This window comes from Miniopterus schreibersii (genome assembly GCF_964146895.1).
Source record: "Miniopterus schreibersii genome assembly, chromosome: 10".
NCBI lineage: Eukaryota > Metazoa > Chordata > Mammalia > Chiroptera > Miniopteridae > Miniopterus > Miniopterus schreibersii.
This window is the reverse complement of record NC_138110.1, coordinates 57,630,719-57,919,076: the sequence shown is the minus strand read 5'-3', so window position 1 is coordinate 57,919,076 and position 288,358 is coordinate 57,630,719. Positions and strand designations below refer to the sequence as shown.

The following is a 288,358-nucleotide window of genomic DNA, read 5'->3' as shown; positions in this document are numbered from 1 at the left end:
CACCCCCTCAACATACACTTCCTTGCTCATCACTGTTCTGTGTAACAAATAACCCCAAACTTTAGTGGCTTAAAAACACAATTTATTATTTCCTGTAGTTCTGGGGGTTGACAGGGTTCAGCTGGGTGGTTCTTGTTTAAAGTCTCTCAAACGACTGCAGTCAGATGGCAGCTGGCTTGACTCCTTGAAGGCTCACTGGCATAGCTGGGGCGGCTGGGAGCTCCGCCGAGGGTGCCGACTAGGGAGCCTGCGCGTGGCTCACCACGCGGCTTGGACTCCGCAGCATGGCAGCTATGTTGCAAGAGGGAGTGTCCCAAGACCAAGTGCTTTGAGAGGCTGGTGCAGAAGCCACAAGGCTGCTGATGACCTAGTCTCACAAGTCCCAGACACCCCTTCTGCTACATCCTATTGGCCAAGAAAGTCACTAGGGCCAGCCCAGGTTCGTGGGGAAGGAAAGTAAACTCCACTTGTTGATGTGAGGAGTCGTGTGTGTACACAAGGAGGGTGGTGGGGAGTTGATGGTGATCATCTCTGGAGACTAACTACCACCGTCACTCTGCAGATTCAGTCAGAGTTTGGGGAAGGGTTGGTATTGCTGCAGCATGAATGAGTGAGGAAGACAGCCAGTGGCTTCGGTCTCTTGAAACCTACAACAGAGACAGGGAGTTTGGTTGTGGTCGCTGACCTTTTGTAAGAAGAAAAGCAGCTGAGGAACTCAACTTGAGATTGATGCCATGAGCAGTGACTAGAGAAGCAGCTGTCTCTGACCGGGGCGGGGGGGGAGACATGGAGACATAACTAATGGCAGAGACTAGATCTCTCAAAAGAAATTTGGGGTGTCCTGGAGTAAAGGGGCTATTGCCTGGCTCCCAGCTTGGGCTGGAGAGGTTGAGAGCCCTGCTGGGCGGAGGCGTCTCCCAGAGGGGCCTGTGGGTGTCCTCCAGGGTCCTGTGTGTAGCCGTATCAGGGTGCTGATGGTGAGGGTATAGGGAAGTGGGTGAGTGAAGCTGGTGGAGTTGGGAACGCTCTGTGGTCAGGACAAGGATTCAGCTGGGGTGTCTCAGCTCCGTGGACAGATCCTGGTGATCAGGATCAGATCTAAACCTGGTGCCAGGGCAAAACAGGAGAGCCCAGAACACAACCGCCCTCAGGGAAAAGAAGGGCCAGCTGGAGCGGACCAAGAATCTACTTAGGACAGACTTAGGAAAAGTCCACATGTGGCTGCATTTACCTTGAACTGACAGTTTGCGCTCCTGAACAGGAAGGTGGGGGTGGGGGTAAGAGTGAGCTTGAGTCATGGGGAAACAAGCAGCTATGTTTTGGCAAGGCTCTGTTGATGGCAGTTTCTGGGCCAACAACCTGGGGCCATCTCCAATCTCTCATGCCCCCTGTCTACCTCCAGAACTTCTGTTGAATCCATCTCCTTTCCATCCTCACTGTTTAGCTTAGCTGTGCATCAGTTCTCACCTGGACAACTGTGGTGGCCTCTCAGGTATTGCTCCTACCTCCAGGCTTGTGGGGTCCTCTTCAAACCCTTTGCTGCAGGCAGCCAGAGGGCTAACAACACATCCATTGTTTTCTTTACTTAGACCAGTGCCAGCTCCCCTGGGAAATCATTCTGCACTTCAGCCTACCTGTTTTGGATGGAATTCACGTTATTACATAACCCACCTTATTGTCCATCACTGACTGGACAGGGGTAATTGGGTCCCTGATGTAGGCTGAGCCCTTCCCCAGATTTTTTGACTTGGGAACAGAGAGGGCTCATAACTAACATCTCTGGGGCCCTTACTACATGTCAGGCCCTTGCTGAGCATTTTACAGGCATTATCTCCTTTGACTGTGACAACTCTAAGGATAGAGCTGTTACTCTCCCTGATTCACAGTTGAGGACACTGAGGGCAGAAAAAGCAGATAAAATAGTGAGTAGCAAGTAGCACTGAGTTGAGTGGGGCTTCTTACCCAACACCGGCGCTTCCACCTTGGTCTCTGGTCACACACAGCTGGCATACAGCAGGATGTGGGGGCGCGGAGAAGAGGCAGGGAGGGTGGGTCTGACGGTCAAGGCCCTGGCTCCGGGGGACCTGGAGGCCCAACTTGCCTGGCCTGTGGCTTGGTTATGGAAGCCAACCAAGTTCTCTTTCTGACTGAGCTAGTTTGAGTTGAGCTGCTTTTACTGGCAAAGAAAAGCAATGTGGCTAAATGAGAATGTGGTCGATCGCACCTGTCTCCCTGCTGAAGCTCATTCACTGGTTCCTCATCACCCTTAGGAAACGCCTCGGCAGGACACACAGGGCCCTGCATGCGCTGGCCAGTCTGATTTGTCACTGCTCCCCCCCTTCTGCACCCATGCCCCCACCCGTGTGCCCCATGCACACAGGACTCACCGCTGCTCCCTAATACCCTGTGAACGTTGCCGGCCTCAGAGGACCAGGTGAGAAATGAGATCCATGCCCACTCTCCCTGCTACCCTTTCCTTCTCAGCTCTCAAGTTCTTTGAATCCAAGTCTACCTAGGATTTCACCTGGGCTCTCTTCTAAGCTCTGGGCCCAAAACTTACCTCTCTCATATGTCATCTCCTAAGAACCTAGGTCTTTGACTTTTTTTTTTTTAATTACAAAGATAATTTGTTAACATCTTAGAAAATTGCTAAGTACCCAAAGTACCCAGAGGCAACCACTGTTCACATCTTGATATACTTATCAGAACTGCTTTTTAAAAGACCAATTTTTTATCTTTTCATGTAATATACACATATAGTTTTTATTTATTTTCCCAACAATTGTATTGATCTATTGATTTCTTAACACACTTATTTTTAATCAAACTTTCCTTTTAAGTGTATCCAGCTATAGAGACTATTTTCTGCCATAATCATCACTGGATGGGATCAAGAAGAAACCCTTCCAGAGCTACGAGTTTGTAACTAACCAGATTAAGGCACTTCTTGAAAACAGAGGAGTCTCTTCCTTTACAATGACCTTTGGCTCTCTGAGGAAACATTTTCCCCCAATAACTTAGATACCTTGTTACTGGACTAGAGTTGTTTAAGAATGTAATCTCTGATCTCTTAACTACAACTCTATTCAGCTAGATTTCAGATGGTTCTGAATGATGGTTGTTTTGTAGCTTCGCTGTAATTTTGATGTGGTTGTGGGAGGATGCGTGTACCACACTTACTCTATGCCGCCATCTCGACTGGAAGCCTCATATAATTTTTAAAAATCCAAGAGGATAGAAGGGGTTTGATGAAGACCAGCCTTCTCCCCACCCCCAAATCCTCACCCCAGAGTGTGTGATCTTCTCCTGAGGTCACCTCCCCAGCTCTAAAAGGCTCTTAGATTCGTTGTATTAGATAGAGTGCTTTCACCAGCATCCAACAGAACACCTCAGAGTAGCTTAAATAAGAATGTTTATTTATTTCAAAGAATGGTAAGTCCAAAAATCAGTGGTTTCAGGTGTCCAGGCTCTGAATCAGCAGAGAGCTGCATCTCCTGGCCTTCCCCTCCTGTCACAAGGTGGCTGTCAGAGCTCCAAGCATCACGTTTTCACCTAAGCAGAAAGGAAGGAGCAGGGCCAGGAAAGCTCACCAGGTTATCTCTTTAATCAGGAAGGAAAGTGCTTCCTTGAAGCTGCCTGAAGAGGTCCCCTTATGAGATCCTAGTCAAACTTGGGTCACAAGAGTTCTCTGAACAGCATCTGCAACATCTGATTTCTAGTTCCTAAAATCCACTGATGTCCCACGTGGCAGATTAGGCTTTAGGTCACTTGGAAACTACTCCCCTCCATCCCTGCGTCTCCCAACAGAGTTTCAAAGAACCTTTACTGTATATCTTTTGAATTTTAAGGCATCTCCTTGCCTCTACACTCCTGTTCCACTGTGGGCTCACAGAGGCTCTAGCCTCCCCACTACCATTCCCGTCAACCCCCCTCCCTCGCATTGGTATTGCCAAACTTCTGTATCTTTACCTTCACATTGTAATGGATGATAATATTGACATTTTATGCTGAAACCATAATCAAATACAAAAATTGAATATAAATTAAAACTGGAAAGGAAAAGACAAAATTATTATTGAGACACCTATTTCCTGTGGGTACCTTTCCATGTATTTACAAGTTTTTAGAAAGTCTAGAAAAGTGCACACTGAGACCATTACAGTGGTTACCTCTGGGGAGAAGGAAGGAAATGGGATGGCAGTGGGTGGCCGAAAGGGACATGAGCTTCAACTGCAATGTTCTAGTTTTTAGAAAGGAGAATGTATTTATGTTTCGCTGGTGTCATTAAACTTTAATTTGAAAAAAATTCCCATTCATTTTCAGCCAATTATGCCAGCTCTGTGTGTTTGGCAGTGCTCGCATGTTTGTGCCCAGGGAGAAAGAACATTTACTTTGTGTGTGTCTATGAATGAAGTACAGTGATTAGTAAGTAGATTTAGAAAAATGTAACAAGCAAAAGCAAAACAAGAAAGGGGGTGTGGAGAGAACTCATTCACAACCACAATACAATCTAGAGGAACAAACCCATTAGGAAACGGGTAGCTTCTTTATGGAGAAACTATAATATATGTGGCCGAGGACACACCAGATGATCAGAATAAATGCAGGGCTCTACCGTATCCATAGGTCGAAAGGCTCAGTATTGTACTGATGTCAGTTTTCCTCAAATTGGTCTTTATACTCACGGAACTTGACAGGCAGGCTTTACAATTCATGTGGAGGACCTAATGTGCAGTAATAGTTAGATGAGATCATTGGGAAGGAAGCACAATGAAATGGAGCATTTTATTTAACGATACCAAAATGGTATAAGCTACAGCAGATAAAACAGTCTGGTACAGACAGGACCATACAGACCGATGAGGCAGAGCAGGGCCTCAGGCCGCCTGGGGGGGCTCCGGGGGGGGGGGGGGCTCCGCTTCGGCGCAGGGAGAGCGAGCATGCTCAGCAGCCTGCGCGCTGCGCTATCGGCCGGTGTTTGGAGAAAGGTTAGATCATATCTCATTTCAATCATAAACACATTCCAGGTGCATTAAAGACCCAAATAAGAACAATATTATCAGAAAAGAAGATAGAATATATTTAAACCTTAGGAGTAAGGAAGGCCTGAAATAGGATATGTAAATAAAAGGAATAAAGGAAAAAAACTGCCACGTTTCATTATGTTAAAACTGACAACTTGTCTAACAAAAGATCCTACAAAGAGTTATAGGCAGCAGACAAACTGAAAGAAAATACTTCCCAAATGATACAAAAGATTAATACCCAGATTACATTAGGAAATTCCACAATCAGATAAACAATTTTTAAATGAGAAATGAGAAGATAATTCAGAAAATAGAAAATACAAATGCCATACACCTATTAAAATCTCACTAGCAAACAGGTATATATACATCTTTTAAATGATTCAATTTTTCATCTGTCAGATTGGCAAGTGTTTAAAACAACTGCTTATGGTATGGGGATTCGAGTCCTCTGAAACCCTCTGGCTGGAAATTTAAATGGTACATAAATTATGGAGGACACTTTAGTAATATTTGTTAAAACTAAAAATGTGGAAAGCTTGAGACCCCAGATTCCACTTCTGAATCACTACCCTAGAGAAACATTACAGAGGCACGTGCAGGCCGTCTCCTGCGGAGGAGAGAAGAGCAGCAACTAGCCGCCTATAGATCTCGGGACAGAGGAAATGCGGTACGTTCACGGGAACACATACGATACAGCTACTCCGGGCAAGAGCCATTTGTATCAATATGAGTGCATCTTAATAAGTGAAAAATGCAGCTTACACTAAAATCCCTACAAAGCGGGAGGATTCACTCACAATACCTACATTAACGCTGCACATTTCTAGAGAAGGAGACACACCTGGACGGGGTGGGAGACTCCAACTTCAGAGGGCAGCTAAGGGAAACTTTAGCTATATTCACACTGTTCTATTTTTAATAAGGAGAACGCATTCATGCTTTACTTGTTTGATTAAAGTATAATTGAAAAAGATTCCAATTTGTCTTCAGTCAACTATGCCGGCTCTCTGTTTGGCTGTGCCCAAATGTTTGTGCCCAGGGAGAAGGAACATTTCCTTTGAGGTGTGGCTGCAAATCAGGTGCAGAGATTATTAGCAAACGGGCTGCAATGGAATACGAAAGAACTAGGGCCAAACAGATTCAGGGAGGGGGTCCTGTTCTCAGTTGACAGCAAAACCTGTAACAGACCTAGGGATACAGTTGTCAGGAAATGTGCAAGACTTTGATCACAGAAAATAAAAAGATGTCCCTGAAAGGCGTAAAAGATGACTGGAACTGAGAAATACAGCAACGTGCACTGGTAGGAAGACTCAGTATGATAAGGATGGCAATTTTCTTCAGGCTTGTCCATAAACTCAATGTAATCCCAATTAAAATCCTAGTGGAAATTTTTCTGGAACTTGACAGGCTGATTTTAAAATTTATGTAGTGGGACAAACATGCAAAGATGACCAAGGCAATTTTGCAAAAACAACAGAGAGGGTGGGATTTTTCTTGCCTGTTAGCAAAGCATATAATCAAGCTTGGGAGTAGACAAATAGCTTAGTGGACCAGAAAGAGCTCTGACATAGACCTGTATTGGCATTTAGTGTGAGGCAAAGGTAGTAATTTTAAATCACTGAAGAAATGACAGATTATCCAATAAGTGGTATGAAAAAAACTGATTGTCAATTTTGAAAGTTATTAAAATTAATACCAATATCACATTAAAAATAATCTTCATATACAGTAAAAACTTAAATGTGAAAATTGTAAAATAATGCAAAATATAACTACAAAAAGAGAACTATGTAAGCTTTAGAAAAAGTATAGGAAAAATGGTTGTGATCTTAGTTAACAGAGGACCTTTTAAGGCAAGATTCTAAATTTGACATAAAAATTAAAAGTTCTATAGTAAAATATACAATTCAGTTAAGAGACAAGGGTCAGAATGGTAGAGAATTATGTTCAATGTAAAGAGTGGATAGGGAATTAATATCAAGAAAATATAAAGAATTCCCATAAATCAATAAAAAAAGATAACCCAGAAAAAAGAGAGACAAAGGATATGCACAGATGATCCCAACAGGGGGAAATATAAATGGCCAGGAAACCTGTGAGGACAACCAGGATGACCAATCATTTGGGAAAACAGGAATTAAACCAAGAAGAAGCCATTTTTTTCCTCCCTTTAGCTCTGTAAACTTTAAAAGCTGGTGATGGTCTGGGAAAATATGAATTTACATTTACTCGTGGAAGGAGTTTAAATTGGAACAGCCACTTCCGAAGCCAACCTGGGCCATGTCTATTAAAACTAAAACAGTGGACACCGTGGAGGCCAGATCTTCACTCTCAGCACCTATCCTATGAAACATTTCAGGAGGCTGTTCCCGGCAGCATTCTTCATATTAGGGGGGAAAACCACTCAGGGTCTGTGGGTGCTAGTAAGGGGGAAACATAGTACAGTCATGTGATGGGTACGAAAAGCTGTTATCAGGAGGGAACAAGAGCTGTATCAACTGACATCAGAGATCTCAAAAATATAAGCTTGAATGAAAAAAATGCAGGATATAGTACAATACCTATGATGTGGTATCATTTATTCGAAATGCCTCCATCAATACTATGTGGAGGGTGATACATAAAACTGAACTAGCAGTCACCTCTGTGGAAGGGGAAGGGACCAGGATCTCAGGTGGCCAAAAGAAACTTTAGCTATATTCATACTCTTCTATTTTTAATAAGGAGAACGCATTCATGCTTTACTTGTTTGATTAAAGTATAATTGAAAAAGATTCCAATTTGTCTTCAGTCAACTATGCCGGCTCTCTGTTTGGCTGTGCCCAAATGTTTGTGCCCAGGGAGAAGGAACATTTCCTTTGAGGTGTGGCTGCAAATCAGGTGCAGAGATTATTAGCAAACGGGCTGCAATGGAATACGAAAGAACTAGGGCCAAACAGATTCAGGGAGGGGGTCCCTGTTCTCAGTTGACAGCAAAACCTGTAACAGACCTAGGGATACAGTTGTCAGGAAATGTGCAAGACTTTGATCACAGAAAATAAAAAGATGTCCCTGAAAGGCGTAAAAGATGACTGGAACTGAGAAATACAGCAACGTGTACTGGTAGGAAGACTCAGTATGATAAGGATGGCAATTTTCTTCAGGCTTGTCCATAAACTCAATGTAATCCCAATTAAAATCCTAGTGGAAATTTTTCTGGAACTTGACAGGCTGATTTTAAAATTTATGTACTGGGACAAACATGCAAGGATGACCAAGGCAATTCTGCAAAAACAACAGAGAGGGTGGGATTTTTCTTGCCTGTTAGCAAAGCATATAATCAAGCTTGGGAGTAGACAAATAGCTTAGTGGACCAGAAAGAGCTCTGACATAGACCCGTATTGGCATTTAGTGTGAGGCAAAGGTAGCAATTTTAAATCAGTGGAGAAATAACATACTATTCCATAAATGGTACTGGAACAATTACCTATCTTTTGTGGGGTGGGGAGGGATTAAAGTTAAATTCTAAGATTCATGTGTATGGAGTTTATTTTTTGTATATAGTATAAAGGCTTAAATATATACATATATGTAAACTATATATTTTAGAGAAGAAAATACAGTAAATGTTTTTGACCTTGATATAGGGAAGGCTTTCTTAAATAAGACTGTAAAAAAGGCATAAAAGTAAGACTGATAAATGTGTATTAAAATGTAAAATTTCTCTAAGACAAAAGATATAATTAAATGACAAGAATCACAATGTAGGAAAACATTTGTAATGTACAGAACAAGGTATTAGTATTCAAAATGCATGAAGAACTCCTAAAAATCAATAGCAAAAAGACCCAAAAAAACTTAAAAAAAAGGCAAAGGGTATGGACAAGCAATCTAGAGTAGTAAATATAAATGGATAGTAAACATATGAAGATTTCAGCCTCACAGGTAAATTCAGCAAAATGCAAACTAAAAGCAAGATACTATTTTTCACTCATCAGACTGGTTAGAAGTGTGGAACTTGGAGATGGCCTGGGTAAATGGACACGCTCACACATACTGGCAGGAGATTCCATTAGGCGGGCACTTTGGAGAGCATTTCAGCAGTCTATTAGAATTTAAGATGTGTATACCCTATGATCCGTCAGTTCCTTTTCTAAGGATCTCTCAGTGAAAGACTTGACCATATGCAAATGGGCAATATCCACGGAAGCTCTCAGGGCTTTGTCTTGTGGAAACATTTAATAGTCAATCAGCAGGAAGCAAGGAAGTCAAATGTGGCATAATCAGCTCTGGCGCCCGTCGCCAGCGGCAGGCTATACCGGGGTCCCGTAGGCGCACTAAGCTGAGAGCAACACCCCCAGCGTGTACACACCATGTCTGTGCAAACAAACACACACACAAAAAGAATAAAATGTATTTCACTGGGCACAGAAAAACATTTTGGGTAAACAGCAAAAGCTTAAGAACAACTACCTCTGAATGGGGGAAGGGGCCTGAGGAGGAGGTGAGGGAGGTCAGCAGAAACCTCTTTATTTGTAACGCTGTAATTTTATTTAAAAGAAAATATATTCATGTCTTACTTGTATAATTAAAATTTAATTCAAAAGTTCTAATTCATTTTCAGCCAATTAGCTCTACTTTACATGTGTACTGTGTTCTCATCTGTGTACCCAGGAACAAAGTACCTTTATTCTGAGTGTGTCTGTGAAGAAAGGATCATGATTAATAAATTGATTAAAATTTGGAAAACAAAAAGAAGAAAAAAACCTTTTTCCACTCACAAAAGCAACAAAACTGATAAGGTACTCAGGCATAAATCTATTAAGAAATGTGAAAAACCTTTATGACAAAAGTGACCAGCCTTTATTAAAAGTCATTAAACACCAAACCAAACAAATAAGACTGATTAAAAGGCCATGTTTACAGATGGGAAGAACCAATATCCTAAAGATGTTATTTCTCCCTTCAATGCAATCCCACTCAAAAGTCCAACAGGATTTTTTTTTTTCATGGAATTCTGACAAACTGATTCTAAAATGCATGTGAAAAAGTAAGTGTATAATATTGACCCAGGTAACTGTAAAACAGAATAAAGATCCAAGAAGAGAGAGGTACTTACCATATCAGGTAGCAAGATAAAGCTTTGCTCATTAAAATCTGGCATTGGCCTAGAAGTAGACAAATAGATGGACAGATCTGAATAGAGTCTAGACACAGGGAACTGGGAGAAAAGATGGGGTGGGGACAATAAATAGAGCTTACTGGTTATACATTTGGAAAACGATCAATTTAGATCTGTCACACCATACATGAAAATACATTTCAGATGGGTTAAGAACGTAAGCATTTTATTAAAATCTAGGAATTTTAGATGCAAATAAATAATATCTGTATCATCCTTATGGTGGGGAGGCTTCTTAACAAGAGTGTGACATGCTCTAATGCCAGTCCTGCAGATTCCATCACTGTAGTTTGATAGGATGCTTTAATACCTGGTAGGTCTCCAGTTGGTCTGTACCTCCGGCCTCCTGCAGGTGCCAGTGGAATATCTTCACCTGGACCTGGCAGACCCCTCTTCCTCTCATCTCAAGCTCACCCTGGTCCTGGGAAGAAGGACCGCGATACTGGGTGGACCGAGGGCTGAACCCAGCTCCTGACACTTGTGCTGTATGTCAGTGAGACACTTCCTTCTCTGGTTTCCGTACTTCCTTCTCTGGTTTTCATTTCCTTCTCTAGGAAATGGGGCAATTTCTGTCTTGTGGGGGGAATGTGGGTTCACATGAGATGGGGGATGTAAACAATGCAGAAATGGCAGAGCTTACAAGGATGAGGGGAGCTGACTCTGCTTTTTCTCCACCTACCCACCCAAGTCCCTGCCACCCAGGACCTATTGTCCCAATTCTTTCTTCTTTCCTGCACTGTAACTTTTGAAGAATTGTCATACATTCTTTTTGGTCAAAAGGTTGAATGTTGACTTCAGATATTTTATTCCAGGGCAGAAAATACCGATTTCGCCCAAAGAGCTTACTGCCTGTTGCTAGGTGCTGAGAAACACAAAAAATAGTAAGACACGATTCCAGCCATGAGGCAGGAGAAAACTGGTGTTAATTAGCATGGCAGTGAGTACACAGGTCAAAGAAAAGCTCCCAAAAGAACATGGAGATCAAGTTACTCTTTAAAAGGTAAATAATTTTGCCCCTTCTAGTCAAATGCACATTACTGCCCCAAACTAATTTATCCACCTCAATACTTGATCCCAGTCCTTTGGGAGCTCATTTCAATAATTGTCTCCACCCTTAATCGCTTCATCATTCAGGCTCATTCCCTCAGAATACTCATATACCAGCACTGTTCTCTCCTTTAAGGCTAAAATTTAAATTCAAAAGTCCTAGTGCTGGCCAGGAGCGTTGTCCCATAAAGCAAAAGGCTGCAGGTTGGCTTTCCGGTCAGGCGTAGGCCCCGGCGGTGGGTCAGATCCCTGCTCGGGGTGCGGATGGGAGTCAACGGGTCCATGTTTCTCTCACATTGATGTTGCTCTCTCTCTCACTCCTCTCTCTACAGATCAATAAAAACATATCCTCAGGTGAGGATATAAAAATAATAAATAAATAAAATCAATAAACATGCCCTTGGGTGAGGATAAGAAAGTGAAAATAAAAAGCCCTAGGCTTGGCGCCTCCCTCCTCATTCTCCTTAGTCAATGCCTCCCCCATGCAGCCTCTGGTAAAGGTCCCCAGAGGCCTTTCATGGGCTCTGGGGGTGCCAAACAACACTGTCGCCGGGCTGCCGAATTCCAGGGGCACCGTGCTGACTGTGCAGTTGTACACTGGAGGGGCTCACGGATGAGCCCTTGTCCTGACCTCTCTGCACATACCCTCTGCTGACCGCTCCGGCTTTCTGCTGGAAGACCACTCTGGCTCTTCCTTTTTAGTACCCTAGGAAGATTCTTCTTTCCTTTTATAGTCCTCAAATGTTGGTGCTTCCTGGGCTAGGTTCTGGCTGCTTCTTCCTCAGCAGTCCTCACAGCCCAGAATGCTCCGGAAACCTGACGTCACTTCAGTTCACATTTCCACCCAGGATTCCTCAGGAGCTCCGAAACGGTCTCTGCAACTTTTCACTCTGTACTCCACATCTATGCATTCAGCCACTTCCGCCCCACCTCCATCTGGATGACTCTCAGCTGTCTACCAACAGACTTGGGGGCTGCCTCCTAGACACAGTCCCTTTCTAAGGCGCCCCAATTCTGAGGGCGGCACTGCCACCTCACCAGTAAGGCAAGCCAGAAACTCAGGGGTCATCCTGAATACCTCCTCCTCTCCCTGACCCTCTTCATTTCACCCAGCACCAAGACTGGCCAGAATATGTTGATTGTGTCCAGATTCTGGCCACCATGACAACAAAAGCTTCTTAACTGGTCCCCATGTCTACCCGTGCTGCTTTAATGATTTCTCCATAGAACAGGCAGTCTCAGGTTATAGTGACATACCAGGGCAGGTCTCAACCCAGCTTCCCTTGTGTATATCTCAGGATGTACTCAGGAGCTCGGCCCTGGCCTCCAAAGCTCTGCACAGTCAGCACTGCCTGCCTCTCTGGTCTCACCTCACCCCCTTTGCACAGGCTGTTCTGTTTGCCCAGAATGCTTTTCCCCAATTTGCTCTGTCCCATTAATTCCTTCCCCTTCTTAACAACCTGATTCAAGTGTCACCTTCTCAGGGAAGCCTCCTAGAGTCAGCCTAGGGCAGGTCCCCGTGTTGTACACCCTGCAGCACTCACTACCTTTCCTTCAGAGTGCCTATCAATGTTGGAAATTGTACATTTGTGAGATGATCTGATGCATGTGTTTCTCCCCTACCCCATACAAGCTCCATGAGAACAGGGATTCTGTCTACTTTAATTCATTCACCCAAGTATCCAGACTGTTAGGCACACAATAGGTGCTAAATTAGAAAATGTGGAATGAATCAGCTTTGGTCACTAAAGAATGCTTATCACATTTGGGAGTTGATGTCTGCCTATAAACTGGCTCATGTCTTTCCTATGCTTTACCTCCCGCCCCATCCTTCACATCTCGAAGTCTTCTTTCCAGACTCTTCAAAGGACTCTTAGTAATGGACTCACCTCCCCCTCACATCTCAACATTATTCCAGCCTATGCCCCATCATTCCCCCAAAATGCTCTTATTAAGGTCATCAAAAGCTTACTAACCATCAAATCCAAAGAAGAAAATTCTGTCTTTATATTATTGGAATTCTCGCTGCATTCGGCAGTGTTGATTACTTTCTCCCTCAAACGCTTCACTACCTTGGTTGCCATGGCAACCCGCTCTCCTAGTTGTTTGTCGCATCTTTCAGGCCCGTGCTTCTCTTCCTCCTTTGTTGCCTGTCCACACCTTGACTGGTTCCTCAAACGTCACTGTAACTCAGGATTCTGCCCGGGACCCTGTCCCATTCTCTCTCTGGTAATCTCACCCATTCTTAGGGTTCCCATTACTCTTTCAGTGGGCATGGCCCTGGGCTGGTACTTCTGGTGAAATCTCTTCCTGAGTCCCAGATCTGGATCTAAGCGCCTGCTGGGCTCCGCCTGGCTGTATCTTAGTCCACTGTCCTGCCCCTCTAACTGGCTCCCTATGCCATCCCAGGGGCCTTCCCACCATTCACCCTGCCACCCATCCAAGACCCATCCAAGTCACCCTTGTCTTTACCCTCTCTCACATTCTAATGGCTAATCATACACCAATTATTTCTGGTTTTTATCTACTACAAGTTTCTGACCTATTTCTCTCCACCTCCAAGGGTCTGGTTCAGACCTCTTACTCTCTCTGGGCTAGTTCTTATAATGAATGTCTGGGGGGTTGGGCTTTCTAGTGTCCCTTATTCTTCCCTAGTGACTCTTGTTACATTTAGAGAAATTTCCTGTTCCCTATTTTATGTGGCTCTGGTGGGACCTGAGCTACTCTCTCACACAGAAGCCATAGAGGCTCTTCCTCCAGGTCCTGCCTCTCATCATTCAGGTCTTCTTAGGGTGGCATGAGGCCCGAGCTCAGCCAGTTAGACCAAGGCTCTCTCTTGACTTTGACTTCTGTTCAAATATGAAAGAAATAGAATTATTCGAGACCCTGAATGTAGCTTTTAAGACTGCTTCAGTCCTCACCTACTTCATTGTCCATCATTCTCTCCCTCTAACCTGTCTCTCTGGGCCTCAGCTTCCTCACCTGGGAAATGGGGCTAATGGTGGACCACTAGGGATGATGAGATGAGGCAATGGTCATAACCCCACCATATAAATTATAAAGAGCTATGTCCACACTAGAGTACAGAATATATTTCCTGAGATCCAGACAGCCTTATATCCAGACAGCCTCAACCTTGACTTTTCTCTCCTCTTGTTCATTGATTCCCTGGGAATTGTCACAAAATCTCTGTGGTAAAAAAATCCTGAACCTCTATTTCAGACATTTGATTTCAAGCAGATAGTAATTATTCTGCCTCTACCTAGCTCGCTGACTGTTGCTGAGTGCAGAAAGGTACAAAGAATGAATAAGACATGGCCCCAGACACAGGCAGGATAAAACTACGGCTAATTAGGGCTGTAGTGAAGTATCCAGAGGGCAGAGAAAAAGCCTCCAGAAGAACATGGAGATCAGGCGACTTGGTAAAATGTACATAAATCAATTTTATCCATTTCTACCAATACAAATAATCCCTTCACCTCTGCACTTAATTCCAGAGCTCTAGGGCCCCTTCCATTACCTGCTCTTGCTCTTCAGACTCAGGCTTACACAACCCTCCTCCCTCCAAATGTCAGTGCGTAAGAAAAAGCACCTTCCCTGACCCCACTGTTCTCTCTAAAGTTCCCCCTTTTCCCTTCTGCTTTCTTAGCCAGATCATCCCCCACTCAGGTGGGCTTCTGCCCTCTCCCTCAAAGTTGCTGTGGCAAAGATTCCCAAAGACCAGATCCAGGAGATGCCCTCATCTCCCCAACCCTGTGCATCTGGCCTACCTGTGGCCACCCTAATCTCTGTAAATTCTTTCTTCCCTGGGCTTCTAGGTCACCCACAGTTTTGGTCTTCTCCTCTGGCCACTCCTGCTCAGTATCCTCAGCAGGACCGTCTTCCTGCATCCATCCCTAAAATGTCAGTCACAGCTCCATGTCTGGCCCTACTCCAAGAACTCTGCACCTTCTCCTTTAAGCTCATCCTTAGTACTCCATCTATGCCGCTTGGGAGATGCCCACACTTACTTTGTGAGCTCTAAACTGCCATATATACTTTCCAACTTGACAGCAGCTCTAGTCAAGGTCACCAAGGAACATTTTCCCTCCTTACCACTCTTGTCCTTTGATCTTGCCTCTGATTTATGCAGACAGGAAGACTTTAGGTGACAGCCCTTTCACCCTCTCTTCTATCATGTCTGTCCTTCTTTCCTCTCAGCCCAGCTCAGAAATCCTCCCTGACCCAAATCATAACTCTAGCAACTTCTTCCCAGTATCCCAAACTCCCCGGGACAGGTGGTCATGGTGCCTGGTTTTCCTTCCCCCTTCATTTTCCTCTGCCCACCTTACGCCGCAGTGAGGATCTAGGCCCCCCAGTTGCTCCATCCAGTGGCCCTCAGTCCTTATCTAACTGGATTTCTCTTTTGTCTGCCTATTATTCTTTCCTGGAAACACACCACATCCCCGGGTTTCCATGTCAACACAGGCTCCAAGTGCTTGTTCCATCTTTGACTTCCTGAGAGCTTTCTGAGAGCTTTTCTTTCTCTCTACCCACCCTGTAAATAGGAGAAGGGATTCTCTGTCCAGACCCCCTTTCTCTTTTCAGCTGCTACATTCTCTTAGGGCCACTTCACCAAAGCCCATGGCTATAATTGCCATTAATCACAACCTAAATCTTTTGTTCAAACTTCCTGCTGGATTCAAACCTTCTGCCTACCCTCACCTGGATGCCCACCTTTTACTCAACTTGTCCAAAATGAAGCTTAACAATCTTCCTCCAGCCATCCCACCCCCAAGCCTATTCTTTCTCCTGGGTACTCTCCCATCCACCCAGTCACCCAAGATAGTGTCAGAGAAGGATCCTTGGTCAGCAGGTTCTCCTAATTTTACCTTTTCGCCATCCTCTTGGCCTCCACCCTAATTCAGGTGTTGCTTTCTCTACCTGGACCAAGGCAATCATTTCCTCATTGGCCTTTGAATCTCCAAACGTCTTCAAGCAACCAGAATAGTCACAAAAACAGAAATCTTACCACAGCACTCGCCTACTCAAAATGCTTCAGTGGCTCCCTGTTGTCAAAAGGAAAAAGACCAAACTCTTCAATTAGACAGACTTGATGCTGTGACCTGGCCCCGCCTTCTTCGCCCCCGCCTCTTTTTTCATCTCTGGCAAGCCTGAAGGGTCTGTGAGTGCACCCAGGATGCTTCTCACTTCTGTCTCTGCCCTAGACCTGAAAACTACTCATCCAGGCACCTCTTCTAGAAATGCCCCTGAATGCTCCCATGAAGCTTCACACTTGCACCACCCATTCCATGGGCATGCCCTGCCCATGTCCCAAGCCTATCTCTGCCCATCTTCCTACGACATATCATTTTAGTATGTTTGTGTCTTTCTTACCTCTTTGACTAAATGCCCAAGAGCAGATACCACATCTTATTTATCTTCATATTTTAACACCTAACGCCATGCCTGACTGAACAATAGTGCCCGTTCCACTGTATCCTCATAAACACTGGCTATTCTTAAACTTTTTTTCCTAATTTGTTGGTAAAAACTTCTATTTCCTTATTGTTTTTCCTTTTTTTTTTTTTTTTTTTTGGTTAATGCTCACCCAAGGATATTTTTTCCATTGATTTTTAGAGAGAGTGGGAGAGAGAGAGAAACACTGATGTGAGAGAGACACATTGATTGGTTGCCTCCCGCATGAGCCCTGACGGGGGCCAGGAATCAAACCTGCGACCCTCTGGTGCAGGGCCAACGCTTTAACCACTGAGCTACACTGGCCAGGGCAGGTTTTTCATTGTTGATTTTCAGTTAATAAAATTGATTATTTTTTCAAATTTTTTTTAGTCAATTCTATTTCCTCTTCTGTATACTCTATTTAGGTGAATTACATACTTATAGGTTGCATTTTTACTGTTAAGGTTTTGTGTGTGTCCTTTTATACATTATGGATCTGCAAATAGTTTGCCCAGTCCACTTTTTGGTTCTGTTGGTGATACTGTTTGACTTTGTAAAAATTTAGTTTTGCCATAGTCAAATTGGTTTGCCTTTGCTTTCTTGATGTCATTTTGTTGTTTTTTAGCTTAGAGGGCACCCACCACCCCATTCAGATACTTGTTAAGTAACCGATTCCTTTCCTCCCTGGTTTTTAATGAACCGATAGCTCCTTACTGACCTTTTAAAAGAGTTTTTGCATTTGGGAGTATGTTCTGAGGTGAAGTTGGAAATAAATTATTGTTTTTCTTTCAATAGAGCCCCAATTTTGGACAAGCCTTTCCCTCATAGCTCTGACTCTCAGCTAAACTCTTCCTGGCTGCTTATGGCATCAGGGCCGCAGCCTTCTCAGAGAACCTGCCACCTGGACAGGGAACTGGAAGGCTTTGAGAAGGTCTGCTTTCAGGCACAGAGACAATGAAATACAGGGAGGCATGTGAGAGGTGGGAGCAGAGCCGGCAGCAGAGAGCCTTTCTGGAAGCCCTGCCAGGACAGTGTGTGGGAAGATGGTTCACCTACTTTGCAAATATCGAATGGCTGAATCTAGTTGGTACTGATCCTGGAGGGTTATGACTCTGCAAGGAAACATTACTCAGGGATCATAAGAAAGGGAGAGCCCGACCCCACCCCTCACCTGCATCAACCTACCTGTACAGACTCTGCCAGGACATTTCACCTTCAGCAAGAAAAAGCTCTCAGCCAGTTCCTGTCAAATTCATCACCAAGGATGCGGCAGCCATCAGCATGATTCCTCCATGCTCCAAGATATGGACTGGACCCAGGTCCTGGGGTCATCGTGCCCCCTGCCCAATTACTGCCCTAGGCACCAGGGCATCTGAGAGTGATGCTAGAGCTAGAAAGGATCTCAAGGATTATCTAGTCCAACCATCTCATTTTACAAATGGGGAAACTGAGACCCAGTGAGGACACCAGGCTGTGGAGCTTTTATGAGGTTCTTCTCACATATCTTTGCAAGATATTAGTGTCTGTGGTACTTGCATATAAAATATTAGTCCGGAGGCTGGAAAATATTGTCACTTCAGAGTTGCCAAGAGGAGACTTGGGAGGCAAACTCAATTCCATTACTTCTAGGAAAGACTGGGCCATCTAATTCCTTAGGGAGTCTAGATTGATTGGGCCATCTACCCATTTAGCCCCCTGGCCAGACACCAGCAGGTTCGCTGCCAGACCTGGTCAGGAAGGTACTGTACCTGGCAGGGGGACAAAGACAAGCCCCACCCTCAGGGTTGTGCAGGGTCTTGATGGCCAAGCTAAGAAGTTGGGACCACAGGCAACAGGGAACCACTAAAGGGCTGTCTGTCTTCCTCCCTCAGAAACCCTTCCAAGTCTGCCTTGACTCTAAGCTAAGATTCTTGACAGTTCTGCATCTAAGAGATTTAAAGTTTATTCTTTAACGCAAAAAATCCTTTGATTAAACGCTTGTTTTAACACACTTTCTTTCAAGCAATATCTCTAAGACTAAAATAACAAGGGTAAAGTTCACTGATGTTTCACTGAAGATAGCTTTGGAAATGTTAAAAGACTTCCTGGTATAGCACCCTCCTTGGAGTATAGATGAGCAAACAGAAGAGCGAGCAGATCAGAGTAAGGTCACATGGGAAGTGGGTGAGGATCAGGCCCAGGGCCTCAGCTCCCCGCCTCCACCCCTACCTACCCTGGGCTGCCACTATCAGTGTGGGTGCAGGGAATTGGCAGAGGGTTTAGCTTTGGAAGAAGTGGTGAGATATCCAAGTGCAGACTTTCTACAAATGGCCAAACTGCCCAGAAAGAGGTAAGAGGCAGAACCACTCAAAGGATTAGTCTTTGGAGAAGGGTCATGTGCAACCCATAATCTGACAGAGCACTCAAACATATCCCTACACTGGTTCTTCATGAGGAAAAGGTGGGATAGGCAGCAATTTCTCTCTAAGAGGGGGGAAATCCATGGTGAGCAAGCTGGTGGCCAAGCAGGGACACAAAGTCAGGATTTTGGCCTCTCAAGAAAGAGCTATGCCTTGGTATTTCTTTCCCTTTTTAGGATGTTGTCGTTTTGGGGCTTGTAGAAAATAAAGACATACACGCTGAGGTGCTAACATATGGGTTCCCAAATGATTTCTCTCCCTAACTCCACTATAGTCTGAACAACATGGCATTGTAATCACTGGCTTATAGGACTTGCTGCTGCCCTCCCTCTCACTGAGCTGAGCCCCTCAAGGAGGGCCTAGTCTTATTCTGCATCAGGTTCTCAGAAGTTGGCACAGGACCTGGCCAATGCTCCTTACATGAATGAATGAGAGGGAAAGCTTGATCAGATCACATCCAGGCCTGAGATCAATAATGGTCGATGGTGGGGGGCCACAGAAGATAGGAAATAACATTGGGGAGACTTCACCTTGAGTCAGGCTATGATGGATGCTATGATATCCGTGTTACAAGTGAGGAAACTGAGACTCAGGGGGGCAGAGACACAGAGACAAAGGCATAGGGCCTGGGAATCCCAGAGGCCTCTCCTCTCAAGGTTCATCAGTCCTAAACTGTTCCCCAAGTTCACCGCATCCCACTGTTTTGAGTCCTGATAGCCCAAAGGGAGACCAAGGACTTCAGTCTGAAGCCTCTAGCTGCTGCTTAGCCAGCTTCCTACCTTCACCTTGAGCCCACTCTATAATCAAGTTTTTCTCAAGATATGGAATTCTCTGTCAGAAGCCTGGTAGACCAAACTCTGGCTTTCAGGAAGACACTGGGAAGGGAGAGTACTGGTAAGCCCCTCACGGTCAGGATCAGTTTCCATCATTTGCTGAGGTGAGCACATCTTAGTTTTCTCCTCTTTCCAGAGCAGTGACTCTTTCACCCATTACAAAGGGGATGTGGGGTGGGGGGTGAGTTGTGAGCTCTGTCCTGGATGTCAGCACACTGGGTTCTGACAATCCTTCTCTGGCCTCCCTTCCTGCAGCTGCTCAACGGGAGTCAGTTTTCCTTCTATCACCTTTCTCTGTCCTCCTGCCTTCCCCACCTTGCCTGCCATCACACCTTAGTGCTACTTCTCCCCAGGGCAATGACCTTCTTGACAGTCCTGCTGCTTTCACAGCTCAAATGCTATCCTGTTCCCTATTGACAAGGTCCCACCTTGAATGTTGTTCTGATTGGGTCACCCCTTATTCCCATCAGATCCTTGTTTGTGATGGTTCCAGTCAGCTAGAAACTGAAGCGTTCTTGGGACTGAGTTTTGGGGTATGCCACCGCCACGTCAGCCGTAGACCTCCTCTGTAAGTCCCAACACAGTCCTCTAGCTTTAAACAGACTGATTTTTAAGTCAAAAGGCATTTTGGGGTTCCAACTGCAGGGTAGCCAAGTAGAAGTGGTCTTTCATTTTACTTTTGGCCCAGTCACTTTATCTATAAGCACAGAAATGCCTGATCAAATGGTGGGAAATAACATCTCATTTATTTCACTGTTCAAACATTTACACTTGTCCTCAGATGTCAGTCTGAACAGCAGTCCTCCCCAGCCTACATCAGATCCCCTCTCAGGCCCCTCTTATGGCACCTGCTACAATCCAGTATGTGTGTATATATCTATCTCTGTCTCTATCTCTATCTCTCTCTATCTCTATCTCTATATCTGTGGGATTATCTGGCCATTGTCATCCCCTTTCCCACTGGCCTGGTTGACTCCCTGGTGGCATGGACTGTCCACCCTGTCCACTGTGTGGCCCCAAGGCCTATTCCTGCATGGGATTCTGACAAGGACCTGCTTATTAAATAATAATTCAGGCCCCCTTGGGAGACAGGAGGAGCCCAATCACTATAGGAGAGGAAGTTACCCAGCGCTGACACTAGCACTAAACAGGGAGCTGAGTAAAGTGCCCTAGGCAAGTGGATCTCCAGGGAGAGGGATGAAGTCCAGGAAGGCTTCCTGACAAGAGGCATAGCTGAGCTCACATGGTACACTGACTAAAGCATAAAGCATAAGCAGGCTGTCCTGCAAGAGCACTGCCACCTTCCTCAAATGTATCCAGGAGGATCCTAAGAGAAAGGATGCCCTGTGTATTAGTGCTAGAAAGATTGTGTTTGCTCCAAAGACCACATTTTACCTATAAGGAAACTTAGGCCCAGAGCAGGACAGACTAGTTCCTAAAGAAGCCCAGACCTAAGCCTCATGGGGCTTGCAGTTACCATGTCACACTAGGAGCTCAGAGACCAGCAGAATTGCAGAGTGTGCTCCTGCTCTTTTCCAGAAGCATCTACTTTTCACTTTCCTGAAAGGTGTTTCAGGAAGAGGGGACAGGGTACTGCTGGTGCTGCCTTGGTAAGGTGGTAAGAATGCTGATTTGGCAATCACCTTGGGAGGTGGTGGGCTGCAGGCTCCCTGCTGGAAAGGGTCAGAAATCTTTCAGAGGGAGGCCTGTTTGTGACTCTTAAGCAGGCTTGACCTACAACAGAAAGTTGGTTTCTGAGGGAGAGCAAAGTAAGCAATAATCTTGGCTTCATTTATCATCCAGGTGCCTCCACAGGAGAGTGGGGCCACAAAAGCCTTGTTTGTTTGTTTTGTTTTTGGAATTTGCAATTGTCTATTTTCTTAAGTCTTCCCACTAGGCTAGAATCATGTGGTTCTGTAGAGTCAGGCCTAGGTCTTGCCCCTGAAATCCCCAGCAAGCATAGTATAGGGATTCAATGTTTGCTGAACAAACCATCCTTCCCACATGCGTGACTCCCCAGCTTAAGACTTTGCTGAACCAAGAAATATATCCAGAAACCCAGAAGAGTATAATTCAGAGATAAAAGCACTGAAGAATCAGACAAGAAAAATACTCAGATATAATCAATAAAAGTTTGGTTGTTTGAAAATACCTTTAAAATGGATAAATCTTTGGCAAGTTTTGATCAAGAGAAAGCACTGATAAACAATACTAGTAGTGAAGAAAATGAAAAACTGACAATAGGGAGATTTTAAAAGCACAGGAGAAAATTACACAAAACTATAGCAAGAAATTAAAAATCTAGGTAAAGCAGGTAAGCTATGAAATTACCAAAGACCTTTCACAACTCTTATCTCAATAAACCCTCACAGCAGCTCTGTGCCTTGGACAGGTAGTGCACCTGCTATGTTTTTCTAGAAGAGATTGAGAGGTAGACACCCAGCACAGGGTTCTGCCAAACAACCCTGCTTTATCTCAAAGGTGACAGCCACGGGAGCACATGCACATCGACGACACTGAACTGCAACAGTCCCGCTTCTAGCCATTGCCTTAAGCCTTAAGTCCCTGGTTGGATGGCCAGCCTTATTTATTTTTCCACTTCAGATGCCATAAGGGGTTTCACTTTATTTTTACTTCAAAAGCAGCACCATAAAAATCCTTGATGATTACAGCTCCAGCTGTCTTAAGTTGTTTGTCAAGGGATCGGTTACTCAAATCTCCTATGGAGGGAAACAGTTTCAGGCGAGAAGCCATGGGAGCTGAGAAATGCAAATGTCTCATCTCTGAAAACTTTCAGACTCCCTCTTGTTCACTGCCTGGCCTGCCCCCTGCTCCCCCTCCCCCAAACCCACCATCTGCTCTCCAGAGAGCAGATCAAATTTGCGGGCTAAGGTACTCTGGCGCCAAGGACTCAGCCCCTCCATGCTACCCTCTGCCCCCCACCAACTTAGAAATCCAACACCACGACCCAAATGGACTGCAGCCACATAAAACCACAAAGTAAAGTTTATAAAGCTTTATTAAACATTTCAAACAGCTGTGCAACGAACACACCAGAAATAAAAGCTCCAGAATAGCAGTCCAAATGTTCCACAAGTGTGGCCTTGAGGTCCCATTTCCTAGATGGACTGCCTCCAGTTCTGTCCTCTGCCTGGCCCACCTCCCTCCCTGCTCAGGCAAGAGAAAGATGGATGGTTTCGACTGGAGGGACAACCATGCTGATCCCCAGTGGGCAGGGGCCAGGAGAAAGTCTCATCTGCCAACACTTGTACGGAAGCGCAGAAACAGAAAAAAAGCAAGTGACAGTCACAAAGTCTTCCTGTGTAGTCTTCATAATGTACAGTCTATATGTGGACTGAAGGAGCTCCTGGCACGAGGACGATGGTCACTGCTCCCTCTGTCTTGTCTGAACCACCTTGGAGTCCAGTGTGCTGGTCACTCTGTAATTCCCATGCTAAATAAAAACTGTAGTGGCACCTATTATAGCTAGCTATTGCTAAACCTCAAAATCGGAACACGTTTGATAAAGCTTCTTTAAAAGGAATATACACATGTATTTGTACACGTACACACACACTTACGGCACACCAAAAAATATCCAAACACCTATCAAAGGGATCATGGCTGTTGAGAAACACACAAGTACTCTCGCACTCACTCGGCTGGGGACTGCTAGATCTACGTGAACACGCTACACCGCAATCCTGCAGAGCATGCACAGGAGACACAATGAGGCCGACAACCCCCACCCCTCCCCGTGGGACAGCTGAGGAAGGCAGGAGAAGGGCAAAGGAGTGAGGCTGGGCCTGAGCCCAGGCACCCAGGTGAAAGAGCAACATGTATCCGTTACTTCTTTCTTAAAAAAAGTGGAAAAAAATACTGGAGCTTTGTGAACAAACAGTCAAGACACGTTTCTGTCTAGCCTGCTGACCAGGGAAAGGAGGCTGAAAAAGCGAGGCTCTCGGGCGTCAGCAATCTCTTTAAATTCGAGATAAGTGCAAAAATGAGCCCTGTCTTGGACAGATGCTCCCGAAAAAGGAAAGGGGTCGAAGAGAACTAAAGGGAAATCAGCAGGGAGGCTAAGGGTTTGGGAATATTCTGGGAGGCAAGAGACTCTGACAAGGAGGGGGTCACAGAGGTGACGACGAGACTTGGCATTTTACCTGCCCAGGTCATGCTGGGGTGGTTGGCCAGGATGGGTGCAGATTCCTCGTAGGAATGAGGCGGGGGGTAAGGGGGGGGCATCTTGCCAGCTGGGACCAATATGGGGACAGAACACACACAACCACAAGACCACCCACGACTATAGGACTCTACAATAAAAGCACCGGTCAGTGCCATTATTCACATTATAAGGATAAAACATCACAGGCCAAAAAGGCGCCGTCAGGAATGTGGCACCCGCGGGCTGCGGGATTTGAAACTCCAATGCTTTATGACCTATGTCAATGCCTCCCCTCCCGTCTTCTGCTTCCTTGGAAAGCTAAATGGGCAGGCTGTTAGGTGCCCACAACGCTGGGGTCATGTGCCGATTCCGGAAGCGGGGAATCGGAGCAGTGGTACAGGAAACAGTTTCCCCAGCAGCTATAGCAGATGAGGAACAGGGCTGCCAGGAAAACCAAGGCACAAATTGTGCAAGGCTTCCGCTCCAGGAGGAAGCTGAGCAGGTAGAAGCCCATGAACATGGAGTGGCTGAACCACAGGGCGGGGTTGAGAGGCTTGGGGATGAGGAGGACGGGCAGCAGCCACTGGAGGCAATACATGATCTCTGCCAGGCAGGGCCTTCGCCAAGGCCGCTGAACACCGCTGCAGGAACCGACCTAATGGGAGTCAGCGGGCGCGGGCGGCTGCCCTCCGCTTTCTTCAACCCTCACTCTCCAGGAGCTGAGCCGCTGTGCTCTCTGGCTGTCAGCCCGGGATCACCAAGGCAGCAGGGATCCTGAAGAGAAAAGTCAACACAACAGACAAACAGACAAAAAACAGAGACAGACAAAAAACAAAAAACAAACAAACAAAAAAAAAACAGGAACAGAATGTATACTTATTTGGGAAAATGGATCATGGTTAACAACAGTAAATGTGAATGCCCTTTCCTCCCTGCCCACCCATGGAAGTCTATTCCTCTCCAAATCACCATTTCTAGAAGCCTCCTGGGGTGTCTCCCCTGGGCTTCTTGGGGGCTCCGCCAGAGGGCTCTTCCAGCAGGTCCCGAACAGTGGACTGGCTTTGCCTGGGCCCTACCCAGCAGAGATCATGTATCGCCTCCTGGGGCTGCGGCCCGTCCTCAAGGGGTCCAGACCTCACAATACCGCCCTGTGGTTGCCATCGGACGGCCATGGGCTCAGTGCTGTGCTCCTCCAGGATTAGCACAGGGTCCGCTCTCACAGCAGGTGCTCAGTAGGGAGTTAAAGCAGTTAGCAGCGCGCTGCCTGCGGAGACTGCAAGCAATGGATCCTCGAAAGCTTCCGGAAGCTGCAGTAGCGGCAGCACCATCAAATATTTTGTTTTAAGATGGCTTGCCTTTTTCAAATAGCCTGGCGTCATTTTGCCAAAATCAGCCAACTTCTTCGAAAGTGAATATAGAAAAAAACTATCACCATGCTACTTCGTCCAAACTGACCTCACTTAGATCACTTACACTCTACTGCTGGCACTATATAGAACCTGACTTCTGTGAGCTTTTAATCAAAATTAATTTTCTGTCCACATAGGGGCAAATGCCAGTTGGCCCTTGTGCCAGGCAGCGTGCTGGGGAGTGGCGCTCTCCAGCGCAGGCCACCAGTGCGCCGGGGACGCGCTCACAGACCGCTGAGCCTGGAAACGGCGGCAGCCACAACCCTCTGGTGGCGGTAGCAAAACCCTGCTCCACCCGCCCAGTGCAAGGGGTACAAAGAACCTCGTTGGCTGAGGAAGACCTACCAGGGCCTGGGGGAAGGAGAACAGAAGAAGACAGAGGTTGAAATGACCTGCCCAGCAGCAAACTATCCCAGAGCACATTCTGACTTCACGGGAGAGCTCATCCCATCTCTTCAGCACATACAAAGGTACCAGTCCCTCCAGTATCCCTCCCACAGGGTAGACACCCAGTGACTACAGCTTTCCTGCCTAGACTTTAGCGCCCTGGGAGGATTTCTACAATCGCCACTGCCGTAGGTCTAGCAACGTAAGAAGCGGGACTCAAAGAATCAGCGAAAGGTTACACGGTCGGAGACTCCCGTGAAACTGAGGATGCCGCCTTACAACACATCGAAAAATCAGAAAAAGAGTGCTGAGCAGGGACCTGCGAAGCCAAGGCTCCTAGAAGGGTCATCCTTTTTTGCTCCGTGGGATAAATGATCCATCTCTAAATTAGGTTTCCATCCGTGCCCAAGGTGGGTTCTGGCATGGCACTGGTTATTGGGCTCGAAGAGATGAGGTCGGCACCAAGAGGCAAACACCCCCTACCCTTGCGCTATGTGCTACTCAGAGTTGCAGCCCCCTCGTTTTACACTAAAATTCAAAAGCGGGCACGGCGGAATCTTCTGGAAAGGGGCTAAGATGAAACTCAGGAGGCGGGGGTCGGTGTGGAAAGAGCAGATGGATTATTTTTTCCTCTCCTAACGAATGAGGAGCGCCCCTGGCTACCCCCTCTCTTGGACCCCCCCCCCAAACGCGCATGCGCATTTGGGTGGAGGGCGGATACTTAAGGCGCGGCCGCGGCGGCAGCGGCAGTGCGCCGAACAGCGGACTCCGAGAGACCAGCGGCCTTCGGCGAACCCGCAGCCTTTGGCAGCACTCGCTCTCAACCACCCACTCTCTGAACCATGGCGGCAGTGGCGGCAGCCTCGGCTGAACTGCTCATCATCGGCTGGTACATTTTCCGCGTGCTGCTGCAGGTAAGTGTGCCCGGGGTTCGGAGTGGGAGAGGGGTCCCGATGCGTGTCCCCTGATCCGGCAAGCCCACGTTCGCAATTGCCGCCTCCCATACCCATCCTATCCTGATTGCCGCGATCCCTGATTGCCGCGATCCCCGCCTGCACGAGTGCCGCGGCGGCACCACGCGCCCCCACCCGTTCCCTGCGCCCTCCTCCTAGCGCAGACCCTTCTCAGTGCGCCCGCGCCCGGCCGGGAACAAAGAGTTGGGGCGCGGCGGGCGCCAGCCGCCGACGAACGCCGAGGCTCTTAGAGACCAACGTGGTAAGAAAAACCCGCTACACCCAGACTCGACCCTAGGAGGGAGGCGGGGCACGTCTGTTTTGCGAAAAGAGACTTTACAACTCGCATAGCAAAAAATTTCCGCCATAAAAAATTGCGCATTGCAGGGAAATTTTCTTTTTTAAAAAATATAGCGTTTTCGGGGCTGGAACGAAAAATAAGTTAGAAAAAGGCACTTCTCAAAAACAAACAAATACAAAGCACTTCACAAAAACCAACCAACAACAAATCAGGAAAAATGTAATTCGCGGGGAAAAAATGAATTCGAGAAAATGCGCATTGCAGGAAAAATAGACAAAAGCACTTGGCAGAAAAATTGCATTAGGTAAAAAGCGCATTGCAGGAAAAAATTAGACAAAGGAGCTCACAAAAAAAAATGAATTGGATAAAAGCGCTTTGAGGAAAACAATTAGAGAAAAAGGTTCTTTGCAGGAAAATGAAAGAGAAAAAAGCACTTCCTAAAAAAACAAATTCATTTTATTAAAAAAAAAATAATAAAAAGAGGCAAAGCGCTTTGTGTAAAAAAAACCCACACAAACAAAAATATAAACAAAAAAACAGAAGCAAGCGCTTTGCCCATAAAATCATGTACCCTAAAAGCACCCTTTGCAGGAATAGTTCCCTGCTAAAGGAATCCTTTGCCAAAGGACTCGCATATTTCCTTCAAGGTGTTCCTGGAATGCTGCATTTACTGGGTAGGATTCCCTTTTCGAAATTCTCCAGGGACCCAGCCCATTGCAAGAAGTGAGGTATACTTAAGTTTTAGGTCCAATCAGCTTGCTGCCATGCAGCCTTCAGCTGCGACGCTGCCCGCTTCTCTTAGCCGGGCGGGCGGGCGGGGCAGGGGTGGGGCGGGTACCGAAGCGCCGCAGACTGGCTGCGGGTGCCCGCCTCTAAGGTCAGGTCCTGGGTCTCTCACTACAGGTGTTCAGGTACTCCCTGCAGAAGCTGGCGTACACCGTGTCGAGGACCGGGCGGCAGGTGCTGGGAGATCGCCGCCGGGCCCCCAACTGAGGCCCCAGCCCCCAGCCCTGGGCGGCCATGTCACCAGGTGCTCCTGTGCATCCCACCCAGCATGGGAGCCAGTGCCGCGCAGGAATAGGGGGTCCCCTGTGCTCTCTCGCCAGAGGAGCATTTGCCAAGGTCAGTGAGGGGCTGGCAGGCCTCCGGAGAAGCAGCACCGCAATGACGACAATATCAGATCTCTTTCCACTCCCTTTGTACCCCTCCCACTGTGGGGCGGGGTAGAGGGAGGAGGGGGGATGGAGGGAGCAGACCTCTGAGATTTGGGCATAAGGCATTCTGATCTGGACCAAGTCGGGACAGGGACATCCCAGCCCCACAGCCAGGGCCATGCCAGCAGGCCCCACCACAGAGATCCAGACAACCACAGCAGCCAGCAGAATGAACATTCCAACATCACCAGCCGAAGCCCTGAATCTCTGAGCAGCAGACAAGGAGTCAACTGCGTGCCTGTGTGGCGGGACTGGAGGGCGCGGGGGAGGGAGGAAGAGGGTGAAGAAACAGAGTGGGGCCCTCTCACTGTCCCTGGCCTACAGCACATGCATTCCAGCCTTGCTGCCTTTGCTCCCTCAATTCCCCCTTCCCCCTCACTGCCTCCCAAGCCCACCCCAAAAATGTGTCACCCAATTTGGACCTATTCAACCAGTAAAAGAATCCCAACTTTACTAAAACACCTTCTCTGAGCCCCCAGCCCCTCACTGATCTTTTCCCTGGTCTCACGCAATTGTGGAATATTGTGGTAATCGCTAATTGTAATGATTGTGTAAGTGTGCATTAGTTGTGTTTCCCCAGCTAGATTGTAAGCTCCTGGAGGACAGGGACCACCTCTATAAAAAATAAAAAACAGTACCTCCCCCATCTTGCAGTGCCCCAGGACCCTGCGGGGCGGTGGAGGCACACCAAAAAGTTGTCTCTTGTAACTTCTATTGCGGCTGCGACACATACTTCTAAGATTGAGCTGATGTGCCCATTGTGGAGGAGGCACAATATTTGAGGGAGGGGGGCAACAAAACGGGAATTGGAACTCTCACATAGCCAGTTTCATCCCAACACTGTCCTGAGATAAAGGACCATACCCCCTCCCCAAAGGGAAAGTTCTTCATTTGTGGCCTCAGAATAAGGGACTACTACCCTTATTCTCCCAAAGGGGTGGGTGCCTTCACTGGTCCAGGGATAAGGGGCCCTGGCAGGTAATCACTGGGAAAGATAGGATGAGGGTAATGGTGGGAATGGCCCTCAAAATGGGGTACTAGGGACCAAGTGGGGGTGGGTGATCAGGACTTTAGCCCTGTCTCTATCCAGGAGCCCCAAGGAAATGAATACTGGGCAGGGTGGGAACTGGTTTGGGCAAGGAGTATGGGTTAAGCAGTGTGCTGTGGTGCGTCCCTTGCCCAGCTTATCCCTCTAGGCCCTATAACCTCTACCAGGACCCCTACAAGGGCATCCTGCTGGGTATCCTCCCCCACCCCCAGGAACCTCTCTCCAGCTCACTTCGTTCTCTGTTTCTATCATTAGCCTCCATATCCTATGGGGTGCTTACCAGGTCCCTGGCCCTGGGCTCTCCCCTGCCATCATGTCAGGGTGGGTGGGTGGTCTGGTTGCTCAGCTCCAGACTCTGTCCGCTCTCCCACTCCTCAGGGAGTTAGGGCTCAGTTTACATGAGGTGAGCTGACTGCCTCACCAATTGGCCCTGCTATCTATTCAGTCTTGTCTGTGGCTTTATGTGTCCCTGTAACCACACCTGTTCCTGGGTTAACACCAAGGGAGGGAGCTGGAGGGCAATAAATCTCTTTCTGCCACTTCCTCAAATCCCTTAGTCACAGTTGTCAGAAACACTCTGGAGCACAAAGCACCTCACCCCCTTGAGCCTAATAATATTTCCTTCCTCTAAGCAAGCCCCTTGTGTTTCTCAGCCTAACCACCAGCACCTCTAGAGGCACCTATAACTTCAGCATCAGAGAATTAAGGGGGTGGAGGGTGTAGACTTCAGTTCTGATATTGGCTTTGCCATCAATCAGTCCAGGGAGCTTGGCCAGGTCACTTTTTAACCCTCACCTTTAGTTACCCTATGTAAAAGGGCTGCTAAGATCCCAGTGAACCCTAACGTACTAGAAACATTCTGCTATCAAAACAGCAATCGGGACTCACAGGATTAGAATGGGAATGTGCTATCTGAGACAGCATCTTCCTTAGGCTGGGTGGCTCCAGCTTCTACCATAGCCTGAAGGTAAGGCACGTCTCCTGCCTCAAAGGAAGGCAATACCCACACCTCCCTTCAGAAGCCCATCTCTTGACAAGCCTCAAGAATGGAGTTTCTGTGGTTTTCCACACTAAACCCCCAGAACCATGAACATATTTCAACATGTGTTCTCAATGAAGGCTGCCCTTCCCCTCAGAGCTTTCAGGGGGTGTGCCCACTACCCCAGATGCTCTAACCTGAGCCCAGTTTTAAGGCAGCTGGGTTCAGGGAGACAGGCTGCAGCAGCATAGAAAGGTCTGGCTGCTCTGGACACAGCAGGCCTCCCTTAGTGTCCTGTGCCATCATAGGAGGTAGCCCCAGAGCTTTCCAGACGCTCTTGGCAAAGCCCATCTGTGGAGCTTCCTCCATCCATACATCAGCAGAGCTCAGAGCACGGTGAGATGACAGACTTCCAGGCAAAGGTTGCCCTGGTGGCCTACACCTACATGGGTGGGCTTGAGTGTGCAACGTCCACTCCCTCCTTTTGTCCCCCATTCCCAAACTGTCATGCTTTGGCAACAAACATAACTCAACAGAGGACAGAAGGACTGCGTTCACTTTCTATTCCAGTGAGAGGCCTAGAAGTCTGGTCCAAACACAGCTTGTTTATAATTTTTCTTCCAGCAGTGATACCATTTAAACATTTTATTCTGATAGAGAGCAATGGGAGGAGTTGAAAATGACTGGAGTTTTATTGCAAAGCCCTTAGTCCACAGGGCTAAATGTCCATAGGCCTCTCCTTTTCCTAAACTGTCTCTACCACCCCCATAAGACTTTGCGCGCACAAAGCCAAGGACAGAGATGAGTTGTGAGAGGACTGGGATGGCTTTGTGGAACTGCAGCAACACGTGAAATTGCCCCAAGAAGGATGTTAGTCTCTTAAACTAACCAACTGAAGTTAAGCCCCAGGGGAGTTCAAGTACCATGACTTTCAGGGGTGCTATGTGACACTGTTACCTCTACCTGTGGAGTATTTGGATTGTGACTGAAGGAAGGGGCAGGGAGGATAAGTTTCTTGAGCTTCAGCTGAGGAACAGCAACAGTTTATTACATGTGGTTTGGATGAGGGAGACGGTTTGCTGTGAGCCCTTTGACAGACATCTATTTTCAAACTTGTATCTGCTCAGGAGCCAGCAACCTAAAGTGAGAGTCTGAATTTGCCGTTAGTTTTACCCCCCGAGATTTAAATGTGCAGGAGCACATGCACACACACAAATAAAACATTAATAACAGTCTCTATTTCCCTAGTGACCTCGTCCTCTATATGCCCCAGAGACATAACCATCTTTTCTGGGAAAGATCCTGTTCACCCTCCTCTCCTCCCTCCCATAGGGCCCATACCCCAGCAGGATCCGGATTCCTGCGCATTCCCAGAACAGGAAGTCAGAGAGGCAGGCAACACATGGTCCTCAGTACATCGTGCAGTGACAGGTTTGAATGGAATGCATAAGTTTCAAATATAAGAGAACAACGACAAAAAGATGACCAAACCCAGACTTCCAGATTCCTCTTTGAAACAACATATTACACATAAAAGGTTAAACTGTTTCTGGCAGCAATTCTAACAAGACCAATTTCAGATATGGAATTGATCTGGTCACTCACTGTAAACCGACCAGGGCTCTAAATCTTTTTAACAGATTTGCTTGACATTAATTAGTCTCTTATTTAAAACAAACAAGATCTAACATTTGGCACTAGCACTTAAGCTGGAACTTTTTTTGGTCCTGGCTTTGGTGTTGCAGTCCAGAAGGTTGAAGGGATGGATGGGCCATGTCAGGCAGGGCAAACAGAAGCTGTCCCCAACACACCAGTTCCCTAAAAGGGACAAAACACGATCCAAACCTATAAACAAGAAAGACCATTTCTTTCCTAGGACAGACCCCAGTCTGTCCCAACATTTAGCGTTGCAAAGGGACACGGAAGCCTGGAAGGAAATTAAGGAAGGCTTGGAAGGGGTAAGGGAAAAGCAGCTGTCCCCATCCCCCTTTCTCCTTTCCAGGCTGTAAGTGTGCCAGGCATTCCGTTCCTTCAGCTGCCCTTGAGGGCCACTCCCCACATATACCGAAGGAAAAGGAACGGGCGTCCAGACTTGATGTAAAGTTAGAGGTTGCAAGCAGTACCCCAGACTCAAAGCAGAGAGTCGACCTGTCACCCCAGACACCGAAGTGGGGGAGCGAGGCAGAGGACCCTTTTCTCTTCTCCCCCACGCCCCTTCTGATGTAAAAAATGCAACCGAAGCGGCGGCGACAGAGTGACAGGCTTCTCAGAAGCTGGGCCCTGTGCCATGGGCCCCAGGGCTGAAGAGGGGATGGTCGCGCCCCTCCCCCCCCCGCCCCGCGCTGCCCCCGCGCCGCCTGCCCATCCCGTGAGCGGACAGGCGAGCGCTGACCTTGGAGGCCAGAACGAGAACCCAGGAATCCCGTGACTCGCCCTCGGCCGGGAAGGGATCCCCAAGGCCCGGGCTGGGGCCAAACAGGGCAATCATGTGACACCGGAAAGGTGGCCCGAGGGTGCGCGGAAGGAAAACCCCAGTGTGGGACCCGGAGACGCCTAAGGTGACCCCAAAGGGGCAACATGGCGGCGCGGACGCACTGAGGGCCTCTCATCCCGCTCCAAGGAAGCCAACGCCACGGTACCTGCAAGCCATGCCATAGCACCGCCGCCACCGTCGCCTTCGCGGTCGTAGCCCGCCTCCACCTCGGCTCGCTACGGACGCTGCAGGAAGCAGGGGAGACGCCCCCTTCGTCTTCTAGTCCAGCGGCCGAGGACCCCTTCTGGGATTAGGCTGTCTATAGCCGACGCCTGATCACGAGACCTAAATTGGGGGAGTCTCTCGCCCGCTCTCCCCCAAATATCCGCCCCGAATGACCCTTTAAAGACTCTCTACGTATGTTTGAGGAACTATGGGGGCTCTAAAGTCCCCAAGCCCGAAGAATTTTTAATCAGGCGTACTTTGGGCAGCCCCCAAATCATGGGCCCATGGCCCCCTCATGCATATGCAGCAGGTTGTGACTCTCCACCCTCCGAGAGCCGAGGGGGCGTACCTGGGTCCCGTAGGTGCGCTGCGGCTCTCTCTAGGCCACGTGGATCACCCGGGTACTCCGGCAAACGCTGCTCTTGGCTCAGAGGCCGCCCCTTCCTGCCCTTTCACCAATGGGCCGAGGCTCAGGAGCGGAAAAATCCGGACTCAGGATTTAGGACCCGACGTGGGGTCAGGACCTGACTCCTCCCCTTGCCCTGTACCTTGGGCGAGCCGCTCGCTTACTCAGGCTCTCAGCGTGTCCACGTCTGATGAAATGCCTACCTCACAGGGTTGTTATGGAGATCGAATGAGTCAGTGCATTCAATTATTAGCTAATTAAGCACATTTCTTGAGCGCTCACTAGGCGTAAGTGCAGTGCTGAAGGCAGGAAGGTGGAGCGGAGCGTGACGTAGGCGCTGTGCTAACCTCAGGGCGGCGCCCGTCCCGTGGAGCGGGGGAGACTCTGGGGCAGGGGGCAGGCAGAGGAAGGACTGTCATCAAATACTATTTGTTAATTTTAATCGAGTCAGTATATAATTATGCATCATGGAAAGTGCTGTGGGGGAAAGCATAAAGAGTTATGAAAAATCAATGGAGTCCTAATGTAGGGTATTGGGAAGCTGGGATTTAGGCTGAGAGACCAAGGACAATTAGGAGCTGTACAGGGCGAGAGTGAGAGGGGAAATGTTTTAGGCAGAATGAACCACTTGTCCTAGATGTGAAGGTGGGAAGGAGCAGGGTTAGGATTAGAGATGAGCAAGAAGTGCAGGTAGAGCTCCCTAATGAATTTGGATTTTATCTTGGGAGCAATGAGAAGCCATTTTCATCAGGGGAATGATACAGATTTGGGTTTCTGAAAGGCCACCCTGGCTGCATGGAAGGCACTTGGGAGTGGGTGTGTGGAGACCACTTAAAAGGCAATGGCAGCCATCCAGGTGCAAGGTAATGGTGACTCAGGGTGCTGGCCTGGGGTGGTAGAGAGCAAAGGATGTAAGATTGGATGTGGGTGGGTCCTGAGGCATTGGCAGTAACACCTAGTTTTTTGTCTTGAGTATGAAGGAGTGAAAGAGCCCTTGACTAAAGTGGTGAAGCCTGAAGAAGGATCAGAATGAGGGGGAAGATCAAGAGTTTGGCTTTGAGAAGGTAAGTTTGAAATGCCTGGGCAGCATCTAGGTGGAGAAGGTCAGTAGGCAGTTTTGTATGAGACTGGAGCTCAGAAGAGAGGTCTGGACTGTAGATATATATGGAGTAACATCTGCTCACTGGTGATACATCATGGCACGGGGATGAGATCCCAAGGGAGGGAAGGTAGATTAAATAGTAGGCAGAGGAGGAGCAGTCAAGAAAGGAGGCCGAGAAGCAGTGACCAGCGGGGCAGGAGGAGGACCGGGTGAGCATGGGATCCAAAACTGAACACGAGGAAAAGACGAGGCATCTGAGAATGAAAACTCTTGTTTGGAGAAAGAAAGGGGGCTAAAAAGAGAAGTATTGGCATGGATGTGGAACAACTGAAATTCTTGCACACTGCTGGTGAGAGAGGGAATTGGTACAACCACTTTAGAAAACTGGAAGTTTCTACTAAATCTAAACATACACCTATGCTGTGACCTAGAATTTCCACAACTAGGGATGCATTCCAAGAGAAATGAGTGTGTATACATACGAAATGACTTGTGCAAGAATGTTCATAGCAGACTTATTCATAGCTTGAATTGGAAATAGTCCAATGTTCATCAACAGGGGAATTAATAAACAAATTATGGCATGCTCATTCAATGGAATACTATGTTTTACATCTAAAAGTACAAACCACTGGACATATGTGACACCATAGATTAATCTCACATACAGTATGTGGACTAAAAGACTCCAAACACAAAAACAGTACAAATTGTATGATTCCATTCATATAAAGTTCAAGGGGATGCAAAACTAATATATGGTGATAGAAATCAGAATAGTAGTTATCTGGGTTGGAGGGGGAGTAGAGATGGGAAAAGAGCAAGAGGGACTTTTCTGGGTTGCTGGAAAAAGTCTGTATCTTAATCTAGTTGGTGATTACCAAAAATTCATCAGGCTCTACAGTAAGCTTAGGGGACTTTATGTATGTTATACTCCTGAGAATAATAAAATCTAATAAAAGAGAGAAAGGGGTCCTGCCAACCTAAGGCCTGTGATGTGTGCTGCTGAGCAAGAATCAGAAGGTCCATTTTGGAGGGACTCCACCTTCCTGTAACCTTAATGCCAGGTCTGGGCATTGTCAAAGCCTTAGTAGCCAACCGTTTCCTCTTTGGGGCCCCAGAAAACTGAAGAAGGCAAGGTAGGACTTCTTACTCACATGGGTTTGGCTCATGCCCAGGTGGTTCCCTTTCTCTGTACCCACAAGACCACTTCACTCTACAAGCTCAGTTCCTGGTGGTAGAGATGACACCAAAGCTGGGCCCTGACTTCAGTGACCTGGGAGGTCTTTCTGCCCTAAAATTTTGCTCAACAGATCTCAAGTTCCTGCCAAGGCCTCTCCAGCCTGCCATCTGAACTTACTTATGACTCCTGCTGTCTCCTGCTCCCCACTCCCCAAGTCTTGTCTATCCCTTCTAAATTCCCCTTCACCCCTTTTCTGTCCCCACTGCCAAAGCCTTGATCTAGGCCACCATCCTCTCTCTCCCCTGGATCCTACACCATCCTCCTCACTGGTCCCTTATCCCCAAGAACCATCGTTCTTCATACAGCAGCCAGGATGATCTTTTTAAAATGACCCTGTCCAAAGGGGGAGGGTGGTTACAGGGCTGGGTGAAAAAGGTGAAGGGATTACACACCCTCCTTCCCCAAAACCCCACAGAACTCATAGACAGACAGTAGTATGGTGATTACCACAGGGAAAGGGGGTGGGGGGAGGTAGAAGAGGCTAAAGGGGGGATAAATGGTAATAGAAGGAGACTTGACTTTGGATGGCAAACGCACAGTACAATATACAGATGATGTATTATAGAACTGTATCCTGAAACCTATATAATTTTATTAACCAATGCCACCAAGGTAAATTGAATTTTAAAAATCAATAAAATAAAATGACCCTGTCACTTTTGAAGGGGTGTCCCCCTCTCCCCTGTCTTCACCTGGCAAGAGCCTTTCCAGTTGTCAAACTCCAGATCAAATGCCACCTCCTCTATGAAGGCTTTGCATTCATTCAGCAAACATTTATTGAGACCTAAAATGTGCCAGGCACTGTGCTGGGCATGGATGATAGAGAAGTGAATGAGACCAACACCGTCAGTCTGGAGAGAGGAGCAATTAAGCAGTGCCAGTGTGTGCACACTTCCTGTGTTGGTTAACTCTCACTACCTGTGAGCTCTTTGAGGGCAGGCCTCCTTTTTGGGTCATTTCTTGGCCTCAGAGCCCAGTACAGGGCCTGGCAGGGAGGAAGAGGTAGTAGCTATTGAATCAAGGAATGAATGAACAAATGAGTGAATGAATAAATGAATGAAAAGCCAGGCCAACCTCCTCCCTTTCTCAGTTGCCCCACAAACCTCCTATATAGCTGATAACCAGGTTCATGAAATTCAGTTGGAACTGAATGGCAAACTTGGAGCTAAAAAAAAAAGAGTCAGCAGAAGGTTGTTATTTATAGAACAATGTTTTGTAAAACCACAATACCTACTTTCCTATATTATCTCTCCATTTAACAATTACTTTTTTCCAAAATCCACATTATTTCCTTACTAAGACTTAGATTCAGGAAATTTAACCTGTAATGGAACAATAGTTATTTGTTAAGTCACCAAAGAAGCTATGTGATATAAAAATATTTCAAATGTAATAAGATACATTATTACCAAGGTGACCAAAGAAGCAGTAGTCAGAATGCCAGGGTTTTGATCCCACACTGCATTTGCTGTGTATTGTTGAGCAAGTCACTTAACTCCCCTGTGCCTCACTTTTCCCATTTGTAAAATGAGGAGGATGTTAGAATCTACCCCATATGATTGTTTCTGGGACTTCAATGAGTTCATATTTTAAAGTGCTTAGAATAGCACCAGTCACATAGCACTCATAGTTATCTATTACTATAAATGGATAAAACAGGCTAGCCCAGGGCCTCCCAATTATTCTTCTTAAGTTTGTCTTCTTAAAGAAGCAGGACAAGTGGGTTCAAATCTTTCATGACTTTGTGAAGTCCCCTTGCCTACTGTATCTCCAGTTTCTCCAACTCTAAGGCCCTTTTGTTCCAGACTTCCTAGGGCTTCTACACAGGGAAGCTAGTGCTGCTATTTTAGCCAAGTCTGTGTCGACACCTAGTGGCCTATGAAGAAATGCCTAACATTGTCATTAAACTGTCATCAACCTATTAATGGCAGGTACAATAATGGTATGTTAAGGTCTTCCTGTATGCCAGACACTGAGTGTTACATGAACTCTATTAGTTAACTTTCAATTTCAGTCTATAAAGAATAGATTGTAGTTCTTATTTTACAGAAGAGGAAAGGAGGATTCAGGAAGATAAATCAGTTGCCTAAGACTACATAGCTATAGGTGAGGGAGCTGGATTTGAATGCCCTGAAGTCCGTATTTTTTATCCCTTTGTGTCAGGTTCTTGGATGAATACTGGGAAAACACAAAAAATCATTCCTGCCTCATACAGAACATAACTATAATCAGTAGTTATTTTAGGGAAAATAAATGAGGCTTAGATCTCATGCTTGGATAAGCTATAAAATGACTCCCCAATATCCCTTGGAGAATTTAGGAGCTAGGGAGCTTTTCCTTTCCCAGGGGCCAAGTCCATTGAGAAAATTATGGAATCCTGCCAAAGACTAGTCATGAAGCTCAATTCCAGAATCCCAGGTGTAATTCATTCAGTCATCTCTATAACCAACATTTATTGTTTGCCTAGTTAAGCCAGGCATCATGCTAGGCTCTCCCTCTCCCCCTCCTTTCTCTCTAAAAATCAATTTTAAAATAACACAAAAATAAATTTTAAAAATACATATCCTAGGGTGATGATTTTAAAAAAAGACACTACAAAGAAGAAAATTATAGACCAATATTTCTGATTAACATAGATGCTTAAAATCTTCAACAATATATTAGCTAACTGGATCCAGCAATACATTTAAAAGATCATACCGTTTTAAGGACTTAAAAGGAATGGCCTTGGCCTCTCCCCCTGAAATTTCAACAAGTTAACCAACTATAATTCAACAAAGAATTTCCTACTCAATACAGAGGCACACCTGAGAGACCTGTGCATTGAAACATCTAAAGGTGGGCAACCAGGAATAAATAGGGAGATGAGTCAGGAGGAAGGCTCAGACGGCCCTTAGATGCAGCCCTGGCACTGGGAGTTTGCTGCACTGCCTGGAGAGGGGAGGAAGCTGGTGGTAGCTGGCACTTCCTTCAGCCATGAGGAACAGAGAGCTGCTGGGGCAGAATAGTGACTGAGCCAACAGATGCATAACAGAGCACAGGATTCTGCTGTGTGGCTACCCACTGGTGTTTCAGACAAAGAAACAGAGTCCTGGCACCCCTTAGACTTGCAAAACTTGCCTCCCACTGCCCTCAGTGTTGGCTTGAGGAGCATATTATCTGTAAATCACGAGCTATTGCAATAGAACTGCTGTTTCCCTCTGTGACTGATCCTCAGGTTTGGTGCTTGGGGTGGGACCCCACAGAGGTATGGGGGTCATCATTACAGTGAGGGTAAAACAAACCTCACTCCCAAGCAGCGTGACTGTACTGCCTTACAGAGGCCCTGGAAGTCTAGTATGGGAGATCACAGAGGTAAAAAAATATTCTGATTCAGCACCATCTACTGGAAAATAGTAAGAAGACCTCTTCAGATAATGCTGCTATAGAAGGCTATTTATACCTAGACAAAGGAGAGTAGCAAATACCATGAATAACCATGGTAACGATAGTGATCAGAAGGAAGATGAAAAAATCCCCAGAAAGCAAGCTGGCACACGTGGAAACACATGATATAAATGACAGAGATTTCAAGATTGAAGTTCTGAAAATACTCAAGATGTTAGGAAATATAGACAGGCAATTCAGTGCACTCAGAAAACAAATCAATGAACAAAACAAGCACTTTACCAAAGAGAGTGAAACTTTGAAAAGGAACCGATCAGAAGTCCTGGAAATGAAGCATGCAATTAAGGAGATTAGGAATGAGCTACTGAGCATAGGAAACAGAGCCAAGCAGATGGAGGAAAGAATGAGTGATATTGAAGATAGGAATCTAGAAATGACACAGAGGGAAGAAGAGAGCAACCTGAGCATACAGAAAAATGAAAGAGCTCTATAAGAAATATCTGACTCCATCAGAAAAAGCAATGTTAGAATAATAGGCATTCTGGAAGAAGAAGAGAGGGAGAAGTGAATGAAGAGTCTATTCAAGCAAATAGCAGATGAGAACTTCCCAAACCTATGAAAGAACTAGATCTTCGAATCCAAGAAGCAAACAGAACACCTAGTTTCCTCAATCCAAAGAGGCCCTCTCCAAGCACATTGTATTAAAACTCAAAAATTAATGGCAAAGAAAAAATTCTCAAAGCAGCCAGGGAAAAGAAGGAAGTGACTACAAAGAAAAACATCAGAATTTCATCTGAATTCTCAGCAGAAAATCTACAAACCGGAAGAGAGTAGTACCAAATATTCAAACGTCTGAAAGAGAGAAATTACTAGTCACCAATAATATATCTAGAAAAATTAATGTTTAAATATGAAGGAGAAATAAAGATGTCCCCCAGACATACAGAAGCTGAGGGATTTTATCACCAGAAAACCTCCACTGCAGGAAATATTCAAGGGAGTTATTCTACCTGAAACAAAGAACATAAGGTCACAACACTATGAGTAAGATCACCAAAAAATGTACAGCACAAACAGGGATAATTTGTGACAATGAAAACACAAAAGGGGCAGGGGAAAAGGTCTGAACTGGCAAAGAAGAATGGACATCAGATGCACTCGAAAGAAAAATCTATTGTATACACACAACTTTATTTTTTACAAACCTAATGGTAACCACACACAGAAATCCCCAAACCAGGACACATAGCTTAAAAATAGAGGACACAGGAAAGAAGTGTGAAACACCACCAAACAAAAGCAACAGACAGAAGCACAAAGGAAAAGAACCAGTGGAGGCACAGAGCTACCAGAAAACAAAAGATAAAGTGGCTATAGGAAATCCTCATACTTCAGTAATTAGCCTAAATGTAAATGGTATGAATTCACCAATAAAGAGGCACAGCATAGCAGAATGAATCAAAAACCAAAACCCAACCATGTGTTGCCTATGAGAGACACACCTGAGCTGCAAAGACAAAGTAGATTCAAAGTAAAAGGGTGGAAAATGATCCTCCAAGCAAATAACATCCACCGAAAAGGAGGTGTAGCCATACTTATAGCTGACAAAACAGATTTAAAGATAACAAGAATCAAAGATGGACACTTTATAATGATAAAGGGGACACTACATCAAGAAAACATAACACTTCTTAATATATATGCACCCAACCAGGGACCACCGAAATATATAAAGCAACTACAGAACTAAAGGCAGAAACAGATCAAAACATGATCATAGTTGGGGACTGTAATACTCCATTGACAGCTCTAAACAGATCAACCAAACAAAATCAATAAATATTGGCCTTAAATGAAACGCTAGACCAAATGGAATGGATATAATTGACATTTACAGAGCCTTTCATCCCAGAACATCATATTATACATTCTTCTCCAGTGCACATGGAACATTCTCAAGGATAGACTATATGTTGGGTCACAGAACTAGCCTCAACAAATTCAAGGAGATTGAAATTATATCAAGCATATTTGCTGACCACGATGCTTTGAAATTAGAAATCAACTGCAAAGAGGAAGTAAAGAAACCCACAAATGCATGGAGATTAAACAAAAATGACTAGCAGGTGTGGTACCCAGGGTGACGAAGCCAAGGAGAAACCACAATGCGGTACCACTTTGCACCCACTGGGTGGCTGTAATGAAAAAAGACGAACAATAACAAGTGTTGGCAAGGATGTGGAGACATGAAGCCCTCATATACTGCTGGTGGGAATGTAAAATGGTGCAGCTGCTGTGGAAACAGTCTGGGAATTCCTCAAAAGGTTAAACATTGACTTACAATATGACCCAGTAATTCCAGTCCAAAGTATGTACCCAAGAGAAATGAACATACATCTTCACAAAATTGTACAGAAATGTTCATAGCAGCATTTTCACAATAGGCAAAACATGGAAACAACCCAAATGTCCACAAACTGATGAAGAGATAAACAAAATGTGGTTTATCCATACAATGAAATATCATTGAGCTATAAGAAGGAACAAAGTTCTGATACATGCTACATATGGATAAACCTTGAAAACATGATGCTAAGTGAAGGAATCGAGACACAAAAGACCACAATGTGTATGATTCTAACTCTGGCTAGTGTCCAGAATAGGCAAATCCATAGAGACAGAGAGAGTAGTGGTTACCTCGGGCTGGGGGTGGGTGGAAGGTGAGATAGTAGCTGGCTTACTAATGGGTATAGGGTTTCCGTAGGGGTAATGAAAATGTTCTGGAATTAGATAGTGGTGACGGTTGCACAATTTTATAAATATACTAAAAGCCACTGAATTGTACGCTTTAAGAAGGTAAACTTTGTGGTATGTGAATTGTATCTCAATAAAGCCATTATAAAATCATTGAAGAAGGCCCTCACTCTCAGGTGGGACTCTGCATTAGCACAGCCATGAGAGGGAGAGTCTCAAATTTTGAGCTCTGGGCATCTCCCTTCTATGCCTTCATCCTGGCCCTGGTGGAAGATGAAGTATTTGTTCTCTAAATTCTGGTCCTCGCTGATTGAGGGTCACCCCCGAGATTTAACACTCTGGGCTTGTCCTCTGTATCCAGCCAAGCTCAGTGCTATGGGCAGGCGACTCCCTCAGGGAGAGACTCGGGAAGTCGTCAGGGTGTGTGGGTGCTGATGGCCGTGGCACCATCAGTGTCTGCTATGCCCTGTGTCATCTGGCCACCAAAAGGTCCAGTGAGCAGCTCCCTCCCTGCCCCAGGAATTCACTGTCTGCTTTCTGTCCCTGTAGCTCAGCATTTCCTTTTCTAGAATAGCACACCGTGGGGTAATTAGTGTGGCACATGCTTGATTTCTTTTGCACAGCCTCGTGTTTCTGAGAGTCGTCCGCGTTGCTGTGGGTATTGGTTACTCCTTGCCTTGCTGCTGAGCTGTGTTGCATCCCACGGATGCACCTGGAGTTGCTTGCTCACCTGCTATTGATGGGCACCTGGGCTGTTGCCAGTTTTCAGCTTTAAGGACTAAAGCTGCCGCAGACATTCACACGCGGTCTTTTTGTGGACATAGGGACATGTGCTCATTTACCTGACAGTGGAATTGTTAGATTATCAACGGGCATCATATTTCCTATTTGCATTTTTTTTTTAATGGCCCGTCTTTCCACTCAGCCTCAGGAGGGCGGGGACTTTGCTCGGCTGGAGGCTGGGTCCCAGGAAGCACAGGCCTGTAGTCGGTGTGAGCAAGTCCATTCTGTGAGCAGAAAGCCGGCCAGGCTGACTTCCCAGTGAAGAGCTCCGAGCCAGGGGGCTGCCTGCTGCCGGCCCTGCTCCCCAGCCTTGGGTTCCTGCTCTGGGTCCTGCAGGGCCTGGATGCTCTGAACCTGGAAGGGAAATAACCACAGGAGAGGGGAAACAGTGACACAGTCACGCCCCTCCACCCGAATTTCCCTGAGGTTTCCTGCAACGCTGACATGTGACAGTGGAGTCGCCTTCTCTCCTCTCCCTTAGGACTTGGCCTGTCCCTTGCACATGACTCTTTTCCCACCGTTGGGTGACTGGGTGCCTTTGCCTCATGGAGTGTTTATGCAGGTCCCCTCCCCCCGGCCGCCTCACACCATGAGCCCCCCCCCCCCCCCCCCCCCCCCCCCCCCCCCCGCCATGGGTCCAAACTCTGTCCACACCTTCCACCACCAGGCACCCCTTCCTTGCTCTTCTGGGCTCCTGGAGGCAGGGGAAGGGCCCGGGTGGTTTCATGTGCAGGTTTTAGGGTGGGCCCGGAGTGTTTGAGGCCGGCAGGCATACGTGTCCGTGAATCTCCCGCCATCTGTGGTCCAGGCTTCTGGCACAGCAGATCCCACCCGGGAGGCCTCGCAGCCCCGCGCCTGCACAGGCTGCCCTACCGCCTCTCGCCAGCAGGGGCCGCCAGCGCTCCGCGGAGAAGCGGCGCTGCGTCCGCGCCCGGCTGCGGCGGGTGGGCGGAGGGCAGATCGGGGTCGAGAGAGACCAGGGTCTGCGGTTCGAGACTGAGGCTCCCCTGGCCTCAAGAGCCCTCGGTTGTTGACAACGGGAAAGGGGGAGGGAGGCTACTCACATCTCCTAAATCCCATTCCCTAATCCCAGCGCACCACACCCTCTCCAGATTTCACTGGGGAAAGGGGGCTCTGTAGGAAATAGGGTGAGAAAACTGTTCTCTAACTGGGCTGCTTAGACTTGCTGCTAGGCAGGGGGATGAACTCAGTGACTTCTCAGTCCCCGCCCAGACTTTCATTAGCTGCTGGGAAGCCTGCGAGCCCAGGGGTGAGGTCTGGAGGGCAAGGCTGGGGGACCTGGCCCCTTTGGAGGTTGCCCAATATGAGGGAGGGGCTCTGCGGAGTGTTTACTCATCTGTAAAATGGGTATGTAGGGAACTGGTGCCTCCAATTCCTTCTCTTCCTTCCAGCTTCATCCTAGCTCAGGCTGAAAGTTTAAGAGGTAGCTGGGCCATCCTTGCCCCATCCAGGCACAGCCACCTCTGGAAGAGACCACCGCTCCCTCCTGGACACTGCCTGCCTGGATAATGAGATGGTCATCTGACCTGAGAGTGCGCATTTCCATTACCCTACCAGCCTAAGTCAAAATGATGGGTTGGGCCAACCAAAGATTGCCCTCCTGTTCTTCAGGGAAACATATAGAGCCCCAGCTGTGCGAGCACCAGGCTCTGTAAGCACAAAAATGAGGCCCTGCCCCCAGAGACCTCCCATCCAGAGGGGGGAGACAGACTGCCAAACAAGTAAACAACAAACAGACAAAGAATTGCAAATTGTGGTCAGGGCTGTGAGGAAACCGAGAAAGGGCAGGGATAAAGAATAACTGAAGAGGGGAGGCTGCTCCTAGCTGGAGCTGTCAAGGGAGGGCCCTCTAACGAGGCAGCATTTAAACCAGGAGCTGAGAGACGAGATGGAGCCAGCCATGCAGAGGCGAGGCGAGTGGAAAGGGTGAGACAGGGCAAGGAAAATGATCGAATTCATAGTTTTAAAAGATCCTTCTGGCTGCTGGGTGGAGAATGGGCTGGAGCAGGGCATGAATGGAAGTCAGAAGACCAGACAATAGTAATTGTTGCCATAATTCAGGGGGAAGATGCTGGTAGCTCAGATCAGGGAGGTAGCCATGGACTTGAAGGATTCTTAGTACATTTTAAAGTACGGGTGATGGGTCTTGCTGTTTGATGAGAGGTAGGAGACAGGGAGGAGTCGAGGATGATGCCTTAAAAAATCAGGTGATTGGAAGTGTCCTTTCCCGAGATGGGGAAGGGTGTGAGGAAAGCGGATTGAGAGGGTCATAGAATTGAACTACTGAAATTTAGGGGTCCCAGAACGGGGTCCAGCCCCCTCCCTCCATATCCCTCTGCCTTTGCTGGTGGGTTGTGGTTCTGAACTCTAGGACCAAAGCTCCTGAACTTGGCCTTGCCTCAGCATCACCCTGGAGCGTTGGGAAATATGATTCCCCAGTCCCAAGTCTCTTGACTCTGAAGCTCCCACGTGGTGCTGGTTCAGCTGGTCTGGGACCAAACATAGGAGCCCCTGCCCTCGAGCGAGGGTTCCTGTTCCCACAATGCCCTGGTGACCTGTCTTCCTCTTCAGGTGGCCAGACCCAAGTGAGGAAAGAGCCACTGTCAGGAGAGTCAGGAGGGAGCCCAGGGAAAGAGAGAGAGACAAATAAGCAGAGGCTGCTGGAAAGTCAGAGATGCCAAAAAATGCCAGGAAAAACAAGCCACATTAAAAAAAAATTTTTTTTTAAATTTTTTCATATCCCCACCCGAGGACATGTTTATTGATTTTTAGAGTAGGGGAAGGGAAAGAGAGAGACATGAAACATCCATCCGCCCTGACTGGGGATTGAACCTGCAACCTAGGTATGTGCCCTGAATGGGAATCGAACCCACAATCTTTTGGTATACGAGATGAAGCTCCAGACAACTGAGCCACCCGGCCAGGGCAACCAACCACCTTTTCATTTTGGCCTCATTTCTAAATAAGCCCAGCTACCAAGGAAGACATATATTGCCTCCTGGGAAGTGGTTGGGAGAAGCACCAAGAGCAAGTGGGAAGCAAAACAGGACACAGAGGCTGAAGTCCTGGCACCATGTACTTGCAGAGGTGAAGGCTGGAAGGCTGAGGCCTGAGGGCCACGGGGACCCTGGGCTTGCTCCGAGCTAAGCCTGCCAGCTGAGGGCAGCCCAGTTCACTCTGGACCCATCCCTCGCTTTGGCAGTCTTGAGAGGTACATGGAAATTCTCTCTCCCTGACCCTCTGCACCTGGGGTCATCTTTTAGGTCTCAGCAGAAGTGTCATTTCTGCAGAGAAGCCCTCCCTCACACCTGTCTTCGCCCCAGCATAACTGGGTCACATCCCCAATCGTGAGCACCCACTTGGCACTCTCTTTCCGTATTCACACACATGATCTGCTTTCACTCTGCGAGGCAGGCAGACAAAGGCACTAAGATCCAGAGAGTTTAAGCGGCTTGCCCAAGGTCACACAGCTAGCACACAGCCTTGAACTTCCATGGCTGCCACAGATCAGTAAACGTTGCCCCCAAACCCTTTGTTATAGCTGAAGACCACTTAACAATGGAAAGCTGTGGATAGCCCAAGGGATCAGATGAAGCATTCTCAAAGGACCAAATAAATATCAGTGCTGGGTCCAGGCACGGGGTAGGGATTATGCCTCGGACCCCATGCCCTCCTGGCAACAATACCCCGGAGACCAACTTCGGCTGAATGGAGCCCTCCCCTTTCCCAAAGTCAGCTGTTTCTCTGGCAGTGCCTCTGAAATGTCAATTGCGGGCCACCCTCCCTCCCTCCCCTGCTGCGAGTCCTGTAGCAGCTCAAATATATTATACATATTAAAAGAATATATTCTCTGGCAGCCCTGAAGGGGATAATGAAACCTATATATATATCTATATATTTATACACAATGGATTGGCTCGAAATGCTCTGAATATCCCTCCAGCTGTGGCAACCCTTTGAAATATGACACTCAAACAACGCCTCCCCCACAGGCGGCCGGCGGGAGACATTAAAGATTTAAAAAAAGAAGGAAGGGAAAAGAGGAAGGCGAAGGAAAAGGAGGCAGCTGCTTTTGCCTTTGGCTGTGCAGCAGCAAACTGTGTTTAAATATTAAAACCACCCATCACCCAGCCCAGCTGTCCACCCCGCGAGTGGCCCGGGGAAGCGCCACAGTGGGGCTGCCTTGCAGCCTCCTCTCTCCAGCGACGGGGCGGTGCTGGGAGGCTCCGCTTCAGGTCACAGACGCTCTGGGCTGGGCTGGGCTCGGCTGGGAAGAAGGGCCTGATGTGGGGGAGGGATGGGGGTAGTCCACTGGATTTGAAACCCAAAATGTAGCCTTAGATCCTGACTGCCTCTCAGGTCTTGGGTGACCTTGACCTTGGGAAGTCTCTGCTGTCTCTGGGCTCCAGTTTTCTCATCTATCCCATCAGAGATTTGGCCTGGATCATGGGACTTTAGGGGTTCACGAGTACTTAGAAATGACATGCAAAACTGGGCTGCAGTCAATGGGGTCCTTAGGTCCATGAGAGTGACTGGTCCTTCTCCGAATGTCCGGAGCACGGTTTCTGTCTCAACACTGCCACTTTGGGCTCCCCAGCCAGGCAGGCCCTGAGTTCCTCTGTGTCCCAGCTCCTGCAGGGGAGCTTTGAGATGTTAGCTGATGATCGGAGATATGGGAAGGTCCATCTCGTTCCAACAATATAATTAAAAAGGATCGGAAGTGACATGGTCTGTCTTGCAAGGTGGTGAGCTCCCTGCCACGGAAGGAATTCAAACAGACTGAATGAACTTTTTGAGGGGGATACTGTAAGGGAGATTTCAGCATTTGACAGGACCTGGCTGCAAGGTCCCTTCCAATCCCAAATTTCTACAATTTTAATTTACTATGATTGAAGGCTATATACGACTTCGGCTGTGACTGAGGAGAGAGGGGGAGAGAAGAGTGTGGTTTCTGTGTATATCATGGTAATAGAAAATGGTATGTAGCTTTGCCTTCAGGTACCTCTTATGGTGGGTGTGGGTATTATCTTGCCACCTTGAGTAAAATTCCAGGGCTTAAAGATACATATTTAACTAATTACATAATTACTAATTTATACATTTAAATAATCTGTAATATTTTACGTTTTATTACATAATTACTAATTTACGTAACCAATCTGCTGGATTGAACTCCTTCTATCCCTGGACTCACTGAGTGACGGATGGTCTCCAGCATGGGATGTCTCTGAAGGATTCATGAGGGGAAGTGTGCACCAGGTTGGAATATTTGTTCACCACTAAGTCTAGAATCAAATCCCCCTGAATAAGACATGACTGACTCCCCAAATTAGGATGCTCCAAACCTAAGAGCCAACAGTCAAAGGTTTGAGGATTCCAGAATCTATAATCTCTATAACTTCAAGTTTCAGGGCCTCAACATTTCTAAGATCCTATGAATCTAGAAATTTTTAAAGGAAGGTCAAGATGGGCCTTTCTAGGGGGAAGGTTTGGAGTGGAGGTGCTAAGGGGTGGATGTGAAATCTTTTTTTGTTCCTGAAGTGAAGAAATCTGTGAAAAGACCACGTGTAGGAAACGAAGTAATTTTGCCTGCCAGGCGTGGCTCAGCGGTTGAGCATTGACCTAGGATCCAGAAGATCGAGGTCTGATTCCCAGTCGGGGCACATGCCGGGGTTGGGGGCTCGATCCCCAGTCGGGGGTGTGCAGGAGGCAGCCAATCAATGACGACTCTCTCATCATTGATGTTTCTATCTCTCTCCCTTCTTCTCTCTGAAATCAATAAAGATATATAGAAAAGAAAACAAAGTAATTTAGCTTTTTAAACTTAATTTTACATATTAAAAGAACATATTCTCTGGCAGCCCTGAAGGGGATAATGAAACCTATATATATATCTATATATTTATACACAATGGATTGGCTCAACATGCCAAATAAAACATTTTCTAAGTGCAGACAGCACTGGGGCTCAGGTAGGCATCAGGTAAAGGGGCATAGTCAGTTGTGTGCTGGTAAACCAGATCTCCAAAGAGAAGCCTGACTTGTAGCATTTGCCAATTTCCATGGTGTAAGTTATCCCCACCATGGGGGATTTCAAGTGGCCAACTGTTTAACAGCCGGTTCTTCAAATTCCTGAAAATATAACAATCACCTCATGACCTAGCAAAACCTGGCTCCAGTGCATCCTGGGGTGAGGTGGCTGCCCAGGCCTCTACAAGTGAGCTTGGAAGGATTGGAGGGATGTGGCTGTGAGAGCAATTGTTCAAGTTAGAAGAGAGCTGTGCTGATCTCAATATCATATCTGGAGGCTGGGGCTGCTTTTCCTCCTCTGGGCCGGAGAGGCATGGAGGGGGCAGAAGTGAGGACTCATAGCTGCTGGGCCTGGGAGGGCAGCTGGGTGGTGGGGGTGATGAGGAAGGGCAGAAACTGTCCTTTCGCCCAGGGTGGGACATTTGTTTATTTCTTCACTCCATTATTCAGTGAAGATACATGCAGAGTAGGTCTCCTTGTGCCCATTTTACAGATGAGGACATTAAGACCTAGAAAGGCCCAGGCATTTGTTTTCAGTTGCCAAGAAATAAAGGGATAGTAGCTAACATGAAGGGAGCCTTTACTCGGAGCCAGGCTCATGCTAAGCAGCTTGACTTGGTGGTTAGGTTGGGATCCCCAGTAGCAGACCTGGAGGTAAAGATTCCTGTGCTGATTTACTAAGGAGGTGTGCCCAGGTAAGAGGGCACTGCTAAGCGAGCAGCTTGAAGTCATGGGGGACTCTGGGGTGTGAGAGTGCTCGGAGTTTGTCCTACCTGGGAGCAAATGAGTGGAGCTCCCACACTCCTGCCTGTCAGTCATTGGCTATGGGTGGCTCCAGGGGTACAGAAGCTCCCAGGCACATGGGGTGCACTGTAGTCTGAGGTGAGGCCTCTGAATAAGGTTTATTATTAGCAACAACCCAAAGGCAGTGGGCATGGACACACAGAACGAGTCAACGGGGCCTGGGGTGGGCCTCGACAGTGTCCACTCCACTTGCCTTAGCTCATTTCTTCCTCACAACAACCCTAGGTGGTGTTATCATCACCCCTGCTTTGCAGACGGAAAAATGAGGCACAGCTTGGCCAGCATCACACAGCTAGTGGACAGCAGAGCTGGGCCCAGCCCAGGCTGAGCTGAGGCCTGCACCCAGCTCCCGTGTCCTCTTGTGGGAGAAAGGGAAGGCGGGGGCTGGTGGGAACAGAAGTGAGGGAACCTCGGCAGCGGCTGTAGGAAGGAGGTTTCAAGAGACTGGTTTGGACAGAGAGGAAGGGGGCAGGCAGGGAGGGAGGGAACTACACAGGGAGTGTGGGGCGGGGTTGAAGAGAAGGGGCTCAACCAGGGCCCTCTACCCCTGCCCCCAAACATCCTAGGCCAGTTCTCTGAGCCTCAGTTTCTTTCTCTGTAAAATGGGGCGAGTGGAGGAACCTGTTTCCTCATGGTGCTATGGAGAGAGTTAAATAAGAAAGGGTCCATTGAGCATTTGGTCCAGGGTGGCCCACTGTGAGGACTGACAACCACAGCTGTTCTCTCTGCTTGGCCAAGAAGCACCAGCCGGGGTGCCAGATGTGAGCTCTGCCTCTGGCCTGGGACCAGCAGCCGTGCTGGGGCTGAGAGTGTGTGCAAGTGTGGGATGGCCAGCGTCCCTGTTTGGGAACAGCTCTGGGGATACTTCCCAGTCTCTAGTGCATTTCATTCCCCACTTTAGTCCAGGGGTTACTTATTTATCCGAATCTTGCAATTGGGGAAACTGAGACGCAGAGTGGTCAAATCCCTTCTCTGTGTCATCTAGTCAGAGTGGAGCAAGCTGGGATTTCAGGTTTCTTCATTCCAAGCCCTGTGTGTGTTTGCATATTTCTCTCTTTCTCTCAAGGTGTATATATATATATATATACCCTTGACATCATTCATTCATTCCTTTATCTACTCATTCATTCCATAAACGCACATGATGTGCCCCCTGGCCAGGCACTGGGATGTGCAGGTCTCAGGGAGCTCCCCTCTGATCTGACAGGTGTCCTTACAGGAAGAGATTAGGACAGAGATGCCAATGCCACACATGTACAGAGGGATGACCATGTGAAGAGGAATCTAGAGGAGAGAGAGGAAAACATCACTCACATGACAAATCGTTGCAACTCTGCCCTATGCTTCCAAGGAGAGTATAAAGCAGGGAGCTCTGAGCTGGACCGGGCTCAGGGAGGGCTTTCCAGAGAACTGGCGTTTGAACTGAGCAGGAGCCACTCAACAAGCAGAGGAGGGTGGGGATGGGCCCATATTCAAGCAGCATGTGCCAAGGTCCAGGGGCTGGGGAAGTGGGCATCGAGAGGCTCTATGAGGCCCTGGCCGGTGTGACTTGGTTGGCTGAGCATCATCCTGGGCACCAAAAGGTCACTGGTTCGATTCCCAGTCAGGGCACATGCCCAGGTTGCGGGTTCAGTGCATATGGGAGAAAAAAAAAGGCTCTATGAGGAGACTGGCATTGCCCGAGATTGGGGGGGAGGGGTGAGCTGAGGTGGGACAGTGGGACGGGCCTATTGGGCTTTGGGCTTTGCCCAAGAGTCCCAGAGTGTGTTCGCAAACATGTGTCTGGCCCAAACCTGGCAGTCGGCGCAGAGGGGCTGGAGATCCCGGGCAGTGGCCTGATGGGGCAGCCTTGGCATCCCCTGCAGCCCCCACTCAGTTCATTCTGTCACTATTGCCCTGGGGATGGCTCTCAGGGTCTGGAGAGGGGACTGGGTGGAGGAGACAAAGATGGCGAGTGGAGCTGGATGGGCCTACAATAGGATGGGTAGGCACCTAGGACAGAGCCACCTCCCTGGGCCTCTGTTTCTGTATCTTTAAAATGGGCCCTAATGAGCAGCCCCAAACGATGAAGCTGGCTCGACCCTCCACCATCTGCTGGTTCAAATCCCACTTTACCCCGAGGCCCAGAGAGGGCAAAGACTTGAGTGTTGCCCAGCAAGGCAGTGGCTGCTCAGAGGTCATTCCCAGGCCTCCTCTGGCCACTCAGGTCAGGGTCCTCTCAGGGATCCTGGATGATCAGCACGGGGGCTCCCATTCTCCAGGTGTCACTCAAAAGAATACTCCAGCCTGAAGGGACAGGATGGATAGACAATGCCCCCCAGTATCTTGGCAGGTCCACAGGGACGCCTTCAGAGCATGAAATGACATAGGGATCCCACCACTGTAGCTCACAGCCTGTCCATTCTGCAGGATTTCAGGGCCAAGAAACTGTTCTTCCACCTGCCTGTCATTCTGCCATTATCGAGTCAGTCATTTGGCTGCGTGTATATTTCAGATGATCCTTTTAAAAACCATAGGTCTTTTCAGGAGGTGTTCTACTGTCCGTCTTGCCGAGATTGGGACCAGGGAGTTGGGACCCTCGAGATTGGTGGGACGATCTGTGGAGCCAGTTCAGGGTGTGGTAGGGGTTGTTCTGGGGTCAAGCCAGGTACTTGTGCTTGTACCCGGAGCCCCAGCCCGGGAGGAAGGAGGCACTCCAGGGGGTCAGGTGGTGAGGAGGAGGCAGGAGTATGTAAACTGAGGCACCGAAGCTGGGGCCAGAGCAAACACCCTCCTGACAAACACCTTAGTAGATCGTGAACACCCCAGTCAATAGCACCTTCATTAACTTTCACCCCAGTGAGCTGCAAGCACCCTACTTAACGAACACCCTAGTTAACAGTGAACACTCTAGTGAACAGCAAACCTCTTTATTAACAGTTAACACCCTAGTAAACTGCAAATATGCTATTTAAGGAACACCCTAGTTAACTGTGAACACTCCAGTGAACAGCAAACCTCTTTACTAACGGTTAACACCCTACTTAACAAAGCACCCTGGTTGATGGTGAGCACTAGTTAACAGTGAACACATCCTAGTTAGCGGTCAGCACCTTTACCAGCAGGTAACACTTAACAAGCGCCTCAGTGGACAGCTGACTCTGTCAGGAGCTCAGTTGCAGCTGAAATCAGGAGGAGACCCTCCCTGAGGGTGTGGGGAGAGGAGGGGGCTCGGGCCCCTGTTGGGCCCTGGAGCCTGGCGGCCAGTCCCAGCCCTGCCCCCTGCAGCAGCATCCCCTGCCCACCCCACACCCCCACTGGCTGCAGCCTCGCTCTGCTCCGGAATCCAAGTTTACAAAGGGAAAGATGAAACAGTCCTGGAACGTGAAATGCATTATTCAGCTCCAGCCTGGACGCCCCACTTCCCCGAGGGGAGCTCAAGTTCCTCGTGCATCAGAGATGAAAGTCCAGGCGGCAGTGGGAGGGGAGCTCGAAGCCGTTTGTGGTCTCTCTCCCCTCACCCTCCCTTTCTCCCTGGCTCTTTGTCTCTGTTAGCCCTCATCTTTCCCCAGTCCTCTCTGTCGGTCTGTCCAGCTGGCCGAATCTCTCTACATTGTTCCCTGTCTCTCATTTCTGGCTCCTCTCTGCCCATCACCTTCTCTGAAACTCTCTTCCTCTAATTTTTTCTTTCCCATTCTCTGTCTCTCCTCTCTCCCCTCCTTTTTGTCTCTGCCTCTCTCTCTCCTTCCCCCCTCCATTCCTCTCCTTTCTCCCTCTCTTCTCATCTTCCAGGTCTCAATCCAAGCACCACCTCCTCCGGAAAGCTCTCCCTGACTGCTCAGGCCCGGCTTATGTCCTTGTGTCACACACTCCTAGAACCTGTTCTTTCCCTTCAAAGCCCTATTTGTAATAAATGATTACAAATCAGAGGGATTGTTTAATGTCTGTCTCCCCACCAGAGTGTAAGTTCCATGCCTGCTTTTGTCTTGCTCACTGCTGTCTCCTCGGGCCTGCTGTGCAGGAGGTACTTACAATGTTTCTGGTGTAACTGCCTTTCTTTCTGCCCCTTTTCCTTGCTCTGCAGTCTAGGCTGCCCGGTGGCCCCAGCCAGAGGCTCCTCTCATTCTGCTCCTCAATTCCCTGTCCCCACAGCTCCTGGTGGCCCAGGTGGGCCGTGGCTCTCGGCCTGCTGACTGGGCACCCCTTGCAGCTCCCAGAGTGGAGACCAGGGCCTGTATGAGGCCCTAAAGTCCTCAGCCGGACCCAGCAAGCAGATGCCCGTTGTCCTTCTGTTGAAAGACTGCATGACAGAGAGAGAGAGGGATTTGGCATTCGAATCCCTGCTGACCCCTCTCAACACCACGTGACCCTCGGGCAATCTCCTTGGTCTTCTGAGTTTCTCTCTCCCCGTCAGTGAAGTTGATGGGGGTGGGGGTGGGGGGAACAAAGGTCGAAGACACCCCCTGGAAACGTGCTCTGTGAACCGTACAGTGCCTTGCTGGTGTCTGTGCCCATCAGGGGTCAGTGCAACATTCTCCTCACTACCTGGGCCCCATGAGTGAGCCTGCAGCGCCAAGGGAGCCCAGCTGGGGGACTTGGGGTGCTGGGGCTCTTCAGTGAGGGGAATTGGGGGAGGAAGTTGAAGTTCAATATGAACCCCTGTTAACATAAGAAATCGTTCAAACCTGTGAAGAATTTTGGTGAGTTTATTTGAGCCAAACTATCGACAGTTGCTGGGAAGCCCAAACCTCAACGGACTAAGATAATGCTCCAGAAAATGGCAGTTCTGCACTTTGTTTTATGCATTACAGTCAAAAGAGGAGACATGGCGATAGATTAGGTGGGTGCAGGATAGTTAACAGTCAACAGTTAACTCAATGAAATGAGGGGATTTGTGGTCTCCGAAGAGCAGTGCCTGTGCTTCGAGGGGTCCGGAAAAAGGAAAATTATTTTGACATTCCAACGATATGTTATCGCAGACCAAAAAGATAATAGGCTCAGGTAAGGTAAAGACTGACCTTTGTCAGGGAAGATACCAGCCTAGGACATGACTACCCACCATAACCTGCTTTTTAGTTAAAAAGTTTTAATTTCAGACCATCCTTTGTGGTTACTTTAGGTCTCTGAGTTTGCAAGGCCGCCAGGCAGGCCTCCCCTGAGCTTGTCAGGTTTAGCAAGTGGCCCCTTTTCCGTCCACCCCCCCCCCATTGTTACTGTTATCATGTTAATTGTTAACTGTTAACTGTCCTATACCCACCAATGTAAAAGAAGTGTGTGTCTATCCTGTTTACTTTTTATCCAATCCCAGAGGTTTCCTCGCCTTGCTTTTTCCCACCTCCCTAATCTGTCACCAACCGATTTCAGGTAACCCCCTTATGTCTTACCCTTTGATTTTGCCGTATAAAATAAGTGGTAACACTGCCATTTCCTCAGTCTGTTGAGATTTTGCTTCCTGGCAGTTGTCAGTTTGGCCCAGATAAACTCACAAAAAAATCCTCACAGGTTTGGATGTTTCTTACGTCGACGCTGGGCATCCTTCTACACTCAGTCTGCCCACCCAACTTGTGAGGAGGGCCTTCTCCCCATTTGTCTGATGAAGAAACTGGGGATCAGGCCACCAGCCCAAGGCCATGTTCTCTAGAAAGGAGGAGCTGGATCAAAACCCGGGTCTGCCTGACTTTAGGGCCCCAGTTTTCTGTCCGCTCTTTCCGAGCCTCAGTTTCCCTGCTTGCACGCTGTGGAGCTGAACTGGGTGACCTTGGAGATCATCAGAAATGTGGGTCAGTGGAAGAGAGCTGGGGCCAGGGAAGGGGGGTGCCCGGTCTAACATCCCTTCTGGGCCTGGCCAGCACAGCCGCCGCCTGCGGAACTTTCCAAGCTTCAGCGTCCGGAGGTGATTCTTATCACTGGTTCCCGATGATTTTGCATCTATTTATTTGCTGCATTTTGATTTTGCATTCAATTTCCGGCCCATTCACGGTGTCTGACTATTTGGAGAATGCGAAATTGAGGCAGCCAGGAGCGCGGTTTGGACACGCCTGACAGCCTCCGCTCCTTGCTCCTCGCAGGGAGGCGTGATGGACGAGTCCACAGTGGAAGTGCTGCTGTCCAGGCCTCCACCCCCCAGCCAGAACCTGCCCCACGGGCCTCGCACCCTGAAGCTGGATTCCCTCCCTCCCCTCACCCAAACACATACCTGAGATGGGAACCCAGCCAGTCCTAGGGATTTCGGGAAAATTGGCCCTGGTTTACAAAGGATTTGAAATCCTGCTGGAAATGTGCAAGAGCACTGGAGCAGGGAGACCAGGGTCTGAATCCCAGCTTGACCCCTCCAACCTCTCTTCCCCAGTCACTATCAGTGGAATCTTTCTAACCCTCAATCTGACCTTACCACTCCCCTGCTCAAGACCCTTCCATGACTCCCCATTGCCCTGGGGATTAGGTACAAGTTTCTGGCCTTCCAAGCCCTGCCCCTGTCAGCCTCCTCTCCCAGCACTTCCTGCCACTCACACTAAGCTCCAGCCTCTCCCAGCAGCTCAGATTTCCCAATGCCCGTGACTGTGTATTGCCCATTCCCTCTGCCCAGACCATTTGCCCAGACCTTGTCCTCTAGGCGAACTCCTAGCGCTCTTCACAAATTGTGAAAATAGCAGCTAACTTTCTGTGCAGTCTTACATTTAGCACTTTATATGCCTTACTTGGCACTCACAGCACCCCCCCTTCCCATTTCCAGCTCTTCAGAAGTCAGAGGAGGCTCAGAGAAGCCAAGCAAGTTGCCCAGGGTCACACAGCAGGATGCCAGTACAAACAATCCAACTCCAGAGCCCACCCATGTTCCTAACCTCAGAGCCTCAGACCACCTCCTCAGAGCTGCACCCCCCCCTCCACTGTCCCCTACCCCATTTCCAGCAGAGCCCTCCCCCCTCCTCATCTCAGGCACCTCTGTATGCAGGAAGTTTTTGATGATTGCATTTCTACATTGGGGTGGTGCTTCTGCTTTTTGCATGTCTGGCTCTGTCATGAGATGCTGATGCTGGGGGTCCCCAGTGCCCAGCATGGAGCATGGCATGAAGGGTAAACAGAAACTAGGATTTCTATTTATTCTCATCAGGTACCCTGCAGAGATGATGGAGAGAGCAAAGGAGGTAAGAGCTGTAAATAGACGAAGTGTGGCTTCAGGGGGAGGAGGCAGGCGGGAATTATTATACAGAGAGGTGACATGAATTGCCGGAGGTCACACAGCAATGATCAGTAATGTCTACACTGCCTTCCCCACAAAGAAAAGCAGAGCCACCGTCTCCTGAATGTCTGCAAGTGCACCCATCAGCTGGCTCAGAATCACTCCATCTCCCTGACCCCAGCCTTGGGGAGTTTTGGGGGGAAGGAGCGTGCCAACTGGGGGAGGGGGCTCTGATGGAGGCCATATATCATAGTGGCAGCCGAGGCAGAGGGACAGGAGTGATTTTTCTCCATGGTTCTCAGACAAATGAGGTGGACAGAAAATGGATGGCAACCTTCGGCAGTGAGAAGCCTGGGCCAGGGGAGCCGGCCGTGACTGCCTGGGCAGTGGGGAACCATTCCCAGCCGACCTTGGACTCACACCCCAGGCTCCTGTCCTCAGCAGAGGGTGGAGGCAGCCCAGACTGGGGAGGGAGTCATGACTGGAGGTGAGCGAGGGTGTGTGTGTGAGGCGACCTGGGTCTGTGCTGCTGACAGTGTGACCAGGGCAAATCAAGCCCTCTCTGGGCCTCAGTTTCCCCTCTGGCATAGTGAGTGGACCAGGGTCACTGTAAGGGAAGGCACTACAGCTTCGATCGACTGGGACCTCTGAGCCCTGCCTGGTCAGGGCCTGGCAGAATCTTGGGGTAAGAAGTACCAGGTTTCCCCCCAAAACCTCTTTATTCTTCAACTGTCCCCAGGGGGCCTGGAGAGTCAGGAAAATGGACCCAACCCTGGCAAAGTTCTCAGCAGCCCCAACGCTAGATTTTCCCCACTTCCAAGCAGCCCTTGAAACCTGAGGTTTGGGAACCTGGAAAGCTTATCTTAGAGACCCAGATTCTTCATCTCTGAGTGCAGAGGGTAAAATTCCCCACCCACACCCAGGTGTAGCAGGAACGTAGCTTTCTTGTCTATAAAGCATCGTCATTTCCACTTGGACGCCCTGTTCTGCCACCGTGGGAGCAATGAAGGCAGATTGGACTCTCCTCTTTCATGGGATTGGAGGACCTTTTAGGGACTGACACAGATCATGAGGGAGGACAGTAGGCCTTCAGTCGTCTGCCCATCAAGACATGCTGCCCCTCTGTTGCTGGTCATCATGGTGTGCTGCTGGCCAAGAGGCTGTGCTGGGTCTAGCGAGTTTTCCCAATGCTCCTTCACCACGCCAGGCACAGGAGCTCCTGCAAGGCCACCTCAGGCCTGTGTACCCAGCCGTTTCTTCCCTGGGGCTCAGACTGGAATGAGGCACAGGTCTCTGCTGCTTTCGGGTCCTCCAGACCTGGCTGCAGGTTCTGTCATCACCCTTGGCCCTGGAGGCAGGATGGGGCTCCTTTCTCAAGGGCCTGTGGCTTTAAGAGCTCTTGGTTTCCCCCTGACTCTTCTCTTGAAGCGCAGCTGAGAGGACTATTGGAGTCTCGTGGTAACTGAGAGCCCGGTCACTCCCTAGACCATCACCTTCTCTCCCACCTCTGTTGTCTGTGTCCCAAGTCCTTCCTTTTCCCCTCAGGGCTGTGGCTCTGCAAACTGAAGACCAGGAGGACACCAACTGGACGGTGGGGGTGGAATCAAGGACAAGGGACATAATAAAATGGATTCATATTTCAAAAGGATCATTCAACTACATTGGTATTAGAATGATACAATTTTGGGAATTTGCAATCTCTAAATCACAAAAACTCAGTATTACTTGATTGCTGTCTATAGGAAGATGGATGAAGTGTAGCAAATTAGTAAATTGACTATTCCAGTTATAAGTGATGAACCTCAGCCGCATGTAGTGAGTGATATGGATACATCTCGAAACTATAATGGTGAGTAGGGAAGGGGAGCAAACTGCAGAAGGCTATGTATGATTTGAGAGCATTAATGTAAATACCGAAAACTCACCAACAGTGTGAATACATTCATAAGCGGACAGATGGCTGGGAAGGCAACACACCCTATTTCCCTAGGGTGATTCCTTTGGTCTGGGGAGAAAGAGAAATAATTGAATTGGAGAGTGGTGTATGCAGGGGTCTTCAGTTGTAGCTGCAACATTTTATTTCTTTGAAAAGACAGTAGCTAATTAAATATATACATATGTATATATATAATGCTTGGTATGTAAGTTGCTTATAGAGTTTGAAAGAGCGGCCTGCTCTGTGCCTCCGCCTCTCACTCACTCTGGCGTTGCTAAGACTCCTCTCCGTTTCTGTTTGTGGCCACTGTTCATTCATTTTGGCTGCCGGGTAGCTTTCGCTTATGTGAGGCTAGCAGAGGACGCAGATCCCCAGACCTCGCAGGCTCCGCTGGTGGAGTGCAAATTGATGCAGCTACTTTGGAAAACAGTTTGGCAGAATCTCATGAAGCTGAATATTCAGCAATTCCACTCCCAGGGACGTGCCCAGGAGAAACTGTGCGCGCACAGCAGGAGACTGACAGGAATGCTAGTATTCATTCTGCCCACAGCAGCAAAACCCCAAAACAACCCAGATGCTCACCAGCCCGAGTGGGTGAATATGTTTGTTTGCTGACAAAATAAATCTGAAAAAATAAAGGTAAAAAGGCATAATTTTGATATGTTAAACCTGGGTAGTGAGTACATTGATCTTCATTCTATTATTATTTAGATGCTTGAAATAATTCGTAATACAGAGAAATTGCATTTTAAAAAAATTCTGAATTGCAGTAAATTGGATTGAGGAGACCTGTGATCTCTGGTGTCAGGAGGGGTTTGAGATGATCTAGTGTGCTTGTTACACCCAGGATGTCGCCCAGCTAGCGCCCAGCCTCTGTCTGTGTGCTCCCCGCAGTGAAGTGGCCCGGAGCAGAGGATGAGATGAATCAGGGCTGGGTCAGGTCAAGAAACAAACATAACCCAGCAATTGCTATCCTTGTCTTTTTGATGATGGCCATTTTAACAGGAGTGAAGTGATCTTTCGTTATTTTGCGTGCTATTTTTTAAAAATCCCTCTTTATACATGTTTTTGAGAGTCCGCGTGTTGGGGTCTGCCCTGTGTGCAGCACTTGCAGTGCCCTACTCATGTTCCCGGCCTACCTTGTATGTCCCGTCGCCTGCCCACAGCTCCAGCCTATGCTTATGGCTTTCTGTGTCTAAGGGTGTTTCCTGGATATGCTCAGCCTAGACGTGCAGGAAGGTTAATGTCCAGGAGCCACACTCAACCAATGAGGGGCAGGAGTTTTAGAGAAACAGTCTGACTTCCTTACCCTCAGTGGCACAGTCCCAGTGTGTTCCACATCACCCCTCAGAGTGTGCCTAGAGGGACTGACTTCCAGCACCCCCTCAGCGGCAACTTTTTTACTAACACACCTTCCTTGTCTCCTGTCCTCAATATACTTCCTGCGATCCCAAAGCAACTACTAAATACCTGTCTTCGAGTCCTGGTTGGAAAGAACCCAACTTTAGATGCTGTGTGTGCAAGTGTGAATACAGGTGCACACACGTTTGTGTTCATGAGCATGTAGGAATCAAAATAGGAATGCTTATGTGTGTGCCTACAGAAGCTTTTCTGTTTGAGGATTGGTGTGAATGTGTTGCACATACACAAGTTTGTGCACACTTATACTGATGGAGATGCACGTCAGTGTCCACGCACACGTATGTAGTTGTCATATGGTGCCTAGATAGCTTCTCGGACCAGTTTAAGCCATGTTTGTGCACACCTATGTGCCAGAGAGGTCAAGGAAGTGGGGAAAGGCCCTTCAAGGCTCTCTGTGATTAAGAGCCTCTTTCCAGGTGGTCCTGGGTAGGTAGGTAGGGTGTACATTGTAATAGGGCCTGTCTCCTGTCCCCCTTTCCTCTGTAGACACCTGTCTGGAGACAACCTCATCAGTCTGGTCTCAGATGTGTGTTCTCTCCTATGGGAGACAGCTGAAACGGCTGTCAGGGGCGTCAGCAGCGATAGTGGGAACCTGCCTGGCACCTGTCGGCAGCACCTAATTGCTGTCCTGGTGATGGCTGCTGAGAGGGAGCAGGAAGGTGACATGGGGCAGCTCTTCCTCCACTGCTCCTTGACCCCTCTACATGGAAGGGTGAGCCCCAGTTCCTGAGCACCTGGAATCACAAACCCCGTCTCCACTCCATCCCCAGTGGATTGACATCACTGGCTTCGACTCTGGCCTCTGCCACACAAGACGTTCCAATCAGGCTCCTTTTGGAGGATGGTGTTATGCCTCCCTGTGTTTCCTGCTCACCCTGCCTCCAAGGCTTTGGCTTCCCTCTGCCTGGTGAACTCACCCTTTCCAGGGCCAGCTCACAACCCCCTTTTTCAGACAGCCCGTCCTGCTTTCCCTAGGCACATCCTTCCTCCCAGGCCCCCTCACAGCTCTTTGCACATTGCTCTGCTATTACACATATTCGGTTGTCAGGAAGGAGAATCCAGATGGATATCTGCCTTCAACGCCCAATCCCAATGCTTGAGGCTCAAGGAGGAAGACCAGGTGGGCTCAGGCACCCTCAGCCCAAGGGGATAAGGGCCAGAGGCAGGGTAGGGTCTGGATCCCAGGAAGACAGCTCTGTTGGTGTTTAAATGAGACCACCTGCTGGTGTGAGGAGAGAGGGCTAGAGGGCAAAGGGAAAGCCCAGAGTTCTCATGGCCTCCAAGAGCAGGGACTGTTGACCACAGGACAGAGTGTCAAGGTCCAAGGTCACAGAGGTCAGGACAGGGTGCAGTCCAGCAAAAATTGGAGTAAAAACCTCATATTCCTGACTGAGTCCACCAATCCCTAAGGAGACTGGAGCTGCGGGGCCTGAGTTCTGATCCTCATTTGCCACCATTATAACATGAGGAGAATAGTGCTCAATTTAAGGAGATAAGTTGGGGAGGGTCTAGCACAGAGATTGGCTCAGAGCAAGTGCTGGTCTCCACCTTGGGGAAAGAAAGACACAGCTCTGCCTACTGGGGCTGCCTGAGACAAACTTAGGGAAACTGCCAACTCTAGCTGCCAACTGCTGGTGGGCAAGGGCTCCTGGCAGCCCCTAGGCTACATGCACTTGGTCCCTGACTCCTTACTTCCTAACTCAGCAAGTCATTTCACCTTTCCACACCTCACTTTCCGGCCTTCAACACTGGAGATATACTAATAGCACCCACCTTATGGGGTTGTGTGTAAGGATGAATTGCTGTGGGAGTGAATTACTTGTTAATTGCTATGAATGTTGAAATGTAATTGCTGAAAGAGTTAATTGTTTTAAAGCACTCACTGCAGTGCCAGCACATAGAAAGCATTCAGTATTCATCAGATATAATTATTGTCATTATTGACATTTCAGTGCCTGCTCTGTGCCAAGCTTCATGACAGGCACTGAGGGCCTTGGGAGAGAGTGCACACCTGGGCATGATTTGGTCCCTAAGCACTCAGTTGGGGGCTGGCATAGGTGAGGGATAGATGCATCCAAGTGACCTATGGAAAGTACACATTATAAGACAGGGTCAGAAGAGGGTGAGGTGCAGGAGGGCTTCCTGGAAGAGAAAGCCTTTGGTGCTTTGATGACTGGGAATGCAATAACAGTGTAATTAATGTTTATTGAGCACTTACTATGTACCAGGCACTGTAAGTGTATTGCCTGCAATGTCTTATTTAAAGTTCACAACAGCAGTAGGTAGTAGGGACTACTATACCCATTTCATGGACGATGAAACCAAGGCTTAGAGAGATTAAGACATCTGCCAGGATCATCTGGGCCTGAATTTGAATTCTCAATTACTTGAGCTCTAAAGCCCCATAATCCTCTGCACTGCAAATAGAGGGATGTAAAGCTGCAGAGTTAGGAAGAGGGTGGATATAGGCATTAACTGCATACCTGTTCTGCAGGTATGCCAGACCCTGGGCAAGGCACTTTGCCTACTTGAACACATGCAAACCTTAGAACAAGCCATATGAGTTAGATAGTATTTTATCTCCATTTTGCAGATAAGGCAACTGAGGCTTAAAGCAGTTGAGCATTTTGCATAAGGTCAAACAACTAGCAAGTAGCAGCATTGGGGTCTGACTTTGAGTAGCCCAATTCCCAAACCCATATCATTTCTCTAACACCAAAGGTGTGTCCTGGGAACAGAGGAATAATTGTCCAATGCGGCTAAAGACTTGGGTTCTTGAAGGGAACAAAGTATGAAGTGGTTGGGGCTGGGTTGTGGAGAGCTAGATGCCTGTTCATGCCATTCATACAGTAGGCAATGGGGAGCCACTAAAGATTGCAGAGTAGGGACACAGCAGGACCAGAGATGCATTGTCCAAAGATAAATCTCTCTGCAGCACCCAAGATGGATTGGATGGGGTCGAGAGAGGCAGCAGGAGCCCCATCAGGAGACAGCACCAGGTGATGCTGACTTTAGATGACAAGTGATAGGAACAAAGTGGCCTTCTGCTGGGGAAGGAAAATGGAGAGCTCAGAGATGAGAAACAGCCAGGGCCAGGGCCATTAGCCTTATCAAAAAGCTGATTGCTCTTAGCAAAGTATTTAATACGATTTTCCGCTATTAGGGCCCAAACCTGGGCTAGCAAGATTATTAATTCTAAAGATAATCATTAAGCTGGGTGGACCGTATTTTAATATATGGCAACAGACAAGCTATTGTCATTTTTTCCCTTCTATCTTGATTGTGGGCCACCCAATTAGAGCTGGCTTCAAATGCCCCTTCCTGGAGGTAGTGAGATAAGGCTTAATGTCCTCAAACAAGAGCTATCGGCTGTGACGAGAGCCCCATAAATATTAATAAATCTATAATTAGTCCTGTGAAAAGGGGGATCAATCCAGGAGAAGGTTCTGCCCATTAATACTAGAAATCACTTTTGCAAAGTTGCTGGGAAAGCAAAGCTTTTCTGTTCCAAATGCCAGGCTGTTCTTTGTTCTAAGAGGATGCACTTCTGTTGAATCCACCAGACTCTGATTCACATCTTACTCTGAGAATGTACTGTGGGGGTGGTGAGAAGCTCGGCAGGGGAAAAAGACTCTCTAGAGGTGGTGATAGAAGATTGCCAACCCCCTCCCCCTGTGATCTTGTCATTAAACTTAAATTGTTTTATAAAGTTATTGTATTTCAAAATCCCAATGAAGAAAATACTTCTCATTTTCCATGTTAAATCAGAGTGCCCAGAGATATGGATTCCTGCTATTTTTCTATTTAAAATTTTTTTTATTGAGGTCTAACGTGCACCCAGTAAAATACACAAATTTTAAAAAGTATACAGCTCAATGACTTTTTATGTAACCAATATCTAGATCAAGAGAGAGAATGTTCGCCCTAGCCCATTTGGCTCAGTGGCTAGAATGTCGACCTGCAGACCAAAGGGTCCTGGGGTCGATTCCGGCCAAGGGCATGTACCCGGGTTGCAGGCTCGATCCCTCATCTGGTTGGGCCATGTGCGGGAGGCAACCAATTGATGTGTCTCTCTCAAGTCAATGTTCCTCACTCTCTCTCCCCCTTCCACGCTCTCTGAAAAGCAATGGAAAAAATATCCTCAGGTGAGTATTAAAAAAAAATTAAAAAGAAGAGAGAGAGAATGTTTCCATCACCCAAGAAGGCTCCCTGGTGTCCCTCCCAGTCCCATCCCCCCAGGGGTAGCTACTCTTCTGACCTCTAGTCCCACAGACACTGTTTGCCTGTTCTTGAACTTCGTAGGAATGGAATCATTTGTAGGAACCCCCGGGGCCTGGCTCCTTTTACTCATTACGTTTCAATATCAGAGGTGAATTATCTGTTCTTAAATAATTGCTTGTTTTTTTTCTTATCACAAAAGAAACACTTGTCATTGTAGAAATAGTACAAAGCACGAATGAACAGAAAAGAAAACAATGGACCTCACCTTTGTACCTGAGTACTTTTAAAGCATATCTCTCATTTTTTTTTTTTTTAATACGATAATTAGGCCCGTTTGTGGAAATTTTGAAGAAGGAGAGACCCTTGGTTGCAATGGACAGAAACCCAATTTCAACCAGCTTGGGCAAGATTCACTTTGTTGGCTCATGTAATTGATAGACCTGGGGACTCAGTGTCTCTCCGTCTTTCCCCCCATCTTTTTCAGGTGTGGCTTTGTTTACACATAAAAGCTCTCCCTGCAGCCGATGAAAGGACTACTAGCAACCCCAGGCTCCAGCGGGTTCAGCAGCCCCGCCCAGAGTCCCTCCTCAGGGGCGCTATAGCGATCCCAGGGCAAACTCCGATTGGCTTTGCTGGGGCCACGTGCCTGCCCCTGGGCCAATCGCTGTGTCTAGGCTGATGGCGGACTCTGATTGGCCAAGGAAGTCAGGGCTGGCGCAGCTCCGCCTCTGAGAGTGGGGGAGGGAAGGGGTCCCCCAAAGGTACCAGAAGCGGGAAGGCTGACAGTGAAAACTAGGGGACCCCGTGTGTGTTTGTCCGCTCGGCGGGCGGGAAATTCTTAAAGGCGGGGAGCTGGGACTGCTGCCGTCCTGACCCACGTTCCATGCTTCTGCCCGGCTCCCTGCCTCCACCTCATAGCTTTCAAGGCCCAAAAGCCCTGGGGCTTGAAAAGGAGGCAGCTTGTGGAGAATACAAACATTAACAATCGAGTCAAAACTAGCGGACCGCAGGCTCCTGTGTGTGGCAGACCAGCCTCCTGGCCGGGTCCCCGGCACCCAGCGCAGCGCCGGGACAGCCGGTGAGTCAGGCGCCGCTCGGCCGGGCGGGCGGACGCGGGAAAGCATGCCTGGGGCGCGGGCTGTGCCCAGCTCTCGCTGTCCCTAGACGGCTCGTCAGTGGGCACAACTGTCTTCTGTGGCATCTTGGTCCCCATGGAACAGATTCGCTCTTTGTCACCATTTATTCACTATTGTCTAGGGTGTGCAAGAGAGGCAAACGGGGCACCTTCACGGAGCTTAGACCCCAGCGGGTGGGGCAACTAAGGCCTGCACGGAGGGAGAGCCGAGGGGGGCGCGGGGTGGCGGGTGCGGCGGGGGGGGGGGGGGGGGAGGAGGAGGCCAACATAACGATGAGACAGGTCGCTGGAGCTCTGGGGGTGCGCTAGGAGGGGGGCTGAGCAGCTCCTTCCCCAGGAGCCTGGACCAGCGGGGCACCTCCAGGCCTGCCCGCCCCTCCCCCTCCCCTCCCTTCCCCCTCCCCCTCCCCCTCCCCTCCCCTCCCCTCCCCGGTCCCCCTCCCCCTCCCCTCCCCGGTCCCCCTCTCTCCCCTCAGCAGCCTCTGGCGCAGTGATTGACGCGGTAATTGGCGCGCGTAGGCGCCGGGCTAATTGAGGTCGGGCTGCGGAGTGCGGCGGCCTGGCGGGGGCGGCGGGCGCGGGGGCTGGCGGCGGGCGCCGGGGCCGCGCGCTCTCCCTCCCCTTCCAGGGCCCGGGGTTGGGGCGGGGCGGGGAGGGCCAGCGGCCCCGCCGTCCTCTTAGCGAGGGGCCGAGGCTCTCCCTGGGCTTGGGTCCCCGCGAGGACTCCTGGGCCTTCCCTTTGCACGGGGATGGGAGACTCCAGGCAGGAAGGCTGTAGGGGGCAGGGAGCCCCCCCAACGCAAGTTGAATCCACCCCTTGGTGCCTGAGCTCCTGGGCAGGGAGAAAGGGAGGGCCTGGAGAAATGGCTCAGAACCTATCCTTGCTCTTTATAGTAGTTGGGGGCCTTGCCAAATAATTTCCCCTCTCTGAGCTCCATTCTTTCATTCATTCACTATTCAACGTTCATTTATTGCCCGAGTCAGACGTTTCAGGCACTGGAGATGAAGCTGAAATCAGATAGACATGGTCCCATCCTCAGGAAGCAACAGCCAGTGGGGAGATCAGCCATCCAATATGTACATTACAAACAGAGATGCTGGGGAGACATTATCTGCAGGGAAGTGATTCATACAGAGTGGTCAAGGAAGGCCTCATGGGAGGGACATTACTACTGGGGCCTATGCCAGCACACCGGGAGTGGCCAGTGTGCGGGGCCGGGGTGTGTGTGTGTGTGAGAGAGAGAGAGAGAGAGAGAGAGAAGGGGGATGGAGAAGACCTCTCCTCTAAGAGGTGGGCAGAAAAGGCCTGAACAATGGTCTCACATTGTGCATGTCATTCCTCACTCACTCAATTGGACTCACAGATTCTTGAGAAGGAGCCCTGTTGACACCGAACCCACCACTGGAGAGGTGATGTTCTCATCTGCTGGCTAGTTCGAGGAGGGACTAGAAAACTGACGGGGCTGGAGGCTCAGTGCAGACAGCTGGCATGGGGGGGGACAGGGCAAAAAATGTACAGGGGAAGATTTATCTAGACTTGCAAACACTCCCCAACACTTACCAGTCTAAAGGAGTCAGGGAAAGAGGCATAGACTAAGAGATAAGAGGTTGCCTGAGTCCTCAACTCAACTCAAACTCAGTGTAAAACTTTGGGGTGGTCCTTTCTCCTTGCCCATCTGTACAATGGGTGTATGTGTAAGAACCAGATCAAGGTCAGTGGTTTTACACTGGATTCTTAATCTAACTCAGTTTTCTTAGATTCTGTATTTGTCTATTCGGCATCCATTAGTCGCAGGCCTGAACGAATGGCCCAAGTTGCTTATATCGTCCCTGTGATCCAGAGCCCACACTCCTTTATCTAACACACACCAAGCCATTATTTCCCTAGTCCTAAATCAACCTATGGACAGCCTCTATGCCCCAAAGCCCACTGGAGTTATGCAAACTAACCAACCCTACACTGTCTACCCTGCCTTGCTTTGCCTTTGCCAGTAAAGGCTGTGGCTTATCCCTTCCCCTTGCTCCTGCTCCTGCCTCCCGACCGAACCTGGTGCTTCCTCATGTGGCCCCCATGGCGTGCTCCCCTCTCTTAGGAAATATGTGATAAATTCTTTCAATGGCATTAACTTCTTTGTGTTGTCACTCAGGATTCTTTATAAATTAAGACCTGGGCACAGTCAGTTCCTCAGAGTCAGGTGGTTGTGTGACATCCTGTTAGGGGCCATCAGGAGGACTATGGTGAGGTGGGGCCAGTTGCAGAGAGGGGCTGGATGTGTGTGCTATAGGTCTTCTCCTTGGCCTCACCTAGAGCTGCTCTCTGTGACATACGCAGCTGCCCCTTGGGCTCACCCATCCCAAAGATTTGTCTGGCTCCCACCTTGGTGCTATAACAGACAGAAATCCATCCACTTCAGAATGATGTTGTCAAAGGGCTTCTTCTGTTATTTGCTCTGATGACCAAGGGGGCCTTGTGGGTCAGTTATTTGCTGCTGGCTCTCAGTCCCATCTCACCCTTCTCTATGCTTGTTATTGCTGGGCTAGAAGCCTGTGAACTACATTTCCCAGATGATCTCATTAGCTGGGGCCAGTAGATTCTGTCATTGAGAGGTCCTGGCAGGAGATTAAACACAGCAGTGATGACAACAGATGGCTTCAGTTGACCACTGACAAATGTGGGCTCTAGCAGTGTCAGTGGTTCAATAGTGACCACAGCAGTGGCTCCTGCCCAATGGCAGTGGCCGTACCTACAGCCACTCAGCCATGAGTGCTGGCCTGTGGGCCAAGCCCCTAGTGGCAGTTGCTTCTGGATAACTGAGTATCACCCTCTTTTCCATGTTGCTCTTCTGCTTCCCCACCCCAACACCTTTGTTATAAATTTCATGCATTCAGTTCCTCTCTGCTTGAAGTATATAGGTAGTTTCTGTTTTTATGACTTGACAATGACTGATACACCTATATGACTCAGTTCATTAGGAAGATATGAAAAGACCTCGTGCTCACCTGGATACGAGTGCCATCTTTGGCTGCATTACTAGGAGCGTAGTGCCTGGATCTAGGAGGGTGGTATCTGGATCTCCTCTGTGCTGGTTAGTCAACTTGGAGGATGGAGCTGAGCTGGGCAAAGTTCTGGGGCTCTCAATAATCCTGAGTGGGCAGGGGGACAGTGTGGGAGCTGGTTAGAAGATTCTAAGTCATCTTTTCTTATCTGAATGACAGCACCAGCCTCCTCACGGGTCTGCCTACCTCCAGCCTTGTCCCCTCCAGATCATTTTTCCCATCATGTACCAGAGGGTCTTTCAGAAACAAGTTCAGCCAAGCAACCTCGCCCCTCCCCAAATTGAAACCCCTCAATGGCTCTCTGATGCTCACAGTTTTTAACTTGACATTTAAGACCTTTCCTACACTGGTCCCTATATACCTTTCCAGCCTCTGCCTGACTTCTCCTTGCTTAGCAGGTATGATCTATCTGCCCTCAATCACCTGCAGTTCTCTGAGTGTGCCATGCTCTATTTACTCAGTTGATATTTATTAAGCACCTACTATGTGCCTGATGCTGTTCTAGTCACGGGGGTGAGGGGATTGGTAGTAGACTATTAAAAATCTCTTCCTTCGTCTCTCTTCCAGGCCTTTGCACATGCTGTGCCTTTTGCTTGGAAAGCTCTTTCTCTTCAGTTTTCCACCACTCTCCCTCATTTCGCCTCATCTGCTGGCTTCAGAGCTCAGCCGAGGCATCATCTCCTCCGGAAGTCTTCCTTGACCCTGAGAAGCCCCCTGCCCGGACTGGTTAGATATTTCCTTCATGCTCCTACAACCTCTGAGATTCCTCCGGCCTCCAACATGGATCTCTGAGTTGTCACTGCTGGTTGACACTGAGAGCTCCTGGAGGGTAGGTTCATATCTGATGCGGGTCTGTGTCCCTAGACTGAACAGTTTCTGGCACATGAACTTGTTGAATGCATGAATACTTATGGGATAGAAAACCAGGAAACACTTTTTGGAGGGAAGTGACCATGAAGGTCTTAAGGGGGCACCTAAGGTCCTTCTGAACAGAGACTAGAAGATGCAGGATGGAGCCTCCCTTGGTTCTCATTATCCTCAGTCTGGTCCTACTGACCTCTCCAGCCCCATTTGTGCTTCCTCAACCCAGATCCAGCTCTTTAAGCCAAATAGAATTTTGGATTTGGGTTCAGCAAGATGCTGGCTGTGTGAACTTGGAAAATGACTTCACTGCTCTGTGACTCAGTTTCCTCATCTTTAAAAGGGTTTAGATGATTTCTGTCTCCCAGGGTTTTTGTGAAAACTCAGTCCATGTAAAGCACAGCACTCAGGGCCTGAGCCATAGTTAGCATTCAATCAGTGGATGCTTTTCCTATTATTACGTATGCTGAGGGCAGTGGGGAGGTTGGGGAGCTTTCAGCAGCTGTGGGAGAGATGGGGTTAGATTTGCTGGCTAGAGCTCTGGAGGTGACTGTGAGGAAGATGACCTGGATGGGGCAAGACAGGAACAGGCTGCTGCAGGCTGGTAATTTACACAGCTGTCAAAACCAGATCTTTAATGCTTTTAGCCAACGGCTATTATAAAATTTTAGAGTGAAATATAAAATGCAATCTAATCTTCAGAGTAAATTATAAAACACGAAGCAGAAACACATTAGACAGTACAATCTCATTGAACCAAACCAAAAATTTTCCCAGTGACAACCCTGGGCTGGGTGAGAAACCACTTCTGTTGGGTTCTCAGAGCATCAGGCTCAGGTGACTGGAAGTGTCACAAACATATGTATGGCTTCCAGGGACTTGGGTTTCCAGATTCAGTCTCTTTTGTTTGAAAACAAGTTTAAAAATTATTACAAAAGTAATATATGCACATAGTTAAGTATTCAATTATTACCAAAGACACAGAATAAAAAATTCTCCCTCCCACTCAGGCTCCCAGTCTCCTCTCACTGATAATAATTTATTGCTTATCTTACCTGAACATTTCCATCCCTTTGCAAGTACAGATATACACAAATCATTCCTTTCTCTCCAACACGGTCAATATGTCCTGATTTTTTTTTCACTTAATGATGTGTCTGGGAGATCTTTTCATATTAGTTCTTTTAACAGCTATGTTATAGTCTGGTGTGTGAATGGAGCATAATTTACTTAACCAGATCCTACTGATGAATATTTAGGCTGTTTCTTTAGTGTGTCCGTAGGAGAAATTTCTGGAAGTGAGGTTGATGTTTAAAGGATGTTGACATTCTTGCCTGGCCTGTGTGGCTCAGGGGTTGATCATCGACCTAGGATCCAGGAGATTGCAGTTCGATTCCCGGTCAGGGCACATGCTTGCGTTGCGGGCTTGATCTCCAGTGGGGGGCGTGCAGGAGGCAGCCAATCAATGACTCTCTCATCACTGATGTTTCTCTCTCTCTCCCTCTCCCTCTTTCTGAAATCAATTAAAAAAACATTTTTTAAAAAAGATATAGACATTCTCTGTGCTGGTAAATGTTTCCAAATTACTGCTTGTAAGGGACTCAATTGGTGCTCCACCATGATCTCCTTGGATATCTTTTACTGGTTTGGGGTGTGTCCCCCAAATTTGTGTGCTTTACTTCTAATAGTTCACACCTATGACCTTCCTCAGAGGCCAGTACTCAGGCTCCTAGAGCTGCCTTGCCTATAAAACAAGTGAAATGCCTGGATGTTAAGCCCCAACTAGGGGGGACTAGTCAAAGGCTGACTGGTCCAGGGGTAGGAAAGCCCAGTTTCCTGGCCTTGAAGCTGGACAAACTCAGCCCCCTCAGCTCCCTCAGCCCCCTCAGTTCTGTTTCTCCTTCTAATGGCTTTTACTCAACTTATCATCATTTCTGCTCAAGTATTATCTCCGTTCCTGCACTAAGTGCCCTTACAGGGGTCCCAGGAGAGTTGTTGGTACACAGCAGTCATGGAGACCTTGGGGAATGAACCCTGGCCCAGTGCTGTTCAGGAAGACACCTGAACTCTCCCCCCTCTGTCTGTCCCCAAGTCCTGCCCATTGCCCTGGACGCTAGTTCAGACTTACCAGCTGTGCTGACAGTTTTGGCCTTTCTGTTCCACCTCTGCCTCCCCCTCACCACTCATTTCTTGCTGTCCCTGCTGCCCCCACCCTCCATTCTAGTCATGCAGAGCTATTCAAAGTTTCCCGAAAATGATAATAGTTACCATTTTCTGAGCCATTTCCAAGGATAAGCATTTTACATTCTCATGATTCCTGGGCAGGAGGTACCATTATCAGCTTCATTTTACAGGCAAGAGGACCAAGGCACAGAGAGGCTAAGTTCACACAGCTGGTGCGTGGCAGGGCAGATGCTCTCGGTGCCCTGCCCCAGGGGTCACGGTAGACAGATCCTGGACATGCCGAGGGCATTCTCTGGCCTGCTGAAGTGTGTGAGCCCACAGGGGTAGGCACAATGGGCAGGGAGTTAAAACCTCAGGGGCAGCCCGCAATCAGCGAGGGCAGGGTCCCAGCCTCCTCGCTCCTCAGGGACAGTTCTGCAGCCTGTTTTGCTCAGTCTGAGGGTCCCCAGCCAGACCGAGCTCCAGCTGCCCACAGCGGCTGCCTGCTCCTGAACACGCCTGAACTGGCTTCCTTCCTTCCCTGTTCTCACACCCCTGCTCCCTCAAGTGTGCTGGGATCGCCTCTCAGATACACCGCCTGCTCCCAGATCCTTGTCTCCGGGTCTGCTTTGAGGGAAAGCCGCCTGAAGCAGCGGCAGAAGGGGATTCGCACGCAGTCTGCCTGCCTGAGGCTGCCACACAGGGCTGGCTGTCCCGCAGCTCTGCACCCCAGCCCGCCCTGCCCCTAGACCCCAGCCTGGAAGACACGCTCCATCCCTGCTCACCTAACCTTCACTTAAAATACCCAGCTGAGTAGATTTTTATAAGAACATTTTGTGTGAAACCCCCTTCCCCAGTTAGAACTGGCCACCACCCTCGGTATTTCAACAGACGAACCCCCCCCCCCAGCCTCTGTGATATCTCAGCACTCAGCTGTGGGCTTCTGGCTCCCCCCACCGCCTGGGGAGGGATTGTATTTTACTCCTCTTGGAAGGAAAACCCCCAGGACTAAGTAACTGCAGGCAGAGATGTGTTTAAACTGTGGCTCCACACACAGGTGCCTCTTCTTTGTCTGCCTCTCTCACCCTTTTAACCCCCAACCATTTCACATCATTTCCAAGGGGCAGACCACTGTTTCCACCTCTTTGCTTGCCTGTTTGCACACCCCCCACGCCTGCCTCACAGTGCCTCACCCTCTCTGCAGACTTCAATCACACTTCGTTGCACTAATTTATTTTCCTATCCGCCTCCCCAGCTGGACTGTGAATCCTCTGAGGCTCCCCATGTATCTTGTTTATCACTATATCATCGCTGTGCTCCTTGCACAGTGCCTATTACATAGTGGGTGCTAATAAATGTTTGTTGAATGGATGAATTAATTACTTGATGCACATATCCCCAGATCCCTAAATGGAAGGATATAGGGACTGGTATAAATTACTTAGGACTCTTTGGGTTGTAAGTGGAAACATATCTCAAGCTGGCTTAAGTAATAGAAGGAATTTACTGGCCTAATCACTAGGATGCCAAAGTGGACTTCAGGCATGGCTAGATCCAGCTGCTAATTCTCGCTTGTTTTCTCTTTCTCTCTCCCTCTCTCCCCACCTCTCTATTTCTCTCTTTTCATGGTGACTCTGCTCCTCTTTGTTTTGATCATATTCTCCACTACCATAGGCAAGTGCAATTGCAAGACTTAATTACTGCTCTCTTTGGGCCTCAATTTCTCTCATCTGTAAAATGGAGAGGCAATTCAACCCGATGCTCTCTAAGCCTCTTTCATAGCTTTATAGTCTTAAAGGGGATCCAAGATGGCTTTTCCATTTTCTAGTTAGAAACAACTGGGGCCCTAAGAAGCAAGTGATTTATCCAAGCTTACCCAAGTTGGGAATGGAGCTGGCACCATAGCCCAAGTTTCTGACCTTCATGGAAAATAGGACAATATCATTTTGGGCCCAGAGAACCTAGGCCAGAGAGCAGGGCCTTGATATTGACTCAGAGTCACCCACCTCCTCCCTGACTTGCTTCTGGCCTGTCCAGTGCCAAGACTCTTGGGCCATGAACAGATTAATGTCAAGTGCTTATACCTCTGACACCCCCTACCTGAATGTGAAGATCAGTTCCACCACTGGCAGCTCTGACCCTGGCAAGTCATTTTTCTCTGAGTCTCTGCTCTTTTCTCCTGGAAAGTGAGGACTCCAGGAGGAGAGTAGAGTAAGGTTCTCAGCACAAGATCTGGCTTGAGGCAGTAGGAAGATAATTTATCTCGGTTAGCCTGGGACCATCCTGGTTTTAAAACTTGAGGTCTCGCATCTCAGGAACCCCTCAGTCCCAGGCAAACTGGGCAGTTGGTCACCCTATCAGGCAGGTACCTACATCTGGCAGCAGGAAGGGAGGAGTATCCCCAGAAGACCCCATAGATGAGGCCCAAACAATCTCAGCCTCCCAGAGAGATGGATGAGTCTTGGCCAAGGCAGTGCCGGGAGCATCTTTCAGGGTCCCTGGGCCCTTTGCAGTTCAGAGCAATTTACACAGAAATGAGGCCTGAGATGCAGCAGCCTCCTCTCCTCTCCTCCCCTACTTTCCTGGACATCCAGGGGCCCTTAAAAACTCTGTCTTCTAGAATATGCAGCTGGAAATTACCCTGACTCTCACCCCATCTCACCAGGCACTCTCCCACTGTACAGATGGCAAATCCAAGGTCCAGAGAAGGAAAACAACTGACTCAAAGTCTCATGGCAGGCTGTCTCCAGCATGGCTGACTTTGCAGATGTGCTTCTGGGTGCTTTCAGTGAGAATTCACAGTTTACATCTGTGCTCAGGGTGGGGGCTGGGAGAGACCGGTGAGTAATGTCCGAGTGACATGGAGAATGAGCCCAGGCTCAAAGCCCAGGTCTCCAAGCCATAGACTTGCTGAGTGACCCCTTGGGGTTATGTAATCCATATGTAACATGAAGGTGATCATGTTAGCTGGCGTGCCCCAGGGCTGTGGCTTAGGAGTAACTGAGAGAGTCTGCATTAGTGTCTGAAACCTTGGGCATTCCCAGATGACCCTTTAGGTACCACCTATATTTATTAGTTATTTAATATTTTTCTTTAAAATAACTTGCTTGTAAAAAATTAACTAAAGTATTTTAAAGGAATACATCACGTCACTTGCTTGAAGTACTAGTTATATATTTTTCAAATGCTCTTTAAAGTAATTCTAAACTATTTAGATAAAAAGGTTTTATCCCCAAAGACACAAAACCTGGTGCATACCCCCAGCAGCATGCATGCAGTATGCATGCAGTACTTTGTTAAACTCTGAGCTCATCCAATCTTCGCCCTGACTGTGTCCTATTGTAAACAGGCCCAGAGAGGAGCAAGGTCAGAGCAGAGTGAGGGCTGAAGTCTAGACCCTCCCACTCTTCCCACCACTCTGGGCACCGAGCTGGTGCCCAAAGGAGCTGGGGGCTTTTCCATTTCTAGGTGTTTGCATAGCCTGTGCCCTCACCTGGGAAGTTCCTCCAGAGTCACCTTCTCTGGAGCATCCCTGGCCTATTTGGGAATCTCTCTGCACTGAGACAGGGAGGTCCTTGAAGGCAGGGCCAGGCCTGACTCATCTCTGCCAGGAATGTGCACCCTGAGGCTGGACACCTAGGAGGCCCTGAGCAGTGCTGGTTAATTAGGGGAAACTGAGGCTAGTGGGTTCCAGAGAGACAGGGGCCCATTCCTGTCCAGGCCCCAAGATGGACAGGACAATCAGGCTGGCAGCTTGTCCTAAGTGATGAAATAGTTCAGCCAGGGCCCCCATTACTCCACCAATTTCAGTGGCTAAGAAAGAAGTTCAAGGGCTCACTTGGGTCTGTTGCTTAGCAACAGGAGACTGTAAATGACATTGCTCCAGACACTTTAACCCCTTCATGACAGACAGAGGATAATGAAGACAAAGGCAGACCTGGGAAGGGAGCAGATGCAGGTGCATGCGGGCCTGGGGATGTCCCTGAAACATTTGGTGGCTGCTCTGTTCCTGGGAGTCTTGTTCAGGAGCTCTGGGCATGTTTGCCAGCTTTAAAAGGGGATTTACTAAGCTTGGTCCCTAACAAAAGGCTTGTATTTCCTGGGCACTATGCCTGTAATTCCAGCAGTTGTCACTAGGGCAGCAGCAACTCCAAGGGTAGCCAACTCACAGGATACAGAACTCCTTATTTTTGTATTATTTAAATGTATCTTTATTGATTTCAGAGAGAGGAAAGGAGATAGAAACATCAATGATGAGAGAGTCATTGATCGAGCCCGCAACCCGGGCATGTGCCCTGACCGAGAATCAAATCCCGATTGCCCGGATCCTAGGTGGACACTCAACCGCTGAGCCACGCCCGGCTGGGCGGGAGACAGAACTCTTTATAGACCTTTTGTAGACGCTCCAAGTTGGCAGGGAATCTAGACTTTGGGGGTGGCGGCATTTATTAAAAAACCACTTTACTTTTGTTAACTCATGTGATCCTCAGAATGTCATGATTTAGGGAGGCATTTCCATTTTACAGATGAAGAAACTCAGCCATTGAGTCATTACATGTATATTGAGCTCCTCCTATGGGCCAGGCACTGTTCTAGGCTCTGTGTATGCAGCAGTGAGCAAGACAGACAAAAATTCTTGCCCTCATGGAGCTGACATTCTTATCAAGGGGATAGTTAATAAACAAGAAAAATAAGTAAAATATATGATATATTAGATGATGACAAGGGCTGTGGAGGAAAGTAAACCAGGAAAGGGGATTGAAGATCTAGGGGAGCAAATAAATTGAGTCATCAGAAAAGGCCTTACTGAGGGGCACTGGAGCAGAGATGTGAAGAAAGCGAGGAGCGGGCCATGTGGATATTCAGAGGAAGGCGCGCCAGGCAAAGATCCTGAGGCGGGAGTGAGGCTGGCATGTGTCAGGTTCCGTAAGGAGGCCCGTGTGGCTGCAGCAGGATGGAAAGGAGGCAAACAGACAGACATGAGGTTAAGTGGCAGGGCCAGATCCTGCAGGGCCCCGCAGGCCGTGATAAGGCCTTTGTAAGGGAGCAGTCTAGTAAGTTAGCGGGTGGTCAGGCTGGAGTTCATCTGCCTCAACCGACCCAGAACAGGCATCAAAACAAGTCTGATTTTTACTTGACCCAACTCACAGACGGAGATGAGCTGTCCGGGAGAGTTGACCTCAGGCTGGGATAGTCAAGGAAGGTTTTATGGAGGAGGTGAGACTGGGGCTGGGCCTTGAATGATAGGTAGGACTGGAGGAAGGCAGAGAGGGCTCACCAGGCAGGAAGAGTAGGAAAGAGAAGTGGGAAGAAGCATGGCACATGCCTGGGATCACGGAAAGTGTGTGCATGTGTGTGCGTGTGCGGACATGAGTGCGTGTGTATCTGAAGATAAGGTTAGATTGACCCAGGAAAGACCAGACAGGGAATGTTTGGCCCTCCTTTGAATCTGCAGACTCAAATATGATGCAACATCCACTTCTTTCTCACGGCCCTGTCTGCTCTTGCCTCCCCTCCTGCCTACTGCCGAAGACAATGCGAAGGAAGGGCCCAGAAATATCTGCAGACCTCTCACTGGCAGAACCCCATCATAGGCCCCTGGGACAGCCCCTTCCTCAACTCAGACAAAGCAGTTACACTTTTATCTGCTTTTTATGTCGAGCTTCCACCAACAATTTCTTTTCAAGAAAGGTGTATGTGTTGCATAAAGCTGGGGACAACCTATATGTCCATCAAAGAGAAGAATAGATAAATAAAGCACGAATTATTTATCCAGGGGACTGATACACGGCAGTGAAAAGAAATGAGATTGAGCTGTGAGGAAGAAGCTCACAACATAATATTGAGAGAAAACAAAGTAGGTTTCCCAGAGATACACAGAGGATGATGCTGTTTATATGAAGTCTAAAAACATATAAAACAATGCTGTTTGAGCATACACACCAGAGTAAAACATATAAAAGTGTGCATGAAAATGCTAAACAGTCCATTCGGGTTGGTGGTTATGTCCTGGGAGGTAGGGAAGGAGGGGTGGAGTCCACGAGGAAAACTCAGGGGACCACAAAGGTCTCCATGATGTTCTATTATTTAAACCGTGTGCTACGTAATTGACTATATATTTTGTATGGTCAAGATCATCTCAAAGAAGGAACTCATACCTTTTGCCATAGCTTGAATGAACCTGGAGATTATTATACTAAGTGAAATAAGCCAGTCAGAGAAAGACAAATACTGTATGATCTCACTTATATGTAGAATCTAATGAATGAAATAAACTGACGAACAAAATAGAGGCATGGAGGCATGGAACAGACTGACAGCTGAGAGGGAAAGGGGGTGAGGGGGATTGGATGAAGGAAGGTGAAGAGATTAGCCAAAGAACATATTTGCAGAACCCATGGACACAAACAAGAGACAAGGCCAGAGGGAGGGGGCTGAGCAAGGGAGGGGAGACATCTGTAATAGTGTCAACAGTTTAAAGAAAAGATCATCTCTGACAATCAGTGGTCTAGAGGGAAGAGTAGACTTGGGGGTCTGTTAGGCTTGAGTTTACATCACAGCTTCCTAGTGGCTATGCGCCACTTATTTCAGTCTCTTTAGATCTGTAAAATCGGCATAAAGAACTCTTATCTCATGGTCTCTCTCTTCCTTCTTCCCTCCTTCCCTCCTTATTTCCCTTCCTTCCCTTCCTCCCCCCCTCCCTCTCTCTTTCCCTTGCTTCCTTCCTCTTAACAAATATTTATTGAATGTCTACTGTGCGGAAAGTCCTGTACAAGGTGCTAGAGATAAGGTCCCTCATGGTGCTTGTAGTCTTGAGACAGGCATGAATCAAACCAATAGGTTAATACACAGAGGCAAACCATAAGAGCTATGAAGAAAATCAACAAGCTTCGGGAGAGAGAATGTCGGGAGACTCAGAGAGGGTGGTCAGGGGAGGCCGCTCAGGCGATCTGAAGACCTTAGCCTTGGAGGGGATGGGGGGGAGAGAGGAGACCGCATGGCTGGAGGCTGCTCACTCTTGGCTGCAGCCAGGCCATATTGTTTCCTGTCTCCTTATCACCATGTGTCTGTGATGCCTCGGGGACTTTGCACCCCCTATACCATCTGTTTTCAAGCCCTGGCACTGCATTTCTCTGCTTTGTGAGTTTCTATGTGTGGGCGCGTTTTGTTTTTAACTAACATTCTTTGAGCTCTTACTATAGGCCAGCACCATGCTAAGTCCTTTATATGTGTGTTCCCATTTAGCCTTCCCAGCAACACTGAAATAGGTATTGTCATCACCTCCATTTTAATTATGACTAGAAAGAGGCTCAGAGAAGTTACTGACTGGTCTGAGGTTACATAGCAGTAAGTGGTGGAGCCAGGACACAATCCAGGCAGTTGACTCGCAGCCAACAGAGAACCCAGGTCTATCTGCTTCTAGAACATATGCACTTAGCCACCGTCCAGGCCTCCTCTGCCTGCTAATTCCTGTGCAAGTGCATGAACTATAGTCATTCAACTCACAAACATTTATTGAACACCTGCTGGGTGCCAGGCACTGTGCCTCGGTCTTCATGGGCAGTCACTTCCTTAACCCTCACACTAGCCCTGGGAGGTCATCATTCCTACTGATCTCATTTTGCAGATGAGGGCAACTGAGGTCCAGAGAGGTGGAGTACAGGCCATGCAGAGAGTAAATGGTGAAGTTGGGACACACACCCAGGCAGTCAGACTCCCAGGCCCAAACTCAGCCTCCAGGCCACACTGACTTTTGGTTTCCCATCAGCTTCTAGATCCAGTTCAGACACCACCTCCAGAATGCTGAATGGCTGAGTCCCAGGAGATTTGTGGCCCTGGCTCCTTCACCAGCCCCCTTACACAGGGCATTCGGAGCTGACAGCGCAAAATGCAACATGGTTTGGACAGAAGTCAGGTGGCTGACAACACTGCTGGGCACACCCCCTCCGGTTTTCAGCCTGGTGCACTGACCCCGCCCCACCCCACCTCATCCCCACCCCTTGGGCCTCAGGCTCTGAAACCAGGCAAACACAAAACCAAATGACTTTCACTCTGTTCCTTCCAACTCAGTGATTTTGAAGGAGAATAAATACCTAACCCACTGGCATGAATAGAAATTAACATAGAACCATGCTAACTGCACAGGGATTTTTTTATAAAGAAAAAATTCTCAATTTAAAATCTCAACACAAATAGACTCTTATAAGGTCAAATGAAAGATAAATGCCTCTGGAAAGCAAAGAAATCATCATTTGGGCTGAGTTCTCTCTCTCTCCCGTTTCCCCTGCCCCTCTCTCGTCCTGGTCCCATTTACACCGCTCTACCCGTCTTCACCTCTCTTCTTACCTGTGCTTGCTCTTCCTGTCTCTGTGTTTGCATGTGTCAGCCTCACACTTTCAGTTCAGTGGCAGAATTCCAACCTCAGGAGACTAGTATGACCTTGCTCAAGTAACTTCTCAGCTTCCAATCTTCATAATAGCAAGTGCGCTTCCTCCTTGCAGGGGGCCACTGAGGATAGCAAGACAGTCTTAGTCCTTCATCAAAGAAAATGATGCTCTCAACCAGTGGGGGGCAATCTCGCCCACCCTCTGGGTTCAGGCCTGGAGGGTGGGCAAAGATTAGGAGTAGGCACCATCTGGTCACTAAGTGGTGCCAATGAACCATTGTGGGTGAATGGTCTTCTGACCTTGGCCTCTTTACTGTCGGTCTGATTCAGCCTAGAGTTATCCAAGAAGGTGATTCTGGCTTAAAGAAAGGAGACACTGAGAGCTAGGTAAGGCCTGGTGGGTAAGAGGCTCTTCAAAGGTGAGGTAAGAGCCACATGGAATGGAAAAACAAGCATGTGACAAGTTTAAAGTCAAAGGGATTTTGATTAGTGGAAGGAAGAGCTCCTTAATAACTAAGAAGGAACAAAACCCTGGGAAAAACCTATTGGAACAGGAGATGCTAAGCTGTGATCCTTTTAAGGCAGCGATCTCATCTGTCTTATTTGCCATTGTCTCTCCAGGGCACAACAGAAGGTCTGGCTCCATAAGTATTGGTTGAATGGCCAACTGAATGAATGAGCATTTCTATGCCTGATGCCCCCTAAGATAAGAATAGAAACCATCTTCCTCGGAGCACAGAGCCTTACACACAGCATGTGCTCATCAGCCATTGGCTGAATATTGACTATGTGAGTTTTCTGACTGCAGATATTGCTGCTACTGCCCAGGCATTTTTTTGAGGACCAAGTGCATATGAGGGGGAGGTGAGCATCTCCAGGGTGGGGCAGGAAGAGGGATGCTTGAGTGACACTTTGTCAAGTAGCTTAGGCATCTCTGCCTGGTCAGTGTAAGGCATTCTGATACCTGGAGGCTGAGGGTTGGACTGGCAGAATCATAGTAGCCCAAGTACTATCTTCTTCCAAGAGGCACCAAGTCAGTGGACTGAGAGAGAAGAGGACTGGGATGATGGAAAGACCAGAACTAATAGTTTTTCACCCAGTAAAACACTTGACTGGGAGTCAGGAGTCCTGGCTTCCAGACTCAAGTGACAACAAGAACACCAGGAAAACACCCAAGAGCCTTTTAACCAACAGGATCTGACCCAGACTTATATCACAGATTGTGTTCTCTGGTAGGCAGACTCGAAGGTGGAGATCAGCATGCAGGGTGCTTATTAGGGGGTGCTCTTAGGGTCAACATCTGTGGGTGAGAAGGGAAGGAAATGGGCCTGGACAGAGGGAAAGTAGAGCTGTGATACAGACTCAACAGAGGCCAACCCTATGGGTGGTTCTGATGCTGGAACAATGTTTCAGAGTTGCCCCGAGTTGAGCCACTGCCATATCAATCAGTTATTGGGTGCAGGCTGCCCCAGGAAGAGGTGTTACCTTGAGTGAACCAGCTCCCTTCAGCTGAGGCAATCCTGTAAGGGACAGAGAGCTGGTGGCTTCCTGCCAGTGACACCCCAACTGGTGGAATGAATCCTTTAGCTCTGAAGGGGGATCTGGGTGTGCACAGCAGCATCCACCACAGCATGTTACCCTCGCTGACACTAATCCTTATCGAGATCCCACAAACTAGATGTTATCATCCAGCTTCACACACGAGAACACAGGATTTTGGAGAGTGTATCAACTTGCCACAAGTCGCAGAACTGGTAACAACTAGCTTACTCAAACCCAGTCCTTTAGGGCTCTTATCCCTTCTTTTTTCAGCTATATCTCACTCCCTTAGATTCACTCACCCTGCCCCAAATTCTTCCTGTTCTCTCTGAATACTTGGACAAATAGCTTCCTCTCCACGAGGCCCAGCCGCTCCCTCTGTAAAACAAGGAAGTTAAACTGTATCTGAGATCCATGAACCTCTTGAAATAACAGGCTCATTTTTCTATGGATGAGCAAAATTTGGGTTTTGTACATTTATGTGAGTAGAGGGTCCTAAAAGGTTTTTGACTACCATACCAGAGGGTGTGCAATCCCCTTCAGCCCATACACTGTGATTCTGCACCCTTGAGACCTGAGGACCATGGACAGCACCAACGACAATTAGCACAGCAGACAGAGTCACACCCCCGAAGTCTTCTGTGGCAGTCCCACCAACTCGCGTGCTGACCCAAAGAATAGATGATGGAAGACCCCTGGCTGCCCAGAATCAGTGGGATGGGAGGCCAGAGCCTGTAATAGACACAGATGGCATTTCTCCTACCCCCATTTTTTTTGTGTGTGAAAGAGTCCCAAATGTTGCAGTTGTCCTCACAGTGACATTTCCCCCACCCTGGGGGCCTCTCGTGCTTCTCTCCCCAACAGTGACAAAGAGGGTATCGAGCCGGGCAGTGGAGGACCCCAGTGACAGATTAGCGCTGCCAACCACCGACACAAAACCATTTGGTGTGGGGAAATGATAGATGCTAACACTCATTTTAAACACAGGCAACTGAATTCCTGCAGACAGGCGCCACGGCTGGAATTTAGGGCACAGCTGCTAGGTTCAGATAAGGTGCAGAATCAGCCCAGCACACCGCGATGTTACTTAATAATGAAAATGTGGTGATTGATGCTGCTGTCTCGAGGATATAACCTCCCCATTTGGAGGTTTTCAGCTCCCAAGCCATCCATTCCACCGTTTTTTTTCTTTCTTTTTTTGGAAAGGCGATTTGGGGGAGAGGTGGGTAAAGGACTGGGCATCAGGTGTGTATGTGTGGGGTGGAGGTGGGGAGGAGGCACCTGGCAGCAGGAAGCTCCTGATCCTAAACAATTTGAAAAAGTCTAAAGAGCTTAGTTTGAAAGAATTCAATTCTGGCAGACTCACCTGGGACAGTAAGTTCAACACAAAAGACACTTAGACCAGTCAATACTTTTATGGTCAAGGGCTTCATTTGCTATATCCAATTCTATGATGTCACAAAGAGCCAATCAGAGTTTTTGATACAGAACTTCAACCCCCACCTCTCCCCTGAGCTCCAGGAGAGAGATGCCATTTGTGCACTGTCACCTGAGCAGTGTTCCCTGGAGAAATCCTCAGCTGGCATGTCCAAAACTGAGCTCCTCCTCCTCCTATCCAAACCTGCCCTTTCCCCTCACTTTGGAAAGGGGCACGGCCGAGGGCAGATGCCCGGGCATCACCCCAGACTCCTCCTCCTCCCTCATCTCTCATGTCTGTCTTCCCAAACTTGCTATTTTTACCTCCCAAATCACTCTCTCTTGAATTTACCTACTTTCCTTTATCCCAGTAGCCTGAAAAGACAACCTCACCCTCTTCCCCCTAAATAGCCTCCTGGACTCTGAGCTTTCCCTCCAACCCACCTTCCATCCTGCACACGAGTAATTTTCGTACACAGGCACACACCGTGTTACTCCTTGGCTTGAAAGCCAACGGTGGCATCTAACTTCCTATAGGCCAAGGTCCGGTTTTCTTCACTTGGCACCTGGAGCCTAGCAGGGGCCGGTCCCAGCCTCCATCCAAAACACATCTTTCAGTGCGCATCACTCTTAGTTGGAGCCACATGACGTGCACGCGTATTTCTGCCTCTTGGCCTTTGTGCAGGCTGGCCCCTCTGTCTTGCACACCCTCCGTCCCCTTCGTCTACTTGAAAAGCTCCTGTTCTTTCTTCAAGATTCAAACGTTTCCTCCTTTGATAAGTCTTCTTTACCATCCTCTCCAACTCCCGATTTCCCTTTTTTTTTCTGAGCTATTACAACTATAGTCACCCTGTTTTAAATGATAGGTCGCCATCACCACCTCACTTGTTAGAACTGGGTTCAAATCCCCTTGTCACATTTATCGACTGTATGACCTTGAGCAAGTCATGAACCCTCTCTGACCCTCGGTTTCTTCCTCTACAACGTGGTGATGGCAATAGGACCTATCTCGCCAGGTGGTTGCGATAGATGTAAATGATAAATGTAAAGCATCCAGCCAGCGTGGACTCTGGAACACAGTGAGTGTTTAATACATATTAGCTCCTCGCTAGGGAAAGGCCGTTAACCTAGAGCCCCTGACAGACTTGGGAAGTGCTGGTCTCAGGTTGGGGTCCTAGAGGCAGAGCAGAGAGGGGCCCCGTGCACAGGGTTTATTGAGGAAGTGCTCTTTAGGAAAACCACTAAGGAGGAAGGGGAGCAGGAGAGGGAGAGGGGAGGGGACAAACAAGGATGTCATCTCAGATAAAGTCTATCTTTGGCCTGCCCCACAGAGGGCTCTGGAGCATAAATGGCACCACAGGGTTGTCCCTGACTTGAGTCAAGGGGGCCAGTCTTTTGTACCCCATTGCCAGCCACCATTGGTTGCGGGCTGGCCTGGGGTGAGAAAGGGAGGTGTGATCTCCCAGAAGAGGTGGCCTCGGTCAGCTTAGGGCAATTTTGCAGAAAAAGGAGCAGCTGCTGAGTGGGCATTCAGCCCTACAGCAGCAGGAGGATGGGTGTCCCTGTCTGGGAAAGGGGCTCTGGATAGGGCACCAATGGGAGCCACTACAGTGTCATTAGGAGGGTGTCACTGATTTCAGGGGGCTGCTCTTTGTGGAATGAAGGCAGAGTTCAGACTCTATAGCTGCCTCAGATTTCATTCACTCAGAACTTCATGTTTTCTTACAAAATATATTTATTGAGCATCTCCTGTGTTCTGGAGACTTTCCTAGGTGTTGGTTATACACTGGAGAGCAAGAAAGGTGCCTTTAAGGACCTCATAGTCTAGTGCAAGTGACAGATGTGCAACAAATAATAAAAAAGATGAAGGTCTCTAAAGAGAAGGAACTCAGTTCTGAGAGGGTGTATTAGAGAGACCCAGGTCAGCCTAGGGGGTTAAAGAAGGCTTCCAGAAGGAGAAGCTTTTGAGTACTGGCCTGAAGGATAAGAACTTACCAGTGAAGGACAGAGTGGTAATCAGGTGGGGAAGGGGAGATGTGTGGCTCTCTTCCTATTTCTTAAAGTCCTGCTAAAATATGAGGGAGTGCCCTTGCCTTAGAGTTGGCCGTCATTTACACTTGAGTATGAATTTTTTTTTCTGGAAAAAAAAAAGCTTCTTGAAGGGAAATAAAAATAAGATCTGGGGGCACTGAATATTTTGGGGAAAGTTATAAAAAAGCAGAAAAAGGGAATTGGTCAGAAAAGGAAATCAAGGGCTTTGAGACTCAGTGCTGATTTCCCATCAGCAGCAGCATCTTCTGTCCCCCCTCCCTCCCTCCCTCCCTCCCTCCCTCCCTCCCTCCCTCCCTCCCTCCCTCCCTCCCTCTCCCAGGCCTTGGAAGCTGGTGAGAAGCTTGGAGCCACCCACATCCAGGGTCTCCCTCTCTTGAAGCCAGAGGTGACAACTACCTATGTGATACAAAACCCTCCTCTCTGCCCTGCCTACTGCCAACATGCCACTGGTCACTGCCTGCAAATCCCACCATCAGCATCTCAAAGCCCAGGCAGCTCAGTTCTCATTCTGGCTCTCAGTTCTCTTCTCCTGACCTTGGGCATGTCCCTTCCTTTCTTGGATACCAGGAGGGGGTTGGGCAAAATTCCTCTGAGGTCCCTGCAGCCCTAGCTGTCTGTTTTTTCTTAACTCACTAATTGCTCTACTAAGGTTGAAAATTCAAGGTGGTGATCTGGAGACCCCCCGAGAGGGCTGGGCGATGCCTGAGCACCTGGAAGTTGGGCTGGGCCCCTTCCTCCACCCTCTTGATGATAGAGGTTGTGGACCAGGAGTTGGAAGGAGAAGGGCACTGGAAGAGGCCTTCGGCCCCTTGTGGCCCTTTAAAAGCTGCCAAAATGACTCCTGCTCCCCAGATTGCTGCCTGCGGCTGTCAGACACGCGTCAAGGTCAGGGGTGTGCATCTGCCCCAGACACAGCAATAATGGCTTCTAATGGACTGTAAACAGGTGAAGTTTGCTGCAAAGATGCTGGAACATAAAAGCTCCTTTCTCCTTAACCCTCTCCTGGATTATGTTTGCGCCAAGACTGCACTGTCTCTAAACAGAGCTTCTTCAGAGACTTTCTTGCCTGGCATCTCTCTCGTCCACCCTGAACAACAGGTCAAGAGGAAGGGTCACAGTCTGTCCATTTCACAGATGGGGAATCTGAGGCCCAGAGAGAGAGAGACTTGCCTGAGGTCTCAGTTATGATGTGGCACAGTTGAAACTAGAATTAAGGCGTGTCTGGCTACATAGTCCAAGCTGCTTTGGGATCCTACTATATTCTGTCTGAGGCTCACTCATGATTTGCATTGGACTTTGCTAGGAGTTCAAGAGACAGAAAACGTGACCTTGAAGCCAGAGTTCTACATGGCAAAGTGAAGGCCTTTGAATCAGACCAACCTGAGTTCAAATCCTGATCTGCCTTTTACTTGCTGTGTGACCTTGGGCTTATCAATTGATCTCTCTGAGCCTTAGTTTTCTCATTTCTTACATGGAGCAATAGGACGATTGTGAGGGATGAAGGAAATGATGTGCATGAAATGCCTGGCACAGAGGTCTCACCTCGGGTCACTCCCCTCTCCTACCCCACCTTGAATAAAACTGAGAGGCCTGGGGCTGCCAGATAAAGCAGTGACCCAGGTTCCAAAAGCCACCCCTCCTCTAGGGACCCTCAAGGTCATCATGTGCTAGGCAGGCAGAGGACAGCCTTCCTCCCCCTTCTTCCAACCCTGGGCCAGGGGGCAGGAGTGGAGACAGTGAGGACCATAAAGAGAGCCAACAAGGCGACAGTAATTCGGCTGCCATTTCCTGTCGCGCTGACACCTTGAGTGTCTCCATGTCGCAGCTGAGGTAGGGAGGATTGGGGGGAACGCGGAGGGGGCTTTGGATGGCTCCTTCCTCCCATGAGCCGTTTTTTCTGAGCCTGCTAGATGTCAGGCAGGGCGGTGAAGGGAGTGAGGGCCAGGCAGGTGGGGGAGAAGGGAGTGGGGCCTCACCCTGGGCCCACCTGCCCTCCGCCCAGCCGCTCTCCCGCCCTACCTCTCATGCTGCCCTTGGGCCAGCTTCCCCAGGGGCCCAGGAGAGGGGCCTTTCTCCTCCACGGTGGATGCCCACGTGCCTGTCTGTCGCCCCACTCCCTCCCTCGCATAGCCCTTTCTGTCACCGACATACTCCACCCTTTATTTACTTGCTTTTGCTGCCCGGCTCTCCCCAGCAGGTTGTTTCCTCTCTCTAGACTCCCTGAGCGCAGAGGTTTTGTGTTGTGCTCACTACTGTATTCCTAACACTAGAATAGTGCCCAGCACATAGTAGGTGCTCAGTGAAGTACAATGTGTTTATCGCTCAGCCACTCTTTGTTGTCTCGCACTTCATTCAAAACACATGGATGCAATAAATGAACCCAGCAGTTCCAGGCACAGGGTTAAGTTCTGGTGGAATCTAAACGAACCACATGGTACCCCCCGACCCCCTTAAAGCGGGGGACTCACAGCAAAGTGGCACAACAGAGGAGTTAGGATTCCTGTCTCTGGGGTCAGAATGCCTGGGCTTGCTTGGTGTGTGACCTTGGGAGGATTTCCTGTACCTCTGAGCCTCAGCGTCTTCACCTGTCAAATGGGGAGGTCACAGGCGTTGTGAGGAGCCAAGAGAGTACTAGGAGTGCTCGGTGAATGAGGGCTATTGATCCGCGATGACCGGTGTGCTTGCTCTAATGGAGGGGAAACCAGGCGATGGGGGCCCACTGGGAAGGAGCGAGGCGCCCTGAGGTGGAAGGGCCCGGGCACGGAGCCTCCAGGAGCCCAGTGCTCCTGGTGGAGGAAACAAGCGGAGCAAAGGCAGAGGTGCCGGAGGAGCCGCGGGCTCCGGGGTGGGGTGGAGTGGGGTGTGGAGAGGAGACCCTTCACCCCTTCGGTTCTCAGTTCCCTTGTTTGTAAAATGGAGGAAAAACACGCAAGCCGTTCAGAACTGAAAGGAAGTGAGAGCATGTCATATCCCAGCCAGGGGCATGCAGACGAGATAATATTCAGAGGGAAATGTTTAGCCTTTAATGAATTTGTTAGAAAGCAAGATGTAAAAAGATTAATTCAAGATACCAGAACTATGACAGAATAAATCCAAAGAAAATGGAAGGAAGAAATTTAAAAAGATAAAAGCAGAAATGGATGAATCGGAAAATGAGATGGCGATGATAATCCCTACCTCGTAGCGCCGTGGCAAGAATGAAATGAGAGCATTCATTCACTCACCCGGGAAACGTGCGCTGTGCACACGGCGTGCGGCGCACGTGCTGCACCCAGGCACCGAGCGGGCGCCAGGGGAGTAAAGGGGGCCAGCGCCCCACCCTGCCCCCCGGGAGGTTCCCGTCCACTGAGACAGACAAACGCAGCTCGAGGTTCAGCGAAACCAGGAGGAAGCAAAGGGGACAGTGGGAGTCCAGGGGAGGGGCGCTGACCCACTCTGGGGGAGCAGGAGTGTCCCCCAGGTGATGCTACCTAAGGTCAACATGGATGGGGCTGTCATAAGACTCTTCCTAGTGGTGCCCAGTGGGGGAAATGCAGGCATTTCTGATACTGACTGAGGACTCACCGGAACCCTGTGAGGTAGGGACTAATATTCTCTCCATTTGTAGTCGAGGAGCTTGAGGCTCAGAGAGGTTCCTTAGCTTGTCCCAGAAGTAATGACACTGGAGTTGAGCCCAAAGGCCCAAGCAAAGCTCGCATCTTTCGTGGGGGTGCAGTTCTGGGGCAGGGAGAGTGAAGGGAAAGGGAAGTGAGGCGGGGGGAGGGAAGGCAAACACAGGTGATGTGTGTCTGGGGTGCTGGGTCACTTGGGGTGGCACATCCACAGCCCACGTGGAGCCTCCTTTGGTCTGTGGCTCCCTCCTCTCTCCTGACTGTCAGCAGTCCCAATGTGCTCCTTGAGGTGCAATTACTCGGCTCCTCTGCGAAGCCCCTGGGGAAGCTGGATCCCACACCCCGCGCAGGGAACTTCATCTGAATGTGAAAGAGGCAGAAGGATCCAGAGACTCTCTCAGATTGGATTAGGCCCAAATGTCAGCTTCTGCAGCTGGGCTTGATGGAGGCCATGAAGAAGGCTGGTCCTCACCTGGGTAGACTGAGGCAGCTGGGTTAGAAGATGAGGCAAAGGCAGAGGCAGGCTTGCCACTGAGCAAGAGGGGACAGGTGGGACTGAGTCCATCGGGGAGGGTGCATAAATGGGATCTGGTGCGCCAGATCTGTCGGAGCCTGGAATTTACGCGCAAGTGGCCAGAGCTGAGGTCAGACAGGTGGGCAGGAGCCGAAGCCTAGAAGCCTATTGACTAACTGGAGACAGGGGACTTTATCTGTAGGGCAATGGGGAGTTATGGGAGGACTCTTAATGCCTGGCAGAATGACCAGTACCAAGAGCAACTCAGGACAAGCTAGATCGCCTTGGCAGGAGTGGGCCTAGTGAGCTCCAAATGGCAGAGTGGGGGACTGCCCTACCGTCTGGCCCAGCTCCCCTGCCCCCAGGCCCAGCCACACCGACTGCAGCGCACATCCTTCAGCGTGACATTGGAGCATCACTGGAGGAGTGGAGGGTGACGGAGCGCCATCCCAGGCGGTAATGGCTCCAGCGCCGGGAGGAAAATGACATAAATAATATCCCATTAGAGGTGCCGAGCTGCTCTGCTGAGTGCCTTGTTTTGCTGGCAACATTATGGGCTTCATAAACAGGCTCATCAATTTTCCAGTCCTTGCTCTGGCTGAGGTGGGGTGGTGAGGGTGGGTGCCAGGGAAGATGACTGGGGGCTGCAGAGGTGACAGAGGGCAGGAACTGCAGGGTTCAGTCCTTGCCCTGGCTGCTGAGGCCCAGCACAGTCCACCCCTCTGAGCCTCAGCCCGCACACCTCCCTCAGGATCACCAGGTCTGCCTGCACGGTCCCACCTCCTGGCTTTACCCACACTTCCTTCTTCACTGGGAATGCTCTCCTTAGCTCAGTCTTTAGAAACCATACTACCTCTTTAAGGCTTAACTCAGGTGCTCCCTTCTCCACGCAGCCCTCCTTGGTTCTTTGTTCTTATGTGATCTCAGGTCTCCCTTAGCTCCTGGTAAATCTGGTTTCAAATCTTGACCCTGCCACTTACAATCCTGGTAACCTTGGGTAAGTCCTCTAACCTCTCTGAGCCTCAGTTTCCTCTTGTGGAAGGTGGTAATAATATAGGCTTGTTGAGAGAAATATCTTTTAGGCTTGTAGATATCTTTTTTGATTTTCATAAATAATAGTTTTTGTTGTCTCCTTTGCTTTGTACAGAAAATTTGGGTTCTCTTCACCCCAAAGGGACACTGTATTTTCCTGTCTCTGTCCCTCTTGGAGTCTAGCCTTGGCCTTTTTGCATAGCAGGTCTTTGGGGCAGTTGTGAGGATGTAGGTCGAGGAGCTCTAGGCCAGGAATGTGGGCTCTGGGTTTTGTCCCAGCCAGAACATTGATGAGCTATGTGACCTTGGGAATGTCTCTTCTCCTCTCTGAGCCTGTCTTTCTCCAAGTATAAAACCAAAGGACATTGTGGTCCCTCTTAGCTCCCACTTCTGGGATCCTACCACCTAATCCTTCCCCACCTGTCAGGAGATGGGCTCTGGCTTTGGGGTCAGAGAGAATCAGGCTAGGATCCTGCTGTGCTGTGTGACCTCGAGCAAGTATTAACCAGCTCTGAGTCTAAGTTTCTTTGCCTACAAATGGAGACAATAGTGCCTATTTTGCAAGACTGGCATGATATTTTAGAGAAATCATTAATTCAGTGGTATTTACTAAGCACCTATTATGAGTCAGGCACTGTTCAAGGTGTTGGTGAGCAAGACAGTGTTCCCTTCTGCCCTCACAGAGCTCACATGTTAGTGGAAGAGACAGGCAAAAACCAACCATCATGTAAATAACTGTATAATTACCGATGGTGAGACGTGTTATAAAGAAAAATAATAAAACCCTAGGAGAAGCTGACCTAGTGCTCCTAGTTAGGGAAGGCTTCCCAGAGGAGGTAGCTCGTGAGCTGAGATCTTGTGCTGGTTATCCATGCTGCATAACAAATGAACCTAGTGGCTAAAACAGCAGCAACGGTTCTGTTGTTGCTCGTGTTTTCTGTGGATCAGGAATTCTGGAAGGGCCCTGCTGAGTATTTCTGGTTCAGGGTCCCTCATGAGGCTTCAGTCAGATGGTGACTGGGGCTGGAGCAGCTGGGGGCCACCTGGCATCTCTTTCCCTCTCTGCGTGGAATCTTGGGTCTTCTCCATGTGGTCTCTCTGCATAGGCTGGCTTGGGCTTCCTCATAGCATGGTGTCCTCTGGACTGTCGTGCTGTTTACATGGTTGCTCAGGGCTTCGGAGCCAGTGTCCTTGACCTCAATTCAGAAGTGTCCCAGTATCACCTCCACTGCATCCTGTTCCTTATAAGCAAGTCATAGGCCCACCCCAAATCAAGGGGAGGAGTATCAAGATCATATATTATGAAGAACATGTAGGATGAAAGATTTTGTTATGATGATCTTTAGAAAATACAATCTGCCATAGCTCTAAAGGATGAGTAGGAGTTAAATAGGGGAAGAGGGTTCTACGCAGAGGGACAGGTCAGCTTGTGCAAAGACCCTGGGGTGGGAGAGAATTTATGGCTTAGTACTGAGGAAGCATTCAGGAATACAGTGGTGAAAAAGACAGAAATCCATGCCCTTTTGACACTTACATTCTAGTGGGGACGACAGACATTAAATAAAGGCACAAATAAGTTAACAACATAATTGTGGGTTGTAAAATGTGTTGGGAAGGGCATATATTGGGTGCTGTGATAGAGTGAGATTGGGGTCTAGGTATTATTTCAGGCTTGGAAGACCTCTCAGAGAAGGTGAAAACTGAGCTGAGATCTGTGGATGACAAGGAGTTGGCCAACTATTCAAAGGACAGAGGAAAGCACTTACTCATCAGAGGGAACAGCATGTGCGAAGACCAAGAAGTGACAAAGGATTGGCAGTGTGGTTAGAACTTGGTAAGTTGGTGAGCAGGTGTGACCTGATGATGAACAGGGAAGGAGAGGCCAGAATTTGCAGGGCTTAGGAAAGGAGTTTGGATTTATTTCTAAGTGTGACAGGGAGCCACTGGTGGGTGTTAAGCAGGGCATCGATGTGATCTGATTTTGTAATAAAGATCCATCTGGCATGTATAGAAAGAAGCATGGAATTCAGGCAAGAAAGAAAGGAGGGAATCCAGGCAAGAGATGATGGTGGCGCTAACTAGCATGGTCACAGTGGAGATGATGGTGAGAAATGGACAGGTTCACAACACACTGGGAGCTAGAACTGATAAAACCTACTGACTGGGTGTGGAGCAAGAGGAGAAGTTGAAATAAGATGACCTTCAGGTTTCTGGCAAAGCTTAATTTCATTTTACAGCCCAGAGAGGTGCAGCAACTAGCCCACAGTCACACAGCACATCCATGGTACCATTAGAAACAGAAGCAACTCATTATGCCCAGAATTCAGTGCCACCCTATGGGCCAATTCTGGGTCTGGGTTGCTTCTGTCATGGGGTTCTCAGTCCTCCTCTCTGTATTTTTCCTGCCCCACCCCTCCCATTACTTCCTCTCTCTCCTCCTGGGACGCTGGCGGCTCTGGCTGACACAGGCCCAGCAGGTGTGCCTTGCCAAGCTGTCGGCATGATGAACGGCCTCCCTTGGCCGAGCAGATAAAGGTACACACACAGGTCAGGGGGGGCCCATGTAGCCCATCCATCAGGCTCAGGAGCAGGCGGAGGGCCGGCACACCCTCGTGTCTGTTATCTGCCACAAATGTGTTTTCCCCCCAAGGTTAACAGGAAGACTGACGGCCAGGCTCCTGTCATCAGCTGGGCTGGTGCTCACAGGAGCCAGCCAGGCTCCCCTCCCTTCCTCCCTTAGCTTCTGAAGGCTTCTTCCTGCCTTTCCCAGGAGAAAGGCCCAGCCGCCCAGCCTCTTGGGCATGGGAATGCTCAGAGTCCTAGAACTGCAGACTTTTCAATCCTTGTGCACTGAATCTTTGAAACTTAGGTGTACAGGATCCTTGATTCCTTTAGGCTGGATTGTGCATTGGTTAAATGCATGGACTCTGGACCCTGAACTAGCCTTGGGTTCAGATCCCAGTCCTGCCACTTATTAGCTGTGTGACCTAAAGCAAATTACTTAACATCCCTGTGCCTCATTAAGAGGATTATAAGAGTGTCTATACCAGGGGTGGCTGTGGAGATTAAAGGAGCTACTCTTTATAAAGCATTTAGAACATTGCCCGGCACATAATACATTGCTCAAATTAGTAGAGATAAAGAGTTCTTAAAGACACAGAGTCTTAAAAAAATTCTAAGTCTTAGAAACACAGAACCTTAAAATCTTTGAATCTCTTAAGTGCATGGATTTTCAGGATCTTGCTATTTTAGATTATTACTATAGTCACACCTATAGTGGGAGTGTTGAGGGGTGGCTTAACGGGACTTTATCTCTCCATGATTTCCATCACCTCTTCCTCCTTTCATTCATGTGGACAATTTATAGTTTCTGAATCTTATGTAAAGTGTCCTGCAAATAATAGTGTCAAGCCTCCCTTCCAACCAGTTTGTTACATACACATAGAAATTCTTGAGCATCCACTGCATAGCACCTCAAGTCTCTGTTTATCGGTTTATCCATCTACCCAACGATCCATCCATCCATCCATCCATCCATCCATCCATCCATCCATCCATCCATCCATCCACCCATCCATCCACCCACCCATCCACTCTCCCATCCCATCCATCCATCCATCCACCCATCCACCCATCCACCCATCCATCCATCCATCCATCCATCCATCCATCCATCCCTTCATCCATTTACCCATCCACTCTCCCTCCCTCCCTCCCTGCCTCCCTCTCTCCCTCTTCTTACCCACACATTTATCCACATCCCCATTACCCATCCATCCTTGTTCCCTCTCATCTATCTGTTCATCCTCACCTTTTCTTTTTTCTTTCTTCCTTCCTTGCTTCTGTTTTCTCATCTATTTATCCATCCATCCACCTGACACTTACTGAGCATATATTACAAACAAGGCACTGGGTTGGGTTATAAAGGGGTATATGGATGGGTTTCAGTTCCCACCTTCTCTGAGCTTCCAGTCCAGTGGGCCAGATTGGACACAAACACAGGCCAGCTAACACAAGATTGGCCATGTTCAGAAGGGATACAAAGCCATGCAGTGTCAGAAAGAGAACCTCGTTTCTGTTGGGGCTTCTGGGATGACCTCATAAGGGAGGTAGTGTTTGATCAGGATCTTCAAGGATCCTGTAGCTTCATGTTTCAAGGGACTGGGAGGAGGGTAGAGTCATTAATAGGCTGGGGGGAGGAGAGCTTTGGAGGGCCTTAAACACCATTTAGTCCAACTGGATGACCAGAGCTAGGAGGTTCCCTTCAAATACTGTGGGAAGTATTGTGCAGTCCCTGTTTGCACACTTCCTGGCTGAGAGGCTCACCACAAGACTAGGAAGAAGGCCTGCAGAGCTCCACTGTGCTCCAGGAGCTTAATAACCCTTCCGAACTTGATTTGACTCAGAACCTGTTTTTCAAGAAGTATCTTGCAGGACATTATCTTGAGGAACATACTCTGTGAAATGATGCTTTGTGCCCCGCAAACTTTGAGAGCAGGCCCCATCTTTGATTTTCTCCCCAGATCATAGCACACAGAGATTGGAGGGCAGAAGGGAGGGAGAAGCCAGGTGATTTTTCTGCTTTCTCTACTTTTCCCAGCATCTCCAGTAGCTGCACCTCCTCTATGGTTCCTGGTCCTGAAAAGACAGCTTCTCCCTCTGTGGTTTCATGTCTCTCCAGCAGCCCAACTCCTGGGCTCTCATAACGTCACTTCCTCTCTCCAGTCTGAGGGTCCTTCATTCCAAAGCGTACTGTTCATGAGCAGTGGCCCTCACTAGTCCATAGAAGATGCCTTGGAAATGTTAGACTGGTAGATATATCTGTTCACACATCCACACCCACAGAGACAAATATCAACTACTTCTGCTGGATAATGAAATATTAATAGGGTTTTTAGGAAATGAGAATAGCTCATCTCTTGTTTCACTTTAAAATGACCACATTTTGTATAAATCTTATCTCAGGAGGGTGGACAATGGAGTTTATTTTGTTGTGTACTCTCTACAAACCATGGAAGGCATTCATTCATTCCTCCTCCCTCCCTCCCTTTATTTATTCATTCGTTCGTTCAGCAAGCACTTATGGCAGATTCCTGCATTTTGTGCTGTGTGCTAAGCATTGGGGGCACCAAGATTTCTCCAGCTAGTAAAGAGACCATTTCGATGAAATGTATAGGACCAAGATGTGCCCTATATAATGGGAGCCCAAAGAGAGGCTGCCTCTGACCATCTGAGAAGGCTTCCAGGAGGAGGTGATGCCTGAGTTGAATCTGAAAAGGTGAGTAGAAATTAACAGGGAAAGCGTGGATATTCTAAGAACCAGTCTTGGTCTTGACTCCTTGGAGTGAGAGCTTACCTTAGGCCCAGGAGGAAGAAAGATGTGAACTGAGATGCTCTGGCCCCCAGCGGTTAGTCCCCCACTTGTGTTAGGAGGTTGGGGTCCACAGAAGGAGCACTGAGTTGGGAGTCAGATAATGCTGGAAGCAAGCCCAGTCCCCTCACTCACATGACTTTGAACTTTAGCTCTCTCGTTCGCAGATTGGTGATAGCAAAGCTTAGCTCGCAAGCTGATGATGGATGCAGAAGTATTCTGTAAACTGTCAAGAGCTGTGTAAATGTAAAGCTCTATGTATATGCAACATGTTAGCTGCATGTCTTAGCTCAGGGCCCAGCTCACAACAGGGGCAGATCAAATTGCAGAACCAAATTATTCTGCCACCATTTGAGTTCTGTTCCTCAGGCCCTTGAAATTGTTTGGGTCTTCCTGAGGTCCCTTATTAATATGCCAACACCCTGAGAGGCGTTAATCCTTATTAGCTAATGCCTAGCTAGTGCTGGCACCTTCATAGCAGTTAACACCTTTAGGTAGCAGCTAACTCCACAGCAATCACCTGGCATTCAGCTGTGAGAAGAAGCTTCAGGAACGGGCCAGGAGGGGCTCCTGGTGGTCTTGGGGCACCAGGGGGAGAAGATGGGGGCTCTGCAAAGGAGGGAAGGTTGTCTAGGGGGACATCCCTGACACAGCTGTTTTGCTATATGACAATTCCATTGCCTCTCCCTTAACCCGAGCCCCCAGACAGCAGTGCCCTGAATCATCTCTGCCACCTTCCCTTGCTGAGAGGCTTTGGGCAAACTACTTACCCATTAGGAGCCTCAGTTTCCTCTGCTATTAAATAGGCTGTTCAGCCCTATCTTTGGGGGTCGCCATGGCTAATACCAGGTTTTTCAAATTTGCAGTGTACTTGTAGGTGGTACATAAACATTTTCATTTTAATAGTGATGCTTTTGTATCAGTCAGCATAAAGAAAGTTATGCTGTAACAAATGACCCTCCCCCAAATCTCAATGGCTTTCAACAATAAGGTTTTATTTTTTGCTCACAACTGCACGTGAGGCCTGGGTCTGCTTTGTTTCATCAATCTGAGAACCACGTTAAAGGGGCAGCCACTGCCTAGAACGCTCCTGTCAGTGGCACCGGGAAAGGACGACGGCAGAGCCACACTGGCTCGAGCTCCCATTCAGAGGGGCGCCAGCAACCCTGCCCACGTTTCATTGGCCAAATCAAGTCACGTGGTCAAACCTGTGGGCAGCGAGGCAGGAAGTACGATCCTTTGTAGGGAGGCACCTGGCCAGGGGTGCGATGAGTAGTTTTGAACAGTAATACAATCTAGTACAGAATTCTCTTTAAGGTGTATTCTAAAATACATAGCTACGCATATATAAATGTATATATATATAGAGAGAGATAAAGCAAATGGGCAAAATGTATAAAATTGGTGAATCTGGGTTAAAGGGTGTACAGTTGTTCTTTGCAACTTTTCTGAAGAGTTTGAAATAATGAATTCCAGCCCTGGTAAGTGTGGTTCAGTGGTTAGAGCACTGGCCTGCACACAGAAGGGTCGCGGGTTTGATTGCCAGTCAAGGGCACATAGCTGGGTTGCAGGTTTGATCCAGGCCCCTGGTCAGGAAGCATGCAGAAGGCAACCAACTGATGTGTCTCTCTCACATCCATACTTCTCTCTCTCTCTCTCTCTCTCCTCCCCTCCCCCTTCCACTCTGTAAAAATCAATGGAAAAATATCCTCAGGTAGGGATTAACAAAAAGAAATACTAAGTTCTGTATATATGACATATTGACATATATATGGTGAGACAGAGTATAAACAAAAATGGAGCTAATTTAAAGTAAATGAAACAATAGTACCTGGACACAACATTTGTGAAAGCAGGACTTGAAGGAGAGATGTTTGGGAAACCCTTGGGTGAGGTGCATGATGTTTCTCACACTTCATCAGGGGTCCTCTCACTGGCAGCCCCCTTCTCATTCATTCATTCTATACCTAGTTATTGAGCACCTGCTCTGTGCCAGGCCCTTGCAGGGCACAAAGTATACAGCGGTGGATGACATGTGGCAGCCACAGGCCTTCCCTGGAGCAGTTCACAACCTCATGAAGGTGTCAGATAGAAAGACGCATGTGAGTGGCCCAAAGAGCCCAGTTGCCAGCTGGAGGTGTCTGCATAGGGAGGGACTGGCTGTCTAGTGGCTCCATGGGCCGTCGGCTTCAGAGAAAACCTCGAATCTTGCAGTATTGGGTTTTCTAACAAGGAACATGTGTGTCCTTGGGTCCACACAGCAGTATGTGTGTGAGTGTGGGGTGGGGTACCTAGGCAGAGTCACGGTGTAAGCACCGCACACCTTCCTGTAATGCTTATTTGATGCTAAGATTTGTTGTCATGGGGACTGGAGAACCCATTATTTTTATATTAGAAACAACAGAAGGACTGGGAAGGCACACAAGAGGACTTTTTAGGGTAATAAAAATGTTCATTTTCCTGCTCGTGGTGATGGCTATACGGGTGTATAAATTTGTCAAAACTCATTGAAATGTGCATTTAAAATGGGTACATCTTATCATTTTAAAGTTGTACCTCAATAAAGTTGATTTACAAAAAACCCCAAACAAACAAACCATAAAAAGCAGAGCAGGATGAAAACGATGCATTTGTTTTGGAGAGGCTCAGAGAGCACTGACTAACTTGCCTAAGATCACACAGCTACTGAGGGAAGGAGCAGGAGGTGAGACCGGGGGATGCTTGACTCCGGCCTGGATGCCCTTAACTACAGGTAATGCATGCCATTTATTTACCCACTGAACAAAAGCGCCTTCTATTTTGAAAGGCAACATGAACAGACAGCACAAAATCTATCCCAGGAATAAAGATTTCAGGATTAGAAAAGACTTGTGGCCCTAAAGTTCTACCTCCTTCCTCTCCTGCCCCGTGACACACACAGATGCCTTTGTCATTGGCCTTAGTTGACCTCTGGCCCCTTGGAACCTTCCATCTATTCTTGTGCCAGCCAAGCCTTCCTTACCCTCAACCTCTCTCCTGCTTTCTGCCCTCACCCTGGGTTCTTGAGGCTCTGCCTGCCTTGTCATAGACCAACTGAAAGTCCTCGTGTTGTCCTTGCTATTTACTCTTCCACAGTCTGGAAGGCTGGGAGGGGGCCTTTTGATCCGGGTGAGAGGCAGGGACCAAATTAGAGGGTTAACCCTTGACCCCTTTATAAGTGAAACAAGAAGGCCCAGAGAGGTATGGAACCTGCCTAAGGTCACAAAGTTTGCATGGGTTAGAGCCTGAACCCGCCCAGCTCTGCTGATTCCTGATCCTGGTCCCTTACCCAGGAAGGTAGAAGGAGGCCAGGTCGCAGGGATGAGCTTGGAGGTAGGTAGAGGGGGCGGGAAGTCCCCTCTAAATTTTCTCCACTCCAGAACCAGCTCTGCTCTGTCAACGGCTGAGAAACCCCCAGTCCCTGGAGGGACGAGGCTGCCTGGCCCTCTTGCTGAGTGACTGCGGACCACATTTTTCTTAATCTAAATTGAAAACCGCTCAAGTAGAAAAATCATTTCGTTGCTTCTCTCAGAAAGGAAGAGGGGAAGGGAGGAGGGAGGGGTCGGGTCGAGGGGGAGGCTTGGATGTGGGCAGAGAGGAGAGGCTGGCAACTCAGAGTGCTGAGTCCCTACGTGCCCCAAGCCTGGCGTCAGCCCTGCCCCATCCGGCTGCCCCGGCCCCAGGGCCCAAGTGGGTGGGTCTGCCAGGCTGCGGTGCAGTCAGTCAACAAACATTGAGGGCCCTACTATTCGCAGGAAACCCTGAGCTGGACCCTGGGACAATGAAAAGCACTGTCGGGCAGCCGTCCTCAGGGAGCTCCTAGCTCCTCTCCTCCCTCCGTTCATTTATTCCTTCCTTCAACAAATATTGATTGAATACCTACCGTGTCTCCGGCACTGTTCCAGATGCTTAGGGTATGAAAATGGTCCTTGCCCTTCTGGAATGCACTGTCTAGTGGGGAAGACAAATGATGACATAAACAGAGGAAAACAAACTGCATTCAGCTCTGAAGGAACGTGAAGAGTGGGAGGTGTGGTTAGTCCTTGGGCAGGGGTGAGAAATGTGATTTAGGCTGGGCCGTCAGGGAGGGTCTCTTGGAGGTAGTGGTATTTCAGCAAAGGCAGGAAGGGTGGGTAGGAGTTATCCAGACAAAAGCAGGTGGATAGGACAGTGGTGAGAGTGGGGTAGGGTAGCACCTTCCGGACAGAGGGAAGTAGTTACAGGGTAGAACCTTAAACCTGGCTGATTGGGTTCAACTTCCAGCTCTGTCACCAAATAGCTGTGTGATCTTGGACAAGTTGATTAACCTATCTGTGCCTCAGTTTCCTCAGTTTTAAACAGGGTAATTGGGAGGATTCGGTAAGTTAACATATGTAATTTGCTTAGAATGGTACCTAGCATATAATTTTCCACTAAACAAGCAAACAAAAAGCCCCAGCATGTGCAAAGGCCCTACGGCAGGGAACTGTAAAGTGGGCCATCAGAGAAAGATCTGTAAACAAGCTTTATCCCAGGCAAACACAAACCAAGGACACAGTACGGAAATCCACAGGGTGCAACAGGAAGGGCACAGGCTGAAATCCTATGTCTGCCACATAATCACAGTGACCATACCCCTCTCTCCAGGCTATTCCCACAACGTGAGGAAGTAGCCATGATTAAAGTATCCCCTCTTTACAGATGGACAAACTGAGGCCCAGAGAAGTCAAGTGACTAATCCAAAGTTTCATACAGCTGGGTGAAAGCCTTGGCTTGGCTAACTCCAGAGCTAAAGTTCCTCCTCACTGCACGCTCTGCCTCATTTCTGAGACGTGCTGGAATAGAGTCTGTGTCTAGGTCTGACTATTTGTGTGCTGGATCCTGGGCCAGGCATGTCCCAGAGGAAGCAATTTATAAGATACCTAAACCGAGTCACTTTGGACAGTGGAAGGGGCACTATTAACATTTACACTGGGACAGCATGTGTAAACAGGGGCCCATGGGTCCCCCAAGCATAGGGGAAGGTCATTAAGAGCATGAGCCTAGTAGACCTGGCTGGCTGAGTGCCCTCCGACAGGTCACTTAACTTCTGAGCCTCATTTGCCCCGTGTGAGGGTAGTAATACCTACCTCTGGAGTTGTGAAGATTAAATTTCATAACAGACAGCAGGAACTTCGCATAAGGTCTGGCAAGGACACACCTTCAGTGACTGCTAGATGTTATTGCTGTTGGATATGCAACCAACAACATTGTCTCTGTGCTCTTTCAGCCTATTTGTCCATTTCTCTGTTTCTCAGATTTTTTCCCTTCATTCCCTCTACCCCTTTTCAAGACCCAGGTCTAGCCTGATCTGCTGGTGTCCTTGGGCACATCCCATCCACCGACCGGAATGCATCCACAAGGCTGCCGGGCCCTCCTCCCTCTCCCCTTCCCCCTCGGCTGGCTTGCTGCCCCGCCATCTATCCCCAGACTCATTTTACAGGTCAGTTCCCTTTAATTAGTGAGGCTCTGAGCCTTTTCCTTCGCAAAATGGAAACTGCAGGTTCATCAGAATCTCATTAACCTCTGTTCCCCCGGTGGCCCCTCGGGGGGCAGGCCTGTTTCAAAAAAGCCACCTCCCAGCAAGCCGGGGTCCAGGTCTGCCTGGGCTGGGCGTGGGTGGCGGTTCTGGTTTGCTGGCTCCAGACAATATTCTGGTCACAGCCCCCAACCCTGCCAGCCCTCGACACCTGGGGTTCAGAAAAGTGGGGGGTCTTCAGCACTTTAATTTGAAAGCTTGCCAGGGGACTGAGGGACACTGGGAGCAGAGGGAAACGGCTGGCTTCAAATAAATTAATACTTTGGCTTGTGGCTGGCAATTTTCTCCCCTTTCATGTCGCCTGGATCTTCTTTTCCTTCGCCTCCCTCCTTCTCCCTGCCCCTCCCTTCTCCCATCTTCTCCCCCTCTCCTCCTGCCCCCCTTCTTCCCCCTTCATCTTCTACCTTCTTACTTGGAGTGGTAATGCGTTCCACCACTGTCTCCTTTGTCATGGTCCTAATTTTTAGTCTGGGACTTGTCTGAGCCTGGCTCTGGGCAGACAAGTGCTTACCCACTGGCCTACTCTTGGGAGTGGCCACTCTGGAGGAGCTTGAGCGCACGGTGTACCTGGGGGGCTTTGGGGGGCCAGCACTGTCACCGACTTACTGTGGGGCTTTGGGCAAGTTGCTTAGTCTCTGAGCCTCACTTTCCTTACCTATTCTGAGAATAAAATGAGAAAATGTATTTAGGGCCTGGCAACCACTTTGAAAAATACTGTGGCAGTTTCTTATAACATTAAACCTGCACTTATCATATATTCCAATGATTCAAATACTAACATATGTATTTAAAAGAAATGAAAGCCTATGTCCACCAAAGACCCATATACAAATGTTTATAACAGCTCCATTCATAATGGCCCCAAACTGGAAACAACCCAAAGGTCCAGCCACTGATGAATGGATAAATTGACTGTGGTACATCTATACATCGAAATACTACTTGGCAATAAAAAGAAACAAACATTAATATCCACAACAATATGGATGAGACTTGAAAGCATTTTGCTACGTGAAAAAGCAGACTGAAAAGGCTAAATACCAAATGATTCTAATAAATCACAGCCTGGAAAAGGCTGAACTACAGGCACAGAAACCCAAGGTTGCCAGGGGCTGGGGTGGGGGAGGGGAGTCAGCTGCCAAGGGGCACAAGGCAGCTTTTGGGGGCGATGGAAATGTTCTATATCTCGATTGTGGTGGTGGGTACACTGGTGTACGCATCTGTCAAACTCATCCCACTGTACACTTTAAAAGGGGAATTTTATTTTATAGAAATTATATCTCAATAAACCTTACTTTAAAAAATAATGTTAGCCAATAAAAATGGTAGCTAATTTAAATTTTATTATTTTCTTTTATTAGGGTATGATGCACCGTCTTACGTGGACATTTTATCTTGGCGACTTTTTACATTTCTACACATCTCATACAGATCAAGATGCAGCTGCAAGATCACAACCCTCAAAGTTAACTATTATTTTGACTTCCATCACTACTGGTTAGTTTTGTGAGGTATTTGGATCGCACATGGATAGAATTACTGCATATGTAATCTTTTTTGTTTGGCTTGTAACTAGTTATTGAAGTCATCTTTTAAAAACACAGATAAAATCACCTTATTTCTTGATTCAAAGCCCTCCATTGTCTGTCCAATAAACTTAAATGAAACCCCCAAACCTGCCCACCAGGCTGTGCATAGTTCCCCAACCCCAACCCACTCCCTGTGGACCCCACTCCCTGGTTTCCCTTCACTTCTGTGCGCACACGTGGCTCTTTCCAGCAGCTCTGCCCATGCCCCCCCCCCCCCCCCCCCCCGGTGGTTTACCATCTCCGTGTAGTTGTTCAGGGGTTGGCCGTCTTTACCCCTGCTCAGTCTGAGGCCTCCTGCCCGGGCAGGGGCTGGGCCTAACCTGTGTCCTGGGTGCCAGTCCTGCACTGGCACATGCGTGTGCTTAAACATGTGGCTAAGTCAGTACAGGGATATCAGTTTCCAATTTAGAAGTCGGTTTGTCTCACACCCTCATTCACCCCTCACAATAACTGGGCAAGGGCAGGGGGCGTCATCGGCCCCCTCTCCAGCTGAAAAACTTGGAGAAGTTGATCAGTTGCCCAGGTCACACAGCAAGTCCTGACAGAACGGACACCTGTCACCACCTCCTTGCCCCTTTCCCACCTCCCTGGGCCAGCAGAGCCTGCCCCTGACTCCCACCCATCTTGTTGCTATTGTTATTGTTAAATGAAAGCATAACTTACATCCCATAAAGACTTGTGTCCCATTTGGCAAATTTTTACTTAATGTTTACAGAACTGCCACCCAGACTGAGCTGCAGAACAGCATGGTAGGAGCCCCCACGAAATGGACCCCTTCCCAGTCAGTACCACCCTCCTCCGAACGGCAGCTCTGTTCTCGTTTCTGTCATTATAGTTCGCCTGCTTCGAACTTCATGTAGATGGACTCATTCAGTGTGACCTCTTGTGCCTGATTTCTCTCCTTTAACACAATATTTGGAGATTCATTCATGTTCTCGTGTGGAGCAGTAGCTTATTCTTTTATGGCCACCGAAGTACTCCATCGTGTGAGTATATCACTGTGTATCCATTCCGCTGCTGCACATTTACGTTGTTTCTAGGTTTGGGCGCTGTGAGTAAAGCTTCCACGAATATTTTTTTGGTAGGTATAAGCACTTATTTTTGTTGTGTATGTACCTAGGACTGGAATAGTTGGGTTGCTTAGGCGTGCGGTTAGCTTTCGCAGATATTGCTTAACAGTTTTCCAAAATGATTGTGCCTTGCACATTTTAGGAAGCCAGCAGCTGGAAGACTCAGCACTGACTCCCCTGCGGCCCGGCCTTCGTGAGGTTGAACCCTGAGCACCCTGCTCCATTAGCAATCACAGCAGGGAGAGTGTCAGTGCAGACCTTTCTGCTGGGAGGCTGGCTGGCTGGCTGAGCCCAGCAAAGGTTAGGCTGCCTCGCATTTTCCCCTCCAATGATCTCAGCTCTTAGGGGCAATTAGCCGTCAGCGAAGCAGGCAGCTCGGAATACTAACCAGACCTGGCCTATTCTGGGGAGCGTGTTTTTGCCCTCCAGTGGGGCTGAGGCCCTGCCTTGCAGATGGGGTGCCTGCATGGAGATCCAGGGGAGGGGAACATCCTTTATTGTTGTCCCTGCGTGTTTTGTTAGTGTTCTGGGTCACCAGATGCTCTTTGGTGGGGAAATGGGTGCAGCATCTGGTGCCACTCTGCTGTTGCCTGCCTCCAGGGACAGGATTCTCATCACCACTCCTGGCTGCTGCTTCCTTCTTCAGGCAGCTTGGCTCATCCCATAGCATTTCTTGATTTATTGCAATGCAATTTGTAACATCCCTAAACTGAAAATAAACTAAAAAATCTCTTGGAAGGGGACTGATTAAGTAAATTATGTTACATCCAATTAAATATATAATGGATACTCTGCAGCCTGAATATAATGCAGACATGTCAGGCCTCCCAACCTCAGCTCTGCCGGCCTCTTCTTTCGTGCCTTCCTTCCAACCTGTCTGGTCTTCCCTGCTTCCCAGCCCTTAGCCTCATGATTGTTAGAGGGGAAAAAAAGACATGTCAACCTCATGTCATGTGCCCTGAGAAGAGCACAACATCACCCCTGTGTTATTCTTACCAGTAATGTGTACCCTCCATCTAATCCTAAGATGATACTAGACAAACTCAAACTGATGGACAGTCTACAAATTAACTGGTCAGTACTTTCAAAAATGTCAAGGTCATGAAAGGCAAGGAGAGACTGAGAAATTATCACAGATTGGAGGACATCAAGGAGACATGACAACTAGACACCATGTAGGATCCTGGATTAGATCCTGGAACAGAGAAAAACAGGCAAAATTCAGATTTGATCTGAAGATCACTTAATAACATTGTACCAATGTTAATTTCCTTCTTTCAGTAATTATTCTTTGATTATGACATTGGGGGAAGCTGGGTGGGGAGTACATGTACTATTTTTGCAACTTTTCTGTAAATTTTTAATTATTTCAAAATAAATTTTCTTTAAAAGATAGTTTAGATTAGAGCTCCTTAATCTTTGTTGTACCATGGACCTTTTAGGTGAGGCCCATGGGCCCTTTCTCAGAATAATGGTTTTAAATACACAAAATATGTTTCAGCTTCCCAAGAAGACCAATTATATTGAAGTACAGTTATCAAAATATTTTAGAATATATCAGGCTTTATTAACATGTTCACTAACAAAATCTAGCAGCTGGTGTAAAAACACCATTGTAATTTCAAAGTAGTGATGAGCGTCAACAGTATTTGAAGATACCTGAAACAATGGTATTTTGATATGGAAATATCTATGATCCTTGGTGGTGAAGCCACAGATACTACTAATACCACTGTGGCTTGTTGCCTGCATTCAAGTTGAAGGAAATGAGAAATTTTAGTTGGAGGTTAGGAAAAATAAGGATGTGATTTTTCCCCCATTCAAATTCATGGACACCCTGAATTCTATTTGCAGTCTGGCAGTATCTATTACATCCCTAATGTAAATGTATATTTATTGAACTGGAAAGAAGCTCATAATATATTGGTAAAGGGAGAAAGAAGGTCATAAAGCAATATGTACAGTAGGATCCCACTTTTGTAAATTAAAAATGTGTGCGTGCATTGTGTACTCATTCAGCAGGCTTCCCTGCCAGCTCCCTTGAGCCACTCCCTGGCAGTATCACAGTAAAAGACAGACGTGCTGTTACCTTCCCGGAGCAGGGCAGCTAGAAGCATTAAAAACTTGCAACAAAATGTTCAGTGATTATTTGCCCCCCCCCCTTCTTGCTTATCTGTATTTTCTTATTTTTCTAAGTAAACATGTATGTTGGGTGAAGAAAATTTTTTAAACAAAGAAAAAGAGAATGTATCCTCATCCCAAGCTGAACCCTACCGGTAGGTAACACACTCCATTGTCCCTAGATCTGTCTTCTGAAAACTCACCCCACCTCAGTGCTCCACCGTGGCCTTCAGGAACAGACAGACGGAGATCTCTGGGCCTTCCTTTCTGCAGGCTGACCTGCCCCAAGTTCCTTGATGATTCCTTACCCTACAGCATCTTGTGTATTTTCCACCTCACAGTGACCTTCCTTTGGACTCACCCTGGTTTTCCTACCTTCCTCTTAGAGTGTGGCATTGAGAGATGAACTCCAGATGGAATCTGCCTCACTTAGATTGCAAGGAGACTATCACCTCCCTCCTTCTAGACATCATACTTCTATTTATGCAGCCTAAGATAATAATCATTTTTAAAAGAGCTTTACTGAGCTATAACTCACATACCATATGTATTAGTTTCCTACTGCTGCTGCAACAAATTAGCACAAATTTAGTGGCTTAAAATAACACAAATATGTTATCTTACACTTCTGTAGTTCAGAAGTCCGACACAAATCTCACCAGGCTAGGATGAAGTTGTCAGCAGGGCTCTGAAGGCTCTGTGGGAATCCATTTCCTTATCTTTTCCAGCTGCTGGAGCCTGCCCGCATTCCTTGCCTCGTGGCTCCTTTCTTCCATCTTCAAATCCAGCAATGTTGGGATCGAGTCCTTCTCATGATGGCATCTCTCTGGTTCTCGCCACAGATTCCCTCTTCCAATTGTTAAGGTCCCTCGCAATTGCATTGGGACTATCAGATAATCCAGGATAACCTCCCTATTTTAAAATCAGCTGATCAACAACCTAAATTTCCTCTTCAGTCTTAATTCTTTTTTGCCATGTAACCTAACATATTCACACCTTCCAGGAATGAAGACACAGATATCTTCGAGAGGTCACTATTCTGGTTACCACACCATACAATTCACCATTTGAAGTGTACACTGGTTTCAGTATATTCAAAGTTCTTGGACACCATCACCACATTCAATTTTAGAACATTTTCATCAGCCCCAAAAGAAACACTATGCCTACTAGCAGTCCCTCTCATTCCCTCCCAGCTCCACACAACATCCCCCCACCCTGCCATAGGCAACCATTAGTCTACTTTTTATCTCCACAGATCTGCCTATTCTGAACATTTCATATAAAAGGAATTGTACAATATGCACTTTTTTGCAACTGGCTTCTTTCACTTAGCGTAATATTGTATTCCTTTTTATTGTCAAATAATGTCCCATTGTATGCATTATCACATTTTATTTAGCTATTTATTAGTTGATGTACATATGGGTTGTTTCCACCTTTTGACTATTATGAATAATGATGCTATAAACATTCATGAACAAGTTTTTGTGTGCCCATGTTTTCTTTTCTCTTAGGTGTACACATAGGATTGGAATTGATGGGTCATATACATGGTAATTCTATGTTTAACATCTTGAGGAACAGCCAGACTGTTTTCCGCAGCAGCTACACCATTTTGCTTTCCCACCAGCAGTGCGTGGGGATCCCAGTTTCTCCACATGCTTGCCAACACTTGTTATTATCTGTCTTTTTATTATAAGTATTCTAATAGGTATAAAGTGGTATCTCTGGTTTTTATTTGCCTTTCCCCAATGGCTGATGATATTGAGCCTCTTTATGTGTGTTTTTAGCCATTTGTATATCTTCTCTGGAGAAATGCCTATTCAGATCCTTTGCCCATTTAAAAAAATTGAGTCAGTTATTTTATTATTGAGTTGTAAGTGTTCTTTGTATATTCTGGATCCAAGTCCCTTAAAGTCCCTTGTTGGATATGTGGTTTGCTAATATTTCCTCGCATTCTGTGGGTTGTCCTCACTTTCTTGATGATATCATTTACAACATGAATGTTTTTAGTTTTTAGTTAAATCTACCCACTTTTTTTCTTTTGTCACTTGTGCTTTTAGTGTTGTATCTAAGAGACTAACCCAAGGTGATGAAGATTTGGTCCTATGATTTATTCTAACTGTTTTATAGTTTTAGCTCTTACGCTTAGGGTGTTATCCATTTTGAGTTAATTTTTGCATATGGCGTGTGGTACAGATTTAACTTCATTCTTTTGGATGTGGATATGCAGTTGTTCCAACTGTCTGTTGAAAGATGAATCTTTCCCATTGACACCTTTGTTGAAGATCAATTTACTGTCAATGTAAGGGTTTATTTCTGGACTCTCAATTCTGTTCCACTGATCTATATGTCTATCCAGTACCACACTGTTTTGCTTACTGTAGCTTTGCAGTAAGTTTTGAAATCAGGAAGTTTGATTCCTCTAATTTTGTTTTTCTTTTTCAAGATTATTTTGGCTATTTGAAGTCCCTTGCAATTCATATGACCTTTAGAATCAGCTTTCATTTTCTGCAGGAAAAACAAAACGAAATTAAAAAACCAGAAAACAAAACAAAATAAAGCAAGGACCCAGCTGGAATTCTGACAGGAATTGCATTTAATCTATGTTTTAATTTGGGGAGCATTGCCATCTTAAAAATATGAAATCTTCTGATCCAGGAATATGAAATGCCTTTTCATTTATTTAGGTTTTTAATTTCTTTCAACTATACTGTGTGGTTTTCAGACTACTAATTTTGCACTTCTTTTGTTAAAATTATTCCTAAGGATTTTATTGATTTTGCTTATTGTAAATAAAATTGTTTTCTTAATTTTATTTTTGGATTGTTCATTGTTAGTGTATAGAAATACAATTAACTGTTGAAAATTGACCTTGTATCCTGTGATCTTGCTGAATTCATTTATTAGTTCTAGCAACTTTTTAAAAAATATGGATTCCCTAGGATTTTCTATATACAAGATCATGTCATCTACAAAGAGATAGATTTACTTTTATCCTTCCAGTCTGAATGCCTTTTATTTCTTTTTCTTGCCTCATTGCCATGGCCAGAACTTCCAGTATAATCTTGAATAGAAATGGTGAGAGCATCATTCTTGTATGTTTCTTATCTTAGGAGGGAAATGCTTTTGGACACGTTCAGTGTGTTAGGTGTGGTTTTTCATAGATGGCCTTTATCAGTTTGAGGAAGTTCCTTTCTATTTCTACTTTGTTGAGTGTTTTTATCATGAAAGAGAATTAGATTTTGTCAACTGCTTTTCCTGCATCTGTTGAGATATCACGTGGCTTTTGTCCTTTATTCTATTGTTATGGTGTATTATATTAATTTATTTTCATGTATTAGCCCAACTTTGCACTCCTGAGATAAATCCCACTTGGTCACAGTGTATAATCCTTTTTATATATTGCTAGATTTGCTTTGCTAGCATTTTACTGAGGATTTTTACATCTGTATTCACAAAATATATTGGTCTATAGTTTTGTTTCCTTGTGATGTCTTTAACAGTCTTTTTTTAAAAAGCCACATCACACTGTTGACAGCAATTTTATTGTGAGCAGTTTCTTCCTACCAGATGTTTGGAGACCTAGACTGGTCCCAAGGTTAACACAATCACACATTGCAATCTTGAATTTGCTCTCTCTGGACCTCAGTCTCCTCTTCTGTCATTACAAGATTGTAAACTTGTCAGAGTCATAGGATCTCATGGTTGGAATGGCCTCCCAGTCCAGTGCTCCTCCTGTGGGACCAAGTCTGATAAATAAGATAGATCGATGCTCTTAAAACAACGTATATATAAACATGTATGTGAACCACCAGGGAATCTTATTAAAATGCAGATGCTGTTTAACACAGTAGGCCTAGATGCTGTGTCAGTAGGTCTACATTTCTCTTGGACGCTGCTGCTGCTGCTAATTCATGGACCCCATTTTCAGTAGTAAGGAGCTGGAATATTGTCTCCGAAACTTCGGCCAGACAGTGTCGACTTCATATTTTTGCTACGTTCTTTTATCTATACTACTTAAAAATATATTTTTAATTGACTAGCAGTTAAATGGCTTCTTTGGGTGAAATTTAGACTCATTCTAGGCAACATTATACATCAAATCAGAGGTTTTATGTGCTAGTTATATTTTTCTAATACACGTTAAACATACCCATTCAAATAAAAGAAATGTTTATCTGTGTACTGCCAGTCATTGTCTCCTGTACCACTGTTCCACGCAGCCCCACGGTAAGTGTTGCGTTAGAACTTCTAAGGGACTGAGAAGGTGGTTCTTGCCCTTTAAACATGATCACACTTTAATTGGACACTTTTGACTGGCGTCTCATGCTTTTGCCCCATTTTTCTGCTGCAATTTGGCCAGTGATTCCTGTCTTTCCCTCTATTATCCACTCTGATTAACTCAGCTGCACCTGTCAGCCTCTATTCCAGCGAGCGCGTGGAGCGAGGCGTGCTGAAGAAGTCGTTAAAATGCATGAGTTTGATCACAGTCACTCTTTCCTGTCCAGCACGTGGGGAAATGAGCTTGGGCTCCACACCAGAGCCCCACTCCACAGCCTGGGGCTCGGGGCCCTGGGCCAGGCTGCCTCTGCAACCAGCAGGATCAGCCCGCGGGCTTCATGGTGGGCACCCTGGGGGGCATGGCCTGGCTGGGTCTCTGGGAGACTGTGAGTCTCCTTTGGGTGCCTGACACCATCGACTGCAGGATGCAGGGACCTGGCTGTTCAGTGCATTTTATTTTATTCTCCAGGGTTGTGCTTATGAAGAGGAAATAGGCCGGCTGAGGGAATTTCGATTTCTTGTTTCTGCTTGTTTGTTTCTTTCGGGGAGGAAATACTACTTTCCCTTACTGAGCCCCCTTGTCTTCCCCTATAAAATGGACCTAGAAATGACTGCCCTGTGAGGTGGGAGGTGCAACAGGTAAGAGCCCAGAGTTTGATGTCCAATAGGCTGGCTCTGTCATTTACGTTGTGTGTGACATCTGTTTCCTCCTCTGTAAAGTGGAGATAACAATACCTACCTCACAGGGACAAAGGGAGTATTAAGTGCCGTCAAGCCAGTGGCTGGCATAAGGTGAGCACTCAGCAGACAATAGCAATTACTCCTATCACCGTCGTCATCATTATTATTTTTACATAAAGTATTTAGCAAATCTGGAATATTTTAATGCCTAACATTAGTTTCCTCTTCCTCCCTCTTTCCCTCTCTTCCTTCCTCCCTTCTGTCCCGTCTTCCTCCCTTCTCACCTTCCTACATGCACCTGATCGCAGCTGCAAGGAACAGTGGGCGCTTAAACTGGAAAAGTGGATTTGCTCAGACCCTAGCGGGGCTTAAACGTCAGGAGTTTGATCTTTAGCCAAAGGGCAGTAGTGAGCCCTCGAAGGTTACAGAGCAGAAACAGGAAGTAGTGAAAACAGGAGACGAACCTGGCAGCGTGGATTGAGAAGGAATGGTGAGCGCAGAAGCTGGAGCCACAGAAGTGAGACAACTTGCAGGTCCTGGAGGTCAAGTGACAGGGGTGGAGAAGGAAAGGCTGCATCTCTGCCCAGAGCTTGTCTGGGAGATGCAGCTCCATTCCCAACTTCCACCGAGCCCACCCAGCCAGAGTGCCCCACCTTGCTGTGTGACCTCAAACAAGTGCCTAACCTCTCTGAACCAGCAGTAAAGGAGAGCCCAGCCTCGGTGACACCTCCTGGCTTCCCAGCAGAGACACTGCCGGATCCTCTAGGCTTTCATCATCTTCCAGGCTGCTCCTCGTTCAGAGATTAATTTGTTTACTCCCTTGCCTGGAGATGAACTGAGAGAACTAATCGTCCATCAGCCACGGCTCCCCCAACCCTGCACCGCCCAGCCCCAAATGTCCATTTTCTGGTAAAATATGTCCTTGCTGCTGCCAAGGCTGCTTGGAAAATGCTAATTTTATCCTCGAATTAAAATTTGTTCCCTTACCCTCGTTTTAATAAAAATGAAGTGTCCGGAAACATTGCCTCGGCACGGACGAGAAAGATCTGACATAATTTTTTAAATGCCTTCAATCACGCTGCCTTCTGAACGGCCTGTCCTATCACCCTGACCCCCACCCCTATCTTCCCACCCCCTGAGGCATCATTTACATTTCTTAATAACCCCTCATTAATATTCATGAGAAGGGGCGGGTGATAATGGCTGAGCACACCACACTAATTCAATTTCCACCGCCTTGGCCTGTTTACTTAATCACCAAGAGACCCGGGTTACTCAGTATAATTATTTATTCAGAATTAGATCTGGAGGCATCTGGACTGGAAACAGAACCAGGAGCAAAATGGAAATCCAATTCTCTTTGTCTTTCCCTCCTAGCCGCCTCCTCCTGACTGTCTGCCAAGGCTCCAGGCAGCCAGCAGGCCTGGAGGACAAGCCTCAGTGCCAGTAGGGCTGTTCCTGATGGCTGGGGTTGAATGCATTCCAGATGCTCTGGCCCTGGCAGGAATCACTCATCAGCAGTGGCCTAGGAGGTTATCGCCAGTCCCAGAGGTGGCCCAGGCCACCGGCCCAGGTGAGAGTGTGCCCACAAATGGGGCCTGTGGGGAATTCTGGGGGATTGGCCCAAACTGGACATGTAACGTGGCCAAACACTTGATCACAGTCCCTTGTAGAGGTGAGATCTAATATGCCTGCTTATCATTCACTCTCAGCTTAACTGTCACCTCCTCCAGGAAGCCTTCCCTGGCTCGCTAGATTAGGTTAGGTTTTCCAGTACATACTTCTATTACAGTTAGGAATGATTCACATAAAATCATTTCTAAATAGTTTTCCAGGGTCTGTCTCTCCCAATAACTGCCAGCTCCGTGGGGGCAGGTCCCATGGCTGTCCTGGTTATCCCTGTGTCCCCAACATCTAGCAAAGGCCAGCATAGAGGAGGTGCTTGACAAATATTTGTTGATTGGCTGATTTGAGAGCCTCTGTGGCCTTATTGCAAAGTGAAGATCAGAACATCCGCCTTGCAGGACAGGAAGGCCAGTTCCTGGCCCATCAGCAAATGCCAAGGCCATGAGGGGGTGTTGGGAAGGTAGCTTCTAGCTCTGGGGTTTAGGGAAAGGTGACTTGAAGGATGGCATTGGGGGCAAGAAGAATTTGGATCAGAGTGAGGAGGAAGAAGATCCTAAGTAGAGGGACCAGCAAGAGTAAAGGCCCGGGGGTGGGAATTTTCTGTTACTTACAGCCCAAACATCCTCGATTTACACACTTCTGTTTATGTACCGCTACTTAACCTGTACCTCCCTACCTTCATATGCAACAAACTCCTGCTCATCCTTCAAAGCCCAGCTCCAATTGACCTCCCATTTTCTGATTTCTCCTGGTGAGCCGAGACTCTTGCCTTGTGTTCTCCAGCGCTGTGTTCCTACCCCATCCCGACTTCTCACGTAGCATCTCCTGTTTACCAATGTCTCCGGTCCTCACTCTACTGCCAGTCTGCTATGTATTGCAGGGGGAGTCAAACCCTGCAGGCTGGGTTTGGTTAATGGGAGGCACTGGTGAGATATTGGAAGGCAGGAGGAAGGGAGAGGCCAGGATATTTCTCCCTCTCAGCCTTAAGCAGCATCTCCGACTGTGTCTCCTTTGTTTCCCCAGCTTGCCCATAGCTCCACTGTTTCGTATTCCACCAAAGACCCTGCTCCTGGGCTGGCAACTCTACCTCCGCCTTCTGTCCCTTAGGTCTAGGGGAGGTGGCAGGCTCCTAATGTTATTTGTCTTTGGGCTCCTTCACTGTTGCCAGTTGGCTTCTCAGCTCTTCCATCACCTTCCATCTCCTAGATTAAAGTTCCTCTTTTGTAAATATTCCAGTGTTTCCTGGCTAGACACCGACCAATACACTTCCTATCAGGCTATAAGCTCCAGGTGAAAAGGGTTCCATCTTGTATCCTGGGGTCTGGACACAAAGAAGCTACCAAAAAGTGAATGAATGAATGGATGAATGAACGAATGAATGAATGAATTTTGATTGCATGGCTTTTCTAGCCAGGATCTACCCTTTCTTAGCAAGAGAAGAGGCATAAGGAGAATGAATTTCTCTCTGAGGTTAACAAACATTTGTACTAAAATGACATCAGTAATAATAATAATAACAATGATGATAATGGAGTGGGCTTTATAAATAGCTCACAGCCTGTAAAGTTCTTTGCAAACTGTAAAGTTCTCTGAGCACATTGGGCTGTCCTACTTTTTCGGCCCAGCTCAGTGTCCCTGCTGAGGCAGCTGTGGGCTGGGAGGCTGAGCGAAGAAAGGGAAAGAAATGGAGGCATCATCTCAGCCAAAGAACCAGAGGCAGGAGGAGCCCAGGGAACAGCAAATGATTTAATCATCACAGACTCATTTAGAAAATTCCCTTCCCCCTCTTCCTGCCTCCAAAGCACCTGCCCCCCTGTGCCCAGCCAAGTCCCTTCATTAACGTTTCTCAGAATTAGGGCTGGGTTGAAAGATGGTCAACACCTGCTGACCAGGGGAGAAGGCTGCGGGGGGGGGGGGGGGGGGGGGGGGGGAAGCATTTGTCAGTCTGCTGGGAACAGCCTGGCAGATGGAATTTGGGATTCAGAGAAAAGAAGGTGTGAAAGGGAATTTCAGAGTTGCCAGTTGGTCTTAGATTACGTTCCCCAAAAGCAGCCTGAGACAGGACTGGGGCACAAGTGAGTTTGGGGGGAGGTGATCACAGGAAGCAGGAGAGAGGGAGTGGGGAGACAGGGAAGGAGCTGGTCACCGTGGTGGGCAACTGGGGGGACCCTCTGAGCACTATGTAGAGTTGTTCACCCAAAGTGTAGGAGGCTGGGGCACTTTCCACCAGCTCGCATTTCCCCAGGGGTCGAGTACTGCTGTGGCGGGGGAGGGAGGCATTATGTTCTTGCACCTCTGGGCTGTGCCTATGGGTGGGCCGAGCAGGGACCAGGGCTTCTGAAAAAGCCTTGAGGTAGAAAAACTGAGACTGAATGGGCGCTTGAGGGAGGATACTGTGCCCATGGCTGCAGCTGAAGGGCTGTGGCACCGGGCACCCAGAGTATCACCTTCTACTGTTCCCGATGTTCTTTAGCCTGAGCGCCGCAGCTCCCTCTCCCTCCCCCTCCCTCCCTCCCCCTCCCTCCCTCCTCCCTCCCTCCCTCCTTTCTTTGTACAACAAACACCTACTATGCACCCAAACTGTGCTAGGTGCTGGGGAGAGTGTGTGAATAACAGATGTAGGCACTAATCTCATGCCACTTGCATTCAAATAGAGAAGACAGACAATAGGTGTACAGGCAAATTAACGAGATGCTCTCAGAGAGTGATGACTTCCGAAACCAAGAAATTGGCAAGTGGAATAGAGAGTGAACATGGGGAGAGGGAGAGCAGCTACTTCAGCCAGGGCTGTCAGGGGGGTCACTCTGGGGAGGTGGGTGGCCGAGAACAGGCTTACAAGTGATTTTGGGGGGAGGTGATCACAGGTAACCCCTCCTGCCCATGTCTGCTGACTCAGTGTTCTGAAAACTGGAGGTTTCAGGGACTCCTGTAGTATAAACATTTTTTTGAGAACCAACGTAGAGTTGCTTTTTGTCTTGCCAAGTTAGAACCTTTTTCTTTTTTAAATATATCTTTATTGATTTCAGAGAGAGGAAGGGAAAGGGAGAGAGAAAGATAGAAACATCAATGATGAGAGAGTCATTGATCGGCTGCCTCCTGCACGCCCCCAACTGGGGATCGAACCCACAACCCGGGCATGTGCCCTGACTGGGAATCGAACCCCAATCACCTGGATCCTAGGTCGATGCTCAACCGCTGAGCCATGCTGAGCAGGGCAAGTTAGAACCTTTTAAAAAATCTGACCAAAAATGACCATTTACTATCACCCAGAGAGGACATTTTAATCCCCCCCCCCCCCCCATTTAGGAAGAAGGTGATCTCAGAATCAAGAAGTTCCATTAAGTGAAATAAATTAAGTTTGTCAGAGCTCCTTTATTTTCCTCATCTCAAGCTCTAACTTGGGCTCAGGACACATTGTTTCCTTTGTATTCCTGGCTTGAGGATTTGGGTAGCAGGAAATAAATGTAAAGGTTGCATAGATATGCCTGTGCCCATCAGTTTTTCCATTTGTAAAGATGGGGTGGGTAACTGCTTCAATTCATCTCTAAAATACAGACTAGAAAGTCAGAGAAGACCTTAGCAATTCACTTAACAGGCACAGAAAGTGTGTGGAATTCCCCTCCTCTCACTTCCACCTTCTCTGCCTGGTGAACTCCTCTTCTACTCTCAAAACCCTATTCAGATATCCCCCTCCTGGGCTTCTCTCTGAAATCAGTCATCCTTCCTCCAGCTGCCATTGCAGAGTGTCCTTTACTGAGCACACATCCCCATACAGTGTGAAGGGTGACTCTTTTTGGGTGGAGGGAGACAGTCCAAGGCCTCCCTTCCAGATAACCTTGCATTTTCCTAAAATTCCTCAGTGTGAATGTGGATAACATGGAAATACAGGGAACAGAGAATTGTGAGCAAAAGAGAAAGGGAAGAGAGGTAACGTTTACCAAGGATCTGCAATCTGCCCGTCAGGGGCGTTAGGCGTGTTATTTCATTTGAAGCCTTCTCTCGCATAAAGACAGTGCTTCCCACACAACCACTGCTCCTCAGGCCATTCCTACACTCTGCTCTTTCCAGCTGTGACACCTGCCTGCCCTCCCCGTGCCTTTCCCTCCTGTAGGGTCTGGTTTCCTCCTGTGAGCCTGGTGTCTCCTCCACACCCAGCACCTGGCAGCCTGAGGGTTTGTCAGCCTTGCCCAGAGGAAGGTGGGCAGTGCCTCCAGGCCACGCAGTTAGGGTCTGCACTCAGAGGTCAGGGAGAGAGAAGTGCTCAGACAAAGATCCTGGCTGGCCCCTTCCAGCCTGAAAATACTGGGATCCTTTAAACCAGAGTCCCTTGTTCCAAGAGTTGTTTGCACTTTTGTGATGACAGCCCTGGGATGCTGATTCTCCCCTCCCAAGATTCTAGAATTCTAAGATTCTACAAACAGGAAGGAGGCTTCTGCTTTAGGATTTGAGTGGTCTCTGCCATCTTTCCAGGAGCCACCACACCGCAGGATCCCAGACAGGCCAGTTGGGCCAGGACGAGCCTGGAGGAAAGCCCCCAACTTGTCCCTGTCTTCAGGCCTGCTATGATGAGGCAGGCCTCATTCATAATTGATCTAGTGGCTTGGCGAGCAGGAGGCTGCAGATGCTTGGGGTAGGGAGGGTGCTCCTGGAGGGACCCTCCTCTCTCTTCTGAGGAAGGACCTGCCTCTGCAGCCTGCAGGCCCCTCCATGACAGCAGCTGCTTAATGCCTGGCGGTCCCCACCCAGCCTCCTTCCCCCGCCCCTCCTCTTTCCCTTTGCCCATTCTCCTGAGCAAGGAGTCAATTTTCACTCAGCAAACCCTAGCCAGCTGTCTACTAAGTGCCACGTGCTGGGTTAAGCATTTGACATCTATCACAGGTAGGGAATCTCCATAGCAGAGTTTGGGGTGCAAGATATTGATTAGGGACCAACATCTGTAAAAGAAAAGGGAGAAAGCTGACTTGGACAGGTGGAAAAGCCGACTGCTGCTGGCTCTACAGAACCTCAGCCAACCCGGCAGGGAGCTGGGGAATGAGCACTGAGTTGCTTGGCTAAGCCTTCAAACCCCTCGCTCAGTCATGGATGCAGGCTGCCTTGGGAGGGTGTAACCCCAGGCTAGGTGACCCTGCAGCTGAGGCAGACCTGAAAGAGATGACAGCTGGAGACTGCCTGCTGACCACACTCCCCAGACTGGGCAGCAAGCCCTTCCTTGAAGGGAAGTTTGGCAGTCCCTCTCTGTCTACAACAGCCACGATCTGATGGAACCCCCCCCCCACCCACCCATCTGTGCAGGAATTAACTAACCTATTTTACAGATGAGTTCACAGAGGTTGAGCAGAGCCCAGAGCAGCTTTCAAAAAGAAAGGTAGAGTTAGAAGCCAGGTCTGCCCATGGCCAAAGTTTTATGGTCTCCTCACCATACCATAGGGGACCTATGCATGGGGGAATCCACTTTTATCCATTTGCAAGTGGTGGCAGGATAGGGAGCACCAAGGATGACTTTCCTGAGCTTCACCTCCACAACGTGTCCTAGCATCCAGCCCCCTTTTCCCTCATTTTCCTTCAGGACCCTCCCCCTCCCCCACTCTCAGTCCAAGAGGTTCAAGTGGGGCTCCACCTGCTGCTCCAGGACAAAACACGTGACCCAGGCTAATCCAATCTGTGCATCTCACGGTTCCCCTGGGTGAGCAAATGGTTTATAGCTGGCACATGATTGGAAGGGAACCAATCAGAGTGAATTCAAGGACTTTGGCAGGAGCTGCCAGAAAAGTCTGGCTCTGTCTAGCTGCACTTGAACCTGTAACAATGCAGAACTGCTGGAGCTGCTGGTATGTTTCAGTTATTCCTTGCTGTGTAACAAATGACCCCCAAACTCAGCGGCTTAAAGCAACTGAGAAAAAATGATTTATTATTTCTCAGAATTCTGTAGGTTGACAGTGATGCTTCTGTTCCATATGGTGTTGGCTGGGGTCACTCATGCAGCTGCATTCAGCTGTGACTGGACTGGAAGGACCAAGAAGCAATAATAGGGGGAGGGGGAGAGGGTGTATTAGTCCAGCCCAGGTGCAGGCAATAAGGCGAAGCATACTTTGCAGAAAGCTTAAAGATGATAAAAACACTGACTAAAGTCAATCTGCTTTTTGTCTGACGCTGGCAATTCTAAACAATGTTAGTGCTAAACCCCCACCCCACTGGGGCAGACCACCATCCCCCTTATTATAAAGGCCTCTCTCAGGTTCTGGAACCTTGGTGGTGACTGTTAGCCGGGGTACCTCAGTTCTCCTCCATGTGGCTCCCCTCACTCCCATGTGGCATGTCATTTTTCCAGAGCTCTCCGCATGGTCTCTCTCTTCAGCACGATTCCCATACTTTCTTACAGCAAGGCAGCAGGATCCCAAGAGGGAGCATTTTAAAGCGTCAGGCACAAAGGGACAGAAGCCTCTTTTGCATCACAGATGTTAATATTCCATTGTCCAAAGCCAGTCACGTGGTCAAGCCCAGTGTTCAATGCAGGAGGGGGCTCACCAGGGCAGGGATCCTGGGAGGCATGGTTTGCTGGGGGCCATCACTGTAACAGTCTACCTTTGTGCAGCTTACTCAACGCCTGGAGAGGAGGGTCGGGTAGAGCCCATGACCTGCCGGGATGTATCAGGCAGGGTCCTTAAAAGAAACAGATGCACTCAACTAGTAATTTCAGAAGAGTATAATCCAGGGGCTATTTACAAGGGTGTCCGCAGTGTTTAGGGAATCCAGCAAAGGATGGTGCTGTTCCTCTGGCCTAGTAATAGTGGGGACATTAGCACCCCTAGGCCTGAAGGGCAAGAGCAGGGTGTGGTTGCCAGAATCCAAGAAGTGTAGCTATGGCTTTTTAAGAGGCAGCTGCCTTATAGGAGCTGGGGCCTTTGGTAGAGAGATCCAATGGAGGAACCCAGGAGGGAGAAATGGTCTACCTACACCTTCTCCCTCCCTTGATGGCCTGCCATTGCCTCTCATTGACTGGACCCCACAGAAGCCGGAGGGCAAGAGGAGCTGCAGATGCAGTTCATTCAGGTGAGCCTCCATGCCACGGAGCAGAGTAGGCAAAGACAGAGGGCACATCTGCAGGCCCAAGGAGGATACCTGGCACAAAGGGCCGTCCTCGGGAAACCTGAAAATGAAAAAACGCAGCACAAGATAGAGGGGCTAGGTGGAAAGAAACTGGATCCCAACTATATCTCCTGGGTCCCTGAATCCAGCAGGGCCTGAAGCAGTTCTATTCCTGGGCTCTTTAGCTACATAAGTTAATAAATCATCTTTTTGCTTAGCCCAGTGTCGGTTGGTTTCTGTCTCTTGCAACCAAAAGATTTCTGATAGATACATTCCCACTGAGGAGTTGGCCCTTTAACGGCATGACTACATTTCACCTTCATCAGAGTCCTCAGAGGTCCAGAGGGCAGCTCACATTGCAGGTGAGCAGACCGGGGCTCAGAAAGGTGAAGGGACCTGGTCATTAGTGGCAGAGATAAGATCTGAACTTGGGGCTGAGTCTCCAGCGTTCTAGCCACGTTTAGCCACTCTGTTCCCTGCGTATGCCATACTCTCTGGCCTCTGGGTCTGCACTAGGTTGCATAGTGTCCCCCTCCCTAAAAATATATGTCCAAGCCCTAACCCCAGGTACCTGCAAATGTGACCTTATTTAAAAATAGGGTCTTTGTAAATGTAATTAAATATCTTGAGATAAGATCGTCCTGGATTTAGTGCAGGCTCTAAATCCAATCACAGGTGTGCACACAAGAGAAAGGAGGAGATTTGACAGAGAGACACAGAGGGGAAGGCCGGGTGAAAACAGAGAGCCGTGGCAGAGATTGGAGTGGTGAATCTATAAGCCAGGGGCACCAAGGCCTGCCCACAGCCACCGTGAGCTAGGAAAGAGGCGTGAAACGGGTCTCTCTCAGAGCGTCCAGAAGGCACCAGCTCCACTGATCCCTTGATTTTGGACTTCTAGCTTCCAGAACTGTGGGAGAATAAATTCCTGTCACCAACTCAATGTGGTAATTTGTTACGACAGCCCTGGGAAGCCAATACAAGGCCTTTGCATATGCCATTCCCTTTGCGTGGCATATGACTCTCTTCCCTTCCCCAAATATCCACTCCACTCTGCCATGTGTCCACCTGCAGAGAAGAAAGAGGACCTTTCAAGGAATCACTCACACTGCCCCCTCTTATGCCATTCCTCCTTGTCCTGCAGCGCAAATGACACCTCCTCCAGGAAGCCTTCCCTATGTTCCTACCCTTCTGTGTGCTCCCACAGCCCCCTAGACTGCCTCTGCACAGCTGTGCTGGCTCTGTATGTTGACAGGGCTTGTTTCCCACTCCCCTGCTGGGCACTTCTCAAGGGCAATGACTGTGCACTGCTCCTCTTTGTGGCTGCAGCTGTGCCTCAAACAGGGATATTCATTAATGTTTGCTGAGGGGATGAATGAACGGGTGTTCAGCTCCCCTTCAGTTCTGCTCCACCTCTGGACCCCTGCCCCTTGTGGGAGAAGCCCTTTTGAGAGCACAAGTGGAATAGCTCGAGGTCACTAATGACACGTGGGGGTGGGACGTCCACTCTTGAGTCCAGCCATACCTTAGCACAGCCCTCCTGCCCGAGACTCGAAGACCCTGTCAGAGGCGTGACAAACAGCTTGGCTGATGGCTTATAATGTCAGAGATGATGGAAAACGGGGAGGCGATGGCTGAAAGAATGGGTTGGGGATGCTTGTCATAACTTTATTTGTGGGAGGTGAGTTTCTGTCCGCCTGGTGATGGATGGCAGTGGGGCAGGCACAATACAGACCCTGCCACTGCATCTCCCCCTTCTCTCTAAGCCAAATGACTTTGGGGATGAAAAATGACTTTCTTGGGAAAACCAGGGAGAGGGGAGCTTCAGGGGAAGGGGGCCGTGTGGTTGGCACCTTGGAATGACTTTTGCTTTTCCTGCTGAGAGTTGAGTTTTGCCTAGTCCAGCCTGGTAGTTTCTTTTTTCCTCCCTTCTTTTCAGGACACATTGCCAGCTGCCTTAATCCTCAAAACTGCCTAAAAAGAAATGTATACTTTACAGAGGAGGAAGCTGAGGAAGTAACAGGCCTGGGATTTGAACCTGGGTCCAATTACTTTCAAGCCTGACCTCCCTCCATAACAAGGTAACAAAGACCACATAAGTAGCACGTTCCAAGTTCCTAAGAAGCACAGTGGAGAGAGCAATTAATCCGATGGGGGTGGGGGGAATCAGGGAAGACTGCCCGGAAGAGATGATATTTGAGTTGATTCTTGAAGGGTAAATAAAATGTTAACTAGTAGAGAAAAAATATATTAGGGATTGGAAAGAGAAAAGAGAGGAGTAGCATATATTTTTGTTTGTTTACCTCAAACCAGTCACTGCCCTCTTTCTCCCCGATTTTGGGGTGGGGGTAGTCCATCCTTCTACAAGTAGCCATGGGCCTTATCAAGCCATTCATGAAGCTCCCACTTCCCTTGTGAGTGGCTGGTTTGGAAACAGGAATGGGAACGATTCTAATCAATGAGATATAAGGAATGTTTACTCAAGGGCTTCTGGGAAAGATTTTCTTGTTCTGAGAAAGTCCCTCTTTTTTGCAGGGTGTGGTCATGTCTGTACCTCATGCTTAGAGGTGTGGCAGCTATCTTGTGACCAGGTGGATGAACTAACACACTAGTGATGACACGGTGAGAAATGGGAGCGACATTACCGAGCTGCTGAATTAATGGCCTTGCAGCAATCATGCCTTGGAACTTAGTCTTTGAGTTGACACATTTTTCTCATTGATAATCAGGTAAGTTGATGATTTCTTTTTTGTGGCCCAAAGCATTCTGACTGATACAATAGGTAAGAAGGATGCCAAGGCGAGTGGTGGTTCTCACAGCTCCTGCTTGGGGAAGAGATAAAGCAGAGGGACAGAGCTGGGTTCACACCCCAGCTTGGCTGCTTCCTAGCTGTGTGACCTTGGGCAAGTCATTTAATGTCTGTGAGATTCAGTTCTTGGAGATGAGAATAATACATCCTAGGGCTTTGATGATTTAAAAAAATGCACAAAAGGGCTCCTTAGCACAGTGTAGTACTCACTACATCATACCGGTGGTGGCAGCTGTTGTCATTTTTGAAATTTTGGCCTCTGTGGAAACCTCTACACTCACCCCATTCTCACCCTAAGATTAGACTCATCTGATCCCCACTCACCCAAACCCAGTTCCCATTGCACTGGTGGCTATGCGGGTGTCTGGGTCTTGGAATTGCATTCCTGGACCTGGAGGAGGAGGAGAGAAGCTGGAGCCAGGTCATGACACGCTCTGGCAGGAGCGCCCATGGGCTGGGTTGATGTTGTGCAGCCATCGGTCAGCCACAGATGGACCCACATAGGGGAGTTTCCCCCTGGCCACAGCTGCTTGGACCTTTCACATCTCAAACAACTAAGTAATTCTGCACCTCGAGGTTCTTGATGGTAGTGAGAAGCAGGTAACACTAAAGATACGCCAGGAGGAAGGAGCAGCACGTCCACCCCGACCTGTGCCTTATGCACAGTGTAGACAGCAGGCAATGACGAAGCCCTGGGCTGCCGCACACTGTTTGGGGCTGGGTTTCTAGAAGCTGAACCCTTGCTCTCCAGCACTGGCTCAGCCAACTGTGGCAGGAGTTTGCACCCCTCTCCCCCCAACTTTCCCTCCTCTCTGCTCTCCTGGACAGTATCTCCCTGCGGCTCCTGTTACCAGTTTGCAGAGCAGAGGCACGCACAGGCAGTTCAGGGGTGGCGCGAGCTCAGCGGTTCTGGTATTGTTTTTAATTCAATCTTTTGTCCCTGTGCGCCAGCCTCCTTTATTGGATGAGAACACTGTTATTGGATCCTGCCCTGCAGGAGAAAACGCAGGCTTCCCTGGATGAAGGCAGCGATGTTGTTCTAGAATCTGATGAGTCAAGGCAGGGCGAGGAGAGAGCAGAGAGTTTCAGAAAATCTGGTGGTTACAAGCTGTTCTGTGACACGCACAAAAATATTAACATATGTATTCTTGACCTTTCCCCTCGCCCTCCCTTCCAGGGAGGGCAAAGCCCGGAGGCAGCCCTCACCCCGCCTTCCTTTCCCTGCGTGGCCGCTGCGCAGCCTGGTCCTGCGGATTTTACCGCCACTTTCTCCAAGTCGGTGCCATTCAGTTCAAGGCCCAGCCTCCTGCCTGGGCAACTGGTCTACCCCGTCCACCCCTGCTGCCTGCAAATTCTTTATCCTTGTGGTAGACTATCTTCTTTGGGGTCTCCTAAAAGCCTGAGGTAAGGATTCAGAGGTACAGGGTTTATTTGGGGAGTGGTCCCCGGAAACACTGGCAGGGGAGAGGGAAAGACAGTCAGGGACCGGAAGGCAGCTAGTCAAAGGCTTATCAAGCTGGTTGCACTGTGGGCACCTGGGCTTGGTCCCATTGGGGACCTCTGGGAGCCAGTGAACAGCACGTGGGGCAGGGTTATGGCACCTGAGAGTGAGGGAGCTGGGTGCTTATCTACTAAGTCCTGTCAGGCTGAAGGCCATTCTGGAGTGGGTGGGAGCAGGTTGTTAACTCTCTGGCACCTCTGGCCTGCTCCATAGGCAGACAAAGCCTGTTTCTGTGATCAGAGAAAGTCCTCAGGTAAAGAAACACAGGTGCTGGCATTTGGAACCGCCCACTGTACACTAACATGTAAGGGCAAGGGTATATGGGTGGGAGGCACTGATGGCACGTCTTTTATACAGACCCATTTCTTGACTTAAAAGCCCCTGATGGCCTCCCTTTGCTCTTTGGGGTAAAGACCCAAATCCTCTTCTCCATTCTACAAGGTCTCAGCGGGCTGGCTCCTGCCCCCCCTGCTGCCTCACCCTTACCCCACTCTCCCCCTCACTTCCTGGGCCCCAGCCATCCTGGCCTTCTCTCTCTTCCTCTGATGTGCTTTCTCTCACCACAGGACCTTTGCACCTGCTGGTCCTGCTGCCTGGTCCTTCCACGTCACCTATGTAATTCCTATACACCCTTCAGATCTCCAGGCAGCCCAACACCATCTCTCAGGCTGGGTCTTCAAGGCCCTAGGGGATGGTGAATCTGCAAAGTGAAAAGAACCCAGATGCCTGAGTCTGCGTGTGGAAGTCAGGCCACATGCCAAACATCTACATTGGACTATTTTATAAGCAAGAAATAAACACCCATTTTGTTGTATTACAGCAGTTTGATTACTTTGATTAATACACTATTTCCACCCACATTTTACAGATGACACAAAAAAGGCTCAGAGAGGTGAAGTGACTTGCCCAGGGTTGAACAGCCAGATGTGGCAGAGCCGTGATTCTGACTCCAGAACATATACAAAATGTAATTGCTGCTGTTTCCCACTTAGTAGGTCTTTAATAAATATTTGTTGAATGAGTAGAGTAAAAAGTCTTGATTCCCTAGGCTTTATATTACGAACCTAGGGGGAAGTAGTTAAAAAATAAACCACAGAGTGACCAAAAAAAAAAAAAAAAATCAAAATGCATGAGTCTCCTCCACTATATTGTAAGTTTCTGGAAGGCATATGCTTTACTGTATTCATTTTAAAATCTTTTACAGCATCTAGCACAGTGCTCAACTCAATCCTTACAGACAGCACCAACTGGGCATCCCCCAGCTTTTTCAGATGGTGGAGAAATATTTTGAAATCATTGCCTTTTTTTGCAGAATACCATGAAACAGTGGCAAATTAATTTTCAAATGAGTAAATATATAATTTTGTGCTAAAAGCAAATACCATCTTACAGTAGGCTCTGCTATAAAGAGTGAAAGCAGCTGCTAAAGTTGGGAAAATGACTGGGGAGTAATTACAAATGAAGACAAGTGTACCTGTGACCCCTTCCCTCCCTGAATTGGCCTGCAACCACCAGGCCCCCCCACCTGGATTTTAGAACAGCTGGGCCCAGCTCACAGAAGGGTTCCACAGGAGCGCAATTTGAAACCACTGGGTGAGCAGGGTGGAGTAGGAGGGACCAATTAATTAATGAGCAGTTTCTGTTTTCATATTTGCAAGTCAGTGGCTTAAATGCCACCGGTGGCCTCCTCAGAGTGAGCTGTGCGAGCGCTTTTGCAGCAGCCTCCTTCCCATCTCCGCTTTATGCCATTCTCCACGTTTTTGTTTTTCTCATGCCTTCTTTTAATTTATGCTACCTTGCTGTGTTTTATGTATCTGATGTAAGCCACCTTAAATCCTTTCTGGAATAAGGTGGAGGTATAAATAAAAACATATAACATAAATATAACCTGTAACAAGGTCTGTAAGACCTATTCCTAAAATACCAACAGTGGTTGTTCATCACAGAGAGAAACGGGTGATTAGAGGCCGGGGGGAGGGGGGGCAGTGTCCTCCCAAAGGGGACAGATCTATGTAATTTTACAAAGCCCAGGATGTGGCATTATAAATAACTTTTATAATAAATTGCATGGAGATAAAAAACATTAGTTTTATTTTATTACCTCTATAGATATTTATACAGCTTGTTCAGGATAGAAATTAGGAAATACAAGTAAGCAGAAAGAAGAAAATGAAAGCTGCTCGAGGCCCGGTGCTCAGAGACCGTCATCACGAACATGCAGTTGCAGAACCTTCGCACCTTCTTCATGTAAGATTCTGAGAGGGGCCCCAGCAGATCGGGCAGAGCTTAGGGTCTGATGGACTGGGCAATGGGGCGAGGAGGAGGAGGGGAGGGGAGGAAGGAGAGGAGGGGGGAAATGAGCAACGGCCGGGGGGGGGATCTCTGTGTGCAGCCCCCAGTGGCTAGACGGGAAGTGGGAGGACTGGACAGTGTGTATACACTATCTGACCTACACAGGACACGGACACCAGGGAGATTTACTGGGTGCATCTTGGGGCCTCCAACTCCCTCAGATCAGTGCTGGCTGATGACATCTGACTCGGGCATGAAGTCTGACTCTCACAGGGAGAGATGCTGTGGATGTGAGAGGCGAGTGCAGGGCATAAGCAGAACCGCTTCGGGGTCCAGATGACAAAGTGCCACTCAGCACTGAGGAGAGATGCCTGTACCCCTTAACTCTGCAAGACACAGTCTGGCTCTAATGCTTCGAGGACCCAAGCAGGAGGCCACGGCACCTCCCAGGTCCTTGCAGCTTCTGGAGAGCCTGATTGCAATGCCCCGGTCAGGGCGGCAGTGGTGGGGCGAGGCTCCCCCTCAAGTGACTTCTGGGCAGTAGGTGCCAATGAAGAGGCCACAGCAGAGGATCCCGTGAGAGGACCAGCCAGATATATACATGGTCATATGCACACCCAGAAAGCTCTCAGTCGTTTTTGAGAGCTGGGGCTTACACTGGTGCAGGTGGAAGCTCTGAGTCAGAGGATGTTAATTAATGTCATTGTGACATCATTTATATGCTCGGATGTCAGGCTTGGAAAAATTTAGGTCTTTGAAATATATACATGGACATGTATAGATTTTTTCCTAAGCAAAAATTTGAGATTTCACCTGGAGTGGAGAATTTCCTGAAACTTCTAAAGAGGTGGGCATAGATCAGTCTTTCTTAAGGTGTGTTCCTCGTAACGCTGGTTCCCTGGGATAATAATCGGCATTACATGAAAAGTGGCTTCTGTGGTCCAGTGGGCTTGGAAAACATTTCGTGAAGCAAAGTTAAGCAGGTTTCCCCCTACAGGACTGCTCGGAGCTTTTAATATACTCATGTGCATTGTGATTCTCTACGAGAAAGTGTAAATTTAGCAGCTGCCCCTGTAGCTCATCTGGGGTGCAGGCCATTCTCTGTGTTCATTGATATCTGCCTGGAATGGTTCAGGGAGCCTAATGGTATTAATCAAATGTTCAATTTATCAATAGGTCACAGTAGCTGCCAAAGATGGGAATGTCACTCTTTGGAACCTAATCTGCTTTGACTTTGTATATCTATTGCTGCATAACAAATTACCTAAAAACATAGAAAGTTCAAATACCAAAGCATTTATTAGCTCACTGTTTCTGTGGGTTAGGAAGTTAGGACCGGCTTAGATGGATGATTCTCGCTCCCCATGTCTCATGAGGTTGCAGTCAAGATATCAGCTGGAGTTGCGGTCATCTGAAGCTTGACTGGGACTGGAGGCTCCACTCCCAAGATGGGCCCAGTGAACCTCGCTTCCAACATTAATGCCCTCCCACGATGAATAGGTCTGGTCTGTCCAACCTATAGCACGTTGCAGAAATGGTGGACAGTGAGTTCTGAGACTAGGTCACGAAACACTGTGGCTTCTACTCAGATCTCTCTTAGATCATTTGCTCTATGGGAAGCCAGCCACCATGTTATGAGAACACTCAGGCAGCCAGACAGAGAGATCCACATGGTGAGAAATTACGGTTTCTGGCCAACGGGCAGCATCAACCTGCGGGCACGTGAATGAGCCATCTTGGAAGTGAGTGACATCTTGACTACAATCAAGAGAGACCTTGATCTCAAACTCTCCTGCCAAGCAAATTCCCGATCCACAGAAACTGTGTGAGATAATAAACGTTCATTGTTATTTTAAGCTATTACATCTTGGGGTAACTTGTTACACAGCAGTAACAAATTACTAATAGACATCCTTAGTGCTAAGCTGCTTCAGCTCACTGGCCAAGGAGCCTGCTTACTTCCCAAGCTAAAAGTGTTCTTGACCAACATAATTTTGCTGACACAATGAGTGGCTGCATAAATAGTTCGCTCCAGTCCTTAGTAGGAAAGCATCTCTGGTGGTCTGACTCATGAAGATCATTGGTGTGGGGCACCGAAGAGGGGAGACCCTCAGAATTAGGGGTTTATGAAAATTGTTACATTCTTATGAGCCATTGTGAGCCAGTTTTCATGGCTTTTCTAGCCCTACGCATTTGATCCCAGAATCCTTTCATGGTGCAATGGACACCATTGGTCCCTACCGTGTTCCTTCTCACTTCCTCCGGAGAGACAGCCTCAGGGTCAGATGGCCCCTCTTACTCTGCCCGATGTTGTTGTGCCGGAAACTGTGGCTGCCATCGTGTTGCAGGAGGATAACACCGTGAGCTCCAGTGTCTCCATCACCCAGTTTCAATGACTACCGCCCACACCCACACCTGCCCCCACCTTCGATGGCTCTGAAGCAAATTCCAATCGTATTATTTCCTACATAGATTTATTAGGACTTTTAAAAACTTAATCCAATTCTATTAGCATCTCCCTCCCAAAAAACCCTGAAATAATTCCTTTTCATTGCATATCCATGACTCTTGAGTTCTTACTTGGCTCAAGAATGAGCACCCCAAGCCTCATTCCTGGGGAGGTTCCCAAGGAATTTTTAATGAACCTTCTCATTGGAAATAAAACTGGACTATCTTAATATGGTATTCAAGAGTCTCCATGATTAGGATCGCCAGATAAAATACAGGATGCCCAGTTAAATTCCAGTTTCAGATAAGCAACGAAAATTCTCCTCCTGTCTCACTGAGACCAGTGCCTTCTGGGAGAGATAATTACTCTTCAGTATTCAATAATCATTTGTGCCTGGATCATAAGTGTTCGTGCTGTTTGAAAGGTTAACTGAGCCCAAATCCCTACTGTGAACTGCATAGTCAGGCAGACTTGGCTCGGAGTATTTCTAATTGCTAACTCCATGACTATGGGCAAGTAACTAAGCTCTCTACATTTCAGTTTTCATAAATTTCAAAAAATATTATAGAGGATCCAGGGAACTGCATTTTGGAAATGAGAGGCAGAGGGAACAGGGACTTCTCCTAAACCCCACAAATTGCTTTCTGCTCCTCAGAAAACATATCCCCCTTTCCACTGCCCATGAGGTCACCCTCCCCATTCACTCAGAGCCTAAACATGGAGTCAGGAGGAGCACCGTCTGAAGAGCACCGTCATATGTTTCCAATCAGCCCGTGATTGCAGGCGAGGAGCTCAGTATTGGTGATAAATATACTTTATGAGTGTCTTTTTTTGGGTATTTTTTAAAAAGCTGTTCCAATAAATAATTTACTGGGGCATTGAAAGATGGAGGAAGCGACTCTGATTACATCTTGAAGCACCAAAGCCTTGAAGTTTAAGGAACCTAGGCAGCCCACAGCTATTTAAAAACATTCTGGAAGGGATAGTTCTTCCGCATTACATTTTTTAAAAAGGTTACATCTCAGCAGTTGGTCTCCTGGGTGGTGCCCTTCTCCCATCTCTCTCCTGGATGCCACTCTAAAATTAGCATCATCATCACATGTTTTGGGACTGCTTGGTGCATAGCACATAGCTCTTCTTTTCCCCATTGTCAGTTTTTTTTTTAAGGTATAATTGATGTAACATTATATTAGTTTTGGGTAGACAATATAATGATTTTTATATTGTTATATATGGTAAAATGATCACCACAATAAGCTGAATTAATATCCATCCTCACACGTAGTTAAAAAACATTTTTTTTCTTGTGATGAGAGCTTTCAAGATACATTCTCTTAGCTACTTTCAAATATCCAATACAATATTATTAACTATGGTCACCATGTTGTACATTATATCCCCACATTATTAATTCATTTTATAACTGAAATCTGTGCCTTTTTCACCCCCTTCATCCATTTCTCCCACCTCCCACTCCTGTCTCAAGCAACCACCAATCTGTTCTTTATACCCGTGAGCCTGTGTGTTCTTTAAAAATTTCATATATAAGTGAGAGGATATGTGATTTATCTTTCTGTGTGACTTATTTCACTTATCATATCCATAACTCTTCCAAACTTCCATTTCCTCACCCTTAAAATTGGAATAGCACATTGTTAGGATTTAGCATAGGGATTTGAATGTATTTGACAGTATATTGCCAGGAAGGAATGAATCAATCAGTAGAATGATTGGATCATTTGCTAAATCAACAACTATTAGTGAGTGCCAATCACGTGCTAGGTATCGTGTTAGGTGCTGATGTCCTTGTGGTGAAGACCACAGCAATCTTTGGCATATGGAAGGGAGAACAGACCCCCAAATGAGTAAAGAGCAAATAAATATAAAACCCCAAATCACAAATGTTCTGAAGATAATGGTCAGGAATGCTGACAGAGAATCTTGAGGGCACGGAGGGACTGTCTTAGATCTCATAATCACGGAAGACTCCTCTGAGGAGGTGACATTAAGGTGAGACCTGAAGAATGAGCACCCCAAGCCTCATTCCTGGGGAGGTGCCCAAGGAATTTTTAATGGGCCTTCTCATTGGAAATAAAGTTGGAATATCTTAATATGGTAGTCAAGAGTCTCCATGATTAGGATCACCAAATAAAATACAGGATGCCCAGTTAAATTCCAGTTTCAGATAAGCAACAAAATGTTTTTAGTATGTTATTAAATATTGTGTGGAACATATACCAATTTTTTGTTGTTTAACTGAAATTTAGATTTAACAGGCTGTCCTATATTTTCATGCACTAAATCTGGCAACCCTATCCATAATTTTCCCCACCCACCCTCTCCTGTCTTACTTCCTACCATTCCCTCTACACACCCTGTGACCTGTCTACAAGAGATGGTCCAACTTTCATGTCCTTGCTCATGCCGTTTCCTCTGCATGGGTCACCAGTCTCCCACCATGTCCCCTTGGCAAACTCCCCTCATCTTTTAAATCCAGTCCAAATGGCACCTCCTTTGGAAAACCTTCCATGGCAGATCACATTATCCCCATCCCAAGGTTCTCACCAAACCTGGTTCTCATGGGTTTTGCCTTATGATTCTTTTAAGGCCTTCTCTCTAAAAACACACAGACAGCTGCCCTGGCCAGGTGGCTCAGCTGGTTAGAGCATCATCCCAATATGCCAAGATTGTGGGTTCCATCTTCGGTCCGGGCACGTACAAGAAGCAACTAATGAATGCACAAATAAGTGGAACAACAAATCGATTTCTCTCTCTCCCTTACTCTCTCCTCCTTTGTCTCTCTAAAAAAATCAATAAAAACAAACACACAGGCAAGATTGAATGCCTGCAAAAGAAAGGGTGTAAGGAATGATCTCATCTTCCCCACCTCCCCATCCCCACCAATTCCTACTCCACTCCTCATAATATTAACATCAAACACTGAGCGAGCACTCTTCTGTTCCAAGCTTTTGCTAAGTGCTTTGCGTGCAGCATCTCATGTACATTCCCCATAATCTTATGAGGTAAATTCAGCTGAATCTCCACTTTGCAGGTGAGGCAATCAGGTACATAATGGTGAAGTCATTTGCCTCTGTTTCCACATCTGTAAAATGAGTCTCAGAATGATATTTTCCTCTTTTAGTTTTCTCCCTGTGTAGACTATAGGTTCCAAGAGAGCAGAAACTTTTTTTCTTATAAACTTCTGTATTCTCAGAGCCTAGAGTTGTGTCTAGCATTGAGTAGGCACTCAGTAAATACCTGTTGAACACCTTACAGATTTAGAGACTGCAATTTAGAGGGAAAGTAATTTGCCCAAGAGAACACAGGTAGATGTGTTGGAACTTTCACTAGAACCACTGAAAAACTGATAACCCTGTTTTGTAGCATTTCTTAATTTCCATGATGTAAGTATTCCTACTGTGGCTGATTCCAAGCAACCAAGCTGATGTCAATCTGTTTGCAAATTTCCTGAAAATTTAACCATAGGACCTTGCATGTTTGTCCATACAAGCTGGCTCCAGTGTAGCAAGAACCAGGACATAGATTTAAAGGGTACACAACTCCAAAGGGCACACTCCCACCATTTCTTTATCCTGACACTCCAAGCAAGGCAAAGTCCATACTTACAGCTAAGTAGGAGGGAAAAATACACTGAAATAACTCAGTTCAAAGCAGAGTGCATAGGTGATCCTTTAAAAAAAACACCACACACACACAAACATAAGCCTAATCACAAAACTCCTTTGCTTAAAACCCTTTAATATCATCTCAGTGTTCTCAGCATGAAATCTAGTCTCCTTACCATGACCCATAAGGCTCACTGAGAAACCTCCCCCTCTGTCGGGCACTGTAGGAGGCTTTTTGTAATAAGATTTAATGGTGAACATGACATATATAATTCCTGCCCTCATGGACACTGAGTCCAGTAAATGAGGCTGTCAATAAACAAATAATCAACCATTAAGCACAGATTACAAAAGCAGACATATGTGCAGTAGAGGAGGTGCTAGGAAAGAGAATAATGAGAAGGGATTGCTCACTTGGACTGAAGGTGAGCTGAGTGACTCTAGAAGGTGACATTTGAAACCTGAAGAATGAGAAAGGCCTGGATGAGGAGTGGGGCAAGTGGCCTGACAGAAAAGGAGAAGACCTGGCACCTTGAAGAATAATTTCTGTATATTTGGAGACAGCAAAGAGGGGCTGGGGAGGATGGTCTGAACATCTGTGTCCTCCCAAAATCCCTAAGTTGAAATTCTAACTCTCAAGGTGGTGGTATTAGGAAGTGGGGTTTGGGGGAGGTGATTAGGTTATGTGGGTGGATCCCTCAGGAATGGGATCATAAGAGGCAGGAGAAAGCTCCCTCACCCGCTTATGCCACGTGAGGACACAGTGCAAAGGCACCATTTAGAAACTACAAAGCAGGCCCTCACCCAACAACGGATCCGCCGGCGCCTTCATCTTGAACTTCCTAGCCTCCAGAACTGTGAGAAATAAATTTTTGTTGTTTATATGCCACCCAGTGTATGATTTTCCCCCCACAGCAGCCTGAACAAACTAAGACAAATATAAACATAAAGGACAGGTGGCTAAGTGCTAAGGGGACTAAGGGATAGGCTTACCACCCTTTGCAGATAGAGCCTTATTTAAATCCCAGGAGCTCAGATGCTCACTTTGCGTGATTCTTTCCCAATAATGGGCAACTTTCTCCTACAGGAAACATTTCTGTGTCCCTTGGGTATAAACAAGATCATCCAGTTCCCACAAAGCCTTGCATGTATGAGTAAAAAAAAGCCCAAAGAGGGAAATGGGATCACCAGCAGTTTTTCAGCCAGTAATAGTTGGATGGCCTTGGGGAATACACTTTCTGAACCAGCACTATCCAACAAAAATACAAAGGGAGCCGGCCACAAAAAGAGCCGCCTATGCAATTTACATCTCCTACCAAACACATTTAAAAAGTTAAAAAGAATGGTGTGAAATTAAGTTTACATTTTATTTGACCCAGTGTATCCAAAACATCATTTCAATACGTAATCAGTAGAAGTCTTAAAAATCCAGCGTGTTGCCCTGCTGGGCGTGGCTCAGCGGTTGAGCATCGACCTAGGATCCAGGTGGTCAGGGTTTGATTCCCGGTCAGGGCACATGCCCGGGTTGCGGGCTAGGCAGCCGATCAATGACTCTCTCATCATTGATGTTTCTCTCTCTCTCTGCCCTCCTTTCCTCTCTCTGAAATCAATGAAAATATATTAAAAAAAAAAAAAATCCAGGGTGTATTTTATTTACACTTATGGCAGGCACATTTCAATTCATACTAACCATATTTCAAGCTGTCGTTCTCCACAGGTGGTTGGTGGGTCTAGTGCTGGACAGCGCAGTTCTGTGCCTTAGTTTCCTCGTCTGTAAAACGGGGATAAAAAGCCTAGGTCAAGGGAAGGAGCGCGGGAGACCCTGTGAAACACGCGGCATCCCCCCGCCCTGGGGGAGCGCGCGATCGATCTTGGTTCCCGGGTGTGTTTCTTTCTCTCTCGGAGCACCGCCCCCTCCAAGTCTCCGCCCCTTTCCCCGCCCCCTCCAGGCTCCGGGCGGAAGCAGTGCTGTCACAAAATGCAGCGCTTTACGGTAGCGCGGTCTTCAACGGCAGTGTGGCTGGCTCGCGTGTCGCGCACGCTTGCGCCTCATTGGCTCTGCGTCCCCGCTCACGGCGCTTTTCGGCAGTGTGGCTGGAGCCGGCTTGGGGGGCCGCGGTTTGGGCGTGAGTGGTGGGAAGCGAGCGGAGTTACCGGGGCTAGGTGCTAGGCGGGCCTGGAACCATGGATGTGGGCGAACTTCTGAGCTACCAGGTAGGAGGGACGAGAGGGCTGGGGCGCCGTACCCTCACCCGAGTAGGGGTGGCAGGTCGCAGGACCAGAGCCCCTTCGTCTCACCTTTCTCACCTCAGCCCTGGGCCCTGGGCCCCTCGCTTCTCATGCCACCGAGGTTCGAGCCTCTCATTTCACTTCACTTCCTCTGGAGACCCTCCTGGGCTCTTGCACTTTCTTCCTTCTCAAGGCTCGAGCCTTTTCTCAACTTCAGTCTGGGCTCCTTCCCGCCCTCCCCTTGGGCCTTAAACTCTGCCGCAGGCCCCAGGCTGTCTTCACAACCACCCCCGCGCGGCTCCGCTTCCCCAGCCACTGAGTGTGTGGTGGTGGGAGGGCGCTGGTCGGCCTCGCAGCGGAGCGCAGCTTCTCCACCACTGGCTTCGTGGCTTTTGGACAAGTCATTTCGCCTTCTTCGAGCTTCAGGTTTTGTATATATAAAATCGAGACAGTGGTAACTATGTAGTACGGTTGTTGGAGGGCTCTGTCAGCTAATGGATATGAAAGCTGATTTTAAAGTGTAGAAAGCTGGACCCATATTAACTGCAGATGTTGGGAAATGTTTAGAATTCTAGCATGGGATAGACCCCTAGAATCTTCTTGTCCCTCATGCTCAGGGTCCTTGTGGGAAAACGGTGACCCGGACAGAGGGCAGAAAGGACTTGTCCAAAGTCACTCAACCAGTAGGAGCTGGGATTAGAGCTGAGGTCTCCTGGCTCCCAGCTCAAAATTTTCCTCCCTCTTTTGACTTCCAAAAGAGGCTCCTTGTGAGAGGCAGTAGAGCCCCGGTTCAATTCCTCCCAAGGGCACATGCCTGGGTTGCAGGCTTGATCCCCTGCCCTGGTTGGGGCAGTGCTGGAGGCAACCAATCCATGTGTCTCTCTCTCACATCAGTGTCTGCCTGTCTCTCTCCCTCCTTCCACTCTGTCTGAGAAGCAATGGAAAAAATATCTTCTGGTGAGGATTAAAATATATGTATATGTGTGTGTTTATATATACGTGTATGTATAAATTTTACCTGTTTCTGTTTACTTTTTAATGTAACTACTTACCTTTTAATTTGGCTATTAAAATTACATCTATAGCTGATCTCATATTTATATTGGACCAGCTCTGCAGTACAGAGAATAGGTAATTAAGAGTCATGAGTATGGAGGCCCACGTTGCCTGGAATCTGTTTTGCTCATAACTGGTTGTTGTAACCTTGAACAAAATAGTTAACCTGTCTGTGCTTTGGTTTCCTCATCTGTAAATGGGGGCAATGTTGGTACCTACCACATAGGTCTCTTGTGAAGCTTAGACCAATGCTTATCAAATATTAAACATTCAACAAATGTTAGCAATTATATTTGTGCCACTACCTCAGCCACTGTACAAAGAACTGACCTTAGAGACTAGACAGAACTTATAAGCAATGGGGTGAGATACAGCCAAGCGATTTCTCTTTTTAAGACAGTAATTGAACATGAAAGAAGAAAGGGAATAGGAGAGTTGTTGAATGAGTGATAGTATGTCTGTTTGGGTTGTAGAATGGCTAGACGTTGACTCATGGGATATTAAAGCTAGAAGAGGTTCTTTCATTTGCTCAACAAATATTTATCGGGCCAAACAGATAAGGTTCTTGCTTTTGTGGAGCTTATAGTCTGGTGGGAAAGTAACAAAATAATAAGTGAGTAAACAAGAATTCAGATTGTGATAAGTGCTTTGAAGAGTATGCAGGTAATACCATAGAACTGTGCTGCTTAGTATGGTAGCCACTGGGCACATGTGACTGTCAACACTTGAAATGTGACTAGTTTGAATTGGGATCTGACATGTGTAAAATACACACTGGATTTCCAAGATTTAGTATGGAAAAAAAGGAATGTAAAATATATTAATAATTTTTATATTGATTATGTGTTGAAATGATAATAGTACATATTGGCTTGAAGAAAATATATTATTAAAATTAATGTCACCTTGAAAACTTTTTTTAAAAAAAAATATATCTTTATTGATTTCAGAGAGAGGAAAGGAGAGGGAGAGAGAGAGATAGAAACATCAATGATGAGAGAATCATTGATCAGCTGCCCAGCCCGCAACCCGGGCATGTGCCCTGACTGGGAATCGAACCCCAATTGCCTGGATCCTAGGTCGAGGCTTAACCGCTGAGCCACGCCCGGCTGCGCACACCTTGAAAACTTTTAATGTGGCTATTAGAAATGTAAAGTTATATATTTGGCTTGTTTGCGGCTTTCAAAATATTTTTATTGGACAGTGCTGCTAAAGAAAATAACCCCTGGAAATGGGAGACAGGACCTGTTACTTTAGGTAATATGGTCTGGGAAGGACTCTCTGAGGAGTGGACATTAAAGGACCAAAGGCTGAGAAGGAGCCAATCATGTGGAAAGAGCAGAGTGATCATGGCAGAGGGAACAGCAGGTACATAGGCTATGAGGTAGAAGCTGGTGCAGCCTGTTAGAGGATCAGAAGAAGCTTCAAAGTAGCTGGAACATGGTGAATGAGCAGGAGAATGGCAGGTGGTGAGGCTGGAGATATAGGCAGACGGTAGACAATTAGGCCTTCCTGTGGGTCATGATAAGGAGTTTGAATTTTATTTTGAGAGATGTTGTAGATAACCTCATTCAACGTACTTGTTTGCAGGTGAAAAGGGAACTCAGATGAAAAGTGAACTCCATTTTGGTAAATGGACTTCCCTGAGGTTATGGGCCAAGATAGTGGCAGAGTTGAAAGTAGAATCCTGATTTCCTTATTTCTAGCTCTGTTCATTTCCCACATGTACTATTCATGTGGTTTCCTTTCTGAAGGATCATTGTCCACCCCTCCTGTTCTAAAAAGATAGTACAGTTTGGAATCTAGTCCATAATTATTCAAATGCACCCATCCTTTTGTGGAAGTCATGAGGATCATCTACAAGTTAATGGATACAGAAGCTCTTTGAGAACAGTAGCATTTTATAGATATGAAAGATGCACACTTACCTACATCATCTCTAAATTCTTATAACAACCCTAGGAGGAAGGTGCTATTTTTAATCTGTGTTGCATAGATGAGGTACAAAAAAGTACCTCATCTATGCTGGAGCTCCTAACTACTGTGCTGTACTGTCTGTCTACTCTGTGCCAGATGCCGAGCTAAAGTACTTTTAGAAAAGTTCTTACACTTAATTCTCAACATGCCTCTTGGCATGCCTTCTTTATAGAAAATGAAACTCAAGCTAGAGAGGTCAAGTCACCTAAGCAAGGTCAAAGAGCCAGTAAGGGGTAGAGGTGGAACTGGAACCTACTGAATACCCAGATCTAGTTTTCCATTTTGTTTTTAGATTTTTAAAAACTTTAAACACTGAAGTATGGTTTACATATAGAAGACTGGATACATTTTAAGTGCCACTGATTATAGATATCAGTATTACCACCAAAGTTCATTTCCAGGGAGATTTGGGAACAAGTTGATTTGAGCATTCCCACCCCCAGAGTTTGATTCAGTAAGTCTCCTTTGGAACCTTAGAATTTGCATTTCTAACAAGATCCCAGGTGATGTGAAGCTTTTGGTCCAGGGACCTCATTTTGAGATCCCCTGGTCTAGAATGATCTACATTTCTTTTAACATTTTCTCCAGCTGAGACATTCTCTTCCCTTTTCACGGCCATTAGTTTGCAGTTTTTTGAGCTTAAGTTATACTTTTTCCCTGCCATCCAAGATATTGAGAGTAAATCACTTAATCTTTCTGGGCCTCAGTTTCCTCATATGCCTAATGAAGAGATTAAGTAAGTCTCTCTGAAGTCCCTTCTAGCTTTAAAATTCTGTGATACTAATTATTTAGGCCAAGAACTCTAGAGATTTTAAGGTACATAAAAGCTTGTAATAGAAGGAAACAGAGCTGAAAATCTGGAAGATTTGAGTTGTAATCCTACCTTTATCATTACTTATCTGAGGTCAGGACAAGTCAGCTCCCCTCTCTGTACATCATTTTTTTAAAAAAATCACTTATAAAATCATCTATAAAATGAGGGGGTTGGGCTACATAACTTATGGTTCTTTCCTAAAATTCATAGGCCAAGGTAAGCAAAGAAAATATGTAATGTCAAGAAATGTTTATTAAAAGTATTTAACATTCTTTGTGTGCTCACTAAATTTCATTTTTCAGGCAACTTGGTGGGAAGATTCCAATTTTCTGCTGAGATTGGTTCTTCTATTAATAGAGTTAGGCAGCAAGGGCCTCTATGTATATGCCTTATATCCTTGATATATGTTAACTGTTCATTTGAGAAGACAGGAGAATTATAATGTGGACAGGAAGTGTTGGAAAAAGTCTTAAAGAGGAAACCAGTTATGTTCCCAATATGGAAATGTACTTTTTTGATGCCTTCAGGCTTAGACAGCTCATCAAGAAGTATACCCAGCAGTTCCTTGACTGAGAAGTTTCTGCTGCATAGGCGCGTATATGAACTCCGGGGTGTTCTCATTAATACTAATTCCACAGATGTCTGGAAAAAGTTTTTATATCCGAAATTTTGCAATAAGGACTTCACATTTAGTGCAGCTTGGCTCAGTGGGAATGACTTGCTTTGTGACATGAGAAGTATTCTGTTTGTGGCAGATTGGGGTCAGAGACCCTTGGTTTTGGCAATATTGCAGATACCCACTCCTCTGGTCACCTATCAGTCATATGATAGGATTTCCTTGGATTGCAGGTGCTTATAGGAGTCTATAATCGTGTTCTTTTCCCCTTATTCTTTCCCTTTTTTTGGTAATACACATTTTTAATGACAGTAAACTGACAGGACCAGTATTAAAAGAAAGTCTTTGGGAAAAGGAAAACTACTACCCTAATCTAATAAATATTTTTATATTCCCACAGTCTTTAGGTATTTTGCATGACTATAACTATTGTGTATACACTATTTTGTATTCTGTATTTTCAATTTAACATTGTCAGAAATATTTCCTGTGTTTCTACATAGTCATAAAGTTATTATTAATGTTTGTATATTTTTGGTTGAGTGATAGACCGACCATTTTTCCCAAAATTGTTCCTCTATAATTGAGTATTTAGGTGGTTTTCAGGTTTTTGTTCTAGGGGATAATATTGTAGTGAATTTCTTTATTCATGTGGCATTTCCCCCTCCCATCTGTCCTTAGTAATTGCCATGCACCATATCCTGTGCTAAGTATTGCAGGTACTAAAGTTATTAAGATATTGTCTGACCTTAAATAATTCATAATTTAAGGAGCGAGTCAGACATTTTAACATCTTAACTGTGTGAATAAAGCACAGTAGAAGGAATGATTGGATATGCCTGGAGAGGGATGTATTGATAGGAGTGGCTTGGTTTCATCATTGAAAAAAGGGAGATGACATTGGAATCTCAGTTTCGAATGAATAGGAATTCTGTGGGTAATGAAGGAGGCTGAGGAGAATCATTCTTGACTTGGATTAGTGAGAGCAAAAGCATGGGAGTGAAATGTTCAGAGCATTGAGTAAATGAGGGGAGTGGTAGGAGATGATGGGGTCACCTTAGCTGTAGTTATGTTAAGCAATACATAATGCTCATGGAATTAATCCTGTATCAGTTTACAGTGCTAAGAGCAGTGTGTGTTCCAGTTTCACTGCACTTGATACTATTGGTTGTCATAATTTAATTTTCCCATTAATCTAATAGGTATATAAAGTATTCAAGTTTGCTTTAATAAGCATTTTTTCTTCTGTGTTTATCATTTGTATTTTTTATTATCTGTCTCTTTCTCTTAAAGTAGTGTAGTTTATAGTTGAGCTTCTCTGTTGTGTTTTTTGTTGATGATGTGTGTATAAGAAACATTGGAGGGATGAACACTTTGTGCTCAGATGTATTTTTAATTCTGTGGTCGCCCTATTTTACTTATAACCCTGAAAGTATTATCCTAATCACGATGTCATTTTATAGCATCATGAAATAGGCTTTTTGCATGATAGTTTAGATTAGTGCCTTTTGAAGTTACTTTTTGTTAGTAGTGAGACTATCAATAGCAGATAAAAAGCTATTCCCATTTCAGGGTGTTTGTGTCATCTCCTGGGTGATTTTTTTCTTAAGTTCCTTTCCTCCCTTTGCAACCTTTTCATCCTCTGTCTTCCCTAGTGCATTCTTTTCCTACTCCCAAAGTACATATGTATAGTCTCCTTGCACACTAGGCAGTGAACTTAGAGGCAGGGACCAGCACCTAAGCAGTGTCTTCCCCATAATTGATGCCTAATAAATGGATGTTTAATGATTGAGTGAATGAACTAGTACATGCCTGCAAATATGCTCTGGTTATTTGCCCTTTTTGGAAAGCTTTTGTTCTAATATCTTGCTTGCTGACTTGTATTTCTGCTTTCATGTTAGACATCAAGAAAGTTTGATTCAGATTTTTTACTTCAGTTTCTGAATTCTCCTCCTCTTCCTTGTTATGTCTCGCTACTCTTGTTATAAAATCTACATTAAAAAAACTTTTTATTTTGACCTAATTTTAAGCTTATAGATAATTTGCAAAAATAGTAAAGAGTTTTCATATACTCCTCACTCAGCATCCCCCAAAGTTAACATATTTAAAACCATAGTACAATGATCAAAACCAGGAAATTAACATTTATATACTAGTAACTTACTAAACTACAGACTTAATTCGGATGTCACCAGTTTTTCCACTAATGTCCTTTTTCTGTTCTGGGATCCTATCTAGGATCTCAATTGCATTTAATTGCCATTTTCTTTGTGTTACATGACGTTGACATTTTTTTGACTGGTCAGTTATTTTGTAGAATGTCTAACACCTATGTTCTTGAAGGTTGCCAAGCACCCTCTTTAAGGCCAAAGATTCTCTTGACTCATCCATTCTTTTGTCTTCTTTCTTTCAGCACCATTATGTAGACAACTCTTATTTCACTAGCCCTGATTTGGGTTTCGTGTGTTTACTGAACATTCTGGACAGATGTTCTTGTATCACATAATTCTCTGCATTTCTCTGCCTGCCCCACCACCTACCCCCGATTTTGCATTTTAGTCTGGGGTGTCCCTGTTCAGTAGACTTGAAAAAAGCCTTGGAGCAATTTCTCAAAGATGAATGGGCTCAAAGATTGAAAGACAAGGTTCTTTTTCCTCATGGATCATACAAGCTCATAAGCAGATGACTAGTTCCTCTCTCAGGAGTCAAGGTGTTAAGAGTTGAAAATGATTAAATCACAGTCCTTGCTCTCGTGGAGCTTACAGTGTAGTGGGGGCATCCCACAAATTTAACAGCTGATAGTCTGGCTCGCAGTGTCGGTGCTGTTTACAGAGGCATGAACAAGATGCAGTGGCACAGGCAGGAGAGGCTCTGCTGTGGGGAAGTTGGGAAGGCTCTGCAGAGTTGTTGTTTCTTCAGGAGTCTTCTCTTTGTTCCTTTCTATTTCAAGCACCATCATCCTACTTGAGACTCGTGGGACTTGGTTAAATAAGTAGCTTTCTAGTTGGTCTTACTTTTTACCTTTGTGGATCTCATAGTGTAGTTCTTGACACACAGTAAGTGACCAGTAAATGTTAGCTGTTAATTTTATTGATATGCTATGTCAATCAATAAAAATGTTTTTCTTGAATTCTCCAAAGCTGCCTTAGTACTCCCAAGGTCATTGGTTCCCTTGGAGATTGATGTTTAGAATGCTATAAAAGAAAATGACAACAGTTTGTCACCCACACAAGCCACAGTATGGAACTGCTCTCAATAGATTAAAGCACACCCTATTCTACCACAGTTAGCAGTCACTGATATCAAGAATTATGTCATCAACACAGTAATTCTTTTCTCTAGGTCTCTTTAAGATCACTTAGATATATCAGTTTTCCTCTTTTCTAGTGAGAGGAATCTCATTTACAAGTTTCTCCTTTCTTTTTCTTCCTTCTCTCCCCCTAAGGTTCCTAAGGAGGTGGTTGGTTTTGGTCTGAGTCTTCTATAGCTGTAGAGAGATTAGAGTTAGGAAAAGGTGTAGCAAGAATTCTCTTACCTTCTCCAGGGTCAGCCATTTGATTCTAGTATTTCAGCTGAATGGTCCAAAACCATTTTATTTTCCATGGAAAATAAAGAGTGACTGATCTGAAAGTGTTGACCTAAACATTCAGACCTCAGCTCCGTTGTGGGTTGGTAAGTACAAACTAGATTATCTTCATCCCAAGTTCATCAAAAGATCTAGTGAAACTACTGTAGTACATTTTCATCTCTTAGCTCATTTTAGATTATCAGTTGCCTGTAAGCAGGTTATCTACTTTGGCTCTTTAGACTTTCCTTTAACTACCTATCAAAGACCAAAGTCATTGGCTGAATGTAGAAGTATTTGAAATCAAGCACAGAATATTGTGATGCTTCTCTGCATGCGGCTGACTGTATTTCAAAGGCAGGTATGGTTGATTATTGAACATTTTGTTTGGCATTACTCATGGTGTGTTCTGTTAATACGTAAAATTGAGGTTTGATTACATTTTTTACTTGAATCCCCCATTTAAGAGCAACTGAGTTTAGAATCACTTTTGGGATCTTTAATAGACTTAAACATTAACACTACATCCGTTCTCTGTTGGTGTATCATATTAGAATGTTATTTTCTTTGCAGCTTTGGATAAAAAGAAAAGAATTGTAGCTATAGTATGTCATGTTATCTTTTACCAGACTCTTTGAACATTAATGCTTCCATGGGACTAGCTAATAGCTTTTCATATTAATGATAAGAGAAACTTGAGCATTTCCAGGTTACATAATTACTGACAGAGAAGCTGAAACATGGAGTGGGGACTCTGCCAGGAATCACTGTGTTGGATGTTGGGCAGGGGAAAGCAGAGGTGCCAGAGCATCAGCAAAATGCTGCAACTCAGCAATAAAAGAGGACGGGAGAAAGGCATTACCATTGATGAATGGGGGCATAGCTGAAAGACACCCATAAGGAGGTTCTTCTTTCAAAAGGTGATGCGGGTTGTATTGAATTGTCCTAACTCCTCTTTAATCTGGGGTCTTTGGAAAATGTGGTGTTCCTCGTAAACAGATTTTCCAGATAGCTGGAGCTTACAAGTGGAGCAAGATTGCTAGAACGAGAGGGACCTAGAAATGGTTATTCCAGCCTCTTTTTACAGATGGGGAAGGCAGAGCTCAGAGGAAGGTGACTTACCTCAGGATCCCAACTGCTTGGGAGTTGACAATTGAAATAAGGTCAGCTGTGGGGAGGAGGGGAAACCCTAAAATTTTTATATATTTTTTGTAATTACAATGGGAAGCCATTAGGGGTTTTAGGCTGTGGAGTGACACAATATGATTTATGTTTTAAAAGATCGCTGCATCTGCGGAGTGGAGCAGAGATTGTAGGGCAGCAGTCTGGCCTGCTCAGTTGTTCAGGGTGGTGTAGAATTCACCTTTGTGCTGCAAAGGGCTGCAGCTGACAGTTGTCCTCTCCCTAGGATGATTGCTTTCCTGCCTAGGTTGTTTTCAGAATCTCCCAGTTTTAAACATTTAATCTGTGTTCTGGTTTAATCAAGAAGCAACACTATCCGAGTGCCAGCCTTGGCACAGAAAATGTGGGCATCGTGCCTTTTGTTGAGCGCCCTGGCCTGGAGAGAATGAAGAAAGCAGCCCCTGGTGGACCTGAGGACAATGCAACTGACCCTCAGCACCTGTAACTTGTAGGAAGCTTTGGAATCTATAAACTTTATGTGCTTCTGCAAAACAGTTGCAGATGGTCTGGACTGATGATTTAGTATCACTGCTGTTTTGTCCAGATCTGCTGTGGCCATCCTCTCCATGTCCGGTTTTACATTACAGTGGGCGGTTAAAGGGGCACAGCCATTTCTGGTCACTTCCAGGATATCTTTTTCAGTTGGCTTAGGGAGTAATTTCAGTTTCTGCCAGTTGTATAAGTGACTGCAGTGAGCAGTGGCCTGTGAATGGCTACTTTTTGCTTTCAAAATAAAAAAACAAACAAACTTAAAAAGAACTTTCCCTAATGAAAGGGAATAATTGCCTACCTGCCTTTGCCGTCTCTGCTGATTCTCCAGTGGGAGTTCTGCCATCAGACTTGTCAGAGTTGGTTGCCAGAGACTTTGTCTCCTGAGTTAGCACATAGAGATCTGAACTGGCAGAGATAACACAAATTAGCAATGGTACAAACATATCTGCAGAGGAACAGATTTCCTTCTGACCAGAGGTGCCATTAGTGGGCACCACCCTAATTCTCCATGCATCTTTTACCACTGAAGACAGGACTTTTCAGCAAATAAAAAGAATTGTTTAAGTACCACCTGAGTTGGGCAGTTTTTACAAGACTTTAGAGTTTCAAAGGTCCTCAGGCTGCTCATCCTGCCAATGTAAAGTCACTGAGTATTGTCTCTCTGGCTTCTCACTGGAGATCCTTACATCTCTTTCAGTGTAATGAACTTGGGGAGACAGAAATTCTGATTCTTTCACCTCTGTTTTTTTGGCCAAAGATTTCTTTTTCCACCCTCACAGAACTTACAAGGACACAGAAGGTTCAGTGGGGAAAACGAAAAAGAGATGATGTCTGCCTTCTTGCTGATGTGACTTGTGCCAGTGATCGCATGGGGCTTCCATAATGATTGTAAATCACTTTCCACCCTCTTGGAGCCTGTCCTATAATTAGAAGATTAAACATTTTGTTAAATTAATAATTTCCCCCTACCCTCTCTGTGTGCTTCAAACCACCATTAGAGCAAGATGGAAACTGGTTAACTGGTCTGATATTAGGCTTTATGTTCTAGTTGTGATTGTCAGTAAGAGGTGAAGTCTCATTTTAATTAAAAAAGCAATTTTTAGCCATGGTTCACATTGTGCGAAGCAGAGGCACTTCTGGCTGTGTGAACTTTTGATTGCTAAGTGCAGGGAATATAGCTTTTTCAGGACCATGACACCGAGCCTCACAGGATAATATTGGGAGGTAGGTGTGCAGCTGGGCTTGAAATATTGCTTGTGCATTAATGGCAGGTTTGCCTTTAATTGACAGGTTGTCTTTGTGGGAGAAAGGGGTTACTTATAGGGATGGTATATTTCTGATTTCAAATGAATGAATAGCAGCTCATAGGGGAACTTACAGAAATTGTCATTTTTTAAGTGAAATAATATGTGTTTTCTCCTCCCTATGTCATCCAGCCAAAAGAACAAAACAAAGGGCTGGGAACTATCAGGTATTAAAGTCCTCTGATCCTAAAGGCAACGCTGGGAAGTCAGTGTTCTTATTCCCATTTTATAGATGAGGAAAGGAAGTTCACAGAGGTTTAGTAATTTGCCCAAAGATACCAGGAAGTAGATGGTAGAATCTTTTTCCTAATAGAGGGCTCTGGTGGGTGGAGGTAGCTTAAAAAAAAGAAATAACCTAGAGAGTAGAATGCAACAGAATGCTACCATTACCCTACCTTGTACTTACCTCAGCATACCATGTATATCATTCTTGTCCAGCACAACACCATGCACTGGTTATCAAAGCCAGGGGAGCAGGATACCTGGTATTAGTTACCAGTACCAGGGGAGGACTCCAAACCTCCTGCCCACTGCATCTTGGTATTGGAGTTGCCAAGGAAAGCACAGCATGGTCAACACTAGATGGAATAATGCTTTACTCACATAGAGATAAAGCAAAATCAGCTTCGGTATTGTACAGTGATCCCTTGTGGCTAATGCCCCCACGCTCACTGCAGCCATTTGGCCTATGTGTGCCCCTCTCTTTTGCAGCCGAAGGACCCTGACCTGAAAGGTATTGGTATGCCTGAGGGTCATTGACATACCCGCTTAAGCAGAACAAAGGAACAGGAACACTCCTTGGGCCTGAAACAGGGAAAGATACTCCCAAACAAGGCAGTAAGCCTGGTACAGCCTGTATGAACTCCTTATCTCCTGGTAAGTATTCCAGGCCCCAGGATCATCTTATGCGGTTGAGTTGGGTTTTGAAAGACTGCAAGTATGAGGCTGCCATTCCCAACTTTTCTTTATTGGAATTACTTGATTAAATGTCTTTCTTCCCAGTGGACTTTGCGTTCCTCAAGGGCAGTGACCAGGTCAGTGCCTGATGTACAGTGAATGCTCAGTAAATGCCTCTTGACTGAAGAAAGGAAAGAATGAGGGATGAGTGAGTGAAGCAGTGAATCGCTCACTGATCAGGGGCTGAATTTAGGTTTCTTCTAGGTATCTGATTATGTTGAGACTTAGCACACCTTCTCTTTCTGACTTCTTCTTTCTTGATGGCGAGTGGCCCTAGTCATAGGAAACACTGGACTGGGTGAAACTTGTCTTACATAACAGGAGATGATCTTCATAAAATCTCAGTCCCAATACTGTAGTCACCTGAGAGTTGACTGGCCTTTTTTTTTTCTTCAAAGCCTGTGAGTTGTCTCTGACTCCAGAGCAAGAGATGGATTGATGCATTTACTTGCCAAAGGTTTACTGCAAGTCTACTGTGGGCCATAATTGCTCTTTTCTCTTTACCCAGCCTTATAGGAAAAAAATAAGAGCTAATACAAACAACAAGATTAGTTTTTATTTTGTGTTGTTTGTATCTGGCATATCCATTTCTATTTGATTTTTTTTTTTTTTTCTTATTTAACACTTATTAAGTACTTTTTCTGGGTTAGGCACTTCACTAAGAGGACTTTCCCAAGGATGAGACAGTGGGGATTTGCTCAAAGTCACACACTACAGTAGCAGCAGACTTCGGTGTCTGACTATGAAAGTCCATTTTCTTCTCACTGTCGTGCTCCCCTATTAATGGGACTGGCTTAGAATCATTTTCTTATGTGCTTTAGTGGAACACACATGGGTTTCTAAAAGGGAAAGTAATAGAGCTGCTAAGTTTAGGTAGCTATGGGAAACAGATCTGTAGTAAGGAGAAACTCATTAAGGCAAGATGATTTCCCAGTCACATGGTGGTAGCATGAGCCAGAGTAGGGGAAAGAGCCAGAGCTTTAGGCTTAGAGTGACTGGCAGTGTTTCTGTCTCCACTATTTTCTAGCTCTTTGACCTTAGGCAATTCGCTGAGTGAGCCACCTGAGCCTTGATTTCCTCACTTGAAGAAACAGGGAATGGAATTAGCAGGATTAAAAAGATAATGAAGTATGTAGTTGCTGGTACATGATAGGCACACAGTTAATGGTAATTATTATTATATAGCTTGGATAACCACTTGGGGAGGAAGCTGTAGAAGGAATTCTTTATGCTTTCTATAAACCCTGTGATTCTCTGACTTCAGTGCCTTCCAAGAAGCTCTTTGTGAGAAGTTCTTTGTGATTTTGCCTATTGAGGCCCATCCTGGATTACTTACTTATGCAGCATGGTTTAAAAAGAGGTGACTGGCAGAATTCCCTTGTGTACAGGGTTTTTCAGCCAGTGTGTCTCTGTGTTTGTTGGTATGTTTACCAGGATTCTCAAGTTTCTGAGTAATTTCAGTCTGAGACAAGTGAGTAGGATTGCTGTCAGGCTGCTTTAACACAGGTGTTATAAACAAGATTAAGAGGTTCTTGAAAAGATATCGTGGAGCTCTGGGGCTAGCTTTCTGGAGTCATTCTAAATTGACAGCTAATGGGTAGGCTGCTTTGATGGCTCTCTCTGAGTTGGTGACTAACTAGAGATTCATCCACAGGGGAAACCTGCTTATGAAAATTCACTTTCCTTTATCAGAAAGTGAAGCTATTATAACATGCAATAATGTCTTTGCATCATGTAAAAAACCAGTTGCCATTGCACTGTTTAAAGATGCCTTTGTTTAAGGCAGCCAGTTCCTAAGGGTTTTTTGATAACACACAAGCCTGCCCAGCTTCAAATCTTTAAAGGGCGGGAGATGATTCAAGACAGTTAATTAATTAATTAATTAATTAGTTTAAGACACTTATTTAAATACATATTTTTATTGATTTCAGAGAGAAGAAGGGAGAGGGAGAGTTGAAACATCAATGATGAGAGAGAGTCATTGATCGGCTGCCTCCTGCACGCCCCCAACTGGGGATTTAGCTCGCAACCTGGGCATGTGCCCTGACCAGGAATCGAACTGCCATCTCCTGGATCCTAGGTCGATGCTCAACGCTGAGCCACACCTGGCTGGGCAAGATACTTATTTAATTATCTTAACCCTTAGTAGAGTTTCTTCCTGCCCAGCAAGATATATGTTTTGCCTTATCTGGTCTACTAGGTGCTATTGATAGGAAATTGAGTATCCTAAAGTGTTCTTGAAGTGAGTAGTTATTAGTTTAAAATTACTTTTAAGTCAGTTTTATAGCCTTCCTGACAGAGCATTGTAGGGGTGGGGATAGAACTTGTAGGGGAATTTGTAGGTGGGCAGGCATTTTGATCATAACTCCATGTGGCCAGTGGTCCAAGTTCTGTTTGCCATGTGGGGGAAATATTTCTGACTCTAAGAATAACTCATTCACCATCCTTGTCTTTATTGGGAATGGAGGTATTTCGGTAACTTTAGGGTTTGTAAAGCTTCTAGAAGTAGTAAAATCTTTGAGTTGAGGATAATAAATTGCATCTTAGACAAAAGCAGACATGAAACCATTTCTTTTCATTGTTTTTGATGGACTAATCAACAGGCATGTATTGAGGCCATAACACCAGATACTTTAGACAAGCTGAGAGACAGGTATATCAGCCCTCAAGTGCTGGGAAGTATCTCATAATCCCATCCTATGTTTTCAGGCTCTAGAGTATTATCCATAATGTTGAAAAATATTCTTTTTAACAAGATACTCAAGGTAAAGTTTCACGTGAGTTCTGTCTTCCCTGAAATAAATGTGGCAGCTATTATTGTAACAGACTTATGTGGATAAGTTTTAAGCTTTAAAAGAAATAAGGGTAATAGTTAATGTCCTCCTAGACTCCTGAGATCAAAACCATGTCATTACCATTAAAGAATTAATGAATAACTGTGAAAGAGCTAAATTTTGTAAATGAATAAAATGATTCGTGTCTCACTTATGATCTGGTTCTCACTTATTCAGATCACTCATTCCCCCTTCTCATTTTTTCAAGTCATCTTCACTGTTCTCTTTTATTTTCTGTCTTCCTGCTAGTATGCACCCTTCCCCTAACTATTCCTCTGAAAGAGAAGTGCAGTTTTGCATCTTGGTGATGACCTCAGAGGCAACTTATAGAAAAAGTAATTAAAGATTTCCTTGCACCACTTTAGTCTTAATGAAATTGTCCATTGCTAGAGGCAATACTCCACTGTCTGGAGGCTTCTCTTTCAGCATAATTATATGTAACAGGTGTGACATATAACTTGCAAAACCACTGTGTGCGGCTGCTGGTTGCTGAATGGATACATTGCCCCCCCCCCAACCTCTGTGATGTACACTTAAAATGTATATAACCTTTGTGTCACTCTGAATAAAAAATGAATTTCTTGTATCTGAGATTTCGTTTAAAACAGCAAATAATTTAAAATAGCTTTGCCACTTTAATTTGTTATTTAATGTTTAAAGATTCAGCATGGACTGATGTTAATGGTAGGTCCCCCTGGGCTCAGTGTGGGTTCACCAAATGATCTGGGGGAGGAAGTTTTCACTGAAATCTCCACATAGACAGATGACACTAAGCTCTTCTGGACAGGGAACTTCCAAGTGAGCAGGGAGCAACTACAGAAAGGAGTTTTCCTGGCTGAAGGCATGGGCAGAAAAGTAGCAGGAGTTTTAATGTTGGTTGAAAGATGATGGCAGCAGGGAGAATGATGCAAATTATGCCTTTGCGATGATAGTTTTTGAGGTTGTAACTAAGGAAAGGGGTCTGGAGGTTGTGTATCCTGCTACAAAAGTGAGAGAGATTTCAGACCCATTTCTGTGGCTTCAGGCTCAAGTCTGTTCACTTCCTTGAGTCTTAGTTTATTCATCTGTCGATTATGAGGTTGTGCTGATATTCTTTGTCTGAATCTGAATTTTACTGTTCCTACTCTCTGAATATTGGTGCCACCATTACAAAATTTACTAAGCTGTATATGGGGTGGGCAAAAGTAGGTTTACAGTTGTAATATAAGTAATACAATAATTAATAAACTATAATACAAGAATGAACTTTCACACACTCACAACTGTAAACCTACTTTTGCCACCCTTATATAGAATGTAGCCCAGAGTGGCATGGGATGATTAAATATAAATAACAGTCTCTTCAATAAATGGGGATGGGGAAATTGGACAGCTCTATGCAAAAGAACGAAACTGGACCACTATCTCATACCATACACTAAAATTTACACAAAATGGATTAAAGAGAACGCAAGACTTGAAATCATAAAACTCCTAGAAGAAAACATATGTGGTAAGCTTCTTGACAAAGATCTTAGTGATGATTTTTAAAATCTGACACCAAAGCAAAAGCAGCAAAACCAAAAATAAACAAGTGAAACTACATCAAATTATTACTTTTAATCCTCACCCGAGGGTATTTTTTCCATTGCTTTTCAGAGAGAGTGGATGGGGGAGAGAGAGAGGGAAAGAGAAAGAGAAAGAGAGAACCATCGATGTGGAGAGACACATAGATTAGCTGCCCCCCGCACTCGCCCTGACCGGAGCCGGGGATCGAGCCTGCAACTGAGGTACATGCCCTTGGCTTGAATCAAACCCTGGATCTTTTAGTCCACAGGCTGATACTCTGACCACTGAGCCAAACTGGCTAGGGTGAAACTACATTAAATTAAAAAGCTTCTGCATTGCTGGACTGGCGTTGCTCGGTGGTTGAGCATTGACCTAGGATCTAGGAGATCAAGGTTCGATTCCCAGTCAGGGCAGGTGCCTGGGTTTCCGGCTTGATTCTCAGTAGGGTGCATGTAGGAGGCAGCTGATCAATGACTCTCTCATCATTGATGTTTCTATCTATCTCTCTCCCTCTCACTTCCTCTCTCTGAAGATATATTTAAAATAAATAAAGTAAATAAATAAAAAAGCTTCTGCACAACAAAGGACACCATCAAACCTACTGAATGGAAGAAGATATTTGCAAATCATGTATCTTTTAAGGGGCTAATATCCAAAATATATAAAGAGCTTATGCAACTCAATAGCAAACAGATTAATTGACCATATATGTGTGGGTTTATTTCTGTTCTATTGATCTATGTGTCTGTTTTTGTGTCAGTACCATACTGTTTTAATTACGATAGCTGTGTAATATAGTTTGAAATCAGGGAGTGTGAAGCCTTCAGCTTTATTCTTCTTTCTCAAGATTGCTTTGGTTATTTGGAGTCTTTCATGTACATTTTCCTGATTTCTAATTAGATTGGGTCCCTTTTTATATGCTTATGGATGATTCAGTATTTTTTCTTTTTTGATTATAATTGTGATTATATTCTTTGTCAAAAGTTGATTTCAAGTAATTCTAAAAGCCTTTTGTATATATATAGGACTTTGCAGCTAGCAGTCATTAAGATAAATTGAATCCTAGGCTCTGGTTTTTTTTCAAAGTGCTTTATCGTATATAATCTTACTTCCCTTATCTTACTAACGACAGTCCTGTGAGGTAACAGAGAAAGGGCAGAACATTTTTATAAATAAGTCATCTTTATAAATGACTTCCCTAAGGTCATGTGACTCCTAAGTGATTCACTAGAACCCTGATTTTTCTGATTATTGGTCTGTTGTTCTTTGCATTGTACTATGTTGCTCTCTTTAGATCAGTGTAATTCTGTTGTTACTGTTTTTGGACTGATGTCTAATATTCCCTCCAACACCTAATAGAGTGATGTTCAGGTTCTATTAGCTCAGTAAACAATTCCTGAGTGAATGAATGAATGATAATGGTTCTGGCAGAGCTGACAAAACATTCATAAGTCTCCTAAAACGGAGGTAGTTTATTTCTAAATTTTACCAGTGCCTCTGTTAGCCTTGATAAATAAAGAAACCGAATCAATATTCAGCTTTCTGATACAGCTGCAGAATTAATCAGAGAAGATGTCAAGGTAAATCATAGACGCTAAAGTATAGTTTGTACTTCTAAAAAAGAAACCTACACACCCTTTGGAGGTGATATGAATATATATTCAGGCTTTAACAAGGAGTAAGAATTTTTTTGGTAGGAAAAATTGATTAAGTAGAATCTTCATGACTAGTAATTTAAATCATAAATCACATCCATGTTACTTATCAGTGAATCAGATTACAAATCATAAGTGAAACTTGGTGATTTTAATTTCTGATACATTGATTCCACCCCTCCTCCCCATTGTGGACGTTGATAAAACCCACATTTTTCAATAATTATTGTGGCCTCAGTACCTGTAATTTTTTAAATTGGGAATTAAATAAATGAGGCTTTAAGATTTCGAGGAATTTTTGGCATGTGGTTTTTCTCCCAGAAAAACTGGAATAAATTACCATGATTCATTGTTGTTTTTGTTTTTTGTTTTTTTTATGCCTTAAGTCTTGTAAAGGCGTAATATATAGTTATATATAATATCTGAAATTTTTGCTAGGATATTTCTTAAAAATATGATTATAATTCCTTACATTGGTATAGCACTTTATAGTTTTCACAGGGCCCCTTTACCATCTCATCAATTCTTTGAGGTGGGTAGAATATTCTGTGTCTGATGACTTTGATCCCTAGTTATGAACTTTGGCTGATGGTAGTTGTATTAGAGATTGTGAGCTTTTTTCAGTTCTGGTGCCTTAAGCAAATTTGCAAGGGATCCCTGATGTTAACTTTGGCAGATTTCATGCCTGCAAATATTGATTGAGCTAGAAGTCCTAGTTGTAAAATGTCACCAGTGAATGTGCAGCCAGCAAAGGCAAGGGAAAACTCATTACTGCAGCTCATCTGTAACTTCTGGGTCAGGCCAGTCACTACCATTTGGTAAAAATTAATGTTTGAAAACTCCCTTTTATACTGACAAAATGTAATCAGGCAAGGTTAACAGCAGATGATTCTGAGCATTTTGAATTGGCTAGATCAATTCTCCTACAAACTTGGGTTTGTGACATTCCATAGGTCTGATTATCTTTTTTTTTTTAAATGTATCTTTATTGATTTCAGAGAAAGGAAGGGAGGGGGAGAGAGAGAGATAGAAACGTCAATGATGAGAGAGTCATTGATCGAGCCCGCAACCCTGGCATGTGCCCTGACCGGGAATCGAACCCCGATTGTCTGGATCCTAGGTCAATGCTCAACCGCTGAGCCATGCCCGGCCGGGCAGGTCTGATTATCTTAAGAAGCATCAGAAAGCTTTAAAATTATGAAATCCACAGATAATGGCAGGAAGGAATTTAATTATGTATGTACCTCCCTTTCTCCTCTGTTGCATTCCCTCCTCCTCATATGTTGAAAGTGTTTATTCTGAGAAAAGGCAATGAGAGAGGAAGAAATTGGGTTACTCTCCTGACATAATCTGAAGATTTTATTTTATTATTATTTTTTAATGTGAGAGTGAAACTAACCTGTTTTGTATTGCTTTAAAGTGAAAGATTAGGACCAGAGAAGAAAATTATAAGTTTAAAGGTTTCTCCTCAATTTAATGAACTGAGTGATCCAAAGAGGGAAGGGGCACAATTTAGGGAAGAGGTTAAGTTTCTGTTCTCTGGAAATGTTTGGAAGCCCCAGCTTGTGTGCAGCAGAGATGATTTAAAGGTATTCATACCTCAGATAGGTGATTGGGTCAGATCAGGGGTTCCTAAAGTCTGAAATGTCTCAGGTGCCTCAGAACTACTGCAGGCGGGTGTGAATCCAGAGGTACACAAGAATTTTCTGTAGAATGAATCTGTCTCTCAACATCTCTCTCAAAATCAGTATCTCCCTCTCCCCTCTCATAAATGTGGGCATTAAAAACACAAATTCAGTGAAAAGTGTTACCAAATAGATAGTAATGTATTTCTTTGTTGTCATTGTGTCTTTTTCTCAATCATTGGATACTGAAAAGTACAGCAGGAGGTGGGGTCTGTCAAATATTTTGACAGTAAAAAAGGACCCTCATTTTAAAATCTATGAATGGTAAGCACCCTTTTCAATCCTGAGGTTTTTTTTATTTTGAATTAGGTGTTTCAAAGAGGTAGAAAGCTACATGTATTGTTTTGGGCCACACTGTGTTTGCACTTTGAAACATTGCCCTTTATGTGCATACATACATATATTCATAAATGTCTGTGTGAAAATGGTTATTGTTTCTAGTTTATAGATTGAGAAAACTCAAGAGAGGGTAAGTTCCTTTCCAGGGCTGCTAAGTAGATGGACCAGATTTGAATTTAGGAAAATCTAACTCCAAAACTCATTCTTCATGCCAGGATATCAGCATTGCAAACAGGTCAGGAATGACTAGTTAGTGTGGGGGAGAAGGGGAAGGACTGTGTTGGGAATTAGAAGCCTTGTATATTATTGGTCACCACAGACAGGTTGCTTAAACCCACTGAGCTCAGATTTCCCTATGTTTATAAAAAGAGGGATAAACTATATTATCTTTTCAGTTCAGATTTCTGAGTCTTTATCATTGATTGATATTTAGGAAATACCTCTTCATGCCCCCACTTGGAAGGCCCTTCTGAAGTTGTCTGAGTTTCTTAGTCCTAGGTAAAGAATTCCTGGTTTATTATACGATTATAGAAGATTTACTTTGACTTTTTCTATTTCCTTAATAGAATTGAACATATTTTTCTTCCATTAATGTGAAAGTACATTTTATGAAAATTACCCCCTTTCTTAGCCAGGTAACTTGGAATATTGAGCTGTATTAGATGTTACCCCCACCATACACGTCTACAGTGTTATATCCTGGTACAAATGTGCTCTTCACATTAATAATTGCACTGTGTGTTTTCATAATTTATCATAATGATACCATTATTGCTTATTATAGAAGTCCCACCCCCAAGTCTAATTGAGGTCGAGACAGACCATAAATGTGATAATATAGATTGCATGCTTAGAGGAAATAGAGTTGGTTTCATAGTGGAGTTTTAATTTAGGATTCGTTCTGGTGATGTAGCCTCTTCCTATGGTACATTACTTTGAGCCCAATATAACTGCATGTTCCCACAGCCCCTCATTATAGCTACAGCTTCTCGCTGCTTTTTAATTAAAAAAAAAAAAAATAGGGAGAGAGGGAAAAATGAAACCTAAAGCTTAGGTTGGATATTGTCTAGGTACGCAGGGAGTATCCTAGGCAGATTGCTTATTTAATTTTTTAACTCTTTCAAAGATTTCATATAACTGTCTTGATTTCTATTGCCAGGGAATGGATGATATATATACAGGGATGGACAAAAGTTGGCTTACAGTTGTGAGTACATGAAACACAGAGTTTATTCTTGTATTGTTATATATTAATTATTGTATATTTGTATTACAACTGTAAACTTACTTTTGCCCACCCCTGTGTGTGTATGTGTGTGTGTGTGTATATGTGCATATATCTACATACATATAAATAAAATCATCACACTCACACACAATAGGCTTCAAGAGTTTGGGGAAGTAAAGGCATCTTATATATATAATCTTGGAGTTTACTATAAGCTTTGAGCAAGTGGGAATCCTTTATGTGTCCCAGAGAGGCTACCAGCTGTGTGATTGGGTGGTAACAATGCTTAGTGAGCTTTTATACCGCTCACCACCTGTTGGGAGTAAGGCAGGGAATGTAGAATATTGTAACAATTCTTAAAGGCCAATGCTCTGGCACATCGGAAGTTGAGTTACTCATTTTCTCCCCTAGTCCTGTGGGCAGCAGAAGCAGAGACATGACTTTATTAAGAACAGTTTCCTTTGTCATTCCTTCATCTTGAGGAATTCTGTATACCTTTCAGATACCCAAACAAATTAATCTCCAAAGGTGACTAGTAAGAATTGCTTAATCCTTTTGGGATTGGTTGTGTAAGACACAAGGAGAGTGTGGGCCTGAGCTGTTGACCTCTGACAGGCTGTGAGGGTTAAATTCCCTCTCTAGATTCACAGCCCTCTGGCTCTTCTGCAGTGAAATCAGTTTGAGGGCTCTGAGGCTCTTCCCCACTTACACATTCTTGCTTTCTTTTGTATAACTGATCACTCTCTCAGTGGTGAATATTGGTAAATATAATCTAGAAGTTTATTTCTGGGTCAGGGTATTGTTAGCTTCACAATTTTTAGTGGGGACTTTTCACAAACAGGACTTCAGCTTTATATGAGTCCCGATTTCATTCGGTGTTGCTGGAAAGACAGTTCTGTCTTGTCTTTATTAGGGAACAGGAACCCCTCGGGTGAAAATCCCCTAAACCTGTGCTAGCCACTAGCTGCATATGGCTGTTGGGCCCACAAAATGGGGCTCCATCTCTGTGGAAATACACCATAAGTATAAAATATGTCTACAAAATTCCAAAGACTTAATATGAATAAAAAGAATTACTAAATATCGCATTAGTAATTTTTTATACATGCTGAAATGATAATATTTTGGACATACTGGATTAAATAAAATATATTATTAAAATTAATTTCACTTGTTTCTTTTTATTTTTTAAAATGTGGCTACTAAAAAATTTAAAATTACACCTGTAGTTTGCATTATATTTTGATTGGACAGACCTAGACTGCAAAGCAGTGTTTGTCTTATTTACACTTATGTCTGCAGTCCCCAGCAGTGTCTTATACATAGTTAATAAATATTTGTTAAAGAAATGATTCCTAATCTTTATTATTCAGAGTGGTCAAATATCAGAGATGAGTAGGAACTTCTCTATTTGGAGTATTAGTATCTGAAAAAGAGACAGTTGAGGGCTGAGATGAGAAGTAAAGAACAGAAGTTCTGAAAATTTTGCCTTGGGAGAGAAAAGTGCTGAAATAAAATGTATCAGTGCCTTTGAACGGCTTACCCATCTGTTGGAGAGGGAAGTGGTATGTTGCTGAAGGAGCCGTATCAGAGCATCCTAATGGGCTCTGCTCTCCTCTGCTGAGTTGTCCTAAGAGGAGCTGACGCTGAGTACCCTGTATGAGAGAGAAGGGAGTTGGAGAAACAGTTGGAGAACCTAAAGGCTGCCCTCTTAGGGGTGTGTGCTTAGACTCTTCATAAAGATTAACAAAGCTGTTCTTGTCTCAAGACTCCACACTGGCCCTGTGTGTCCCTGTGTCCCCATTTAGACATTACCCTAATGGAAGCCTGGGACTGCTACTGGGCCAGCTGATTACTTGAGGACCCTTCAAGCCTTGGAATTCTTTAACAAATTATTTGTTGAATGAATGGTTTAACAAATATTACTTTAACTCAGCCAAGGTCTTGTGTGACTTATATTTATGGATGTATGTTCTTGCTTGAAAGCCCCTCAGATCTGTCTCAGTCAGGGCCTTGGAATCAGGGAAGATTAGCAAACTGCCCAGAGATCAGGTTCAATTTTTAGAAGGCACCAGGTTGTCTTTGTAAGAGTTTATTGAAGGGTCCCAGGCATCCTTTCTTCCTGCTTATGAAATAGAACTGTTAACTACTACTCTTCCCCAGTGATGTAGTGAAGATTAAAATAGGTGCTTTAAGTTCTGCAGAAGGAAAGTGCTATTTCAGTAGAAATTACTAGAGGTAAAAATGAGACTCCTCCAACCTCTGAAATGCTTGTTTTAAAGAAGTGGATTGGAAGATGTACTCTAAAGAGACATGGCCAGTGTTCTTTCTATTTTGCATCTCTTAACTGTGGCAGTACTTAGCTTTCTCCTTTTAATTATGGTCCACTACCCTTTCTCTCTGCCCTCAGTGATAAACAATACAGAAATCTCCTTTCTGGGGAGAACCATGGAACTCATGCTTTGACTTGGCTGCAGCAGCAGGCTCATGCTAATTAGAATCACAGCAGGACTTGTTTTATGAGCCTGAAAGAATTAGTACTCCCAGGGGCTGAAGTTCCTTACCTGCTGGGGAGCTACAGATTTCTGGTTTGGAGCCTGCTCTCTTTTAGGATCAAGCTACCTTTCCTTGCCCTTCTCACATGAAAACTGCCACCTTATTTTCTTGTCCATGTTTACTGGCATGTTGATTTCTTTTTTCTTTTTCTTTCTTTCTTTTTTAAAGTAATGATGACAATGGTTTTTTGTAATTTTTGTGTTTATGAAAATAGGACGTGATCATATGAAATTACAATCTATCTCAGGGAGACTAGGAACAGTGAAAAATAGCAGGTGGTTCCCTGCAAACCAAATTGTCTAATGTGAGTTTTCTAAGCAATGTCATATGCTTAAACTTATTGAAGCACCTGGTATGCGGAACCAGCAGGGTACATGCCTATAGCGGGGGATGACTTTGCACCACTGGGATAGTGGAGTTCAGTAACAGTGTGGGTGATAAGTCACGACAAGATGTGTAACAAATATAATATAAACTTGTCTATTATTACCAAACAACTTAGCAAGCTGGTAATGAATGTGACTTTTTTTTTGGTTTGGAAATAACATACTACACCACACTTACCGTAAGTTGGTTATTATAATAGATAAAGAAAAATTTGAGGAGCCTAATGCAGATGTTTTATGTTGGGGAAGACAGAATCATGTGGATTACTTCATAGTAAACATTTTTATATTTGTTTAGCACTGTTAATAGTTTAGAGTTCTTTCACCTTTTGCTACAAACTTCCAGTTATAAGATGAACAAGTTCTAGGGATCTAATATATAGCAGCATCTATAGTTGACAATTCTGTATTGTACACTTGAAAGTTGCTAAGAGAGTAGTTCTTAAATGTTCCAAAAAGGTAATTATGTGAGGTGATGGAGGTGTTAACTAACCTTATTGTGGTAATCATTTTGCAGTATGTATTTCAATCAAATCATCATGTTGTACACCTTAAATTTACACAATGCTATATGTCATTTAATACTCAGTAAAGCTGGAAAAATATAAAATAAATGGTAAACACACACACACAAGTATCCGTTTGATGTTCATAGGGAAAAGGGTTACAATCTCCATTTGCAGATGAAGAAACCAAGGCTTAGAGAAGTTACACGAGATGCCCAAAGTTGTACCAGCAATAACACGAACTGAATGGAGACATCGGACTGTTCAATGTCTAGTGCAGTGCTATTTCTCCTCAACTATGAAGGCCATTTCAGTAGTGCCCTGTTTTATTCCAATTTAATGGAAAGCAACTGTAAGAACTCCATGAATTGCAGTGTTAAAGGCAAAATGAAGTCTCAGCAATACAGTGGAAAGAGTCCAGGATTCGAGGTCAGGAAGTGCCAATTCTGTTTTTGGTGCTACTGCTGGTTTTGTGACCTTGGGTAATATTTGACCTTTGGGCCTTACTCTACTCTCCTGTAAAGTAGGAATTTGGAGTGCCATAGACCTTGGAAGTTACTTGTGAGTGACTATAATCTTTCTTAGACATAAAACTATGCGTTAAGGGATTGGTGTTGGGGATTATACGTATTAAAGTCACCTACAAGGGCCGGGCTGGTGTGGCTTGGTGGTTGAGCATTGACCCATGAACGAAGTCATTGGTTCGATTCCCGGTCAGGGCGTGTCCCTGGGTTGCTGGCTTGATCCCCAGTAGGGGGCGAGTATGAGGCAGTCGATCAATGGTTCTATTTCTCTATCCTTCCCCCTTCCTCTCTCTCTAAAAAATCAATGAAAACATATTTTTTTAAAAGTCTCCTACAAGGTAGTTGCGCCTAACTCGGTGTCCCCATCTCAAAGTGGCTCTGTTCCCTATGATTTCTATATGCATAGGAACTTTTGCGAAGTGGTAAAACTTTGCAATACTGAATAAATTCTGTAAAAGAAAAAAAAAGCCAAATTTATAGGTGACTTTAATCATGTATTTATAGAATCATTAAGTGTCTGAAAAATACCACTTAGCTTTAATCAATTTTGTGGCAGAAATTGTATGCTGTGGTGCTTTTCAGTTGGAGAATTCTTGAAAGTATGAGGATATTTGCTCTGTATGGCCTTCTGCATCTTTTCCAACTCTAAAATCGTGTGTTTATTTTTTCTCTTTCTTAGCCCAACAGGGGCACAAAACGTCCCCGGGATGATGAAGAGGAAGAGCTGAAAATGCGTCGGAAACAAGCTGGCACTCGAGAACGTGGCCGATTTCGGGAAGAGGAAATGACTGTGGTGGAAGAAGCAGATGATGACAAAAAAAGGCTGCTTCAGATTATTGACAGAGAGGGCGAGGAGGAAGAGGAAGAGGTAAGGCGGCTGAAGTGCACGGGTTGCTGAGACTGCTGGTCCTCACCGTCTCTCTAAGACATGTAATTTTGACCAAATACATAATTTCTCTGACCTCTCTAGCTTAATCTGTAAAATGGGGTTAAGAATACTTATTTCACAGTGTGGACATGAAGGTTAAGTGGGATAATGGAGTTGGGAAATCATTTTGCAAAGTGTAAAGAACATTATAGATAGAGTTTTAAAATTATTCTGGATTATGTGTTATAATCAAGGCCTAGGCACTGAACTGTTGGGGCTATTGGTATTGACCGAGGAGGGCCAGGGAGGCTTTCTAGACCATACTGAGGACACATTGAAAGTGCTTCCGTTTTTGAACGTAGTTAATAGTCTTCGAAAGAAGAGTAGCTCTCTGTATCAAACACGTGGAAGATGGGCTTTTCAGGAAGTTGGAATGGCATTAGCAAAGCAGCAAAAGTGGAGAAGTTCAGGGGGAGCAGAGGTATTAGGTATTTAGGTGTTACTGAAAAATACAGTTTAGGGAAAGAGATACCTTTCTGTTGCTGTCCTCAGGATTCCTTAGGCCTTGGTGCTCATTCCTGCCTCTGTATCTCTTTCTGTGCCCTCTGCTGGAACGCTCTTCTTGCCCTAATGAAGAACCACCCTTTGCATGGCTGTTTTTTTCTCATTCAGGTCTCAGTTCTGATGTTTCCTCCTCAGAGAAGTCTTTCCTGTCTCATTCTGTATTCTCTTACCGCTTTATTCTGCATATTGTCTTCACAGCACTTATCCTGATCCAAAGTTTGTTTATTTTGCTCATTTGTTGTCCCCTCCCAGCCTCCCATGAAAACAGGGACTGGCTCTGTTTTTTGTTCACAGCTCAGAGCGCTCAGAGCAATGCCTAGCTCTTGGTAGACCTTTAATAAATATTTATTGAATGAATAAATGAGCGAAGCTGAAAAGGGTAGAGGTAAAATATCAGCGATTAAAAATAAAATGACCATGCCTTTGTGTCTTTTTAAATTCTTTAGTGTTAACTTGTATGTTATTTCACTCTGGCATTTTGTTCAATATGAATTATGGAAATAGATTCTTAAGAGCCAGCTGTTTTTTGGTTCCCTCAAAGACATGATGCTAAGTTTGGATTTAAAAAATGAAGCTGGAGTGTGAATCTAAGAGGAAAAAAAAAAGATTCATATTTCACAAAGGTCTTTACCATGTTATGACAATAACTCCTGTTAGCATTTATATCAGAGCTAATTTAGGGGACTGCCCCTAAAAGATGGTGACACCTTGGAAATATGTGGTGGAAGATAGTCCCAAATTTCCTCTCTGAGGGCAGAAGCCCTGCTAGGCTTTTAGACAGTGTGTATAGCCCGTTTTCCCTCTCTCACTCCCTTCTTACTAGCTTCTGCTCAATCTCTTAGCTCTGCAGCAGCAGTTAATTGGCAGGTATAATTCCTGTGTAGGGCAAGGCTGGTACTGGAGAATTAGGTAGGAGCTGTCATGGGTAAGTGGTTTCTAGCCTGAGAGACAGGAATGTAACGTGGGACCAGCCCTTCTGTTAAGGGACAGGGAAAAAGAGATCGCTTTGTAAAAATGACACATGGAAGGCTACAAGCTCAGGAGTTATTTTCTCACTGCCACCAAAGTCCCATTTGATGAAAAGCAAGTGATGTTTGCCCCTGTAAAGTCACGTGAACTTGTAAAATATTATTGTCCTTTTTGTGCTACATCACCAGCATTCATCTTTCTGAAATCTCCCTCTGGTTTCTGACGTTGAGCTATTGGAGATACTGCTGCGGCTGATGACTAAGACTGATAATTCAGTTTTCCCCCAGTGCTGGAGAGAAATTAAAAGAGGGAAGGCCAAACCCTGGAGAGGCTAAGACTGGGAATCTTACAGGAGCCGTATTAACACTAATATGTTGTTTTTCTACGGCGTGGGCAAGATGTTAACCAAAGGAAAGAAGAGTAGTGGATATTGAGGTTGCTTGACTTAACTCTTTCCTAGAAATTTGGATTGTTTTAGTTAAATCCTTGTGGTATGTTGGGTACATCATGCCTATTACTAATAGTAAGAACACCAACTTACATTAATATAGTGTCATATAGTTTATAAAACAATTTTATGTGCCTCATCTCTTTAGAACATCTCTATGACCTTAGAAGATACAGGTAATATTTCTTGCCTCCCCCTCTCCCTTTCTCTCTCCTTTTCTTCCTTCTTTCAACAGATCTTCACTGGATGCCTGCTGTGTGCCAGGCACTGTGAGGGAGCTGGAGAGTAAGCATTGAACAAGTAGACATGGGCCTGCAGCAGGGCTATTTTCCCTAGTTTGGGGTTGGACAAATTGTCTGGGCCAGGTCATGCTAGACCTTCCTTACATATAGGGTGGGGCAAAAGTAGTTTTACCATTCCTATGGAAGATAATACAATAATTAATAAATAATAATAATACAAGAATAAACTCTGTGTTTTGTGTATTTACAACTATAAACCTACCTTTGCCCCATCCTGTATGTCATGTGAAGGATTTGGAATTTTATTTTAAATGCCAAGTGGATGAATTCAGGAAAGACTTAGAGGTACAAACAATTGGATTTGATGAACATTTGAGGATAATAGTCAGCAAAGTAATGTTGCATTGTGGCTAGTCAATAGTGAAACTAGGCTCTGCGTGCTGCCTGGCCAGGGCACTAACTTCAGTTTTATCATGTCAGGGCTCTTCTCTCCAAGCCATAGACACCTGGGAGGGGCTGGGGGTCCAACAGACTACCTGAGGGTTAGGAATCATTGATAAAAATCTAAGAAATGTGTTATGCCCAAAATGAATTTATAGGTATCTTCCACTTAAAACCTTATATATGCAAATAAAAAGTTAACAAAATAATAGCATTTTTTAGTGTACTTACAAAATTATGGGATGATTCAGTGCTTTTCAAAAGGTTCTATTTCAGGGTCTCTTAATAGTTTCTTGCTTCTAGGTGTGAGTTACAGTCAGTGACTACAAAGCTATGAAGCTAAGAATTAGGAGAGGTGTTGCAGCACATTACATTAAACTGGAAAATAAACGGAGGTGAAAGCATTTCTGAAATTTTAGTGTGGATTTTCTTGGGGAAAATGATTCAGTTTTCAAAAATTTATTTTATTTACCTTTATAGGTATTATTCTGGTGTATGAAATAAGAAAACTCTGTGTGGTCTACTAGTTTTTAAATATTTTCTCTGAGCTTCCTCTAATTCTTGATGTTATTATCTGGATTCCAAGAATCTGTCTTATTCTCTTCTCAGCAGCTAGTAAGGGGCAGATACAGTAATGTGTAAGAAATCTAAACAGTGACTATTGCTAATTAACAACCCTATGGTCTGTACAAAAAATAGGCAGAGAGTTGGATTTCGCCCGTGGACCGTAGTTTGCTGATCCCTTGTGTGGGGAAAAAAGATTGAGGACCACTGTCACTTACTGAACAAGTTCTTTTAAACCACTGAATGTTATCTTACCTGTACAACAAAGGAAAGGGACATAATAAATATTAATTAATATTTATCTAATATTGATGCTTAGTCCATGCCCTACAGTATGCTTAAGAAATATTTGTTGACTAAGTCTTTAACAATGTAAACTGAATTTCCTGTGCTAGATATGAGAAATACAGAGTGATACAGAGTAGCATGTGATGTAGAGCCTTAACCCTCATTCTAGTGGGGGAGATAAAGTATGTATTGTACATGCAGAATAGCATGTAAGGAACTATGGAAAGAAGTAGTAATTAGTGAATGAGAATTGTTGTATTTGTCCCTTTATACCAGGAGGAACCATTGGATGAAAGCTCAGTGAAGAAAATGATCCTTACATTTGAAAAAAGATCATACAAAAACCAAGAGTTGCGGATCAAGTTTCCAGACAATCCAGAGAAGTAAGGCTCCGTTTTGCTGATACCCTTTCTCCTCTGAGGTGTTTTGTTTGCTATCTTTGTTTTGTTTTTTGTTTGCTTTGTCTGCTTTGATTTTGTGATTTTGGGTTAGGAGTCCCAGGATGACCCACATGTTTGGGAAATTGCTAGGACTCACAGGACTTAGAGTCAGTGGTACTGAGAGTATACGACCAGATCAGCAAGGGGAAAGATACATCAGGCAGAGTCTGGAGAAATTCATATACAGACTTCCTGTGCTTTCTCCCTCCCACTGAGTGGGTTCATGCTGTCATGCTCCTTTTTCCAGCAGTGAAATACATCAACACGTGTGCATTGTCTCTGTCCAGGCAAGTCCATGTGAGATTCCCAGTCTAGGGTATTTATTGAGGACAAGTCATGTAGCCATTCTCTGCCAGCAACAACTACTGGAATTCCATTCTCAGAAGGAAAGACGGGCAAAACAACCTTATCACATAGGGAAAAAGCCAAGTCCCCAGATGCCAGTCCAGAAACAGACTCTTCTAAAGATCAGGCCTGTTATGTTAACTCTTTTCTGCATTCTTATTCTCAGGGTCTAAAGAAAAGCAACCTTGGTTGCTGTTAGTGATAGCTTTACTGTTGAGAAAATGTCAAAGGCTTTGGGGTTAAACAAAGATGAGTGTGACTCCCACATGATCTTGAATAAGTCACTTCTCCTTTTTTTAGCCTCAGGGGTCTCATCTGTATAAAGAAATAATACCTCCTTTACGGAACAGTGAAGATTAATGAGAATAACTGCAAGTATTTGGATCAGTACCTGCCATTTAGTACATACTTATGAAATGATAATTAATATGATTGTTACTACACTGGCTCCTCAGAACACTGTGAAGTACTGTAATGAGGAATCTGTAGTCAGTCTTGAATCCTAACTAAAGGGATTTTCATATTTATACAGAGTTTAATGTTCTCTCTCCCTCCCTGTTTCTCTCCTTCCCGGGACATATACTTTTAATGAATCTTAATATGTCCAAGGCCTCTAGGCCATTAAGAGTTGGATAGTATAGTCTTTGCACTCAGGTTTATAGGTTATTAGGCACACTAGCTATAAATGCACAGTAGAAGAAAATATACTTTAAAAGAGACACAAATGGAGTGTTGTGGGAGCACAGAGGAAGAAGCAGTACCAAGTTGGGGGCTGTTATTGGCTCCATAGAAGAGGTGGTATTTGAGCTGGGCCTTGTAGATTGATTTTATTTTAATAGGCAGGAAAGAACATGGAAAGGCATGTCAGACAGTATGACTAGCATGAACAAAGGCATAGAAGTGTCAGAGGTCATCAAATCCTCATAGCAACCTGGTAAGGCTAAGGTGGTCCACTGCGTTCTCTCTGTACTTTTAGATGAGGAGGGTGAGTGGGGAGAACCTGGTTACTGGGCCTAGGACTGCAGCCCTCTTTGACACTGAGAGTAGTTAGATTGCAACTCAGCTTTCCCAGCACCGGAGTCCTGTCAGGTTTTGTGCTGACCTGCACCAAACAGTATCACTTGTCATTCTGCACTGTGTATATGTGTGTACTGTATGTGTATGTTTGATTATACAAGGAACACATGAATAGATTGTCATTGTAAAAAATACCAACAGTGCATAAGTAGAGTAAAAAATGGGTGTTCTCCTTCACTGCACTGACTCCCTTTCCATTCCCCCACCTAGAGATAGCCCTGGTGAACACTTCTGTGAATATCCTTTTAGATTATTTTCTGTTTAATTTACATATATATATGTAAGTATAGAATATTTTTTTCCTTCCTCAATTATACTGCACATATTCTGCACATTGATTACTTTTGGTCACACAATAGGAGATTTTTTTCATGTTCATATATGCATATTTACCTTATTTTTTTGTGACTGGTTATAGTATTTCATGGTCTGTAGGTACCATGATTTATTTATTATTTTTCTATTACAGACATTTGGTTATATTAAACATTGGCTTTTATGAACAGTGCTGCAGTGAACCTTTGTGTGCATGTGTCTTAGTGTAAAATGTATTTCTATGGGATAAATGTTAAATTCCCAGATTGAAGGGATGCATTTCAGATTCAATTGACAATTCTCCTTATGCAACCTCTACTTTGTACTGTGTAATCTTTCTCCCAAACATCACATTGAGTAGGGTGTGCTGTTTCCCTAGTAAGTCCATTAATAGTGCTTTTCATTTTTGCAGGGGCAGAATTATTTAGTTTAGTGGTTCTCAAACTTTCTTAATCTCAGGATCCCTTTGCACTCTTAAATTATGAGTACACCCCAAAGTGCTTATCTTAGAAAATTCTAAAATACACAAGCACACATTTTATTAGGCATCATCACATGTTGTGTAGCCCTGTTGAACACTCTGGTGTTCACTCCTGAGAGAATGAGAGTGAAAAAGGCAGATACAGGCAAACCTTAGAGACATTGTGGGTTTGATTTCAGACCACTGTAGTAAAGTGAATGTTGCAGTAAAACGAGTCATAAGAATATTTTGGTTTCCCAGTATATATAAAAGTTATATTTACACTATATGATAGTCTGTGAAGTATATAGTAGTGTTATGTATAAAAAAACAATGCACATACCTTAATTTGAAAGTACTTTATTGCTAAAAAATGCTAACCATCCTCTGAGCCTTTAGCAAATTATGATCTTTATGCTGGTGGAGGATGTTGCCCTAGTAACATCAAAGATCACTGATTGAAGATCACCACATCATATATAATAATAATAAAAAAATTTGAAATATTGCGAGAATCACCAAAATGTGATGCAGAGACACGAAGTGAACAAATGCTGTTGGAAAATCTACTTACTTGAGGCAGGGTTACCACAAGCCTTTAATTTGTAAAAAACGCAATATCTGTGAAGCTCAATAAAACAAGGCAAGCTTGTAATACTTTGGAATTATTATGAAATTTAATCTCGTAGACCCCTGAAAGGATCTCCAACCACCTTCACCCCCACCCTGAGGTTTCAAGACCACACTTTGAGAACTGTTGATTTAGTTGGGTGGAAGAAGCACCATATTCTCTATGCATTATTGATCGTTGGTTTTGTGTTTGCAGGAGGACTCATGAGTTTCTGTTGCTTTTCTGGCATGTTTGAACTTTGCTGGTCTTCACTAATGTTCAGTTTTGGTTGAAGGAGGACATCCTGCTGGTCTGAAGCAAATGCACATGGGCAGGCTAGCAGAATATTCTCCATCATACCAGATGGAATTGATGACCCCATCTCAGCCTGGGTTACTGTTCTAACAGGTTGCTCTAGTGCTTTCCCATTGGCCTCTAACTTGATCCATTCCCCCAGCTATGAGTCATCCGTTACTGATTGTGTGCTCACTTCCTGGACAGCCCTCTACAAATGTAGCGTGTGCTTCAAATGAGTAGGCTTGTACTTTATTGACAAAAAGAAGAAAATTTCCTTTGTTATAGCATAGCAAACTTGAGGGTACCTAGATTTTTTTGAGCATCTATTATTATTATTATTATTATATATATATTTTGAAGTAAAATAACTATTCAGCCTTGTTGAGCACCTATTTTTTTTAAAATATATTTTTATTGATTTCAGAGAGAGGAAGGGAGAGAGAGCGAAACATCAGTAATGAGGGGGTCATTGATTGGCTGCCTCCTGCTCACTCCCTGCTGGGGATTGAGCCTGAAACCCAGGCATGTGCCCTGACCAGGAATCCAACTCCATCTCCTGATCATAGGTCGATGCTCAACCGCTGAGCCACCTATTGAGCACCTATTATGTGCCAGCTATCATTAGGCATTTCATTTTTTTAAATCTCTGAATCCTCACTGTAATTCAGCTAGGAAAATTAAGGAAGCTGAGGTTTAAAGATAGGTTAGTTGCTATTCTCTGTCTCCTTTGACCAGGGTGGGGTCCCGTGATCTGTGTTTCAGTGGCATCTCTTGGACAACACCGATCCTTACAATTAATTATTTGTAATAGATGGTTTATATTCGTGTTAGGGTAGGGGCTCTATGAGGACAGCAACTGGGATTATTTTGTTATCTGTTATATCCTCTGTACCTAGCAGAGTGACTGGCACCTAGTGTGTGCCCCAATACTTTTTGACATACTACTCATGGTTACAGAGCCAGTAAATAGTGTGGCTGGCGTTGTGACCCAAGTCTGTCTCATTCCCAAGTCCAGGCATGTTCCACTATATCTTTGTTACTCACGTAACACTGGACCCCTGTGGTATTTTTATGATGTTTTTTGCTCACAGTTGAGTTTCTGCTTGTTTTTTGTTTTGTTTTGTTTTGTTTTGATAATTTTCTGACTTTCTAAACTTAAAAACATTGGGCTAAGGCTGCATATTTAGAAGAATTTCAGAGTTGGAAGGAACTGAAAGTAAAGTCCATTCTCCTTTCTCATTCTTGATTTTTTTATTGTATCACCCTTTGTTAATTACCCCCAGTGACAAATATCTAACTTTTCCAAGAAATCTTTTCATTATTTGGCAGTTCTGACTCTTAAGATTTCAACTCAGAATGAAAAAATTTCAACAAATTCTTGTATGAGAGGGTATCTAGATTCCTTATAATCTTGGATGTTTCCCCAAATTAATTTCTATATCCCTCCTAAAGTACAATTTCCATAACAGATGTCACAGAACTTAGGGTCAGCTGAGCGATGTGATGGCTCTGTATTGCCGTCATTAAGCAGCCTGAAACCACAGCAGCATCTGTGGCAGCTACTTTCCTCTGCTCCTGCATTTGGCAGGCGTCTGCTGAACTGTGGACCTGGGAGTGTGCCCAGTGCTGGGTGTCCAGAGTTGAATGAGTAGTCTCTGTCCTGGCACAGCTGTCTCATGGTCTGATTGTATTGTGGTTACAGTTGACTAAAACCATCAAGTTCTTTCTATACATGTGCTCTTATGAAACTATCTTTCCCACCTCATGCATTTGTTCTTGACTTTTTGGTTCAGTGTACCTCTCTGTATGGATCCTAGGTGGTTTTCCTCCTGTTAGATTTGGCCAATCATCATTGCCTGTCAGGAACTTTTTGAATTGATTCTGTCAGCTGCTGTGTTCACTTTCTCTCTAAGGTTTGCGTTATTTGACATTTGTTAAGTTTGCCTTTTATATACCTTCACTCAAGTTATTGATTAAAAAAAGAACCCAATAAAATAATATAGTTCATCTAAACAGGCCTAAGGATGGAGCCCTGTAGGATACCACCAGAGGCTTCTCTCTAGACATTCATTCATTCATTCACGCATTCATTATTACCCAAGTCCCCAGATCTTTCCTTATACTCAACATGATTTTGTTTACTACTGTTTAGTGCCCGTTCTCCCATGTCAGTTCTTCTTACTGAGCTGTAAAAATCTTTTTGTCAGGTTACTCTTCAGAAATCAGATTTTTAAAAAGAAGTACCCATTTAAAGCAAATAAGCCTTAGAGGTTTGATGAGCCCATAAGGTTCAAAGATTATATAGATCTACTACCCCATGGGATATCTGAATTCTGCATCAGCCCTTCCAAGTCATGATTCTTCTGTTTTGGCTTCCACACCTTAGGAGATAGGAATAATCTAAAAAGGTGGTCAATTTGTAAGCACAGTAAAAGGAGCCTTAAAATAAAAGGTATGGATGGAGGGGAACTCTTTACAAAAATAAGGAATTTGAAGACAAATCAATGAAATGTAGTGAAAAACCCATAAACAGATTAGAGTACATTTAGTGTGTGATGGAAGTGACGTTCATTCAAATCTGGAAAAACGATAGGTTATGGTATAGGCTCAATAGGACAAACATTTGCAGAAAATAGATCTTTGCCCTATACCATACGCTAAAATAATTTCAGATTTATTGACGCCTAAACCTTTAAATATGTGTAAACATAAAAGTATACCATAAAGTTTATCTGACCTTAACATAGAAAAAAACCTTGCTCAGGATACATGAAAATAGAGTTCATAAAGGCAAAGATTTGACTACTTAAGCTTTTAAAAACTTTTATGTCAGAAAACACAATTAAAAGGGCAAATATTTTTCTCTATGTCAGAATCTGCTAAGTTATGCATACTCTTTGACTTGGCACTTTCCTTCTGGGAATTTATCCTGACACAATAATTGTGAATGCGTTGTAGTGTCATTTGTTATAGGGGAAAAAATTGGAGACCATCTGAATGCCTGACAAAGACTAAAATAAATTATGGTACATTTTCACAAGGGAATACCATGCAGCTTTAAAAAATGTATTATTTAGAACAGGAGTTTCAGATAGGCTTAATCTGCCACACCTGCTCTGATTGATTGATAGTCTCCTTTTGGAATGCTCTGTTGAGAAGGATTCTGAAGCCCGTCTGGCTTGGCAGGGAAGAGTGCTGTGCTCAGTGAGGGATTGTGCCGTGGGAGGAGAAAGAGTGACAGCAATGTCAGATACTGGCTTTTCCTGGTGTAGAAGAATGTTTAATGATAAGGGGAGTTGTTCAGTCTATGTTAACAATAGCAAAAATTGAATACAGAACTATATACTGTGTAAGCTACTTTTGTGTCGGTGGGGGAAAGAGTATGAGTTGAGTAAAATGACTTAAACATATTAGAATAGTATCAATGGTTATTTCTGGATAATAAGATAATGGATGATTTCTGTTTACTTTTCCAGGGCTTAGTATTTTATAAAAAGAAAAAATACGTTATGGTTAAAAATAATTAAAAACAATGCTAGGGATATTGTCTAAAATATGGACATGTTTTAAAGAGTTACAGTTTCTAGATTTTGTTCTTACAGAATCCAGATTTCTGGAGAGGTAGTATTTTCCTAGCCTTTCAACATCTGGAAGTTGATAAGTATTTTATGACTTCTAGAGTCCCTGCTTGTGTTCCTTTTCTTTGTGGCCTCAATTAAGCAGACATCTGTGGATATATAGAGACAAAATATATAATTCCTGTTTTTAAGAAGCTTACACTCTAGCAGGGAAGATAGACATAATAATAATAATAGTGGGAGGAGGAGGAGAAATGATAGCAAACATGCATTTTTAAGTGCTTTATATCTATTTATTCATTTACCCCTTATAGTATCCTATGAGATAGGTAAATTTATTTTCCCATTTACAGATGAAGAAACCGAGGCATAGAGAGACTAAGTGCCTAGGTTAGGTTCAAACCCAGCAGTCTGGTTTCAGAGTCTGTTAGCTACCGATTCCTGCCGGTCCCTCTCAGTTGGGTATTGTTAGGTTGCTCACATGGATTAGCTCATTTCCTTCTCAGATCAAACCTTCCGGTCTTATTCATCAGAGACTTACTGGGCATTCCTTATGTGTCAGACATGGGGAGGGGGTGTGGAGGTGAACACTGCAGTCTGTTCTGAGGGCCAAGACGTTGGTCTGTTGAACGGTTCAGGGGTGGAAATGTGAGTGAAATATCATGCTACGTGAAGTATGGTGGTGATTTCAGGATGCCAGAGGGTATGTCTGCTTTCCTTGGGGTCTACCCCTTAATCAACTCACTGGAAGGGATGTGGGGGAGGAGAGGGTGTTTGGGTGATGGCAGAGTCTCAGTGTGCTTCTTTGGGTAAGGGAAGCATAAGGGCTCTGATGTGAAGTTGCAAGTAGGAGGATTCCTTCCTGTATCATCTGGGCAACTGCTCAGGGCAGCCGAATGGCTGCACTAAGGGGCAATGTTAGCTAATCCACGAGACTGGCAGGCAGACCATTTAATGCTGCACAGTGCTTTGGGACCTCTAAAAGGCAGCTTGTGACTGCGAGAGTAAGGGGAACCCTGTAATGAGATCTGAATCCAAGATTGATTTTTTTAATGAGGAAATCGATTTCCCAAGGAAATTATGTGACAGTATGATGTTTGGATGAGTGTCCTTCTTGGTTGGTCTGTTGTAGACACTTTGACAGATTGTCTCTCTGTCTTGGTTGTGTTGCTGTTTGCTCCTCAGTGCTGATAGTACTTCTTTCCTTTCATTGATGCTGTCTTGTTTCCCCCTCCTAGGTTTATGGAATCCGAGCTGGACCTAAATGACATCATTCAGGAGATGCACGTGGTAGCCACCATGCCAGACCTGTATCACCTTCTGGTGGAGCTGAATGCTGTTCAGTCTCTTCTCGGGTTGCTCGGACACGATAATACAGATATCCTTTCAGATCTGTCCTCTGTAGGAATGCTGACAGGGTGGGGGATGCTGTTTACTCTCTTCTGTCTGTCTCTGCTGTCATGTCTGATATTCTATTTCCATTCTAATTATCTCCTGTCTTGAAACACATGCTGCTCTTTATTCATTTGAAAATCTGTTTACATCAATAAATCTTGGGCAATCCTTAGTTGTTCTCTTTGCTCTTAATAGTACTAGAATTCGTTGTGATGTATCTGTTCATGCATTAACAGCATTAATTTTTCAGGATCTTGATTTGGAGGCCCATTAGAGAGGCAAGACCAGACAGGATTTGAATTTTTGGTCTAGACAGCATTCTGCTAGCAGATATCCCAGTGGAGTTGAGACTAGCAGATGCAGTGAACCGTGATGGAAAGCACATTGGAATATTGAGGAAGACAGGGATTTTTATGTTTTGTCCACTGCTATATTTCCAGTCCTTAAAGGCTAGGTGCACAAAAACATTTAGTATTTATTGAATCAGCATTAGACCTAAATAGACAATCTGGATTTAACTCTACGTTTCATTTTTTGTGTGAAATTTGGTGCCCCTTTAGCCCTTAGTATTCTCATCTGCAAAAATAGCATTAATAACTTTTGGCTTTCAGTGTTATTGAGAGGATTAAAGTAGATCCTATAAGTGCTAAGCAATTTCTGATACATAGTAGGTACTTAGTAAATATTATTTTAACTGAATCTGAATCATGACTTCGAAAACCATTTTATACTTTGTCTTTGCTATCTGATGTGCAGCTGCGTTAGTGCAGAAGGTTTTTGATATGCCTGTGGTTGGGGTTATGTTTATTAAAGGAAGCTCTCTTCCAATAGTTCTGTTAGAATCCCGATTTCCGAAGGTAAGACAAATGTAGTTAGTCTGCTTGAGTGATATTCATGGGGAATCTGCTGCTGCTTCATGTTATTTTCGTCTTTCTGGTAATCTCTCTCCTGAGAGCATGTCTGACTAGGTTCTTTCCTGCCTGATCATTCTCATAGAAATAAATCAGTGAATAATTTTAATGCAGGCTTCTTGAAGTGTGATCTTAAGCCATTTCTGATATTTCATGTAATGTTAGAGAGTATTAAGGATTGCTGTGTCAGTCCTCAGATTGATGAGTGCTCCCCAGGGTTCACTGCAGAGTTCTGGGTTGTATAAGAACCCTAGTCAGCTTGTTTCTGGGTGAGCTCAGCACAGGGCCTTATGAATCCATTCAGTAGGCATGCTTTGAGTGCCTATTATGGACCAGGCACTGTGCGAGACCCTGAGGAATCACAGGTGACACTGGGTGCTCAAGTCAATAAATATATATTGGGTATCTACATGTGATCAGCCCTATTCGAGGTGCTAACGGCTCCTCACAGAGTCAGTAACTAAGAATTCTAGTTGTGACTTCACATTTCAGTTCACCTACACAGAATGGTAGCTTTTCAGAATCTGAGTGGATCGTAGAGATGACTTAGCCCAGTGCCTATTTATTTACTTAGTGACAAGTCTGAAGTCCCAGTGTTGGGCAGCTAACTGCTGAGGTTGAGGCTGGCACTCCAGGCCTGATTTCCAGTCCATTGTTCTTTCTTGTCCACCGTGAGTCTCTTCCCTTAGGATTTTCTATGTCCCCGACAGAGTTGCAGTTATTCATCCATTACCTTGTACATTAATACAGAAATCACCTGTATTTTTCCTAGAAACACAGTTCTCATTCTTTTTCTATTCCTGCTAACTCAAAATAATAGTAGCAGCTTTCCTAAGGTACTGACACTTCGCTGATTCACCAGCCTGGTTCCTGCTGAGGAGAAGACTGACGCGAGCAGTGCTGCTCGCCTTCGCATACATAGCCGGGAAAGGCAAGGGCACAGCTGTTGCAAGTTGTTACTTTCTGGTCTTTGAAAAGGAAGAAAACAAGTCCCCCTGCAATAACTTTGACAGACTGCCATTCCCTCCTGTTTCCTGAGAGATAAACTGTACTTTTCCCCCTCTTGTATGCCAACCTTCACCCTACTGCCCTAATGATATTTTTAAAAAATCTGATTAATTATGCCCTACATCAAATTTTAAGTTTATTTGAAAAATTTTTAATTAGATACAGCAATTAGGGTAAATGTCATCCTCCTCAAAGTCCAATTTTTCTTGGAAGTGGTTTCAGGAAAGGGTAGGCCCTCTTGACTTGCATCTAATGAATCCTCTATGGGTTGGGATGTTGATCTCCCAGCAGCACTGCACTCTGTTTCTTATCTGCGATCTGTAATGGAAATTTTTCTTTAGGAAACGGTTGTTAACAATTTACTGTTGTACAGCTGTAACTGTCCGAAACACCTTACCATGAATAAACAATTTCACGGCAGTCATGACTTAAATTTTTAATCTTTTTAACTCTTCATTTATCAACCAAGACCATACATGGCTGGTTATCTTCCCAGCAAGCACAGGTCATCTTTGCTTTTTCTCCAAGAAAACATAAACTATAGGGGTTTTAATTGGATCAGAGGCTGTTTGTTGTAACCTTAAGAGGCAGAGGATGTGAGAAAACGGCTTGCGCCTTGTCCTTTCAGCCGTGAGAAGCAGCCTCAGAGTTTATTCTGGCTCCGCATCACTGCTGCTGGCGAGCCCGCCAGGGCCTCTGTGCCGCCTCCCCCCGGGAGGCCGGAGCTCAGCCGGCACTGGCTGCAGAGTGGGATTCTGGTCTGTGAAGAGCACCTCTGGGGGTGAGGGGAGGAGGGGTGGGGCACCCCCCTCACACTGTTGAAGAGTCACTGAGTGTATTAGGGGAGAGAAATACTGCTTTTTAAAACAAATTTTCCTTTAAAGTAAATCACTTAAACATGTTTAGAGCCACTTTTCGTGAACATTTTGGAGTGTTTCTGCAGAAAAATAAAGCCAAAGCTACATTTAAAGATATTTTCTTAAGGCATTGCTAAACAGTTTCTGTGGCCTAGTTTAAGCCAGATTTACTCAGTTTGCCTGAAAGAACAAGGAGAAGATAAAGCCCCAGATGGTGGCTGAGTACCCCTTCTGCTGCCACCCCAAAAAGCAAACAAAATCTCCAAGGTACCACAGCTACAAGTATCCTATTTTTGTGTCATTTGCTTTGTTCTCAATTTAAGGGACAAGTCAATGGAATCCTTTCTAAAGCCCTGTGTTAGATCACAGCATTTACTGGGTTCTTACTTAGTATGATAAGCTCTGTTGGTTCTATTAGGGAAATAAGAAATAGTAACTCCGGCTGATAGCAGAAACGTTCAGATTACTATGTGTAGCAGTAACTCCCCTGGCGTGTCATGCTCAGGAAATGCTGTTGGAGTTCTGAGAAGGTGTGGGTCATGTCTGGCTTGGGGATGATAAGGACGTTGAACATTGGACATTGGACATTGGAGATGGGCAGGCTTTTGATAGATGTGGAGACTTGAGTGCTTTTCACATTTATCTTCATGGTCTCTACCTTGGCAATGGAAGTTGCCATTCCTCACTCACTGGAAGCTGACATGCTCTTACTGGCTGTTCATGTCGTCACCACACATTGAATATCAGGTCCATTTTTTTAAAAATTACAACTGCCGATTCCTAGCTAAATGCCCTATTCTTTAATAAAAAATATCTAGTAATCTAAGCCCAGTTTGTTCAAAGTCTGCTTTCTCTCCATCTGCTCATGGTTCAGAGGTCTCATTGTAACGTTAACTTAAGGCATCAATACAATGGGTTGCGTACTAATATGCAGGAAGGGAGAAACTTGTTAGTACCAAGTAGATCATTGGTGCTGATGGGACAGCTCTTTTTTGTCTGGAATTCTTTTCTAAATTACTGCTTAGTTTTCTCAGACTCTAGGAAGCCCAGAGGACTTGCCAAATTGTCCTTTTGGATTTTGTGAAGAATTACTATGGGATTTGGAAAATAAGGAGCAGACAGACCTTTTTTAGACTAGCAGGGATCAATTGGACTTGAGCAGTTTGGGTCTGAGAATGCTAAAGTGTAACAAACTGCCTGGATCACCGTATTATTGTAGAGGGTATGTACAGTATTCGGGAGCCTCGTGTTAAGCGCGGTGCTAATGAGCAAGGATAGGGCTTTCTTCTCGTTGCTCTGGGCGGGAGCTGGCTGTTGCTCCAGTGCTTTCCTGTGGGTACTGTCCAACAGGAATTGTGTATTTCGGGCTGTTGTTTTGCTAGGAGCTAGTCTCGTGGTATTTCTAGAATCCAAGTTACATTGAAAAGAATTTACCTCTTTTACTCATCGGTAGTCTAACTTCCCTGATAATCTGTTGATAAACCACTTATTTTTTGAGCCATTTAGATGTGCTCTGAAGAAAGATTAGGTAAAAAGTGCCAAAATGGCAATCTAGGAAAAGGACCTGTTAGTGTAATTTTTAATTCTGTTTATGACTTTTAGATGAATTCTATGTCCCGAAGCAGGGTGGTTGTGCCCTGCTTTGTACATTTTCCCCGTGGCATGAGAGTGCCCACTAGCATTTACTAGGTACTTAGTAAATGTTGAATGAGCACATTTTCTCATACTAGTTTGACCTAGGATTGGGATAAAATTAAGAGTCCAGGTTCATTATAGGTAGCTCTGCCAGCTCTTTCTACATTAATTGAGCTATATCTAATCACTATCCTAGTCTAGGAATAAAAGAAAAAAGGTTTTTTAGAAAGCCCCTGTTTGTTCCATTAAAGCAGTTATATATTCTGAACCTATACTGGTTTGCTTTTCTTTAAGGAAGCCTTTTTGCAGTGACTTTTTAAAAAAGCCATCTGCTTACTATGTCTTGTTCGTCTTTATCTTTTAAAAAACACCATTCCTCACGAACACGTCTCATTGGAGATTAATACGGTTAATGTTCAGTTTCTGTACCAGGACTCTACATGGGATCAGATCCAAAAACAAATACCTAGAGCCAAAAAACAGAAGTAGACATCCCTCTTTTTCCAAAAGCCATTGTGTTATGTACCGTTTTGTGTCCAGCTGGTTTCTTCAACTTCACTTCTTATTATTCTAGCTTATTGCCCCAGTAGTGGACAGGTACAAAGGGAGTGAGTAGGGTGGCCTTTCTACTCGACATGACAAAATAGGCTATCAAAAACTGTGTTTTAGTAATTCACAGAGAGACAGGCTCTCTGTTTTCCTATTATACTTGGACCAGAGAGCCTTTTACCTTGTGAAATGAAATTGTAACTACAGTGGAAAAACCTATCACCCATGCCGAGTCTGCTTGTGAAGAAATGCTGGATGGGTGGCAGTGGCAGGCCGTGCTGCATTTTCTTACCAAGGTTGAGAGTCCATCTGTGTGTCTTTAGTTTTGATTCTTGCTCTTCTTTCTGGTCTTCAGATGGCCTCTGTCTTCTGGGTCATGTTTTATTACCCAGGAGTTGATGATTACCATTAAAGACTCATTGCTGCCTTGCTGAAATGCTATTTGGTGAAAGTTGGGAATTTATGTAAAATCTGTTAGTGGTAGGATTAATGAGATGTTTACCAGATCTGGTAGCTGGTAACTGATTTCTTATTTGACTTCTCAACTGGGGCGGGAGAGTAGACAAGGAGATATACTACACTGGAACGTTATAAGAAAAGACTTTCCTTGGTAAAAGACATATATCCTATTTCTTTATAAAACCACAGCAATTGTCATTTTTTCCCCTTTTTAAAAAAAAATTCCTAGGTTTAATTTGACCCATTTGTGTGCCTGGTAGAAGACTAATCAAAGAAAAAGATAACTGGGCCATGAGACCAGAGAGGCTAAAGGACTTGACCAACCTGAATGTCTGTGGCATAGCTGAAATATAAAATTAGATCTAACTCCTTATGACCCAGAAAGGGAGGACCATTGCTGCTGTTAGCTAAAATGTACAATTTAGATTTTAGAGACTTCAGGAAAAATGAAGGCAACGGCGAAGACTTTGGCATTCTGTGGGAAGGCTTGACTGACAACAGTCTTTATGATAGTGCTTTCCTGTTTTCCCAGGACTTGACTTACTTGGCCTTCGACATACACGGCCTCATGTATTCCTCAGTGAGATAGGCTGGGCAGAGATCGTTACCACCATTTACAGATGAGGAAACTGAGCTGTAAGAAAATAAAGGGGCTTCAGCCAGATTCCATGGCCGGCGACCATTTTGGGAAAGATCAGTTCACTAAAGATACGAAGTGAAGATGAATGGCCCTGTCCTCGGGAGGGCTCCGACCCCTCACCTGTTGTTCTTTAGTGTGCGTCCCACCTGCCTCCAGAGGCTGCTGTTTAGTCATCGTCGCGTTCTAGTTAGCGAGTGCCCCCCATGCGCGGTGTTATTCGAGGACGTAATGATAGTGGCTGCTGCGTGCCCGGGTCACAGCCCTGCCCTCAGACATCTGCCCCTGTAGGGGACGGGTGGATGAGTAGGAGGACGCATGGGTGGGTACATGAAATGCTGTGCACAGCAAGCAAGCACGTGAGTAGGTAGGAGGTTTTTACGTCTCATATGTAAGAACTTTTCAATAGATAAATGTGCTAGTTTTTAGATGAGAATAAAGAGGAGTTGTCAGCATTTTGTTCTTTTTCCTGGGACTCTAATAATTTATGACGGAAATACATGACCGTTCTTTTCTCTGTGATTACAGTAGGGTCAGTAGCTAGAATTTACTCGAATCTAGCCCTGTCTAAACCTGGTATATATATTCCCCTGCACATTAATATAAAGTTTAGTGGCAAAAATATTGTTTGAATCAGATGGACCTAACATTTTTCCTTACGGTTGCAGTGATCTTTAGGTAAGTTTCTTACCCACACTGAGCTTTAGCTTTTTTATCTGTGAAATGGGATCACACTTACAATGCTGCTGTCAGAATGCAGTTGCACAGTGCCTGGCATAGTGATGACTTAAAGACAGTGGTTATTATGATGGTGACTGCTGCAGCCCTTAGTGAGGGAGAACTACTAATTCCTACAGGTAGGGTTTCTAGGGCCTACTGTTTATTTTTTAATGAATTCAAACTATTTATGTATTTTGGTTTACTGTATTTCAGGTTTCAAGTATGATATATGGTCTTTTGTATCAACAAGCTATCTGGTGACTTTGTTAATAAAGGTCATAAGCATGAAGGAGTTTGTCCAAAGACCTTTAAGCTCTTTATACACATTGTTTTATAGCACCCCTGTGTTTGGGGCAAATATGACTTTAAAAAGTGAAAGAATCAGACACAGGAAGCTTAATTATTCATGATGGTCAACTGGTCAGTTACAGATGAATAAAATGAACCTTCAAATAATTTTTTTTTTCAGCAAAAGATGTTCATGAAGTACTTGGAATATCAATCGGCAGTTGGCAAGTTCTGTCATTCTTGTTAGTATGTCCTGTATCTTTTATATTTTTCTTTCCGGTTCTAGTGAAACTGCCCTGATTCTGACCCTTGTTGTCTCACTTCTGGACTCTCTTGCTTGCTGTAGCTTTGGGACAGCTCTTCCTCCTTCAGGCCGGACTCCCCCCACCCCTCACCCCTATCCCCCAACTGACTGCTCATCCTGCCTCCCATTTGCCCACCCCCAGTGCTCACAGTGCTTTAGTGCTGCCTGCACACAGCTGTTAGGCTATTCTTTCAAAATACTATTATTTTATATAGTTATAGTTGTAATTTTCTCTCTCCCCTCCTGTTCCATTTCTTTTCCTCTTTGTATGCCTTTGTACATTCTAATCTCTCTGCTTTCATTCTTGTTTTGCTTTCCTGCCTACCTGCCCTCTTCTTTTTAGTTGCCTGTTTTCTGACCACTCTCCTTTTAACAAATCATTCTTGATTTCTTAGTTCAAGGTGATTGCTGCTTTTTCAGGATATCTGGAGTTTATGTTTCTGTATTTTTCATTTGTTACATGTTGGTAATTGCCTGTGGTGTATAATTACTTAAATGTCTCTGATTACCTAATGTTTTCATTTTATGGTGAGGAAACTGAGGCCCAGAATGAAGAATAGGTTTGCCTTTGTCACTGTCACAGTGCTTTATTCATCATAGGCATTCATTAAATGCAGGTTGATGGAGCAAGGTGTGTGTGTGTGTGTGTGTGTGTGTGTGTACAAGATGAGGGAGGAGAAACTTAGTTTAGTTCTGGCATCCAGTTTCCAAACATAACTTCTTTTTTCTCTGCTTCATGTTTCCTTTCACTTACATGTTCCTCTTTATCTCTATTTTTGCCTAGTGTTTAATTTTCATTGTTTACATTTCTTTTATGTATAAAGCAGCGTGATATTTGAGGGGAAGGGAGGTTGGTGGGATCTAGTACGGCCCAGTGTAAATCCTTCCCTCTACATTTTAAATCTGTTTTGTCATGCCTTGGTCTCTGAAGTTACCAGCATGTCATCTTAGAAATCATTACTGCCTTTGAAGGTGAACTGTACAAGGTAGTTAAGATTATGCTGACTTCCAAGAATTTAAATTATGAGATAAGGCTAAGGATGTTGGCTATTTCACACTGGAAAAGTAACCTCGTGAGTGACCATATTCGAAGTTTTGAAATGTATGAAAATACAGTGAACCTATGGAATAAGTTGCCAGGAAGGTAGCATAGGGAAAGAGACTAAGTCAGTTAACAACATTTATTGAATACCCTTTGTGAGTAGAACCTTGTTGAAGAGATGTTAATAAAAACAGAGTGTATTAAAGGTAAACAGTGATGAAGCAATTGAGAAGGAAATGGGAGGGAACCAAATACTTTAGTAAAATCTCAGTAGGGTTTCAGTATGTATGTGATACCCTTAACATTTTTCACATGTGTCCATAGCTGTGGTTGATTTGCTTCAGGAATTAACAGATATCGATACCCTCCATGAGAGTGAAGAGGGAGCAGAAGTACTCATCGATGCTCTGGTAAGTTGCATGTCCCTCTGGGGTTTTGCAGGCTTGTGTGAGGTGTTGACATCATCACCACCATTGTCTCTGTGTGCTGCATCAGCTGGGTGCAGGTAGAGCTCTGGCAAGGCTGGACTGAGTGAAGAGAGTAAGAAAGTAGAAATGCAACCTGTGGGCTACTTTATTCTTTGAAACTTTGTTAGAGAAGGGGTTATAGAGGCCTAGCATTTATTAAATATCACCATGTAATCCTCACCAATCCTCTCAGATGGGTATTATTGCTGTTATTCCTGTTTACAGCTGTGAAACAGGCATAGAGACCAAACAGCAACCAGGCCAGAGTTGCAGCTCTGCCTTAGAAGACAGGGCCTGTTGGTTTCAGCATTTTTTTCTGGTGGAGCCTTGGCAGGGCCTCAGAGTCTTCCTCAGCTATTGTTTCAGGCAGCAGCCAATCAAAGGGAGTTTATATGTGAGGTGGACCCATAAACCCATCACCTCACTTTACACATGAGGAACTCCAGATGCAAGTGAAGGCTTCCACTGGGACACTCAGGCGGTCCCTGTCACAGCTGAGATTAAAGCGTGCATATTCTGATCCCCACCACAGTCGTTTCCCACCACAACAGTTTCTCTCTCACTGGTGATCAGAGAGGGCTCAAAGACTGAAAAGGCGCCACAGCTGGCCAGTGGCAGAAGTGAGTCTAGTCTAGCCTCTTACCTGAGACTTCCTGTGGAGGTCAGTCCACCACCCAGCTGTCACCCTCCTCAAGTGTCTGCTGATTCTCCTTCCTTTCTGTTGTCAGGCCTTTTCTGTGGGGTAAGAAAGTAAGTACTGGTTTTGATGCAGTTTGCAGAATTTATCATAGATGTTTGCAGCCACTTGTACTAGAATCATCTGGAGTGCTTGTTAGGCCTCCTTCTAGTCCCATCCAAGACCTACTGAATCAGAATGGCTGAGACTGGGGTCCTGAGTGATTCTGAGATCCCGTTGCTACATGGCCCACCCTCTCCTCACCCTTTCTCTCGCAAGGTTCTTGACACAGGAAATTTCCCATGTGCCATGCTTGCTTCTGGCATTTGGTGTGAATGAAGGGGTTGTGAACCCACTGGAAATGAAGAGCATGGCTGGAGTCCAGCAGGGCCATTTGTGATTGAGGATGATGAAAATTTCTTTTGCCATTTTCTTTCTTCCTAGAGCAAACATCCACTTTTGTAGAATTCAGAACCTTTATTTTTCTTTTGAACCACTGTGCAGAAAGAAAAGCATGGTGTGGGGTGTCCTTTTGTTTTGAGGAGCATCGGAAGGAGGCTGTGGCACTTGCTCCTTCACTGTGTCTCCACAGTGTCATTTGTACGGTCTTACCTTCCAGAGGTTAATTACAGTGGCCCTGAATGAGCCTTCCTGCTTGGTCCCTGGGCTGATTTTAATCACCATCTTTTGCCTGTGTGAACAGAGGAGACGAGAGAGGAACAGCTGGCCTGGCTGCTGCTTGTAAAACATAGAAGCAGCAGTTCACACAAAAGCCCCCTTTGTGTTTTCTGTGTTGCCAAGCCCACCAACCATGCTGGACCTGGAAGATTTTATTGTTTGTTTGGAAGAAACAGTTCATCCTCAGTCTGGGGAGCCATTACGTAGCTGCTGCACCGGATCTTCTGTTTGTTTTGTTTAGTTGTGTGTTGTTTATTATATTAAGTTTTGACTCTTACAGCTTTATATTGGTGGGGCTGGTGTGAATCACAAACAATGGAACCTTCCTAGACTCCTACATATTGTCGTCAGCCAGTCAGAGCCATCAGTAAATATTAGGGAGCAGGACCAGTGGGTGGCCTTCCATTATTTCTTTACCCTTGTGCTGCATTCAGGAAGAAGATTGATAAGTATTCTCATATTACAAGGGTTGAGTTGTCTTCCTAGTTTTAATTTGGGGCCAATATCAGAGGCCTGGAATTGCATGAGCAGAGGCTAGAGGGCATGTAGCAGAATTTATTGTGGTGTGCAGTTTGCAGTTATTGCCTTGGTCTTTTTCCCAGTTGGAAGTCCTAAGCAATAGAAGAGCACATTTGTGGGGAGAGAGTGCTGTCCTGGCATTCTCAGGCATCTTTGGAGTTTAAAATTTGGTACACATCTTACTGCTATGACTTATGCAAAAGGTGAATATTTGTGCTTTATAACAAGTTGACTTGGTAGCCTGGAAAATAGATTCTTTTCTAAAGAGTAGCAAATGCAAGCATATTTGCTTTGCTGGCAATTCCCTGGCATACCTTTCTAGAAAAGACTTTGGACTTCTCAAGAGTCGTGATTAGATTACAGTCATTTTTCTACTTGCTAGCCCCAACACTTGCCATGTGCTTCACAGTCCCAGGCCTTTGCTCACATCTGTCTCGGCTTGGTAGGCCTTGCTTCTCTCGGGCTACTGGGAATACTCCTGCTCATCCTTTAAAGCCTCACTTAAACCTTATCTACTCTCTTCTGAGTTTTTTCAGACTCATCACCTCAGCAGAATTCGTGTTCCCCTAGCACTTTGTACATCCTGGCACTTGTCACATTGGCTTACAGACATCTGTTTATAAGTTTGTCTTTCCTGAGTTGTGATCCCTGTCAGGGGAGTGGCTGCTTTGTCACTTGCCAGCTGTGTCCTTGGGAAAGTTACCTAACCTTTCTGTACTCAGTTTCTTCTTCTGTAAAATGGGGATAACAGTAGTAGTGCCTGTTGCACAGGGCTGAAGTGAGGAACAAATGAAATATTTGATATGTTTTAGAACAGAACCTGGCACAGTGTAAATACCCAATAAATGTCGACCATTATGTTCATAAAGATACTATGCCCGGTATTATCTTCATAAAGGCACATATTAAATACTTAGTAAATGTCAGTGTCTACCCAGAGTGAAATGTTTGTGAATGTTTGTTGAGTTCAACAAACATTTTTTCCATTTCAACAGATATTAAAAAAACATTTTGAACAAATACTAAAAAATAAAAACAAAACAAAAAAGCCTTTGAAGGGTGTGGACCTAAATAGACATGGAAGGATAGAGGTGTTTGTTTTTTTTAATATATATCTTTATTGATTTCAGAGAGAGGAAGAGAGAGAAGGAGAGAGAGACAGATAGAAACATCAATGATGAGAGAGAGTCATTGATCGGCTGTCTCCTGCACACCCCTGACTGGAGATCGAGCCCGCAACCCAGGCATGTGCCCTGACCGGGAACCGAACCTCGATCTCCTGGATTCTAGGTGGACTCTCAACTACTGAGCCACGCCTGGCTGGGTGGTTTTGTTGTTTTTTTAAAAGAGTGAAATAAGTAATGATGGTAACATAAGGCAGTGAGAGAGTCAGTGAGAGAGGCACTGGTGGTGGGAGATTTCAAGCCTCTGTGGAAATGAGGAGGAGGGAGCAGTCACTTCTGATGGGGAAGAGTCAGGAGGGACTGCAGAGCTGCAGGTATTGGCCTCTGTGGGGAGGGTTTAATGTGGGGGTGGCTGGAGGGGTCACAGCCAGGGGAAGTGGAAATGCGGCTCACCTGGGAAGCTGGTCAGGGTGGCTGCGAGCCACCATTTGCTATAAAGAGTTTAATAAAAAGTGGCTTTGATGTAGAGAGCCAAGGGACTGCCCTCCATACTCATTCTTGCTCTCAATTAACCCTACTTATATGTTAAACTTTGAAGCCCTGTGCTGGTTTGGCTTGGGCTCGTTGGCAGTGCATTTGTGCTCTTCAGGTTGGTAGGTTTTTGGTTGCTCTAAGGGCACTTATTATATACATTTCTGGGTCCTATCACTTTTGTCCCTTTTCATTTCTGTTAACAGCCTCACCTTCATCTGTATTTGCTCCCAAGCAAAATTCATTTGTTCATTCATTCACTAAATGTTTCTTGAGTGCTTGGTATATTCTCAATTCTAGGAACTGGGTATATAGCAGTGAGCAAAACTGACAGAGTCTGCTTTTGTGGAGCTCATATTCTAGTGCAGGGAGAAACAGTAAATAAACAGGAAACAGTGATTCTCTGTTACGTAGAGAATTAAAATAGAGTGATGCGATGTAGCATGACTGGGAAATCACATTGTATTAAATAGTCAGAGTTCTGAATGACAAGAAGAAACCAGCCGTTCAGAATGACCAAGGGCAAGATGGGACAAGTGTAAAGGCCCCAAGGCAGGAATGAGCTTGACATAGTTGAGGAACAGAAAAAGGCCAGTACTGTTAGAGTAGAGTACAGCTGGGATGAGAGGGGAAAGCGCAGTCAGGGCCAGACCACTCGGCTTTGTAGGCCTTGGTAATAAGTTTGGGTGGAATTGGAGGATCATAAGCAAGGGAGTAGTAGCATAGTCAGATCTAACATTTTAAAAAGACCACTCTTGGCAGGTGTGTGGGTAATGGATTGGAGGGGCAAGAGTGGAAGCTAAAATATTATTAGGTAGGTTGCAACAGACATAAATTTTGCATTATGACCATATCACTATATGTTTACTGAAAACTTACTACTTGATCAAGATTCAATGTGTGTGTGGTGGGGGGACTGTTATTGTTTTTAAAATATAGAATTTCCAGAACTCCTACTAAGTAGAAAAACTCCAGTAGAACTCAAGAAAACTTATTGGCAGATTGTACAAGATAAGAAGATTCCTTCATGCCTGTCCCCTTTATTTCTTCCTCTTCTCCGTATCCGTTCTTTCTGGTCAAGTGGAAAAGTGTGTCTGATCATGCCCTGGAACTTCATCTCAGTAGGACCTGCTGGAATATTGGTGAGAATCTGCTAACAAGCAGAAATAACCAGCAACTTATCAGAAAACGTCAGGCTTAAACACTTATGATTTCCAAGGCTAGGGTTGCTCTGGCTGAGCAACCTTTCATGTTTTAATCCCTAAGCAGGATTTGTATTTAGTTTCAGACTTAGTCACAGTTCCAAAAAATAGGCATGAAGGTGGTAGACCCAAGGGGTTAGAGGGAGTAAGACGGAATGCTAATTTTTGTTTCTTACTAGGCGATATCCAGAGCTATGCATAATATAAATATTTTTCCAAGGGTTTCTGAGCTAAATGTGTTTTGACGGCTTTGACCCTCCTGCAATCAGATAAAATTACATTTAACCCAGCTAAACATAAAGTTTCATACTTTGCAAGCTTAAAAAGGCTGTCTGTTAGAAGTTAGATTTGCGTGGCAAGAAAAAAAGATTTTCTTCTGGCCAGACACCCATTATCCATAACCATTCAGTTCTGGGATTTGAATGTGTTGCTTACTGCCACTGTCCCCACCATTTTCCAGACAGCAGAGATGGGAAACATGACTAAGAATTAGGGAAGGGGCTAGGGGGAAGGAATAATGCAGATAAAGCAGCAGTGAGTGAGTGAACCTGGTGAAGCAGTTTCCAGAACTGACAAGCAGTGTGATACCCAATGGAGTTGCAGTGTCTGCTGCTTTAGGATTCAGGGAGATTATAAGTCAATCAGGGTGATTTACGAAAAAGCAAATTGTGACATTGTTCATATTTTCCCCCCAGATGTTTTTCTGTTTTCTTCCTCATACCCAAATTGTCCAATTAAGGAAAACATTGCAGTGGATTTCTTTGGTGAAGCTTCTGCTAGCTGTGAGATTTGCGAGCAAGCTTGTATATCTTCTTGGTGTAAGAGGGGAAAACAGCCCTTCCTTATATTTATGGGTGCTCTCAATTTTGGCATCAGTATCCCCTCAAATATGCAGCTAGTGTTTATATTGTTTCTCATACCTGGGCATAAAGGAGAGCCTAGAAAAAAAGGTCTTCATTTGTGATTCAGGTATTGCAAATTATTCAATAATTTCAGCTCCCCCTCCCCCCTTCCCTTGAGTCTCACTGAGAAAGAGTAAGGAGGTCTTATTTCAAGATCCATTTCTCTTGCCATTGTTTTATCCTCAGGCTCAGTTTGCATTGTGTCTGTAGAGTCCACAGTGCTCAGGAAGTGTCAGTTGACTGAGATCATTTCCTTCTCTCACCTTTCTTCTTTGCCCCTCACCAAAGTGGTAGGGTATGGTGGGAAAAAGTAGGGTCCCAGAGGTGGTCCTTCTGCCACATGCTTTGTGACTTTGGCCAAGCTAATTAACCTCTCCAGACCTTTGTTTTCTCTCCTATAAAAGCTGTGAGGATTACATGAGATTAAATGGGGAAGTGTTTCATAAATTTTTTTAAATTTAGTGAAATTTACTGCGTGTCTGCTATGTATAGCATTGCTCTAGACTGTGAAGAGTACACCAAAGTGAATGATGGTGTGATGCCTACTTTCCAAGAACTTGAGTTTCTCTTGGCCCAAGGAGGCAAGTGGTGAATAATCAGGTATAAGAATGGATAAAGGGCTTGATTCTAACTCTTTCCTTAATTTCTGACCCAGACCCAGATAAGGCACACCATGTATTTTCATTTAATCTTTACAACTTATTTTCATGTTCTAAGTGAGGAAACTGAGACAGTGAGAGAGAGGACACACTGCAGGTACACAGCAGATCTTATCTTCCTGTACAGGTTTACATACCGGCTACTAGTAAGAAACTTACTACCAGATAATCACTTCTTGATGATTAGGTGTTTTCTTAGTTAACCTTGTTTTGACTCAGGGTTACCTGGAGGGCAGTCTCTCTGTGGCCACAAATTGTGCCAGAAGGTAGTGTGAAGTAGTATGAGCATTATTTCACCTAAGAAGGGAGCTTCGCTTTGCTCTTGTTCCCACTGCTCAGTAGCCGTGTGGTCTTGGCTGTCATTCATCTCTTGAATATCAGCTGTATGATGTGACTACTGAAAGTTTCCTCGAAGTGTTGTGTGAATCAAATTATGAGAGAAATAGAATTGCTTACTTATATAATATAAATATATTCCTTTTCAAGAAGGAATTAGAAATTCGTCAGAAGTAATAGTTTCATAGAAGCTTAGCATGGAAAGTTAGGAATGTTTTGAGTTTAACTCTCAATTTCAAGGTCAGTGTCAAGTGTGGCTGGTAAACATACCAACTAAACTTGACTCTCTTGGTCCTGGGGTCTAGAAGCATGCTTTGACTTAAGTGAACTGTTGACCTGGCTTCAGGTGGCATTTTTATAAGGTCTGTAAATACCACAGGGAAGTAGAAAGAACTCTGAACTTGGTTTCAGAAGGCCTAGGTTCAAGTGTATTAGTACTGTCACCCACTCACTTTGTAACCTTGAGTTTTACTTGGTCTCCTTAAGCTTCAATCTCAAGTTAGGAAGAATGATGCCTGCCCTTTCCTTGCCTCAGAGTCGCTTCAAGGCTCAAAGATAATGGGATGGGAGAGCTAAACCATAGGCAGCTGGTTTACGTTGTTCTTCGGTAGAGAAGTGAGTATGGAGACTGTTTTGTGACATGTATCCTTCTCTCCTCTTGCTTCCCTGTGGCTGAAGGTGGACGGGCAAGTGGTAGCGCTGCTCGTGCAGAACCTGGAGCGCCTGGATGAGTCTGTGAAAGAAGAGGCGGACGGCGTGCACAACACTCTGGGTGAGGGCGGGTGACCAGCGGTCCCTGGGTTTCTTCATGTTTGTTTTGGGGCTTGGTGCTCATTTCCCTTCCTCCTTCATAATAGAGTCAACAGCAGTAGTGTTTTTCTTTCCTACTGCTACCAAACTGCCTTTTCAGAAATGAAGACCCTTGTGTAAATTTCATATAACTGCAGTTTTGGTTTTGCTTGCACATAATAAAAGCAGAAATGCACCTTCCTGCAAACCACTGGCTTCTTTTAGTAGGCCTTTGCCTCCAAAAGTTAAGATGAAGTCTGTGTAGAGTGGAGAAAAAAAAAAAAAAAATATATATATCTATATATATATATATATATATATATATATATATATATATGTAATTTTTTAAAATAATTTTTTAATCTCCTTACATTGTTTTTTCTTCCCACTTCCCTTCAGTGAAACTACACATTTTTTAACAATTGTGTATCTTCATAAGACATTTTATTTGAGAAAGAGTTAGTGTTTCTTTCTCTTCTTATGTGTAGTTTGCTGGGTAAACTGCGAGTTGAAATATTGCCGTTAACTTGGCTGCCCCTTCATCATCTGTTCATTTAAGTGAATTCCTCTGCAGTATTTCCCCTCCTACACCTCCTCTTTGAACCTCCCCAGTCTTCGCTCTGTAAAGTAGCTGAACCAGTAGCCTATTTAAAATCATGCTTTTGGGTATCCCTCTTTATCACTGGTTGCTGTTGTATGAAGCCGTAGGTGACATATCTGTAAGCAGAGCTTGAGAAATGAACGAGGCCCAGCAGAAGCAGAAAGTTTGATGAGATTAGATTTTCTCCCAGCTCTTTTGTGTCTGGCACAGATTTCTCTTGTGGTTTTATACTCTATTCCGTGAAGATTAACATAAAGAAGGAAGAAGACACAGCACCTAGGGAGTAAGAGGAGAGAGAACACAGTAATCTGTAATTTGGGGGGCTGGCCCTAGTCTAGAGCCAGAATTTGCATTGCCATCTGTTAGCCTAATGCTGAGTTTTGCTGAATGGAAAGCTTATCAAAAGTCTTAACTGACTGTTAATTAAAAGGGCCTGATGTAATGGAAAAAGTACCAGCCTGGCCATCTGTAGAAATGTGTCTACTTTCAGCTTGGTCACCTACCAACAGCTCAGCAAAGTCATCCCTCCATCCCTTATTGAGCACCTCATGTTCATCAGGCATTGTCCTAGGCACTGGGGTAGGTTAAAAATGAATTAGGCATGGTTCTACTCCTTCAGAGGCTGACTGATGGGAAGGTCTGAACAGGAAGGGTAAAGATAATACAGGGTGACAAATGGTATAACAGGAATTAGTGGAGAACACTCTTAAGTGAAGAGGAAGGTCTCCAAATTACTGTGCAGGAGCAAGTAGTCACCGGGGCTGAATATGAAGACAGGTACATTTTGACAGAAATGTGAGAAGGACCCTTGCGCAGGGGAGTAGCATTTGCAAAGCCATGAATGGGCCTGAGCTTCAGGGAAAGAGTAGAAATGTAGCATAGCAGTGGGAGGTAGGAGTGGTGGGAAGTAGGAGTGGTGGGAGGTGGGACCCAAGGAGTAAGTTTGTCCAGCTTATGGAAGACCTTGTAAACCATGGTTGAGTTTTATTCTGATGGGCAACAAGAAGCCATCTAAAGTATAAGCAGAAGGACAAGAATGAGTGATTAATGTGAATGAGTTGATTCCCTTAGAAAATGCGAGAAAGTAATTGAAGGTATTGTAATGATCATCTCTCAGGGGCCTTGTTGCTACTCTGCTACCAAAGCTTTGTGTTCTACTCCCGGGGGTGGCCCGTTTATTCTTAACTTGTCACGGGCAAGGCTGACATGGACACAGGAGTGAGGAAGAAGACAGGAGGCATCGCGACTTCTTCAGCCCTTTCTCCTTCTAGGCATTGTGCTTATAGTAACGTACCCTGGGATGGGGGAGGCAGGAGCCCCGAGGAAATGAAATGAAAGCATTGGATGTGTTAGAATGGGATTATAGGTGATTTAAAAAAAAAAATCCCCCCTGTTAGTATCATAGTCATGCAATAACTCTTTTTGCCTCCTAATTTTTAATTTCTCTCTTAAGCAGCAATTTGGCTATTTTTGGAGATAGCGGGACCAATTCTGTTTGCTTCTGAGTACCTGACAGTTACTTCCGCCAGCATGGCCTCTCCCCTCTATGCACAGTATTTTGTTCAATTAAGATTATGCTTGGTTCCTTTGCAGTCCAGACAAAGAGAACTGAAAGTGAGTGAATTGGGAAAGGAAGAGACTCCAGATTCACCATGCCCAGATTTTTTCCTAAGGTTTATATGAAGGCTTCTCTCAGGCCCCCTGTCTCTTAGTCATAGGCCTCTGGGGCTGAGGTACAGGGGGGGTTGAGAGGGTCTTTGGAGGCAGATGCCCACCCTTTTCTGGTTCTGCTCTGGTGGTGTTCCCTATGAGCACAGAGCATCTATCACTCCTTTTGTGAACTCCATTGTTTTCAGGTATAAGTTTTACTTATAATAGAACTTGAAGAAAACATCCCATAACATCTCCCTGGTTAATCTAAAAATGACAACACAGCATCTGGCTGGGAGGAGGGCAGGGAAGTTGAAAGAGGAATAAAACGCCTGTCACGGGCAGCAGGCTTGTTGCAGGTGGAACCCAGTTGCCTCCTAAATGACTGGCTTCTATCTCCCTTCAGCTATTGTGGAAAACATGGCTGAGTTCCGGCCCGAGATGTGTACAGAGGCTGCCCAGCAGGGTCTTCTGCAGTGGCTGTTGAAGAGGCTGAAGGTAAGTGTGGCTTTGTGGGAAGGCAGCTCAAAACCTCTCTGCTCTGGGCCTGGCTCATGCTGGGTCATTGGCATCGATTGTTATCCCCAGGCTGTATGATCTAGTTTGGGAATATTTTGGTATCTCCTGCCTCTTTCTTTGTTTTTCCTTTTTTGTTTGTTTTAAAAGAAACGGTTTAAAAATAGACTCTAATACCTCTGAAAACAATACAAACATGTTATAAACAAATTCATGTGATGTAGAAGGTATAAAACTGAGAGTAAAAGTTCCCCTCTGCTGACTGCTTCTGGTTCCACCTCCCAGAGGCAGCCATTCTTAACAAACAGTATTTTATCTATCCTTCCAGAAGTTCTTTGTGCATATATAGGAGTGTGTGTGTGTGTGTGTGTATTTCACAAATAAAAATATGTAGTATTTTTTAAAGCCCCTTAACGTGGCCTGTTTGACCCTTCCATTTCTCAGTTTTAGAACATTGGCCTTATTACCTTTCAGACATCTCTTTTACCTACCCTCTGCTCTACAAAGGTCAAAGATATTTTGACTTCTGTATCTGTCTTTGCTCATGCTCCTCCTTACACCAGGAATGATCCCTGTCTTTTTCATATATGTTTAGCTTATACACACTGTTCTTTAACCAACTTAAATCCCTACTCTTTCATGTAGCGTTCCATCATTTTTAGAAGTGAGAGGAAATGTATAAGTTCTATTGTAGATAAAAAATTAGAAGTCGAGACCTATAGAGATTAAATGCCTTGCCCAAATTCATACAGCTAGTGAAAGACAGAGCTAGAATTTAAATCTAGGCCTCCAGACTTCCTTCATGCACCGTTTCCATAGTGCTAGTTTCCCCCCAGCCCATACTGCCATCTTTCTTTCCTGAATAGCATCTGTTTTACTTCTTCTCTACTGGCTCTCTGTGGGAGTGAGCAGATCTGGATTCTTACAGTTATATTCCCATAATTGTGTGACACTTACCTTCACGGATCATCTTTTCTTCACCCCCGGCAGACTTTCATTTTATTATGTGCTCATTGTCTTTCTCCAAATACCCTTAAGCTCCTTAAGAGCAAAGACTGAGTATCATATTTGCATCTCCTCCCAGTTGTTCTCAAGGTGTTTTCCTGACCAGGAGCATATGAATCACCTAGCAGCTTGTTAGAAATGCACATTCTTGAACCCACCCCACTAGACCCACTGAATCTGTCCAGCTTGGGGTGGAGCCGACAGTCTCTGCCTTAACATCCAGGTAATTCTGATACATCTGATGTCTGAGAACCACCATCTTAGATTATTTATGTTTACATTGCTTGGTAAAACCTTGCTGTTTAACTGATCACCCCATATCTATTCAGTAGTCCTTGAATAATTCTTAAGTGTATAGCACGTTGGTGAGTCTCCTTTTTGTATTGGTCACCTAGCAATATATAGAGATACTCTTGTATTTCTTCATCCACTAAATGAAATCTCACTAATTTGTGCTAATGAGGATGAAGTCCATCACAGATGATGATGTTAAATGGTTTAGCAGGTAAGCAAATCGCAATAGCATGAGAGACACTGCAGCACATTTTGTTTTTTAATGTGCTATTAAAAATGACACCAAAACCCAAAAGTTTTATTTTTTTCTTTTCCAAAGAAACAAGATTAAGATTCCTCTTTGTTTTTCAATTAAATCAGTGCTTCAAAACCAGTTGCAGCTCGGCTGGGCGTGGCTCAGCCGTTAAGCGTCGACCTAGGATCCAAGTGATCAGGGTTCGATTCCCGGTCAGAACACATGCCTGGGTTGTGGGCTGCAGCTGATCAATGACTCTCATCATTGATGTTTCTATCTCTCTCTCTCTCCCTCTCATTTCCTCTCTCTGAAATCAATAAAGATATATTTTTTAAAAAAACCACAAACCTATAAAACCAGTTGCAAAATTCAGCATATTAACTCATGAATTGAGAATTGGTACATTATACTACGTGTACAACTGGTTAATGCTAGATCCTTAGCCTCGATGACCTGGAGTTGGGATTTTGCAGGGCACAATCTACTTTGACAATTGTACAGGGCTATAGATGTTTCTGAACCTGCCCCATGTGTTCCAAGTACCAGAGGTGAGCTGCAGAAATAACCCGAAGCTTCTGGCTGCAGGTGGTAGCATAATTGTTTTGTACTTTCCAAAAAAGCCGCAGCTCCCAAAAAGGTGAAGTTTAATTTTATTCAAGGCTGGTACATGCTGAGTACAAACCTATGCTTGACTCAGTAATTACTCTCACAGCTGAAAGGTTTAGGATCACCAGGCTCCTGGATAGAAGAGAGTCCCAGAAGTTCCAAGTTCCATTGGTTTATTTTGCCAAGTCTAAGACACTACCTGCTAAATGATTGCTCCTCTCTTCTAACTTTGACTAAATGTCCTTGTAATTTCGTAGTTTGGTATTTTGCAAGCTCAGAGACTGTCATATCTGGCTGGTGACTTTTGTCTTTTGCTAGACATGAAAGATTATTCTCCTTTTCCCCCTACCTAGCCCATAGTTTATTTCTTTTCCATCATATTAAAATATTTGGTTGTCATCTTCATCATCATCATTACCACCACTGAGTTTTCCCCGTCTGATGTGAGTGTCATGTTTGGCTGTTTATTATGTGCAGAGTGTTATTCTAGATACTATCCATACGTTATTTCTGATCCTCACAAACAGCCTTCTAAGTGAGTGCCACTCTCCCCAGTTTACAGATGAGGAAAGAGTCCCAGAGGGGGGATGATGCCTTGCCAAACCCCAGGGGAAGTATGTGGGAGAACCTGTGATAGCCGGGCCTGGCTATCTTTAAAGCCTCCTCCTCTTGCCAGGCTGTTCCCCAGCTGACACTCTTCAGGGTCTGAAGCATTGCAGGGCTCAGTGTTCAGAGTTGAAGGGCCTAATCATTTTGACTTTCTGATTAGATGACTCCTTCATGCCAATTTTTCAATCAAAGGACCTATATTTTATGAAAAAAGTGATTGAAATTAGATTTTGATTTTTTTTTTTTTTTTAATTTTACAAATCGGAAACTCCTTGAAGTGTCACACAAAAAAGCTGGAGATTTTCTGGGGGAATCAGGAATTCTCAATAGAGGGGAACTCAGCTGCTTGGTGCTATTAAGTGTATACTAGTGTAAGTAATCAACCACCTCATGAGGAAATTATTATTTGTTTTCACTTAACATGAGAGAAGTTGAGTTAGAGAGGCAGAGTAATTTGGCCAAGATCAAATGGTGGGTAATTTTTAGAGCTGAGATTCTAACCTGGATATTTTCTGATTCCAGTCATCAGAAAGACTTATAGTACCTACTGTTAGATACTTCCATATCTTATTCTCATAGTAACTCTCCAAAAGGATGTTATTTTATTATTTCCATTATGCAGATAAGGAAACCTGGGACCAAGAAATGCCACTTGGGTCATAGATGCCCATTCTCAGTTCATGGTGCCATTAGTGTCTCAGAATTTTGTTTTTATAGCATCCCTGTGCCAGAAAGGACATAACAGCCCCATGTATTAAGTAGTTAGGTCCAGACAGTTTAATACATATTTATGTCTTAACAACTTAGTGTCATTTAAGGAAATAATACACATGAATTAAATGAAAAAAAATATTTTTATTTCATTCTTAAACACTACAGTTACTTACTGATATATGTGTGTGCCTTTTGAGTTCTGTATAACTTCTAAAGCCTTGGAATCAGATTGAACACCACCACCCTCTTTTCTGTCTCACACAGTTCTTTTATCACAGCACCCATAAAAACCTTTCATAATGATAGGATGTCCTGAAGAGAAGTGTACCTGGAGCTAGTAGTTAATGCAGCATTCAGTAGATGTTAAATGCCACTGTACTTCCCTTGGGAATTAAAAATATCCTTAGTGCCCCTCTGAATTCAGTATGGCACCCTTGGCTCGCAGTTTGGGAACTGGAGACTTTGTGTCACATAAGTAATGCATGCTCATTAGTCAAACCTAGGTATGTCTGATCCCAGATTCATGTCTTTTTTAATGTGACTGTATTACTTGATGTAATTAATTTTAATTCAATGCCATAATTTAATGCCGTAACAACAGACAACATTCCTGTGAAATTCACCTGTTTGCTGTCATGTTCAGTTCTTTGTCTTGCATTATAGCAGGTGCCCAGTAAATATTTGTTGAAAAAAACCCCAGAAAATCTATCCCCTACCTTGGAGACTGGAGTTTATAAAATCAAATAAAGGACAAGAGGCATTGGGACCATGGAAAGGCTATTGCTCTAGTGGCCTGATTCTTTTGGCTTCTTTCAGTTAAGTGATTTTTGTTTTAAGCAAGAACCCCGGCCCTTGAAAAGTGTATAAGTTGGTGTGACTTAAATCTTTTTAAATGGCAGTACTTGGAACTTAAATAATTTGAGTAAGTAATTTTATTAGCAGATTCTTGATTCTGATGGAAATGCTCACCTCTTGGCTTTTCACTTTTGTGTTTTGATTTTTATAAAACTGTTTTTCCTAAAGTGAAACATGCCACAGATTGCATTTAAACCCTGGCTCTTATACTGAATTTCTTGAAACAAGGCCTTAAGCTTGCCCAGGGAGCATACCTTGCAGTCAGCACACGTAAGTCCTTGCATTTACAGATCTTTTAATCTAAAATGGGTCATACCTGGTCAGGCTCCTGAAACCCTGTGGGGTGCACTTAGGCTTGACGAGGGAGACGTGCATAGGAAACTGAAAAGATGCTGGCATTGCTTCATTAGGGGCCACTCTTCCTTCTTAAGTACAAAATCAATGTCCAAACAGAACTGTGAATGGTGCTAAGGTGATGGAAGTGTTAGCTTCAAGATAAACACTTCCCCTGTCCTTTCCAGATACAGGAATTATTTGTCATTTTAAAGAACCTGGGTAGGTAGCAAGGCTGCTGCTGATTAACAGTTGTTGTCTATGTTCCTGCATTTTAAGGGTACAGTAAATAAAGAGACATTGATGAGGCTTGCTTCTCTCTGCACCTTTTTATCCAAAGGGCATTGTTAATGGTGAGAGATTTGAGTCTCACAATTGAAGCAGCAGTGTGGATGGCATGAAAGAGAGTCTCTGCAGTAGGTGTGTGCCCCCTGAAACTCCAAGTAGCAGAGCATGCAGCAGGGAAAGAATTGTGGGTAGTAATTTGGGTGTTAAAATATTAACACATTTCTGCATATTTAATGCGGTTTCCTTTTTAAATAGTAGGCAGATTATGGCACACAAGCTGATAGGTTTATGATTTCAAATTAAATTTTAAACATTAAAAAATCCAAAGGCACTACTTTGTTATAAATACACTGAACTAATCTAAATAAGAACTTGCTTTCTTTTCAGCTTCTCTAATGTGTCAGCTAATTTACAGCATAATTTTATGATTATAACTTGTGAACAAAGCTTCATGATAAGTTTTAGTCTTAAAAGTTCAAAAATTTTAGTTATTCATCTAGTTCACATTAGGGTATACACTATGTGCTAGACAATCCCTGGACTCAAATTGGGGAATCTGGGAGGGCTTCACAGAGGAGGTGACATTCATACCTGGGCATTAGGAGTGTGAGAGCCATTGTGTTCATCTGCTATTTATGGTTTTACTGTGTAGCACTGGAGTTTTGTATCTTGAGAACAGAGGCAAACATTTGTTTTTTTTACCCTTAACCTGCCTTTCCCCTTTCTAACTTCTACTTTTCTCTAACTCAGATCCTGTACTTGTGAAAAATTCATCCTGGGGAGGGAAACAGGGCTCCATAATGTTTTTCTCATTTCTTCTATTTCCTCACAGGCAAAGATGCCTTTCGATGCCAACAAACTGTATTGTAGTGAAGTGCTGGCCATATTGCTCCAGGACAATGATGGTGAGGCTCCCTCTCGGTATTGATATTCTGTTAGGGTAGGAGCCAGGCTTGTTTCAGATCATGACAGCAAGCTCTCTTGCCTTTGGCATCCCCTTGCTCTCCCTCTTGCTCTCTGTGCAGCTTTTGTACTCTGTCAAGCTGTATTGATTTTGTTTGCTGATGTATCAGTGTTAGACGGCTGTAAAATCTGACAGTTAGCTTCATTTTTTTTCTTCCTCTATTTTTTCCCCTTTTAGAAAACAGGGAATTGCTTGGGGAGCTGGATGGAATCGATGTGCTTCTTCAGCAGTTATCCGTGAGTAATTCTTATGCTTCCTGTCTGCCATGAAGATGCATGGCCTGCTTTTAAATAGAGGGGGGGAGGGGGGGCTGCAATTGTGTGAGGGGATAACCACATGATGCAAGGCATGTGGAGTATGTTGTTGGGTTTGAGGTTACATGGAGGTGCGTGATTTGCCTCCTTTTCTTAGTCATTTGCTTTTTATGACCAGCTATCACTATGTATCTGGTATGGACTTTCTTGGTCTTTTGATATTTATCAGTTCAAAAGAAGTGTGTTTCCTGCTTAAGTGTATGTTTTGGAGCTATGAATACCAAATTATTTTCAGTTGACCCGTGCCCAAGATGATTCCCTTCCTTTCCTTTCAGTCTGCCACTAAAATGGAGTCTATTCGTTTTCCAAATAAGTTCAAGGAGTACAAGTTCCAGAGCAGTGGGGTAGAGGTCACAGGAGGACAGGAAAGGATGTGGAACTGGAGGCTAGGCTGAGAAATTGGAAATTGCCGTTTGTTCTTTGTAAGAAGTGTAAATCCAGTTGAAACTTTGTTCTGCTGGCATTCTGAAAACACTGTCAAGATTTCTTCTAAGAAATCTCATCTGTGCTATTCCAAAAACAGGACTGGAAATAGATCATTTGGATAAAATCTAGAGTGTGTTGGGAGTGTCTGAGATGTCAGTTTGCATACAGCTTCCATCTTGGTGCCAACAGCCTGAGTGGCTTGGCCTCCACCCCCAAAATAGCTTTGAGATGTGAATCTGTTTTCAGTTCTAGGAAGGTGCTTATCCTATTTTACAAGATCATTGATCATTTTGTAGTAGACTGTATGGGTATGCAGATACTGTTAAAAGGCTTTCCTCTTCACATGCCACATCTCTCTGGCAAAAACAAAACTTCTGCTTTAAAATGTTCCCATGACTTACAGCCACAGCTGCTGTGTGAGGCAGTTCATTAGCCCTGATGGTTAGAAAATTCTTCCTTCTATTGAGCCAATCTTTGCCCTTCAGGACTGTGGTGGCTTTTAAGAAGGGTAAGAAACGGGTTGGGTTGGGTTGACCAAGAGGAGGGGATAAGTGGCAAAGTTGCTTCTTGGCTTGGATGGTCGTCTCGGGGGGTGTTCATCTTATTCATTGAGCTGTACACGTCTTTTGTGGCGTTTCTGTATCTGTGTTAATTTCACAGTAAATATATATATACTTTAAATCTGCCTCCTTGAAGCTCATGGACCAGTGGTCAATTGAGTGTTTTGTTTTTTGCATGAACTGACAGCCATTTATTTAATACCTGTGAACCAGAAAGCCCAGTTTCTCTAAAATTGAAACTAATGAGAATTTTGTTTGGTAAGCTTTTGTTCCCTCTTCTGTAGGGTTATCATGACAGGCAGGCTTTGGAAATTGTTGAATACTGGCTGATGAAAGGACTCTCTCTTATGGCTCTGTGTTTTCTGATGTCTTTGCTTGACAGGTATTTAAAAGACACAATCCTAGCACGGCTGAGGAACAGGAGATGATGGAAAATCTGTTTGACTCACTCTGTTCGTGCCTAATGCTCAGTTCTAATCGTGAGCGCTTCCTGAAGGGCGAGGGTCTTCAGCTGATGAACCTCATGCTCAGGTATGATTCTTACCTCCTAGCTCTCCATTCTTTTTGCCCAACTCCTGTCTTTTAGCCTGGATTCAAGAACATGTACTTATGGTAGTTTATTCCCTTGAGCTCCCTCTTAGATATATAAAACCATAAAGTCTTCAGGGGTGTGTGTGGTCTTTTCTAAAGTGAGAATGGGTGAATAAAAATATATTTTGGTCTGTTTGTGCTCTATTGTATCCATTGGTAGTATGACCATTCCATTGAAGGGAAATGTCTTTTTGTTCCTTCTTTTAGTGTGTGGTTTTGGGACTCTAAAACTTCTAAACATATCCTATGTTAATTTCTAAATTTAGCCCAATTTTTTTATATCCCATGTAGACCTATCTATGTTTGTCTATATTTTATTATTGACAGCAGACTATCATTTATATTTTTATTTATACATATTTTTCAATATACATTATTTTCAGTGATGAATTATGCATGTGCAATGTGGCTAGCATAGGAAATATGAAAATGTACAAGACTGTTCCAGAACTTTTCTTTATTATCTATGTTCTGATTTCTTAAAGTATTTAAAGTGGATATCATGTTAGCATATTTCATAGAATCCTAAAGTTGGAAGTAAATGGGAAATATATCCATAACTCTTTTGAAAAATCTGACTGGGAAAGGGAGTGGAGAGAGGAGGGCAGAGGGTATAACCAGAGTGTGGTGTAGGCTCTAGAAACACTTTTCTAAATTGAGGGGTGCTAGGTCATGTTTGCACGGTTGGAAGACTCTAGTCACTATCGAATTATTGTTTATGAAGTTGATCCAGAGTCTATTGTCTTGAAACTTCTATTCCCATACACCAAAAACTCTGTTGAATGAGTTCTTTGACAAAATATTTTAATAAGTTGGATATATATCTATTAAATACAATTTAGAATATAGACATGTAACACTTCTTTTAAAACACTGATATGATACTGTTTTGAGTGCTGGGCTTATAGAGAAATGAGTAAGACAGGATTTTTGCCTCCAAGGAAAAACAGACAAACAGCTCTATCACCCAAATGCAACCCAACTTTGGGTGTATATTCCTGTTCTTTTTCCCCCTGTAATTATTTTCTTGTTTTTAACAGCTTTTTAAGCCTGTCACACATGTAATTTTCTATACTGGTTTTTTTAAACTTAACATGCTGTTTCCCATACTGTGACATAATCTTCATGAGAGTTTTCAATAACTGCATAATGGACTCTAAGGGAATCTAGTTTACTTAGTATTCTGTTGTTGATACTGAGGTTACTTCTAACGTTTTGCTATTATAACAAATTCTACAATGAACATTTTGTGTTTAAAATTGCTTTTGTATTTAATATTATCAAGATATATGTTTCTAAAATATCTCCTCTTTAAAGGCTTATGTAGGTCTGGCAGCACAGTAGACCTCGTCCTTTTCCCAGTGCGCGTCAGACCTTAGATTGATTGAACATTTTCCTTTCTGGAATTGCTTTAAAAATTTTATTTTAAAGTGCAGAGAGGGGCATTGAAATTATTCAGTGGCCTTTAGTGTTTGGGTGATTTTTGCTAGCTTTACTCTCTTGGGTCTTTTATTTGCTTATCTCCTTTACCCTTCTAATTGCCTGTCTTTTTGTTGAAATGACCAACCTTCTCTCAAGCAAATAGCAAGTGAAGAAGAAGCATTTGGCTTGCTGGGGCCTTCTAACCTTAAGACTACATTCTGCAGGGACTTTTCCCTGAGCTTCTTAAAGGTCTGAACTGCCAGTGCTTTGGATGGTTGAGTGTAAATATGAAGTAATGTATTTCTGTAGCATATGGCTTGGTAATGTGCAGCAGTGGGTAGCTGAATAAATAACTAGAAATATGGATTATTCAAACAGGAATGCTGAGATTCTGGGAGCCTAATTAAAAAGAAGCTCCAAAGACTTGGAAACTACCTTTCTAAGATCTCCTAACTTTTCATTTTTTAATGCTGAAGTTACTGTTAGATTAATTCTTCTGCATTAATTAGCCATATTAGCAGATTCAGCATTTTCTTTTTTCTCTTTCCTGTGCTCTTTGTTCTGTGTTATTTTTTTTATTTTTCTTCTTCTGACTCCCAAATGGAAAGTTTAATTGGGAGGAAACTTTTTTCTACTAGTTTAGTCCTTTCTGATCTAGCAAGAACTGCGAAGTTGCTCTCTGTTAGAGAGAGCCTATTCAAGACTAGGAAGCTGTAACACATAGAAGTTCAGGAAAAGTTCCATGGTTGCATTATTGCCCCTACATACTGATTTTTACTTTGATTCAGGCATTCTTCAAACAGTTAAGAAATGTGCACTTGGAGAGGTGGCAGTGTAGTATAGCATAGAAGTGATGCAGGTGTTCTAAGGGTCTGGGGACCTAAGGGTTTGCAAACCACTGTGGATTCTTGGCTTTGCACAGGAAAGAATTCAAATACAAGCCAGCATAGAGCTTAAAGTGAGAGTTTGTTAATGAAGCAATGAAAGAGAGTGGGCTATTCCACAATCAAAGCAGCCCCTCCCTAGTGGGATTTACTTCTTTTATTGATGCTCATTTAATTGAGGGGTAGGGCATTCAGTAAGGGGGAGGAATATTCAGGATCTTTCCTAGGAAAGTGGCAGAGAGTTCTCAGAAAGCCCTGTAGGCCATTTTGGTTCCTTATATGGGCTTTCCATTTATAATGGTGGCAAGGAGTGTGTCATTTAGTATGTTAATGTATTACAGTGAGCTTTTAATGAGGCTAGGGGTTACTGTAAGGTGAAATTAGTTGCCATGTTGGATTGAGCTGGTCTCTGTTGGTTATAAGCCATAAATCCTTTGGGGGTTGGTCTTACTATCTCTTTGACAGTCCCTGTAGCCCTTATCAGTTACAGAGTTTCACCACATGCCGTATCTCAGAAGAAGGGGCTTTGGAGTTGAGGTGAAAACGGGTTTGGAACATAGCTGTTTCATTTACTGGTTCTGGATATTTGGTGAGTTTATTGTAACCTTTCTGGCCTCTGACCCTCCATTTTTTTCATCTGAAAAATGGGAGTAACAGTGCCAAATTTGTAGGGATTTTGTGGGAATTAGACTATATATAAAGTGTCTGGAACAATTTTGCAACTGTTAAAACACTGATAAAGTACTATGTTAACTTACTGTGCTAAGTGCTAGGCTTATACAGAGATGAACAAGACAGAATTCCTACCTTTAAGAAACTCAATATCTAGTGAGGGAGGCCAACATTAAATAACTGTAATATAATTTAAGTTCTTAACTATTAAGAGGAACAGTTCATTTTGCATGTCTCTACCCTGTGAATTTTTAATATTTCTCATTATTGATAAGGAAAGGTTACCAACAAGATAGTTATTTATATATACACATTATCACACACATATACTACCCAACTTAATATCTTTATCAATTTTATTGAGGCATAATTTATATACAATAAAGCACACCCATTTTAAGTGTACAGTTTTAATTTTACACCTTCGTTTTCACCACAATGACGATGGAGAACAGCATTGTTGGGTAGAAATGTGAGGTGAGTGAGATGTGTAGTTTTATATTTCATAGTCGCCATGGTAAAAAGGTAAAAAGAAACAAAATTAATTTTAATAATGTATTTTATTTAACCCACTATATTAAAAATCATTTTAACATACAATCAATAAAAAAATTATTGAGCCATTTTATATTCATCTTTTCATATAGTCTTTGAAATCCAGTGTGTATTTTACATTTACATCTCAATTCAAATGCTAAATTTTCATTAAAGTACTTGATTTATATTTATAATTATATTCCATAAAATTTACAGTTGAAAAAGTAGATTTCTATGCCTGAATTTTTTCAAACATATATAAATGTGTCCCAGTAACTGAATCAAGCAAGTATCAATTTTTAAATTTAAACTTAAATTTATTTAAGTTAAATTTACATGTTAGCTCCTTAGTTTCATTAGCCTCATTTTAGATTCTCAGTAGCTACATGTGGGTAGTGGCTACCTTATTAAACATGCATATATAGATAGTTTTTATCACTCCCAAAATTCACTTGATCCCTTTTGCCGTTAGTTCCTACCGGTCTTCCTCTGGTCCTAGGCAACCACTGTCATTCTTGAATTTCGTATAGATAGAATCATACAGTATGTGTGTTTTAGCTTATTTCACTCAATAAATTGTTTTTGAGACTTGTTCATTTTGCATGTACCAGTAGTTTGTTTCTTTTTTGTGCTCAATAGTATTCCATTGTATTTCTGCATTCCAATATATCAGTTTGTTTATTTATTAATATGTTGGTGGACATTTGGATTGTTTCCAGTATAAGGTTACTATTAGAAACTACCAAGCTCTTTTCCAAAGTGATTATATCATTTTATATTTCTACCAGCAAGTCATGAGAATTCCAACTGCTCCATATCCTCTTCAACACTTGGTGTAATCTGACTTTAATTTTAGCCATTTGAGTAAGTGTGTATCATAGTTTTGATTTGCATATGTGATAACTAGTGATGTTGAGCATCTTTTTATACACATTGATCTTTATTACGTCTTTTACTAAAGTCAAACTTATGTTCAAACCTTTTGTCTATTTTTTTATTTGGGTTGTCTTACTGAGTTTTAAGTGTGGTTTATTCTAGACACAAATCTTTGTCAGGTACATGTTTTGGAAATATTTTTCTCCTAGTCTGTGGCTTGCCTTTTCATTTTTTAGCAGTGTCTTTTAAAGAGCAAAAGTTTGACTTTGAGGAAGTCTAATTTATAAATTTTTTGTTTTATTGATTGAGCCTTTGGTATTATAAATAAATTCTGTTTGCCTAACCCAAGACATCAAAGCATTTCTTTTATGTTTTCTTCTAGGATGTCTCAGTTTCAGGTTTTACATTTCTAAGCCTGTGGTCCAATTTAAGTTAATTTTTGTATATGCTGTGAGGTTTGAGTTGAGGCTCTTGGTTTTGTCGGTGGCGAATGTTAGACCTCGGTACTTGCGTTTGGCTAAGAGAAGAATTCAGAACCAAGGAATTCAAATTGAAAGAGAAAGTTTATTCAGCAAACAGAGGAAGTACACTCGAAAGAAAAGAATCCAGTGAGCTACTGAAAGTGCTGCCCTGGGATGTTGGCAAGAAGGGCAGGAGAGACTAACTACTTCCTTTAGGCTGACTTACTGGTCATCTTTTGTCCTTGTACAAGTCATATGAGGCTTGTCTCTGGCGTTGTTCCTCCTCTAAAGGGGGGTCTACCACATGACTAGTGATATGAAATGTCCGGGGTTCCAAACTGCATGACCCTGAAGATATGTTCATGGAGGAAAGTTACCCTGGGGCAAGGTGATCCTCTCTGCTTCCGTGATCCTCCTAGGTATTTCAGGATTATGGCTTAGGTTTTAATTTCTTGTAACCTTTGCACTCAGGGTTCAAAGAAGTCCTTCATGCAGATTTGTAGTCTCTCAGCTTTTGTTTCTGGGGCCTGTCTGGGGGTCTAGTACCTCCTTGCCATTCATAGCCTTTCCCCTCTGTTTACCCTCCTACCCAGGTGTTAGTTTAGTTGTCAGGTGACTTTTTTCATTCCTGTGTTAAGAGTGTCTGGATTTCACAGTGCTTGACAGAATCAATAAGGGGGAAAAAAGCTATTGTTTTTTTTCTCTCTCTGCCAAAGAACAGATGAAGACATTTTGAAAAAAAAGAAAAGATTGTTGAGGCGATATTTAGAAATGGAACTCATGCTGTGAAAAAAGCAGCAGGTACCCATCCTAGAGTACAGGAACCTCTCAAAAGGGAATTTCTCATTTGACCATAGCGATTCAACAAAGAAAGAGAAAAGATGAGGTTGGGGTGGGAGGCACAGAACCTGTTGGTCAGGGTAGAACTGTATACTGAAAGAAGGAGAGAACCAGAGTCTCTGATGGAGAAAATACTACTCCTTGTGTGTCAGGGAGGTCAACTTCATCTTTTTTATTTGAGAGTAGAGACTTAGGGTACAGAGAGGATGTTGGATGCCCCTTGGCCAGCAGCATGACAGTGAGGATATGAATATGAACCATGTGGTATTTTCATAGTCAGGGTTAGTTGAGAGAAAAGTAAAACTTAAGAAAGATAGAATTTACTGTGCAGTTTAACAGTGATTAGATTAAGAGGGTACAATTCATAGAAATAAAACTAAATTATACTTACAGAGAGTAGTGACTTTCAACTGGTGTGCTGCAAGACTTTTTAAAACATGCAATGCCTGACTACTTAGGGGCACTGACCTCTTTTCCCTTGGACTGTCAAATAAAAAAATGACAACAGCCAACACAACAGCAGCCGTCAGTGTGATGAATCAGAGATACACCTTTTTTTGTGGGGGGGTCAGATTGGCAAAACATAAAATTTTTTTTTGGTGTGCCACAGAATTTTAGTAATTAGTTTAAGTGTACCATGAGATGAAAAAGGTTGAAAATCGCTGTTTTAGGGGAATGGCCATTTTAGCATTTAGCAGGATGTGAGGGTTGAACTATCAAAATGCCCTCATTTTTCCCTGGATTGAGACTGGTTTGCCATTTCCATGTTCTTGGTTACAGATGTCTCTCTGGTAAGATGGCTGCTACAAATAGAAGATGCCAATATATCAGGTTTAATTGTAACCTGTACTCCAAATCATTTGCCTCTTGCCACCACAAAGCACTTTAACTGCATGTCCTTATATCAGATGGTTCATTGTTCTTTAAGAAACAACAAAGCCAGTGGGAGACAGAAGAATTACATTGTCAGTTTCCTTGAAAATGTTGACATGAAACTTATTACTTCTGTTGTAAAACCCTGTTCCAGTTAGAAAGAGGAGACCACCGTGATCCCAAGGGGTATGTACAAATGCAGCTTGGGATTGTATAATAGAAATACAGTGAACCTATCTTGTTTATTAACTACAATAGACACAAAAAAAGGAGAGAGAGGAGACGAGTACGTAGACACATCCATTTCAGGAACCACCTTTTTTTTTTCCTCTCAGGATTTTCAGTAAGATTTTCTTTAAAGAAAAGTGTCTCTGACAAAGGAAACAAAATAGTGGTATACCATCTGCAAAGTCTGTGCAGCTCAATTCTATAGGTAGGTTGCCCAGGCTGGGGCATTTTTTTTAACCTTGACATTTTATTTCCTTGGTTTTACCTTGTTCTGTAGCGATGTTCATAATGAACATATGAAGCTGCAGGCTCTATTGCATTTTCATCCTTGTGGTCCTTTACAGGGTTTTGTTGTTGTTGTTATTAAGAGCTAGAGCCTTTTCTTTGGACATTCAGTCCCCAGGATTCTACCGAAAAAGCAAAATAATAATGCAGATCTTTTAGAAGTCAGCTGTGCTTTCTGATGGGGCTGTATAGTTTGTGCTCTACGCTGCACACACAGATCTTGCTTGTTGTTTGTCCAACAGGTGTTCCCTTTCCCCGCTCTGAATATTACCATTCTCTCTTAGATGGGTAGTAATAGTTTGTACCTGTTCTCTAAGAACCAGAAAAATGCTTCAAAAACACAAAATAATCCTTCCAATAGTCCTCCAAGCTGGCGTACTTCTTCATAAATGGGAAAGTGCTATGGCTGAGAAGGCAGATTGTACTGAAGCAAGATAACCTGGCAGGATATGGTGCAGGACCTGTCTGAGCCCTCCCATCAGATTTCATAGCTAGTTATCATTCCAGTATCAAATTGCACATATTTAAAGTATGCAATTTGATGAGTTTTGCAATATTTTTTATTCCTTGTTTATTTCTTAGGGGACTTATTTAGCTCTCTTTGCTTTTTTAGTGGTTATTTTAAGGTAGTATGCATTGTTAACTTATCACAGTCTGTCTTCAAGTAGTAGTATACCATTTCATCTATAGTATAAGAACATTATAACAGTAAATTTCCATTTCTCCCACCTGGTCTTTGTGCTACAGTTTTCATACATTTTACTTCTATGTATGTTATAAATAGCTTTTTCTGTTTTTAAGTGGTCAGTTAACTTTTAAAGATATTTTTTAAAGTAAGAAAAAAAGTATTTTATGTGTACCTAGATATTTGCCATTGCCGGTGCTCTCCATGCCTTTGTGTAGATCCAGATTTCCATCTGGTATGTTTCCTTCTTACCAAATGATTTCCTTCAACATTTCTTGAGTGCTGGTCCTATCGGTGATGACTTCTGTCAGCTTGTCTGTGTCTGAAAAAGTATTTGCCTTTATCTTTGAACAATATTTTAGCCAGGTACAGGATTCTAGGTTAACAGGGGTTTTCCCCTTTGAGTCTCCTTTGAGTGTTACTCCACTGTCATCTGGATTCCTTGGTTTGCAATGAGGAATCTGCTGTTACTCTTATATATGTTCTCCTGTATGTAATATACCCCCTTTCTTTCTGGATGTTTTTGGAATTTTCTCTTTATCATTGATTTTGAATAGTTTTATGATATGATACCTGGTGTAGTTTTCTTCATGTCTGTTGTGTTTGGGCTTATTATTGAGCTTCTTGGATCTGTGGGTTTATAGTTTTCATTAAATGTGGAAAATTTCCAAATATATTTTCTGCCACATCCTTTTAGGAACTTCAATGACATGTATATGAGGCTGCTTAAAATTGTCCAACCACAGCTCACCAGCAAGCTTTTTTCTTTTTTTGTAGCCTTTTTTCTTTCTGTGTTTTATTTAGATCGTTTCTATTGTTATATATTCAAACTCACTCTTTTCTTCTGCAATTTGTAATCTGTAGTTACTCTCACCCAGTGTATTTTTCATCAGACATTATATTTGTCTTCTCTAGACGTTCAATTTGGCTCTTTTTTATATCTTCCCTGTTTCTAGTTAACATTCTGAAACTTTTCTCCACCTTCTTGAACATATCAAATGTGATTGAAATAACTGTTTTGATGTTCTTGTCTTCTGTCACCCATGTCCTTTTTACTGATTTTTCTCCTCTTTATGGGTAATGTTTTCCTTCCTCTTTGAATGCCTGCTCATTTTTTACTGAAATTCAGATATTATGAATTTTATCTTGGATGTTGGATTTTTTTGATATCCTTATAAATATTATTGAACTTTGTTCTAGGTCGTAGTTAAATTACTTTGAAATTGTTTTGTTGTTTTTGAGGTTTACTTTTAAGTGCTGTTAGGTGGGACCAGACTAGCTTTGAGTCTATGGCTAATTTTGCCCCATTACTGAAGCAATACCATTCTGAGTACTCTCCCTGATGAATAGAGTTCACAAGGTTTTTCCACTGCAACTGGTGGGAACACAAAATATTCCTAGTCCTACTGAGCTCTAGGGATTGTTTCCCCCTTCTTTCAGGTGGTTCCTTTCTGCAGCCTTGGTTAGTTTCCTCACATGCATGTTCTCATCAATGCTCAACTGACCACTCTAAGGGGACCCTCTCTGCAGCACTTGGTTCTGGTATTCTGCCATGTGCATCCAGTCACCTTGGTCTCCCCAGACTCTTCAGTGTGTCTCCTCTCTGCTCTGAGGCCCAGAAACTCTCTTCAAGCAGCCAATTGAACCCATTTCTCTGCAGTCACTGTATTGTGCTTCCTGAGGTCAGGTGTCTGAAAACTATTGTTTTTTATATGTTATCCTTTTGTTTTAGGCATAGGAGGGGATATAAATCCATTAGGCCCAAAGTGGAAGTCCAGCAGTATATTATATACTTCGAAAAATACTTTCTAAGTTAAATTTTCCTCCTATTTATTGTTGGTGGATAGTAATGCAACTAACTTTGTGTATTGGTCTTTTATTAAGCAACTTTGCTATGTAACATGTCAGTCAGATTTTGTTGGGATAACAACCCTAACATCTCAAGGACTTTTAATCACAAATGTTTATTTTTTTACTCCTGGTATATCCATCACTGGCCACCTGAAGCTCTGTTTCATATTTTATTTTGAGATTCAGGCTGAAGGAGCAGTGTTTAATGGGACATGCCTCTCATGGCAGAGAAAAAAGACTAAATGATTCGATGAGTTGTGAAACTTCCCCTCTAAAAACACATAAATTATTTACACTCACATTTCTTTGGCCATAAAAAGTCACATGGCCAAGCCTGATGTTTGTGGTGGGAGGAGGGATGTATAAGTAGTGATGTGTTTGAGCTGGCTTATAATGGCTCATGAGAGCTGATTGTACACATCTCTTTCCTGTACTGTGTTTAGTGACATCAGGTTGGTAATTTGAAATCAGCTATGGTGGAAGTATTTACACCATGTAAATTGGCAAACAACAAATCAGTACTTTTTTCCTGGAGAGCTAGTTGTTAAACTTTTAGTAGCAAATACTAGGTATATGCCTCTTTTAGGGAGTAGAAGTTAATAGTTGAGAATAAGATTATTTTTGTCATATTTTATTTTAATAATTTGTTAATTTGTGTATGCATATGTTTAAATTTTACTAGCTGTGGCCTCTAGTGCAGTACTGAATAGGAGTAGTGATAAAGGGCAAACTTGTCTTCCCTTAGTGTTAAAAGGAATGCACATTTTGCCATTGAGTATAATATTTGCATTGAAGTTTTTGGAGATAGCATTTGTCAGATTAAGAAAATTTTTTCTCTTCCTCATATCACAAATTTGATCAATCATATTATCAAATGCTTTTCCTGCATTTATTGAGATGTTTTTTAAGTGCAAATTGCATTAATGGATTTTCTGATGTTGAACTAAACTTGCATTCCTGGGATAAGTCCATCTTTTTATATGTTTTCTAGAATTTTGTATTTTACTTGCTAATTTTATATCTATATTTATGCATAAGATTGGCTTGTAATTTTACTCTCTAAAAGGTTTTGGTGTCAGAGGGTTTTGTTTGTTTGTTTGTTTGTTGCTTTATTAAACGAGTTGAATAATGTTCCTTATTTTTCTGTTTTCTTTAGGAGTTTACATAAAATTGGAATTATTTCCTTCTTGAATGTTTGGTAGAACTTAATTGTGAATTTTCTTTGAGAGAGGATTTTTAACTACTGATTTTGTTTTTTGAATGGTTAAAGGTCCATTTAGATTTTTTTTTTTTCTTGCACTAGTCGGGGAAATTTAGATTTCCCTAGGAATTTGGCCACCTCACCTGTTTTCCAAGCTTTTGGCATAAAATTATTCCTTATGCTTTGTTGTTCTTAATGTCCACTGTATCTGTAGTAGTTTTCTCTCCTTCTATTCATTTTCATTATTATTTATCTGTTGCTTTTCTTTTTCTTTGATCACTCTTGGTAGAGATTTTTCAGTCTTTTTAAAGAACCAGATTTGGGCTTTATTGATCCTCTTTATTAGGGTTTGGCAACTAATACCTGTGGGCCAAATCTGGCTGAGTCCTGTTTTGCTATAGCCAAATGGTTTTTATATCTTAAAAGTTTTTATATATGAGGTGGGCAATACGATAATTAATAAAAAACAATACAACTGTAAACCTACTTTTGCCTATCCCTGTATAAAAACTCACACACAAAGAAAAAGATGCCACAGAGACCATATGTGGCCTGTGAAACCTAAAATACTTTCTGTCTGGCCCTTTACATAAAGTTTGCCAATCCGGCTCTCTAGAGTTCTGGGGTTTTTGTTACTGATTGTTTTATCTTACTTTACTGTCTGCTCAGCCATGCTATGAGTGGTTTCTCTAGTACTAGAAACAAAAAATTTAACCTCTGTTTTATAATATTTGTTTTGTTTCCTGGCATAGGTAGTCAAGTAGTAGTTGGTACCAGTAGTTTATGAAAAAATGGATGGGAATAGAAATTGAAAATTGAAAAAGTGTGTCCAGCAACATAGAAGACCACCATTATTCTATTTTAGTGATGGAATATCCCTTAGCATCTCCCAGAGCACCTGTGCTCTTTGGCAGTATACTTTGAGAGCAGCTATGAACTTGGTCATATTGATCTGACTATCTAATTTATAGAAATCCTTGATACTAGAAAGTGATCTTGTATTTTGGAAGCTAAAAGGCAGTGAACTTTATCATGTACATTGTAAAGCAAGCAAAAATGATCTCATATGGCATTATCCAAGTTTCTTGCCAGGATTAGTTTATGGTTCACAGTCTTTCAAAGAATGCCTGTCACTTCTAAAAAAATTCCTCAGTCTCTTATGTCCTTCGAATAAGTTTCCTCCAGGGTTCTGTCCCTCTATTGTACATATTTTCTGTACCCTTTTAGGGTAGCCTCATTCATACCATTGATTCACTTACTCCCCATAGAGTTAATGATTCTTCCAAGTTTCCCCCTATTTTAACCTCATTCGTGGACTTCAGACCCATAAGTCTAAATTGTACATCACTGTCATGTCTCACAGGCACCTCAGGTTCAATCTGGATTCAACCCTTTTCACTCCTAGTCTGCTATTACTCTGCCTTTTTTACCAGTCTCTCTGCCTTTTATATATCTTCCCTCTTTCGGCTGCTTCCCTGCGCCCTGCCCCAGTACTGTCCAACTCACTGTGGCAAGTGTAATCTTTCTAATACACAAGATCAGCCTATTCCATGCTTTGCTGCTGCCCCTCTTACTCTTTCTGTTCTTTTGGTACCATGCACCGCTTCCCTGAATGCTCATGCTAACTCGTCTTTGCATGTGCTGTTTGTTGTTTCCTTCTGCTTGAAATACCCTTTCCTGTTTTGCTTCTACAGGAAAGACATTCAGTGAAGCTTGGTTTAGGCATCATCTCCTTGTGAGGCCTTCTTGACTCAGACATAGTCAGCCCCCCTTCCTGTGTTCACATTCTCCTTTATATACACATCCACTGTAGTACTTGGCTCTTCTCAGTATATTTATTGTCTGCATATCTGTCTTCCCTGTGAACTGAGCTTGGAAGCATGAGCTGTGCCTGTCTCTATATCCTCAACTTAATATCTAGCACTTGTTAAGGTACCTTGTAAATATTTGATGAAAGAACAAATGAACAAAAAAATTATACTCAGAATGCATGTTCATTGCAAAAGTGTTTTCCTATAATAAAGATGAGTAAGCTAATTAAAATAAGAATGGAAACTTCCCTCTCCCCACTCCTCCTCCTCATCAGAAGGTTCACTTTGGCAGAATAGGGAGCAGTAGATGACTCCCAATCATTTCTCACAACCACCCACTTTTATGGAGGCTTTTGCGTTCACATTGGTCCTGGCATGATCGACAACCTGATGAACCCAGACAAGACTAAGATAAACTACTTGTCCTCCAGTAGAATAAATATTTCAAATAAAGTCAACCCAAGATAGTCAGGCCAAACAGCTATTGATTGCTAAAAGCCTGAATTTAAGCCCAATGAATATTCCAGAGTTCACCTCCATGCAGCTTGCCTAAATGGTGATCAATATATAATTCCTGCCCCTCCTTTAAACATGTCTTATGCTCCCTATCTGAGGAAGGGTTTTACTTTTAAAATCTTTTGTTTGTTGAATTTGCTTAGGCAAGAAAAAAAGACTCGGCTAAACCAGAGTTCTTTGCCTTCAGGATTTCAAACAATGCCATGTAATTTGTGAAATGACTTAAATGTATCCTGGATGGTAACTGAAGGCCATCATTCATTTCAAGAGACATTTTCCTGAGTTTCTAAAAAAATGAGGATATTGTGTCTCATCTTCCTAATTTCTGCTCACACAATCATCTGCCCTAGTCATAACCTTTGTAAATTCAAGTTTATAAAGTAGGTTGCTAAAGTCCAGCTGCAGTAAAAGCAAATATATATTTTTGTCTAGTTTCCTCTTAGAATTTCATCTTGATGCAAAAAAACCATTATATTGAGTACTGTAGTAAATACACTTTTTTTTTTTAAAGACTAGAACATTCTTATGAAATGCCTTATATGAAACCTCTTTTGTTTCAGAGAAAAGAAGATCTCACGGAGCAGTGCCCTAAAAGTGCTGGACCATGCCATGATTGGACCCGAGGGCACAGACAATTGCCATAAGTTTGTTGACATTCTTGGCTTACGAACCATCTTTCCCCTCTTTATGAAGTCTCCCAAGAAGATCAAGAAAGTGGGAACCACTGAGAAGGAACATGAAGGTAGGATTCACTGGAAAGCTCAGCCTAATTTAGGTGCAATAGGAGAAATGGTGGAAATGAAAGTTACTTTGAAAAACTGATGTGCAGTTGAGGAGTAGACTGTTATGTTGAAGAGTGCTGCTTTTTCCTTTTCTATCTTTTTATTTCCTGTGCATGGAAAAGCAACCCAGAGACCCCAGATCACAGATGGCCTTTGTCGCACTGGTTCTCTACTTGCTTGAATCCTAGTGGTTCCATTCCCTTCTGGCCTGTTAATAAGTCTGTGCGTGAGGGTTTTGTTTGCTTCACTATAATTTGTAGCGAGGTGTCTCTCTGATGGAAGACCCTTTTGAAAAGAGTAATGAGATGGCAACACATGTCACCTCCAGAGTGGTGCTTTCGTGTATTTCTGTATTAAAGTATGATTCAGCTAACATCAGGAATTGCCGAAATAAACTATTTACAGCCCAGATTCCCCTTTTTATGTTTCTCCTCCCTGATGGTGCATACTCCCAGCAAAATGCTGCCATGAATTGTGATGCTGTAACCAGAGTAGTTACTGCTAGGCCAATCTCTTCCCGCTATTGTCTAGTGGCCGGTTGTATCCCTCCCCCAGTAAATAGCCGCAGTGCAGTCTGGAAGGCTGGGGATTTATGAGCGTTGGCAGTTCTGCTGGGCTGACAGACACTTGTACCAGGGAGTTTACATGGTTGGATGGTTATTTTAAAGTGTGGAAAGGGGCAGGAAGGGGTTTGAGGAGCTGATTGGCTAATTTGGTTGTCTTGTCAAAAGTTAACATTTGTCATGTGGTTTGGGTGTTTTTGTTTTTGTTTGTCAGTGATTAATAGGATTGGTGGTAGTATCTGGAGGATCTTTGCATTCTTCACTCTCTTAGATAAGAGTTTCCCTTCTCAAATTGACTCGGCTTAGTGTCTTCCAACTGGAGTGGCTTAAGGGAAGGTGATATGACTTTTTTCAGTGCTCACCTCCAATGATATCCTCTCTGATCAGATCAGCTTCTCCAGAAACAATAGAAAGTTTGGCAAGGGAGGCACTGGCAGTGCAAAACACTGAACTAGAGATCTAAGAACAAGGAGGGAGTTTAGTTCACCTCAGATCAGGTATTGACCAGCCCCCAGCCTTCAACATGTTTACCAGCTGTAAACAATCCTACTACTGGTCTTTTTTCTTTCTTCAATAGAAATCAGCTAAATGAGGCGATGGGAGAGGGAGTAGGTGGTCTTGGAGATCTAGGAGATAAAATTTTGGAGACAGTCTCCATTCCTTGAAAACCTGCCACAGCCCTAGTATTGCTGTGCTATGGGCTATCTTACTTAGTCTTAACAACCTATGAAGTAGATGGTGGTACCTTTGTTTTTTTAGGAAATCAGCTGAAAAATGAACCAAGCAGTGGTTCTGGAACTAACTAGCTATGTGACTTTAGATCCTTCATTTAACTTCTCTGGACTGCATTTTCCTCCTGGTCTATAAAATGAAGAAACTAGACTAGTGAACTAGAAGCTCTGATATCTGTACCTTAAGACTCTGAGGCACAGGCCCTATTGCCTGTTGTCAAGGCTTTGTCCCGTAACCCAGGAAGCTCCTCAAGGTTTGTGCTGTGGCTGACCTGTTGAGTTCTAGTGAGAGATTGGATGCTGCATCTTGAGCCTGCTTGAAGAAAGAGAAGGAAAACAGCGCTTAGCTGGCTCTTGCTCTGTGTATATGGTACTGAGAAGAGAGGTGACGGATTCAACGAGCAGCTGTTTTCCTTCTGAGAAATGTGCCTGGTCATGTGCTGATAACAGTACATTTGCTGTAGAGTACCTGCATTAGGAATTGGATAACATTATATTAGCAAGGGCAATGGTTTGGTAAGACAGTTCCTGGAAGGCACATTTGGACTGTAATGGCTGGTGAGGATGAGCTCTGCATCCTGAATACACCAGCACCCAGGGAGAAGAAGTGAACCCCCAAGGAGAAAATACAGCTAGCCACTGCTGCTCCTGGCAGACTGGCCCTTGCACCATGAAGGTAGAGAAGGAAGGCAGGGCCGGGCAGGGCTCATTGTGCAAGATTTCTTTGTCTTGTGCTGTCCTTTGGCTTACTCTCTGTGTGCTGGCGAGCTTTGTATGCTAAGCTAGCGCACAGTAGCCTCAGACCATCAGGAGTATTTACAGACATGCCCAGCTCATTCCTGGCCCCCAGGCTTCCACCATGCACTTTCCTCAATCTGTAACAATTTTTCTCTGTCTGCATGGCTACCTTTTAGTCATCCTTCAGGTCCTTAGCTTTGCTGTCACTCTCTCAGGGAGGCATATCATGAGCCCCTGGACTGGAATAAAGCCTTGTATTAAGTAGACTCTTGGTCTCCGGACTTTGACTTCATAACCTTTAAGATTATGGAACTAATGGTCTTGCCACCTCTGGGTCCCAGGGCCCAGCCTGGAACTTGGCATGTGGTGGATGCACAGTAAATGTTTATTGACTGCATGAATGAACAGCCACTTTCCTAAAAGACTGCTTATTGAGAACAAACATGGGTTTGGAACTTTCCTCAGAACCCTGCAAGGTTAACAGCAGTGCAGTCATCTTCAGTTCAGATTGATGGTTGTCAGTCACACCCCTGGGTGAGTGTTCTTTTACCCAGCTTGTTTAGAAGCAAAAACAAATGGGTTGCTAGCCATAAATTTTACTTTGTCTCATGGACGTGGAGACTGTGGCAGAAGCCTCCCTTTAGAGCCTCATCCTTAAGAGCCATGTTGTGGATAGAACTTTCTTACAGATGTGGTCACCTTGAGACAAGCTTCTTTTGGTAATCCAACAAGTCCTAATTAAGCAGTTTGGGCTAGGAACCAGCTTCAAATTCCAGAAGCTCTGGAGGACTGCCTGCATGCCTCCCTTTTCTGTCAAACCTCAGGAGGTTCGTCACCTATCAGGGTTAGCCTCTTTTAAGTTCATACTGGTCCAGTCTCAGCCCTTATCATGCCTCAGGATCTTCCCCAGACTCCTCTTGGTAGCAGTATAGCCTACTGTGGCACAGATGGACTCACTGCTTACCAACCATGTGATCTTGGGCAAAGTCCTAAATTCTCTGATCCTATGTTGCCCCATCTCTAAAATAGTGAGGCTAGATCTACCACATAGGGTGGTTGTGAGAGTTGGGTAAGAAGACATGTATGCTCAGCATAGATCCCAGAATCGAGTGGAACCTTAAGAAGTATAAGTTCTCTCTACCAAACCTGTCTTCAGTTCTCCCCACCCTGGCCTTAATCACATGCACCCATCCTTCTAAGAGGTCACCCAGAAAGCTAGGCAAAGAGACTGCACATACCTTGGTTGGGGAAGGACTAGAAGAGTGTGGGTTTTATTTATGCTAAATAGCAGGGTGGCATAAAAGCAGTTGTGTTCCTAAAGCTTACAAAAGGGGTTGAGAGAGGAGAACTTTTTGATAAAGGTGACTTGAGAGGAGGGAAGAAGCAAAAACTGTCCTTATAACCTAGAATTGCTGGTAATTTAGCTCCTCTTGTGAGTTGGGGTAGAGAAGGAAAAGAATTATTGTAATTGAAATCCATTCAGGTTTGCATAATAAAACCTTCAGAAATAGATCAGGGGAGGCATTTAGCTTGGGGGATGGGTTGGAAAGAAATAATTTGCCCTTGTGTGCAATAGCATGATTGGCTGCCTCCTTGGTTTTATAGAGAATAGCACAGTATATATTGTCTCCTTGGTATTAACTGCTTCAGAATAGGTGGGGAGAAGAAAAGAGCTGGGATCCAGAAATGGCATTTGACCTTTACTTCTTGTCTCTTTTTAAAATTCTTATTAAAACAGGTACAACTTTTCTTATATTGCTTCATTAGGTAGGTGAGTTATTGAGATTGTAGCAGTTCTAGTTAATTGTGCTGTTTTAACATGGTTCCCCTGGAGGCTGTTATAAGCATTAAGGGGGTGAGCTACCAAGCAGTGTGTAGGTGTGTGGTGTGCATGCTGAGCATGTGCACACATTTTACCTTATGAGCAGTGACAGCAGTTGATAACAGGTTAGTGCTTTAAAGAATACCATTCTGTCATCTGCAAAGAACTGTGGTAGACTCTACATGTCAGGAAGCGTGTAGTTGCCTGTGCTTCCTGGACTCCTAACAGTAAGTGCAGAACAGAACTCCCACCACCTACCAGGGTTAGAAGAGGGAAATGCAAAACTTTGCCTGCGGTCAGAAAAGAAGAAGCTTAATCAACATAGGCAAGAAGGAAACATTTTTAAAGTCTCTGAGGTGGACTGTAGTAAATGACATGTCATTGTTTGAGGCCAGCTTTTACTGGGGGCCCCTGCTATGTTCAAAATTTAACAAAGACCTAGTATGTGACAGGTTCCAAGGAGAAAGCGACCAAAATAGAATCCCTGTCCTGGGGGAAGCTGCTCTTTCCTAGTGTTCCGTCTCCAGGTCCTTTTCCTCTGTCTGTTCCTCAAATGTTGATTTTCTCATGTATCTGCAGTGTCTTCCCCAGTTCTTTTTTTTACTCTTCTTAGGTGATCTCACCTACTACCTGCAGCTTTAACCTCTGTCTCTTTGCCATTGATTCCCAAATATTCAGCATGGGTTTTAGATGAAGAAAAGACTTGGGTTGGTGTCTTGGTCCTGTCATTTACTAGCTGTGTGACTTTGAGAAAGTTGCTTAACCTCTGTGAGCCTGTATTTCCTCAATTGTAAAATTGGGATGAAAATGGAATCTATCTCATAAGGGTGCTATGTGGGGCTTAAATGAAATAATCCAAAGTGCTTAGCACGGTGCCTGCTTCACTAATACTAGTGGTTACGAATGGGATGTGTTCCCATTTGTGTTCCTCTTCTTTGTACTCTCTTGTTAATTTTAGAAGTACTTGCTTGAAGAAATGCTTTCCTTCCCTGAATCTGCCGTTCATAAAGGTGGACTGTAAACATGCCAGTCCTTTGTGGAATGTAAGACAAAAAGCTTCCCCAGAGAGGACACACCAGGGATCCCCAGGTCCCCACATCCTCTCCATATCACCTGTAAACACATAATTTAGAGATCCGCCCCCTCTTTTTGTATTTCCCAAGCTTAAAAATCATAAGGGGTTGGTTATAGAGGTCAGAACAATGAGCAAGTGAAGAGTGGATGGTATTTAATTTTAAGAATGGCATTAAGTCATGTACTAACAGGCACTTTATGTTAAACAAGGATGGAAATGTCTTGCTGTTGCTTTTTGTTGCTATTTGAAAACCTTATAATTGAACAGATTCTGGATCAATTCCTTTTCTCTCCCTCCAGCTGCTTGTCTTGTTCCTGACCTCAGATGACAAAATGTAGGGGTGCTTAAATAACAGTGTATTTAGATTTGGGGTTCCTCGTCAGGCTTGAGGGGGTGATTTTGAGTGTTGCACATCTGGTTTGCTAACTGATTCCATCATATTAAGAATTTACCCTCAGGCCTTTCTTTCCCAAGTAGAACACAGCAGAGTCTTTTGTCAGCAAGGAAGACAGTGAAGCAGAGAATGTATTTGCCATGCTAGAGGAAACTGTTACTCTCTTTTGCAGGGAGGAGTGTGGAAACAGGCTAGTGGCCAGCTCACATCTGTTGGGCATCTACTACTATGCTTAGGGCTTTACAAATGTACCTACTGTATGAATTAGGCATTCTATCTTTTTACAGATAAATCTCAGGGAGCTTTTCATTACCAAAGACCTTTTAGCAAATGAGGGACAAAACAGAATTTAAGCCTACGTCTGCTCCTAAAGCTTCTTCCAGCACCAGAATGACTCCAGTGATCTTCTGGTTGGTATTCAGGGATAGCACAGAGTCGTGGAAAGGGAATTGTCTTTGTAGACAGACAGACCTGCCCCCACAGTAGCTGGTGGCCTTCTCGACCTTGAATTCCTCATTAATCAACAAGCCTGATAAAAACCTTTCTTAAAGAGTTGTGTGAAGAGTAATGATCATGGGCATCCTGTATATATAGTCTTTAGTATATGAACATTCAATAAATAGTAATGTAGTTACTGCCTAGAGGCCTCTTCTCAAAAGTAGTCATCCTTATGTCTCCCAGTTCTCACGTTTACACGTAGGATCAAACTCCGTGACTTTTGTGGTTGTAAAGCCCAGTTGTTGACCAGGATTCCGTATGCAGACAGGCTGGGTCATAATAACAGCTGCCAGGGAGATGGGGGAGCCACTAGTTATCATGATGGCCTATAACCTGAACCCTTAGTTGTAACCTTGGTTATGCTAGCCCTGTTAAATTCCATCACTTTTTGAGTGAGATACCAGACCCTTCTATTTCACACTCTTGCAGAGTTTATTTCTAAGAATATGAGCCCTAAAGGTAGATCAGTAAGGCTTTATTCAAATTTTTTTAAGCCAACCACTGGCCCCCCCTTTGTGCCAGGCTTGGTGCTGTAGATGGAAAGTGAGTAAGCTCACAGCCCAGCCATGGGGGGAAAACCTGAATTTATATTACAGGGTAAAAATGAAAGGTGAGTAAGCTCACAGCCCAGCTAAGGAGACAGACCTAGAAACCTGTATTTATATTACAAGGTAAATGGGTAGAAGAAAGTGTGAAACACTGTGGGAGCACAGAGGAGGGGATTCCAATCTAGTCTGGATGGTGAGAGAACAGTTGGAGACTAGAAACAGCTCTGCTTAGAAATGTGGCTTTTGAGCCAAACCTTAGGTGTGACTTATCCTGGTGTAGGACTGTCAAGTGAAAAAAACACAAACACAAAAACTGGCATGTGTAAAATAAAAGTTGCAAATGACAGGCTGCAGTGAGCCTTAAACCTAGCTGCCCATCAGAATCACCTGGGACCTTGTTTAAAATTTAGTTGTCTAGGACACGTTCTCAGAGTTTCCAGTGCCACCAGTCTACATAATGTTGGTGAATCTGTGTTTTATTAAGCTCCAGAGGAGTAGTACCTTTAAGACCTTGCAGAGCCACTGTGAGAATGGACTGAGTTATATATGTATGATGCTTAGGAACATAGTGTGCATTCATTAATGTTAGTGCTTATTGCTGTTCTTATTTTTGTTTTATTATGTTATCCAAAAAAGGACTCTCCCAAATGTTTACAGGTTATACATATAGTACTAATTTTGGTTATTTTGACTATTTCAGCTAATTTGGAACAAATTGAACTTTGATATTGAGGGCCTGGGTGGAGAGGGTGAAGGAGAAACATTTATCACTTCTTTTTTTGTTCTGTGTTTCATTTTGCCAGGTAGAAACTTAGTTCTTTAATGACAGCATTAGCCAAATTCTTATTTTGGATATAGAATTTTCCACTGGTACATTTATTATTTTGTCAATATGACTGTTAGTTTTCATTTATAATCTTGATTAAATTTTATAGAAATAGTTTAGTATGCAATGTATCTTCTTTATAGAAGTAAAAGAAATACCAGGAATGTAGAAGCAACAGTAGAGAAATAGCCAAACCTTTATAGGTTATTTCTCCAGCATTTTTAGGTGGTGCCAAAATAAGGAAATAACTTAGGGACCAGGCAGTAATTAACTGTGGGCCCTGGTTTATTAAAATTCAACACAAACTTTACTGGGTATGCTTTCTAGTGTTTCTGTTTGGGGGCTTTTTCTGTTCTGAGTACTTGGATAGGCTTTTACATTCATTCTCTCATTTCATTTAATCCTTACAGTAATCCTATGAGCCACATATTATTACCCACATTTTACAGGTGAGAACACTAAGGCATAGAGAAGTTGTCATTTTCCGAAGATCACACAGCTAGTACATGGTCTTACTAGGAGTTTAACCCAGGATTTTCCAGCAGCTGCTTCCCCTTCTCTCTCTCCTCCCCCTAGCCCCTCTTCCCTCTCCTCCCCCTCCCCCTCTTCCCCTCCCCCTCCCCCTCCCCCCTTTTCCCTCTCCTCCCTCCCCCTTTCCTCTCCTTCTTCCCTCTCCTCCCCCTCCTCCTTCTCCTCCTTCCTCTTCCCTTCCCCCTCCCCCTCCCCCTGCTCCTCTTTTCATAAATTAAAGGTTGCTCACCTGTAGTAGGCCTAATTTAAACTGCCTGGTGTCTTTTCCTATTCAGTTTCTTCAGGCTATCAGTAAGTCCTGCCCCAGCACTGCATAAATAACCTTGATCTCTTAGTCTGAACATTTTGCCCTGCCACACTTTACTTCACACTTTATTTCTTCTTGGCTTCCACCTTTAAGTGTATCCGTCCACTGTTAGCCTTCTCTCTCCTCGTGGTCTCTCATACCTGAAGCCCAGCACTGCTTTAGCCTTCGGTTTCTGTTCCCATCTGGTTACCTGCCTTTATTTTTATTTAAAAAATTTTTTTATCTATTGATTTGAGAGAGAGATCAATTTGTTGTTGCACCCATTCACACATTCATTGGTTGCCTCTTGTACGTGCCCTGACCGGGGATCAAACCTGCAGCCTTGACGTATTGGGACAATGCTCTAACCAACTGAGCTTAGTGCCTAGGGCGCAGTTTCCTGCCTTTAGTTAAACACTGAGCACTCTGGCCTGTTTTCTCCCTCTGTTGGTTCCCTCTTGAGAATGAGATAAGTTTGTAGTTTTTGACCCTGACTGATCAGTATCACTTGAAGAACTTTGACAAAATACACATGCCTCGGCCCCACTTTCAGAAATTCTGAGGACCAGGACTCTGAGCATCTATATTTTAGAAAGCTCCAAATTCTGTTGCTCAGCTAGTGTTGAGAACCACTGGCCAGAATGCTCAGAGCACAAGCCTTGGTAAGCATTCTATTACTTTCTGTGCCAAGAGAAGATCTTGACATGACATGGTGGATCTTTGAAGGGAGGCTTGTTAAAAATAGCATTATTGCTTTTTCTGAATATGAATAAAATAAACTAATGTAGAAATTTTAAGCATGTGGACAAGGATGGTGAGACCATAAAAATCACCCCCAGTCTCACCTCCCAGAGTTAATTTCAGAAAACATCATGGACACCATCCATTCAAACATCTGTGTTAGGTGGGAGTTGCATATGTGTGCATGTAATTTTGTATAACCGGAATACACTGTTTTGTAACCTGTTTTTACTTGCCCTGTCTTGGACATATTTGTCAGGGTTGAGTCTTTTAATACAGTTAGGACTCTAGACTCTATTGTTAGAAGGCAGGATAGATTTCAGGTTAAATGATTAGGTTGCAGAGGTGATAGTTTGGAAAGGTGAGCTGTGCTTGGGTAGCGATGTTGGCTCTTCCAAGTATTGTGAATGTGCTGGGGCTTCAGGATGGTAAGGAAATAAGGTATGGACTGAAGGCTAGTGTGTCTAAGTCCATTTGGTTGTAGTATAAGGGGAAACAAGATGCCTTTCGATGGTATTTTTTAGATGTCTGAGTGTTTGCATGTTGGCGTCTAACATGCAATGTGAAGGGGATAAGCTGAAAATAAATTTGTATACATTTCACTGCTCATAAAGAATACAATTACATGTGTGAGATTGTTAGTCCACCTTCCTGGACTCTGTGATACTGGTTGTGATTTTTATATGCAGCAGCCTGCAGGTTGCTGGGAAAATGTTTTGTGTATTTAATCATGTTGCAGTCGTACTTGTTTGTTTGTTTTTTTGTGGTAAGAAAATGTCTTTGGCTTGCTTTTATAGTCAGATTGATTTTGCTTGTGGGTGTCCAGATGCTGATGAGCTGTAATTAGCATAAGAAGGAGGTTGGAAAGATGTTGAACATTCTTTTCTGGTAGCCAAACAACGGATCCCCATACAGAAATTATTCTCAGATAGCAGGTTCAAGAGTAGTAGCTCTTTTTTCTTTTAGATGCTACTCCATAAAAGGATATGTGTGTTGGGCAGGGAAGGCCACCACTGGGGTTGGGGCTGCAGGACCTTGTGAACTGCCGTGGGCATGATTTTTGCAGCTGAGAGCACCTTTGTTGTGAGAGTGGTAACTGTAAATTCTTAAGTAGTCCAGTAGAAAGGAGACCCAGCTGGGTTCAGAAGACTGGGTTCATGTTCCTGCCATAACTTATACTCACGCTCTGTGACTGAACAAGTCGTTTGCTCTTTCTGAACCTCACATGGAAATACCTTTAAGACAATAATATGTCACAGTGTGTGAGAACTGGATAAGATAATGTATGGGGAAAGTGCTTCGTGTACTATAAAATTATGCACATGTACAATGTGGTGGTGTGTATCACATTTAGTATTTTTCCTGTCTCTTATAGATTCCTTGCATTTTTCCCTTGTAACACTTTTCTGCCATGTCCCTGGCTCCAAAGTAGAAAGAAAATGATTGTTAATTTGTTCCCTGTTTGCTGCAGGGTTACCATAAAATAAATTAAGTGTATCATTTTGATAATCACAAAAAAATATGCCTACAACTTTCTTAAATGTTATTGATTACTAATGAATCATGTTTCTGTTAAGTATCCCTGCTGGCTGGCAAACCTGTGGAATAACAATGTTTGCTAGCCTACTTACCAGGCTGATTTTCCTGATGTATCAGCCAGTCGAGGTTACTATAGATGATGATGACAGTGATGGTGTCTCACATTATTATTTGCTGTGTCCCATTATGTACATGATGTCGTTATCCAAAGCATCAGCTTTGTGTGGGGTATCATTAGCCTGTTTTATTACTGAGGAAACAGCCCCAAAGAAGTTAAAGTCCTTTTTCAAATTGTGCACACAGTTTAAATTAACGTCTGCTAGAACCTAAAGCCCAAGCTCTTGATACTGTGCTTCACTCTCTCGAGGAGACATCTGAAAACCGAAAAGTTGAATGACTTTTAATCACCAAAGCAACAATCCAGTAGTGTTAGTTGTTTCTTGAAATAAAATAGGAACATTTATAATACTGGTATGGCAGGGCAGAAACGCTCTATTACCAAGTTTTTTGGTATTTGGTAATGTGGGATATGAAATTTTTTTTATAACTTCAATCTAAATTTTTTGAAATACTGAACTTTAATTAGAACAACCTTCTGTGTAGGTGACCCTTGAACAACACAGGTTTGAACTGTGTGGGTCCACTTATACGTGAATTTTTTTTTCAATAAATACTGTAAATATATTTTCCTTATGATTTTCTTTTCTCTATCTTACTTTATTTTAAGAATACAGTATATAATATAACCTGCAATGTGTGTTAATCAGGTGTTTATGTTATGGGTAAGGCTTCAGTCAAAAGTAGGCTATTAGTAGTTAAGTTTTGGGGGAGTCAAAAGTTATACATGTATTTTAGACTGCAGGGATGGGGGTGGGGTCAGTGTCCCTAACCTCCATGTTGTTCAAGGGTCAACTGTATATTTTATATTAAAGTTAGGTGTTTTTTTCTAAGCTATAAGGTTGCCATGGTTCTTAAAAGCAGTGTAGTGGGGAAAGCACAGCCTTTCAGAACATGCCTTTCAGGCTTGAGTTCAAATCCCAGTTTATACCAGCTGGGTAACCTTAGGTCCCTTAATTAGCTTCCTTGACCCCAGATTCCTCATCTTTAACAGTGCTTCTCCATGTTTATATTGCAGACAAATCACCTGGGGATCTTGTAAAATGCAGATTCTGCTTCACCAAGTCTGGGGTGGGGCCTGACATTGTGTATTTCTAACCCTCTCCCGGGTGACTGCTGCTGCTGGTCCTCTGACCACACTTTGAGTAGAAGAGATCTATAAAATGGTATATTGATGTCTGCCTCTCAGATTTATTGTAGCATATAGTAGGTGCTTAACAACTATTAGCCCTCTTCCCCTCTCTAATATACCTGCGGACAGCCTTTATTTAAGAAGTGGCTCTGGAAATATGTATTCCCAACATGTCTTATCTCTGTCAAAGTCCCAGGCTACAGAAGCCATTTCACAAGTAATGAGCTCAGGATTAAGCTTTAAAATGAGAGGTGCCCACATCTGAGCACATCCCGATGACATAAGAGACTCACCTTAAAGAGTTCACCCAGAACTAGTTGTCATTTAGGAAGTCTCTGAAACTCTTGTCTGTAAGGTGGCCTAAAGGAAGCCTCAACTGACCTATTCCATGAGCCTATTTACTCCTCAGTTCTTGAGACAATATTCACTGAACACCTAATGATGCCAAGCAAGGTGTTAGACCCTGCGAGATACCCATGGGCCACCTCAGGTGGGGAGACAACATACAAATAATGATTACAGTACAATACGCCAAAGGTTATAAAGGAGGTAGGTACAAGTTGCAACTGGAAGCAATGAAGGAATAATTGGCTTCCAATCTACTTGGAAGAGCCTTGTAAATCTTCCCTGAGGAGATGAGGAAGACTAGGAAGATTGAAAGTGAGTTGGAATATTCCAAGTGGACAGGAAAGGGAGTCTTCCTCCCTCCTCCCACCCCCATTGAGAACCACTGATGTAAAGGGAAGAGTTTTAAAGGTGTTAAGAGAGGACTGTTTGATAGACAGTTGGGGAAACTGAGTCCAAGAAAAGATGAGTGCCTTTCTGATTATTACTGTGCTTATTAATATCATTCTGAAGACTAAAATCTGTATTTTCTGATCCCTGTGCCAGAATGAGGCCCACTCTACTACACTTAGGAGCTACCAGGGTGAAGGCAGAGGTTTCCCAGGCACAGGAGGGATGCCCGTGGTGCTGGTGGGGGTGTTTCACTGAGAAGGGAGGGCCATGTGGCCAGGCTGAGGGGAGCTCTGGAGCACAGCTTCCAGCAAGGACACACTGTTGCTGATGCCCAGCATCTGCCAGGGCTGCTCACCATTCCCCTTTACCAAATATTTATGATGAAGTAGGCTGGGGAATTCTTTCTTTGGGAATGCATTTTGGATTCCATAATAGTAGACAAGTGGGATTTGTTTCACAGAAATTACTTTGAAGTCAGTTTTTGCCAGAAACCATCTGTTTTGTGTAAAGCAAAGGGACTTTGGCATTTCAGTTTATAGCTTTGTTAAAAATGGGCTCTCTGTTTTTTTCTCACAACCCAGGTTGCTAAGCAGTACCCTGGAAAGTTGGGTGCTAGTGAATTGAGTTCACTAGAAAGGCAGATTCGGGGCCATGGAAAGAAAGCTGGCTTTGGGAGTTGGATCAATCTGTGGCTCTTACTAGCTCTGAGAACTAGTAAAACACATAACCTCTCTGGGCCTTATCTTATCTGTAAAATGGGGCAGTTTACTTCAAGGGAGGTCGTGGATAGAATTTGTGAAGCACCTAGCACAGTAATCTGGCATGTAACACTAATAAATGTTTTTTTCCCTCTTAATAAAGCCCCATTGATAAAAGCATGTAGGTTTCTCAGGCTCTTCATTCATCATTTGTACAGCTGTAAAATGGTTGTGCTGGTGTATCGGAAAGGTTAGCTTGTGAGAAAAGGACGATGGCCGAGTACTTCATGTATTTGCTAATTGGTAGTTATATCCTGTTAGTAAAACAGAGCATGGCATTGTTCTTCACAAATGCAGTGTGTTTTTTTAGGATTAACCAGGTTTTTTTATCTCCTCCCGATTACGAGTCTGACCCTGTTAGAATATGATCCTTAAGCATTTTCATGGAGATGACTGCTTGTTTTTCCAGTAGTTTTTGTTTGCACAAGATTATAGAATGGCTTAGTTCATTCATCTCAAACCAGAAATGAAAGAACTGTGCTGGCGAGTGCAGTACAGAAATTCCTTTTGTCCTTTTACTCCATCGTGGTACTGGCTGGTGGAAGAAGGGTTAAGAAGTCAGACTTCAAGAAAACGAACATAAGGCCTCTTTGGGTCTGCAAGCAGGTTTTGCTGGTTTCTGTGGAGATCAGCTGGGGCCTGGAGTCTGGAGGAAGAGTGTGTGAAGCTGAACAGTTGGTGAGGCTGCAGCAGCTTAAAGGAGGGCTCTGCTGAGCAGCGTGGGAAGAGGAGGAGACCCTGGCTGTTTGAAGAGTGCGAAGGCAGGACTGGTGAGTAAGATGAAAGTAGGGAACAGGTAGGTTTGGGTCGTTTCCTGAACATCCTGGAAACAGGCTTTCTTTTTCTTCTAAACTGAATTTCTCGTCTAAGGCAGGCATCCAGGATGGCTTTCAGAGGAGTGTGAAAACACCTCCCTTGCTTTGGGTCTGTAATGATCAGCTCTCCTGCGTCAAGGCAGGTTGATACTTGGAAAGTGGGAAATTGAAATAGCAATGAAATCACTGAGAATGTGGGAGAATTCTGGCATTTGTTATTAACCTTGGGTGTATCCACATCCAGATAGTACTGTGTGACTGCTTTCCCAACCTTTTAGGACTATTTGAGAATACAGTAAGCTAATTGTAAAGAACTCCGAAAAACTTAAAATCACAGTACAAATATTCAGGGTGATTGTCTCATTTTAGGATCTAAAGACTTTTTGTTTTGTTGTTGTTGGGCATGCGTCATGAGGAGTAATATGTAATGTGCCTTTCAACCCCTGAGAAAGAGCTTTTAGGCCACAGAGTCTGTTTAAATCAATTTAGATGAAATACTCCTAAAAATGATACGCTGTAGGAAAGTGAACCGAGCCCAGCCGGGTGTGGCTCAGCGGTTGAGCATCGACCTAGGATCCAGGAAAGTGAACCGACCAGCCTCTCCTGATGTACAGCTGTCTTCATCAAAGGGACTCAACTAAAGTACTCAGTCTATTGGCCAGAAACTCCGGGTTGTCTCATACCAGTTTTTCAGAACATTGCCAGTGTGGGTGCTGGTAATGTGAGTATTGGTGGGGATGCAGAGATAAAACAGAGGTGCTGAAACTCCAGGCATTTATTTCTGCCATCACAACAGGATAGGGGTTAATAAAAAGCTGTGTCAGTTATCCCAGCCAGCTTCTCTGGAATATAATAGAAAAGTGTTTGGAGGAGACCCTTGGAGACAATTAGGTAAAAAGAGGGGAATGTGCCTTTCACCAGCAGTTATTCCTGTTTCTAGGACTTTCTTCTGGGATGTGTGGCTGGTCCAAAAACAAGTGAGATTGTACACAGCTTCCTTGGGGTAAATACCTGAACTCTCAGGATGTACAGTTTCTCTTTGGACTTCCTAGAAAAGGATTTACTGGATGAGTGTATCAGTTAGGAATTGCTGTTGATTGCTCATAACAGAGACTGGAAACAATCATGGTTTAAACAAAATAGAACACATACAGGTTTGTTTCTCTTGCACGTAAAATAAGCCCAGAGGTCAGCAGGACTAGACTGGCAGCGTCACCATGTCATCAGAAGCCCAGGTTTCTGTCATACTATTTTACCAGCCTTATCACAGGACCAGGGCTGTTTGCTTGTTATGTACTCCAAGCACCTATTAAAGCAACTAGCTTCAATTTTCAAGATTGCCTCATGGTCTCAGGTGGCTACTAGAGTTCCAGTTATTATGTCTATATTCTAAACAGCAGGAAAGCAAAAAGAGGAGGGGGTAGGGCAGAAGGGGATGTGTCCACTCCTGAAAGTCCCAAATACCAGTTCGTCTTAAATCTCTGACCCGAAGTTAGTCACAGGGTCTTACCTCCAAATAGGTAATACTGATAGGGAAGCTGCAGTTTTGTTTTGTTTTTCTTTTTAAGCTGGATGTATTACCAAATAAATAGGAGTTCTATTAATAATAAATAAGAGGATAAATTGGGTAGGCAGCTGGCAGTCTCTGCTAGTCACAATGCCACCACTTAGTGTACAACATCTCTCTTAGGCAGAGTTCGGCCAGGCCTTCTCAAAGTTCCTGAAGTTACTGGTGCCCAGCTCATTCTTCATGGTGCTCCCCAGAACCAGCACCGTTCCCCAAACCACACCAGAGTGATGGAGTTGGTTCACATTGTAGGAGCCAGAGGAAACTAGATGGAATCATTTCCACTGGAGATGGTTATGTGCACACGTGGCAGGTACTTAAAGCTTCATAGAGCTCTCCTTCAACCCATCTGAGATATGGGCCTTCCCTGATAAATGAACACTTGACCGGGGAACTTTCTGCTTTCAGCTCAAGCCCTGAGAGGGAATGTTAGATGCCACATCACTCATTCTGTTCTTTTCTCTCTGAGCCCTTGGAGAATAATTACATAGCAGAAAGAAGTTTTTCTTGAGTATACATATCCCTTTCTTGCTGCAGGGCACATTTTCCCACAAATACAGGGCTGTAAATTAGTTAAGATAGTGCTTAAACACTTTTAAATCCACAGTGCTGCTGGAACTCTGAAAGGAGGGAAAAAAATCCCATGGGAACTGTGAAATAAGTCAACCAAAAGCAATACCTATCATTGCTTTGTATCCAGTAGGTGCTTAAACAGTGTTTATGGAATCTCATTGCAACTGAAAATTGAGATTACTGGATTAATTTTGGCTGTATTTCAGGTTAAATGGGTTTCAGTGTGCCTATTTCAGTGGAAAATACATTCAAAAATTTAAACAACAGACATTAAAAACTAGCCTTTTGAAAAAATAGCCTTCAGGAATCTCATCATTTATATTCCAAGTTCACACCTTTCACACTTTTTTACTAGCCTTCTTTCTCCCAACATTTTCTTACGAAAAATTTCAAACATACAGAAAAGTTGAAAGAACTATATAGCAAATGCCTATGTAGTTACCACCTAGATTCTGCAGTTAACATTTATCATATCTGCTTTGTCACTCTCTCATCCATCCATTTTATTTTTTAATGCAGGAAGTTGCAGACATCAGTACACTTCACCCTTAAACACTTCAGCATGAATATCATTAACCTAGAGTTCAGTTTTTAAAATAAAATTGCATAGAGTGAAACGCACAGATCTTGAATGCACCATTTGATGAGTTTGGACAAATACATGGTTCTATCAAGGTACAGAACACTACCCCCACCCAGAAAGTTATCCTCATGCCCTTCCCGAGTCAGTTCACCCCCCCACCTCACAAAGGTATCCACTGTTGAGTTTTTCACCACAGATTAGGCTAACCTCATTTAGAACCTCATCAGTGGACTCATACAATGTATACTTTTGGGGTAAAGGTTTCTGTTTTTGAGATTCATCCGTGTTGTATACATCAGTAGCTTTCTCCTTTTTATTGCTGAGTAGTATTCCATTGAGTGGATGTATTTTTCCTGTTGACAAACTATTTTTAAGTTTTTGGCCATTATGTTCACACCTTTTTTTGATAACTAGAATATTATCATTGAATTCAGAGAGGACCTTATAGATCATCCAGGCTACTTCTCTTTTTTTACAGACAAGGATAATGAGGCCCAGAGAGTGAGTGGAGAAGAGACCAATTCAGAGTCACATAAGAGATTTTCCTCAAAGTTGAACTCTAATGTTCTTTATGTCATGCTTCCCTTTTTCCCTTGAGAAGGGGGGAAGGAAACTGGGCTTCTTTCTGAAAGATCATTAACTGTTTCAGTTTTTGCTTAGGGGGAAATTCACTGTTAGATATACCCAAATGCAATATATTGTGTATACTGCATATGCTTCTGTTACAGTCTAGGTCTGGTTCTGCTTCTTCATTATGCATTCCTGTACACATAAAGTCCAGACTCTTCAGTTGAGTGAGCGAGGCTCTTAATACTTCCATCCATTTCCATCCCACCTCTTCTTCCATCCCATCACCAACCCCTGGAGTGTTTCCTGTGTTGTGCTCCTTCCTGTCTCCAAGCCTTTAAACCTCTCCTGTTTTGTCAAGAGTGCCATTCCCCACTTTGACTTTCTGATAAATTCCTCCTCATTATTCAGAATTTGAGTCATCCAGATCCTCTCAGGGTCACACAAACCTCCTACAGGTAACTGTTACCACGGTGTTTCTTGGATGTCAGATTTAGCAGTGGTTGAAGTAGGTACCGAAGGACTAGGACTAGACACAAGACTAGGTACTGAAGATGTAGAGACGAGTAAGTGGGCCCTGCCTTTGAGGAGCTTACCCTGTGCTGGGGAGAGTCACAGAGCAGAGTGGTTTCAGGTCCGCGTCAGCCAGCAGCAGCCAGCAGCGCAGGAAAGCTCACCTCCCACAGCCTTCAGGCATATTTTGAAAACCTCATCAAATGAAACTATCTCATGATTTTATTTGCAGTACTAGTGAGGTTGAATTATTATTTTTATTTTTTTTTTCATATACTTGTTGGGTGGTTTACTAACTCTTGAGGAAAATAACCAAGTTTTACTATAGTAGAACTTACTAGGCCACTTCTTAGCTGTGAAACCCTGGGAGGCAAATTTATTTCCCGGCTGAATCTCTAGTTTCTTGTCTGTAAAATAGAATAATAAAACATGTTCATAGGATTCTTGTGTGAATTAAAGTATATGTAAAGCACACATAGGCACATAGTAGGTTTATGGTAAATGTTGCCTCTGTAAGTACCCAGTGCCTAACCCAGGGCCTGCCTCATCCTCAGGGTCCAGTAAATGTTGGTAAGAATAGAAATATGTGTATTTTGTATATGTGTTAAAAGGGGCTAAATATAGATACACAGATCCATCTGTCTTGAGAAGAGCGTTTGATTTGACTTGACTCTCATCAATATTCAGCTTGAGCAGCTGAGCACGCACGCGTGGCTCTTCTTGGGTTACCACATTTCCTGCTAGGCAGATGTCCATTATAATGAAATGTAAAAAGGGAAAAATAATAATAAAGGCAGAGGAGTGTGATGTTAAGGCTTGATTTGACAGGGCCTCCTGCTACTTAAGCTGCCAGTGCCAAGCATGGGACACATTATTCTGTATTCTAACACCACTGCCGAAGTCAAGATCAATCTAATTGGGGTATTTTAAACATCCTGTTTGCATCTAGCATCTTACCAGAGAGAAGGATGTCTGTCTATCTAGGGTGCTCAGGGAAGGGAGGTAGGCAGCAATTAAAAAGATGGTTTTAATTTTAGAAATGAGAGAGCACTGCTGTATGGTTTCCTTAAAACAAAAGAGCTGATGGCCTTAGATGTTCCATGGAAACAAAAGTAGCTCTGCAGTGTGGCCTTGAATTTTAAGGTGGCCCTGCAAGATCTTGCCAAGACATGGGCCTGATGGTTGAAGTGCAGGACCATTTCCATACTAAGAATAGAACTCTGGCTGACCCATATATTTTTTTAACCATTTGGGCTACAAGTGAGTCTCTGCAGTTGGATGGGCAGAGCAGCCCTGAATTCATTAATCAGCCATGCTGGGCAGTATTTAAATGTCAGGCCCTCAGGATGTTGGCTAGGGTCCACTTCCCATGGTACGGCATTTATGTTATATCTGCACCCCTCCTCCCCCTTTCCAACCGCGTCACTGTTATCCTCCCTTCCCTCCCCTCCCGCTCATCTCTTCCCATTTCTTTGTTCACTCCCTGTGTGTTCCAGCTTAACTCCTTTGCTTCATGTTTGTCCATCTGCTTGGAATGTCCTTGTTCCCATTGTCCTTTATCTCTTCAAGGCTCTTCTCTGCCTCTTCTCTTCTTCAAGGCTCAGCTCAAGTGCCACCTTGCCTACCAGTCTTCCCAGACCCCCTGCCTGGGAGAGTATTTGCTCCTTCAGTAGTGTCTGCCCTTTTCCCTTTCACTTCCACTTTCTGCCAAGGAATTTTAGATGTAATAGACCTCAAGCACGTGGAGGACAGGATCAGTGTCTGATTTTCTCTGTCCCTAAACACTGTTATCTTATACACTGTAGGATTTTATTTTATGAATAAATAGATGATTCAGTGTCAGTGCCTGTGCCAAAGATCCCTAGAGACTTTCTCCTGTAACCCAGCTCAGCTTGCTAGTGCCTCTTCTTCCTTTGTGGTAAATGTGATCTTCCCCTACCTCATGGGACCAAAACTTCACCAGAGATGCAAGCAGACGATCTCTGAAATCTGGAGCCACTTCACTTGGCACAAAAGGATAAGAAAGTCACAGTTAGGGATTGTTACTATGTACCTTGTCACCTTCGTCCCTCTGTTACTCGCCTCCCATCCCACCTCCCACCTTGGGAGACTTGTTAATGCAAATAGTATTCCACTTATCCCTGACTTCAGGAATATGGTCCAAGTCTATGCTTTAAGAATTAAATGTGCCCATAGAACCCAAAATCCTGGCTTCTGTCTGTCTGCCAACTTTACCACTAAAAACTTAGAGCTGAGAGTTCACAGACATTCACTTGTCTATGTAACAAAGCCAGCTCTGACTTCCTAATTTTTAATCTGTATAGCTACCCCTACCCATTCCCTCCTTTTTCCTGCCTCATCCCCCTGCTTATAAGGCGACAGGCTTCTCTAAAGTGGACTGTCTACTCTCACCTCTGCAGTCCCAGTACTTGGTACCTTGCCTGTACATAGTATGTACTCAGAAGTTCAAGTGAAGGAATGGTTGGTGTATGTACCACTTCATACCCTGTAATTAATTATCCTATGGTTATAAAACTCATGAAGGAGAAGGTATTTTTCAGTTCTTCTTCAGAACATGTGCTTTGTTTTCAGTTCTTGCAGCAAGATCAAAAGACAGATGATTACCATGGCCAAGTACATTTATTTGTAATAAAAGGTAAGACCATCTTTGCTTAGCTGTGCTGTGTGTTTTAGCCGACTAGTAAGTAGCCACTCCCTATCTCAGGGCTCCCCATCTGTAGGTCTTCTAGAATCTTGTATCATTTGGCTCTATAGGCAGCCACACATAAGCACATTGTTTTAATTTATTATGGGATTAAAGAGTCTGAGTGAAGTTGTCCTTGCTCCATTTTAGGATTAGAACAAACTTTGGGTTATAGAAAATAACCCTATCAGCTGAGGAAGTCAAGCAATCTAAACTCCTATATTCCTTTTTTAAAATTTAATTTTTATTTATTGATTTGGCGGGGGGGGGGGGCAGGCGGAGAGAAACGTGGATTTGTTTTTCCACTTATTTTTGCGTTTATTGGTTGATTTTTGTATGTGCCCTGACCAGGGATCAAACCCACAACCCTGACATAGTGGGATGACGCTCTAACCAAGTGCGCTACCTGGCCAGGGCTAAATTCCTATGTTTCTTCGTAGGGGCTAGTTAGGATGACCCAGGCAGACTGAAACATGTTCAGTGATGGACATGTGATCAGGGTGCAGTATGGAAGGAGTTAGATGGTCATCTACACAGGTGTGTAAGTGAGAGACTCTTGCAATGCTCTTTCAGTACAGATCTCAAACTAATGTCTGTTGAGTGCCTACTGAGCACATATCTCATTTGATATAATGGATTTAATAGATGGAACAGATAGCCCCTTTTTACAAATAAGAAAACTGAGACTCTGAGATTAAACATGGTTAGTTTAATCAGCTACTGAGTGCCAGAGGCAAGATTTGAACCCAAGTCTGTCTGATTCTAAAGCCCCACATAAGGTTAATTAATTCACTAGTTGGTGTTTCCAGAGCACGTCCTGGGAGTTAATCTTTTCAATGTATCCCCAAGTCTTTCTCAGCAAGGGGACACTGATAGGCTAGTTGTAAACAAGCCTGTTTATGCATAAATAGCTCTCCTCACAGAGAGAGGCTATTAACTTATTGGAATTTGGACCACACTTTTTAAAGAATGAGGAAGAGAAATGCTAGTGCATCCTATCTATTCTTGGAGAAAATGGTACACACAGAGGCTGGTTGGAGTGACTGCCACAATCTGGTTGTGCCACTCTGAAAAGACCTCCAGTCTGGGTATACTAAATCACAGGTTCTTAACTAAGGAGCCATCCCCAAGAGATGGAATGCTCTGAAACTTCATTAGTATATGTATATTTTGGAAGGGAGAGCATGCATAAGGGTTCATCAGATTCTCAAAAGTGCCTGTCATGATACAAATAGATCTAGATTCCAGTGGCCCACAAAGGTACTTTTGACCCAAAGAAAATAATATTCCTTATCAGGCCTATTTTTTCTATACTCCAGAGCTTATCAGGGCTGTTGTTTCTAAACTCCAGAGAAGTTGAAGTAAAAGATTTTTAATTCTTCTTCCAGCTCTGAAATTACAGAACTCTTAACTGACCCTAGAGAATCAAACTTTTAGCATATAACCAGGGGTCTAACCCATTGCTAATTGCCCTTGAGAGGCCCTGAAGAGATTTGAGTTGGGAGAAGAGTGGAAGAGAACCACCGCCCTAGGCAGTTTCACTAATTAGTGTCTGAGGCAGCCAGTTGTTGGACTGCTGAGCAGGGCCCTAGCAGGCAGGGATTCACACTGGCACAATTTCAGTACTTTCTCTCTAATACTCTACCAAGGCTCCTGCCTCTTTACCTAGTGACTTGAAAATGTAGATTTTCTTGGCCTTCCCTCTCCGGAAGGGGGTGTGGGTGGGTGGGGGGGTGTTTTTATGTTCTGCTCTTCTGGGCCCTGCCTTAGAGATTGTTCTCTGCAGTGGAAGCCACCACATTTACCTCGTCTGTGTTGACAGCTCCATAGCTATCCTTCACCTCCATCCTGTCGAAATGATAGAGCAGCTGAGCAGTGTTGGCCAGCAGATAAACCTGTTATCTCCCCTGTTCTCTGTGCCAGGAGCTTTCCCATCTTTTTGGTGCTTGAAAAATTGACACCACCTTGGGCTGAAATCTGTTCCTAGGGAAGCTACAGTTATTAGTAGCTAATGAAACTGTGTGTGTATGTGCGCGCGCGTGTGTAAAATTTGGGGTGGCTAAAGTGTTTTCCTATCTGTCAGGCACTGGTGACGTATGGCCAGCCCTAACACCCAGAGGGACAGGTGGAAGGAGCATAGGCAGCTTCAGCTCTCCTGAAGTTGACAACCTGTACTTTGCTTAAAATCCCAAATAGGTAAATGTCATTTGCTCTTAGTAGACCACTGCAATTGATTAAGGTATCTCCTGCTCCAGGCTGGGATGAGCTCTGAAAATGCATGCTAATATGATCTAGTGCCCCTCCAAAATGATTTTTCTGTGTATTACATTTTTCTTTTTGAAAATTACAGCTCCTGATCCCCTCTCAGTGCCCCGCCCCCTGTCTTGTTGAGGTATATAAAGAACATTCTCTTTGCAGCTCTTTTTCATCCATCTTAATCAGCAAGATTAAAAGGGAAAATGATTGAGAAGTTCTGTTTTGGTATTTGTAGAACTCCCTAAAACCCAAAGTCTCTTCTTTTTTTGGACTCTGGTAGAAATTGCTTTTGGAAAGAGTAGTTCAGTAAAAGAGGGAGGTAGGTTGTTATTGACATCTTACTCCATATGGCCTTTTGCTTCATTTTCCTGTCATTAAAACTGTTGAATTTTTTTTAAATTTACATAGTGCCTATATTTTGGACACAGTGAGCCCCGCATGAAGCAGGTTTTCAGACTTTGCATGGTTTAGTTTCTGGTCTCTTGTCTTCCTTTAAAAGCTTTGATGGTTACCTTTTATGTGTGCGAAGCATGTGATATAGTACGAAAAGCTTACAGTTTGAAGTCAGACAACTGAGTTCAAGTCTAAGCTCATACCGCTTACTCAAGAACATGACCTTACATAACTTAGTTAACTTCTCTGAGCTTTGGAGTCTACATTTATAAAATAGAGATAAGAATAGTACCCTTCTCGTAGCTTAGTAGTAAGGATTCAATGGGAAAATTTGTATACAGGCTCAAATAAGCCTACTGTCATAGAGACACAATAAAAATGGTGACAGTTATTGCTGTGCCCTACTTACTTTCAAACAAGAATCGAAGCAGCTTATAGCAAAACAGTATGTGGTACTGAATCTTAGCTTTGAATAAAAATTTATCAAAAGACAAATGTCTAACTTGCGAAAATATTTGCAACATATATGACAAAAGGGTAGTATTCTTTTTTTTTTTTTTAATATATCTTTATTGATTTCAAAGAGAGGAAAGGAGAGGGAGAGAGAGATAGAAACATCAATGATGAGAGAGTCATTGATCGAGCCCACAACCCGGGCATGTGCCCTGACCAGGAATCGAACCCCAATCACCTGGATCCTAGGTCGACGCTCAACCGCTGAGCCACGCCCGGCCGGGCAAGGGTAGTATTCTTAATCTAGTAAGAGCTCATAGAAATCAAAATGGCAAGGAATAAGGCCAGGCAGTCCACCAGAAAGCTCTGGAATGGCCCGTAAACGCCAGGAAAAGGCACTTAGCCTTATTCATAGGAAGAGCAAAACATGCTAATCACCCATCAGGTTGTCATTATTTCTAAGTTGGACAATATCCAGTCTGAATGAGGATGTGGGAAAACAAGTACTCTTTCATTATATATATACACGCACACACAATTATTCTTCCGCTGTGTGTGTGGAGTGGAAGTATAATTGGTACAGCCTTTTGGAAAGGCAGAGAGAGTGGAACTATCAGTGTCTTTCAACATTTATACATCAATATCTTTTGACTCACCAATTCCACTGCTAGGAGTTTGCCATAAGAATATACATGCATCTCTGGCCAGTTTGGCTCAGTGGTTAGAGCATCGGCCCACAGACTGAAGGGTCCCAGGTTCGATCCCGGTCAAGGGCAGGCTTGATCCTGGCCCCAGTCAGGGCGCATGTGGGAGGCAACCAGTCAATGTGTCTCTTTCACATCAATGTTTCTCTCTCTCTCTCTCTCTCTCTTTCTCTCTCTTCCATTCTCTGAAAAGCAATGGAAAAAAATATTCTTCGGTTAGGAATTAAAAAAAAAAAGATGTAAAAGTTGCCAGAATGTGTATACTCAAATGTTTATTACAGCATTGTGTCTAATAGCAAAAACAAAAAAACCAAAAACTGCAAACCACCTAGAATGCCCATGATTAGGGCACAAATTAAATTATGACAAGATTCAGTGGAACTCTAGATAGCTATTTAAAAAAAAAAAAGGAAGTATGTACTGATACGGAAAGGTAGATTACAGAATATATGAAAAATATATATATGTTATAATTTTCCTTCTCTGAAAATATACACAGTAAACTGGTGTAGGTTATTTCCTTGGGAGAGAGGAATAGGGTAGAGGAGTATGGAAAAGAAAAATATTAGTAGATGCTCAATAAGTGTTTGTTGGTCTCTTTTATACCACTCTGTACAGTTTGGGTTTTACCGTAGCTTTTCTTTTAAAATCCTTTGGTGGAGGATACAGGGCGTCAGCAAGAAAATAATGAAGGGGATTGCTCCGTGTGTTTAGGCTTTCTAATAGCCAAGGCAAAGAGGGAACCCCGATAAGAGGCACAAACAGTTCATCAGGGAAGAGAAACGTTTTCCTCGTCCTGGTCTCTAAAAGGAGTATAGGTGCCAGGACTGGTCTAAACTCAGGTAGAATCTTGTCTCTGCCGCATGAAACTCATCGGTGGGTTCTTGTCGCTCCTCTTCATGATTCGGCCTGGTTCTTATCGCTCCTCTTCATAATTCGGCCTTTGCCCACCATGCTGTCCTTCTCCCTCACCCCCACCCCGCATGTATGTGACACTCCATCCACACTGGCCTTTGCATATATTGTTCCTTCTGCCTGGAATGTCCTCTCCCCTTCTCTACCTAGTTGTTGGCCATGGCTGGGCTTTGTTTGCATGTTTCTTGGATTGTTTAGAAGACTTGCAGTTGTTTGTTACCTCCAGTGGAACTCCATCTGGGTCAGATATCCCTATTCTGTGCTCAAGCCCCTTATGCCTACCTCAGGGAAGGAACTTGTCACAGTGCGCTGTAATTATTGTTTTGTTTACCCCACGAAATAAAGAGTGCCTTAAGGTTAGGGGTACTGTGTTGTTTGTTCAGGGGCCCTGAGCACTGAGCGTTTGCCTGACACAGAAAAAAGTAGTCAGTAAATGATTGAATGGATAATCTGAAGCTTGAGTTCTACCTCTTTCACCAATTAGCTATGTGGACAAGTCCCCTCTCTCTGGGCCACGATATTTCCACCTAAACCATGACAGATGCGGCCCAGATAATCTATGATAACTTTTTTTCTCTATGGTTGACAGATTGTCCTATATATACATGGAAATTGTTACCAGTTGTCATGCTAGTTTCAGAGTTTCAGAACTGAGCTTGTTAGAATTCACTGCGTTTATTATGGCCTGTCCTACATCTGTTCACCAGCTGAAGAGATCAGAGCCATATCTAACTTGCTTGGCCCAAAATTGCAGAACTGATGTGTGCCCCCCTCTCCCTCCCTCTAATCTTCTCTCCTTGGCATACACAGAGGTCAGAGAACTTTCCCTGGTATGTACCTCAAAGGCCTCCCTTATCCTACTTTCTCACCCTGTGCTGAGCTGTCTTGGTTCACTGATTTTACCCTGGGTTCATGATATATTTTACCTTCTTGTGAAAACAGGACCTGTTCTGTCCACTATGCTTTCTACCCTCACCCCACCCTACTCCCTGTTCCCTGCTTGGATCCTTTTGTTAAAGATGGAGATTACTCCATCTCAATCCCAGCTTTACACAAACACTGAAAGATATTGGGGTCTTGAGAAGGTATATTTTAAGAAAAACTTTATACTTAAAAAATTGAATCTACTGATTAGAAATATTTTACTGAAACTGATAGCTCCCTAAGAAGAAACATCCATTTACTCTCAAATGCAAAAAAAATGTACAAAAGGGTGTAAGCTATTTGAAGGCATTTGACAGATATCCAGAGTTCAAGAGTGGTTTGTTTGTTCTGTTCCCCCACCACCAACAAAAACTTGTACTGAGAGCCTGCTTTCTTCCCATTCATTCAGCAAGTATTTTCAAAATACCTACTAGGTGCCAGGCATTGTTTTGGGACCTTGGATATGGCAATGAACAGAGCAGACTAAAAATCCCTCCCTTTGTGGAACTTATATTCTAATTGAAGGGAGGCAGTGAACAAAATAAATAATGTAATATTTTAGAAAATAATGCATGCTAAAGAAAAAGAGAGGAGATAAGACTTGGGAATAGATAGTGCTGGGGCACTGCATTTTTAAATAGGGTAGTCAAGGGAAAGCCTCATTGAGGAGATGACAGCTGAGTAAAAGGAGAGTTGAAGATTAAGCCATACAGGTAATCTGGTGAGGAGCATTGCAGAGGAAATAGCAAGTGCAGAGGCTCTGGGACCATGCCTGACATTAGAGATGGCATTTAGGCTGAGCGAGTTGAGGAGCCACTGGAGGGTTTTTAAGCAGAGGAATGATGGGACCTGACTTTAGGTTAAAAAAGGATCGTTCTGACTCCTCTATGGAGATTAGGCCAAAGGGTGCAAAGGTGAAAACAGAGACCCACAAATAGCCTGTTAAGTATTCCAAGCAAGAGATGGGGTGCTGTGGACCAGAGTAGTGACAGTGGGGCTTTCCTAAGAAGAGATGGTATTCTGGATATAATTTGAAGGTAAAGCTGACAAACTTTCCTGTGGTTTGTGTGACAAAAGAGAATCAAGAATATCTTCACTGTGTATGGCTTAAGAAACTGGAGAACCTGGTTGCCATTAACTGGATGGAAAAGACTGTGGGGAACAGGTTTGAGGAGAAAGGCAGGAGCTTGGTTTTGGACATGTTAAGTTTAAAGGACCTTGGACAACCAAGTAGATAGAGCAGGTAGGCAGTTAAATGTATGAGTCTGTGTTCAGAGAATAGGACTGAATTATAAAAACAAGTTTGGGAGCTGTCAGCATGTAAATGGTTTTTAAAGCCCTGGGACTAAATGAGATCCCCATAGCAGTGAACATGGGGAGGAAATAATCTAAGCCTGATAACTCCAGCGTTAAGACAACAGGGAGATGAAGAGGTGGGGGATGCCTGGTGCAGGTGAGGAATAAAGGAAATAAAAACTTTATACTACAGGCAGAGTGCTTACTTTGTGACTTTAATTAACAATCAGGCTATTTTTGAAAACCCAAGGTAGCTTTGGTATGCGAAGATGCCCTCCAGTCCATTTTCAAATAGAGTATTTGTTGTCTACACCTTGTGCATTTTATATCAAAATAAACTTGACTCGGCCATTTCTCCATGAGTAGACTTCTGTCACCTCCTTTTCAAGGTCATTATTCTTGATTTTTAAAAACTCTTTTTAAAGAAAAGAATCTCTTTACAGCTGAAGCCTTAATATACCCTCCAGTTACCCTCTTCCCAGGGTAGGAGAGTAGGATCTCATAATAAGAGCCCATGGGTTATGTGAACTCAAAAGACCTTATTACAGTTTTGAAGTACTTGCTGTCCAGCTGCTTTAAACTTGAAGTGGGGGTTTTAGCTATACCAGAAAGGAAATGATAGCACTGGGACCCTATCACACTTCATGTTTAATTCTGGGATATTGACTCGGTAAAGTGATAAGGTAATTTGAGAATACGACAGAACATGTCTTACTTACTCATGTGCTCATCTCATGCCAGTATTCCTACTCCGTCCACAGGTTATTTCTGTAAAGGGGGGAATTAGTTTGAAGTTCTGTTGTAGATAATAAATATCAGTTAGTTCCAAGCCGAATAGAGATCCTAACTTAGTTTTGATTCGCTTGCTCCAGGTGTCCCTAAAGATTCATCCCTTCTGAATGCATTTCTTGAGCAGTACAGGAAGATCTGTGGCGCAGGTTAGGTTCCTTTCCTGTTCGTCAGTAGCAGCAGTCAGGGAAGGCCTGCTTATTCCCCTTCATGAGAACCAGGCCACGTTTACAGAGAGGGAGGGATGATTACTGCTCTAACCGCAGCATGTCTTTTCTCCTTCCCAACCCAGAGCATGTCTGTTCGATCCTGGCTTCCCTCCTGCGGAACCTGAGAGGGCAGCAGCGAACCCGGCTCCTGAATAAATTCACTGAGAATGACAGTGAGAAGGTGGGTGCTTGTTGGGCTGTAAGAATGGGACAAGACCAGTGGGGATAGAGGACTCTTTACCTGATGCAGTCTGGGGGGTGCTGGGCTGAGTGTTCCTGCCCTGAAATTTCTTCTTCTGCATCCGGGCCCCATTGCTTGGATGCCAAGGGTTCATCTGGTCATTCTGCCTGCATCTCTAACTGAGTTCCCCTGGGAGTAGTAACACCGTAGGGTGGTATCAACTAGCACTTTAAAGGGCTGTTCAGACCCAACAAGAGTGGGTTATGATAGGACTGGGGTGGGGGGAGACAGCATTGCAGAGCGATTGAGAGCATGGGCGTATGGATTCAGACGTATGGGTTTAAACCTGGTTTTGGTACTTTTGAGACATGGTACTCTGAACCTCATTTTCCCTGGCATTAAAATAGAAACAGTTACCCATCTTGAAAAGTCAGTGAGCTGAAGATCAAATGAAGTCTCACTAGGTGATGGTAATGAGAATGAAGATGATGCTAAAGGAAGTGGTAGAGCCTGTTCTAGATGGGCTGTGGAAAGTGGGACTGATCATGTGAGTGAGATTAGATAGATGTTTTATATTGTTACCTAGCATGTCCAACCATAAGTTTTTTAAGAGTAATAAGAACTGCCATTTATTGAGTGACTACTGTGGATTGGGTAATACAGTATTATTCACATTTACAGATAAGAAATTGATGGCTTAGAGACATTATGTGACTTGCCCAAGATCACCCAGTTAAAAAGCAGAAATAGGATTTTAACCCGGGCTGCCTAAGTCCAGAAAGCCTGTGTACTCTATCATACTAGACATAAGGAGGTAACTCCAGATGAGTAAAAATTAAGGACCAAAGCCCCCCTTTTAGAGCCATCATTGTTTTCCAGAGAGGGTATGGACATAGTCTTCCTGGTCTATCTGATGCCATGTTGAAGCAACATCTGCATTAACAGAACCATTAACAGCTCCTGGGTAAGCACCAAGGTTGCCAAGAACCATGGTGGTGCCAACCTAGTAGGAAGATGGGTTAGAGGTCTAGGCTGGCTTCATGGTGTTCCTTCAATCTTCTGGAAGTCTTGCGGAAAAATGAAACTTTTTTAAACCTACCAAGTGTTCCTCAGGCCATGTTTGAAGTGTGACTTTTGTTAAGTTTAAAACTGATTTTTAAGTTGTTGCTGAGCAAAAGTCAAGCTTTTTTAAGTTGCTGAAGGAGTTTTCTTTCACTCTCTTCTTACTCAAAAGCAACTAAAGAAATTTTACTGAGACCTTTTTAAAAAAAGATCAGCTCTGGGGCAGAATCTGAACATGAAAGGTTTCAGTTCGAAAAAAGAAATTTCTCTAAAGTTCTAAGTGAATATCAAGTATGTAACTTCAAGCTCCTTCTCTTTACACGAAGGGGCTTGAATTTTTATTTTTTTGTTTTTAACAACTTGAATTCATAGGAGTACTTGAAGGGCTGGAGATGCATTGCATCCTCTGGGAAATGGGCCTGTGTTCAAACTGCATTCATGCTGCGTGTCTGCTTTGTTCTGGGCCAGCTCTCTCATCCGTGCCTCAGGTGTCCATAAGCAGAGCTCATCTCCGATGTAAGGAGTGGGGAGAGGGTCTCCCTCTGTAAGGCATGGCAGAGATGAATGGGAGCTCGCCTTCCTTTTGCCTTGGCTTCTCTTTCCTTCTTGCTCATGCCTGTGGAATCTCTCTCTTTCAGGTCGACAGATTGATGGAGTTGCATTTTAAATATCTGGATGCGATGCAGGTAGCCGACAAAAAGATTGAAGGGGAAAAACATGTACGTATCCCTGCCTGTGTCTCGCCAGCTCCTGACTTGCACTCCTTGTGGGTCCCCTGTGCACATTATCTTTGCCCTCAGGACAGGCAAGGGCAAAAGTGCCATCTGCCTTCATGTGCCATCTAACGTGTTTAAGAGCAGAGCTCCTCTGACAGGAGTGGAAGTCCTTTAGGAGGAAGGCCATGTAGGATTGATCCGGGCCTGGTCCACAGTCTGGGTGATGGTTCTAGAGCCCTTGACAAGGGCTTCTCTTAGAAAACCTGACCCAAGCACACTTCTGGGACATGGGACTTCGCTGGCAGAATGTGTCTTGGTACACACACTTGTTGGTTTCTGTAGTCATAGGGAAGCATCTGAAGGACAGGTAATCATAGAGGGTAACTGCGAGGCTGCTGCATCCAGTTCCCCCATCTACAGATGAGAAACTGGAGGCCTAAAGGAGGGAAGCTCAGACGCATTGCAGCAAAACCACACACCAGGTTCGACATGACTGCTCCTAATTTTCTAATGCTAATGGTGCTGAGGGACATGAAACCTGCTAGATTTTTCACCTAAGGGGCTCTGCTTACTATGGTGTTGTCCTACCTCCAGTATTATTTACCTGCTTCCATTTTGTTCACTGCTGTCTCTGGCCTCTGTAGATTTCTCATCGGTCTCCTTAATCAGGGCATGTTTTCATGTCTGTTGTTTTAATGTTCAATTCATATTCTCTTTCCTCCAAGACATTCCTTAGTCTTTGGTCACATTGCAAAATGATTCTTTTTTTTTGCTTTTTCAAAATCTGAAGTAGACCCATTTTCCTTGGTCTTGATTTGCTGTATTGCTCCATTCTCTTTTTTCTCTTCTTGCTTTAAAGATACACTTGAGGCTTTTTGAGCCTCTGTGGTGGAAGAGCCAGTTTTAGCGCCCTGCCCCCATCTATCCTGGGGCAATCCAGCTGTGCCTCAGGCCAGGGTGAGAGACTAGAGCTGGCAAAGGCTGCCAGTGACCCTATTGTCTGTGCCTGTTTCTCTTCACCCCCCTTTCACAAAATACACCTTCACTTATGAAGTCCAATAGACAGGGAGCTGTGTTTATCATTCTTGTGATTTCCCTATGCTCCCTAAACCGAGTGAGTCCTCAGGTGTTTGTTGATTGATTGAATTGATTGACTGGGACTTTTTTCTTTTATGTGGTGATACAACCACAGGAGAGAGGCAGAGACTTTAAATTCTGAGGCTGGACTTCAGACACTAGTGTGTTCCACACACAGTCCTTTCATCCCACACACTCTACCCCTTTTTGTTCTTGATTAAGCTCCCCTTTCCCGTCTTTCTTCCCTTTACAGTAACTTGTACATAACGGACACTTAGTGATTGCTAAAGTAACGGAGTAGTGTATTCTTTCTTTTTGTCTGAATGATAATTAGAAACAAATTAAAATGCCCCAAGACTTTTGTAAGGAAATAGCCATGAGACCACTACAACAACAGATCTGATGGAATCCCCCATGTTATCTGCTGAAGGAGATTTTCAGGGATGGGTAGAGTAGCAACTGGGAGTCAGGGGACCTAGACTTTTAGTGCACGCACCACCTCCGAATCACTGCCTAGCCATGCCTTGTCACCGTGTCTCACGTAACCCCACTGGTATCAGCAAAGGCAATTTCTAAGCTACCCTCCAGCTTAATGTTTCCCTCAGGTTCAGGTGAACATCCATGGTAACTGCCATTTTTTGAAAATGGAATGGGTAAAGAGCACAGTGAGAGGCTGATCAGTGACTGAATGGTCTTCTGTGGAGAGGAGTGGCCGCCAAGTAGATTTGAGTTTGAGCTCTGCCACTTCCTAGCTCTGAGACTTGGACAAATGAGTTGACCTCTCTGAGCTTTGGTTTTCTCATCTGTAGAATGGGAATAACATCTTCCTTTGAGTATTATTATGAAGACTAAGTATAAGTATATAAAGTCCCTAGCTCAGTAACTAAAAGCTGCTGCTGTTCCTAGATTTTCCTAGCTTCCTTTAGAATTCCTGTGTAACTTTTAAGTAGGGCAGGCAGTCCTTTCTGAAGAGTGTCCTCCTTGCCAGATGTCCCAAAGGAGTCAAGAGTGTTGGTACCAACACAGATGCTTCGTTTGAAAGGAAGCTGAAATAGTTTTGGTTTTTTTTTTGAGGGAGACCAGGTAAGCTGTTGGCCATCAGGTTGCAGCTTGCCTGTAGCTGTTAGGAAACTTGGCCTGCTTCCCACAAGATTATCTATTATCAGCATTGAAGAGGGTGTGAAATTGATTAGCACTGACGGAGAGTAATCACTGCAGCCACTCTCCCCAGCATTCTGGGAGCTTCTGTGTGCCACAGGCACCGGGCCCCTGCCATTCCCTGACAAACATCTGTCTCCTGGATGCCAAGGCCATTTTGCTGGGCACTGGCAAACATTCCAAGGCCATTAGCTCTCAGCAACCTTAGTGTTGCTCAGAGATGGGGTTGGGTAGAAATAAGGATGCATTTGTGAGCAGTGCTTCCTGCCAGCACTCACGCTCCATCCTGGCAGCTGAAGCCACCTCACAGGTGTAAAGTGACTTGGAACAAAACGACCTCTTTTTCACCTCTCCTTCATGCAGTCTTCTCTCTGAAGTCATAAACAGTTTGTAGCCTCACCCTATTCCACCTCCATTAAACTTGGCATCCTACACCCATTGGGAATTTGGCAAATATTTGTTGACTTGAGTTGAATGCTTATTTCTCAGGCATTTGATGATATTGGCTGTCAGATCAGTAGTAAATAAATATCTCACATACTTTGCCAAGTCGGCAACAACAAAAAATCCTAGATAACAGGGTTGGGTATGACCCAGATGACGGAGGTCAGGCACTGACATTTTTAGTGTCTGAAAGCCATCTTCTTCCCAGTAAGCTTCAGACTTCCACGGAGACAGTGCCAGTTCATGGTTTGCTGTTGACCGAAAGTCACTAGAGAGAATCTAGTCACTTGGTTTGTGCAAGGCCCTGGGCTGGACACTGGCAGGGGTGAGAGGTGGAAGTGCATGTAGAAGAATGGGCCCCAGGAGAGCTGCTGAGGGCTAGCAAAATCCAGAGAGTAGGGAGAAGTCGTCTGCACATAGAGTCACCCTTAGCAGTTCTGTGGATGAGACGAGATTCGAGCTGAACCTTAAAAGGTAGAGACATATAGGGCATTTCCAATCCAGAGAGGAACAGGAGCAAAGGAGGGGCAGTGGGAAGGCGCATTAAGTTTTGGTCAAGTGGTAAGTTAAATTCTAGGAGCAGAGGGTGTCAGAGGGAGAGCCTGGTTGGGCTTTAGAGCCAGGCTTCTTCTGGTTCTCTGACTGTGGACATATGGCCTAACTGCCCAGCCTGTTTTCCTCCTTACTGGTGTTTTGTTTTTAAGGCGCATGTCCCAACCTGTGTACTTTGAGGAATTGCATATGTAGGGGAGGGCGACATAGATATAATACACATGAAAGCTGCTTTCAGAGGGCCTGGCATGTAGGGGTGGCCAGAGAACCTTTTGCTTTCTTTTCTTTATGAGGACTGTTTGCACCACCACCCCTCCACATACACACACATTTTCCCCTTAGTACTGCAAGATTTTGCTTGATCTGAGCTCTCCCTGCTTCTCTAACTTCTCCTGCCACTGTACACTACCTTCCTGCCTTATCACCTTCGTACTTCTCCCTTCTGCCCTGGCTCTGCTCATGCCTCCTCCCACCTTCAGGTCTCAGCCTAAATGTCGCCTCCTCAGAGAGGATTTCAGTGATCACCACATGAAAAGTAGCACCCCATCCCCAGTGCTGCTTTATAACCTGTAATTATTTGTTTATTCTTTAAATCTGGGACTGTGATCTCTCTTGTTCATCATGTTCTCGAGACTTACATGGTGGTTGACATGTAGTAAATGAAGGCCCACTACTCATGAGATGAAATTCATATTTGCCTGTGGATATTAAGAAACAGAGAGGAGCCTGGGTTGTCTACATTATTCTTTAACTCTCATTTTTAACCCTAATTTTTGTTTTCTCTATGATTAGCCTGAAATCAAAAATATGTAACTGTAGAGTCTATGGCATAACTAGCTATATTCAACACAGAAAAATACTCCTGTTTAGAAGAATCTGCAGGACAAATGGATAATTTTCTACACATTCAGTTCAAATTACATCATTGCAATAATCTGCAACTGGCAAGTCCTTCTCTCAGGCAGTTGCCTACTGTTTCCATGTTATGATCAGTGAACATACCCTTGGGGTTCCTGGTTAACAAGATTGGACCTGAACTTTTAAAGATTTTTTAAAAATTGATTTTTAGAGAGGAAGGGAGATGGAGAGTGAGAGAGAGAGAGAAACACCCATGTGAGAGTGAAACATTGGCTGCCTCCTGCACACTCCCTACCAGGGCTTTGAGCCTGCAACCTGGGTGTGTGCTGTGACTGGGAATGGAACCGGCAACCTTTCAGTGCATAGGATGAGGCCCAACTGAGCCATACCGACCAAGGCTTTTTTTTTAAGATTTTCTTTTTAATTGATGACTTGAACTTTTAAAGGGCATGTAATTCTTAAGACTCTGAATAAGCAGTAGTTCTCCATGATCTGTAAACATCCAGGATGCTTGTCTCAGCAGATTTCACCTGACTCCCCAAACAACAGGAAGCCTAGAAAATACCACGGATGATGTCCTGACTTCTTGGTTCCTTCTGGCTTCTGTTGGTTAAATGTACAGAGATGCCTGGCTTCTGACTGTCAGAAGTAAGACATAATTACATAGGCAGGGTTTTAAAAGAGGAAGGAGAGCCTTGGAGGGAGGGTTTTCTCTTTTTTAGTTCCTGGGAAAATTATTCACAGCAGGTTTATTCAATAAAGTGTTCTTACCACATACTTTGCACCATAATGACTTACAAATTGCATGCTAATTTTGTCACAGTTAAATCATTCCAGGCTTCATCCTGGAAAGAGAAAGATGGACTCCGTGTAATGAAATAGTATTCACAGGACTTAATGTCTGAAACAGACTTTGAGTATTCCCTTAGCATTTGAAACTCCAAGATTTGTACAGAAATGGGGAAAGTGCAGGAATGAAAGTGTGGGGTGCATGATCCTAAAGCACCGGGTGGCAAGTATGTAGACAAAGGAAGTGTGAGACTGCCACTGATTCTTCTGCTCACCCCGCTGGAAGCTTCTGAGACAAGCTTACAAAAAGAGAATCCTGCTGAGAGTTTCTCTCAGCTGTTCTTTAAACCAGTGGTTCCCAGTCTTCTCGGTCCATGAATTTGCCAGAACACAGCTGACAGCCGGTAGAGGCCAGGGATGGTGGGGGAGGGCTGTTACGGTGCTTTTCCTATCTCCTGCCTCCCTCTGTCCTTGCTACTCACAGAGTCTGCCACAGGTCTGCTTACCCTCTCTCCACTGCCTGCCTGCCTCTGCCTGCCCCCTTCTCAGTCACAGTCATCCTTTCTACAGCTGGAGAAGTTGGACTGGGGTCCCAGTCCCATGCATCTGCTGCTTACCTTGCCCCGTGGCCCTGAGCACTGTTTTGCTTTTTTCTTTCTCTCTCTTTCAGTGGGTTTGTGGTCTCTCCCCTGACTCACGGAAGCCCTGGTCCTTTCAAGGCTGGCTTATATGTTATCGAAATTCAGATGAGAAGTCGGGTGGTGGCTTCATTGTTTTTAGTAAACTCAGAACTTGAAGACACCCCTGTGGTGGAGATATTACGATAACATGGGAGGAACATGAGCCCGGGGTTAAGTCCCGACTCTGCACACAGGAGCTCTGTTCTTTTTGGAAATGCCTCATCCTATGGGTGTGCTAGTTTTCATGATAACTTTATTTTAGAGGCTTATTTTGAAGATGAATGCAATTGTTTGTAAAAACTTGGCGCGTGCTCATGCGTTGAGACCAGCCTGACACATAGTCAGTTTCTCCTTTGGGGGCAAAGCTCTGGCCTGAGATCCTTGGGTTCTTATCAGAGCTGCTATCAATTAGCTGTGTGTTCTGCAAAAATAAATAAATAAGTCCTTTTTACTCTTTCTCCAACCTTGATTGCCCCAGCTGCAAATTACCTGCAGTCTCTAGGATCTTTCTCTAACAGGCTGCCCTATTTTAGAAGCTCTTGAAGATTCTGTTTTGCTGTGTTTGTGCCTCCCTCATCTCTACTTACCTGTCTCTTCCATGCTTTAAATTTTCCCTTGCTTTGGAAGAAAAAAAAGAAATTGGCTTTTTCTAAGTGGTGGGGCAATTCCTGCTCAAGACTGTAGATAGTGACTGTGACCCCGGTGGGGGCTCTGAGTCATGTCCCCTCTTATTAAGGTGAGAGGGACTCCTATTGGCTTCATAGCAGCTTCTTTTATGACTGTCTCCTTCCATCAGCCAGGGGCAGCTCTGCTGACTGTCAGGGACAGATTAGAAATGGCATCCACATGCTCATTTGGAGGCCTGTGACTTGCCTGCTAAGAGAGAGAGAAGCCGGTGGAAAGGTGGTGATTTGGTACTGCTCTGAAGACAGATTAACATTTAAAGTGAAGATGCAGCTCAGGGAGGGGAAAGCACACACAACCCTGCAGAAATGGCACCTTGATGCCACACATACCACCTCCTTGTGTATCTTTGGAGATGAATCTGTTTATTTTAGCAGCCCCAAACAGGCTTATGCTACTGTGAATTGCAATCTGTTCTACTTAATGTGCCATTCACTAAATTACCATCTAAGTTTTTATTCTATTCCTCTCTTATGGAATGAACAAAACAAAACCTTTCAGAGTATCTTTTTTTTTCCTAACTCTTCCAAATTGCATGTGGAATTTGCTGGTCTAGCTACAGGTTCCCCTCTCCCTCCTCTTTTTTTTTAAAGTTTCTTCGCATTTTAAGGAAAAGGCCAAGAAGGTAGATGACCTTATATTTAATGCTGTTTGTTTGCAGTAGTCCCCAGATGTGGCATAAAGAAAAAAATCCCATCCATTTGCTGGTAAGATAATGCTGAAGAAGGTCTATAAAGCAAAGGCTCTTTCCTGCTTTGAACTGTGGATGGGGCCACAGGCTCAGAGCCAGACTTGTGTGGGGTTTGATCCCATCTCTAAGACTTACTCAGCCATGAGTTTTGTGAGATTTCATCTCTTTAATAAAGCCTCAGTTTCCCATTTGAAAAGTGAAAATAGTCATAGTTCTTACCTTTCAGGGTTTGAGGGAAAATGAGATCCTGGAGGTGCTTAGCACAGTGCCAGGTACTCATTAAAGACTCGGGAAGTTTCACTGTTGGTATTATTCCATTTTTGCTGCCCATCTCTTGCCAGAGTGAAAGGACCAATAGAAAAAGGTCTTGGACTAGAAATCGTGTTCCACTCAAGCCTCTTACCAAAACTCAGTGACAGTCATTTGGCAGCTGTCTCAATTTTTCCGTCTGTGAAATCTGAAAATGGCATTTGCTGTACATACCCAACATGGCAAATAGGCAAATAAGGTTGATGTAGGCGCACAGCTTTGGAAAGTAGAGTGATGTACGTGGGTGTTGAGTTGTCATTGTTTCACAAGGACAGTCACCTCCCTCCTCTCAAAGGTGAGAGTTGAGAGAATTAATTTGTGGAAGACTTCCTTTAAATCTTAACTCTCCTGTCTTATTTCAAGTACAATTCAGCGTGAATATATAGATTTTCACTCTGAAATTTTGTAAAGTGAGATATGTTTATAATACTTGAGAATACTGGGTTTTTGGAACTTCTCTTTACTCTCCATTAATCATATTCCCATTTTAAAGCACCTGATGTACATGCCCACATTGTTTTTAAATTGCCTGTGTGAAGTAACAGCAGATCCAGAGGTTGTCTCTTTCTTACAGGGAAGTTTAATTTATTGATGAGAAGATGAGCTAATTGTGCTGACCATCATATCCTATTGAGGTGACAGTTCTTGTGTCCTACTTGGGACATTTCTCATGGTGGCTCTTCTGTCTGGGAGCCCTGTGAGTCAGCAGCTTCAGTCTGTCTATATACCTGTATGCAGGCAGAAATCCATTAACATTTGGTTATGAAGGTGCTTCAGTCCAAGGTTTGTCACAGGTTATCACAGCTAAAGTGAACCTTCAAGAGCACCAGGTCAGGGGAGGCAAATGTGAAGCTCACTACCACTCCCCATCCTGCAGTCAGTGCAGACATTGCTGATTGATTTCATTGCTCCTCCGCACTGAGCTCCATCTCAGCTTCACAAACTTTTCCAATAGAGTACTCTGCAGCCATTGCAGTGGATTAGAGTTGGCCTTCAGCGTGAACCCTGTTTCTCTGCCCTGATCCACATCAGGCTTCCTATTTCCAAGCAAAGAAACTGAGGCCAAGAAAAGTTAAATGACTTGCCTAAGGACACTAGTAAGTTAGTATTAGAGCTGGGATCTGGTCCCATTTGCTTGGTGCTCTGTCCTACCTTGGCAGAGGAACTTGTTTGTAGAATTTATACATCATAGTTCAAAAAATCTCTGATATCTAACGTAAATGCTTCTTGTACTATGAGAGGTTCTTCTGAGTGGGAAGGAAAGCATGGGAGGTTAGGTGCCTTCTCTAGAATGGGGCATTTGTGGCCTATTAGTTTAGGACCCCTGTACTAAGGAGGTTGGGCTGCAGGTTGATCTGTGCATGGTCAGCTGGCTTCACTCGGTTCTTTGTGCAGTCCCTTTTGAAACGTTTCTCAGTGGTCAGTTGGGCATAATAGTCCCTCCCTGCCTCTAGTGAATCAAGTCCCCTTGTACGTTCCTAGTGCATAACCATCAGTGTCCTTGAGCAGACTCCTTTAGTTCTTCTGGAACCTGTAGAAGAGAAGTAATGGGGTGGAGAGAAGTTTGTGATGATTTGTCTTTTAATTTCTAGAACTTTTATATTACTTTAATACTACTTTTCCAGAGACAGTCCTAACTAGATTATCATGATTTGAGTTGTCCTGCCAGCCATTTCGGAGTCTCAAATACCCTTAGGAGTTCTTTCAGGTGTCTAGTTCTACTTTCTCACACACAGATGTCCAACGAGCCATGTCAAGTCCTTATCCCAAGATCAATTTTTTATCAAGTCTCTTAGAAACCCAGAAAAGGGGCCAAAAAGTTATTAATCCTTTTATAAGTTGACCCTGTTCTCACATACTAAGACAGAAGTGGATAATAAAGGTGACATGCCACCCACTTCTTTTTAAAACTGACCAAAACTTGAGAAGATGTTCCTAAAAGAGCTGTACCCAGCCCTGACTGGTATGGCTCAGTGGGTTACACATTCTCCTGTGCACCAAAAGGTTGCTGGTTCGATTCCCAGTTAGGACAAGTGAGTGGGTTTTGGGCTTGATCCCTGGTAGGGGGCATTCAGGAGGCAGCCATCGATGTTTCTCACATCATTGTTTCTCTCCCTTCCTTTCTCTCTAAAAATCAACTACAAATCTTTTTTTTCTTTTTTTTTAAGACTTCCCAAACTTTCTTATTTTCTATCAGAATGATACATAATTATCCTGCTTTTTTGAATATCTCCCTTTAAACACGGAGTGCACACTTGTGTTCAGCTTCCCTGAATGCACCGAACAGTAAACATTCCATGCCAGGAGGTTGTAACAGGCTGGATAAGGTGCTATCCTGGCAGCAATCACCTTCTCTGTCTGCTGGTTTCTATGATGTTTCTAAAACTGTCAGGGCAGAAACTTCGTCTTAAAAACCAATCTCTGTTTCATCTTTGTGCGTGTTCAGTGCAGCGATGGTGATGCCTTTCTTGGCAATGAGCTATATAGTTGTATCTCGGAGATACACTTGAAAATTTCACTTTCAAATCATGTGGCCATGTGTCTAAAAGTAGAATGCCGAATTGAACGTTGTCAGAGTTGAAGTTCTGAAGAAAGGAAAAACGGGGTTTGGCAGTGCTCTCGAGTCCATCTTTTCTAGATGGCAGTGTTTAGAGAAACTGGAAGGTTCAATATGTAGCTAAGTTAAAAGGAGATCTGATTGTGGGGAAGAGTGTGAAAAAGGGAAAATCACCAGGAGCATTTCTGACCTAATCGGAAAAACTTAATTTCACTAAGTTCCATTTTTAAGCCTTTCTACCCCTCTTAGTTAGCATCTTCCTTTGTTCTCTAGACGGCTCTGAAACCCGTACTTACACAAACATGGTAGTATGAAAAGAGCACAAACTTAGACTGAATCTCAGGCCTATCACCCCACTAGCCTTGGGAGGTTGCTCTGCCCGAGTCAGTTCTTCTTCTGACATGGGGATAATCCTTACCTCCCCATACTTGTGAGAAGTAAAGGAGTAAATATATGAAAGCACCTAGCAGTAGCCTGACACTAAGCCCTCTGAACATGAGCTGCTCCTTCTGGCAGGTAGGTAGTGGGAGCAACGGTTATTATTCAGACTGTCTCACACAGTGCCTCGTGTGTAGTAATCAATAGTAATATGATCTGTTGATAGCTAGGATCTGATAAGCAACAAATATATATGCTTCATTCTGTTCTTTCTCTCTTAGAGATGGTGATATGCTATTGTTACCCTCTCCTGCTCTGGCCAGCGTGGCTTTTCTGTGCCTTCATCCATGCTGTCATTCCTTCTGCTTGGAGTGTTTTCTCCACCTTTCAAATGCCTTTAGAATCCAGCTCAATGTTATGTTTCCCTTGAACTCTCCTGACTTCCCCAGACAGACTCAGTCTGTCCTTTTTGTGGGTTCCCATGGCACTCAGTACAGTTTGAGAAGACCTTTATAATAGCCATTATTACTTTAAAATTAAAAAAAAAAAAGTGTCTTTCGGAGAGAGGAAGGGAGAGGGAGAGAAAGAGATAGAAACATCAATGATGAGGAAGTCATTGATTGGCTACCTCTTGCACGCCCCCAATGAGGGTCGAGCCCACAACCCGGGCATGTGCCCTGACCAGGTATCAAACCACGGAATCTCCTGGATCATAGGTCGATGCTCAACCACTGAGCCACACTGGTCATGCTACCATTGCTACATTTTTAAAAAACAATTTCTTCATATTGGTTAACTTCATTAGACTGTAATCTCCTTGATTATGTGAACTATATTATCTATCTTTGCTGTCCCCAGCCCATCATATACCTGGGCCATAGTTAGGTATTCAGGATTTCTTTATCAGATAGATGAATGAATGTGCTCCACTCCAAGTTCCCATGTTTGCACACCTCTAAGGATTTCATCTCTCTCCCCTCCCCTCTGATCTATTTTTATTTATTTGTTTATTTTAAATATATCTTTATTGCTTTCAGAGAGAGGAAGGGAGAGAGAGAGAGAGAGAGAGACTTCAATGATGAGAGAGTCATTGATCGGCTGCCTCCTGCACACCCCCTGCTGGGGGTCAAGCCCACAACCCAGGCATGTGCCCTAACCGGGAATTGAGCCTCAATCTCCTGGATCATAGGTCGATGCTCAACCGCCTGGCCAGGCCAGCTGGGCTGATCTACTTCTCACACAGACTGATATTGTGGCCTTTTCCTGCCTTTCAATGCTTTAAGCCAGGGATGGGGAATGTCCGGCCCACGAAATCATTTGGTCTGGCCCTACCAAGGCAACCACAGGTGGGACTTGAAATTCAATAAACCTAGGAGCTTTTTTTCATAGCTAATTTTTAAGTTGATAATTTTGTATGGCCTGAGAATGATGTTATAAATATCCAAATGACCCTTGGCAGAAAGAATGTTCCCCACCCCTGCTTTAAGCCATGTGTCCATCATACAGGTTTTACACATTCTTGGTCATGGCATTTCTCCTGCACAGTGTAGTCTGCTCCCATCATATCTCACTTCTCTGGCCAGCATTTCAGCCACCCACCAGCTAGCCCTCAAAGGCACTGTCAGCCCTCACAGTTTCCCGACGCTTCCCCTTCTACACATGCACATGTGTCAGCACACACAGCTCGTTAAACAGCACTGAATTTCTGCTGTCAATCCTGTTTAAGACACTCTTTCCAAGAGCCCACTATGCAAAAAGTACCATGCAAGGTGCTTTCTAGAGCACAAATACAAGTAAGACACAACTCGTGTTTCAAGCAACCAGCACAGGAAAGAGGCACACATCTGAATAACTGTCACAAGGCAGGCCCTGGGAGGCTCCAAAAAAGAGACACAAATCCAACGCTTGGGAGTTTTAAGGACCGAAAAATCACATTTAATTGAAAATCTTTGAAAAGCTCTCAGGAAAAGTTTTGTAAGGAATATCACATTTTAGGCTTTATATTATGATAGAGATTGGGAGGTAGGGAAGAATACCAACATTATAAGCAAAGGCAAGGAGCCAGAAAAGGGAGGGCAGGCTTGTTTGTGCTGTGTGTATGGGTGGGGACTAATGAGCAGAAATTATGAACAGCGTTAAGGCATTTCACACAAGGCCTCAGACCCCAGGATGACCTTCATTCTGCTGAGTCTGCCCATCAGGAGCCTTGAAACCTCACCCAGGAGTCACTTCTTCCCAGATGCCCTGACATCTTAACCAGTCCTGATCAGCACCCACCACTTGTAATTATTTGTAACTTGTGGGCATACCATATATATCTCTTTACTTTTTGGTCATTTCCTGTGTCCCTGTAGCCTCCCCAGACAGACATTCAGCAACTTGGTGATTAAGACCAGGACATCTCCTTACCTCCATGTTCATTCTTTTTCTACCTTAACTCAATGCTTAGAATGGTGTCCTCGCCCACTAGGCTCTAAGCAGGGCCGAGATCTGAACACTTGCTTTATGTTATCCATGTCCACCTCCTAGATGAACCAGACAGGATTCCTGCCCCCTGGGAGTCCATACTCTCGTAACTGATAATTATGTCATTATGAGCAACTTAACCTCTGTGTGCCTTCTAATTTGTACAGTGGGATTATAATCCCTTCCCTGCTTTCTTTAAATTTAGTAGTGAGGACTATGTATATAATAACACTTAAACTCTGCAGCATTATAGAAATATAAAGTGTTATCACCAAATGCTCTTTGCATGAGTGAAGTTGGGAGTAAGTAATTCTCCTTCCTGTGCCCCAGCTGCTGAACACTCAGGAGTTCTTGAGCAGGAAGTCACAATGAGTGAATGAAAAACTAAAAAGGCTCTTTTGTTTTTTAAACTCCTTGGCCATCATTCAGTGCTACCTCATGAACATTGACACTAGCACCAGAGGACCAAGGAGTTTGCCACAAATGAAGCCTGGAATTGGTGATGGTGATCTGCCAAGCAGTGCAGAGCCTGGCCAGTCTGCAGCCCTCTTTTGCCTCATAGACAGAGGCCTTTAGGAGCAAGATGAAAAGTAGCCTTATGTTGCTACAGGCTGGCCCCCTGGGCAAATAAGAAAGTGCATTATCTGCGTCTAAATAGTCTCTGAAGGATTCTTGTTGGAGATTGATGACCATCATGGTAAGTCTTTCAAGTTGGGGAGAGTGGAAAGCAGAGTCCCAAGGGCTTCTGTCAGTGACAGGGGCCCGAGTTGTCAGAGGGAACCATGGCCATAAACCTACTGACAGAATTAAGAAATGGATTGTTGTCATCAGAAGCTTGTATTAAGCACCTGTCGTCTTAGGGCAGTCTGAATCGCTCAGGAGGAGTCTCTCACCCACTTCTTCCTTCTGAAAGCTGACAGCCCAAACAGAGATGTCTTTTCCTTTTTTTCACAGCATGGATGTTTACTGAGCTGGAGATATGAAAACAAAATTCAGTCCCTGCTTTCACAGACTCACAGTCTACCTTTATGAAATAGAGGGAGTTATAGAAACGGGGAGTTGACGACAGAAATCAGTGTGACTGTGATATGCAAGGAGAGGTCATGTCATGAAGTGGCTTGTTGAGGGTGCTTTCAGGAATTTTGGAAAGGAGGAGCTATTAGCCTTAAATAATCAGGAAAGGCTCTGAGGTAGAGGTTGTTTAAAAACAGCATTGGCTTGAGAAAGAGCCCAGAATCCCTAGGAAGGCGGACAGTAGAGGCCCTGGGATGGGGAGAAGAGCTGTCTAGGCAGAGTAGTAGTAACCCACTAGGTAATGGCTCAGTTGGGGGAGGAAGGGTGATGGGACGTCCAGTGATGACTGTGATGATAGTTGCACAACTCTCAGCATACTCGTGGCAATTAAGTGATGCACTTTAAATGGTTGCATTGTGTGGTACATGAATTGTTTCTCAATAAAGTTTTTTTAAAAATTTACTAAAGGGGAATTGATATGGGGACAGCAAGTCTGATAGGTCTGGGGTTACAAAGGTTTAGGGCTCCGGCCTAGAGGAGTGCTGGACTTGTGGAATGAAATGGACAGGTTGGCAGCATTTTGCATCCAACAGAATATGAGCCCAAAGTGACACATATACACAGTTGAGTGCCTGTGCCATTGGTTTCTCCAGGGTCCCAAGACAGAGTTGTAGAGAAAGGGGATCTCTCTTCTTGATATTTAACTTGATTTGGAAGAGAAAGAGAGTTCAGTATGTCTTGTAGAGAGGTTATTTATGGAGGCCAGAACCAAAGAGTAAAGAATTAGTGGAAGCAGTTAAGTAGCTTAGATTTGTGTCCCTGTCAGCTTTTTTTTAGGTTAAATATGTGGGTGAGATCGTTTTGTCCTTGATTCATCATATAGAAAAAAAGGGCTTTAATCCTTTCTCGCTGGGCCTCTAGTCTGTTAACGAGAGCATAAGGAAGATGCTAGAATAACAGGAGCCAAGTCAGTGCCGAGTGGTTTTCTTTTGTTGCTGCTGTTGTAGCCATTCTTTTGTGTATCGTGGGTGGACTAGAAATCTGTTCTTTCCCACTTTGCCCACTGTCTAGCTTCTATTTCCAAATGTTCGTTCATTTCCAGGACATGGTCCGGCGCGGTGAAATCATAGACACCGACACTGAGGATGAGTTCTACCTCCGGCGCTTGGACGCAGGGCTCTTTGTTCTCCAGCACATCTGCTACATCATGGCAGAGATTTGCAATGCCAACGTCCCCCAGGTAGGGCCTCCCCTGGATGGCCTGTCTGTCCATGGCAGCTGCCCAGCTGGGGACTCAAAAGAAAGAAGTGGATCACACTGTCCTTGAATTCCTTCACTCTGTGTGGGCCCTTTTTCAGGGATGGGGGTGAGGTGAATGCTCTCAGTGCAGTGTATCCTGGTGTCTGCCCGGACAAATGATACTTTTTCTTTCTCTCCCACCCTTCCCTTCCTTACTAGATTCGTCAGAGGGTTCACCAGATCTTAAACATGAGAGGAAGCTCCATCAAAATTGTCAGGCACATCATCAAAGGTGAGTTGGCCATTCCTGTGTCTGAGGCTCCAGGGAACTTGACGGTGCTTCTTTTCTGAGTCTGTGTCAGTATCCCTGGATTTGGTGCACAGCATCCTCTGCCGTGCAGGCTGAAGTGTGTTGTCAAGTTCACTGTGTGTCCAGGTCATCGTTTTCAGAATATCATGGACTAACCCAGTGTTCTCTGCCTCTGACCCTCCAGTTCCAGAATTTAAAAAACATGTAGCAACCAAGAAGCACTAGAACTTGGAAATATTTGTTTGTTGGTGTGGTTTTTTTTAGACAAAACAAGAAAGAAACAAAAAATTTAGTTCCAAACTGCAGGTAGAAAGAAACTGCTTTCTTGGAGGGGGGGATAACAAGAAATGGTTGGAATTACACAGAAGGAAGTGACTTTGAGGTAGTGTGGTTATAGTAGAAAGAGCCTGCATGCCTGCCTTGCAGTCCAGCTGTGCCCTCCCCCAGACATGTGAGTGTTATCCAGAAGAAATTTTGCAGAGGTTCACAAGATACTTACTATAGGACAGCATCCAGTCTAGTGCCCAGCACACAGAAAGGGCTGTCAGGGAAGTTTCCCTTCTTCCCCCAGCTACCCCAGGGAGTCCCTCAAATGCTCTTGCATCTTGGCTGAACCTGACTCAGCTGGAGTGGCTCCCAGAGGCCTCCAGTCAGTGAGCAAGCTCAGTCACAAGGCAGGTCTCCTGAACTGAGCTCTGTGACACATCCCACCCTCGGGCCACTTACCTCAAACTAGCACACATGGCGGCTGAGGCCGTATTGGACTTTATAGTACTGATAACACCGGAGTTCAGAGAGAGTCATGATGGGCTAAGGAACAGCAGGCAAATCATTTTCTCTCTCTGGATCTTGCTCTGCCTGTTTCTAAGATAAGGGGCTAGGCTAGATGTACTCAAAAGGGTTTGCCTATAAGTGGCTGTGACTCCCATTACAGGTGGGAGACGAAATGTGAAGATAAATGTGAAGAGAAGTTAAGAGCTAGGGGGCTGTGGGGTCTGGCTCCTGGGGCTGAATCCTAGCTGTGCTATTTACTCAGGCAAGTTACCCAATTGCTCTGTGACCTCATAAAATGGGTAAGAGGATTAAATGAGGTGATATGTGGAAAATGTCTGGCCCTTAGTAAGTGCTCAGTAAACGTTAGCTGTAATGATCATGTGAAATAGTCTAGCGGTAATGATCACCCTCATTGTCATGCATGAGGCATGCCTAACATCCCACAGGAAGCCTGGTGAGAGCAGCAGCATTGAGCTGGGCCTCAGAGGCTGGCGGCAGGACATTCCCAGAGGTAGAACAGTGTCAGTGGAGGCATGGGGATTGGAATCACAGGTGCCGCACAGCCGTCCCAGGCAGGCTGGAATGGTGAATGGATTGTGCCCATCTTGCAGGTGGAGCATATGAGGCATTGGTGGAGTCTCTTGTTTTCTCCCCCAGAGAAGAGGAAAGGTGGACCCGTTCATGAACCAAGCCCAGTATCTTGCCTCCATGGTGGCATCCTGGGTGCTCCCTTCTCATTCTCAGTGTCGCGTTCGCATGAATTAACTGCTGAGTGTCATGCCGCCTCCCTAGGGTGTAGCTGTAGTGATTTGCAACTCCAGCCTTTAAATGCCATTTACTTCTTACACCCACATGTTCAATTAGAACTTTTTATTACCCTCAGGTCTACTCTTGCATTTAGGCTTCTCCCTGCACCTCCATCCCTGTAATCACAACAGCAATCTTCTAAGGAAGTGTCTTTAATGGGTGCTGACATGCAGTAGGTGGATGTGTTTCTCTCTTGAAATCCTAACATGTGTAACAGCATACCTCAGGTTAACCAGCATCTTCCATTGTTGTGAGCCAGCCTCTGTCTCCTTCAGATTATGGTTACTCCCCCAGTGCCTGTTAAAGTCCCGGATGCTGAATAGGTATTTGTTGAGAGCATCTGGGCAGGCGGGCAGGTGAGCGGCCTGTACAGCAGCCGTCTTTGCTCCCCCCAGTCTTGTTCCTCTCTCCTGTTACCTTCTCCCCTCCCCTGTCCAGACCCGCATCCAGACTGGCCTCTAGCCCTTCACTTTTCCCTCCATTGCCCTTCACAGCCAACCCACTAGTAACTCTGCCTGTTCTGCCTCAAAACTCAATTTTGAGTCCATCCACTTCTCTCCATATGTTATTTCCCATCATAGCACCCAGTTTATTTCCTTCCTAGCCCTTATCACAGTCTGTCATTGTTTTTATTTGTGTCTTTGTTTACTCATTTTGTGTGTCTTATACATTAAAATGTAAGCTCCACGATGTAGGGCCGTTGGCTTGGTCACCATGTCTCCTCAGCACCTAGGGCATGCCAGGTACATGACGGGAACCCAGTTACTATTTTAAACATTGCTGAATAAACCCTGCCCTTTTGTGAGTTTAAATTGGCTAATGTTGACTGAGACTCTCCTTGGGGTGAGTAGCGCTACTTTCTGTGCTGCTAAGGTATCACGCAGCACCTGCCCTCACTGCATTCATAGTCCTCCGGGGCCCTGGGTATATAAATGACAGACCATAACTCCAGCTGAATGAAATACACGTTCCCACAACTACCCAGCCAGCATTGCTGGGTGCCTGGCTTGTACCCAGTACTAGAGACACGAAGAATAGGCAAGAGCCCTGTGCTTGAGGCGTTCAGAGCCTTGTGGGGAGATAGTCTCCTTATAATGTGATAAGTGCTTTGTGCAAGTGCTGTGTGCATAGGGATTGGTAAGGAGACAGTAATGGAGGCACAGGCCATACCTTGGATCCCAGAGAGAAGGGCTCCTCGAGGCAGCATAGGACCTCGGTGGCCTTTGTGAGGACTCTGGCCACATCAGCAGGGACTGCCACATCAGGGGGGTTGGGAGTGCTGCTGGGCAAGGCTCTTGAGTTCTGTTGGGTGAGTTTGGGGATACGGACAGTGACTCAGCAGACAGTAAACATTCTCATTAGGGCTCAAGGCAGATGCTAGTTTGGGCAGTTTGAAGTCATTGGTGTGGAGATGATATTTAAAGCCAGGGAATTGGATGCCATTGCCCAGGTCAGATGCCCTCACAGGGCAGTTACCACTAAAGAAAAAACTCTCCGCAGATGGGGGTTAAGATAGGGTTCTGAACCTCCCTTTGCTAGCATACCCCCTGCCCTGGCCTACCCCTACTTCAGGAAGCCCACCTGCTGCAGTATTGTGTGGATTGTGCAGCCTCAGCAGCCAGCCCCTGGGGCAGTGAGGAGGTGGGAAGGGGGGGGGGCTGCCCTGGGGTTGGCTCCGTGCTGTGCTCAGGCCCACCGCTTAAACCGCCTTCACTCCCTCCCCCTCCTTCCTCCACCCTTCATTCCATCAAAAAGCACAAAAAAACAAAGCCTCATAAAGAAAACCAGCTCATCAGTCTGTCCTCTTTGATTTTAATTTTGTTTTTCAGTTTGGGTGGCTTCCTTTTTTTTTTTTTTTACATACTAATTAGATGCAAGCTCCTTTCTTTGATTTTATGGCCTACATATTTCCTAAGTTTTGCTAGCAGAGTGACAGCTGATGTGTCCCTTGAGGTCTCAGGAAAGCGCTGATGAGGCAAGCCCAGCGGGGGCCTTTCCCTCTTATATTCGGTCCCCTTCCTCAACATGTCCTCCCTCCTTTTCTATTGGGGGGCCAGGGAACCAGGAATAATTGATGGCTCATTAAAGTCCCTCTTTATGCTGACTGCTTGCTCAGTGTTCCTGGAGTCTAGCCTTCCCTGGAGCTGGAGCTGGTAGCTGCTCTGGGCCTGAGGACGGTGGTGCCCACATAGGAGAAGGCAGATCAGACCTATGCTCCACAGGGGCAGTGACAGTCATCCTGCCTTTATCCCCTCCCACCCCCAAGCCTGGTCTGTGACTAGCCAGAGAGGGGCCCCTTTAATGCTATGGGAGTGCGTGCTGAGGTGGCACCCGGGCTTCCTCCTGTCATTGCAGAAATCAGGGCCACAGGAGGGAGAGCGCTCGCTCCCCAGCACCTCCTCCTCCCTGGCTTTTAATGTGCATTTGTTCTCTGGTCCTCACCACAGCCCTAAAAAGCAGGATTGCATCTCCATCTTGAAGATAAGGGAACAAGGCTCACAGAGGCTGAGGGGAGGCAGGGACATTGCCCAAGTCACCCTTAATATTGGGAACTGGATCCAGCTCAGAACTGTGCAGTCATGGTTCCCTCTGACAGGAAGGAACGCTCTACTTGTATCGACTGGCTGGTGGACGCCTTCAACCTTTGGAGAAAGAAAATCGGCATTTACTTTTACAAAGCACCCACTTGGCATCACAGGGTGCCAGGTGGGCACCTAACACATGAGTGAGACACTTTGGAGGCCCTGTCCCAGGGGTATACAGTCCCATCAGAGGTGAAATAACTGCCAGCACCAAGCAGAATGAAGCCAGAGCCGTGCTACCATATGGGGTGGGAATCACCTTCATTCTGTTGGAGATTAAAAGGAGCTTGAGTGCTACCCAGAGGAGGCGCTTGCTTTTTCTCCTTAATATAAATTGTGGTGAATATGCTAAGAGTTGCCACTTTAACCATGCAGCCACAACCACCACCTACCCACAGAACTCATCTTCATCTGTGCCCATTAGGCACTCGCCTCCCGGCCCTCCTCCCCAGCCCCTCATGACCACCTTGCACATCCCGTCTGTGACACTGAAAGCTGAGTGGGGAGGTGGCTTCTTAAAGCAGACGCAGAAACTGAATGGTCATCTCCTGGACATGGAGTAGGAGCTGTGGCCTGGGCACGCTAGTTAATATAAACACCTGTGCCAAGAGTTACCGTCTCCTAAACGTTTGCCTCACTGGTGAAAGTTGTGGGAAGATTCTGTGGGCACTGGGCTGTTTTACAGAGGAAAGCTTGGAGGATTACTGGCTCTAGACTCTTCCACTGGCGACAAAAAGACTGAGCCAGAGACTTCAGAATGCTTTCAGAAATTGGCTCCTGGCCCTTTGAAATGCTTCTGTTCTTTCTGGCTGAAATCTCTCAGAAGCTCATAAACATGTATTTCCATATTGATGGGGGCTCTGGTAACCTGAGCTTCCTCTCTGTGATTTCAGAGTTGCAGAAGCTGGTAGAATTTATCTTTCCGTGACACGTTGGTGTGCGTGTGATTTGTACCAGGTCCTGACTGTGTGTTAGCCTTAGGCAGCTGCTCACCCACCCTCTCTGTGCCACAGGCCTTCACCCATAAGATGAGGATGCGCACCTCAAAGGTTGCTGTGAGGTTAGATGAGGTGCTGAGTGTAAAGGGCTTGCATGATGGCATCAGCTGCCATTTCTGTGGTTAGCATCCGAGCTACCCCAGTAATAAGTGGAACTGAGATGCTCTCTGTAACTTTGGGTAAATTAGTAGATAACATATTTGAGCCTTGGTTTCCTCTTCTGTGAAAATCAAACGTAAAGTGAATGCTGCCCCTCAGGAAGGCTGAGGTCAAATGCATTTGGGGCCTGGGACAGAGTATGTGCTCAGTAGATAGAGGTTCCTTCCTTCTCCTCCTTGGCTCAGTCCTTTCTCCCCTAGCCGGCAGCAGCATGGACTCAGATGCAGGCAGGACCAGCTCTGGGCCAGACTCCCTGGGGCCTGGTTGGGGGTGGGGCTGGGATGCCTCAACCAGCTAACATGCCCTCAGGACTAAGGGAACAGGGCCCTGTTAACATCCTGAGGAAGGGTAAGTTTCCATCTCCTTTAAGTGGGTTTGCTTTCGGTGCTGTCCTTGATGAACTTCCCTCCTTAGCCCCAGCGAAGTGTCCTGCAGAGAAGTTACCATTAACCTTCCATGGCCATCCTTGTGCAGGAATCTGTTGGGCCTGAAGGACTTGCCTTCCCAGTTTCTGTGCTGTGATTATTTCTGTCTTCAAGGCTTTTCAGGGTGAGAATATTGGCCGTCCTCCTCCCGCCCATCTTCCTCCTGCAGCTTTTTAAAGGGTGAGCTTTTCAGTTTAAAAGTCCAGGGATCTGAACCAGGCTTGTGAGTGCCGGTCCAAGGCTCTGCCCTGGGGGACGGCTCTTCCTGAGCCCCAGCCCCGTGCCCCTCCCTCTCCCTTTAACATAAACAGAACAGTTTGTATTTCATGTCTGAGTAGTAAACCTGCTGTCTAAAGTTTGCTTTAATATTTATGTCTTCAGCACTGTTTCCTGTCTTTCCACTTCATCAAAGCCTTTATTGTTTGAAAATGCTGGGGAAGTAGAGGAGGGAGTCGATCTGCCCTGACTCACCCTCTTCCTCTCTCCCTTTCCCCATCTCTCTCTCTCCCCCACCCATGGTTCTCCCTTCTAGTATCTCTTTTTCCTGCATTCTCGCTTCCTCTCTTACACACACGCACACACAGCAAAGAGAACTCTTTCCTAAGGCCTCTGGGGGGACTCTGTTCAATATTTATAAACTGCTGCAGCAGCTGTAATAACCAGAGGTCCTGGTACCACCAAAATTTCCTCCAAATAGGATTCTCCTCTGGAAACAAAGAATGAGGAGGGGTAAGGAGTGGAGGGTGAGGGGCCGGCGAGGACACAGCTGAAACTGGCTACCAGGGGCAGTGGAGGTGCCCTGGGGGGTCCTCAGACCTGAGTCTGGGCCTGGTTCCGTGCTGGCTCACGATGGGACCCTGGATAGTCACCTGCCCTGCAGGGTCGCCATATGTTTCCGAGAGCCCTGCCGGCTCTGGCATGGGTGACCTGGCATGAGAGGGTGAGGCCCAGTGACCCACTCCACACATGTGCCCACTAACGCCCCTCTACCACAGGACATTACCTCTAGAGTCTCACCCTTCATGGGGATTTGTAACCAGGTGCTCTGCTTTGCTGGGCTGGGGTGCCTTGATGTGCTCACATAGCTGGAGTTTTCCCCAAAGTTTGGGACAAGCAGGGTAGGATGTTGCTTAGGTAAGATGCCACTTTGAGGTCCACTCCATCCCTGGTGGCTTTCATGTGCCTTTTCACTACTCACATGCGTTCTGGGACTTGTGTTTCAGCTCCTCTGCCATTCCAGGCGTGGGTAAGTTGCTTTAGCTCTAGTAAGTCTCAGTTTCCTCGTCTATAAACAGAGATGGCATTCCCTGCCTTTTGCTACAGAGACTAAATGAGGGCATCTGCAAATGCCTGGCACATAATCCGTGTCCCCTGCGTGTCGGTTTTCATCCCCCTGCATGTGAGGCAGCCCCTCACCACACTGCACTGGCTCCCTCGCAGCCCCTTTCCACAGGCCTCGTCACTGGACTGTTTCCTCCCTCCCCGTAGATGCAGACGGTGGCAGGAGGCTTGCCCAGGGGTGGGTGCTCTGTGCAGGAGTGGCTTGTGCTTTCCTACAGCCCAGCTGAGGTGGTTCAGCAAGGGGCTCATGCAGACTGTGGTCCTCACCCCTGGAAAGAGAGTGGGCCCCTCCAGGGAAGCTGGCTCCACTTGGAAGATCTCTGCCCCAGGATGAGACTATTCTCGCTCCCTCCCCCGGGCCTGCGAGTACATTAGGAGAGCAAGTGTTAGCTCAATCCATTAAGCCTCTGGCTTCCAGATCATGCCTCTGGGGGTCTTAAATGCTGTCTTGGTCATTTCTCTCTCTCCTGGGGCAGCAGCCCGATCACTCAGAGGCGAGTAAGAAAGGCCACTCACACACAGCCCTGCAGCCTCGCTCCTGTGCCGCATCACCCAGCCCCTCCTAAGGCCCTAATAGAAGGCATCACGACCGTTTGCTGTTAGAGGTGATGGATGGGCTAACGGAAGAGAATGATTTCCGGGGGGGGGGGGACGACGACACACAGCTGCACATGCCTGAATCCCACACCCCGTTTTCCAGCACACGTCCAAAGTAATAAAAACGAAGAAGGAAAAATGAAGTGACAGGAGCAAGATTATTTCCCCAGCGTGGGGGTGCACACTTCTCCTCTCGCCCAGGTCTTTGTCTGATTGGGATCTGCAGATGTGTTGTTATGCAGAAGCCTCTTAGGGAGCGTCTCTGTTGTTCCGTCTCGGGCTGCTCTGTCAGAGCGGGCAGGGAGCACGCCGTCATCCTAATCAGCTCCTCTGCTTATTCACCGCACCAGACTGATGGCTGGCTCTCAGCCAGGCTCTGCTGGGAATTTAGCTGGAAGTGAGGCAGAGCCCCCGCCTCAGTGAAGCACCGGTCTAGTGGGGGAGAGAGGACAGGAGATGATGATCCGACGTCAGGGCTGCGATGGAGAAGCCCTGGCGGTGGTCACAGTCCCCACAGGGTCTGTGTCCTGCCCCTCCCCTGGCCCTGAGCTCTGCCCACACTGACCTCCTTGCTCACGCTCATCCAAGGGACCAGACAAGCTCCCTGCTCAGAGCCCCTGCGCTGGTTGTCCCTCTGCCACTCGCTCCCAGGTGTCCCCACATGAATTGCCATCAGGTCTTTATTAAAATCTCTCTGTCTCTGTGAGGCCTTCTGACAGCCACCCCACATATTTTACTTACTTTTTGTTTTGTTTCCCTCAATAAAAAGTGGGCCCACAGGAACGGAGCTTTTCATCTCTTTCGACCATTACTTTATGCCTATTGCCTCACTTAGTGGCTCTCAGACCTGAGCTGCACCAGCATTACCCAGAGGCCTTGTTCAAATAGACCACTGGGCCTGTCCTCAGTTTCCTAATAGGAGGTCTGGGTTGAGCCCCAGAATTGCATTTCTAACAAGTTCCTGTGTGATGCTGATGCTGCTGGTCAGGGTGCACACCCCGAGAACCGCTGGTCTGGAGCAGTGCCTGCCCCACAGCAGGCGCCCACTGCATGTGTGTTAAGCGAGTCAGAGTGAGTAAAGGGTGTGACTGGGAGAGAAGGAGAGCATGGGAAGGTAGCCTAGAATGTAAGACCAAGGAGTTTGACACAGCTGCCATCTTGGGGGCTGTTGGGGACATTAGAACAACACGCACTTCCGTGGGAGCTGGGCTTCAGGGAAAGGTATGAAGTGGCCCAGCCACAATGGACCCCATGCCACCGATTCACACCTAACCCTGCCCTGTGTTTGTCTCTCCAGAGTATGCAGAGAACATCGGGGACGGCCGGAGCCCGGAGTTCCGGGAGAGCGAGCAGAAGCGCATCCTGGGCTTGCTGGACAACTTCTAGAGCCCCAGCCTGTGCGTCATGGACGCTCCCTGGACCTTCCTCCCAGTTTTTACATGGCTCAGTGTACTTTCAGACAAATTAAAACTAATTTTTTTTATTCCTGGGCTGGTATTCTTTGTAGCAAAGCAGTCCCTCTAACGTTCACCTGCAGTTTGACCGTGGCTGTCGTGGACACACTGAGGAAAGTTGGTGGTTGGCCTCACTCTGCCAGTGGGGAAACCCAGGCTCAGAGTGACCACTGTGGGTGGCTATGCTGGAGGTGCCATCTCTGGTGAGGCTGTAACTCGGGAGGGGCAGGCATGTACTAGTGACTTCCCTGGGGTTTTGCCCTGATAGACAGCCTGGGCATGTCACATGAGGCCTGGGGCTCATGCAGAAGCACCTGGAGAAGCTTCGTGGCAGGTAAGTCCCGCCATAGCGCAGCCTTTGAGCCCCGACCACACATAGGCATCACTCTGGGAGGGCGGGGCACTAAAAAATGCATCAGTGTCAGGCCCCACCCCCAATGATGAAATCAGAATCTCAGGGCAGCCCAGGGGGCTGGAGTTGTTTTCAGCTCCCAGGCAGTTCGTACATCAGGATGAGAGCCACGCTGCAGACGGGTCATTCACCAGCTGCAGCAGCTCGGAGAAGTAGCGCTGCCTTCCTGGATCTCACTTCTTTTATCTGCAGAGAGGGCAGCAGTACCCGCTTGCTGCTTATGAGGGTGAGATCCATAGTCTACGCGTGCCGCTCACTGATAAGCACGCAGTAGGTGCATTATAAATGGTGATTCCTTTGCCCTTCCCTTTCACATCTGTGGCTTCAGAAAAACTGCAGTTTCACCGGTTTTACATGGGTTGTGAGGCAGTTGGTCTTCACACAAGCCCACAGTCCTTCAGCATGTTTTTAACCCTGAAGAGGCGAGAGAACAACCGATTCAGAAAAGGTGCATTTCGTTAAAATTGTATACTTGGCCCAGGGTCAGCAAGTGGGCTGTAAGGGACGCCACACACCGTGCTGTGCCCATGGCTGATCCCGCACCTCCCGGCAGCCATGTGAGAGGACTCTGAATAAGCTGGTGCCTGTGTCATGCCCAGCATGGGGCGGGTGATAGAAGTGAGGCAGGCCCTGCCCTCCTGGCGCTGTGAGCCTGGCTGGAAGCTGGACAGTGCTCCTGCCAGAGCCCTGGGGTAAGTGCTCCGGCAGAGAGGTAGGTGGAGGGAGTGTTACGGGGCCATTACACAATCAGAACTGCTGTGCAATCACATTTTGGATTTAGTTATTATTATTTTTAAATATATTTTATTGACTTCAGAGAGAGAGAAACATCAGTGATGAGAGAGTCATTGATCGGCTGCCTCCTGCACGGTCACCACTGGGGATTGAGCCCGCAACCCGGGCATGTGCCCTGACCGGGAATCGAACCTCCGTCTCCTGGATCTTAGGTTGATGCTCAACCGCTGAGCTCCGCCACTGAGCCAGGCCAGCTGGGCAGATTTAGTTTTTTTATTTCACTCTCCTGTAACTGTAATAGCCACTGTGTATTGAGCACGAGAAGCTATGTGCTACTCGCTTTCTATCCACTCACCTGCATAACAGCCCTGCTGGCAGTATTACCCCACTTCACTGGAGCTGAGACTGAGGTCTCAGAGGGTAAGGAACTTGTGCGAGACCCTCCCCTCCAGCGAGCTGCCTCTGTCCAGAGGATGTCCGCGGATCGCTGGCTGCCACACACTTCAGGCTGTTCCACTGTGGATAGGCAGCTTAGTGAGTTCACGAGGAATAAAGCTTGTCTAGATGTCACCGATAGAATCGTAGACTTTTTGAACTAAGATTGGTACTTTAAAAATCATCAGTCCTTGAGCTTTATTTTCTTTTTAAATTTTGTTTTTAACCAGGTAATGCTTCTACATGGTACGAAAGTTCAAAATTTAACAAGAAGGTGTATACAGTGAGGAGTCTCCCCTCGAGTCTCCCACCCCCTAGGCATCCCTGTCCCTGAAGCAACTGCTGTCACCTGATACCCGTCCAGAGTTCTGCCCAGCGGCCCTCCAGCTGTCCCCCAAAGCACTGGAAGCCAGCCTGGAGGAGAGGCTGGGCAGGGCCCCTGGCCACTCATCTGCAGTCTCTCCGTTTCACCCTACTTCATATATCGGGCTGCCTCCTAAGGTCTTGTTTGACCAAAACGTCCATCTGCTAAAAGCAAGTCTGAACTCACACCTCGCTTTACAAATAACTAAATTGTCCCCTTTCCCATTGGTTTTTGTCGCGGGAGGGTTTGGGGGGAACCTGAGGTATAATCCTTTCGGGTTCAGAAGGGGTTTCAGTTCCAGGGGTTGGGGGACCAAGGAGACAGGATGAGAAGTCTTAAACCTCTGCTTTCTGACATAAACAACCCACCACACAAGGTGAAGAGGAGCTTTTGAGAACGAGGTAAAGATCCCTGGGCTCTGGGGTGCGGCCCCACCTCCTGCCACTACTGAGGCACTGTCCGCCCAGTCAAGGCCGCCCTGCCTTGTGGTTCTGAACCTGACTCTGTGTCGGCCACTCCTGGGGTTCCCAAGCTCTCCGCTTCACACACAGCCCCTCAAGTCCCTCCTCGTGTCACAGCTGAGTGGTGCAGACGTTGCATCCCTGCAGGGCAGCAGTCCTGCTCTTACCCAGAACTCCTCACGAGGGAGATGGGGGTTGCCTTTTCCTCTCCCCTGCAGCTTGCTGCTCTGTTTGTGGCACCCCTGAATTCAGTGGCAAGAGGGGCATGTCTGGTTTAGGGAGATTTGCGTGCAGGCTGCATCCTTTATCTGGGGGGAAGCATTGTTAGGGAAGCTCGGGGCATCCCCAGACACCCCCACAGTAGCACGGTGCCCAGGTGCCCCTTCTGCCATGACCCGGAGCATCGATTTAGTGTCAGCAGGGAGACGAGGTTCGCTGCCCTGAAGGCAAACACTCCTGGTTAGATTTGCGTACCCATCACTGGAGGTAAAAGCGGAGCCGAGTTTTTCAACCTGTCTTGCTCCTTGGTACACGTGGAAAGAGTTGGTGTCACAGCCGTGGGCCTTCGCTACTTGTGCCGAGGAAATGGCGAGCTTTCCCGTCACCTTCCTCTAGGTTACGCAGCACGTGCCCGTGGCATAAACTTCGGAAGGTACGTGAGGTGTACAGTGTGGAAACCTCCGCCAGCTGTCTCCTGGCCACCCAGGGCCCATGCAGTCGTCTGCGACGCCCTTTCAGACAGTCTACGTGCTGCCAAACGAGTAAAGGCGTATTTAACACATGGTGGTGTCTCCTGTTCTCTGCGCCCCAAACACACGGTCCCCCGCTCCTTTCATAGCTGGCTCTGCCGAGCTGTGCCGTAATTTAGTTAATCGTGCTGATGGACATTTAGGTTGTCTCCGATCTCTGCCTATCACTGTGGTGCTGTGACATCCTCGTGTAGACCGTCATTTCACACGCGTGAGTTTAGATCCCGAGCAGAATTGCTGAGTCACTGGCCCTCGCCCGGCCCCATGTTCCCCCAGCAGTGCTGGCGGCCTTCCTCCAGCCTCTCCGAGCTGGGAGCAGTGTTTCCTGTTTGTCCCCTTAATCTGCATTTTTCAGAGTGAAGTCATTTAGCCTCTCAGAGGGGGCGTCTTAAGTGAGCGCCGTATCAGCTAATACGGGCCCTTCCTATGAGCCGAGTACTCTACCAGCTTGAGGGGACATGAGGGAGCTCGTTCCAGAGCCCCTCCTGACCTCAGCCGTCTCCTAACTGGTAGGGAAGGGGCTCATGAGGCTGGAGAGGGCTGCAGGGCTGGGGACCCCCCGTGGGGACAGACGCCGGGAGCAGCTTTCAGCAGAGCCTTGCAGGAAGCCCAGGGACCAGCCCCTCGCAGGCCTCCTGACTGAAACCCACAGTGGCTCGGGGCGGGGCCCGGGGCTCCTGCTGAGGATGGACAGTCAGTGGTGGCCGTGACCCTGGCTACTGTCCTGTGGGGAAGAGGTAGTCCAGGAAACCCCTGGAGGGTGAGGCCTGCCCTCTGCAGCGAGGAGGAGGTGCGCCCTCAAGCTTACTTGCAGCGAGGACCTTGCCTGCCGCCACCCACCCTGCCTGTTCTCACCCAGCACCTCCCGCTCTGCACCCTCATCTCATGTTAGCTGCACTGCCACCTCCCAGGAAATGCTGGCCCAGCACCCACTCTGCGCCGGGCCCCATGCTAGGAACTGGGCCCAGGTACCCGACTGAAGTGCAGTGTGAACTCCCCACTGCAGCCAAATGGGGCACCACGGGAGAGGTGAGCAAAAGCTGTGGGACACAGGAGGCCCCTACCTGGCTGGAGCAGTCGGAGAGGCAGGACCCTGCACCCTAACTATCTTTTTTTTTTTAATACTCACCCAAGGATGTTTTTCATTGGTTCCAGAGAGAGGAAGGGAGAGAGAAACACCAATGCGAGAGGGAAACCTATCGGCTGCCTCCTGTACACGCCCCGACTGGGGATCAAGCCCACAACCTGGGCATGTGCCCCGACTGGGAATCGAACTCGTGGCCCTCCCAGTGCATGGGACGACGCTCTAACCACTGAGCAATGTTAAAAAATGAGGTGGAAAGTCACTGGAGGCAGAGGGGCTGCACAGCCAGAGGGTGGGCCATGAGAAACCTGCGGCCTTTGAGGACCTGGGGGCCTGGGCAGTTACTTCACTGGATGCTGCCACTACTGAGGCCATCAAGGCATGGTTGGGATGAGCTCCTGGTTGTGGCGGAGCCTGGAAGAATGGGATGCATGTTGATTTGGGGGGTCCTATTTGTCCAGTCACAGAGCTTGCTCTAGGACAAGTTGTCTCTGCTTCCCCTGGGCACTTTCAGTCCCCAAATGGTGGGGAAACAGGTTTACTCTATGGTGATGAAGCTGTGATTCTGACCCTAAGTCAAGACCTGGCCTTACAAGGCCATCCAGGAAGTGCCCAGGCCCCAGATAGACTAGTAGCTGAGCGAGGACCGAGGCCACCACCTCTACGGCCGCAGGAAAGTGGATGGGAGACCACGGTCTGGCCATAGTTGAAGCCTCCAGCCTGGCTCCAGCTCCCGGGCCTCAGTGAACCAGCCCATCCAGGAAACATCCAGGAGCAGAAGGGAGGGTCCCAGAGCCCCCAGCCAGCCTCTGTGGGACATGACATGTCCTTCAGCCTCTCAGGCCCTGTTCTTCAATCAGGGACCAAATGAGAGGGTCTCTGAAGAGCCAGCCTGGGGAATCCCACACAGACCAGTACCTGTGACCAGCTCATGGTACCTCGGTAATCATTCATCCTCCCCATCATTTATTAAAAACCCACCATAAGCTGTGTGAGGAACAAAACAGACATTGTCCCTGCCATCAAGGAGCTCACATCCTCTTGGGACAAACTAAAAGACACTAAACATGTAAACATGCACAGACTGATTACTGAGTGTTAAAAAGGGGCAAACAACGTGCAAAGCAACGGAGAATAGGTAACAGCTGGAGGCTGGGTGGTCTGGGAAGTTCTCTGATGAGGTGCCTTTGAGCTGAGCTCTGAATGATGTCAAGCAGGGCAGCCCAGGAGCTGGAGGAGAGGGTTCTAAGCAGAGGCACAGGTGCAAAGGACCTGCGGCAGAGAGAGCACCGTCATTCTGCAGCAAAAAGCCAAAAGAAGCCACTGTGGCTGGACCCAAGAGCGAGGCAGGGGTAGGTGGGGATAAAGCCAGGGAGGTGGGCAGGGGCACTGAGGAGTTTTGAGCATGGAAGGAATGCGATCTGATTTTGAAAAGATCCCCTTGCCTGTTTGATGGAGGGCAACACTGTGGAGGGCAGTATGGAAGCAGGAGACCCAAGAAGGGGCTGGTGCACTCATCCAGGGAGGAGATTCTGGTGCTTTGGACCAGGAGCAGGTAGCAGGTTGCAGACAAGGGGACTCAAGATGTGCTGAGGCAGAGCCAATCTGTCCCGGTGCAGGGAGGGACCCCTGGCCCCAGTTCCCCCAGCACTGAGGGCTGGGAGCAACAGCACCGGCCCAGGAGGAGTCGGGTGGGGCCTGCAGAGAGCTGCTCAGTATATAAATATCTTTAATGAATAAATAGAAGTGCTTTTAGGGCTGGCGGAGTCGTATCATTTCCACCTGCCGTAAAATTTCATTAGAAGCAGGCGCTGCAGGGGGAGAGGAATGACTGCAATAAATCTGCCCACCCACCCTCAGGCCCTGCCTCCACTCCAGCAGACTCAGCACCACTCCCTGGGGATCCAGGCCCAGCCCCTTCTCCCCAGGCCTTCCTGGGGCCCGAGGGAGTCTGATCCTTCCTGCCCCAGCCCCACAACTTGAACAGGCAAGGGGCAGCGTGGGCAGGGAGGTGTGGCTGGCCACTGACCACCAGGCCCTCACTCTCCTTAGCTGGGAAGTGGGCACTTTCCTGTCCCACTTTCACCCCCTCCCCACGAATGCAGATCGGATGGGTTTCTGAGGAAGCAGTAATCAACACTGTGTGTTCCTGGAGCAACACAGCTGGGAGAAAGCATGCCTTGGACTTGCTCAGTTTTACAAATGTGAAAACAGAGGCCCCAGGAAAGTAGGTGATTTTCCTAAGATCACACAGCTTCAGCAGATCCAGCCCGCAATGTTGGTGACATTATTTAACACCAACTAAATGCCTGGCTCTGTCCTAAGCACTTGACATGCACCTTCTCACTGAATCCTCCCCTTGTTCCTGGGACTATGAGGCTGTTGCCACCCCATTGTGCAGACGGGATCCCTGAGGCCCAGAGAGAGCTAGGATCCTGGTCAGTCACCCCATCAGCTGGTGACAGAGCCAGGTCTCCAGCCTGTCACAGCAGCCTTCTTCTGGCTTTTCAAGTGGAGTGAGGATGGGATTGTTTTCTTGACCCTATAAATCATCAGCGTGAGTCCTTAGAAGGATGGGATGGAAAATTCGCTGAGTGCCTACTATGTGTGAGGGAGTCTCTAAACTAACGGCCACTGTCCCCAGCACCTTGCTGCATCCCTGTAGCATCTTCCAAGGTTGCCATGCTCACCTCCACTTTACAAATAAGAACAGGAAGCATCATGAGATCAAGGAATATGCCCAAGGACACTCCAGCCCTGCAGACAACTGGGGTCCTCAGGCTCCTCCCTTGGCCTCACTGCCACCCTCCCTCAGCCAGTAGGTGTCAGGACTGGAAAACAAGCTGGCCAAGTGGACAGGCCCCGAGGCAGCCTGCCTGAGCCCAGGGTTATCAGTTAAGCTCATTAAGTGGGCCACTGGCCTGAACCAGCAGCCTTCCCTCCCACCTCACTCCAGCTCTCTAGGGAGCAAGGCCCGAGGACAGACTCTTGCTTTTAGCAGCTACGTGCGGAAGTCTCTCTGTAACTGGGGAAGATTAAAAGTTACATGAGCCAAGCTCCATGAGGCTGGCCCCGTGGGCCCACATGGGCAGTGAGCACGGGACCTGGACACTGGAGATGGGCTGCCTGGGTTCAAATCCGACCCTGCTACTCCCTAGCTGTGGGACGCTGGGCGAGTCCCACAGGGACTCAGTTTTCTCATCCATAAAACCGGGAGATAGTGCTGTACGATACTGATCGCTGTCTAGATCTGCAATGGGCTGATGCATAGAAACTGCTTGACCAGCTCAAAGTCCTGATCAAGGATCATCTTTCTCCACTAGACTGTGAGCTGGTTCGTCTTTACTTCTGCCGTCGGCATGAGCATCATTCCGTCCATCGGCAAACACCCAGGCCATGTTCTTTAGGAACAGAGTGCGCAGTGTGCCTGCACTCAGGGCTCTTTCAGGGCGGGGAGTTGAACCAGCGCCGTGGGTGCCTGAGCAACTGCCCAGCCGCTGCTTGCGGCCTCCACGGATGCTCCCTCCCCCACGCCTGTGTCTAAGCCGGTCCTCCTCTCTGACCCCCACGTCCCATTTCCTCCCCGGCTGATTCTCCTCATTGCCTGAGACTTGCTCAGGGCCAGACACGCCTCCTCTGGGAAGCTGGAGCACAAGTCCCACCCTTGGGGTGCCCAGCCTCTTGGGGGAAACAGAGGCAGACACAACCCCCACCAGCGGGAGCATGACAAGCACAGAGAACCCCACACACTCTGCCCTCAGCCCTCAGGCCCCCAGATCCACTTCCACCCCAGGCCCCATGTGAGCCTTCCCGGGAGCCTGCTTCTCCCCAGCTGCCCTGGGAGCTGCCTGGGGGTGGGAAGGAAAGGGGAGCTGCATTTCATCATTTCTTTATTGCTGCACCCAGTACAGGGCATGCCACCCAGCAGGTGCTCCTGCAACATTTCTTGAGCAAATATTTTCTGAGCACTTACTACACACCAGGCCCTGTGCCGGGCTGTGGGGATAGAGCACCAAACAAAGCAGGCAGGCTCCTTGCCCTGCTCCTTCCAAGCAGGGGAGAGAGAAGTAAACAAGCAGGAGATGAACCAGCAAGGCTTTGAGACGGTGCTAGGAACTGTAAAGGAAAAAAAAAAGAGCGCGACTGGTAGAAAGGGTGGCTACTCTGGTCTGGAAGGCCAGGGAAGGCCTTTCTGAGGAGCTCATGTTGGAGCTGAGCAGGGTTGCTGAGCAGAGCAGCTGCCAGGGGAAGTTGGAAATAGTATTCTTGGCAGAGGAAACAGCAAGTGCAAAGGCCCTGGTGCAGGAGTGTGATTCACATATTCGGGGAACAACCAGAGGTGCCATATGAATGAGGGAGAGCGTGGGAGGGGGTGGGGTGGGAAGGGACCAGACCACAGGAAGGCTTGTTAGCCACAGTGAGGAGCTTGGATTTTCTTCCATAGGCAATGGAAAGGCATTAGAGGGTTTTAAGCAGAAGAGGGAAATGATCATGGGGAGTCTGTGTGGAATGTAACAACTGAGTCATGGAGGGAGGGACGGAGGGAGGGAGGGAGGGAGGGAGGGAGGGAGGGAGGGAGGGAGGGAGGGAGGGAGGGAGGGAGGGAAGGTGGAAGAATGAATGACAGAAAAGAGGCAGAGGCTGAGGCTCTGGCTACCTGCATGGAGGAAATGCCACCACGGATGGGGCAGGATCTGGGCCCCTCCTGTCCTTTGACCCTTCTGGTCCACTGTCAGGTGTGACCAGCACCCAGCCTGGGCTCACAGCTGCCAGAGTAGTGGACACAACAGCAACTCGAGTCAGGGTGGGAAACAGAGGTCTGGGGACACTGAACTGAGTTACGTCTTGGAGGGTCCCTGATGCTTTCAGGAGGAGGCAGTTGTGGCCCAGAAATGAAAGAGCAAGTGAAACTTGACCAGGTAAGAAGAGGGGTTTTCAGGAGAGGCAGTGAGCAGGCAAGGACAGGGAGGTAGGAAAGAGCCCTGAGCTGGGGTCCTCACAGACCTAAATCCAATTCCTTGTCACCACAACCTTACGAAGGGCAAGCTCCCACCTCCATTTTATAGATGAGAAAACTAAGGTTAAAAAGGGGGAAGAGGCTGGTGCTGGTGGGTATCCCAGTGGTTAGAGCATTGGCCCTTGCACCAAAGGGTCCCCCCTGGTTCAATTCCAGGTCAAGGTCACATACCTGGGTTGCAGGTTCGATCCCCAGCCCCGGTAAGGGTGAGTGCGAGAGGCAGCCAATCAATGTGTCTCTCACATCGATGTTTCCCTCCTCCCTCCCTCCCTCCCTCCCTCCCTCCCTCCCTCCCTCCCTCCCTCCCTCCCACTCTAAAAATCAATGGAAGAAATATCCTCAGGTTAAAATTAACAAAACAAAACAACACACACACACACACACACACACACACACACACACACACACAAAGAAATTAATCATTCTTTTTAAAAACAGGGAAGAGGCTGGATGGTCACACAGCTATTTGGGGCAAGAGCTGAGACTTGAACTCAAAGCCCAAGAGTGGCCAGTAAAATATATCCCAACATTCTGGTGAGTCCTGGGGAGTCCACATGGCAGGCAAGAGGGGAAAGGGGGGAGGAAGCTGTCAAAAGATACAAAAATACATGTGGGCATGGCAGAGTAGCTCATTCTTCCTGCATCATGGAGGGCATCATGGAGGAGGTGGCATTTAAATTCAGCCTTGAAGGGAGATGATGGGTAGAGAATGGGGGTGGCGCAGAGAGAGGAGGCATGTTGGTGGTCATGTTGGGTTAGTAGAGGGAGTGGGGCAGGTAAGAGGGAGAGGAGGGAGTGAAAGGGCGACGGGGGGTGGGCAGGAGTCAGACTGGGAATGTTGGGATGCCAAGGCCAAGCATATGAACTCTGTTCAGAAGGCCCAGAGGGGCCCTAGAAGGGTTCTGACCGAGAGAGGCAGGTTGCATGAACGAGTCTGAACGGCTCTCTCGTGTGTGCAAGATGGATGGAAGGGGCGGGTCAGGAGGTGGGGGAGCAGGAGAGGGGCTGCTGCTGTGCAGGCAAGTCTCGGCGGTGGCTTCAAGCAGGGCTTGACCTTGAGGTTGGAAAGGAGAAGACATCTGAGAGCTATGATGGAGTTGGAGTGGGTGGACTTGGCCCAGGAGGAGGGGGCTGAATGCAGAGGTTGGATCCCCTGGAGGGTCCATTACCTTGGTCACCTTCTCGAACCAGACTAATTAATCAATGTATCAATTCATTTATCCATCTCTCTGACCATCCATCTACCAACCAACACACTCAGTCTCCCTCCCCAGCAGGCATCAGTCCCCTCTTTGTGCCAGTTCTCTCTGTTTTGGGGGGGAAGCAGCGTATGAAAATGCCTGGACAGGTCCCTCTCTCCCTAGAGCACTTCATGGTCTAATGGGGTTATTGCGACAAGACGCCATCACAGCCCAATGTGCCGAGCACATGTAATAAGGGGGACAAAGTTGGGAGGCAGGAGGTGGGGGAAGGTGAGGGGGAGCTCAGCCAGCTCTCCATCGGGATGGTGGGTCGGCAATGTCATCATCCCAGACAAAGGACAGTCCATTATCAGTGTTATTAATTATCATTAATCTAATTAAATGGCAATTACAATTAAGAACACATTGATAAAAGCGCCACCTTGGATTTAAATGTCTTCTCTGGCATCCTCAGGAGTGATTTTCCATGAGCCCATCCCACCCCTCGCCGTGGCACTGTGCACGCAGTAGGTGCACGGCCAACCCTTGTGTTTCAGAGTCAGAACTGGGGTCACAAAGTCCAGCTGGACTCATTTGGAAAACGGGCAGCCCTGGCCAGGTAGCTCAGCCGGTTAGAACATCCTCCCACTAGGCCAAGGTTGCAGGTTCGATCCCCAGGCAGGGCACATACAGGAATCAACCTATGACTGCATCGATAAGTGGAGCAACAAATCTATGTTTCTCTTCTCTCTCAAATCAGTTTTTAAAAAATGTTTTTAAAAATGGTCAAATTAAGGCTCAGGAGGGGCCGGACCCTGACATCACCCTCAAGTCTGTGCTGGAGGCAAATTCGAGCCAAGACGCCCAGTTCCCAGCCGCCTCCCAGCTTACCCCGTCCCGAACAGCCTGTTCTGTTTTTTTCTAGGAAAAACAGCTGTCAGAGGCAACCATCCTGTTACCATTAAACAAAGCACATTCTATCGGAACAGAATCGGAGACACCCCTGGACACCTAATTACACAGTCTGGAACGAGAAACGCAGGCAGGGAAATAGAAATATGAACCAACGGTGAGGCAGACAGCAGACACCCAGCCTCCCCTTCGCTGGAAGCTGTCAGGTCCCCAGAGGCCTCAGGACAGGACACCTCTCCCGGTCCTTGAAAAGGATCCCTACTCCGGGAAGGGACTCACCAGCTGTGCTGAGCCCTGTGAGCCTCCCACCCCCCCACTCGCTGCCACCAGCGAGGGCTCTGAGACAAGTCAGTGTCTGGGTAGGAGCAGTGAGCTGTCTCAGCCTCCTCCAACCCCGTGGCACACAGGTGTCATTTCAGGTCTCCAGCTGGACTGGAGCCCACACTGGCCAGGCCCCCACACCGAGGGTTGTCCCCGGAGGTTTTGTCCCATTAGTAGTGTTAGGTGCAGAGGGCTGGGCTTTGCTGCCCCCGCCCTGAGATTCTGCTATTAGATATTGGGCAGGGCTGTGAGCAGGCGAGGGCAGGGCCCCTGTCTGATTCCATTTCCGTGTCCCCTACATGGACAGGCACCGGGGCAGGCACTAATGAGTGGCTGAGTTCAAAGTTCGTCCCGCCGTGCTCACCGAGCACCTCCGTGCGTCCGTGCGGGGCTCCGGGGAGACAGGCGGGAGCACAGCGAAGATCCTGCTCTCAAGGCTCAGGAGGGGGGGACACAGAGGCTAAGGCAGCTGCCTTAACCAGCCAGGAGGGAACCGAAAGCTGGCACCTCAGACGGAAAAAGTGAGGTGAACAAGGTGACGGGACAAAGCTCGAGTCAGAGTGCGTATTGAGGAGAGGGTCTACTTGAGGTAGGATGGTTCTAGAAGGCCTCTCTGAGGAGATGTTTGAGCTGAGGCCTGAACGGTGAACAGGGGCGGCCAAGGGAGGAGCTGGAGGAATGTTCCAGGCAGAGGGAACAGTGCAAACTGAGGGACGCAATGGGTGGGTGCCTGAGCCGGTGAGTAGGCCGGAGAAACGTGCAGAAGAGGCTCTGCTGGGAGAAGACGGGCCTGGAGCCAGGGCCAAGCAGGTGTCCCCTGGCTCTCCACTGCAGGGTCTGTGTCCCCCATGGCTCACAGGCCCCTCTGAGAGTCCCAGGAACCCTCCCTGGGCCTCCTGCCTCTTCCTCCACCCTCCCCTCCCCACAGCTCCTCCAGGCCACCCGCACAGCCGGCCTCCCCTAAGGTGACCTGCTATTGTTTATTGTTAGTATTATTGCTGTGCCATCAATAACCGTTACCCCTGCTCTTCACCTTCACCGCTGGTTTGGTCCCTCAACCTAGGGCAAGGGGCCTTGGGAAAAAAGTCACTGGGCCTTCTGAGCCTCAGGGTCTCCATCCCTGAATGGGGAACTCCAGACCTGCCCATGACTTGAGGTTCTGCCTCTTTGAGGATCTGACTCCAGCCTTCATGCCGTGTGACCTGGAACAAGTTGCTGGTCTCCTTGAGGCCCGCTTTCCACCCCTAACACCCAGACAGTGACAGTAGCCGGGCTCCCTCCATCGTGCTGCTTCCCAGGCATTGGCTCATTGATGTCACACACAGCCTTGCAAGGTAGGGTCATCACCTCACCACCCCCTTTCCCGATGTGAAACCCGGGCCTAGGACAGTCCACGTTCCTTGGCCAAGGCCGCACGGCCAGTCATCGGTGCCGCGGGATTAGAACGCAGGCCCCGGCTGGGATTAGCTAGTAGTGATGTTTCAACACAAACGTCCCAAGTCTGCGCTTGTATCATGGTCACATAAGAATATGTCTGTGTTTTAGAAAATGCACACTAAACTGTTTGGTCGTGATGGCGCATCATGTACTGTGCTTGCAACTTTTCTATAAGTTTTAAAAATTTTAAACATCCAAAATACAGAAACAAAAACCAAACAAACAAGGGCTGAGCTCAGAGTCCAGGCTGGCACGGCTGGGCCGGCTGCTGACGGGGACGCTGGTTATACCGCCGGGTGCAAGGTGGGCGAGGCCATTTTACCCCTCACTTTGCAAAGGGGAAGCAGAAGTCGTCCAGTCATTTTCTGAGGCTGTGCAGCCAGGAGGCGGCAGGGTGTCTGCCCACCCAGCGAGCTGGGAAGACCAGAGGAAGGGAGCCTGCAAGGGGCTGGGGTGGGCAGGGCGGGCGGCTTGTGGCTGGGCCGCCTGGCAGGAAAGCCCTCGGGGGAAGGAGTGCTGGATGCCAGGCCCCTGGGGGCCAGGGCGCTGACTGGGCCAAGTGGTCTCCCTGGCCCTGGCCTTTAGAGCCCTCAGCCCTCACTGTGGGGAGGGGAGCCCAGGGCTCCCACCCAGGTCAAGGATGTGTGATCCTCACCATCCCGGGGCCGGTCCCCATATCCGGACCTCGAGTTGCTGCGTGTTTTCTTGTCTCTGATTGTAAACAGATTTGACTAAAGAGGTAAATTAGAAGTTAATTAGAGAGAACATGATTGATGAGGTAGTTTGCAGTGATTGGGAAGCGTGGAAAGGATGGGGCTCCCCGCATGGAGGAAAGGGAGGAGGGGAGCAGGAGAGAAAATTCACAGGTCCACGGATCTGGAGGGGGCACAAAGCATAGGAAGGGGCCCACGCGGGCCTGTCCTTCTCCTAGGCTCCAGGGTCAAGGCCAGAGCCCCCTGGACACGAGGGCCCAGGAGAGCACCCCACAAGACCCTGTAACTGGGAGCTAGGCCCTTGCTGGACTTGGGGAGTGGGGGTGTAAAGCAGCCAAGCTGGCCTGTGTCTGGCCAGAATTTTTCTCCTGGGTGTGCAGGCTGGGCTGGGGAAGATGCTGACGCTTATCAAACACACCGCTCCAGGCTCTGTGCCTCTTTTCAAAACCTTGCAAGGTCGGCACTGTGCCTCCGTGGTCTAGATTAGGCACTCTGGGAGACTGAGAGCTGAACCAACTTGCCCAAGGTCACATTGCTAATGACAGACAGATGTTGGCCTCTAGCCTGTGTCTTTCTGAATTCCACGTGGTACAGGGGTCCTTTCCTACAGCACCCCTGCTTGCATACCCCCAGCAACGGTAAGCTCACTCCTCCTGCCCACTCCCCCAGGCAGCCTGTCCAGTGGAAGGACAGCTCTGACTGTGGGAGTGTGTGTCCTTGTGTAGACCTTGCCTAACTCCCTCAGTCCCACCTTCAGGGCCCAGCTCTGCCACTTGCCTACCTCCTTTCCTCCCAGCAATGACCTCCAGGGTGGGGAGGAATCTTAAAGGTCTCACCCAACTCACTCATTCTTCTGGGGAAACTGAGGCCCAGAGAATGGACAAAAACACCAGACTGACACAGGGAGCTGGACACCGTATGGCTGAAATCCAGCCATCAGGCCCTGCCCCCCATCTCCTGCTCCCCAGGCTGAATTACAACTCTTCGTTCATTCTCCCATTGCTTCTCTCCCTCCTTCACTCAGGGACATGTACTGAGGCCCCCACTACGTGCTGGGCTCAGAGAGCAGGAGGGTGAGGGAAGTCAGACCCACCTTGAGGTGCTCACGACCCAGTCAGGGGGTCAGGGCTGCAAAGGAGAGGGGTGAGGGGTGAGCCCCCATGATAGGGAGAGCCAGCCCTCTGGGAAGTGGCCTTGGAGTCAGGTCTGGGGCGAGGGTACTTCAGGCAAAGGGAACTATGGTGGGAGGGAGCATGGTATATGCTAGAAACCACTGGAAGGCAAAGTGCCTGGAAGTGAGAGTGAGGGGAAGCTGGTGGGAGGTGAGGTCACAGAAGGAGGCTGTTTGGATTTTATTCTAAGCAGCAAAAACCATTTAGAGTTTTCTTCAGTTCACCTCAGGAGGAGGCTGGGCCCAGCCCTTCTCCATGCTAACTGTGCTCTGTAGCAGGAAATCTCAAAAAGATGTTGCGACTCAGTGGGAGAAGCGAAGGGGAAATAACTCCCGAGAGAGTGGGCTCAGGTGGACAGGCCCAGCTCCGGCTGCTACCTCGCTGGTCCTCTTGCGGCCTGAGCCTCCACCTGAGGGCTGCGACAGCAGACGCCTGGGGCAGCGGACCTTGGTCCCAGCTGCTGTGTGCCTTTGGCCCAGTCACTTCACCTCTCTGAGCCTCGGTTGTCTCAGCAATGAGATGGGTTGAACACCTACTACCTCCCAGCCTTGTGGGGATTTAATGAGACAGATCCCAGTGCCTGGCACATAGTAAGTGCTCAGTAGATGCTCACCCCCTCTTCCTGTGTGGGACCTATGGAGATACTAGCCCCAGGCCTCATCCTGGGAGGGTCTCGTCTGCACTGTCCGCCAGGGCAGCCTGAATGCCACGTGACTTCTGAACCCTGGAAATGTGCCCAGCCCAAATTGAGACGTGCCCCAGTGTGGAGCACACGCCGGATTCTGACAGCCTGGTACATAAAAGGAATGGAAACTATCTCATGAATAATGTCTCATATTGACTACACATTGAAATGACAACATGTTTGATACATTGGGTTACGTGAAATATATTATTAAATTAATTTCACTTGTTTCTTTTTCTTTTTTAAAAAAGCAGATTTTAAATTACACATCGGCTTGCACTTGATTTCTATTGGACAGCGCTGGTCTAGCTAATTACTCACAGTCGTAGGATGTTTAGACTGGCATTAACCACGCCATTAAAGCCATTTCGGGATTTCGAAAACACTCACAAGCAGAGCCTTGAAATTGGCAGAGACTCTTGCTGCCCCGTCGAGTTTAATAAGCACCCAGTTTGCAGGGTGAAGGGCCCTAGGAACCCCATCTCTCCGATGCAATTAATTGCATTTGATGGGAATTATCATTAGGCTCCTTGCTGGGACAACACAGATACGTGCCCCACATGGACATATCACTGGGTTTGGTAGAACACAATTTATGGTTCAGGTTCAAATTTGAAGGCTAAGGCCTAGAGGGATTCTTTGGACCTTGGACAAGTGCCCCTTTGGGAGGCCACAGAGTTGGGGTGTCTCTGGAAGAGCTGCTTGACTGCAGAGGTGACGGTGGATCCTTTCTGCCCTCCCCAGACAGTGACATGTGGAGGAAAATCCTCACCTGAGTCAGGAGACCTGGTCCTCAGCCTGGCTCTGCCATTTCCTCCCTGTGGGATCCTAGGCTTGTCATAACCCCTCTCTGGGCCTCAGTTCCTCCATCTATACAATGCGGGATGGGGGGGTTGATCCTTGACGATCCTTCTCTGCTAAAAAACAGAGATTTTAAATTTTAGGTTTTAGATGAAATCTTCTCTCTGTGTGACCCACTCAGGCTGGAATCCAGAAGAAAAACCTCAGAGTGACCCAGGGTCTTCATGGGGCTGTGAAGCCTGGCAAGGGCAGAGGCCAGGCTGGATGACCTCCCCCTTGCCCCTGTCTTCTGGCCCAGGCGTGGCCCGGAGCCTGGGCAGGGCTTCCTTACTGGCCCCCGAGTTCTGAGGAGGCAGAGTGCAGATGAAGGCTCAGAACCCACACAGATGGGAGGACCTGGGTCTGCGTGAAGGGGGCCATGTGGGCAGAAGGGCCAGCACCTGGAGGCTCATAGGAACGAAGACGTGGCCTGACTGAAGAGGCCTCTCACGGCTCCCGCCCGGCTTGCGGGGATGTGGGTAAGGAAATCAGTTATGAAAGGAGAGGAGTGTCCCAGACCTGGGTGGGAGATAGCAGCTTGATTTCCTGAGCTGCCCTCCAGATGAGACCCGGGGTTGGTGGCTCCCTCATCCCAAGAGGCTGGCTGGCCCAATTCAAGGAACACAAGAGGAGAAGCCGCTGTTGGAGTCCTCGCTGTGGCCCATCATGGCTCCCTGCATGAGATGCACCTGGGGACTGGCTGGGCGGGCAGATCCCCAGGTATCTCCCCAGCCAGGCTGAAGGAGAACCCCAGGGGTGGGGCCTGGCCTCTGTAGGCACAACCGGCCTCTCCAGAGCTTCTGAAGTCCACTAACACCTCATAATTTTGTGTCTGGACTAGTGGTGCTCAAGCCCAGCTGTGCACTGGGATCACCTGGGGAATTTTTTTTAAAGCCTAAGCTTTACCCCGCATGAATTGTGTCAGAACGTCTGGGGTGTGGTCTGAGTATTAATATTCTTTTAAAGCTCCCCAAGTTGTCCCAGTGTGTATTCAAGGGCTGCCCCAGCCCCAAGTCAATTCTAACAGCCTCAAGATGGATGTTTGGGGAAAAGGGAAGCTTGTGTGGCTCAGAGAGGAAAAGTAACTTGCCCAAGGTCACACAGTAAGGTGATGGCAAAGCCAGTCCGGGAACCCAGGGCTCTTTCCTGAACCTGAGCCAATGTGTCTCCTGAGGTTGCATCTCCTTTTACAAACCAGAGCCCAGGCAGGCAATGCCCACAGTATTTCATTTTAATAATATTGGAACCTGATACAATCAGGGCCACCACCGTGATGGGGTGGGAACAGCAATGGTGATTAGCAGAGCCGTAAGTCTCTTGCTTTATCCAAATCTTGGGGAGTAATTTAGGAAATTTAATTAAAGGGGGAGAAATGGGGACACCTCAAGCGCCTTGCCTCCTGTTAAAGTGAGTGAAATACACCAGGCTGTAAAAGGAAATGCTGTCTGAGACGCAGCTCCGATGTTTTATTGCCAAGTTTTATTCGCTGATGTAAACGTAATCACTGGAAACTGGAGCTCTATTAATGCACATATTTTCACATATCTGGGCCCTGCTTGCCTACCCCCCCTGGGTTTGTCCCCCCACCTCTCAGGGTCAGCCATGGTGTTTTCTGGGCCTGTCTCTACCAAGTCTGGCTTTCCCTGCCAGTTTCAGCCCTCTCACGGCAGATAAGAGTTTGACAGGATTCCATTGCTCCTCTGAGCTCAGTAATACATTTTGGAAATTAGGCGGATACACGCTGAAGCCATTGTTCCCCCTTATAAATGTGTTCCCTCGAAGCCTGTGACCGAGGGGTCTCTGATAAGCGCTTATGGAGCCGTGCTCCACATGTTATTGGTGTGTTAAAAGGTGCAACTCTGGGCTCACATTGCTCATTGTTAGGGGCTGATACATTTAAGTAGTTTCTCCATGAATCAGGCAGCTTAGGTATTTCCCCCACCTTGGCATTGATAGATGAGCAAAAGGAAGCCATTTAGACGGCACTGTATAGGGTGCTGGCCCACACGGTGAATGATTTCCAATGCCTGGTTTAATTTATTTTTAAATGAAATTTGCTATTGATTCTGGATTAAAAGGACAAATCTTACGGCTGTTACCACTGACAGAGCCATGGTGCTCAAGTGACACCTCTCAAGGAGGGGGAGGGAGGGTGGCCTCCCTGAGTCAGGGGAGGGTGTGGACTCTTCAGGGAGCTTGGGTCAGAGGTAGGGGGCAGTGAGAGATCCCTTGCTTGGGGGGCACTTTTAAAAGATCATCTTTCCTGACAGAAATACTTGACATGACGCTCACCTTCTGAGCTCCACTTGGGTAATGAAAATAGCAGTGATATTTGCCTCCTGGCAGCCACGTGACCACTAGATGCTTGTTTAATTGCCTCCAGGGATGGGAAGCTTACTATCTCCTGGAGCGTTCCCGGAGTGGAATGAGTGACAAGAGTCACCCACCCTGGTGGATTCCGGGAGGCTGTTTTCTGGGGTAGTCTTTGTTTACCTCCTGCTTCCACTAGGCTCCCAGCTCCCACAGCGCCTGCAGTTGGCACTTGGATCAGTGAAGCAGAAAAGAGAGGATGACACGGGGGAGGAATACAGGCTGAGGATTCATCCTGCCACTTCCAGCCTCTGCCCCACCTCAGTGTGCAACCTGTGTTGGATCGTGGATGTGGATGTGATTTATAAACTGTGAAGTGCAATTTAGGTGCCGTAGTAAATGCAAATGGGACAGAATGCTTAGTAAGAGTGTCCTGAGCTGGGGGACAGAGGACCTGGACCTAGTTCTGTCATGGTTGGCTGTGTAACTCTGAGGAATTCACTCATCCTTTCTGGGTCTTAATTTCCTAAGCTGCAAAGAGGGCACATTGAACTAGGCATGCCTAGGTATTATGCCTAAGAGCACGGGCTCTGCAATCAAACATATTATGGCTCTACAACTGTCTTACTGTGTAACATTGGGCAAGATGCTTAACTCTCTGAGCATGTCTCCTTATCGGTAAATAATAATAATAATAATAATGGCCATGTATCATGTGTCATGTATTTGCTATGTGCTAGCCTGTTCTAAGTGCTTTCCATGTAGCTAGTCATTTAACCCTCACAATAATTTTGTGATGGGGGTATTATTATCTCTATTTTACACATGAGGAAGCTCAGGCACAGAAAGGCTAAGTAACTTGTCTAAGGTCACAGAACTAGCAAGTGGCAGGATTCAAAACGAGAGTCCACACTTGTAACCACAGTATTCTACTTTATATGGCCTGGTTGCTCTGAGGTTTAAGTGAGATAATTAAAGTTCTTAGCACAGTGCTTGGTAGACAGAGATGGGCCAGCAGAGGCTTTGGGACTGGGAGAAGGCAGCAGGCATCTCTTTCTGTGAAGGACTCAGGCTGGACTGTGGCCAATGGGGACTCAGCTAGATAGAGGGGAAGGCATGCATGCAAGCAGAGGGGAGGCACCCGGAGAGGGAAGGACATATTGAAGCCAGGGCATGTCAGGGAGGGAACGTGGAGGGGATTGTGCCTGGAGCAGAAGGTATGTGCAGGAGGTGAGGCTGGGACTTTGAATGCAAACTGGAGAAGTCAGGATTTCTCTAATAAACAAGGCCATAGGCGGGCTTTGAGCAGAGCCATTACAGCAGGAGCCTTTTCAAAGTCATAAAATCCCTGGAGGTCTGTCCTTGAAGGAACCTTAGAGGTTAGTGGGTTTAACCCTGTCCCAGACTGTGAGGAGAAAGGACTCCTGAAAGTCAGCCAGTGGGTAAGTGGCAGAGCAGCAGGGTGTGGTCCTTCCTCGGCAGCCCCCAGGCCATCTCGTTTTCTCTTCTCTCTTCTAATCTCCTCTCTCTCCATCTTCTTGTCTGTGCTGCCCTCCCTCCACTCCGTGGTTTACGAGAAGAAAAACCCTGAATTCGAGCCCCTGTTTTGCCACCACATTCT

At 45.4% G+C, this 288,358-nt stretch overlaps 3 protein-coding genes across 8 annotated transcripts; 2 read left to right on the top strand and 1 right to left on the bottom strand.

Annotated features, from left to right (window-relative positions):
• Positions 1-22,910: 22,910 nt before the first annotated feature.
• BLCAP (BLCAP apoptosis inducing factor) lies at positions 22,911-33,658 on the bottom strand. Of its 2 annotated transcripts, XM_081148617.1 has the most exons (3): positions 33,413-33,658; positions 33,005-33,183; positions 22,911-24,848 (listed from the first exon to the last, which is right to left on the bottom strand). In XM_081148617.1, exon 3 carries the CDS (start codon positions 24,670-24,672, stop codon positions 24,409-24,411), a length of 264 nt encoding a protein of 87 aa, XP_081004743.1. In that variant the 5' UTR covers positions 24,673-24,848; positions 33,005-33,183; positions 33,413-33,658; the 3' UTR covers positions 22,911-24,408. The 2 variants fall into 2 exon arrangements, with proteins under 2 accessions (XP_081004743.1, XP_081004744.1); XM_081148618.1 differs by lacking the exons at positions 33,005-33,183; positions 33,413-33,658 and adding an exon at positions 29,667-30,082.
• NNAT (neuronatin) lies at positions 25,790-29,035 on the top strand. Of its 5 annotated transcripts, XM_081148612.1 has the most exons (4): positions 26,498-26,784; positions 26,983-27,085; positions 27,772-27,852; positions 28,028-29,035. In XM_081148612.1, exons 1-4 carry the CDS (start codon positions 26,513-26,515, stop codon positions 28,115-28,117), a joined length of 546 nt encoding a protein of 181 aa, XP_081004738.1. In that variant the 5' UTR covers positions 26,498-26,512; the 3' UTR covers positions 28,118-29,035. The 5 variants fall into 5 exon arrangements, with proteins under 5 accessions (XP_081004741.1, XP_081004738.1, XP_081004742.1 ...); XM_081148616.1 differs by lacking the exon at positions 26,983-27,085 and having other exon boundaries at positions 26,624-26,784; positions 27,772-27,847; XM_081148614.1 differs by lacking the exon at positions 26,983-27,085 and having other exon boundaries at positions 26,624-26,784.
• Positions 33,659-134,242: 100,584 nt separating the features above from the next.
• CTNNBL1 (catenin beta like 1) lies at positions 134,243-267,938 on the top strand. Its single transcript, XM_081149390.1, has 16 exons — positions 134,243-134,391; positions 160,310-160,498; positions 164,291-164,397; positions 172,375-172,514; positions 181,254-181,351; positions 188,714-188,807; positions 191,482-191,573; positions 197,363-197,435; positions 197,672-197,730; positions 199,177-199,325; positions 213,088-213,269; positions 241,691-241,788; positions 243,489-243,569; positions 258,326-258,463; positions 258,682-258,754; positions 267,753-267,938. Exons 1-16 carry the CDS (start codon positions 134,362-134,364, stop codon positions 267,839-267,841), a joined length of 1,692 nt encoding a protein of 563 aa, XP_081005516.1. The 5' UTR covers positions 134,243-134,361; the 3' UTR covers positions 267,842-267,938.
• Positions 267,939-288,358: the final 20,420 nt, after the last annotated feature.

Bases quoted from the DNA above. Each gene is read 5' to 3' on its own strand.
- BLCAP (XM_081148617.1), bottom strand. From the start codon at position 24,672: ATGTATTGCCTCCAGTGGCTGCTGCCCGTCCTCCTCATCCCCAAGCCT.
- NNAT (XM_081148612.1), top strand. From the start codon at position 26,513: ATGAGGAGCGCCCCTGGCTACCCCCTCTCTTGGACCCCCCCCCCAAAC. The intron at 27,086-27,771 runs GTAAGAAAAACC...ATTTCCTTCAAG, and splicing joins GGCTCTTAGAGACCAACGTG to GTGTTCCTGGAATGCTGCAT. The intron at 27,853-28,027 runs GTATACTTAAGT...CTCTCACTACAG, and splicing joins AGCCCATTGCAAGAAGTGAG to GTGTTCAGGTACTCCCTGCA.
- CTNNBL1 (XM_081149390.1), top strand. From the start codon at position 134,362: ATGGATGTGGGCGAACTTCTGAGCTACCAG. The intron at 164,398-172,374 runs GTAAGGCTCCGT...TCCCCCTCCTAG, and splicing joins TTTCCAGACAATCCAGAGAA to GTTTATGGAATCCGAGCTGG. The intron at 188,808-191,481 runs GTGAGGGCGGGT...ATCTCCCTTCAG, and splicing joins CGGCGTGCACAACACTCTGG to CTATTGTGGAAAACATGGCT.